Raw genomic sequence first — 288,358 nt, 5'->3', positions numbered from 1 at the left:
TTTGGAAGTAGTAACACAACAGTTTGTGTAACAATAGGCTGGAATTCAGTTTTGGAATTTTTTCTAGGACAATTCAACTCCCATATTACCTATGTGAGAAAATTTTGACATGTGAGTTTCTCTATGATCAAATAGTTAATTTGTCAATAAAATAACCAAAGGCACAGCTATGCCTAGCTATGAGTCACTATAGTTGAGTTTATGCTTCTCTCTTATTTGTGTCTGCAAGTAATTTCATTTCATATACTTCTGTATATCATATAAACCCCATAATACATTATCATTATTACTTTAACCAGCAAAACGACTATTTTAAATTTAAAAATGTCATTGAACACATTTATTTATGGGGCTCTTTATTCTTTTCTGAAGGTCCAAGTTTCCATCTGAAATAATTTCTTTTTATCTTGAAATTTCTTTAGTATTTCTTGTAAGGCAGGTCTGCTGGTGACAAATTGCCTCAGATTTTGTTCATCTGAAGTTCATCTGAAAATGTCTTTAGTTCATTTTCAATTCTGAAGGATGTTTATGCTAAGTATAGAATTTTAGATTGATTTTTCCCCCCATACAACACTTTAAGATATCAATCCATTAGCTTCCAGCTTCTATTATTTTTGATAATTCAGCTTTATTTCTTATTATTGTTTCTCTAAATAAAATGTGAATTTGTGATCTGACTTAAGATTTTTCTATTTACTTTTTGTTTTGGGGAGTGTAGCCAGTATAGGTCTAGATATAGTTTTCATAATATTTATTCATGCTGCTTAGGGTTCCCTGAGCTTCTTAAATCTATCTATCTGTCTTTCATTGATTCTGAGAAAAATCTCAGCCATTATCTCTTCAAATAATTCTTCTGCTGGATTTTCTCTGTTTTTTTTCCATCTGGAATTCCAGTCACAGACATATTAGACCATTCGTTATTGTCCCACATGTCTCTAAAGTTCTTTTTTCAACTCTGTGGTTCAGTTTATATTATTTCTATTGACCTATGAGTTATCTAATTACTTCTTTTACTGAATCTAGGCTACTGTTCAGCCTGTCCAACAAATCCTTAATTCAGATATTGTATTTTTACTTATAGAACTTCCATTTGATTCTTTTTAGAGTCTTCATTTCTCTGCTGAAATTCTCCATCTTTTTCTTTAAATTCTTTAAAATTTTGTGTTTTAATTTAAAGTCCTTGTATGTTAATTTCTACATCTGAGTCATCTGTGGTTTTGCCTCTATCAACTTAAAAAAACTTTTACCTTCTCTAGTTTCTTTGCTTATAATTTTTAATTGTATTGTAGATATTGTGTTTAAAAGACCCATAGAGACTAGAATAAATCTTTTTTTCCCCAGAGAGGGCCTGCTCTTTCCTCTGTCAGATATCTAGAGAAGGAATGATCTCTCTGATCCAGTCAGGAGCTGAGCTAGGTCTGAGATGGTGTTGCACATTTATTAAGTTCAGTTCACCTCTTGTGCCAAATGTCTTGAGGGTAATATCGGTTATGTGTAATACAAGCATCTCTCTCTAGTGAAACTTTGGAATCTGTGCACCACTAGGACTGCAAGAGATCTTCCTTTGCTTTCTAGCCCAGCACAGAGCATCCTGAACCACCATGAACTTGTGGGAGAGAATCAATGGCAGTTGGACGGAACTAGTTCTGCATTTGGGACTGTTCTAGATTCCAGTCCTTCAAGTAGGCTCATGTGACCAGTAAAAGGTTTGCTGATTTCTCCTTCTCTTAGGTACCAACACTCCCCTCCCCATGGCTTATGGCAGGCAAGATACTCTGCTTACCTGTGCGCACACTGGGCAATTACTCCTGTTGATGAAAGTAGTAACTGACCTTAGACAAACCTGGAAGGGCTCACCCTTCTTTGAAATTCAGTTCCTTTAGATTTCTTTGAGTGCATAGCTTTCTGGTGGCTTAAAAAAATATGTCTCTGTTTATATATATATGTATACACATACATACACATTTTATACCATCTATGTCCTTGAGCTCAGTTTCTTCCTGTTCTACCCAGTTAACATGTGTATCTTTCTTACAGCCTTGGTTGTACAGGAGTCCTTCTGCCAGTTTCCAGTTAGTTTTCAGTGAGAACTGTTCTGCATGTAGATTTAAGTTTATGTGTTCATGGAGGGAGGTGAGTTCCATGTCCTTGTACTCCACCATCTTGATCTCTCTCCTGAACTCAGTTTCAATAGAAAAATGATTACTCTAAAACACAAAAAATATTAATGAACTATTTTCTTTTTTTTTTTTTGGCTGTGCCACACAGCTTGTGGGATCTTAGTTCCCTGACCAGGGATTGAACCCAGGCCCTTGGCAGTGAAACCATGGAGTCCTAACCACTGGACTGCCAGGGAATTCCCAATGAACTATTTTCAATCTTTCTCATTTTGGATCCATTTGAATGATTAATGGGAGTGTTCTCATCTCATTTTTATTTTTCTTTGTAGGCTTTGTTTGATTATCTGAATAAAGTGGAAAAGTACTTTTGGCAACATTTTAAAACTAGGGATTTCAAAGCAGATATTTGCTAGAAGTCACTTTCAAGACTTTTTGCTTTAGTTGGTCCAGTCATCTTTTTTAATCATTGCAGTCCCTATGTTACAATTTCAAATCTGTTTTCAGGAAGGAAAATAATTTAAACTGGACTCTAATTTCAAACATAACTAAAATCTATAATATTAGAATTAAAAGGAAACAAATTTAGGGAAGTCATAAAAATATTTGGAATCACTACTAACTTTAGAAGTTTACTTAGAAAATATCTAAGCTTATTTTAAAAGTATCTGCTGATAAGTTTCTGTCTGTGTACAAAACCACTGGGTCCCAAACACATTCCATTTTAATCTAATAAGAGAATACATAAAACCTCACCCTCTTCATGATTTAAACTAATAGACCAAGTCACAGCACTTAGGAGAAGATATATTTATTCCAGTATAGTTAATTTGGAAGATTTGGGGGCTACACCATAGTTTACTTCTCTTAAAATTTTTATGTTCTTTTAGATGAAAATCCCAGTTATAGTTTATAAGTTGTTCACAGCAAGATTATATAATAAACCCATTGAGTAGCAATCTGAATTCTCCGTAGAGCAAGAGACTGAGAAGTAGCAGCACAGCTTGCAAAGTCCACTTTGTTCCTTTTGCATTATTTAATTATCTTCTGGGCTTTAATACTCTGGCCAGCAATTATTGTTCTACCCCATATAAAATTGTCCATGGGCCAACCGGAAAAAGCTTCCCACATTCCTGAATCTTGCCAAATTACAACAAAGCTGTCTCAGAATAAGAACAGCTGAGAAACATATTAATTCTTAGTAGAACAGAGTGCTTGCTCCTACTTCTATTTATCACAGTAGCAACTTTATTTTTTTCATATATTTTCTTGATTCCTATATATACACTTGGTATAAAGATTCCAGTTTGACTCTTTCTTGGGTTTGATGCAGAGGTAACTGGTATAGATAAAAACTTAAATAGAGAGTCTTAGGGAGGTACATATAGGATTTGCCCACGAAGTCCTAGAATGCATTGCCTAAAGGCTGTGGATCACCTGAGCAAGAGAAAAGAATTATTGACTTAAGGGCGGGTGAGCAATTGGGTGAATTAATTTAACCTGAGGAAACGGACATTTTCTGTGCACTACTTTTCCAGCTTGATTTCTATTTGATGATCACACTTGGCAGTATTTTAAATAGATACAGATACTGAGTTATACTCCAAATGGATATTCAATATATTCTGATTTTTATCACATGGCTGCATATCATTATGTTATGCTCTTCTTTATTAGCAAATAGAGAGGATGCCTGGAGGCAAGGAAATGGAGATGTGGTGCTTTTGTATATTGAACAAAAGCTTTATTTCTTACTCACAAATTTCATACACTTATATGTGTATCTAGTTAGGGCCATGTGGACTTAGGCCACTCTTAATAAGTAAACCATGGCTATGGCCCCTGGCTTTGGAGTTCCCATGTACTATTCTGTTTTTTGTTTGTTTTTAAGGCTGCAGATGGCACCCCAGGAAAGAGCTTAAAAAGAGAGCACAAAACTCTTTTTTTTTCCCAGTTGGGGAACTAGAGTAAGCTGTAATTCAGTATTTCATTTTGTCCTAAATAATCTGAACTTGAATAAGTAGTCAGTGTTTCTAATTACTATGAAGTATTTCTGTTAAACTCTATAGTATAACTGTGACATTTTCCAAGTCTAATGTTTCCTAAGAACAAAACTTAAAATGTGTTGCCTGATCAGAGGGGAATAGGAGATTGTGCAATAAAATTAGAAGTGACCTCCTTGTACCTTCTAAATTATATTTGGAACCAAAAGAATTTTTTCTTCATCTTTTCTTTCTCTTCCTTCTTACTTTTAAAGACTTCTCAGCAAAATAAGATGTCCTGAAAATAATAACCTAACTTTGCTGAGTACTTAGGAGTCAAGCACTCAGTTAAGAACCTCATATATATTAATTTATTAAATTTTTATGAAACACCATGAAGAGGAAACTATTATTTTCTCTGTTTTCCAGTTGAGGAAACTGAGGCTGAGATGACCAAGAATTCAAACCTGGCCTAGCAACTAGAATCATGCTTTTGGACATCCATCTAGTTGTTCTTCTTATTGCATATTTTTTGATATCTGGTATAATAAACAAGAAGGCAAGTTTTGGAAATTCCTTCCCCTAAGGCCCTAGAAAGTCAATACAGGGCAGATTTATGAACATAAAGACAACTAATAACTGGGGGGGGGGGGAATCCAGTTACTCACACAGCAAGTAACTGGAGACTTACTAACTAGCTTCACCTTCAGTTTTCCTCTCTGCCAACCACACCCATTTAGTTACAAAAATACCTCATTGGGAGCGGTGGCTCAATAGGCAAATATTTATTCAGAAATTAGATGAATAAATGAAATGTTTTTTAGAATAATAGATCTAATAAGAAATTGAGAACCAGGTCAATTGTAGATAAGGCAGCCAAGCATAGGATTTTGGTTTAAAAATCCTCATTTGAAGGAAGGTTTCAGAAAGTAGCTTTAGATAACCAGACATGCTCTGATGATTGAGATTTGGGGATTCAAAACCTAGCTTCAGAAATCCACTCGGTGTCACCAGGGAAAAGGCATTAAGCTATATTTGTGGGAGGCAGTTTGAGACATATTGGCTTAGTCTTACTTGTCAACTTTGCCACAGGACTCCTGTTTCAGGCATTACAGTCAACTGAGAACCTGCCCCATATGAAAACACTTCATAAACATCTTCTAGGACTGGAGTTGCTCTTAGGATATTTTACACATCCTTAAAAGACTGATAGAGTAGATGATAAATGTGTACCTTGAGAATGTTGCATTTTAATTTTAATTTCACTGAATCAGATTCAATTTAGTAAACAATGTGGGCTGAAAATCATTCCAGTAAAATCCCAGATTTAATGAACAGATAACCCTTCTAGTCAATAAAGCAGGTCTTAACTGTAAATCTTGTGCTTGCAGTAAGAGAACTATAGTAAATTCACAGGGCTCAGTAGCTATGGCAACTGCAGATTTCAGTCAATACACTTTGATCTTCAACATTAGATAGTCATGTCTGATTGCTGCACACAGTTCTTTTCCCCAAAGAGGTCAATATTCTTGCTGAAATACTTCAAAGTATTCTGGTCCTTGGAAATGCCTAAGGGTGTTTATATTAGTTACTCCCATCTTTGATCAATAGTCCTACTTGAAAAGTTATGTGATGCCCACACAAACACACAAACATACACAGCCTACAAAGAAAATATAACTTGTGCATATGTACATGTTCTTTGCTGAGAGGATGACCACTGCTGAGTATTTATACATATGAATCCATATCTAATATATAGAGACATATTTATATTAGATGCCTGTATATATTCAATATGTTTTATATAAATGCAACCACTCCTGAAAATAAAAAGCCAAGGAAAATATTAGTAGTAGGTATTTTTCTAATAATTAAAACACATTTTAAATAATGACCTTAAAATGATTGGAGGCAATTCAAATACTACTGTCATTAATATTAATTTAAGATAATGACACTCTTGTTTGAATAGGTTTAATTAAAACAATGATAATTAAAAACAGGGCAGTTTAAGAATGTGTCTTAATTTTACTTATTACTCATTCCATTTTTACCTAATTATTCAATGAACATCTTATTGAAATCTCATTTTATGTGAGGTACTTCTAAGCACTGCAGGGAATAAAACAGCAAATAAAATATAATGTCAGGAAATACATAATAGCTATTTAGGGGACATGAGTCACGTCAAAAGGTCACATACAAGAACAGACACACTAAGAAGTGCAAATCAATGCTGTGGGTTCCCAGGAAGAAGAGGTACCTTTTTGCAGGAGAGATCAGAGAAAGCTTCTTGGAGGAAGTAGCATCTGATCTGGGTCACAGAGCACAGGGAGACTTTCAGCATTATGGGTGTGGAAGCAGGGATGATCTCAGTGGAGGGGCCAGAGTGCAGAGAGGTATGCAGGTGGGAAGCTCTAGACATCCACTGGGGCAAGGGTGGAACTTCCAGCAATGCAGAGTGGGCATCTGACAAGGGGATCTTAGCCAATCAAATCACCTAAGAACATTTTAGAAAAGAAAAGGCAAATATTAGACTTAGGGAACTGTAATGCCATTGCAAAAAATCAAAAGGTAGAAATCTAACATGCCTTGGTTAATTTTTTTTAATTAGAATTCTAAACAATTCTAAAAGTCTCTTTCTCATCCTGAAATACTAAAACATTCTAATGGGTAATACTGTAGAAAAACAAGAGTTTTACCTATTCTTGGAAATAATTTTTAGTACTAGTCCATTAGAACTCCAGTTCTTTTTTTGAATAAGATGATATTTGAATGCAAACTTGAAGGAGGTGAGGGAGCAGGGTATTTGGGTGTCTGGGGGAAGAACATTCCAGGAGACATTTCTCCTGTTCAAGAACAGAAGGAAGCTGGGTGACTGGAGCAGAGAGAGTCAAGGAAGGGCAGTAAGAGGTGAGGAGAAGGCAGGGTTTGCAGGGCTCGGTAGGCCATAATAAAGACTTCTTGGTTTTTACTCTGAAAGAGATGCCAAGTTGTCAGAGGATATTGGAAAGAGTGCCATGAGCTGGCTTGTGTTTTAACAGGCTCATTTTGGCTGCTGTGTTGACAAGCAGAGACCAGTTAGGATGCTCCTGCACTAAGCCAGGTGAGAGATGGTATGAATCAGGGCAGCACTGGAGGGGGAGGTGAGATGTACTTGTAGAAATTCTGGATATACTTTGAAGGAAGAGCTGCCTAGATTTACTGATGAATTAAACAAGGGATATGTAAAGAGCATCCGAGGATAACACCAAGGTGTTTGGCCTGAGCAACTGGAAGGAGGACATTAACAATAATTGAGAAACTCCAGTGAGGAAGAATATGGGTGGGGCATGTTAGCAGAGGAAATAATAGGGTTTCACTTTTGAGCATGTTAAGTCTGAGATACCTGCTAGTGGGGATGGCCAGAGAGCACCTGAGCATATATATGAGTGTTGCATCTGATCACTAGGTTTAGCAAATGAACGTCACTGGAGACTTTTTTTTTTTTTTTTTTTTTTTTGCGGTACGCGGGCCTCTCACTGTTGTGGCCTCTCCCGTTGCGGAGCACAGGCTCCGGACGCGCAGGCTCAGCGGCCATGGCTCACGGGCCCAGCCGCTCTGCGGCATGTGGGATCTTCCCAGACCGGGGCACGAACCTGTGTCCCCTGCATTGGCAGGTGGACTCTCAACCACTGCGCCACCAGGGAAGCCCTCACTGGTGACTTTGACTAGAATTTGTCAAGTAAAGTGGTGTGGGCTGATTAGAGTGAACTTAACCTTTATAAAGTTTAAAAGTACTAGTTCAGTTTCTGCCTGGTATTGAAAGATGGGCAAAATCCCCAGTCTTAGGAGTTTTTGATAGAAATACGGTACCCAGATTAAGAAAGGGACACCTCCAACTATACCCTATTGAAGTTGGCCTTCAGCTGAAGCACTGCATTTTAAGAGGCACATCAGCCAACTGGAGCAGATCCCAGGGTTGTGGCCAGCCTGAGAAATGATCCACCAGCTGTTTTCTATGAGAAAGGGGAAGGTGTATTCAGGTTGAAAAAGAGTGAGTGGTCTTTGGTAGCTAGGGTCTGAATGGACTTTCACAAGGAGTTAGTCTTCTCCAGAGGGCACAACTTGAATGAAAGGATAGGAGATAATAAGATGCAGAATTTTTTTAAGAAGAAATATAGAAAGGAGGATTGACCTGGCAGAAGCTGGGATTTCTGGTGAATAACCCAAACAACAGTTCTTCTCCTGAGTTTTCAATTATATTCATCGATTGAGAAAGGAGTTTAGGATGCTTTGCCTCCTGGATGAGAGAAAGATCAATACTGTCCAAAACTAAGTTTCAAGCATATTGTAAAATGTATCACTGACAGGAGTGCTTCTGTCAAAGATCGCAAGAGAAGACAAAGGTGACCTTGAGAGAGAAATCATCATAAAAATAGATCAAGCGTAACCCAGGCTCAATAATAGGGTTTGCCTTCTGGAAAGCAATGACAGTTCTAGTCATTTGGTGGTGGCTAATCTTGTTTTTTGTCTTCAGCCAGCCATCCTGGCTGTGTGTTTATGCCCTGAGGAGAAGTGACTGTGTGTGTGAATTGAAAGAGCCACCCCGCCTTAACAATTCTGGGTCCAGGCAGTCTTGCCACAAGCTCTCTGAGAGGCTGCGAATAACACAGAAGGAGCGTCCTCTGTAAGCAGGACACATGTTTCCAGACTGAGATTCCAGTGAAGGCATTCAGTGCCAATGGCGACAGTGATAGGATGGAGTTTGCGGTTGGAATAGAGTCTTGGTAGAAATGCCTGGAGCTGCTATGGAAATATCTCAGGCAAGCTGGCTAGAGTGATGAGCAAGGACCACAGTCCATAAGAAACTCAAGATTCCCAGAAATTTTCTGTGAAAACTGAAAATTCTTACAGTTATGCAGGTGAGAGTTTGGAACAATTGAGATTCAGCTGTCGGTATCAAAGAATTACATTTGCTGTCACTGGCTGGCACGATTTCTATAAGTAGACAGCCTTAAATGTAATGAGACCACACTTATAAATAGTACTTAAGGAGAAGCTGAATGTCTCTGTATGTCATACACCAGAAGGCCTGCATATGTGTATGTTTTGTAAATTGTAAAACATATTCTGCAAAGTAAAGATACTACTATCACTATGTATGTTACATGGGAAATCTCATTGCACAAATGAATGATGACTTTCAAAGTCTCCTTTTCAACTCTGAAGAGTCTGTGACTCCTTCAGAATAAAAAGTAGGAAATTTTAACAAGTAAAAAATTATGTCACGCATGCAGATTCTATGATTGGTCGTAGCTCAAGAATAAGCAGATTTATTCTGTTAAAGCAGAAGGTTTTGTAGACCTGTCATGTCTGAAAGTGGTTAATAAATGATCTTAAGGAATCCATGGCAAATGACTTTTTGATATAATCTTAGACTACAAAGATAAGGAAACTGGGGAAAGATAATTCAGATGAAGGGGAGAAATAAAATAAAGGAGAAATTCATCTACTACCTGCCCATGAGTAGCCACACCATAGTCAAGTCCCTATGCTGCCCCACCTGACATCTTGACCCCAGTTAGTAATGAGGTAAGGATGTTTTGGTAAAATCTGCAACAGACAGATATATGTGACTTCGTATAACTCAATGCACAGGAGCTTATATTTGAGTGTTAATATTCACATTAAGACTTTCAAAGGAAAATACATTAAGTAACTCAAATAGGCCTTAAAAGCTTTATTAATCTGATGTACAACAGGGAAAACCTGATGATGGGTTGACTCTTGTATTGAAGCCGGGTGGGAGTTTTATCAGGTAAGGAAGAGAGGGGAATATGTATCTTTGTGGTTTGGCTCAAGTAGTTTTGTGTCTTTAGTTGCTGCAAAACTTGCAGTTGGAGATTGTTCTGGTTTTCATGTTTCTGGCTTGGGATTGTTGGTGCCATCCTGTCCGATAACTGTCAGAGCAGTACTTTCTAAGAGCTGTTTTTGCAAGCCTTGTGGTTTGTCGGTTAGTCAAGGTTCAGAGGTAGGTGAGGTAGCCAAAAAAAAAAAAAAAAGTGTAGTTGGGAGGGGAGAGAAAAAAGGGGGGAAAGGCCATGGTTGAAGGCAAAGGGGAAATTGAGAATCCTGTACCATGTTTGTTTAAGTCTTTTTACAAGACACACTATGATTTATATTTTCTGTTAATGTCCAGTAAAGAAGCACACATATGCAAGGTTATGTGCAGATTTCTTAGAGATGAAACAAAACTCTACAGTGATCTTAGTAGATGTTTAATTTAGATTTCTTGTTATTCTGAAAATGCTCTTATAGATTAAATGTCTTAAGGCTGGTAAAAGGAGCACCACAGATCAAACAGATTGGTTTTCTTTTTTTCCCACTCACTTTAAATGAAAACAATTTATTCTTTTCATGCTGGATTAAAATTCCTGCTATATGGCCTTCATCTTTTTTAAAAGATTTTAAAATCCAGGTTCATTGATTTCTCAAAAAGCCCCATTTACATGCATTCTCCTGAGTTAAGATATGATTTCGTCAGTGCAAATGCACATATGCCTGAGAAGGGTAACAGAGGAAGTTCTTAGAAGTCATAACACCTTGCTAAAAATGTACTTACCAAATTGGTATCTTTTAAAATAGGAAATGTTTACTATTATTTGGCTGGTGGTTACGTGGATCTGGCTTATTTAGGTGAGGGCAGGGGAATGAGGAGGAAGTTGGCTGTAGCAGAGTAGAGAAAAAGGAGTTCAGTGCTGGAAAAGGATGGTAAAAAAAGGCCCAGAAAGAGGAAGGAGATCATTTGTAAAACTTTCTGCTTATTTTACAGATGGCCAACAATTTGAACTTTGTTACTATGCTGAGAAAAAACCCACAAATGCTTTCTCTAAATCTCTACAACATTAACTACCCTTGTTGGCCACATGTCACTGGAGCTTAAGGAATTGTCCTGCTTTGATAGCTGGGAAACATCACAACTCCATCTCTCAGAGGGACCCTGATTTAGTACCACTTGGTGGTTGAAGCTCCTACCATGGCTGCAATCATAAACCATTTTTGTGTGTGTGTGTGTGTGTTGTTGTTTTATTCCAGACTTGTTCATACTCTTTGAATTTGGCCACCATCCAATTCTACAACAATTTATTAAGCACTTTCTTGTGCTAGGTAGGCATTGTGCCAGGTACTGGAGACACAACGTGAGTGACCTAAACAGTTCCATCACCTTTATGGAGTGATAATCTAGCCAATACAGACAAGTCAAAACACAGCTTCATCAGCAGCAGTGCCATATCTAATTTCAGACTGCTAAAAGATCCTCCCTGCTCTGGGACCTGGGCTTCATTACCATCTCTGTCCCACTGCAGTTGCTGATTGTGGGAGCCTTGGGTGCTCAGATGTTCTTTGTATGACAACCTTCTGATCCAAGCAAGGAGACCAAGGAACATTTTAACTTTCAGAAGGAGACTGACCAGTGGGAACTGATGAGTGGTACCAAGATTCAGTATCTCTCAAAAATTTAAATGCAGAGAATTTTGTCAAATATCCTCTTGAATTCCTCCAGGTGACTGAGTCCCCAAGCCCTCCCCTCTATGAAGATGTTTTAAAACAGTTTGAGTATGCTATCACTATCCTAAAGCTCACATTTTGTTTTATTCTCTGCCTATGTTAGCCAGCCAAGAAGAGGGTTTGCTTTGCATTTCCCTGTTCCTGTATGTTATCAATCGAAGAATGTCAAAAATATGTGGAGGCAGAGACACAAAAGCAGCTGGGGTTTAGCCTTCAGGTACATCCATGGCAGTAAGTCCTTGTTTACATATCTGCTCTCCCTCCCTGGAGATAGCATCCATTTTTTTCTCACAGTTGTTTCACTGCTGTTGTCAACTTGTTGCTGGGGCTTTGAGATACTGTGCTCAAATTAAATTGGATGATAGATGTGTAATAGAAATGTTACTTAAAAACAATTTGTAACCACTTTTGTCCTCTAGGTAGAGAGCTTTGGAATCATTCCTAACAACAGAGAAGTAGATTTATACTGTTTCTTTTCTCTTGAGGTGACTGGTTGGGGGCGGGGGGGGGGAATGTAAAACAGATGTTCCCTGGGGTCACGCTGCTCCTAAGCATCAGGATAAGGTCAGGCCAAACTCTGCCACTATGTTTTATGGCAAGTCCAATGCCCTCAGGATTTCTGCAAATATATTTGTGCTAGCCACTTCTGACTCCAGTTTCCTGCTTTTGTTGAATTCTCATTACTCTGCATCTTGAGGCTGCTTCTTTACCTCTGACCTGGCTTCAAATCAAATATGGGAGCATTTCCTGTTCCTTTATTCCTTTATTCCTTTATCCTCATACTGCTCACAAGAGGCAGCTGTGACTACAAGACATGCACTGAGATTTGGGGTTACCCGGTGAAGGGAAGGGGCATATACAATACAGATAATTCGGAATTGGATACTAGATTTATCTGACCGTATAAAGTTCTTAAGCTATTTTTTTCCAAATCAGGTTCTAGCCTCTGACTTCCCTCCACGTTGCCCTCTCTTTACCTCATTTTCTGTCCCCAAAAGCACAAATTGTCTCACTTTAATATGCAGAACGATACAGCTCTCTGCAACTTCGAATATATTTTCTCTTGGTACATGTTCTGTGTACACTTGAAAAGAATGAATATTCTGCTCATGTTGAGTTGAATGCTTTATAAATGTCAATTAGATCAAGTTTGAGTGTTGTTCAAATCTTCCATGTTCTCACTGTCTTTCTGTCTACTTGTTCTATCAGTTACTGAAAGAGGGATAGTCAAATGTCTGACTGAAATGTTGGATTTTTTTCTTTTTGCAGTTCCATCAGTTTTTGCTTTATGTATTTTGAAACTCTGCTGTTAGATGTATAAATGTGTAAGATTCTTACACCCTGTTGATTAATTGACCCTTTCATGAAGTGCCTTTCTTTAGCCTTGCTAATATTCTTTGCTCTGAAATTCATCTTGCCTAATATCAATGTAGTCACTCCATGTTTCTTTTGATTAATGTTAGCATGGCATTTTAAAAAATATCTGTTCACTTTTAATCTATCTGCATTTTTATATTTAAAAATGATTTATTATAGACAGCATATATTTGGGTCTTGCATTTTTTATCTAATATGACAATTTCTGCCTTTTAATTAAGGTGCTTAGATTAATTATATTTAATGTAAATGCTGATATGTTTGGGTTTAAATCTACCATCTTGCTATTTGTTTTTTATTTATGCCATATGTTCTTTGTTCCCTTTTCTCTCTTTTTCTATCTTCTTCTAGATTAACTGAGGATTTTTAAAAAATGATTTTATTTTAACTTCCTTGTTGGCTCATTAGTGGTAACTCTTTTATTTTAGCTGTTGCTTTTGGGTTTAGAGCATACAGTTTTAATTCATCATAGTCTATTTTCAAATGACATTGTACCATTTCATCATACAATAGTATATTTCTGTTTTTCCCTTCCTGGTGTATGTGCTATTGTTATCATATAATTCATTTCATTAACTATTATACAGTTAACTTATACATATATTATAAGCCCTACACATTGTTATTAATTTTGCTTAAATAATTATCTTTAAAAGATATAAATAATAATTAAAATTATTAAAAATTATTAAAATTATATATGTATATATCATGTACTTATCAATTCCATTGTTCTTTATTCTTCTTTCTAGATCTATATCTCCATTTGGTATTCTTTCCTTCTGCCTTTAGGACTTCCTTTAACATTTCTCATAGTTAGAGTCTGCTGGTGATTAATTCTCTCAGCACCTTCATTAAAAAATTTTTTTTTAAACTGAGTATAGAATTCTTGGTTGACAAGCTTTTCTTTAGTACTTTAAAAAGTTGATTCACTGTTGTCTTGCTTTCATTGTTTCTGATGAGAAATCTGCTTTCATCCTCATTTTCTTCTGTGTATAATGTGTTATTCTCTGGCAGCTCTTAAGACTTGATCAGTGGTTTGGTGACATCATTGATTCTGGTATACCTTGGTGTAATTTTCTCATGTTTCTTGTCCTTGGTGTTTATTGAGCTTCTTGGGTTTATACTTTTCATTAAACTTGAATACATTTTTGCCCTTCAGTGAATTTTCTTTCTAGATTTAGCATCTAGATTTAATACCTCCTTAGGAATTAACTTGATTTTTTTTTGTTTTTTTTGTAATGACATTATGAATTGTGTAAATAGCCAAATGCCCTTTTTTGGTTTAGAAACACATATTTTTCTTCTTTTTTAAGAGGACTTTGCCTAATTTTTCCTCCTTTTTCTACACATGCTTAGGATTTGTCTGAATTATTTTCCTGCTCTGGGGAATTTGGAAATAAGCAGAGATCTCCCTCTTTGATGTCCCTTGCTTTGCCTCTCCAATCAGAATGGATGTTTTCTTGCCATGCTCCCATGGTATCCACTACATGCCTCCCTCATAACATATAAGACCCTATAATGTCATCATTTGATTACTTGTCTGCATTTTATAGTAGCCACTACATTTTTTTAATAGACTATTTTTTTAAGGGTAGTTTTAGGTTCACAGCAAAGTTGAGTGGAAAGTATAAAGAATCCCCATATACTCCCTGCCCCCCACACATGCACAAACTCCTCCACCATCAACACTTCCCCACTAGAGTGGTACCCTTTTCATAATCCGTGAACGACAGTAACACATTATCATCATCCAATGTCCAGAGTTTACATGAGAGTTGTGAACATTAATAAAGGGAGACCTCATTTAAAATGGAATCAGGAAGCCCTGAAGGGGGAGCTCTCATGCACTACCACTTGTTGCCATCTGCAGCCCCCAAACAGGAAGAGATGTACCTTGCATCTCCAACGGGAAGAAGGAGAAAGAAAGATTTACTTTACGACTCCAACAAGAGAAAGGAAGATTTTCTCCTTGCCCAGAAGCAGCCCCAGCCAATGAGAAACTACCACCACTCAGCCAATGAGAAACTGTCACCACCCTGAACTTATGCTTTCCTCCGATCAACTTTTGTTCAAAGCAGCATCTCCCAACTTTCTCCTTTCTATTTTCCCCTATAAAGTGATGTTCCTCTCCTTTGTTTGCTGGACTTGCCTGTGGTTTTCCATAGCTTGCATGTCCTGAATTGCAATTCCTCTGTTATCCCAAGTAAACCTGTTTTGCTGCTAAAATAACTGCCTGCTTTATTTTAATGGTTGGCAGAGTTCACTCTTATTTATTTATTTATTTATTTATTTATTTATTTATTTATTTATGGCTCTGTTGGGTCTTCATTGCTGCACACGGGCTTTCTCTAGTTGTGGTGAGCGGGGGCTACTCTTCGTTGTGGTGCGTGGGCTTCCCATTGCGGTGGCTTATCTTGTTGCACAGCACGGGCTCTAGGCATGGGGGCTTCAGTAGATGTGCTCCACAGCTTCAGTTGCTCCGTGGCATGTGGGATCTTCACGGACCAGGGCTTGGACCCGTGTCCCCTGCATTGGCAGGAGGATTCTTAACCACTTCGCCACCAGGGAAGTCCTGGCAGAGTTCACTCTTGTTGTTTGTACATTTCATGTGTTTTGCCAAGTGTATAATGTCAAATATCCACTATTGCATAGTTGGTGGAGTAGTTTCACTGCCCTAAAAGTCATCTGTGCTCTGCCTATTTGTCCTTCCTTCCTCCAATGCCCCCACGACCACTGATTTTTTACTCTCTCCATAGTTTTGCCTTTTCCAGAATGTCATATTTTAGAATCATATAATATGTATATATTTGAAGTCTTTTTAGTTTGAATATTTTACTTAGTAATATGCATTTCAGGTTTCTCCATGTCTTTTTACTGGTTCATAACTCATTTGTTTCTAGTGTTGAATACTATTCCACTGTCTGGATGTAACACAGTTTATTTATCCATTTGCCTACTGAAGGACATCTCAGTTGCCTTTAAGTTTTGACAATTATGAATAAAGATGCTATAAACCTCTATGTGCAGGCTTTTGTGTGGACCCGAGTTTTCAGTTCATCCATGTAAATACCAAAGAGTGCAGTTGCTGAATCATATGGTAAGAATATGATTAGTTCTGTAAGAAACTGCCTAACAGCCTGAGATACTTTGCATTCCAACCAGCAATGAATGAGAGTTTCTGTTGCTTCACATCTTTGCCAGCATTTGGTGTTGTCAGTGTTTTGGATTTCAGCCATTCTACTTCTTGTGTAGTGATTGTTTATTGTTGTTTTAATTTGCATTTCCCAAATGACATAGTATGTTGAACATTCTTTCATATGCTTATTTTCCATCTGCGTGTCTTCTTTGGTGAGGTATCTGTGCAGGTCTTTTGCTCATTTTTTAATTAGATTGTTTATTTTGTTATTGTTGAGTTTTAAGAATGCTTTGTATGTATTAGATAACAATCTTTTATCACATGTATTTATCTTCTGCAAATATTTTCTCCAAGTCTGTGGCTTGTTTTCTCATTCCCTTGACATCAACTTTTGCAGGGCAGAACCTTTTAATTTTAATGAAGTCCAGCTTATCAACCATTTCTTTCATGGATGACAATACAACTTTTAAGGGAAGAATGTCATATTCTTATAGCTTCTGCTTCTGGCACAGTGACTGGCACATTTTAGGCACTTAGTATTGAATGAATGAGTGAATAGATTAGTCCCTGCCCTGCCTGCTCAAATAATTCTCTATTCAAAACAGCATCACCTACATTGTTATATTAATAAAAGAGCTTAATGGACTTAACAAGAAAAGAGTTTATTAACAAGTGATTGACTATTTGCTTATCAAGCTGACTCAGCTCTCTGACTTTTGCTATCTCTTTCCTCCATGAGTTACACTAGAATGCTTATTATGTTTACCAATTGTCCCTGCTTCAGATATGAAAGAGCTTTCTGTTATACATGGGAAACTTCTAATCATCTTCTGGTGTGATTGAATTCTGAGAATTTGTCTGTTGTTATTCAGAAATTATCTCATTTTCTGTAACCCAGAACCTGCACCTGCGTATCAAACTTACAGTTGTATGGCATTGTCTTATCAACTGAAATCTACTCTCTAACTCTTTATAGTATTTCATTATAGGCATCAAAAAAAAGACAGATGTTTGATAATTAATCAGAAAAATGTTTATTATTTTAATGAAATTAATGATATTCAACTACTGATTTGTTTCTGAATAAATCCTAAAGCATGGTTAAATATACTGTGATTGAACCCTAAACCTGAGCATGAATATTACATAGAGATAATAAAAATATTCTTCAAAACAAATATGTTATAAGATTGGAGTCGTGAACACATTTATATAGATGTCTCTCAAAAGTTTAAAAATTAAATCTTATTTAACAAATTGCCTTGAAAATAAAATATACAATACAGACATAACTCATTTAATTATGCTTTGCTTTATTGTGCTTTGCAGAAATCGTGTTTTTTACAAATTGAAGGTTTTTGGCAATCCTGCCTTGAGTGAATCTATCGGCGTCATTTTTCCAACAGCATTTTCTCACTTCATGTCTCTGTGTCACGTTTTGGTAATTCTCAAAATATTTCTGTGAATTATGGTGATCTGTGACCAGTGATCTTTGTTGCTATTGTAATTTTTTTGTTTGTTTAATATTTTTATAAATTAAAGTATGTACATTGTTTTTTTAGATACAAAGCTATTGAACACTTAAGAGACTACAGAATAGTGTAAACATAGTTTTTACATGCACTGGGAAATAGAAAAAAATTGTGTGACTAGCTTTATTGTGGTAGTACTTTATTGTGGTGGTCTGGAACCAAACCCAAAATATCCCTGAGGGAAGCTTGTAATAAATTAAATGGAAATTTCCTTAGAGTGCCAAAACCTATGGTTTTTGAACATACATAGGGCAAAACTATTTATTTTTGACCCCCCCCCATTAATTAGAAATTTAAAAAGACTTAGTAAAGGAGCATATTACAGTAAAACTTTGTTTTTAAAGTCTTTTCCATGAAATTTAAATTGTAATCTACCTAAAACTGTAAAATTATATGATATATAATTGAATTATAACAAACAATTTCAATCTGTGTGTCCTGGAAATCCACAGCATTAGCTTCTGTCTATTCTGTATTTCCTTAAGGATATTCAATAATTCATACTTTCATTCACCCATTTGAACTGACTTTCCTCCCAGCTAATTTGAATTTTTGAGATTAAATCCTATTTAATTATTTCATTATGTAAATTTACCTTTACAGTGTTATCCAAATGTAGGTTTTGATACTATTAATTATCACTAAAAGTATAAAGGATGTAGATGTGTATATTGTAAGTCATTTTTCTTCACTTACTCAGCACTTCCTACATGTTAGACAGTGCAGAGTGCAACTGGAGGGTACGTGATATGAGGATGAATTCAGGTGTCTGATTTATTTATTTCATTTCCTATTCTTTTTTTTAAATTGAAGTATAGTTGATTTACAATAATGCATTAGTTTCAGGTGTACAGCATAATGATTCACTATTTTTGCGGTTTACACTCCATTATAGATTATTACAAGATAATGGGTATAATTCCTGTGCTATACAGTATATCCTTGTTGCTTATCTATTTTATATATAGTAGTTTTTATCTGTTAATCCCATACTCCTAATTTGTCCTTCCCCTCGTCCCTCCCCCCTTTGGAAACCACAAATTTGCTTTCTGTATCTGTGAGTTTGTTTCTGTTTTACATATACATTCATTTGTATTATTTTCTAGATTCCACATATAAGTGATATCATACATCATTTGTCTTTCTCTGACTTATTTCACTAAGCATAATATTCTCTAGGTCCATCCATATTGCTGCAAATGGCAGTATTTTGTTCTGTTTTATGGCTGAGTAATATTCCATGGTGTGTGTGTGTGTGTGTGTGTATATATATACACACACACACACACACACACCACATCTTCTTAATCCAATCATCTGTTGATAGATACTTGGGTTGCTTCCATATCTTGGCTATTGTAAATCATGCTACTATGAATATTAGGGTGCATGTATCTTTTTGAATTAGAGTTTTCACTTTTTCAGATATGTACCCAGGGGTGGAATTGCTGGATCATATGTAATTCTATTTTTTAGTTTTTTGAGGAATCTCTATACTGTTTTCCATAGTGGCTGCACCAATTTACATTCCCACCAACAGTGCACAAGGTTCCCTTTTCACCACATCTTCTCCAACATTTATTTGTAGACTTTTTATGATAGCCATTCTGACCAGTGTGAGGTGATATCTCATTGTGGTTTTCATTTGCATTTCTCTAAGGATTAGTGAAATTGAGCATCTTTTCGTGTGTCTGTTGGCCATCTGTATGTCTTCTTTGGGTACATGTCTGTTCAGATCTAATCATATTTTTGATGGGGTTGTTTGTTTTTTTAATGTTGAGTTGTATGAGCTATTTGTATATTTTGGATGTTAACCCCTTGTCGGTCACATCATTTGCAAATATTTTCTCCCATTCTGTAGGTAGTCTTTTTGTTTTGTTGATGGTTTCTTTGCTGTGAAAAACTTTTTAGTTTAATTAAGTCTTATTTGTTTATTTTTGCTTTTATTTCTTTTACCTTAGGAGACTGATCCAAGATAATATTGCTATGATTTATGTCAAAGAGTGTTCTGTTTTCTCTTCCAGAAATTTTATGGTTTCAGGTCTTACATTTAGGTCTTTACACCATTTTGAGTTTATTTTTGTATATGGTGTGAGGGAATGTTCTAATCTCATTGTTTTATGTGTAGCTGTCCAATCAAGTGTCTGATATTTAACCTCTATCTTCAAGGAGGTAATAATCTAACAGGGGCAGGAATAGTTCTACACTATGATACTAGGTGAAAATTAAGGAGTTCTAAGTGACACAAAGAGGTAAACTTGCTGTCAGTTAATAAGTAGTTTATATTTGAAGTCATCAATGGTCTTTAAAAAGATTCCTTCTCATGAATGGGTTTTATTTTAAGGCAGAACTTTCATTACTTGAAAATAAACTACTTCACATAAGCAAAACATAAACAATGGAATCATACTGTTAACCAATTTTAGCTCTACTAAAATCTTTTTAAAAATGAACTTCACATAATATTACTATATTTAACCTTTTGGGAACTATCATACTTATTATTCACTGTATAGTGCAACTATCAGAGCCTAATATAATATAGCACATTGCTTACTCTGCACTAAATGGCCATAACTGGTCTACTTGGAGTTCTGATTTCTATTTTCTAAAGCTTCTTTTTAAAAAGAAATTTCTCTTTATCTCTCATCACAGCTTTCTGCCATTAAAGTGCTTGTCTCAAAATGAGAGCCTGTCTACAGATAGCTTATTACTTCTAATTTGCTTTGGGGCAGTAAACAAGTTAACCAAGATAGGAATTTCTAAAATTGGAGTTAATGGAATCTGATTAGAACTTTCCAAGGAGTGAAATGTGTGAGCTTTAATAAATGTGTTTTTGGTAGTTAATATATAATGGATTATTAATCATTTATTTGCATTTTTATTTTTGATTTTGAGTTTAGCTTTATATATGAGACCAAAATTATAGCTTTCCTGCTCAATATTTATAATATGATCCATGGAAATATCTTTCATGAAAACAATGGCCACATTTATGTGTCTGTCACTTGACTTATTAATTTTTTTAAATTTCAGGGCACATGAAAAATAATCTCAAGTCATTATATTGGTTCCAGTCAAAGCTGGTATTAATAATTCCAAGTATGTTACTTAAATGTAACATAGAATATTATACCAGGTGTGGGCAGGCTAAAAATTAGCAGTAATATGGTTGAAAAATTGTCTCATTTCAAGTTTATGAGGCTAAAAATGCCATGTGGAATTCTTCCAATTTTTCCCCTTAGCAACATGATTTTTTTATCTGCCATAATTAGTATAAAGTCTAAAGCAAGAGCCATTTACTGCAGAGTTACTCTAAGTGCAGATGTTATTGTGGGGTTTACTGAATTGTCTGCATGCCTAAATGTGCATTACAGAGTTCTCCTAACTAATAACCAGAGTAGAATGTCTACCAGCTTATAGTCAGCTGCTGTGGACTTCATGTTTTTAAATCATTTGAAAGTTCTTTGACTCTGAATTATAATTTCTAAGTATATGTTTTGAGAGTTGGATTATCACAATAAATTTCTATTTATATTGTGAGATCCTCTGCCCTACCCAACCATAAAATATTGTGTCTCTTAGGGTTTAGACCTCAGCATTTCAATCATATCTTAACTCACTCCTATTAGGTGAGCTTTTTGTTGAAACTTCTTTATATATTATGGATACAAGTGCTTTAGCAGATATTTAGATTTTAAAAAATGTTTTCTGAGTCGATGCATTGTCTTGTCATTCTACTAACCATTTCTCTGGAAGAGCAGAAGTCTCAGTGTTGATGAGATACGTGTGTGTGTATTTTAATGGATTGTGTTTTGGTGTAGTATGTAAGAATACTTTGCCTAACAGAAAGTCACAAAAATTCTCTATGTCTTCCAGAGGTTTATAGTTTTAGGTATTATATTGAAGTCTAGAGTCCACTTTGAGTTGATTTTTATATGTGGTGTGAGGTATGAATCAAGTTCATTTTTTTCTCTTTTCCAGTTTTATTGAAATATAATTGACTTACAGTACTGTGTAAGTTCAAAGTGTACAGCATAATGATTTCACTTACATACATCATGAAATGATGATCACAATAAGTTTAGTGAACATCCATCATCTCATATAGATACGAAATCAAAGAAATAGAAAAAAAATTTTGCTTGTGATGAAAACTTTTAGGATTTACTCTTAACAGCTTTCATATATAACATGCAACAGTGTTAATTATATTTCTCATGATGTGCATTACATGCCTAGTACTTATTTAATCTTATAACTGGAAGTTTGCATCTCTTGGCCACTTTCATCCAGTTCCCGCTCCTCCCACCTGCTGCCTCTAGTAACCACAAATCTGATCTTTTTTCTATGAGTTTTTTTGTTTGTTTGTTTTTGAGGTATAATTGACCTACAACACTGTGTTAGGTCCTGTTACACAACATAGTGATTTGATATTTCTATACTTTTCAAAATGATCACCACTGTAAGTCTATTTATCTGTCGCCATACGGGATATTACATATTTAATGACTGTATTCCCACGTTGTACATTTCATACCCATGATTCATTTATGTTGCAAATGGAAGTTTGTACCTCTTAATCTCCCTCACCTATTTCTCTCCCTCCCCCTGCCCCTCTCCTCTCCTCTCTGGCAACCACCTGGTATCTGTGTCTATGACTCTATTTCTGTTTTTATATTTGTTCATTTGTTTTTTAGATTCCACAAAGAAGTGATATCATACAGTATTTGTCTTTCTCTGACTTATTTCACTTAGCATAATACCCTCTGGGGTCCATCCATATTGTTGCAAATGGCCAGATTTTATTCTTTTTTAATGGCTGAGAAATATTTTGTTGTATATGTATGCCACATCTTTATCCATTCATCTGTGGATGGCATTTAGGTTGTTTCCATATCTTGGCTATTGTAAATAATGCTGCAATGAGCATAAGCGTTCATATATCTTTTTAAATTAGTGTTTTTGTTTTCTTTGGGTAAATACCCAGGAATGGAATTGCTGGATCATGTGGTAGTTCTATTTTTAGTTTTTTGAGGTATCTCTCTGCTGTTTTCCATAGAGTCTGCACCAATTTACATTCCCACCAACAGTGCGCAAGGGTTTCCTTTTCTCCATATCCTTGACAGTACTTGTTTGTTGTTTTTTGGATAATAGCCATTCTGACAGGTGTGAGGTGATATCTCCTTGTGGTTTTGATTTGCATTTCCCTGATTAGTGATAGTGATCATCTTTTCATGTGTCTGTTGGCCATCTGTATGTCTTCTTTGGAAAATGTCTATTTAGATTCTCTGCCCATTTTTTAATTAGGTTGTTTGTTTTTTTGATGTTGAGTTGTGTGAGTTATTTGTATATTGATACAATATACAAATTGATGTGGTCCCACTTAATTAAATTTATTTTTTTATCTGCTTATGAATATATATTTTTTCCAACACCTTTTATTGAAAAGACTATCCTTTCTCTGTTTATCCTTTATCCTTTGGACCTTTGTCAAAAATCGGTTTCTCCAGCATGATTTGTTCTCCACTGAATTTCCTTTGCACCTTTGTTAAAAATCGACTGTCCGTATCTGTAGTTCTACTCCTGAACTCTATTTTGTTCTATCTTTAAGTCAGTACCAAACTGTGTTTGTTACTGTAGCTTTACAAATAAGTCTTGAGGTAAGGTAGTGTAGTTCTACAAATATGTTTATCTTTTAAAAGTTGCTTTGGTTATGCTAAGTTCTTTGCTTTTCATTATGAATTTTTGAAGCAACTTGTCAATTTCCAAAAAAAAGGCACCCTGGGATTTTGATGAAATTGCATTGAATCTGTAGATCAGTTTATCAGAAATTACCATCATAAGAATATTGAGTCTCCTGATCTATGAACACTATTTATCTTAACATTTATTTAGGTGTTTTTAAACATTTATCAACATTGTTTTATAGTTCTCAATGTAACAGTTTTACACATCTTTTATTCTATTTATCCCTAAGTATTTTATATTTTTTATATTTTATAAATAGTATTTTTGAAATTTTTCAATTTGTTTTTTTTTTAGTATGTAGAAATACAATAGTTTTTTAAAAAAATTATCTTGTATCATACAACCCTGCCAAACTCAGTTATTCATTCTAGTAGCTTTTTTGTAGGTCCCATAGGGTTTTATACATAGGTGATCAGGCCATTTTTGAACAAGGACAGTTTTAATTGTTCCTTTCTAATCTGAACACCCTTTTTTGCTGTTACTTACCTTATTGTGGCTACAATCTCCAGGAAAAAGTTGGGTAGAAGTAGGGAGAGCAGACTCTCTTGTTTTGTTTCTGATCTTAATGAGCAAAGTTTTAGCCTTTCATCACTAGTTATGATGTTAGCTGTAGATTTTCACAGATGCCCTTTATCAGATTGAGGAAGTTCTCTTCTACTCCTAGTTCGCTGAGAGTTTATATCAGAAAGGTGTTGGATTTTGTTCATTGATATTGTTGCATCTATTGAGATAATCATACGTTTATACTTTTTGTTTGTTACTGTAGTGAATTATATTGATTGATTTTTGAATATTAAATTAACTTTCACTCAGACATGAGGTGTTATACTTTTTATATACTGTTGCATTCAATTTGCCAATATTTTTGTTAAGATTTTTTATACCTGTGTTCACGAGTGACGTATATTAGTGGGTAGTTTTCTTTCCAAGTAAGGTCTTTATCTAGTTTTGGTATCAGAGTACTACTGGTTTCATAGAATGAGTAGGGAAAAGTTATCTCTTCTTCAGGTGTCTGGTAGAATTTCTGCAGAATTGATATTATTTCTTCCTTCAATGTTTGGTGTATTTGGTAGAATTCCCCAGTGTAGCCATCTGGTCCTGAAGTTTTCTTTGTAGAAAGATATTTACTAATTTAATTTCTTTAATAGATGTGGGGCTTTTCAGGTTATCTATTTCTTCTTGAGTGAGTTTTGATAGTTTGTGTCTTTCAAGATATTTGTCCATTCCAACTATGTTGTTGAATTTATTAGTGTAAAGTTGTTCATAATATTTTGTTATTATCCTAATATCTGTTTTATCTATAGTGATGTCACCCCTGATACTGTTAATTTGTATCTTCTCTCTCTTTTTCTTGACCAGTATGGTTAGAGGCTTATCAATTGTATTGGTCTTCTCAAAGAATTGGTTTTTGAATTGATTGATTTTCTCTAATAGCCTTCTGTTTTTAATTTCTTTCTCCTGCTTCTAGCATTGCTCTTATTTTCTTCCCTAGCTTTATTGAGGTATAATTGTCAAATAAAAATTTGATATTTTTAAGATGTACAACCTAGTGGTGTTTTGATATGTGTATACATTGTGAAATGATCAAGTTATTTAACTGTCCATCACCTCACAGAGTTATCTTTTTTTTCCCTTGTGGTAAGAACATTTAAGATCCACTCTCGGGCTTCCCTCGTGGTGCAGTGGTTGAGAGTCCGCCTGCCGATGCAGGGGACATGGGTTCGTGCCCTGGTCCGGGAGGATCCCACATGCCACGGAGCGGCTGGGCCTGTGAGCCATGGCCGTTGAGCCTGCGTGGCGGAGCCTGTGCTCTGCAATGGGAGAGGCCACAACAGTGAGAGGCCTGTGTACCGCAAAAAAAAAAAAAAAAGAAAGAAAGATCCACTCTCTTAGCAAATTTCAAGATACAATACAATACAATATTACTAACTTTGGTCACCATGCTCTACAGTAGATCTCTAGAGCTTATTCATCCTGGATAACTGAAAATTTGTCTTTGCCTCTATACCCAGTCCCTTGGCAACCACCATTCTGCTCTCTGCTTCTATGCATTCAACTTTTAGATTCCATATATAAGTGAAACCCTACCGTTGCTTTTCTTAATCCTTTGTGATTTATTTTTCCTTCTATGGAAGATGTAAGGATTTTTTTTCAATATCTCTGGCATTTTGAAATTTTACAGTAATTTAACTTGCTGTGGGTCTTTTTCAGCTATTTTTCTGAGCATTCCTATAGTGCTTTCAGTCTAGAAATGCATGTTCTTCAGTTCTGGGATATGTTATTATATCTCTAATTTAAATCCCTCTGTATTCTGTGGTACTCATGTAATTCAAATATAGGATCTACTGGATTTATCCTCTTATTATTTTCTCTTTCCTTTTTTTTCATCTTTTTTGTTTGTGTGTGTGTGTGTGTGTGTGTGTGTGTGTGTGTTCATACTTGGGAGAGTTCTCCAGCTTTACCTTTCAATACTTTTATTCTATTTATTACTCAGATTTTTTCCTTATGTTCTCTTTCTGTTTAATTCCTCTCTTCTTATTTCATGTATGTAATGTCTCTTATCTTCCTGAGGATATAAATTATGAATCCTGTTTTGAAGAATTTTATGCTCTTATGCTTTCTCCATTAATTCTGTTTCCTCTAATTCCTTTCTTTCTCTCTCTCTTTCTTTCCCTTTCTTTCTTTCTTACTTTGTTTCTCTTTTCTTTTTTTTTTTCTTTCTGGTCTCTGCCTTTCTACTTTCTATGTAGGAGGCTTCTTTCATATGTCTGGATGGCTAGTTTTCTTGCCTGTCTATTCATATTTAAGATTCAGGGAATTAAAACCAGATGAAAGAATTGTCATGTGTGTGTTTATACATGTGTGTGTGTGTGTGTGTGTTTGTGTTGGAGACAGATGCTTGTCATTTAGTTGTTTTTTTTTTTATTTTGCAAATTTAATCAGTTATACATATACATATGTTCCCATATCCCCTCCCTTTTGCGTCTCCCTCCCACCCTCCCTATCCCACCCCTGCAGGCGGTCACAAAGAACCAAGCTGATCTCCCTGTGCTATGCGGCTGCTTCCCACTAGCTATCTACCTTACGTTTGGTAGTGTATATATGTCCATGCCACTCTTTCACTTTGTCACAGCTTCCCTTCCCCCTCCCCATATCCTCAAGTCCATGCTCTAGTAGGTCTGTGTCTTTATTCCTGTCTTACCCCTATGTTCTTGATGACATTTTTTTTTCTTAAATTCCATATATATGTGTCAGCATACAGTATTTGTCTTTCTCTTTCTGACTTACTTCACTCTGTATGACAGACTCTAGGTCCATCCACCTCATTACAAATAGCTCAATTTCATTTCTTTTTATGGCTGAGTAATATTCCATTGTATATATGTGCCACATCTTCTTTACCCATTCATCCGATGATGGACACTTAGGTTGTTTCCATCTCCGGGCTATTGTAAATAGGGCTGCTATGAACATTTTGGTACATGTCTCTTTTTGAATTATGGTTTTCTCAGGGTATATGCCCAGTAGTGGGATTGCTGGGTCATATGGTAGTTCTATTTGTAGTTTTTTAAGGAACCTCCATACCGTTCTCCATAGTGGCTGTACCAATTCACATTCCCACCAGCAGTGCAAGAGTGTTCCCTTTTTTCCACACCCTCTCCAGCATTTATTGTTTCTAGATTTTTTGATGATGGCCATTCTGACTGGTGTGAGATGATATCTCATTGTAGTTTTGATTTGCATTTCTCTAATGAGTAAAGATGTTGAGCATCCTTTCATGTATTTGTTGGCTGTCTGTATATCTTCTGTGGAGAAATGTCTATTTAGGTCTTCTGCCCATTTTTGGATTGGGTTGTTTGTTTTTTTGCTATTGAGCTGCATGAGCTGCTTATAAATTTTGGAGATTAATCCTTTGTCAGTTGCTTCATTTGCAACTATTTTCTCCCATTCTGAGGGTTGTCTTTTGGTCTTGTTTATGGTTTCCTTTGCTGTGCAAAAGCTTTGAAGTTTCATTAGGTCCCATGTGTTTATTTTTGTCTTTATTTCCATTTCTCTAGGAGGTGGGTCCAAAAGGATCTTGCTGTGATTTATGTCATAGAGTGTTCTGCCTATGTTTTCCTCTAGGAGTTTGATAGTGTCTGGCCTTACATTTAGGTCTTTAATCCATTTTGAGTTTATTTTTGTGTATGGTGTTAGGGAGTGATCTAATCTCATACTTTTACATGTCCCTGTCCAGTTTTCCCAGCACCAGTTATTGAAGAGACTGTCCTTTCTCCACTGTACATTCCTGCCTCCTTTATCAAAGATAAGGTGACCATATGTCCGTGGGTTTATCTCTGGGCTTTCTATCCTGTTCCATTGATCTATCTTTCTGTTTTTGTGCCAGTACCATACTGTCTTGATTACTGTAGCTTTGTAGTATAGTCTGAAGTCAGGGAGCCTGATTCCTCCAGCTCCATTTTTCGTTCTCAAGATTGCTTTGGCTATTCGGGGTCTTTTGTGTTTCCACACAAATTGTGCAATTTTTTGTTCTAGTTCTGTGAAAAATGCCATTGGTAGTTTGATAGGGATTGCATTGAATCTGTAGATTGCTTTGGGTAGTAGAGTCATTTTCACAATGTTGATTCTTCCAATCCAAGAACATGGTACATCTCTCCATCTATTTGTATCATCTTTAATTTCTTTCATCAGTGTCTTATAATTTTCTGCATACAGGTCTTTTGTCTCCTTAGGTAGGTTTATTCCTAGATATTTTATTCTTTTTGTTGCAATGGTAAATGGGAGTGTTTCCTTGATTTCACTTTCAGATTTTTCATCATTAGTATATAGGAATGCCAGAGATTTCTGTGCATTAATTTTGTATCCTGCAACTTTACCAAATTCATTGATTAGCTCTAGTAGTTTTCTGGTAGCATCTTTAGGATTCTCTATGTATAGTATCATGTCATCTGCAAACAGTGACAGCTTTACTTCTTCTTTTCCCATTTGGATTCCTTTTATTTCCTTTTCTTCTCTGATTGCTGTGGCTAAAACTTCCAAAACTATGTTGAATAAGAGTGGTGAGAGTGGGCAACCTTGTCTTGTTCCTGATCTTAGTGGAAATGGTTTCAGTTTTTCACCATTGAGGACGATGCTGGCTGTGGGTTTGTCATATATGGCCTTTATTATGTTGAGGAAAGTTCCCTCTATGCCTACTTTCTGCAGGGTTTTTATCATAAATGGGTGTTGAATTTTGTCAAAAGCTTTCTCTGCATCTATTGAGATGATCATATGGTTTTTCTCCTTCAGTTTGTAAATATGTTGTATCACGTTGATTGATTTGCATATATTGAAGAATCCTTGCATTCCTGGAATAAACCCCACTTGATCATGGTGTATGATCCTTTTAATGTGCTGTTGGATTCTGTTTGCTAGTATTTTGTTGAGGATTTTTGCATCTATGTTCATCAGTGATATTGGCCTGTAGTTTTCTTTCTTTGTGACATCCTTGTCTGGTTTTGGTATCAAGGTGATGGTGGCCTCGTAGAATGAGTTTGGGAGTGTTCCTCCCTCTGCTATATTTTGGAAGAGTTTCAGAAGGATAGGTGTTAGCTCTTCTCTAAATGCTTGATAGAATTCACCTGTGAAGCCATCTGGTCCTGGGCTTTTGTTTGTCGGAAGATTTTTGATCACAGTTTCAATTTCAGTGCTTGTGATTGGTCTGTTAATATTTTCTATTTCTTCCTGACTCAGTCTTGGCAGGTTGTGCATTTCTAAGAATTTGTCAATTTCTTCCACATTGTCCATTTTATTGGCGTAGAGTTGCTTATAGTAATCTCTCATGATCTTTTGTATTTCTGCAGTGTCAGTTGTTACTTCTCCTTTTTCATTTCTAATTCTATTGATTTGAGTCTTCTCCCTTTTTTTCTTGATGAGTCTGGCTAATGGTTTATCAATTTTGTTTATCTTCTCAAAGAACCAGCTTTTAGTTTTATTGATCTTTGCTATCGTTTCCTTCATTTCTTTTTCATTTATTTCTGATCTGATTTTTATGATTTCTTTCCTTCTGCTAACTTTGGGATGTTTTTGTTCTTCTTTCTCTAATTGCTTTAGGTGCAAGGTTAGGTTGTTTATTCGAGATGTTTCCTGTTTCTTAAGGTGGGATTGTATTGCCATAAACTTCCCTCTTAGAACTGCTTTTGCTGCATCCCATAGGTTTTGGGTCGTCGTGTCTCCATTGTCATTTGTTTCTAGGTATTTTTTAATTTCCTCTTTGATTTCTTCAGCGATCACTTCGTTATTAAGTAGTGTATTGTTTAGCCTCCATGTGTTTGTATGTTTTACAGCTCTTTTCCTGTAATTGATATCTAGTCTCATAGCATTGTGGTCGGAAAAGATACTTGATACAATTTCAATTTTCTTAAATTTACCAAGGCTTGATTTGTGACCCAAGATATGATCTATCCTGGAGAATGTTCCATGAGCACTTGAGAAAAATGTGTATTCTGTTGTTTTTGGATGGAATGTCCTATAAATATCAATTAAGTCCATCTTGTTTAATGTATCATTTAAAGCTTGTGTTTCCTTATTTATTTTCATTTTGGATGACCTGTCCATTGGTGAAAGTGGGGTGTTAAAGTCCCCTACTATGATTGTGTTACTGTCGATTTCTCCTTTTATGGCTGTTAATATTTCCCTTATGTATTGAGGTGCTCCTACGTTTGGTGCATAAATATTTACAATTGTTATATCTTCTTCTTGGATCGATCCCTTGATCATTATGTAGTGTCCTTCTTTGTCTCTTCTAGTAGTCTTTATTTTAAAGTCTATTTTGTCTGATATGAGAATTGCTACTCCAGCTTTCTTTTGGTTTCCATTTGCATGGAATATCTTTTTCCATCCCCTTACTTTCAGTCTGTATGTGTCTCTAGGTCTGAAGTGGGTCTCTTGTAGGCAGCATATATATGGGTCTTGTTTTTGTATCCATTCAGCCACTCTGTGTCTTTTGGTGGGAGCATTTAGTCCATTTACATTTAAGGTAATTATTGATATGTATGTTCCTATTCCCATTTTCTTAATTGTTTTGGGTTCGTTATTGTAGTTCTTCTCCTTCTGTTGTGTTTCTTGCCTAGAGAAGTTCCTTTAGCATTTGTTGTAAAGCTGGTTTGGTGGTGCTGAACTCTCTCAGCTTTTGCTTGTCTGTAAACATTTTAATTTCTCCATCAAATCTGAATGAGATCCTTGCTGGGTAGAGTAATCTTGGTTGCAGGTTTTTCTCCTTCATCACTTTAATTATGTCCTGCCACTCCCTTCTGGCTTGTAGAGTTTCTGCTGAGAGATCAGCTGTTATCCTGATGGGGATTCCCTTGTGTGTTACTTGTTGTTTTTGCCTTGCTGCTTTTAATATGATTTCTTTGTGTTTAATTTTTGACAGTTTGATTAATATGTGTCTTGGTGTATTTCTCCTTGGATTTATTCTGTATGGGACTCTCTGTGCCTCCTGGACTTGATTAACTATTTCCTTTTCCATATTAGGGAAGTTTTCAACTATAATCTCTTCAAATATTTTCTCAGTCCCTTTCTTTTTCTCTTCTTCTTCTGGAACCCCTATAATTCGAATGTTGGTGCGTTTAATGTTGTCCCAGAGGTCTCTGAGACTGTCCTCTGTTCTTTTCATTCTTTTTTCTTTATTTTGCTGTGCAGCAGTTATTTCCACTATTTTATCTTCCACCTCACTTATCCGTTCTTCTGCCTCAGTTATTCTGCTATTGATCCCATCTAGAGTATTTTTTATTTCATGTATTGTGTTTTTAATCGATGCTTGATTCATCTTTAGTTCTTCTAGGTCCTTGTTAACTCTTTCTTGCATTTTGTCTATTCTATTTCCAAGATTTTGGATCATCTTTACCATCATTATTCTGAATTCTTTTTCAGGTAGACTGCCTATTACCTCTTCATTTGTTAGGTCTGGTGGGTTTTTATCTTGCTCCTTCTCCTGCTGTGTGTTTTTCTGTCTTCTCATTTTGCTTATGTTACTGTGTTTGGGGTCTGCTTTTTGCAGGCTGCAGGTTCGTAGTTCCCGTTGTTTTTGGTGTCTGTCCCCAGTGGCTAAGGTTGGTTTAGTGGGTTGTGTAGGCTTCTTGGTGGAGGGGACTACTGCCTGTGTTCTGGTGGATGAGGCTGGATCTTGTCTTTCTGGTGGGCAGGTCCACGTCTGGTGGTGTGTTTTGGGGTGTCTGCAGACTTTTTATGATTTTAGGCCACCTCTCTGCTAATGGGTGGCGTTGTGTTCCTGTCTTGCTAGTTGTTTGGCATAGGGTGTCCAGCACTGTAGCTTGCTGGTCGTTGAGTGAAGCTGGGTGCTGCTGTTGAGATGGAGATCTCTGGAAGATTTTCGCCATTTGATATTGTGTGGAGTTGGGAGGTCTCTTGTGGACCAGTGTCCTGAAGTTGGCTGTCCCACCTCAGAGGCACAGCACTGACTCCTGGCTCCTCAATTTGGGATGATTTGTTGTCTATTCATGTATTCCACAGATGCAGGGTACATCAAGTTGATTGTGGAGCTTTAATCCACTGCTTCTGAGGCTGCTGGGAGGGGTTTCCCTTTCTCTTCTTTGTTCTCACAGCTCCTGGGTCTCAGCTTTGGATTTGGCCCCGCCTCTGCGTGTACGTCGCCGGAGGGCGTCTGTTCTTCGCTCAGACAGGACAGGGTTAAAGGAGCAGCCTCTTCGGGGACTCTGGCTCACTCAGGCCGGGCGGGAGGGAGGGGCACGGAGTGCCGGGCGAGCCTGCAGCGGCAGAGGTCGGCGTGACGTTGCACCAGCCCGAGGCGCGCCGTGCGTTCTCCCAGGGAAGCCGCCCCTGGATCCCGGGACCCCGGCAGTGGCAGGCTGCACAGGCTCCCGGAAGGGCAGTGTGGACTGTGACCTGCGCTCGCACACAGGCTTCTTGGCGGCGGCAGCAGCAGCCCCAGCGTCCCACGCCCGTCTCTGGGCTCCGCGCTTTCAGCCGCGACTCGCGCCCGTCTCTGGAGCTCCTTTACGCGGCGCTCTTAATCCCCTCTCCTCGCGCACCAGGAAACCAAGAGGGAAGAAAAAGTCTCCTGCCTCTTCGGCAGCTCCAGAGTTTTCCCGGACTCCCTCCCGGCTAGCTGTGGCACATTAGCCCCCTTCAGGCTGAGTTCTCGCCGCCAGCCCCAGTCCTCTCCCTGCGCTCTGACCGAAGCCCGAGCCTCAGCTCCAGCGCCGCCCTCCCCGGCGGGGGAGCAGACAAGCCTCTCGGGCTGGTGAGTGCCGCTCGGCACCGCTCCTCTGTGCGGGAATCTCTCCGCTTTGCCCTACCCAGGTATGTGGGGAGTTTCTTGCCTTTGGGGAGGTCTGGGGTCTTCTGCCAGCGTTCAGTAGGTGTTCTGTAGGAGTTGTTCCACGTGTAGCTGTATTTCTGGTGTATCCGTGGGGAGGAAAGTGATCTCCGCGTCTTACTCTTCCGCCATCTTACCCGGAAGCCCATTTAGTTGTTTTTATGGTAGGATGACTAAAGGGAACTTGACCAATCCATTGGAAGATTACAACTGTCAAGGTCTACATTTCTTTTTTCTAGGTTAGTTAATTTTTCTAGAGAGAAGTCTGTTCCCCAGTATTCTGTGACTCAAACAAGAGAATTCTCACCATTCAGGACATAGAATTTCAGTGAATTTTTCGGTTTTCTGAATGGCATCTCACACTCACTCTTTCCTAAATCTTGTGGGGTTGATTTTAGAGCTTCTCCACTTCCATTTCTCCACAGAATAAACATCTGGTCTTCTCTCACGTTGGAAACAGAGTTGCCTAGTTGTGTGAGCTGGTGAGGAGGCCTGGAATCTGATTACTCCTCATGAAAGCTTTCAGCCAATATTATTCTAAGCCACACTGTTCCCTCCCACCATCTCAGACACCTTGAGTCTCTGTTTCTGAGTCTAGTGTTCTCTGTGTGAACCAGTCTGATGCTCATTCACACCCTTGCTGGTAGGCATTTAGATTTCAGTTTGATCTGCACGGCTTAATGACTCTTCCGTTGACTTACTACCATCAAATGTCTGTTTTCTTTCCTTATTCTGTTTCCTGCTTTTTTCTGGTCTTTCGGCTTTATACATTTTTATTACATTATTCTTTTTTGTAAGTTTTAAAGAGAGTCAGTATATACCCATATGTTTGGATCTGTTGTGTTCGAGGGACGATCTCTCTCATAGATCTTTCATACTGCAGACAGAGTAACCTTCTGAATGTGGAACTCTTGACAGAAAGCACATCACTCCACTGCTTAGACATTACCATGGCCTGCCATTGTCTGCAGTCAAATTCCTCCTCATGTCATTCAGGGCCCTTTGTGCTCTGTTCTGTGCTTTCTTCTGTAGCTCTGTGCTTGTGAGCTGCCACACTCAGGCTCTAATTGTACCAAAATGCTTGCAGTTTCACTGACAGTGGCATTGTCAGGCTCTTATTTATTTTTAACATGCCATTCCCTCTGCCTGAGTGCTTCTTACCCTGTGACCCTGACTCAGGGATAGATCATCAAAAAATGAGTTATAAGCATGCTTCTTATGTACTTCCTCTATTTGGTATTGAAAATGTTCAGGTGCTTGTCTTCACTCTGGCTAAACTATAAGCACTTGTGGTAAAAGACTAACTTTTCACTGATTTATTCCCAGTAGCTACTATAGTACCGGCATAGAGTAGCCAAATCTAAAATTAAAGGTTCACTAACAGGTAAATTTATTTTTATTTCTATAATAGAATAAAACTGGTGAATGGATAATGGTGATATTTTAAAAGTGTTCCATCTTAGATGTAAAGCTTAAATAATTCTTAGATGTCCTCAAACTTACTTTCTAAGACTATGTACTGTGTATACTGTTATGATTTCTGGTTTGGCATATCCTAAAACATCTTCAGTTAATTAATAATATTTAAAGATTTTCTATAATATGTTTTTTAAACTAGTGCTTTTTTGTAAAGTTTTCTTTTTCATTTTTTTCCCCTGTCTCCCTCAACGTGTTTTATATATTACTGACAAATTCTGAATTGGATCCCAGATAACCTGTTCTGGTTCAAAGATCAAGCTAATAACTTTTCAGTACATTTTTGATATATAACCTAACCTTTTGAAAAAACAAGACCCTAGGAATGAGCCAAAAATCAGAGAAGGTAACATGTTTGCATGTGAAACTGTTCTTCACAAGGGCTTGAGGGAAAAGAAAGCAATAGCATCAGAAGGCAACATAAGGACTCACCCAGTGAAATAGCTTAATGACTTTTTACTTGTTATTTATTTATGTATTTACCCATTTATTATAAAGAATACAAGTCAGGAACAGCCAAATGGAGAGGTGCACGGACTCCCCTGATGGTCCAGTGCTTAAGACTCCGTGCTTCCAATGCAGAGGAGGCGGGTTCGATCCCTGGTGGGGAACTAAGATCCCACATGTTGTGCGGTGCGGCCAAAAAAAAAAAAAAAGCAAAAAAAGCAAATGGAGAGGTGCAGAGGACGAGGTATGGGGTGGGCGGAGGCATGGAACTTCCATGCCCACTCTGGACTCAACACCCTCCTAGCACGTTAAATGACATATTTACTTTAGAATAAAGCTAACTCTTCTTCTTTTTTTTGCATGCAGTCATTAAAACACAAAACAAGACATTATTTTAAAGTCAATCCTCAAGTGCTCTTTTTTCAATTGTCCAGAATTAGATGCCAAAGCTGTGTTAACATGCATCTATATTAATAAGTTTCAGGATTAGTAGAGAAGATCAGAGAATGTAGGCATTAACGCTTTCATTTGCTAACATAGCATGACTAGAAAGTATGGTTTAGTGTATAAAGAGGAAGAAGAAACACGGGGTGTTTTTGGGGGCATGGGGTGGGGAGAATGTGGAGGAAGGTACATCAAATTTTACTATAATTGTCTTCTTAGCTTTTAGAAGATTTAGGGTAAAATCACAAAAGAGAGTGACAATCTTATAAAAGAGAACAAGAATTTTTAAGAGAAAAAGAGACAAGGAATGAAAGAGAGAGATAGGAAGAAATGGGTGCAGGGAGAAATGCTTCTTTTTTAAAAACATGAACTGTGTGGTCACTGCAGTGGTATGGGAGGTCTCTCCCGGGGCAAATCTATATGGCTCCTTTGACAACTTCAATAAAGTCACAGGTAATTGCTAACAACCATGAAATACCCTTTTCACCTTTTTGTGTGTGGCACTCAGACTGTTCAAAATGTCCAGGTTAATTAGTATGAACTCTGGCTTTTAGGTGGGGAAGGTGGATGGTCCTAATTAGCTTTGCCTGACTGATGAGCAAGTGTGGTCATAGAGGTTGGGAATCTTGCTCAGGGATATTCTGCAGCTCAGCTGCACAATCTGAATTGAACAAGGTCTCTTGACACCCTGTATGTAACCTTTCTTCCTCCTTCCCTCCCTCCCCCTTTCCTCCTATTTCTCTGTCTCTTTTCTCTTTTCTCTCTTTTTCACTTTACTGTATGCAAAACCAAATCCAGAAATACTGGGATAATTTTTACTCTTCAGTTGAGTCATCCATTTTATTTTCAACATTCATTCATCACAAAGACAGTTGAACAGTCTTTTATTCCATTCTCTCCTTTTTACCTGCTAGTTTGACTCAAGATGGACAGTTTCTCTTGAAGCTGTTTAACTGGTCTTTTACATTGGGTGGGGATGGGTGAAATTTTTCTTAAAAACATTTTATGACTCTATTTACTTTTAGCTCTGGGATTAAAAATAATAATAATCTACTTTGGATCAACTTGCCATTGAATCAGGCCCACTAACTGATTATCAGTGGCCAGTTTGTCAGGTTTTGGTCATTGGGTTTGTCCACAATGGCTGTTTGCTCTGACATTTCCACAGGAAGAAAGTTCTGAAGCCATGTAATTCTGAATCATAATTTCTTTCACACACAGAGGGGATATACAGATGGGAATTTCTCCCTCTCTTTGCCTAGATGTTCTCCATTTCTTTAGAGTTATGTTAAGAACTCAACTGGGTAGATTAGTGCCAGCGTTCTTTGGTGAACTATTACATTATAGAGCTGTGTTCTGTGGTTTATAATATGTTCTGGGCCACATCAAAGAGAGAGGAGCCATCTGGAGTGTAACAGCTTAAACGAAAGGCAACAGAGATTGTCAGAAGAAGTTAACCCAAAGGCAACATTGAAAAACAGAGGTCAGTTGAGGGGGCAGGAGGTGGAAGCACAGCTGAAGTAGGCATTGATGGGACAGGCATTGGGTCACAGAGTAATATTCTCTGGAGGAGAAAGATACTCTTAAGTCTTTGGAAAGAAATGCAATAAATATTTCAGAAGCCTGCCAAGAAAAGCAAGAGGTAGAGAAGTTATTTATTATCCATAGACTTCCATACGGTTGCTTTCCTCCAACACCAGGAAAGGCAAAAATCTTTTAGCTTATCTTTATAATATGACCTTTTTTTGTTACAATGAAGTTGGACTGAAATAAGAAGGAACATGGACTGTGAAAAAGCCCTCATAAATAAATAACGGATGCCTATTTCATTACAGCTTCAGCCTTAAGCATTTGTAAAACAGGTAAATAATATAAACATTATCTGGCAGTCAGTAATTCAAAAAATCAGAGGTATTTAACCACAGTCAGGTGAATGAGATTTTCTTTTTTTCCCCGTATGAGACTGTGGTAGCTGTAGACATCAGATTTCTTTCTCACTATTTGCAGTCCCAGGTTGCCTCCCTGGCTCCCTTTTCTTCTTTGCACACAGTGAATCATGCATTTCAAGCCAGAGAAAAGGTATCTAACCATGCCATTGGAACAGCCGTGGGCAGGGGTGGCTGGCATAATGGCAGCCTTCCCGCAGTGACACTTAAGCTGAATCTTAGTAAAAAAGGAGTTGGCAAAGGTAGGTGCCCTAGGCAGAGAACTGCATAGGCAAAGTGCTGAAGTGAGCCAGTGCCTGTTGGATTATGGCCACCCTGTGCTGTGTTATCCATCTATGAAGCTGAGGGTTGACAAAACCTAGCAGACTACAAACATATAGGGTTCAGGATGCTGGGGTTCCAGACATGGCTCTGCTGCTTACTGGCTGCATAACTCTGGACAATTCACTTGGCCTCTCTAACCCTCAGTTTCCTAATCTGTAAAATGAGAACAGTAATAGTATCTCCTCCTGTGGGTACTATAAAATCAGGCATATAAAGTGTTCAGAACAGTACCTGTCATATCAGAAGTAATCAGTGTTCACTTTTATTTGATTGTAATTAATAAGTCGCGATTTTACTATTTGATAGTTCACCTCCATAATTATGCAATCACGTTTTGCTTTAAATGGTGATTATTGCTAAATTACCCTGTTACTGCTGCTTGATGGACTTTCCATTTCTCTTCTATTGGCTCCAGAGATTTCTCTGCCATTCCAATAAGATTGATGTCTGCATTACATTTGTTACTTGTGGACTAATAAAATAATATTATAGACTTCACTTTGAAAGGGATTCACTGGCTGGAAAGTATAAAATAAAAGGCTTATAAGAGGCCTTTGTTAGTGTTTCTGTGATGTGGTCCAATTAATTTAGCCAAAGAAGGGAGTCATATTTTATGATTTGTGGCCCTCACAGATTGAGCTATTATTGAGCTTCCTCAATGGGGTTACACTTTCTCTTGGAGTGTTCAATCCTAATGCAGGGTTGGAATGAGAAAAGTAACTTCCTGGACAGGTCTACACAGCTAGAAGATCAAGAAGCATCACCTTAAAAATACGCCTGCCTCAGTTACAGCAAAAGAGTTAACATCTTTCTAGATGCAAAAAATAGATGTCACATTAAAAGAAGAGTGGAAATGGCTTGTAGCCGGCAATTCTGTCCCTCATGTGGGGCTACTGAAGAAATAGCCATGTGTACTGAGCTGCCAGCGGCTGCTCACACTTTGCAAAGTTTAATAAAACATAAGAATTGTTTCTAGCAGTGGGCAGTATAGGAGAAACTTTCCATAAAATCATACCATCATCAGTTTTAAACAAAGGTTATGATAATAGTCCCTCCACCTCAGGATTTTTGGGAAAATTAGATGATATATTACCTGCAGTGTGCTCTCCATAGTGCCCGGAATAGTGAGAGGGCTTGATAAATGTCACTGGATGCTACCTCTGGTAGTAGGGGTACAAGTGGCATAGTTTGGTGGTTAGAGAAAGTATAGCCTGAGTTTGAAACCCAGCTTATCACTGAGAGCTAAGTACAAATGGGCAATGGCTTGACCCTTCTGTGCTTCTGTTTCTTTACCTGTCAAAGGTAGATAGACATTGTTCTCTACCTCACAGGGGGTTTTGAGAAGTACATGAGTGAATATACACAGAGCACACACAGTAGTGTTGGGCCCACAGTAAGGGCTAAACAAAATATGAACTCTTAGCAGCAGCAGTTGTATTGCAAAACGATTTATGTCTGCCTGAAAAGCATAGGATTAATCATACTTTTTCATTCAATTGACCTTTTTAGATAATAATTTTTTGATAGTTTACAGATTTGTATTGCTGAAATTTGTTGTTGAAACAAATTTCATTTTTATCTGTAGAAGATTCACGGATTCTATATTATTATTCTAATATCAACTAACTGTTCTGCAAACATTACTGAACCACCTTCTGACCTACTTTTTGGACTTCAGAAGTATTATTTGGGATTATAATTTTTCCAAGGAAACAGTTCAGTAACTCTTTATAATTTCCCCCCCTCTGGGGTCTTGGTGGTGTTGTAGAAGGCAATATTTATTATTTACTGTTTTTACATATTATTTCACTTACGGGGAAACAGATGGACTGTTTGCAGGCAACACCAACCTTAGGAGCTAAGAGCACACTTTGGGAGTTTGTTTTCAGCATTAAAACGGTCTAGAAAACTAAGCAGGGCTTTGAGAAAAAAATTCTGAGGCAATTCTGACACCCACTTTCCTCCCTTTATTTAACTCCCCTCAAAAGTAAATAAAAATCCGTAGCTAAACTCTACATTGAATCACCACAGCATATAATTACAGGATGTCAAAAAGTGTTGGAACAATAGTTCTATCTTTCCAGTAAACATAGCATTCTTGATGGGACCTGGGGAGAGTCAGTTTAATCTGTCAACTGCTGGGGAATTTGTAGAGGAAAAAGGCCAGGAGAGATGATTGTGCCAAAGAAAAGCATTCCAGGCAGAGAGGCTCTAGGCTCCAGTAGCAGAGAGAAGGGGGCAGTCTTCCCCACACCAGAACAGGAGTTGGGACACAGATTTCTCACTTTGATGACACTAGGTGAGGCATGGAGCAGCTAGTCAGAGCCTGAGACACTAGCTTTGTAAAAAGCCCTGAACACCCGTCACCACCTGGAAATTGAGTCTCCAATTTGGATTCTCCCAGGCATGCAGAAAGATAGCCAGGGACAAGCCTGTTTCACATAATATAACATAACAACATAAGAAGACTGGCAGTGTGGGCGTCTGACACTGAGTCATAAATAATTTGAATTCCAATCATCCATTCATTTGTGAATATTCACCAAGGGACTGCTATGAGCTGAGCACCATTATTGATGCTAGATATAGAGTGGAGAAGGAAACAAGATTCCTGCCCTCATAGAGCTTACAGTCTAGTGGTATGAAACAGATAATAAGTATGCAAAATTAATGGACCAGGTACTTTCAGAGGGTGATAAGTACCATGAAGGAGTACTTGATATGAGGGAGAGTGGCTGGGGAGTTGAAAGTCCTTCCTGAGGATATTGGGGGAGGCAGTCATCCATCCATACGTAGATCTGGGAGCAGAATATTCTAGACTGAGGGGTCAGCATGTGCAAAGAGCATGAGGCAGAAGTGAGCCAGTGTGGCTGGAAGGAGTGAGAGGGAATGTGATACGAGAGGTAGGCAGGAGCAAACCATTCAGGGATTGGCAGGCCTTGGGGAGAGGTGTAGATTTTTTTCTAACTATGATGAGAAGCCACTAGGGCTTTAAGCAGGAGCATGCCATGGCATGATGCACGTCTTACAAAGTTCCCTCTGGCTGCTGTGGGCAGAGTGGCAAGAATGGAGGCTGCTCTCCCTGTTGGGAGGTGATGCTCATTAAGAGATGATTCCCTGGGCAAGGGTGGTCTCAGTGGAGATAGAGAGAAATAGATGGATTCAGGATCGATTTTGGAGATAAACCCACAGGACTTGATCAGTTAGATGTGGGGAGGAAGAGGGAGAGAAGAGTCAAGGGAGGTTTCTTGGTTTTTGTAGAGTACATGATGATGACATGTGCTGAGGATGGATGACAGAGGAGAGTGGGAACAAAGGGATTTTGGAGGGGAAAAACAGAGTTCCGTATTAGCCACGTCAAATTTGAGGTGCTAATAGACAACCCAGTGTAGATGTCAAATTTGAAGTTGGATATTTGAATTGGAAGCTCAGTGAAGAGGCCAGAAATAGGGATAGCAATTTGGGAGGCATGGGGGTATTGTTGGTATTTAAAGCCAGGACACTGGGTAAAGTCCCCTGAGGACCATCTGCTTTTGAACAGGCAATCTCTAAACCAAAACAAAACAAAACAAAACACCTGAAATATTTCATGTTCATCTCAGTCATTGTATTGCATTCAGAATCTCAAACAAATACAATCCTCTTTTAAAGCTATTGCTATTAAAACATATTTTCTATTGGATATGTTTACATCCCCTGTTACTATCACTGGAACTCCTTCACTTCAAGTCTTGATCGGTTTCTCTATCTCTAGTTTGTGTCTGTATCTTCAGACCCTAGACAAAGGCAGCTGATGACACTCCCCTAGGCCACGAGTGTCTTAATGAGGACCCAGAAGAAGCATCTGAAGAGTTAGACAATAATTTATTTGAGCATGAGCAGGAAGCGCCATATTTAGATAATTCTCTTCCCACAGCATCATTATCTCAGAATGCTTCTGCTGACAGCCTTAGAGATAATAGCATTCAATATGTAAATAATGAAACAATACACATGGTAATGAGGGAGACTCAGAAAATACAGTAGTAATGAAAAAATAACAAGACAGCTATTCTAATATTGTAAATACACAAGTTTGCATTAGTGACACATTATCTCTGTAATGCCAATACACATTCTCTGTAATGAAATAAATTAGAAGCCAATGTAACAACTGCTGAACAACATATAAAGTGTCAATCCAGTGCCAGGTAATACATTTAGAGAATTAGGCATGCTCTGAATAGTTAGGAGTGTACATGAATCTGGAGGGAGCAGGTTGCTGTTAAGTATGGGAGTGATGCAGCTGCACAGCAGTTGACCTAAACAGTGTTTCTAGGCAGAAGCACATAGGAAATCAGAGACAGAAAAATATCTTATCAAAAGCCAATGACTTGGCTACGTATGCAATAAATGTACCAAAAAAAAAATCACTGCAACCACTTCGTTGAATAGGCTGAAATCTGTGTCCTACAAATAGGAAAGGGCTTAATTATTTTCCATCCTTACTCTTCAAACATGCTCCGTTGGATCTCCTTTTCCCTACCCCTTGGTTGCCTCACGGGCAGAATTCATACTCTTCCAATATTGGAACAATCATGTTTTATTAATGAAGACACCTACTGGGTGGTAAAAGTTTTGGTGTTGTCTAAATCAGAATTTCAATCTCACGTTCAGTCCACAGCTTCTCATTTCCTGTTGGCTTAGGCCTAACCTCCCACAGAGGGCAGGGCTTGTTTCCTCTCTTGCTCCCTACTTGTCACTTCAACCCCAGTTATCACACCTGGATCTTCCAGGGCCAGTGGAGGAGAAGGTAGACTAAAGGAAGTCTTGACTTACTTGGAGCTGTTGGAATTCAGTGTTGCTGCCTTGTGGGTTAGAGGTCCAGATGTTGGATCCTTCATGGGACCTGAAGGGATATGAGAGTTCTAGGGGAGTCATTTCTATTTAAAATATGTATATTTCTGCTTAAAATTATTCTACCAGAGTCTCTTCCTTTGTGTCAACAACCTACATATTACTCTTTCAAAATGCAGCAAAGTGAGATTACAGATAACTGGGCAAAAGTCTGTCTTTCCTACCACTGTGTTAACTAAGTTTACTGCAGTGATATTTTTCTAGTGTCCAGCACAGTGCCTGGCCAAAAATGGACACTCAGCACGTTTGTTGAGGAACTTAATAAATTAATGAACCTTTATGTCCATTTGTGTATGAATAAATAACTTATGAGCTCCTCTAATGAGGTATCCTATGTAGCTTGATCTTGAAGGGACTAAGGGGGAAGGCTGAACTAACACGTCCCTATAAAGCTAAAGGGAAACCAAAGTCTCTAGAGTGCTAGAGGTTGGGAACAATATGCAGGAGGGAGGTGTGAGCCTCTGAGGACAGATTGCTAGTTTTGGACTTTTCTACTTGTTTTTACCTCTGGTTGTTATGAATGTGCAAATGTTGATCAACACATTTATTCCACCCTGAGTAGAACAGTAGTGAGAAGGCCTTTGGTAAAATAGAACACTTTAAAAATAGCTGTGTTATTTTTCCCACCAAACAAAAGATTAAATCTGGGCTCAGTCTTGATATGGGGTATTGGCATCTGGCCACCCAGCCATTTGGGAGTCTCTCGGTAGAAACTCTGTGTATCATCATAGATGACGGAAATAGAACTCTTGGCTGAGTGTCCAAATACCACTTAGGATCATTTGGAAGCTTTTGTTTGGTTTAGTGCATGAGGCCCCTTGCTTTATATCAAAAATGAAGCACCATATATATTTTACCCATTTTTTGGGCTTTACCTGTATTCTGTCCTTCCATGTCATCTTCCATCTTACAGTTTTTGACACTGAGGTTCTTTGGATGACTGGAGTAGGCTGAAAATGCAAATTTCTAATAAATTGGGTTATCCAAGGTTATTCTAACCAGTCAATGTGTAGACCAAGTTTTTTAATTAGCATCATAAGAATTAAAGTATAGGAGCCAGGCACAGTTACATAAGATTATTTTACTTTTGAGACATTCTTACTTAACTTAAGCTATGTTTTGAAGATAGTATCTAATTATGTCTAATAGTTAAAGTAAAAAATTTTTTTCACTGATATGTTTAGTTGTACCATGGGGAAGATTTTAATATCTGATTATAGTGATGATTTAGTGATTTAAAAAACTGAGTTAAATATTTTTGTATTAGATAGAAACATAGATTTAATTTCCTATTTCATGTTATGCCTCTTAAAGTTGGTGAATGATATATTGGTATAATTTCATATTTTGCTAGCATAGACCTTAGTCCATGTGTGCATTACCAATTTTAAATTATTTAGATAAAATAAACACGTGCTTAAAGTTGAATGTAATGAAAACTTTCTTTGAAAATGGAAAAGGCCTTTAGTCTTTCTTAGGTGTCAGAATTATCTTGTGAACATCTTTTATATTTGTATTTTCAAAGCACAGATATGTAGGTTAATAGACTCTGCTGGATGCTATTACTATAGTGAATGAAATATTGAACTAGTTGAAATGTATCCAGGAAGTTAACATTGTAATCTGCTAAGTTAAAAAATTTTTTTAACTTGTCAGTTACCCTTGACATGACAGCTACAAGGACTGTTTGAATGAGATATTGTAGCTCTAAGTTACTAGATGTTTTACCATGCTGGCAAAAAGTAAAATATTAAGGGAGTCTTAAATTTGTGCAGCTGTGGGTCAATGAGTGATTCCTAAGTAATAGGTTTTTGTGGAGGGAAGAAAATCAAGGGAAGGAGATGAAAATTTTAAAAAGCTGGGCAGATAGCTTTTTCACCTGTGCTTGCCTCTTATTAGCTATGTGTACCTGGTAATTTATCACTGTCTCATGCCTTAATTTCCACAACTTTAGAAAAGAGAAAACAATTCTTTCATTTGTGAAGACTAAACAAAATAATGTTTATAAAGTAAGTTGCTTACTGCCTTGAACTATACTTTCGGTGCAATAGATGGTAATTCCTTTCCTCCCTCTAAAAAAATTGTTCAAACACAAGACTGTCCAAATGGAATCATAAAATTATGGAATTATAGAGATGTGTGGCTCACTTAGAAATTGCCTAATGTAATTCTTTTTAATTTTGAGATACAAAATAGGATTTGGGGACCAGAAATGCTCTTTAAGAAAGAGAAAACTATTTTGATTTTATAAGTTTACATTAAAAATCACTTTTTTTTTTTTTTTTCTTTTTGCTGTATGCGGGCCTCTCACTGTTGTGGCCTCTCCCGTTGCGGAGCACAGGCTCCGGACGCGCAGGCCCAGCGACCACGGCTCACAGGCCCAGCCGCTCCGCGGCACATGGGACCCTCCCAGACCGGGGCACGAACCCGTATCCCCTGCATCGGCAGGCGGACTCCCAACCACTGCGCCACCAGGGAGGCCCAAAAAATCACTTTTTAATATAATGCTTTAACAGTTCTAGAAAATGGCTGTTTTACAAAGTAAATAATTTTGCTATCCCTGCTGATAACCATAGAATTCTAACACTGAGAGTTGGAAGAGGTCTATAAATTATTCAGCTCTATTCTTGAGGCTCAGAAAGACTGGATGACTTGTCCAAATTCACAGTAGTAACTTTATTTGGGAGACAAAAGCCCAGAGTAGTAAAGGTGGAGAGAGGAGAGGGAAATAACATAAAAGGTAATAAGCAATGAAATGCAATCATTTTAACGTGTCAGTCACAACATCAACAAGTTACCTATCGGGTATATTTGCTTGGCATATGGAAGATTTGCAAAGAAGAACTGCACCTTGGAAGCAATTCAAGGTGAGAGGATGAGGAGAAATTTATCAACCTAGTTCCATTTCATCTCTCAGTTCCCAATGGTGAAATTTACTCCACAGGAGGCTCACACTCTCATATGTCCAGGAAATTTATCTAGCACCTTGGTGTTCATTCAGCAAGCTGGATCCCTAAGGTGTGGCACTTCATCTAGTCATAAAAGGACTATTTGGCATGGACGACATGCTGACCAGCAGAAAGAAAAAAGTAGGGCAGTCAAGGGAATCTTCAAAGAAGAACAAGATTTTTACCTAATACACATGCATTGTCAGGTTGAATCCTTACAACAATCCTAGGAGAGAATATTATTGCTCATTGTCGTATTCCAACAATGGTACCCTGCGGGCAGTCAGTGCATGTTGGTCATCTGAATGACTGAATGATTAAATGAATGGGTAAATGAAACTCTGTTTCCTGTTTCCCAAATCAAGACACTTGCCATTATATTACAGCTTCCGAAATTAGATGAATCCAGCATTTGTATTTTGTCAGACTCTGACATGGCAGCTAAGGAAATGATTCAGAGTCACATTTACACTCCTGGTCCATTTGTCTTAAGGAAACATTTGGTCCCTCAAATAGATCGTCATTTAGAACTCGAGTCTGAAGCTCAAATACCGTCAGGGACCAGTCAGATAATGTAAATGAATAAATCAATATAAAAGCAGTAGGCTGTGGACATTACAAATGCCATCTAATGTCATTCAAATTTAACTTTTAGCCAAATAAAACAGATCTGAGGCCAAAGTAGGCTCTCACCTATCTGCTCTTCACTTTGCATTAATTTTTCCTTTTATGTACTACAGTACATAAAACAGATGCCTATATACAAAACAGAAAGATTTTTGGTTTTTTATAATAATTAATCAAGATCACCTGACCTGATATCAACACTGAATTAGTATATGCAGTCACCAAAAATATCTTTTCTAAAATGTTACAAAGTCTTATTTAAGACATATACTGGCGTTCCTGCCTGGACCTCTTTCCATTCTCACTGGACTCTGTCAGAACAGTCTTGGAGTTTGGGACCTAACATTACCACTAAGAGGTACTGGTATGCATATTAGGAATGTGTAATGAATCTTAATAGCATTACCTTATTATCCCAGAATGCTCATTCATACTAATGCAGGTTTGCACTGGCATACACATGCTCATAATTAAGGAAGGGATATTTCTTTACTCTTGTATCTGGGCTTCTCTGATAAGGTGTTATGCAGCTGGCATTCAATGCAAATTGGAGTTTGCTGGCTTCTGATATGCATACTCGCACTAATCAGCAGATTACTTATGTGGAGGCTGCCCATCTCTAAAGCTATGCTGTCACAGTTAGAATAAATAATAGAGTCTTGCTTTAAACTTATAAAATACTAAATGGCCTAGTTCAGACTCATGAAGTATAGCTTGATGAGTATGGTTTCTACGGAAAAAAAAAAAAAAATGCTGGACCTTGGATACAAAGCCTGGAAAATGAACACTATCATTTCATTATAACAGTGATTATTACTGAACAAAATTTGGCCTAAAGTGCTTACAGGAGCTAAAACACAGAAAAGTTATTAATATAATGCAGTACCTCTGGTCTGGACTAATAAACCCCTACAGAAAATGTAAATATCCCCCATTAACAACTAGGGGATTGAGTTTAAAATACCTTTTCGGACCTACTTTAAGCTACTAAGCCTTCATTATACACAGCATCCTTAACTCAGACTGGTGACTTTCGTAGTACTAATTCCTTGATGATGAGTGAAGAACTATTGACAAAAAAGTAACAGGGTTCTGAATAAATGATAACATTGAGAGCAAAGTTTTAGTAAGTACAATTGAGGAATTTTTTTGGTGAAATTTGGAATGAGCTGAGCGATCAAAACAATTAGATTTCAGAGTAAATATTAATAAAAATATGCACTACAAATTGGGTCAGAACAGTGATAAACTCTAGACTTACTTTGTTGAAATAATCCTCATAATGGTTCTGCAAGGAAATTCTTCTTAGATGAGAAAACTGAGACTCATAGATGCTGTTATTTACTCAACTAATAAATGGTAAATTTATACCTTTAACTGCTGGACTCCTGAGGTTTTCCTTGTCCTTAACCATAATCACTAAACTGTCTTGGCCCCAGGTTTAGTGAGAACAGTGTTAGGTGAACAGAGAAATGTGAAGCAAGGCTCTGAAGAGCACAGTGTTTTTCAGACCACTGTTTACATGCTACAGCTTAACGTTGAAAGAAAACATGCTTTTAAAACTTTTTTTAAAAAAATGACTCTTCATACTCCTGGGTTTTCAATAAGAATCTTCTAAAACAATTTAGCTAAAACCAGAAAGTTGTTCAACACAAGTGAAAGTAGATGTTGAATTTACAATACTGAGACACCTGTGCATAATACATATATACTAGCAGATGTCAACTTTATCCCTAAGAACCAGATTTTTAATCTTTTAGGAAAGAGATTTAGTTTCTGTGAGTGGACTTCTAATAAGTTACCATCATGTAGTAACCATGCTTACTTTTAGTGTCTTCACCTACTAAGGGACAATCCCCACTACTCTGGTTTCAATACCCTTTATTTATTTATTAATTTATTTAAATTAATTAATTAATTTTTGGCTGCACTGGGTCTTTGTCACTGTGCGTGGGCCCCCTCCAACCACGGCGAGCGGGAGCCACTCCCCGCCGTGCGTGCGTGGGCCTCCCATTGCAGTGGCTTCTCCCGTTGCGGAGCACGGGCTCTAGGCACGTGGGCCTCAGTAGTTGTGGCTCGCGGGCTCCAAAGAGCAGGCTCAGTAGCTGTGGCGCACAGGCCCAGCTGCTCTGTGGCATGTGGGATCCTCCCTGACCAGGGCTCGAACCCGTGTCCCCTGCATCGGCAGGCGGACTCTCAACCACTGGGCCACCAGGGAAGCCCTCAATACCCTTTAAAAAGCCAGTGTCACTCTAGATCATTGACACATTTATGCTGCTGATTACAAATTTAAATGTACATGCATCAGAATAAAGAAAAACAGGTAGAGATTTGTGAGAAGGCTTTTTTAGACAACATATGGTCTTAATACTTTTGGGCTCATCCTATTGGGTGAATTTTGAATAGTAAAAGAGAGAAATTAGTATTTTCTGAAATGTGGAATTTTTAGCGCTGCATGTATTCAGATACCAAGGCAGGTAGCCATTACCAGAAACTACCTTTAGCTTTGATAGTAAAACTCATCTTTATATCTTGGTTATATTTATTTTCTATGCTGCATAACAAATTGCCACACACTCAGTGGCTTAAAACAACACCCATTTATTAGCTCAGAGTCTTTTATATCAGAATCTCAGAATAGCAAAGCTGAGAGTCTCACAAGGCCAAAATCAAGATGTTGGCAGAGGGCCTCCCTGGTGGCGCAGTGGTTGAGAGTCCGCCTGCCGATGCAGGGGATACAGGTTCGTGCCCCGGTCTGGGAGGATCCCATATGCCGCGGAGCGGCTGGGCCCGTGAGCCGTGGCCGCTGGGCCTGTACGTCCGGAGCCTGTGCTCCGCAACGGGAGAGGCCACAACAGTGAGAGGCCCGCATACCGCAAAAAAAAAAAAAAAAAAAAAAAAAAAAGATGTTGGCAGAGGTGAGTTCCTGTTCAGAGGCTTGGGGGGAAATATCTGCTTCAAAGTTATCTTGTTGGCAGAATTAAGTTGCCTGTGGCTATTTGAACCAAAATTCTCATTTCCTTGCTAGTTGTCAGCTGATGGCTGTTCTCAGTGTCTAGAAGATGCTCTTGGGTCCTTTGTGTGTGCCCCCCTTCATCTTCAAGCCAGAAACCTGGTTTCAACTCCCCAACACTGAAACCCATCTGACTTCCTCCTCTGCTACTCTCCGCTCTCTAGAGAAAACCCTGCTTTTAAAGGGTTCATGTGATTAGGTTAGGCCCACATAGATAATTTGATTTCTTTTTCTTTTTTTTCTTTTTTTTTTTGCCTCACTACATGGCATGCAAGATCTTAGTTAACAGGGATGGAACCTGTGCCCCCTGCAGTGAAAGTGTGTTGTCTTAACCACTGGACTGCCAGAGAAGTCCCAGTTTGATTTCCTTTTTGATTAACCAAAGTCAACTGATTGATAAACTGAATCAAATCTTCAAAAATCCCTTTGCCATTTTATTAGAGTTCTTCAGAGAAACAGAACCAATAATATATTGAAACCAAACATGGACCAAAGCCACTTGAAACTTTGGGCCACCCTGTTTAGCTCAAATGCTACCAGGAACAAAGTGGTCAGCCCTTAGCAGTGAGTGGTGGTGTAGAAGGGTGCAGAAGGGATTAACCAGAACTGAACTCAATCTAATTAATACTCTGGCTCAGTCCCAGCTCACCTTGATTTTTGAAAAAATACAAAGCATCATCCTTGTGCTCTAATTGCTGAACAGAGAAAAGGGCTTAAATTCTCTAGAATATAAACAAAATAAAACCAAAAAATAATTTTACAAGAGAGAGGAACCAAGATGGTGGAGTAGAAGGACGTGCTGTCACCCCCTCTTGCGAGAACACTAGAATCACAACTAGCTTTTGGACAATCATCGACAAGAAGACACTGGAAATCAACAGAAAAGATACCCCACATGCAAAGGCAAAGGAGAAGCCACAATGAGGCAGTAGGAGGGGCGCAATCACGGTAAAATCAAATCCCATAACTGCTGAGTGGGTGACTCACAGCCTGGAGAACACTTATACCACAGAAGGTTCTGAGCCCCACGTCAGGCTTCCCAACTTGGGGGTCCAGCAATGGGAGGAGGAATTCCTGGAGAATCACATTTTAAAACCTAGTGGGAGTTGATTGCAGGACTTCAACAGGACTGGGAGAAACAGAGACCCCACTCTTGGAGGTCACACACAAAGTAGTGTGCGCATCGGTACCCAGGGGAAGGAGCAGTGACCCCAGGGGAGACTGAACCAGACCTACCTGCTATTGTTGGAGGGTCTCCTGCAGAGGTGGGGGGTGGCTGTGGATCACCATGGGATCAAGGACACTGGCAGCAGAAGTTCTGGGAAGAACTCGTTGGCCTGAGCCCTCCCAGAGTCTGCCATTAGCCCCACCAAAGAGCCCAGGTAGGCTCCAGTGTTGGGTTGCCTCAGGCCAAACAACCAACAGGGAGGGAACCCAGCCCCACCCATCAACAGTCAAGCGAATTAAAGTTTTACTGAGCTCTGCCCACCACAGCAACACCCAGCTCTACCCACCACCAGTCCCTCCCACCAGGAAACTTCCACAAGCCTCTTAGATAGCCTCATCCACCAGAGGGCAGACAGCAGAAGCAAGAAGAACTACAACCCTGCAGCCTGTGGAACAAAAACCACATTCACAGAAAGATAAACAAGATGAAAAGGCAGAGGGCTATCTACCAGATGAAGGAGCAAGATAAAACCCCAGAAAAACAACTAAATGAAGTGGAGATAGGCAACCTTCCAGAAAAAGAATTCAGAATAATGATAGTGAAGATGATCCAGGACCTTGGAAAAAGAATGGAGGCAAAGATTGAGAAGATGCAAGAAATGTTTAACAAAGACTTAGAAGAATTAAAGAACAAACAAACAGAGATGAACAATACAATAACTGAAATGAAAACTACACTAGAAGGAATCAATAGCAGAATAATTGAGGCAGAGGAATGGATAAGTGACCTGGAAGACAGAATGGTGGGATTCACTGCTGTGGAACAGAATAAAGAAAAAAGAATGAAAAGAAATGAAGACAGCCTAAAAGACCTCTGGGACAACATTAATCGCAACAACATTTGAATTATAGGGGTCCCAGAAGGAGAAGAGAGAGAGAAAGGACCAGAGAAAATGTTTGAAGAGATTATAGCTGAAAACTTCCCTAACATGAGAAAAGAAATAGCCACCCAAGTCCAGGAAATGCAGCGAGTCCCATACAGGAGAAACCCAAGGAGAAACACACCGAGACACATAGTAATCAAATTGGCAAAAATTAAAGACAAAGAAAAATTATTGAAAGCAGCAAGGGAAAAATGACAAATGACATAAAAGGGAACTCCCATAAGATTAACAGCTGATTTCTCAGCAGAAACTCTACAAGCCAGAAGGGACTGGCATGATACACTTAAAGTGATGAAAGGGAAGAACTTACAACCAAGATTACTCTACCCGGCAAGGATCTCATTCAGATTCGATGGAGAAATCAAAAGCTTTACAGACAAGCAAAAGCTAAGAGGATTCAGCTCCACCAAACCAGCTCTACAACAAATGCTAAAGGAACTTCTCTAAGTGGGAAACACAAGAGAAGAAAAGGATCTACAAAAACAAGCTCGAAACAATTAAAAAATGGTAACAGGAACATACATATCGATAATTACCTTAAACGTGAATGGATTAAATGCTCCAACTAAAAGACACAGGCTTGCTGACTGGATACAAAAACAAGACCCATATATTTACTGTCTATTTAGCTCTTCTGCCCATTTTTGGATTGGGTTGTTTCTTTCTTTAATATTGAGCTGCATGAGCTGTTTATATATTTTGGAGATTAATCCTTTGTCCGTTGATTCATTCGCAAATATTTTCTCCCATTCTTTTTTTTTATTAGTTTCTGCTTTATAACAAAGTGAATCAGTCATACATATACATCTGTTCCCACATCCCTTCCCTCATGCATCTCCCTCCCTCCCACCCTCCCCATCCCACCCTTCCAGGCGGTCACAAAGCACGGAGCTGATCTCCCTGTGCTATGCGGCTGCTTCCCACTATCTATCTACCTTACGTTTGGTAGTGTATATATGTCCATGCCTCTCTTTCGCTTTGTCACAGCTTACCCTTCCCCCTCCCCATATCCTCAAGTCCATTCTCAAGTAGGTCTGTGTCTTTATTCCCGTTTTACCCCTAGGTCCTTCATGACATGTTTTTAAAATTCCATATATATGTGTTAGCATACGGTATTTGTCTTTCCCTTTCTGACTTACTTCACTCTGTATGACAGACTCTAGGTCTATCCACCTCATTACAAATAGCTCAGTTTCGTTTCCTTTTATGGCTGAGTAATATTCCATTGTATATATGTGCCACATCTTCTTTATCCATTCATCCGGTGATGGACACATAGGTTGTTTCCATCTCCGGGCTATTGTACATAGAGCTGCAATGAACATTTTGGTACATGTCTCTTTTTGAATTATGGTTTTCTCAGGGTATATGCCTAGTAGTGGGATTGCTGGATCATACGGTAGTTCTATTTTTAGTTTTTTAAGGAACCTCCATACTGTTCTCCATAGTGGCTGTACCAATTCACATTCCCACCAGCAGTGCAAGAGTGTTCCCTTTTCTCCACACCCTCTCCAGCATTTATTGTTTCTAGATTTCTTGATGATGGCCATTCTGACCGGTGTGAGATGATATCTCATTGTAGTTTTGATTTGCATTTCTCTGATGATTAATGATGTTGAGCATTCTTTCATGTGTTTGTTGGCAGTCTGTATATCTTCTTTGGAGAAATGCCTATTTAAGTCTTCTGCCCATTTTTGGATTGGGTTGTTTGTTTTTTTGATACTGAGCTGCATGAGCTGCTTATAAATTTTGGAGATTAATCCTTTGTCAGTTGCTTCTTTTGCAAATATTTTCTCCCATTCTGAGGGTTGTCTTTTGGTCTTGTTTATGGTTTCCTTTGCTGTGCAAAAGCTTTGAAGTTTCATTAGGTCCCATTTGTTTATCTTTGTTTTTATTTCCATTTCTCTAGGAGGTGGGTCCAAAAGGATCTTGCTGTGATTTATGTCATAGAGTGTTCTGCCTATGTTTTCCTCTAAGAGTTTGATAGTTTCTGGCCTTACATTTAGGTCTTTAATCCATTTTGAGCTTATTTTTGTGTATGGTGTTAGGGAATGATCTAATCTCATACTTTTACGTGTCCCTGTCCAGTTTTCCCAGCACCACTTATTGAAGAGGCTGTCCTTTCTCCACTGTACATTCCTGCCTTCTTTATCAAAGATAAGTTGACCATATGTGTGTGGGTTTATCTCTGGGCTTTCTATCCTGTTCCATTGATCTATCTTTCTGTTTTTGTGCCAGTACCACACTGTCTTGATTACTGTAGCTTTGTAGTATAGTCTGAAGTCAGGGAGCCTGATTGCTCCAGCTCCATTTTTCGTTCTCAAGATTGCTTTGGCTATTCGGGGTCTTTTGTTTTTCCAAACAAATTTTGAAATTTTTTGTTCTTATTTTCTCCCATTCTGAGGGTTGTCTTTTCATCTTGTTTATGGTCTCCTTTGCTGTGCAAAAGCTTTGAAGTTTCATTAGGTCCCATTTGTTTATTTGTTTATTTTTGTTTTTATTTCCATTATTCTAGGAGGTGGATCAAAAAAGATCTTGCTGTGATTAATGTCAAAGAGTGATCTTCCTATGTTTTTCTCTCAGAGTTTTATAGTGTCCGGTCTTACATTTAGGTCTCGAATCCATTTTGAGTTTATTTTTGTGTATGGTGTTAGGGAGTGTTCTAATTTCATTCTTTTACATGTAGCTGTCCAGTTTTCCCAGCACCACTTACTGAAGAGACTGTCTTTTCTCCATTGTATATCCTTGCCTTGTTTGTCATAGATTAGTTGACCATAGGTGCGTGGGTTTATCTCTGGGCTTTCTATCTTGTTCCATTGATCTGTGTTTCTGTTTTTGTGCCAGTACCATATTGTCTTGATTACTGTAGCTTTGTAGTATAGTCTGAAGTCAGGGAGTCTGATTCCTCCAGCTCCGTTTTCTTCCCTCAAGACAGCTTTGGCTATTCAGGGTCTTTTGTGTCTCCATACAAATTTTAAGGTTAATTGTTCTAGTTCTGTAAAAAATGCCATTGGTAATTTGATAGGGATTGCATTGAATCTGTAGATTGCTTTGGGTAGTAGAGTCATTTTCACAATATTGATTCTTCCCATTCAAGAACATGTTATATCTCTCCATCTGTTGGTATCATCTTTAATTTCTTTCATCGGTGTCTTATAGTTTTCTGCATACAGGTCTTTTGTCTCCCTATGTAGGTTTATTCCTAGGTATTTTGTTGCAATAGTAAATGGGAGTGTTTCCTTAATTTCTCTTTCAGATTTTTCATCTATAGTGTATAGGAATGCAAGAGATTTCTGTGCAGTAATTTTGTATCTGGCAACATTACCAAATTCATTGATTAGCTCTAGTAGTTTTTTGGTGGCATGTTTTGGATTTTGGATTCTCTATGTATAGTATCATGTCATGTGCAAACACTGACAGTTTTACTTCTTCTTTTACAATTTTTATTCCTTTTATTTCTTTTTCTTCTCTGATTGCCAGGGCTAGGACTTCCAAAAGTCTATTGAATAATAGTGGTGAGAGTGAACATCCTTGTCCTGTTCCTGATCTTAGATGAAATGGTTTCAGTTTTTCTGACGTCAGACTTCCCAACCTGGGGGTCCAACAATGGGAGAAGGAATTCCTGGAGAATCATACTTTAAAACCTAGTGGGAGTTGTTTGCAGTTTTTTTTTTTGCTGTCTACAAGAGACCCACTTCAGACCTAGGGACACATACAGACTGAAAGTGAGGGGATGAAAAAGATATTCCATGCAAATGGAAATCAAAAGAAAGCTGGAGTAGCAATACTCATATCAGATAAAATAGACTTTATAATAAAGAATGTTACAAGAAACAAGGAAGGACACTACATAATGAAAAAGGGATCAATCCAAGAAGAAGATGTAACAATTATAAATATATATGCACCCAACATAGGAGCACCTCAATACATAAGACAACTGCTAACAGCTCTAAAAGAGAAAATTGACAGTAACACATTTATAGTGGGGGACTTTAACACCCCACTTACACCAATGGACAGATCATCCAAAATGAAAATGAATAAGGAAACAGGACAGAACACCTACTGTATGCTGGCAGAAGACCTCAGACCTCCCCAAAGGCAAGAAACTCCCCACGTACCTGGGTAGGGCAAAGCGGAGAGATTCCCGCACAGAGGATCAGTGTCGACCGGTACTCACCAGCCCGAGAGGCTTGTCTGCTCGCCCGCTGGGGCGGGCGGCGCTGGGAGCTGAGGCTCGGGCCTCAGTTGGAGCGCAGGGAGAGGACTGGGGTTGGTGGCGTGAACACATCCTGAAGGGGCTAATGCGCCACAGCTAGCCGGGAGGGAGTCCGGGAAAAAGTTTGGACCTGCTGAAGAGGCAAGAGACTTTTTCTTCCCTCTTTCTTTCCTAGTGCGCGAGGAGAGGGAATTAAGAGTGCTGCTTGGAGGAGCTCCAGAGACAGGCGCGAGCCACGGCTGAAAGTGTGGACCCCAGAGACGGGCGTGGGACGCTGGGGCTGCTATCGCCGCCGCGAGGCCTGTGTGCGAGCGCAGGTCACTGTCCACGCCCCCCTTCCAGGGAGCCTGTGCAGCCCACCACTGCCGGGGTCCCGGGATCCAGGGACGGCTTCCCTGGGAGAATGCACGGCACGCCTCGGGCTGTTGCAACTTCATGCCGGCCTCTGCTGCTGCAGGCTCCACCCGCACTCCATGCCCCTCCCTGCCCCAGGCCTGAGTGAGCCAGAGTCCCCGAAGAGGCTGCTCCTTTAACCCTGTCCTGTCTGAGCGAAGAACAGACGCCCTCCGGTGACCTACACGGAGAGGTGGGGCCAAATCCAAAGCTGAGACCCGGGAGCTGTGAGAACAAAGAAGGGAAAGGGAAATCTCTTCCAGCAGCCTCAGAAGCAGCGGATTAAAGCTCCACAATCAACTTGATGTACCCTGCATCTGTGGAATACATGAATAGACAACGAATCTTCCCAAATTGAGGAGCCAGGAGTCAGTGCTGTGCCTCTGAGGTGGGAGAGCCAACTTCAGGACACTGGTCCACAAGAGACCTCCCAGCTCCACATAATATCAAACAGCGAAAATTTTCCAGAGATCCCCATCTCAACACCAGCACCCAGCTTCACTCAACAACCAGAAAGCTACAGTGCTGGACACCCTATGCCAAACAACTAGCAAGACAGGAACACAACGCCACCCATTAGCAGAGAGGTGGCCTAAAATCATAAAAAGTCTGCAGACACCCCAAAATACACCACCAGACGTGGACCTGTCCACCAGAAAGACAAGATCCAGCCTCATCCACCAGAACAGAGGCACTACTCCCCTCCACTAGGAAGCCTACACAACCCACTGAACCAACCTTAGCCACTGGGGACAGACACCAAAAACAACGGGAACTACGAACCTGCAGCCTGCAAAAAGGAGACCCCAAACACAGTAAGATAAGCGAAATGAGAAGTCAGCAAAACACACAGCAGGTGAAGGAGAAAGATAAAAACCTACCAGACCTAACAAATGAAGAGGTAATAGGCAGTCTACCTGAAAAAGAATTCAGAATAATGATAGGAAAGATGATCCAAGATTCTATTTCCAAGATCCAAGATCTTGGAAATATAATAAACAAAATGCAAGAAACAGTTAACAAGGATCTAGAAGGACTAAAGATGAATCAAGCATCGATTAAAAACACAATAAATGGGGCTTCCCTGGTGGCACAGTGGTTGAGAGTCCGCCTGCCGTTGCAGGGGACACGGGGTAGTGCCCCAGTCTGGGAAGATCCCACATGCCGCGAAGCGGCTGGGCCCGTGACCCATGGCCGCTGAGCCTGCGTGTCCGGAGCCTGTGCTCCACAATGGGAGAAGCCACAAGAGTGAGAGGCCCGAGTAGCGAAAAAAAAAAAAAAAAAACAATAAATGAAAAATACTCTAGATGGGATCAATAGCAGAATAACTGAGGCAGAAGAACAGATAAGTGAGGTGGAAGATAAAATAGTGGAAATAACTGATGCAGAGCAAAATAAAGAAAAAAGAATGAAAAGAACAGAGGACAGTCTCAGAGACCTCTGGGACAACATTAAACACACCAACATTTGAATTATAGGGGTTCCAGAAGAAGAAGAGAAAAAGAAAGGGACTGAGAAAATATTTGAAGAGATTATAGTTGTAAACTTCCCTAATATAGGAAAGGAAATAGTTAATCAAGTCCAGTAGGCACACAGAGTCCCATACAGAATAAATCCAAGGAGAAATACGCCAAGACACATATTAATCAAACTGTCAAAACTTAAACACAAAGAAATCATATTAAAAGCAGCAAGGCAAAAACAACAAATAACACACAAGGGAATCCCCATCAGGTTAACAGCTGATCTCTCAGCAGAAACTCTACAAGCCAGAAGGGAGTGGCAGGACATAACTAAAGTGATGAAAGAGAAAAACCTGCAACCAAGACTACTCTACTCAGCAAGGATCTCATTCAGATTTGATGGAGAAATTAAAACCTTTACAGACAAGCAAAAGCTGAGAGAGTTCAGCACCACCAAACCAGCTTTACAACAAATGCTAAAGGAACTTCTCTAGGCAAGAAACACAACAGAAGGAAAAGAACTACAATAACCCAAAACAATTAAGGAAATGGGAATAGGAACATACATATCAATAATTACCTTAAATGTAAATGGACTAAATGCTCCCACCAAAAGACACAGATTGGCTGAATGGATACAAAAACAAGACCCATATATATGCTGTCTACAAGAGACCCACTTCAGACCTAGAGACACATACAGATTGAAAGTAAGGGGATGGAAAAAGATATTCCATGCAAATGGAAATCAGAAGAAAGCTGGAGTAGCAATTCTTATATCAGACAAAATAGACGTTAAAATAAAGACTATTAGAAGAGACAAGGACACTACATAATGATCAAGGGATCGATCCAAGAAGAAGATACAACAATTGTAAATATTTATGCACCCAACATAGGAGCACCTCAATACGTAAGGCAAATACTAACAGCCATAAAAGGGGAAATCGACAGTAACACACTCATAGTAGGGGACTTTAACACCCCACTTTCACCAATGGACAGATCATCCAAAATGAAAATAAATAAGGAAACACAAGCTTTAAATGATACATTAAACAAGATGGACTTAATTGATATTTATAGGACATTCCATCCAAAAACAACAGAATACACATTTTTCTCAAGTGCTCATGGAACATTCTCCAGGATAGATCATATCTTGGGTCACAAATCAAGCCTTGGTAAATTTAAGAAAATTGAAATTGTATCAAGTATCTTTTCCGACCACAATGCTACAGACTAGATATCAATTACAGGAAGAGATCTGTAAAAAATACAAACACATGGAGGCTAAACAATACACTACTCAATAACGAAGTGATCACTGAAGAAATCAAAGAGGAAATAAAAAAATACCTAGAAACAAATGACAGTGGAGACACGACGACCCAAAACCTATGGGATGCAGCAAAAGCAGTTCTAAGGGGGAAGTTTATAGCAATACAATCCCACCTTAAGAAACAGGAAACATCTCGAACAAACAACCTAACCTTGCACCTAAAGCAATTAGAGAAAGAAGAACAAAAACATCCCAAAGTTAGCAGAAGGAAAGAAATCATAAAGATCAGATCAGAAATAAATGAAAAAGAAATGAAGGAAATGATAACAAAGATCAATAAAACTAAAAGCTGGTTCTTTGAGAAGATAAACAAAATTGATAAAGCATTAGCCAGACTCATCAAGAAAAAGAGAGAGAAGACTCAAATCAATAGAATTAGAACTAAAAAAGTAGAAATAACAACTGACACTGCAGAAATACAAAAGATCATGAGAGATTACTACAAGAAACTCTATGCCAATAAAATGGACAACCTGGAAGAAATGGACAAATTCTTAGAAATGCACAACCTGCCAAGACTGAGTCAGGAAGAAATATAAAATATGAATAGACCAATCACAAGCACTGAAATTGAAACTGTGATAAAAAATCTTCCAACAAACAAAAGCCCAGGACCAGAAGGCTTCACAGGCAAATTCTATCAAACATTTAAAGAAGAGCTAAAACCTATCTTTCTCAAACTCTTCCAAAATATAGCAGAGGGAGGAACACTCCCAAACTCATTCTACAAGGCCCCCATCACCTTGATACCAAAACCAGTCAAGTATGTCACAAAGAAAAAAAACTACAGGTCAATATCACTGAAGAACATAGATGCAAAAATCCTCAACAAAATACTAGCAAACAGAATCCAACAGCACCCTAAAAGGATCACACACCATGATCAAGTGGGGTTTATTCCAGGAATGCAAGGATTCTTCAATATACGCAAATCAATCAACGTGATACACCATATTAACAAATTGAAGGAGAAAAACCATATGATCATCTCAATAGATGCAGAGAAACTTTTGACAAAATTCAACATCCATTTATGACAAAAACCCTGAAGTAAGCAGGCATAGAGGGAACTTTCCTCAACATAATAAAGGCCATATATGACAAACCCACAGCCAACATCTTCCTCAATGGTGAAAAACTGAAACCATTTCCACTAAGATCAGGAACAAGACAAGGCTGCCCACTCTTACCACTCTTATTCAACTTAGTTTTGGAAGTTTTAGCCACAGCAATCAGAGAAGAAAAGGAAATAAAAGGAATCCAAATTGGAAAAGAAGAATAAAGCTGTCACTGTTTGCAGATGACATGATACTATACATAGAGAATCCTAAAGATGCTACCAGAAAACTACTAGAGCTAATCAATGAATTTGGTAAAGTAGCAGGGTACAAAATTAATGCACAGAAATCTCTGGCATTCCTGTACACTAATGATGAAAAATCTGAAAGTGAAATCAAGAAAACACTCCCATTTACCATTGCAACAAAAAGAATAAAATATCTAGGAATAAACCTACCTAAGGAGACAAAAGACCTGTATGCAGAAAATTATAAGACACTGATGAAAGAAATTAAAGATGATACAAACAGATGGAGAGATATACCATGCTCCTGGATTGGAAGAATCAATATTGTCAAAACGACTCTACTGCCCAAAGCAATCTACAGATTCAATGCAATCCCTATCAAACTACCAGTGGCATTTTTCAAAGAACTAGAACAAAAAATTTCAAAATTTGTTTGGAAAAACAAAAGACCCTGAATAGCCAAAGCAATCTTGAGAACGAAAAACAGAGCTGGAGGAATCAGACTCCCTGACTTCAGACTCTACTACAAAGCTACAGTAATCAAGACAGTGTGGTACTGGCACAGAAACAGAAAGATAGATCAATGGAACAGGATAGAAAGCCCAGAGATAAACCCACGCACATATGGTCACCTTCTCTTTGATAAAGAAGGCAGGAATGTACAGTGGAGAAAGGACAGCCTCCTCAATAAGTGGTGCTGGGAAAACTGGACAGGGACATGTAAAAGTATGAGATTAGATCATTCCCTAACACCATACACAAAAATAAGCTCAAAATGGATTAAAGACCTAAATGTAAGGCCAGAAACTATCAAACTCTTAGAGGAAAACATAGGCAGAACACTCTATGACATAAATCACAGCAAGATCCTTTTGGACCCACCTCCTAGAGAAATGGAAATAAAAACAAAGATAAACAAATGGGACCTAATGAAACTTCAAAGCTTTTGCACAGCAAAGGAAACCATAAACAAGACCAAAAGACAACCCTCAGAATGGGAGAAAATATTTGCAAAAGAAGCAACTGACAAAGGATTAATCTCCAAAATTTATAAGCAGCTCATGCAGCTCAGTATCAAAAAAACAAACAACCCAATCCAAAAATGGGCAGAAGACTTAAATAGGCATTTCTCCAAAGAAGATATACAGACTGCCAACAAACACATGAAAGAATGCTCAACATCATTAATCATCAGAGAAATGCAAATCAAAACTACAATGAGATATCATCTCACACCGGTCAGAATGGCCATCATCAAGAAATCTAGAAACAATAAATGCTGGAGAGGGTGTGGAGAAAAGGGAACACTCTTGCACTGCTGGTGGGAATGTGAATTGGTACAGCCACTATGGAGAACAGTATGGAGGTTCCTTAAAAAACTAAAAATAGAACTACCATATGACCCAGCAATCCCACTACTAGGCATATACCCTGAGAAAACCATAATTCAAGAAGAGACATGTACCAAAATGTTCATTGCAGCTCTATGTACAATAGCCCGGAGATGGAAACAACCTAAGTGTCCATCATCGGATGAATGGATAAAGAAGATGTGGCACATATATACAATGGAAAATTACTCAGCCATAAAAAGAAATGAAACTGAGCCATTTGTAATGAGGTGGATAGACCTAGAGTCTGTCATACAGAGTGAAGTAAGTCAGAAAGAGAAAAACAAATACCGTATGCTAACACATATATATGGAACTTAAGAAAAAAAAATATCATGAAGAACCTAGGGGTAAAACAGGAATAAAGACACAGACCTACTTGAGAATGGACTTGAGGATATGGGGAGGGGGAAGGGTAAGCTGTGACAAAGTGAAAGAGAGGCATGGACATATATACAGTACCAAACGTAAGGTAGATAAATAGTGGGAAGCAGCCGCATAGCACAGGGAGATCAGCTCGGTACTTTGTGACTGCCTGGAGGGGTGGGATAGGGAGAGTGGGAGGGAGGGAGATGCAAGAGGGAAGGGATGGGGGAACAGATGTATATATATGACTGATTCACTTTGTTATAAAGCAGAAACTAATTAAAAAAATAAGGAAACCGAAGCTTTAAATGACACAATAGGCCAGATAGATTTAATTGATATTTATAGGACATTCCATCCAGAAACAGCAGATTACACTTTCTTCTCCAGTGCGCATGGAACATTTTCCAGGATAGATCACATCTTGGGTCACAAATCAAGCCTCAGTAAATTTAAGAAAATTGAAATCATGTCAAGCATCTTTTCTGACCACAACGCTATGAGATTAGAAATGAATTACAGGGGAAAAACGTAAAAACCACAAACACATGGAGGCTAAACACTATGTTACTAAATAACAGAGAGATCACTGAAGAAATCAAAGAGGAAATCAAAAAATACCTAGAGACAAATGACAATGGAAACACGACGATCCAAAACCTATGGGATGAAGCAGAAGCAGTTCTAAGAGGGAAGTTTATAGCTATACAAGCTGACCTCAAGAAACCAGAAAAATCTCAAATAAATAATCTCACCTTACACCTAAAGGAACTAGAGAAAGAAGAACAAACAAAACCGAAAGTTAGCAGAAGGAAAGAAATCATAAAGATCAGAGCAGAAATAAATGAAATAGAAACAAAGAAAACAAGAGTAAATATCAATAAAACTAAAAGCTGGTTCTTTGAGAAGATAAACAAAATTGATAAACCATTAGCCAGACTCATCAAGAAAAAGAGGGAGAGGATTCAAATCAATAAAATTAGAAATGAAAAAGGAGCAGTTACAAGAGACACAGCAGAAATACAAAGCATCCTAAGAGACTACTACAAGCAACTCTATGCCAATAAAATGGACAACCTGGAAGACATGGACAAATTCTTAGAAAGGTATAACCTTCCAAGACTGAGCCAGGAAGAAATGGAAAATATGAACAGACCAACACAAGTAATGAAATTGAAACTGGGATTAAAAATCTTCCAACAAACAAAAGTCCAGGACCAGATGGCTTCACAGGTGAATTTCATCAAACATTTAGAGAAGAGGTAACACCCATCCTTCTCAAACTCTTCCAAAAAATTGCAGAGGAAGGAACACTCCCAAACTGATTCCATGAGGCCACCATCACCCTGATACCAAAACCAGACAAAGATACTACCAAAAAAGAAAATTACATACCAATATCACTGATGAATATAGATGCAAAAATCCTCAACAAAACACTAGCAAACAGAATCCAACAACACATTAAAAGGATCATACACCATGATCAAGTGGGATTTATCCCAGGGATGCAAGGATTCTTCAATGTATGCAAATCAATCAGTGTGATACACCATATTAACAAATTGAAGAATAAAAACCATATGATCATCTCAATAGATGCAGAAATGCTTTTGACAAAATTCAACACCCATTTATGATAAAAACTCTCCAGAAAGTGGGCATAGAGGGAACCTACCTCAACATAATAAAGGCCATATATGACAAACTCACAGCTAGCATCATTCTCAATGGTGAAAAACTGAAAGCATTTCTGCTAAGATCAGGAACAGGACAAGGATGTCCACTCTCACCACTATTATTCAACATAGTTTTGGAAGTCCTAGCCCCGGCAATCAGAGAAGAAAAAGAAATAAAAGGAATAAAAATTGTAAAAGAAGAAGTAAAACTGTCAGTGTTTGCACATGACATGATACTATACATAGAGAATCCAAAACATGCCACCAGAAAACTACTAGAGCTAATCAATGAATTTGGTAAAGTTGCCGGATACAAAATTACTGCACAGAAATCTCTTGCATTCCTATACACTATAGATGAAAAATCTGAAAGAGAAATTAAGGAAACACTCCCATTTACTATTGCAACAAAATACCTAGGAATAAACCTACATAGGGAGACAAAAGACTTGTATGCAGAAAACTATAAGACACCGATGAAAGAAATTAAAGATGATACCAACAGATGGAGAGATATAACATGTTCTTGAATGGGAAGAATCAATATTGTGAAAATGACTCTACTACCCAAAGCAATCTACAGATTCAATGCAATCCCTATCAAATTACCAATGGCATTTTTTACAGAACTAGAACAATTAATCTTAAAATTTGTATGGAGACACAAAAGACCCTGAATAGCCAAAGCTGTCTTGAGGGAAGAAAACGGAGCTGGAGGAATCAGACTCCCTGACTTCAGACTATACTACAAAGCTACAGTAATCAAGACAATATGGTACTGGCACAAAAACAGAAACACAGATCAATGGAACAAGATAGAAAGCCCAGAGATAAACCCACGCACCTATGGTCAACTAATCTATGACAAACAAGGCAAGGATATACAATGGAGAAAAGACAGTCTCTTCAGTAAGTGGTGCTGGGAAAACTGGACAGCTACATGTAAAAGAATGAAATTAGAACACTCCCTAACACCATACACAAAAATAAACTCAAAATGGATTCGAGACCTAAATGTAAGACCAGACACTATAAAACTCTGAGAGGAAAACATAGGAAGATCACTCTTTGACATTAATCACAGCAAGATCTTTTTTGATCCACCTCCTAGAGTAATGGAAATAAAAACAAAAATAAACAAATAAACAAATGGGACCTAATGTAACTTCAAAGCTTTTGCACAGCAAAGGAGACCATAAACAAGATGAAAAGACAACCCTCAGAATGGGAGAAAATATTTGCGAACGAATCAACGGACAAAGGATTAATCTCCAAAATATATAAACAGCTCATGCAGCTCAATATTAAAGATAGAAACAACCCAATCCAAAAATGGGCTGAAGAGCTAAATAGACATTTCTCCAAAGAAGACATACAGATGGCCAAGAAGTACATGAAAAACTGCTCAACATCACTAATTATTAGAGAAATGCAAATCAAAACTACAATGAGGTATCACCTCACACCAGTTAGAATGGGCATCATCAGAAAATCTACAAACAACAAATGCTGGAGAGGGTGTGGAGAAAAGGGAACCCTCTTGCACTGTTGGTGGGAATGTACATTGATACAGCCACTATGGAGAACGGTATGGAGGCTCCTTAAAAAACTAAAAATAGAATTACCATATGATCCAGCAATCCCACTAGTGGGCATATACGCAGTGAAAACCATAATTCAAAAAGACACATGCACCCCCATGTTCATTGCAGCACTATTTACAATATCCAGGTCATGGAAGCAACGTAAGTGCCCACCGGCAGACAAATGGATAAAGAAGTTGTGGTACATATATACAATAGAATATTACTCAGCCATAAAAAGGAATGAAATTGAGTCATTTGTTGAGACGTGGGCCTATCTAGAGACTGTCATACAGAGTGAAGTGAGAGTGAAAAACAAATATTGTGTATTAACGCATGTATATGGAACCTAGAAAAATTGTACAGATGAACCGGTTTGCAGGGCAGAAGTTGAGACACAGATGTAGAGAACAAACGTATGGACACCAAGGGGGGAGTTCTGCCGGGGGGTGGGGATGGTGGTGTGCTGAATTGTGCTATTGGGATTGACATGTATACACTGATATGTATAAAATTGATGACTAATAAGAACCTGCTGTATAAAAAAGTAAAATGACATTCAAAATTTAAAAAAACACAAAAATAATTTTGCCTTCAGCCTCTATTATTTCTTTTACACAATGCCTGGAACTTAATTATCACATATGCAACATGCAAGGAAACAGAAACAAGTGACCCCAAATCAAAAGAAAATGTAGTCAATAAGAGCAGACCAACAAACATTTGGAGTCCCAGAAGGAACAGGAAGTCGTGTAAAGAACATGTCAATAAATGATGGTCAAAATTTTTTCAAATTTAATAAAAAATATTGACCCACATGTCTTAGAAGGTCATTAAATGCTTCTCATAAGATGAACACCTTACCACACCATACACACAGAGGCACATGCCTGTCAATCTGCTGAAATCCAAAACGAGAAAAATATTGAAAGCAGCAAGAGAATAAGCGCACATTACATATAGGGGAGAAATGATACAAATTTTGCCTGATTTGTCATCAAAAGCAATGGAAGCCAGAAGATAATGGAATGCCATTTCTGAAGCACTTAGTGAAAAAGAACTGGCATGATAATTATGTGCATAGTTGAAGTAATCATTCAAATATGAAGGCATGTTTTCAGATAAGCAGAAGTTGAGAGACTTGTTGGCAATAGACCAACACAGCAGACATGCTAAAGGAAGTTCTTCAGGCTAAAGCATCCTGTAAATCCAGAAATTTGGATTGATCGGAAGGAATAAAGAGTGGTGGAAATAGTAAATATGTGGGTAAATAAAAAAATTAATTAAATTGTTTAACAAACAATTTAAAGCGAAAATAATTATAATTAATTTGGGGTTATATAATTAATGTACAAATACTATATATGACAGAAACAGCACAAAGGACAGGAAAGAGGTAAACTGAAGTGTACTATTACAAGTTTCTCACACTGTATGTGAAGTGGTATAATATTAAGTAGATTATTATGAGTTAAGGAAGCATAGTGTCATCATGAGAGTATCCATTAAAACATTAAGACAATGAGACATAGCTAAGGAACCAATAGAAGTGATAAAACTGATTAATAAAAAGTTGATCTAATGGAAGTAAAAGAAAGGAGGAAAAAGAAACAACAGACAAGAGGTATAGAAAACAAATATAGTGGTAGTCTTAAGCACAACTTAAGATATCATAATTAAGAATCAGTAATTTAAAACAATAATTATGTTCTATGTAGATGGTTTAAAAACTTAAAAGGCCCAGATTATTAGGATTAAAAAAAAAGAAAAACCCAACTATGTGCTGCCTACAAAGGATCACCTTAAATAAGACACAAGTAGTACCCTGTGAAATAAGTAGCATACTGTGAAATATCATGAATCAGGAAATCACAAGTGAAATTAGAAAATATTTTAAACTGCATGTTAATAAAAGCACAAAATATCAAAATATGTGAGATGCATTTACAGCAAAGTTTTGAGGGAAGTTTATACCTCTAAAGGCCTATATTAGAAAAGAAGAAAAGTTCAAGTTACAAAGCTAATAAAAAGAGTAAATTAAACCCAAATAAGTTTTAAAAAAAGGGAAAAACAATAAGTGGGAAATCAAAGACAGAAAAAGACAAAAGAGAAAAATCAGTAAAGCTGAGTTAATTATTTGAATAGAATAATGAAATTGACAAGTCCTTACAAAGGTGATGAGAGAGCAAGAGAGCAAGAGAGAGAGGAAGAGGAGATGAATGAAGAAGGGCGATTAATTAACCATATCAAAAATGAGAAATCTTATTAGAATGTAATGCTTAATAATGAAATATTATGAACAATTTTATGCAATGGTTAAATTCCTTGAAAACTACAACTTACATAACTGACACACAGTAAAATAGAAAATGTTGATAGCCCTATATTTGTTAAAGAAACTGAATTTATAATTAAAATTTTCTCCCCAAAGAGACCTCCAGGCCTAGATGCCTTCACAAGAATTCTATCAAACATTTAAGGAAGAAATAATACAAATCTTACCCAAATTATTTCACAAACTACAGGAGGAGGGAACACTTCTAACTTATTTGTGAAACCAGCACAAACTTGATACCATAATCTTAACGACAAAGACATAACAAGTAAATAAAATTACAGACCGAAATTGATTGTATTTCTAGATTTGAAACATCATCAGTCAAGAAAGCAACTTTTGGACTTCCCTGGTGGTCCAGGTGGTAAGACTCCATGCTCCCAATGCAGGGGACCCAGGTTCAATCCCTGGTCAGGGAACTAGATTCCTGCATGCGTGCTGCAACTAAAAGTTCACATGCCACAACTAAGAGTCTGCATGCCTGCATGTGCAACTAAGGATCCTGCATGCTGCAACTCAGACCCTGCAGAGCCTAAATAAATAAATAAATAAATATTTTTTTAAAAAGCAACTTTTATTCATGGCAAGTAGTGCTTATGTGAAAGTCAGTGTTACTTGTCATTGCAGAAAGCTATGTCATATGGTGGATTCAGCTCAGTGAAATGTCTTCTCTTCTTGGTTAGTGAGTTGTCTCCTCAGGGCTGCTTTTGATGGGAAAATATGGCAAAAATGGAGTAGTCACTGGCAAGTTGAGCTTGTGTGTTTGTGCGTGTGTGTGTGGGTGTGTGTTTGTAGGAGTGTCATGGGTTAGGGTTATGAATATCTTATTTGGAATAAGTTGAATATAAGGTTTGTGGTGAAGGATAAAATCTTTCTCATATAAGAAGGATATTTTTGGACTGGGTTTATGAATTATTGGAATTATATAGTAATTTCTAAAGTCTTTTTATGTGAATGTTTATTCTGTGTTCATTCACTATTACCAAAATACAATAAGTATTACCCAAAATACTTTTGGATTACCCCAAATCCAAAAAGTAAACTCTCTGTGAGGCATGGGAAAATGTCAAGGATTGCAGAAAATTTGAATTAAATGCATTCTGAGCATGTCACTTCAAAAAAATGGAACTTACTTTTTAGAGCAGTTTTTTTTATTGAAGTATAGTTGATTTACAATGTTGTGTTAGTTTCAGGAGTACAGCAAAGTGATTCAGTTATACATACATATATTTTTTTTTCAGATTCTTTTCCCTTATAGGTTATTATAAAATATTGACTGTAGTTCCCTGTGCTATACAGTAGGTCCTTGCTGGTTAGAGCAGTTTTAAATTCATAGCAAAACTGAGCAGAAAGTACAGAGTTCTCATACACACCCTGCCTCCACACATCCGTAGCCTCTCACATTGTCAACATCCCTAACTAGAATGGTACATTTGTTACAATTGTACACTAACCTACGTTGACACATCATTATCACCCGAAGTTCAGAGTTTACATTAGGATCCACTCTTGCTATTGCATATTTTATGGGTTTGGATAAATGTATAATAACAAGTATCCATCATTATAGTATCATACAGAGTATTTTTACTGCCCTAAAAATCCTCTGTTCTCTGCCTGTTACTGTCTAGGAGTTTTATAGTTTTGTGTTTTACATTTAGGGATGCTAATGTGAATGATATTGTGTTTTGAATTTTAAATTCCACTTGTTCATTGCTGGTATTATAGGAAAGCAATTTGCTTTTGTATATTAACTTTGTATCCTGCAACCTTGGTATAATTTCTTATTAGTTCCAGGAGGCTTATTGTTGTTGATTCTTTTGGATTTTCTACTTAGGCAATCATATCATCTGTGAGCAAAGACAGTTTTATTTCTTCCTTCCCAATATGTACACCTTTTTATTTGCTTTTCTTGTTATATTTCAATAGCTAGGAGTTCCAATAAAATGTTAAAAGGGAGTGGTATGAGAAAACATCTTTGCCTTCATCCTGATCTCAGAGGGAGAACTTCTAGATTCTCACTGTTAAATATGATGTTAGCTGTAGGTTTTTTTGTAGAAGTTCTTTATCAAGTTCAGGAAGTTTTCCTCCTAGTATTTTGAGTGTTTTTATCATGACAGGATAAAATCATTTGGATTTTGTCAAATGGTTTTCTGCACCTATTGATGTGGTCATTTCATTTTTCTTCTTTGCCTGTTTATATAAGGAATTACATTAGTTGATTTTCAAACATTTTCAAACATCAAACCAACCTGCATACCTGGATAAATGCCACTTAGTCATGGTGTATAGTTCTTTTTATACACTGTTGGATTCAATTTGCTAATATTTTGTTGAGAATTTTTACATCTATTTTCATGAGAGATATTGGTCTGTAGTTTCTTTTCTTGTAATTTCTTTGTCTGGTTTTGGTATTAAGGTAATTCTGGCCTCATAGAATAAGTTAGGAAGTATCCCCTCTGCTTCTATCAGTTCAAAGAGGTTGTAGAGAGTTGGTATAGTTTTTTCCTTAAATGTTTGGTAGGATTCACCTGTGAACCCATTTTGGAATGGTGCTTTCTATTTTAGAAGGTTATTATTGATTCAGTTTCCTTAATAGATATAGACCTGTTCACACTGTCTGTATCTTCTTGTGTGGGTTTTGGCAGACTGTGTCTTCCAAGGAATTGGCCCGTTTCATGTAGGTTATCACATTTTCTCTTTAGGTAATGGTTATTTGTATGTCTAGTGCACTAACTTATGATTAATTGTTGATAATCTTCAGTAACATCTTTAGGAGATGGGTGTCAATAAACCAAACTTCCTATTCAGAAAAAAATAACTAGGAGGTTTTTCATGGACTGGGACTGCATATTACTCTGAATTTGTGATCTCCACAGATATTTACCTTACCATTAGCTATGCTCATTTATTCATTCATTCGTACATTAAAGAGTCTTAAGTAAGTATCTTGGGAAGGCCAAGCTCTATCTTAAGGTTCAGGGACTCTGGTTAGTTACCACTGAGTTGGCATAATCTATTAAACACAGGTTATTCATTTCAGGAAATTAGTGTTTTTACCTTTTGGCCAAAATATATATCTGTGGCTTTCAAGCAAGGTTGTTGCAGCCTTCCATGGATCAAACTGTTGTATCTCATGTGTAGGCTTCTTTTTAAAAAAAAAATACAGCATCAACAAATGGAAATGTTCTGATTTCAGACTACTGTATAATTGTGTTGTTTGAGCCATAGGTCAAACCCCACACATATATGAGCGGAGGAGTTTTCCTTGAAGGGAATGGTTGTTAGTTTGGGATCAGGGAAAAAAGACCTCCATGTTGGCCTTGCACTGAAGGGGGAAAAATCTTTTATATTCTTTTAGAGGCTTGGAGGCAGATTGGCCCAGATCTGAAGCCCTGAGATGCCTAGAACATTTCTGCTGATGGAGTGTGAGGGTACGGGTGATGGAAGTCATCAGTGGCTCTTTGGCACATGATATCAAGCTGAAAGCAAAGGAAGAACTGGCCAGGAAGAGTCTCTAGAATGGATCTGAGTCCAATAGGAGCTTTAGGCTAATTTATTATCCTTGAATCTTCCATCAGGTCTTGTTGAAAGGTATAGCACAGTCTCTCCTATGCTGAGGGGATTTTAGGAGAGGAATAGTACATATTTGGAGAAATTGATCATTGGATTGCATTGTTTTCTATTCTTTTATCTATTTTCAATATTGCCCACTAGTTATGCCCATCAAGTAGCATGGAGCCCAGCAGAGAGCTCATGAGGGTCACCTGAGGCAAGGAAGTGGCACGTTAAGAAGGCTGGATGGAAAAATCTGATGGACTCCTGAGAGGAGAGGCAGACAGTCCTTTCAAACCTCTAATAAATAGCTGGGAAAAAAATTCAAAGGGAGCTAATTTCAGGCATAAATACAAGAAGACTTGAGGCTTATAATTTGGATTATACTTGCAAATACAAAAACTCAAGGACTACCAAAGTGTACCATTGGCACTCAAAACACTGTCACAGTGGATTCTGCCTTGTGAGTTGTTACTTGGATGGGTTGACTTAGGAGACGGGCCAATCTACATTTAACCCTTCCTGATGTTTCACTTTTGCTGTCATTGTCCTTTTTCTAAAGTATTATAATTTTAAAAAATATGGATGGGCCTCCCTGGTGGCGCAAGTGGTTGAGAGTCGCCTGCCGATGCAGGGGATACGGGTTCGTGCCCCGGTCTGGGAGGATCCCATATGCCGCGGAGCGGCTGGGCCCGTGAGCCATGGCCGCTGAGCCTGCGCGTCCGGAGCCTGTGCTCCGCAACGGGGGAGGCCACAACAGTGAGAGGCCCGCATACCGCAAAAAAAAAAAAAAAAAAAATATGGTTCATTGTTTGCTCTCTGTCCCTATTTATCAAATTAAGGAGTTTTAGAGAGAAAAGAAGCACAAAATAATTTAATTTTTTCTAACCAGTTATTTCCTTTCCCTTCCTTTCTTCCTCCCTTCTTCCTCCCTTCCTTTTATCTCTTGTTCTCTCTCTCTCTCTCTCTTTCTCTTTCTTCCTCAGAAAAAACCTTACATTTATTAAACACCTACCACATGCCTAGCACTGTCACACAATTCAGTAAGTGCTGACAACAGGTTACTATAACATAGCATAGCGCTTAAGGACCTGAACTAAATAGCTTGATTGGGTTGAAATCCAGGCGCCACCCATATTAACCAGTGTTCAGTACGGTACAGACAATACTACATGTAAGTTTCATTTTGGGCAAACAGAAAGACTGCATGACTCCTTACAAGTAGATGGTATCCTGTGAATAATTTTAGCCAATAGAATATTAGCAGGAATTATATGTATCACTTCTCAGTTGGGGTAGTTGTATATCTCATGTGCCTTACCCATGTTCTATACCCCTCAACCATCTCTACCTGCTGGCTGGATGACACTAGTGTGAAATAGAAGGTACAGAAAAGCAGAGCCCCAGTAAGGTGGGAGCCTGGATCCCTGCAAAGCACTTAGGAGAATGCTGCCTGGGAGAGCTGCTTTAACTTTGTATTAAAACTAGGCTTTGTATAAAGCCACTGAAGTTTTGAGATTATTTTTACATCAATTAATGCTGATTACCCTAATACATTACTTCTGGCAAATTCCCTAACATCTAGGCATCAATTTTCTCATCAGTAAAATGGAGATAAAATTAACACCTACTTCACAGAGAGTCATTACAGATATTAAATGGAGTCAAGCAACAATTGTCAGAGTTAAAATAATTTTATAAAACAGTAACTTTTATGTTCAGTTTTACAAATTAGGGCACCAAGGCATAAAAATATTAGGTAGGTTGTGTCGGTCAAAATTCTTATTTAAGCAAAATGCTAATTTAAGCAAACAGAAAATATTTTTATTTTATTGCTAGACATTTCAATGGGTGAATCTGGCTTTCAGGCATACTTAGATTCAGAGACTTAAAAAGTATTATAAGAGCTCTCTATATTTCTCTCAATATACACCCTTAGCTCTCCTTTCTTTTAGGGGCTTAATTCTCATGTGCATTCTGGCTCAATAGCAAAAGATGGCCACCATTGACTTAGCAATTACATCAACCATGAAGAGTCCTTTTCTTGACCTTGCCTGGCTCACATTCCCATCTATGGATCTGTCACTACCTTGCAGAGGATGGCTTACAGGTATTAACTATTCTAGCTTTGAACCCAGTGTCTGGCAGAGAAGATTGGAATATGTATTTTACAGACCCACCAAGCTTGCATGCTATCAGGGTGAGAGGACTTTTCAAAGGAAAATGAAGGCACTGTGACCCAGTAAAAGGTGTAGAGGCAAAAGCAACTGATGCCCACCATAAAAGCTGGCAAAGGTCTATGTATCATAGCAAGTATATCAAGCCAGGCTTATGTGATTTTGAGACCAAGCTGCCACAAATAGAGATTTTGGTTGGTGACAGACTAACTTGTAAATATCCTGAGCTTGTCTCCAATACTCATCGCAAAGTTACATTGAAAGGACAGTTAGTACAAGTTAGAGATTTGATTGGGTTTTAGGTACTCAAACTGATATTCTTCCTGAAAGGATAGCTACTTTGTCCTAACTGTGCTCTAAAACTATAATTATAATTAGTATTGATTTATTCATTGCCTCCTACTGTTTATGAAGTGAGGAATACAGCTTATACATGTTAGTTTCCTAAGATTTAGCCATCCTCTTTAAGTACATAAGATTAGTTTAACACCTTTGGCATGTATTCCAAGTAATAGAATATACTCTAATTAGATCTGTAAAAGCTGTTACCTTGATTACCAGACATACTAGTTAACTTGTCAGTCATTGATCTCATAATTATAAGGGAGGATGCTGTTATTTTCAAATGATCTGGGCTAAATTCTGCCTTTGAGTTCAGGGGCTCTAACTGAGTCCCAGCCCAGTAGATGTTTACGCTATTCTTGTGCACACAGCAATTAGCTGCATTTCTTTATCCTCAAGGCTTTAAAATTAAAATACTTTACAATCATACCAAATAGGCTCAAATCACCTAATCCCACCACCCTAACATAACAGTTTACATTTAAATCCATAAATGGTAAGAAAAAGAATTACATTCCGTCTCTAATTAAATTAGCTTAATTTTAATCAGTAGACATTATTTGTAGATTTTTCTTAATGTGTATCACAATTTGCACAAAGTGTTTTACCTTTTTGCTGGAGAAGATAATCTTTATTTTACCTTATGTGGGATTTCTAAAGAAGTATATTTAACTCTGTTATGTTGTGTATTTGCTTTTAGAACATATCACATATGTAATCCCTTTCTGTAGGAATAGACTAATATTTTACCATATGCATCTTCAGGTTAGCAGTTATATGTTTTTCTCTTTTTAACACTCACGAGCCTTAGGACTTACTTCATGTTATTAGATGCAACACAGGTCTTTATAGAGCAGGAGTGATGACTGGACATTTAGAAGCCAGCAACTGCAATAGCACACTTTTCTTTAAATTCCTCAAACACCTCCCGTGCTCCACTTTCCTGGCCTTTTGGCTTTTACCCGGACTCTAAAAACAAGGAACCCATTTTCAGGAAGGCCTCATTGTTCAAGTAGGTTTTTTTTTTATGTTGAACTAAAAATCTGATTTGCAATAACTTTTACCTGTTGGCCTAATGGACCTAATATGACCCCTTGGAATGACACAATACAAATCTAAATCCTCTTTATGTTACATTGTTGATGAGAAAAAGTCATAAAACTGCTTGTATTAGGTAAAAAAAAATTAATATCATGAACAAGCTTGAAATGCGGGTTCAGTGGATTCAAGCCCTGCCTTTGCCACTTTCCCCCTGAGTGGTTTTTAGCACACCATTTAAGCGTTTTTAGCCTTGGTTTACTTATCTAGAAATTAAAGACAGTAGTAATATTAGCTCTATCTTCTAAAAGTTTATTTTTATCTCAAGTTTATGGTTGTATAATTTTCATACCAAGAATTTCACCCTCCATAAGTATAGTTTATTGAGTTTTGAAAAATATAAAGCCATGTACTTAAGATATATCTCAAAAAGTTCTCTTGTGCTTTGAAATCAGTTCCCTCTACCAACCTGCAGCCCCTGGCAACTACTTGTTTGATCTCTGTCTTTATAATTTTGTCTTCTTCAGATTGTCATATAAATGTCACCATAGAGTATATAGCCTTTTGTATCTGGCTTCTGTCAGCACAGTGCTTTTGAGATTCTTCCTGCTGTTGCATGCACATATACATTATTCCTTTTTATTACCAAGTAGTATTCCATTATATCCATGTACTACAATTTGTTTACTGATTCACCAGCTGATGGACTTTTGGGGTTGTTTACAGTTTTGGGTGATAAACATTTGCATGCGGGTTTTTGTAGCTATATGTTATCATTTCTCTTGGGTAAATATCTAGGAGTGGAACGGCTGGGTTGTATGGCAAGTGTAATAAAGTGTCTAACTTCATTTTTGATTTTTGACCACAGATAACTTTCAAGCCCCATCCTTCTCCCTTTCTATCTTTTCCACATCTGCGCAAGCCATAAAAAAGCCCATGTGCTCCCTCCCTTAGTGCCAATGGAGAAGTTCAAACTATTCTGTAACCCTCACCTTGGTCCTAACCACAAAAAAAAACAAAGTCATCACTCCTTCCTTTGTTCAAGTCATTTTGAACTGGCTTGGGTGCTTCCCTTGCTCTCCCCAGAAAGCCTCATTATGTGAGTAATAAACTTTTTCATATTCTCTTGATGCATATGTGGCATCAATTGTCTTGATATCTGAACCAATTTTGGGAAGGGGGGATTGATCCTGCCTTCAGCAAGACTACCACAAAATAATGAGCATGAGTTTAACTTTATACGAAAATGTCAGCTCTCTTCTAAAATAGCTGTACCATTTTGTATTTCTACCAGCAACATATGAGGGTTCTAGTTGCTGTGCAGCTCTGCATCATCACTAACACTTAGCATTTTTAGCCTTTATCATTTTAATCATTCTAGTAGATATGGGTTTTTAATTTGCATTTTCCTAATAAATAATGATGTTGAATAATTACCCCCACGTACTTATTTGTAATCATTTGCAATTAGTATATCTTCTTTGGTGCAATGTCTATTCAAACCATTTGGCTATTTTCAACTGGGTTGTTTCTTATTATTGAATTTTAAGAGATTTTGCATATATATTCTAAGTCCTTTATAAGATATATTTTGCAAATATTTATTCCTATCTGTGTTTTTTTCCATTATCTTACTGTCTTGCAAAGTACAGAAATTGTTAATTTTGTCAGTTTACCAATATTTTGTTTTATGGTTTGTGCTTTTAGTGTCATATCCAAGAAATATTTACCTAATCCAGGCTTACAAAGATTTCTTCCTTTGATTTTTCACAGAACTTTTAGAATTTTTAGCTACTTTTATATGGTTCAAGATAATGGAATAAAGGTTCAGATTCTGTTTGATATTGTTTCTGTTTTACATATGGATGTCCAATTGTCCAGTATTTGTTGAAAAAAAGTGTCCATTGCTTCTGAATTACCTTGACAACTTTGTTGAAAATCAACTGGGTACAAACGTGTGGGTCTATTTCTGGACTCTCTGTTCTTCTGCATTGATACTATCCTTATGTCAATACTGTACTGTCTTGATATTGCAGTTTTATATAAATCTTGAAATCAGACAGAATGAATTCTCTATATTTAGTTCTTTTTTTAACATCTTTATTGGAGTATAATTGCTTTACAATGTTGTATTAGTTTCTGCTGTATAACAAAGTGAATCGGCTATAGGTGTACATATATCCACATATCCCCTCCCTCTTGCATCTCCCTCCCACCCTTCCTATCTCACCCCTCTAGGTTTTCACGAAGCACAGAGCTGATCTTGTGCTATGCGGCTGCTTCCCACTAGCTATCTGTTTTACATTTGGTAGTGTATATATGTCCATGCCACTCTCTCACTTTGTCCCAGCTTATCCTTCCCACTCCCTGTGTCCTCAAGTCCATTCTCTATGTCTGCATCTTTATTCCTGTCCTGCCCATAGGTTCTTCAGAAGGACTTTTTTTTCTTTTTAGATTCCATATATATGGGTTAGCATACAGGATTTGTTTTTCTCGTTCTGACTTACTTCAGGCTGTATGACAGACTCTAGGTCCATCGACCTCACTACAAATAACTCAGTTTCGCTTCATTTTATGGCTGAGTAATATTCCATTGTATATATGTACCACATCTTTATCCATTCATCTGTCATTGGACACTTAGGTTGCTTCCATGTCCTGACTATTGTAAATAGAGCTGCAATGAACATTGTGGTACATGACTCTCTTTGAATTATGGTTTTTTCAGGGTATATGCCCAGCAGTGGGATTGCTGGGTCACATGGTAGTTCTACTTTTACTTTTATAAGGACCCTCCATACAGTTCTCCATAGCAGCTATATCAATTTACATTCCCACCAACAGTGCAAGAGGGTTCCCTTTTCTCCACACCCTCTCCAGCATTTATCGTTTGTAGATTTTTTGATGATGGCCATTCTGACTGGTGTGAGGTGATACCTCATTGTAGTTTTGATTTGCATTTCTCTAATGATTAGTGATGTTGGGCATCCTTTCATGTGTTTGTTGGTAATCTGTATATCTTCTTTGGAGAAATGTCTTTTTAGGTCTTCTGCCCATTTTTGGATTAGGTTGTTTGTTTTTCTGTTATAGAGTTGCATGAGCTGCTTGTAAATTTTGGAGGTTAATCCTTTGTCCATTGATTCATTTGCAAATATTTTCTCCCATTCTGAGTGTTGTCTTTTCATCTTGTTTATGGCTTCCTTTGTTGTACAAAAGCTTTTAAGTTTCATTAGGTCCCATTTGTTTATTTTTATTTCCATTTCTCTAGGAGGTGGTTCAAAAAGGATCTTCCTGTGATTTATGTCAGAGAGTATTCTGCCTATGTTTTCCTCTAAGAGTTTTATAGTGTCTGGCCTTACATTTAGGTCTTTAATCTATTTTGAGTTTATTTTTGTGTATGGTGTTAGGGAGTGTTCTAATTTCATTCTTTTACATGTATCTGTCCAGTTTTCCCAGCACCACTTATTGAAGAGGCTGTCATTTCTCCATTGTATATGCTTGCCTCCTTTATCAAAGATAAGGTGACCGTATGTACATGGGTTTATCTCTGGGCTTTCTATCCTGTTCCATTGATCTATATTTATGTTTTTGTGCCAGTACCATACTGTCTTGATTACTATATCTTTGTGGTGTAGTCTGAAGTCCGGGAGCCTGATTCCTCCAGCTCCATTTTTCTTTCTCAAGATTGCTTTGGCTATTTGGGGTCTTTTGTGTTTCCATCCAAACTGTGAATTTTTTTGTTCTAGTTCTGTGAAAAATACCATTGGTAGTTTGATAGGGATTGCATTGAGTCTGTAGATTGCTTTGGGTAGTATAGTCATTTTCACAATGTTGATTCTTCCAATCCAAAGACATGGTATATCTCTTCATCTGTTTGTATCATCTTTTATTTCTTGCATCAGTGTCTTATAGTTTTCTGCATATAGGTCTTTTGTCTCCCTAGGTAAGTTTATTCCTAGGTATTTTATTCTTTTTGTTGCAATGGTAAATGGGAGTGTTTCCTTAAAAATATTTCAGATTTTTCATCATTAGTGTATAGGAATGCAAGAGATTTCTGTGCATTAATTTTGTATCCTGCTCTTTTACCAAATTCATTTATTAGCTCTAGTAGTTTTCCGGTAGCACCTTTAGGATTTTCTATGTATAGTATCATGTCATCTGCAAACAGTGACATTTTTCTTCTTTTCCGATTTGGATTTCTTTTATTTCTTTTTCTTCTCTGATTTCTGTGGCTAAAACTTCCAAAACTATGTTGAATAATAGTGGTGAGAGTGAACAACCTTGTCTTGTTCCTGATCTTAGATAAAATGGTTTCAGGTTTTCTCCATTGCGAACGATGTTGGCTGTGGGTTTGTCATATATGGACTTCATTATGTTGAGGTAAGTTCCCTCTGTGCCTACTGTTTGGAGGGTTTTTTATCATAAATGGGTGTTGAATTTTGTCAAAAGCTTTTTCTGCATCTACTGAGATGATCACACGGTTTTTCTCCATTTTGTTAATATGGTTTATCACATTGATTGATTTGCATATACTGAAGAATCTTTGCATTCCTGGGATAAACAAACCCCACTTGATCATGGTATATGATACTTTTAATGTGCTGTTGGATTCAGTGTGGTAGCATTTTGTTGAGGGTTTTTGCATCTATGTTCAACAGTGATATTGGCCTATAGTTTTCTTTCCTTGTGACATCTTTGTCTGGTTTTGGTATCAGGGTGATGGTCACCTTGTAGAATGAGTTTGGAAGTGTTCCTCCCTTTGCTATATTTTGGAAGAGTTTGAGAAGGATAGGTGTTAGCTCTTCTCTAAATGTTTGATAGAATTTGCTTGTGAGGCTACCTGCTACTGGGCTTTTCTTTGGACGATTTTTAATCACAGGCTCAATTTCAGTGCTTGGGATTGGTCTGTTTATATTTTTTATTTCTTCCTGGTTCAGTCTCAGAAGGTTGTGCTTTTCTAAGAATTTGTCCATTTCTCCCAGGTGGTCCATTTTATTGGCATAGAGTTTCTGGTAGTAATCTCTCATGATCCTTTGTATTTCTGTAGTGTCAGTTGTTACTTCTCCTTTTCCATTTCTAATTCCATTGATTTGAGTCTTCTCCCTTTTTTTCTTGATGAGTCTGGCTAATGGTTTATCCATTTTGTTTATCTTCTCAAAGAACCAGCTTTTAGTTTTATTGATCTTTGCTATTGTTTCCTTTATTTCTTTTTCACTTATTTCTGATCTGATCTTTATGATTTCTTTCCTTCTGCTAACTTTGGGGTTTTTTTTTTTTTTGTTCTTCTTTCTCTGATTGTTTTAGGTGTAAGGTTAGGTTGTCTTTTTGAGATGGTTCTTATTTCTTGAGGTAGGATTGTATTGCTATAAACGTAGCTCTCAGAACTGCTTTTGCTGCATCCCATACGTTTTGAGGCAATGTATTTTCATTTTCATTTGTTTCTAGGTATTTTTTGATTTCTTCTTTGATTTCTTCAGTGATCTCTTGGTTCTTTAGTAGTGTATTGATTAGCCTCCATGTGTTTGTATTTTTTACAGATTTTTTTCTGTAATTGATATCTAGTCTCATAGCATTGTGATTGGAAAAGATACTTGATATGATTCCAATTTTCTTAAATTTACCAAGGCTTGATTGTGACCCAAGATATTGTCTATCCTGGAGAATGTTCCATGAGCACTTGAGAGAAAGTGCCTTCTGTTGTTTTTGGATGGAATATCCTATAAATATCAATTAAGTCCATCTTGTTTAATATTTCATTTAAAGCTTGTGTTTCCTTATTTATTTTCATTTTGGATGATCTGTCCATTGGTAAAAGTGGGGTGTTAAATTCCCCTACTATGATTGTGTTACTGTCGATTTCCCCTTTTTTGGCTGTTAGCATTTGCCTTATGTATTGAGGTGCTCCTATGTTGGGTGCATACATATTTACAATTGTTATATCTTCTTTTTGGATCGATCCCTTGATCATTATGTAGTGTCCTTCTTTGTCTCTTCTAATAGTCTTTATTTTAAAGTCTGTTTTTGTCTCATATGAGAATTGCTACTCCAGCTTTCTTTTGATTTCCATTTGCATGGAATATCTTTTTCCATCCCCTCACTTTCAGTCTGTATGTGTCCCTAGGTGTGAAGTGGGTCTCTTGTAGACAGCATATAGGTGGGTCTTGTTTTTGTATCCATTCAGCCAGTCTGTGTCTTTTGGTTGGAGTATTTAGACCATTTACATTTATGGTAGTTATCGATATGTATGTTCCTATTCCCATTTTCTTAATTGTTTTGGATTTGTTATTTTAGGTCTTTTCCTTCTCTTGTGTTTTCTGCCTAGCGAAGTTCCTTTAGCATTTGTGGTAATGCTGGTTTGGTGGTGCTGAATTCTCTTAGCTTTTGCTTGTCTGTAAAGGTTTTACACTCTCCATCGAATCTGAATGAGATCCTTGCTGGGTAGAGTAATCTTGGTTGTAGGTTTTTCCCCTTCATCACTTTAAATATGTCCTGCCACTCTCTTCTGGCTTGCAGAGTTTCTGCTGAAAGATCAGCTGTTAACCTTATGGGGATTCCCTTGTATGTTATTTGTTTCTTTTCCCTTGCTGCTTTTAATATTTTTTCTTTTTTTTAAAATTTTGATAGTTTGATTAATACGTGTCTTGGCCTGTTTCTCCTTGGATTTATCCTGTATGGAGTCTCTGCTCTCTTGGACTTGATTGACTGTTTCTTTTCCCATATTAAGGAAGTTTTCAGCTGTAATCTCTTCAGATATTTTCTCAGTCCCTTTCTTTTTCTCCTCTTCTTCTGGGATGTCTGTAATTTGAATGTTGGTGTGTTTAATGTTGTCCCCGAGGTCTCTGAGACTGTCCTCAATTCTTTTCATTTTTTTTTCTTTATTCTGCTCTGCGGTATTTATTTCCACTATTTTATCTTCCAGGTCACTTATTTGTTCTTCTGCCTCAGTTATTCTGCTATTGATTCCTTCTAGAGAATTTTTAATTTCATTTATTGTGTTGTTCATCATTGTTTGTTTGCTCTTTAATTCTTCTAGTTCCTTGTTAAACATTTCTTGTATTTTCTCCATTCTATTTCCGAGATTCTGGATCATCTTCACTATCATTACTTTGAATTCTTTTTCAGGTAGGTTGCCTATTTCCTCTTCATTTATTTGGTCTTGTAGGTTTTTACCTTGCTCCTTCATCAGTGACATATTTTTTTGTCATCTAATTTTTTTTTTTTGATTGTTGGGATTGTTTTCCTGTTTTACTGGTTGTTTGCCATGAGGCTTCCAGCTCTGGAGTTTGTAGGCTGTTGGATAGAGCTGGGTCTTGGTGCCGAGATGAGGACCTCCAGGAGACCTCACTCCGATGAATTTTCCCTGGGCCCTGAGGTTCTCTGTTTGTCCAGTGGTTCAGACATGGAGATCCCACTGCAGGAGCTCTGGCCCAACCCCCGGCTTGTGAACCAAGATCCTGCAAGCCACGTGGGGCAGCAAGAAAAAAGGAGCTGAACAATAACACAGAGTAAAAAATAAAATTAGATTAGAAAAGTAACAGATATGTTAGAAAGAATTTAAAAAATCAAAACATAGATGAAACAACAACTGGAAGGTAAAACAGAATCACAATAGTAAAATAGAGGAGAACAAGAAAAAAAAAGCCAGAAAAGACCTTGGCTGTGGGAGGTGGGGGTTAGGCAGGGGTGGGGTTTAGGAGGTGGGTGGGGCCTATTCTTAGGACCCACAGTGTGGGAAAAGGTCCTGGGGGTGGTGGCAGGCTGGAGGGGGTGGTCCTTAGGCTCAACGCAGCAGGAGGGGCCCAGGTGTGCCTCTGCTCTTGGAGGTCAGAGGATCAGGTCCAGGACCCCAGCAGACTCACTGGGCCCACGTGGGTGGGGGAAATGCTGTGTGTTCCCCCCTGATCCTCCAATCCCAGAGGGCCCCTCCCCTTTGGCCTCTTCTTCTTCTCTCCCTTCCCTCCCTCTTATGCCCCTAGGACCCCTGCTGCTGGAGGGGGCCTCTGGAGGGCAGAGGACCAGGCCCGGGACCCCAGCAGGCTTCTTGGGGCCGAGTGGGTGGGAGAAATGCCCACCGCACTTCCCCTGATCCTCTGGTCCTGGAGGATTCCCCCCCACCATCTGCCTCTCCTTGTCTTTCCCCCTTCTCCTTCCCTCCCAGCCCCTAAGATCCAGGATGGTGGTAGGGGCCCCAGAGAATGGAGGACCAGACCTGGGAGCCCAGCAGGCTTCCTAGGCCCAACTGGGCAGGGGAGACACTAGGCACACTCCTGCATGATCCCCCGATCCCCCGAGGGTCCCTCCAGGTGTGGGAACCCCTCCCCACTCCCAGCCACCCCTCAGGTGTGCCAGTTGTGTCCAGCCTCCACTTCTCCTCCCACCTTACTCCCTGCCTCGTCCTACCAGTCACTCGGGGATTCCTTCCATCTCCTTGGGCATCGAGGTCCCCCACCAGCATCTGGCAGGCACCCTAGTTGTGGGGAGATGCGAACTCTGCATCCTCCTCCACTGCCATCTTCAATGTTAATTTCCTGGTATTAGTGACTGTATTGTGGTTATGTATGACAACTGTTTTAAGATATGCACACTGAAATATTTAGGCATGAATACAATACCATCTGCACTTTACCCTTAAGCAGTTTTAATATATATATATATATATATATATTAAGAGTTGGAGTGATAAAGAAATATGGTAAAATATTACCATTTAGAAAATCTGGATGAAGGGTACATGGAAATTCTAATTCTAGGAACTATTCTTACAACCTTTCTGTAAGCCTGAATTTATATCAAAAATGAACAAACATAGAAATCTTGTTTTTCTGTCTAAAAGAATCTAGAAAATGCCTCTCTATGTGTGTAAATAGATAACAAAATACTCATGTTTTCTAATGCATACTTATAAAATAAAATTAATATATTGTCAATATCCAATTAATACAAAGTAGCAACTTAAAAAGTAATCTCATTATAAAAGAATATTCATGTTATATCTTTGCCACTTTTAATGGCATCATTAAGGCAGGACTTTATTTATTGCTTAATATATTTTCTGTCCTCTTGACTCAACACATTTATTGTTTCATTTTATTCCACACTTTTCAGTGATAGGTATTGACATTGGATCAAAATCTATGGGTTTTTCTTTGAAAACGCTGGACTGTATTTTGAAAAATATATCAATTTTAGCACCAAGGAGGCAAATGGATTGCTTAGTTGTTAAATAATCTTAATGAGATGTCAACAGCAGAAAAATATTCTCAATCCTCAGCAAGGTCTTCAGGTAATGAAACATTGATTTTTCTTTAAACCTCTAAAGCCATTTTGCTTACTGTACAGGAAATAAATGAAAAATAGTTATTTGTTTCCACGGGCAAAATCCATTTTCAGATAATTTAATAATTAAAATTATTGATAATTTCTCTACCTTCATTAGCTATTTGTTTCATTTACACTGTTGCTTTTTTGAGTAAGCAACCTGAATTCACTTTTGAAACAAGTCTCAGGCCAAAACTGACCTGAATTAAATCATTAGAGTGATTATACTTGTGGGGAAGCATCCATATTTTAGTTATAAAATGCTTTATGAAACCAATAAACATGATGTAAGAATCTACTGTTCTAACTTATTTATTTCTGTTCTTTCATTTATTTAAATATTAGTACAATTGAAATTACTTTGCCATTTGGGTCAAAGGTTTATAGTATTTATGAGAATTATGCAGAATCCAAGTTCTCTGTATATCCAACTTGAATTCTTTAGTTCTAAACATTAAAACAAAACACAAATTTAAAAATCTATTATTTAATAAGTTGGAAAAAGAGTAGTTGTCCATTGACTACAAAATCATGTTAAATAAGAATTAAACACTCTATGCTGGGGAAATAGCAATGTGATTCTAAGTGAGAGGTGCAGATTATCTAAAGTGGGGTATTTTCAGAATGGCAAGGAAGCTCTAGTTTCCAGATACAGAAACATTTCCAGGGCATCCGAACTTTGGAAACTACATCTTCAGAAAAGATGGGGAGCCGTGTTTTTCTCAGCAAACACCACAACTGTGGACCATTTTCATCTATTATGGTTTCCAAATGGAAGCATTTTCCTCTGTGATTGAGGATGATAAGCATGATAACTTAAGACAGAGTGCTTTTTGGCCTTGTTTTGGACTCCAGGAGAAGTCCAAATATGATCTTTTCAGCTAGTTTTGTTCCTGGTTTTGACACTGAAAACCCAATGGATCAGTTAACTATTGAATAAGAAGCTACTTCAAAATTCAGTGGCTTGTAAACAAGAATAATTTATTAGCAAGCCCTTCTCATAGCAATGGAAAAGATACAAAAGAGCAACTGTAATTCTGCATTTCTACTCAGATCATGTTGAGCAATATAAGTCACATGGTCAAGTCCAAGGCCAAGGGACAGAATTGCAAAATCACAAGACTGAAAGTATGAATACTGGGAGGGATGAAGAATGGGGGCCAATAATGCAACCTATACTAACATGCAAAAATATCTGATATATTGTTTTAGAAGCAGCTCCTATTCCACATATTATTTCATGTCAGTGTTTTTGGATGATGAAAATAGTGTAGGCTCACCAAGTTACAAATATATCACCTTAGGAGGAAGACTAGCCTTTATAGAAATTATGAATGTCTTTTTTAGAACAATGGGGCATCAGACTATTAATATTTGATACTAATGGCCAAATTTTAGGAGAGATTCAGTTTTAATACTCTTCAGAAGAAAAAATCTTATAATCCCTTTGGGGCAAAGAATATCTAGAAGTAATGAACTGACAGGAAAACAATCAGTTCTGTATTACAGAAGTGGTAGGAAACATGAGCTTCTAAGGAAGAATTCACACAGCCTGGTTCTGATAAGAATTGTCCTCCCTCTGTTATGGTGAGAGAGAGGAACAGTCACTCCCAAGTAAAACAGAAAGACAATGACAAAGTGACATACTTCAGAGGGCAATAATTCTGATGGTTTGCTGTAAGTGGAGAAATAATAAGATGTGTCTTTCAAGATTTAGAGATGATTTTCAGATTTAAACATATTGCAAAATATTTGTTTAAGAGTTGTGAGCATTCCCTTTTCCGTTTGATAAAATGTTGTAAGTGCCTGAGATGGTTTTGCATTTTTAACAAATACTTCTAAATTATTTTTATTGCAGATAGTTTTATGTTTCAGATGTCTGAATATGAACTGAATGCTTATGAGCTTGTTATAAACACCTGAAGAGAGAGGGTTTACAGTGACAACACATAAAGAATCTTAACAAAGGTGCTAATATAATGCAATGACAAACAGCATCCATTTCCAGCAGTTGTGCCATCGTGATAGTATGAGTTCACAGCACCTGACTTGTAACCGCTAACATGTTATCTGTCAAATCTGAGTCATGGTTACAATTATTCAGAAGACATTGATTTTTCTCATGCTGACAGAAGCATTTATCACTTTTCACTCAGGATAAGTCTGACTTAAGCACATATATTATACTCTGATTGTTCTGGAAATCAAGATCCCCGGAATCTGGAATCTAGTCTTTACTCTTCCAACTTCTACATATGTGACCTGTGGCAAGTAGAGTTTTCAGTTCCTCATCCATTTAAGGAGAGGGTGGGAAAAGATACATTCTTAGATTACTTCCAGCTTGAATATTCACTAACGCTCTGTGCTGGCTCAGTGTTCATGGGATATTCCCTCTGACCGACCCAAGAGGTCTTTCATAGATCCCACTGCTGCCTCAAGTAATAGGTAAACCATGATAAAACTATGATCCATAAATGGGCTATACTGTCATGGAAATCCCATAAAACCAATGCTTCAAATATTTGAAAGGCATGAAATATATTTCTGTTGATGAGAAAAATACAAGGGAATTTTCTTATGATCTTTGAACTAGAGTTTAATAAATATGAAACACCCTCTTCAGTGACTGATCACAAAGGGAAAGGTAGAAGAGTAACTGAATTTGAAGATTAACTGAATCATTTCTCTTTTTATTTTGGTAGATGAGAAAGGTATCAGCTGCATATTAGGACTCTGCCAAGATAGAGAAGAGTATCGTTTGTGTAACTGGTGCTTAGGGCAGGCGCATGTGAGTATGCACGTTGTATGCCAGACAATCCAGAGGATGCAATTCCCTCAGCCCCTGACATGAATGCCCTTACAGAGTTGTGCAGTGCAAAGCCTGTTTAAACTGACTGTGGAGGCCCTGCAGCACAATAGCTTAAAATGGCATTTCTGTGTATATGACCTCATAAGAATCTATTGGGGTAGGACGGAAGCAGAGCTGGCTTCGTGGGCCTGTGAAGTGCAGTTGCAGAGGGTCCCGGGCTTACAAAGGCCCATGTTTGGTTTACTGTTCTGCTATCACCATGTCATTATCTTGAAATTCTTAATAATTTTTAAACAAGAGGCCCCATCTTTTCATTTTTCACTTGGTACTAAAAGTTATGTAGCTGGTCCTGGATGGATGGTCCTGGGAGTGGTTTAAGACTGTAATAGCAGGAATGTAAAGAGGAAGAAATAGTTGCTTGTCAACTTCTGACATCCAAAAGAGAATTTTTACAGCAAGGCAATTGGCTTGAAAGCCAGGATTTGTGAAGACAGTAAACTAATTTTCTACTTTCTTTATTATATCAAAGGATTCAGACTTTACAGTTTTTCCATAAATATAGAGGAAATGATCTTTTCACATATGAGCAAACGTGTATTGTCAACATTTGCAACTATTTTATTTGGCAGTGTAATCAGTAAGTTACCTGGACTAGAGAATACCTTGTGTTTGCCTTTGGCATAAATCTACATAGACTGATGTTCTGCCACCTGGCTTAGTTAAATTAATCCATAGATGTCAAGCCAAGTAGAAAATTTTCCTATATGATTATTCTTCATATTCAAAAAACATGAGTAACTATGTGTGTTTTACATGAGTGTACAAAGAAACTAAAATCCATTTCCATGGTTGGCTTGAACATTTTCCTTGAATATTGTTATTTTTTTGACCTGAAATAACCTAAAAGTGAGGACACTTAAGTTGATCATATTGAGTTGTATATTGTATATTAACATGGCCAGTTCAAAATAGTCATAATCCAAAATGGATTTTAAAGCTGGAATTATTCACTTTACTTACATTAATCATTAAACTCACAAGAATTGTGAATACTAAGAAATTTAAGAAATGACCAGGCTTCCCTGGTGGTACAGTGGTTGAGAGTTCGCCTGCCGATGCAGGGGACACGGGTTCGTGCCCCGGTCCGGGAAGATCCCACATGCCGCGGAGAGGCTGGGCCTGTGAGCCATGGCCGCTGAGCCTGTGCGTCCGGAGCCTGTGCTCCGCAACGGGAGAGGCCACAACAGTGAGAGGCCCACATACCGCAAAAAAAAAGAAAAGAAACAAATGACCAATAGTGTCTTATTTCTAAAAAGGAGTTAGCTGTGATTACAATATTTGAATCTTTCCAGGTGGTAACTGAGTAGTCTGTCTCCCATATTTGGAGCTAGGGAGAGAGCAAAGGAGGAAGGGAGGGAGGGAGGGAAGGAGGGAGAGAGAGAGAGAATGGTGATTAAAAGCTCAAGCAAGTTATTGGCCCTAAACCTGTTGGTGACATGCCAGCCCTTGTGAGCAAGTTGAAGATTTCTCAACCTCTGCAGTATTGACATACTGACATTTGGACTGGATAATTATTTTGGGGGGGGGAGTGTCCTCTGCATTGTAGGATGTTTGGCAACATCCTTGCCTCTACCCACTAGCTGCCAGTGGTGTACATCCTCTTCAGTTGTGATAACCAAAAATGTCTCCAGATATTGCCAAATCACCTTCAGTTAAGAACCACTGGCCTAGATTGGACTAAGGTTATCCTGAGGCGGCCGCTTCTTCTTAACTTACATCCAAAAGCAGGACAAATGGTCCTCTTGGTTCCTTTTTCATAGGCTGATAGCTTGATATTGTACTTGAATGTTGAAGAGATAGCCCAAAGAAAAGTGAATATATTCCAATACAACTTAGAACAGCTAAACTAGACTGCCTGTCCCCGGGCCTTCCCTGAATATGTGTTTGTGTGTGTGTGTGGTTGTTGCGGGGAGGGCGGGCAATAAGAAATTATTCCAAGCTGGAGGTAGCCCCAGTCCACCCATTCCTACCTCACTGACATGGGAAGAACTAATACAGTAAATGACCATGATCTCAGAGAGGACTGGTCCACAGATGCACTGAGTTAACACCACAGTAACATGTTTTCAGCTTCCTTAGTGATTTTAAAAAAGGTCCATCCCCTAGTGTGTTGGTCCTGCCTACATCGCCGTCCTTTCTTTGTAGAAAGCTTGGTTCAGAATGTTTGGAAGGATTTGAGTACTCCCTAGACTTCAGGGTACCTGAGAACTTGAAGACATAGTCCCCCCAAAAGTGATCGTGAACAGCCACGATCAACACTAACTGTGCCTAGTTACCTCGAAATTTTGATTTACTTGCCCCACTTTCATTCATTCCAGGCCTTCAATAATTAGTTTTCCTTTAGATGAGTAGCAGATCATCAAGTTTTAGGGCTTATCATTATTTACTGTTGATTCTATGCTTCTCGGACATTAGGAAAATATACTGACCAGCTCATTTAAAAAAAATCTTTCTGGCCCATAAAGAGAAGAAAGGAGGTGTAGTAGAGATCCTCTGAAGCTTTAGCATAAGGAGTTGTTCCATAAAAATAACATTTTTCTGTGATTTAATCTGTGAGTGGGAAACGGTTGTATACTATTTCTGTTAATGCAGGAAGAGTATGTATCTTAAATTACCTAAGTATTTGCTGTGAAGTATTTGAGTAGCTGCTTCCATCCTACAAAGAAAAATACTTTCAAAATAGATAATGCAGGGGAATACAACACAATTACTCAAATACTCCAGAATCAGACAAAGGCACGCTATGTAATGTGTCTTGTTCCTAAGTTTTTGTTCCTTCTCATTTTACTTATTTTCTTTATAGGATAGATTATATTAAAATAAGGTTTTACTACATATCTAGAGGCTTGGCTAACATTTTTGTTTCAAAACATAGAAGAAGCTTCCTTGTGTGTGAAAAGTACCTCTTTATTTTACATATAAGGAAAATGCAAACAGGGAAGTGGAAAGATTTGCCTAAGTTTGCAGAGTGAGCTTGGGCGTTCTATGGCAAGCTGACTGTGCACATCAATGCCCATTCTCTGTGTTCAGTGTCACCACTTTGGCCCATGCCTTTCTGGGAGCAGCATGAGAGGAGGCTGTGTCACACTTCTATCACTCCCTGATTGATAGTACATTGAGGTATCCCTTACATTTTACACTCTGTATTTGACCACTGCCTTCAGTTAGGGTCACAGAACTGAAATATCAGGAAGCTGAGAGACTAAAAGTAACTAAACTTGATGGAAAGATAACAACATTTTCATTTTGTTAAGAAATGAAAACTATCACCCATAAATGCTTTTACTTAGTATCTTTAGGCTATGTTCAAAAAAAGAAAGAAAGAATCATTGTAAATTAGAAGTCCACAGTTCCTTTCCCTATTCTGGCCATTAGTAACCTATGTGGTCTTAGTAAATCATTTGTCCTGGACTTAATCTCCATTCTGTAGTCTCGTTTCCTCTGGAAAAAATCCTAAAACATCATGATCACCATCAGAATGCCCATGACTAATAATCTGTAGTGCTTGTGAGACTGTGGGAAAAGAGAGATTCTCATTCACTCTTGGTTGGACTATAAACAACCTTCTTAGAAAGTTATCTGGCAGAGCTAATTAAAATGTAAAATATATATGCCTCCCTAAGCAGCAATTCCACTTCCAACTACTCATTTACTAGATATAAAAATATTTAAGTATTTAAAGACATATGCATGAGAAATTTATCACATGATTTTTGGCAACAAAGAACCGGAGACAATCTGAAGAGTCATCAGTAACAGGATAATTGAACAAATTGGGTAATTCATATTCTGATATACTACACACCTTTTAAAAGGTCAGAGATCTATATGAATTGACTTGGAAAGCTATCCATGACACATTTATAAAGTAAAAAAGCAATTTACAAAATGCAATATACTGTTATCCCATTTGATATTAAATCCTTATATTTACATATGTATATTTTATGCTTGTGATAAGCAAAGGAAAATAGGGATGAATACATCCAAATTGGCAGTAGATAAATCAAAGAAAGATAGAGAATTACTACTTTTCTCAAGATGTATCTCTGTCCTGTTTGCATATGTACAAGAAGCATATTACTTTTAGTGAACAATATTTTTCCAACATTTTATTGTGAAAAGTCTCAAACATACAGCAAAGCTGAAGTAATTTTACAGTATGCAGCCATATATATGCCACTTGGATTCTACCCCATTAACATTTTACTTTACTTGCTTTATCATGTATCTATCCATGTATCTCTTTTTCTATCCATTCCTCATTCCACTTTATTTTTTTTGATGCATTTCAAAGTAAATTTCACACCTCAGTCCAGTTTCTCCTAAATACTCCACCTTTAATAATAAATGACATTTTGATTGAAATTTAAATATAATACATTTTAAAGAAAGAGCTCTGGTTGTAGCTTCACTCACTAGGCATCTTGTATTACTTCTCCCTTCCCCCAACATAACAGATCTTCCGAGGTCTATAAAATGTAGGGCCGTTGGGTACTAAGGTTTGAGGGTCGGATCTTAGAAATATTAGTGAAATTAATACTCTTTCCTACACTCTTTGGGGATCCATAGACTGACATATCTTTTAGTAAATGCTTTTTGGAGTTCAATGTAAATTGTGTGTACATTCATGAAAATGTGAGCCAGAGATCTCTAAGGAGATTTCAGGCTTTTGGAGACATAAAAGGTATATTGCTCAGAGCTCAGTTGTCAGGAATAGAATCCACTCTACCTAAGCATGCAGGGAGTTATTACATGGTATTATGTGACTTACAGAATCACTGGGAGGGCTGAAGAAAAACCATGTTGAGATTTCAGGAAACACTTCCAAATCCACACAGTGGAATTGGGCCAGGGGAGGTGCTGCCTCCTCCGTAATCAGAAGCATTATTACAGAATCAGAAATATGTCATCATGGCTGCCTGTTCCAGAATGATACCTCAGCCTTTGCCAAGAATCTGCCAAGGGAGGAAACTACCTGTAGAATCAGGAAGTGACTGCTGTAGTTGTCTATTCCAGAACAGGGTGCCTTTGCCATGATCTACACAAGCAACACAGAAGCTCCTCACTTTGCTTCTCTCCTGAAATGAATCAGTATCCAAACTCTAAGATAATACCTGGAATCTCACCATAAGGGAATCTAGGAAATGTTTCATGAAAAGCACTGTTAGTTGACTGAAGTAATCAGTTTTCTCCTTCTTGAGTACATGGCTACATTCTGTTTTCCAATCTCCCCTAAAGTTATATGTAGTTGTATGTCAAAGTTCTTGCCTAGAAGATGGAAGTAGAAGTAATATATGCCTTAAGACAATAGTCATACCTTATCCACATTTTTTTCTCCTTATTGTTGGCTGGAATCTGACCCAGGATCAACCATGTGGATAACAATAAAGCCAGAGGATGTAAAACTGTATTGCTACCCTGGATTTCGGGATGACTTTGTGGAGCAAAGTCCATTTAACCATTTTGGATGATTCCATGAGTGAGGGGGGAAAAAAGAAACTTGAATCTTCTTTAAGTCACTGGATTATTGCTTGATCTTTTGGTTATAACAGGCTCTCCCTACCCTAAGTAATGCATGTGGATTTTAGCTTTTCAGCCTCTGTACCTAGAAATGTTGTTTGGGTTTAAAAGAGCAAGCCAATCCATAGTGCCCTCCAAAACAGGGGTCCTCTCCTCTCCCTTCAAAACACACTCTTGCTCTCCTTTTCTCTCCCTCATGTCTCTCATCTCACACAACCAAACACACACACACAAACAGAATCTATCTTATTCACTGTTGAATTGTCAGTGCCTAACATAAGACCTAGTGTATCATAGACATTTAACAAATATTTGGTTAATGAATAAATAAATGAAGACATCTTCACATTTGAGGAGTATTATGGGGACAGCTTATAATTTTGTCTTTGACATATTTCTTTGGAAGGTGTGGTTTGAAACCTTGGAAAGGATTTCAACATCTTGTGATGGGGTTAAGGGCATTCTGTTAGCAGAGAAGTATGCTTGAAGTATGGCAGCATAATAGGGGTGAACATAGTGAGCTTACTGTTATGTATGGTGAGAAGGCTGAAGAGAAGGGGTTTGGTTTGATATTGGATTCAGATTGGGCAAATTCTTAAATGCTATACTAGGGCATTAGCAATTCTGTAAGCCAAGAAAACATCAAAGGTTTGTTTTGTTTCTGGTTTTGATTTTTGCTCTCGCATTGTACTGACATGCTTGGATCTGCCTTTTAGAGAATGAAGTGCTGGCAGTGTGGAGGAGAAGACTGGAGGTGAGAGAATCTGGGAGCAGAGAGGTCAGGTAAGGGGCTATTTGAATTGCCCAGGAAGTAACTATGGATATTTAAATTTGGCAGAGATAAGGGATACATTTGAGAGATATTTTGGAGATAAAATTAATAGAACTGGGTGACTTATTGGATGATAAGTAGAGAGAATCTCTAGTTTCTAGATTGAGTTGATAGTGCTATTAACTTAAGACAAGAAGTGCAAACGAGGAAGTAAATTGTGTTTGGGGGGGATGAAGTAATAAAATTTGTTTTTCAGACTATTGCATTACATTTTAGGAAATGGAAATATTAAGTAGCTAGATGGAAATATGGGTCTGGAATTCAAGAAACAGATTAAGACACTGGTGACTTGGAAGTCATGAGCAATCTCTATTAGTATGTCTCAAGAGGTGATCTATGAATATTTGCATCCAAGATACTTGCTTCAAGATGCTTGTAAAAATGAAGATTCTTGGGCCTCATCGCAGATATAGTCAATCAGATTCCCTGGAGGATGTGGCCCAGGAATCTGCTTTTCTAAAAATTTTCTTGGGTTATTTTAATGCATTAAAAATTTTGAGAACAAAGGATAAAGGTGATAACCAAAGCCTAATGGTAGATAAGATTATCTGGGAGAAAGTATCAAGTAAGGAGAGAGTATGGACAAATGCACAAGGATATGGACAAGAATGGTATTGGACTGCAGAAACTGCAGAGTTTAAAAACTGTTTAAAGAGGAGAAAAAAAGAAGAGATTCTTGAGAGTAGAGAAGTAGCAGTAGGAAGAGAAAAGTTTTAGGGAGGCGAGGTGGTGAGGGCTCCAGAGAGAGAAACATCATGTTCTGTAAAGCGATCACCTAGAATGAGACAGAGAAAAGGATACTGGCTTCCTCAGTTTTTTGGCCATCATTGGCCCCTGAGGTAGCAGTTTCAATAAACTGAAGGGAGTGAAATAACATGACGTCACTAAAGCATTAAAGGAACTCAGGATTCAGAGATAGACTATTTTGAGACTATTTTCCTTTTATAAGGGAACAATATATATTTGTTTATACCCCAATGTAATTTCTATTTCAAACTCTCATTCTTCTATGGAAGAGAAAATGTGGTGTTAGTTGGGGACTTTCCCCTGTACCTGTTTCTCGTAGAATATGCAGCTTACCACTTTGTGCTCAGGTGGGTCCAGGCAGATCATTGCTGAGATGTCTCTTGGCCCATCTTCAAGACTCCTTCCGACCTGACAGCTTTCTCTCTCCTCATGAGTCATATTTGATTGGGGGTGCCTGTGGGGCAGGTGTGGCCTGGTGTGTAGAATTTCACCAAGTGGACACTTCGTCTTGGAGTACACCCTCTTTCCAGGGTTTACTGTTGTGCATTACATACCCATCCTGGAGATCTGTTGTGCACCAAGGCTATCGTGTGACCCCTCTCAGACACCAGTCCCAGGGTGGCTGCTGCTTCCCTTGAAACCCTGTTCCTCCTCCCCAGATGCCATTCTTTTTTTTTTTTTTTTTTTTTTTGGCTGCGTTGGGTCTTTGTTACTCACATGGACTTTCTCTAGTTGTGGCGAGCAGGGGCTACTCTTCATTGCGGTGTGCAGGCTTCTCATCACGGTAGCTTCTCTCGTTGCAGAGCAGGGGCTCTAGACTCACGGGCTTCAGTAGTTGTGGTTCGCGGGCTCTAGAGCGCAGGCTCAGTAGTTGTGGCGCATGGGCTTAGTTGCATCGCTGCATGTGGGATCTTCCCGGACCAGGTATTGAACCCGTGTCCCTGCATTGGCAGGCGGATTCTTAACCACTGCGCCACCAGGGAAGCCCCCAGATGCCATTCTAAATGTGTTGCACATACTTATACACACACTGTTCACTTAATCCTCAAAGTAACATCACAAGATCGTTACTATTATTGGTAACTTACCTTTAGCAAGAGTCACAGCTTGAGCCTAACCTCGATTTGAGGATTGTGTGTGTGAGTGCACCTGGAAAATGAGGAGGTAAGAGAGGGCTACGTAGCTGGGGAAGGCCCAGGGTGAGGAGGGAAGCTCTTTCAAAGAGAAGAAAGTCCAAACATGATTTGTGGAGAGTATACAGGAATGATTCCAAGGGTGGCTAGGTGTCTGTCAGATGCTCCTTGGCTTAACTCCCATGCAGTCCTGCCAAGTCCTAGGGTGAGGGGTGTAACAACAGAGCTTATGTAAATTAAAAGAGTCATTTCTCTAAACTCCCCCATGGGACATTGACATGCAAATTGTCAATTACATTGGGAACTGCTGGTGCCTGTAGGAGAAGCAATAGTACGTGGTGGGGGGGGTGGTAGCAGATTGTCTATGGTGATGGCAATGATGTTAAAGACAGAGGCATCTTTTTTGTTAGTATATTCTGTCTCTGGCTTTGATAATCAGCAACCTTGCTACAGATACAGATACTCTTAAGCCTCGGGCAATGGCAACCTTACAGCCTCTGGAAGGCAACAGTGAACAACATTGGCATAGATGCCACTTTCAGCATCCACAGAGGACACGGGTACCCCTCCAGTGGGCAAGAGGAGGAAGGGAGAAACATGGTTGTATGTCATGTGACAGACAGGAGGACTAGGTCTTGGAGCACTGAGCAAATAGAAGGAGGATTTGGGAGGTATTCGATAGGGGATAAATCTCCCACCAAGCAGGTCAGGATGTAGTCATAAGGCTACTACTTGTATCAGTTATTAATTAGTCTTTTTTTTTTTTTTTTTTTACTTATCTGGGGTATAGTGAACAAAATAGGTGAAATTGATGAGAAAACCAAGGTTCAGAGAATTAAGAAAACTTGTGCAAAACTCTATACACAGCTAATGAGTTGTGGGATCATTTGTCCACTCATGCTGCCATCTTCCTATCTGGGGCAAAAGAGAAGATGCCAGAGGAGAAAAAGATGATTATAATTATCTAACAGTAATCGATGGCAGGGTCTTGGATAAATTGGGAGAGGATAAGATTAAGAGGATAGCTGGAGGAATTAATTAAAGACATTTAGAAAATGGAATCTAAGAAACTCAAGCAGAAGTATTTCAGACAAAAGATTATAAACATATAGAATTAGATAAGAAAGCTAGCTGAATTTTTAGCATACAAAGTAATTAAAGAAAGACATCTGGAACAGGAGAGAAATAAGAGAAGTCTAGGAAATAAAAGGTAGGTTTGAGATAAACCAGAGTATGCTGGTAAGGCCAGATGTTTGTTTTTTTTTTTTTCTCCTTTGCTTGACATATATTATGTCTTTCTTAACCACAGTCCCAAATATTGCACATTTCAACGTGTTATATTTGTTTCTGGAAATATCTAGGAACTATATAAATATATCTGTCAAAGCAAATGATTCAAAGATCCACATGATCTGTTTTTCACAGCTGACTTAGCCTGTATCTAGCTTCCCACAAAAGTCTAGAACGTACGTTTGTGATTACATATTTTGGCCACAAAAATAACAACAAAAATGGCTATTTAATATGGTTTTCTATAGCAGTAGGAAGCAATATCCACTAAAGTACCCCTACAAATGTCTTTCATCATGCTCTTCTCCTCGTGTTAAGACATGAAGCAAGGCAATTTTGATGATGAGGGGTAGATGTGCATTATCCTTTTATTTCTGGTTGCACTGGAGGTTAATCACATCTGTGTGAATGACGAGAATATCTCATTATACATGGATTCTTCTCATTTGTGTTTGAAGTGTAACTTCAGCTTATGGAATATCTTTGGTCATTGCCTAAACTATGTGGAGGTGTAGATGGCTGCTGATGTGGTGTGACGGGGGAGCCACTGAAGAAAGGCCTGCTCACCCCCAAATATTTTTTGCTCTGGCTGGCTGGATTTGGGAATCACTGAGTGCTGTCATTTTCCAAAAGGACAAGAGACTCAGTGACTGAATAGACTTTATGATGAAATATATCCGTTTTGCCTTGTTTAAGAATGTATTGTTTACTCGCAGGGAATTGGGGATACCAAATCCTTAGATGGGAACATGGTGCAGCTAAGTTATCTCTGGCACAAAAGAGAGCAATGATGCAGAATCATTCTGGCCAGAGAAATAGCCTCACAACAAAGGGATCTGTGGGGCTGGGCTCTGTCATTTTCAAGGTTTACTGATAAAGTATGTGTGGTACAGCTGGCTATGACTCTGAGCAAGCTGATGTCCTTGGATTGGTTTTTCAGGAAAAAAAGATTTACTCAAAGCATCCTTTAATGTGGAGAGATGCATTGTTTACTCTTTAACCTCTGAAAGATTAGATATCTTGACAGATCTGAGAGGATTTCGCATTCACATTATTATAGTCATTGATTTATTCAATAAGTATTTATTGAGCAATTACTAAGTACCAGACTCTATACTACGTAGTGGAAACATAAGAGAAAATAAGGGAACATTCCAGTCTTTGAACATCTCAGAGTTTAATGAGAAAAGGAGGACAGTGCAAAAACCCCCAAAATATTAAAAGAAAATGAAATAATAAAGTCTTATCAGCAATTGCATAGACTACCTATACAAAGTATTGAGATAAAAGGTAACTTATCATTCCTAGAAGGAATCAGGAAAGATTCAAAGAAATTATATTTGAGTTGAGTGAGTTTAATTTTTCAAAGGAGCAGAGAAGTTAAGAGTATTCTAGGATAGGGAGAAATTGCTCATTAAGATAGTAGTACTGCTATGGACTGAATGTTTGTATCACCCCCAGATTCATATGTTGAAACCTAATCCCCAAGGTGATGGTATTTGAAGGGAAAGTCTTTGGGAGGTAATTAGGCCATCAAGGTGGAGCCTTCATGATGAGATTATTGCCTTTATGAGAAAAGGCGCAAGGGAGCTTTCTCTCTCTCTCTCTTTCTCCCCTCTGCCATGTGAAGACACAACAAGATGACCAACTACAAAGCAGGACGTGCCCTCACCATACACCAGATCCACGAGTACCTTGATCTTAGACTCCCTAGCCTCCAGAGCCATGAGAAATAAATGTCTGTTGTTTAAGCCCCCTAGTCTATGATATCTTATTATAGCAACCCAAGCAGACTAAGTACTCACTAACTCATCAGAATAGATGTTGTAAATCATAGTGGTTAGTTGTCACTAAGCAAAGACTGAGAGATGGTAACACTCAACAGATAAATTTCACTGGGCTGGAACATGAAGAATTTTCTAGGGAGAATGGTCCAGCATTAATGGAAGTCCCAAACATTATGAAAGCACTGGGAAATCTGATGGGTGAGCAGCTGTCATGGAAGAAAGGATGCCAATAGAAAGGCAAAGACCAATAAAAATAAATTTTGCCTACTTAATAATTTTTCTTAGGCTTAGTCCTAATCAATATCATCCCACCAGAGCCCATGTATCCAAATCAAGATGACATTAAAAATATGGAAAAATCAAAATCAATGCCCATGGCTCTAATAAAGAGCTGAACTCAGCATGTACCATAGAGGCGTCAAGATCTAACTCCAAGCCGTTTAAATTCTGTAAAGTGATGAGCTTTGAAAGCATGCTGTGCCTGCTCCAGAATGTCACTTAACTGTTGTGAAGGTCAGAGCATATTCCTGTCACTCCCGGTTGGCAGAGTTTAGGAAACAAAATACATATATATATATTAACATCTTTATTGGAGTATAATTGCTTTACAATGTTGTGTTAGTTTCTGCTGTATAACAAAGTGAATCAGCTATATGTATACATATATCCCCATATCCCCTCCATCTTGCATCTCCCTCCCACCATCCCTATCCCACCCCTCTAGGTGGTCACAAAGCACCGAGCTGATCTCCCTGTGCTATGTGGCTTCTTCCCACTAGCTATCTATTTTACATTTGGTAGTGTATATATGTCAATGCTACTCTCTCACTTCATCTCAGCTTCCCCTTCCCCTTCCCCATGTCCTCAAGTCCATTCTCTACATCTGTGTCTTTATTCCTGTCCTGCCACTAGGTCCATCAGAACCTTTTTTTTTTTTTTAGATTCCATATATATGTGTTAGCATACAGGATTTGTTTTTCTCTTTCTGACTTACTTCACTCTGTATGAAAGACTCTAGGTCCATCCACCTCACTACAAATAACTCAAGTTCGTTTCTTTTTATGGCTGAGTAATATTCCATCATATATATGTGCCACATCTTCTTTATCCATTCATCTGTCGATGGACACTTAGGTTGGTTCCTTGTCCTGGCTATTGTAAATAGAGCTGCAATGAACATTGTGGTACATGACTCTTTTTGAATTATGGTTTTCTTAGGATATATGCCCAGTAGTGGGATTGCTAGGTCATATTATTTTTAGTTTCTTAAGGACCCTCCATACGGTTCTCCATAGCAGCTATATCAGTTTACATTCCCACCAGCAGTGCAAGAGGGTTCCCTTTTCTCCACACCCTCTCCAGCATTTACTGTTTGTAGATTTTTGGATGATGGCCATTCTGACCGGTGTGAGGTGATACCTCATTGTGATTTTGATTTGCATTCCTCTAATGATTAGTGATGTTGAGCGTCCTTTCATGTGTTTGTTGGAAATCTGTATATCTTCTTTGGAGAAATGCCTATTTAGGTCTTCTGCCCATTCTTGGATTGGGTTTTTTGCTTTTTTGTTATTGAGTTGCATGCACTGCTACGATAATTTGGAGATTAATCCTTTGTCAGTTGCTTTGTTTGCAAATATTTTCTCCCATTCTGAGTGTTGTCTTTTCATCTTGTTTATGGTTTCCTTTGTTGTACAAAAGCTTTTAAGTTTCATTAGGTCCCATTTGTTTATTTTTATTTCCATTTCTCTAGGAGGTGGGTCAAAAAGGATCTTCCTGTGATTTATGTCAGAGAGTATTCTGCCTATGTTTTCCTCTAAGAGTTTTATAGTGTCTGGCCATATATTTAGGTCTTTAATCTATTTTGAGTTTATTTTTGTGTATGGTGTTAGGGAGTGTTCTAATTTTATTTGTTTACATGTATCTGTCCAGTTTTCCCAGCACCACTTATTGAAGAGGCTGTCATTTCTCCATTGTATATTCTTGCCTCCTTTATCAAAGATAAGGTGACCATATGTGTGTGGGTTTATCTCTGGGCTTTCTATCCTGTTCCATTGATCCATATTTCTGTTTTTGTGCCAGTACCATACTGTCTTGATTACTGTAGCTTTGTAGTATAGTCTGAAGTCAGGGAGGCTGATTCCTCCAGCTCCATTTTTCTTCCTCAAGATTGCTTTGGCTATTCAGAGTCTTTTGTGTTTCCATACAGATTGTAAAATTTTTTGTTCTAGTTCTGTAAAAAATACCATGGGTAGCTTGATAGGGATTGCATTGAATCTGTAGATTGCTTTCGGTAGTATAATCATTTTCGCAATGTTGATTCTTCCAGTCCAAAAACATGGTATATCTCTCCATCTGTTTATATCATCTTTGATTTCTTTCCTCAGTCTTTTATAGTTTTTTAAGTACAAGTTTTTTGCCAACTTAGGTAAGTTTATTCCTAGGTATTTTATTCTTTTTCTTGCAGTGGTAAATGGGAGTGTTTCCTTAATTTCTCTTTCAGATTTTTTGTTATTAGTGTATAGGCATGCAAGGGATATCTTTGCATTAATTTTGTACCCTGCTTCTTTACCAAATTCATAGATTAGCTCTAGTAGTTTTCTGGTAGCATCTTTAGGATTCTCTATGTATAGTATCATGTCATCTGCAAACAGTGACAAGTTTTACTTCTTTCCAATTTATGTTCCTTTTATTTCTTTTTCTTCTCTGATTGCTGTGGCTAAAACTTCCAAAACTGTCTTGAATAATAGCGGTGAGAGTGAACAACCTTGTCTTATTCCTGATCTTAGAGGAAATGTTTTCAGTTTTTCACCATTGAGAATTATGTTGGCTGTGGGTTTGTCATATATGGCCTTTATTAAATTGAGGTAGGTTCCCTCTATGCCTACTTTCTGGAGAGTTTTTATCATAAATGGGTGTTGAATTTTGTCAAAAGCTTTTTCTGCATCTATTGAGATGATCATGTGGTTTTTTCCTTCAATTTGTTAATATGATGTATCACATTGATTGATTTGCATATATTGAAGAATCCTTGAATTCCTGGGATAAACCCCACTTGATCATGGTGTATGATCCTTTTAATGTGCTGTTGATTCTGTTTGCTAGTATTTTGTTGAGGATTTTTCCATGTATGTTCATCAGTGATATCGGCTGGTAGTTTGGGTTTTTTTTTTTTTCTCTTTTTTTTTGTGGTACACGGGCCTCTCACTGTTGTGGCCTCTCCTGTTGCGGAGCACAGGCTCCGAACGCACAGGCTAAGTGGCCATGGTTCATGGGCCCAGCCGCTCTGCTGCATGTGGGATCTTCCCAGACCAGGGCACAAATCCGAGTCCCCTGCATTGGCAGGTGGACTCTCAACCACTGTGCCACGAGAGAAACCCTAGTTTCCTTTTTTTGTGACTTCTTTGTCTGCTTTTGGTATCAGGGTAATGGTGGCCTCTTAAATTGAGTTTTGGTGTGTTCCTCCCTCTGCTGTATTTTGTAAGAGTTTTGATAGACTTTGCCTGTGAAGTCATCTGGTCCTGGGCTTTTGTTTTTTGGAAGATTTTTAATCACAGTTTCAATTTCAGTGCTTGTGATTAGTCTGTTTATATTTTCTATTTCTTCCTGGATCAGTCTCAGAAGGTTGTGCTTTTCTAAGAATTTGTCCATTTCTTCCAGGTTGTCCATTTTATTGGCATATATTTGCTTGTAGTAATCTATCAAGATTCCTTGTATTTCTGCAGTGTCAGCTGTTATTTCTTCTTTTTCATTTCTAATTCTGTTGATTTAAGTCTTCTCCCTTTTTTTCTTGATGAGTCTGGCTAATGGTTTATCAATTTTGTTTATCTTGTTAAAGAACTAGCTTTTAGTTTTATTGGTCTTTGCAATTGTTTCCTTCATTTCTTTTTCATTTATTTCTGATCTGATCTTTATGATTTCTTTCCTTCTGCTAACTTTGGGGTTTTTTTGTTTTCTTTCTCTAATTGCCTTAGGTGTAAGGTTAGGTTGTGTACTTGAGCTTTTTCTTGTTTCTTGAGGTAGGATTGTATTGTTATAAACTTCCCTCTTAGAACTGCTTTTGCTGCATCCCATAGGTTTTGGGTCATCGTGTTTTTATTGTCATTTGTTTTTAGGTATTTTTTTATTTCTTCTTTGATTTCTACAGTGATCTCTTGGTTATTTAATAGTGTATTGTTTAGCCTCCATGTGTTTGTATATTTTACAAATTTTTTCCTGTAATTGATATCTAGTCTCATAGCGTTGTGGTCAGAAAAGATACTTGATATGATTTCAGTTTTCTTAGATTTACCAAGGCTTGATTTGTTACCCAAGATATGATCTATCCTGGAGAATGTTCCATGAGCACTTGAGAAGAAAGTGTTTTCTGTTGTTTTTGAATGGAATGTCCTATAAATATCAATTAAGTCCACCTTGTTTAATGTGTCATTTAAAGCTTGTGTTTCCTTATTTATTTTCATTTTGGATGATCTGTTCATTGGTGAAAGTGGGGTATTAAAGTTCCCTGCTATTTTTGTGTTACTGTCAATTTCCCCGTTTATGGCTGTTAGCATTTGCCTTATGTATTGAGGTGCTCCTATATTGGGTTCATAAATATTTACAATTGTTATATCTTCTTCTTTGTTTGATCCCTTGATTATTATGTAGTGTCCTTCTTTGTCTCTTGTAATAGTCTTTATTTTAAAGTCTATTTTGTCTGATATGAGAATTGCTACTCCAGCTTACTTTACATTTCCATTTGCACGGAATATCTTTTTCCATCCCCTCATTTTCAGTCTCTGTGTGTCCCTAGGTCTGAAGTGGATTTCTTTAGACAGCATATATACAGGTCTCTTTTTTGTATCCATTCTGCCAGTCTGTGCCTTTTGGTTGGAGCATTTAATCCATTTACATTTAAAGTAGTTATTAATATGTATATTCCTATTACCATTTTCTTAATTGTTATGGGTTTGTTATTGTAGGTCTTTTCCTTCTCTTGTGTTTACTGCCTAGAGAAATTCCTTTAGCATTTGTTGTAAAAGTAGTTTGGTGGTGCCTAATTCTCTTAACTTTTGCTTGTCTGTAAAGGTTTGAATTTCTCCGTCGAATGTGAACGAGATTCTTGCTAGGTAGAGTAATCTTGGTTGTACTTTTTTCCCTTTCTTCACTTTAAATATGTCCTGCCACTCCCTTCTGGCTTGCAGAGTTTCTGCTGAAAGATCAGCTGTTAACCTTGTGGGGATTCCCTTGTATGTTATTTGTTTCTTTTCCCTTGCTTCTTTTAATATTTTTTCTTTGTATTTAATTTTTGATAGTTTGATTAATATGTGTCTTTGCATGTTTCTCTTTGGATTTATCCTACATGGGACTCTCTGTATTTCCTGGACTTGATTGACTCTTTCCTTTCCCATGTTAGGGAAGTTTTCAACTATAATCTCTTCAAATATTTTCTCAGACCCTTTCTTTTTCTCTTCTTCTTCTGGGATGCCTATAATTCGAATGTTGGTGTGTTTAATGTTGTCCCTGAGGTCTCTGAGACTGTCCTCAATTCTTCTCATTCTTTTTCCTTTATTCTGCTCTGTGGTAGTTATTTCCACTATTTATCTCCCAGGTCACTTATCCGTTCTTCTGCCTCAGTTATTCTGCTATTGATTCCTTCTAGAGAATTTTAAATTTCATTTGTTGTGTTCATCATTGTTTGTTTGCTCTTTAGTTCTTGTTAACGTTTCTTGTATTTTCTCCATTCTATTTCCAAGATTTTGGATCATCTTTATTATCATTACTCTGAATTCTTTTTCAGGTAGAGTGCCTGTTTACTCTTCATTTGTTTGGTCTGGTGGGTTTTTACCTTGCTCCTTCATTTGCTGCATATTTCTCTGTCTTTTCATTTTGTTTAACTTACTGTGTTTGGGGTCTCCTTTTCACAGGCTGTAGGTTCGTAGTTCCTATTGTTTTTGGTGTCTGCCCCCAGTGGGCAAGGTTGGTTCAGTGGCTTGTGTAGGCTTCCTGGCTGAGGGGCTTGGTGCCTCTATTCTGGTGAGTGGGTCTGGATCTTGTCTTTTGTTGGGCAGGGCCTCATTCTGTGGTGTGTTTTGGCATGTCTGTGAGCTTAGTATTATTCTAGGCAACCTCTCTGCTAATGGGTGGGGTTTTGTTCCTGTCTTGCTAGTGTTTGGCATGGGTTGTACAGCACTGGAGTTTGCTGGACGTTGGGTGGAGATGGGTTGTAGCATTGAGACAGAGGTCTCTGGGAGAGCTCCTGATGATTGATGTTACATTGGGGCTGGGAGGTCTCTGGTGGTCCAGTGTCCTGAACTCGGCTCTCCCACCTCAGAGACTCAGGCCTGACACCAGGCTGGAGCACCAAGACCCTGTCAGGCACATGACTTCTATGCTGACAGCATCCTCTGGGAGCCTGGCACTGTTCTGGCTGGTGAGACCTGAGTAAACTCAGTAAGGTCGCCACCCACAGCCGTTCTGTGGTAACATTTCCTCTGTCTATATATATTTTTAAATTTTTTGTTTTCTTGTATCTGCCTTCTAGATGTAAAAGGTCCCGATGAGGTCATAGAGGTCTTGTTTTAGAAAAGCAGCCACTGACTATGAACAGGCTCTCAGAGAAAGTCTAAACAATAACGCATTGTTAGGATGTCATGAGGCATCATAAAAATATGCCCCTGAATCTCTACATTTTGAAAGTGATAATTAGATGCCAAAAGCAATATTGCATTTCTCAGAATCAACAGAATTGCTAGGAGCTTCTCTAAGATAATAGATAGGTATAAATATTTTTTAATTAAAAGAATTTTAACGTGAGAATTTGGCCAGGTATATGGAAAGTAAATGAAAGTATAAAACAATTAGTAGTTTCAGTAGCGGTAAAGAGACTCTTCTGGTAGACATCAAGCCTTCTTGTTTGAAGAGAGAGACAGTGAATCTATATCACTGAGTGTCTTGCTTTCTGAACAATAGAATATCTACATACCTTGGTATAAAGGGAACTTTTTACCAAGTTATCATGGAATCAATCTTAGTTTCTGGTAAAGGGATATCTCACTTTATTGAGGACTCTGAGGAGGAGAGGGTTTTCCCTGGGGCCTAGAGGTTATACCATAAAAGCCAGGCCCCATTCTCTAATCCTTGCAACAATTCCATTCTGCAAGAGAGGACACTGAGGTTCTGAGAGCTGGAATAACTTGGTAGAGGTAGATTTGAACCCATCTCTGTCTGCCTCTGATGCTTTGTTTCCTTACCCCATCTTGTGAGTTCCCTGTGATGACTCTCTCTTCTGTTTAGCACCTGATCTTGCCACATGTGTTCCATACAGAGCCCTGATGATCACCCAAGCCTGATTTGGGGAGTTGGGAGGGAGAACTTGAGAAGTGACAACCAAACCTCTCCCATGTGATTGAGGACTGACAGGTTCTTGAGGCTTATGTCAATGTACACTGTGTTTCAAATGCTTTACATATTTTAGCTTGATTAATCTTCACCCAATCCTATGTGGTAGGTGCTATGAGTATCATTCCCATTTTAAAGATTATTTGCCTAAGGTCACACAACTAGTAATTGGTGGAGGTTGCATTTGAAACCAGGTAGCCTGATTCCAAAGCATGTGCTTTTCACTATTATGCAATACATACATACATATAGATAGTTGTTTTTATTTCCTTCTCCTGTAGATGCCTAATCAGTTTTCAATAGTCTAGAGACTGGTTGTCTGTTTTACAGATTGTAGCATCATCTAATTTTTTCTATAGTATTTTTTGTTTATCTCATGAAAATTTCATCAGACCATATATTATTTAGACACATGTTTGGGAAATTTAAGTACATATTTAGTAAATATGTAGTTAATGAGCACCTACTCTGTCCAAAGCATTGTTCCAGAAAATGACCAAAAAAATACAAAGATTTGATATTAGAGTCTCTAACCTTGAGTTGATTATTATCTAAAGGGAAGATTAGATAAGAGGTAGAGCAAGAGAAAGGGCATAAAAATGATATACACAAAGTCTAGGGTGAATCAACTAAGTGATCACAACTTACTGCTGAGTTGAACAGAAGGGCTTCTAGGAGGCTCAGTGTATCAGAAGGATTTGGGCAGCAGGAATGAGTGTATGCTCTGTGCTGTAGTCACACTGCCACACTCTCAGTTTCTCTTTCCTGAACATTTCTGTGAGGTTCCCTTCTTAAATGTTTTGGTAATTCTGGGTGTTCTGAGTGTCTTTTTTTTTTCTTTGCTCTTATCAGAGTTGCAATTTTACATGAATCTGTGGTATTTGATTAATACCTGTCTTCCCACTGGTTTAAAAACTCCATGAGGGCAGGGGCTGTGCTGCTTTTGCTGATGTTTGAATCCCCACTGTCTAGCAAAGTGTCTGGTACACAATAAGTGCTGAATAAACACTGGGTGAGCCAGTGGAGCCAGCAATTTAAATAGGGGGAGAAACCATATGAACAAAAGAAAAGTGGGAATATAATAAGGGGTTCACTAAAGGAAGAGCCAGTTTATAGGGAGCTGCAGCTGGGAAATATATTGAGATCATGCTAAGGAGGGCCTGGAATGCCAGAGTGAAATGGCTATATTAAGTTGGGAAAGGTCTTGGGGAAAGACCACCAGAGTAGCAGTATGAACATAGCTGAAGGCTTATCAGGGGGTGATGTAGAGGACAGATTAACAAGGAAAATCAATAAGGCTCCTAGAGGGGCTCTATCCAAAAGCATGATCCTTCCTCCCACTATATCTGTATTAGACAGGCTTCTCCAGAGAAACAGAACAAGTAAGATGAGTATATACACATACATATATAATATATATATATATATATATATATATATATAAGATATATATTATGTGTATAAAGTATGTTATATAAAAATATAGATAGATTGATAATGTATTATGATGAATTGGCTAACATGTTTATATAGGCTGAGAAGTTCCACAATCTGTGGTCTGGAAGCTGGAGACCCAGGAAAGCTGGTGGTGTAATTCAGTCCAAGTCTAAAGATCTGAGAATTAGGGAAGTCATCAATGGTATAAATCCCAGTTTGAGAGCTGGAGAAGATGAGATGAGACATACAGGAAGCACCTTCCTCCACCTTTTGTTCTATTCAAGCCTGCAATGGATTGGCTGATACCTATCTACACTGGGGAGGGCAGTCTGCTTTACTGAGTCCACTGGATACAAATGCTAAACTCATCCAGAAACACTCTTATAGACATATCCAGAAATAATGTTTAATCTAGGCACTCTGTGGCAGGTCAAGCTGACAAAATTAACCATCACTACATTCTAAGCTGCCAAAGTTCTGAAGGCCAGGTCAGTGCATTCCTCATTTCCTTCCCTCTGGGTCATGTGCATTGATACTTCTTCTGTATAAATTTGCCAAAGACAAAAACTAGTAATCCCAACTACATGTCACTTAATCACGTAGTAATTTACCTTTTGCGACTAAGAGACTTGTTACAACAGAACACGGACTATATCAAGGGGAGATAAGGAGCCAGCTATGTCTTCGGCAGACCATGTAGGTTACTCAGGGCATACTCTCTTTTCTGTCACTGTTGCATTTTCACTGCTGCTCTGACATATGAATTGCAGCCCCAAAAGGGGTGCCACTGGCAGAGGCTTTGCTGGTGAAAACTCAAATCCCAGAGACTCCAACTCATTTCTTTCTTCAGTTCATGGTTCCAGTGTCTTCAGAATTGATGGACTATCACTCAAAATGACCTCTGGTTTCTTATTCATTGGTCAGCTCAAGCCTGGGATAATATGCACTGTTCTATCAGTGTGACTCTGGGCTGGAGAAAGAGTTCTCTCTGTGAGGAGAGTAGAGAGCTTTATTGAAGCCATGGAAGGAGACTGGAAGTGACCTAACAGTTTAATCTAGATCATTTGATCCCACATATTTAAGAGGAATGGACAATTTAAGCAAGAGGACAATAGCCTCAAATTCTGCAGGCAAATAAGGAGATTGGAGGGCTTAGAAAATATTGCTAAATTTGATCACAATAAAAGTGTGGAGCAGAAACCAGACTATAAAGGATTAAGGAGTGAAAGCAAGGCCTGGGAAGCCATAGATGCAGACTAATTTTCAAGAATTTTGACAGTGAAGAAAAGAGAATGCTATGGTAATTGCTTGATGGGTCAACCCTATACAGGGAAAGATTTTAGAACAGAGACGATCTGAACACATTGTAAGTAGAGGAGATGAAAAAACAAGAAAATTCAAAGTATACACTAAGAGAGACAATTATTCATGAAAAATTGCTTTAGAATTGGTATTAAAGCAGTAAGATGAAGACCAATATTCATAATTAGGGTAGAGATGATTCCTCCTCTGAGTCAGAAGACATGAGATGAAATGGATGGAAGATAACAGAAAGTTTCCAGAGGAGAAAAGCAATATGAAAATGTTTCCACTGAACTATCTCAGTCTTATCAGTAATAATACAAACTAAAGCCATTTTTCATAATAAAAAGAAACACATTTAACACTATATAATACCGATGGCTGAATGCTTATATTAACCATGTCTTATTTTCTGTGTTCTGATGCTTTAACATTATGACCCTTGCTGACCCTGGAGGAACTGCTTTTCCCAGGGTTAGCTAATTCTTTGATAAACAACTAGCCAGTGAGTGAGCTTTTCAAATGTAACTCAACCAAATCAGAGCCCACATCCCCAGCCACCTCCTTTACTCTGGGTTCTAATACTCTGGGTCATTATCCACCTGCCCTAATTACCCGAGGGGCAGATACCAAACAACTAGGAACAGCCCCTATGCCCCAGAGCCCATTGAAATTATTCAAACTAGCCAGTCCTAAATCTGCTTACCTGCCTCACCTGTTGCTTACTATGGAAGCCATAGAAAAGGCTCTTGCTCATATTTTGCCCTCTCCCTCTCCCTCCTGACTGACCCTGGTGTTTCCTCATGTGGCCCCTCCATGGTGTTATGTGCCCCCTCCACTTGGGAGCTGTGATCAACAAGCTGTCTTTTCAACAGCGATTGTCTCTTGATCTGTTAGGCTTACCATACCTAAATAACCACAAAACCAGGGAAAACAATACCTTATAATTATAGACCTTACACTAATACTTCACATACTTAATTCATAAAGCAGGTAGGCTTAGAAGGCAGTTTGCAAAAGGATAAGGAATAATTGTTTTCCAAGTTAAGTTTGAGGACTTATTGGGTTGGCCAAAATGTTGTTCAAGTTTTTCCATAAGATTTTATGCACCGAATGAACCTTTTGGCCAACCCAATATATCATTGTGGACATCTATGTTGGAACCATCATAAATGATATCAATTTGTGATGAAATTTAAACATGCATTTTTAAATACAGAAGTCGAGGCATGTGCCAAATTTGAAAATATCTGTGTAATTCATGCATCACAATTCTAAGGTTTGTAGAGAGCGTAGCTGGACTAATAGTAGCAAGGAAGCTGGATGTGACTTTCTACATTAAATAGGACACCATCTCCACCAAATGCCCTGTGTACAGAGTCAACAACTGAGTGAGGAGGCTATCAGTGGGCCTCTCAAATTACAGCTACATCCTTTCTGTCCACTTTCATTTGCTCTTAATTCATGGCACCAATCCTGTTTTGGAAGCAATCCTCTTTTTTTTTTTTTTTGCGGTACGCGGGCCTCTCACTGTTGTGGCCTCTCCCGTTGCGGAGCACAGGCTCCAGACGCGCAGGCCCAGCGGCCACGGCTCACAGGCCCAGCCGCTCCGCGGCACGCGGGATCCTCCCAGACCGGGGCACGAACCCGTGTCCCCTGCATCAGTAGGCGGACTCTCAACCACTGCGCCACCAGGGGAGCCCAGCAATCCTCTTTTTGATGCATTGAAACACAAACTTGTTTTACACTGATTCTGAGTAAGGGTCTAGAGATGTCACTTTTCTGTTGCATCTGATATCATCAACTAGTGCTCTTAAAAAGAAAGACCTGAACCAGCAGTGTACGATGTAAGCACACAGTAAATGATGAGCTTTAGACTGCGCTGAACCATTACTTACTGTTCTGCAAATAATAATAATAGTGATGTGGCCAAACCATTTATACAATCAGCCTGTTATATTCAATTACATGTATTCCCTATCTCCCATGAATAACTTTGTCATAACAAGTGGCGACTTTTATAAATTATATAATTACTGGTAACTTAAATATTGTACCAGTTACAAAAGTTTACCCTCAAAGCTCTAATTGGAAGGTTGATGGTTAATGGGGTGACAGCTTCTAGCAGGATTACAGGTTGAAGCTATATGGGTGAAACACAGTATCTGAACCTGCCACTTTAGCTTTACTGATGATTTTTATAATTCTGATTATTTTGATATTGCTTAATAGATCTGCTATTTCACTTACCTAAATGTTCTAAAGTATGGATGCCATGAAGCAATTAATCTAGAAAACAAGTTCATTGAGAGAAAAATTATCTTTGGCTTTTATTTTTTTAGTATCAACATCATGCTTTGATTTTGATTGTTTATAAAAACAGTTGTCTCATCTACATCAAACCCAATAAATTTGAATAAAAGGGAAGTTTTACAAAGCCAGATGTGAAAGTGTTTAATGCTGTAGTTGTAGTGCTGAATTTTTACCATTTAAAAAATGGAGACATCGGGCCTCCCTGGTGGCGCAGTGGTTGAGAGTCCGCCTGCCGATGCAGGGGATGCGGGTTCGTGCCCCGGTCTGGGAGGATCCCATATGCCGTGGAGCGGCTGGGCCCGTGAGCCATGGCCGCTGGGCCTGCGCGTCCGGAGCCTGTGCTCCGCAACGGGAGAGGCCACAGCAGTGAGAGGCCCGCATACCGCAAAAAAAGAAAAAAAAAAAAAAAAAATGGAGACATCACTTACACATTTCTCTAGTTGAACTTATGTGTGAGTTAATAAGATGTCCTTTGTAACTCATAGAGTAAGTTTTAGTGAAGTGTTTGGTTAGGCTTCTGAAAAGGCTGTCATCTTAAGGGTGTATTATTTCTATGATTTTTGAAATCTCCTTCTTACACTTGTGAACTCTATGAAGACTACACAGTTAAACTATATTTTTTCAAAGTTACGTATCTTCTGTTTTTAAAAATTCTGCAAAAGCTCTCTGTGATGAAATTGTAGCTGACTTACCTGATAAAGCCTTCTGCTCTGCTGAGCATGAAGACCCCGTGGTCCTTGAGAGCTCTGTCATGTTTTTTCATTTAGCATAATGTTTTACTTAATACTCAGAAAGGACCTTAGTCATTCAAGAAAATCTAGATCATGAGCTGAATAATTAAGACAATTTTATTATTACCTGGGGGTTTATCTGAAGAAGATGGTTTTTCCTTTGATTTGTTGATGTATCAGCCTCCAGAAATACAACGGTAAACATGCAAAACAAGAATGGGATGTACTTGGCATTTAAACTCATTCATTATTCAATCATTTGTTTACCAAATTAATTTTACTAAACAGTGACAGTAACACCAGAATAAGAATCTGGGTGCTGTTGTTTGTGCGCAAAAACAAAGAACAAAAACTTTTAACAAGCAAACAGACTAACACACTCATAGATTTCTTTTTCTGGTATAGCACTATATTGGAGAAGACAGAGTAGGGAGTCTAAAAGGGTGGGGGGAGGTCACTGAAAGAGTGACATTCTGACCCTTTGGAAGTACCTTATTTCTCTCAAACTGTGAGAATTAACATAGGAAAATGTACTTTTCCCTTTCAGTAAACAACACCCTAAGTCAGCAGTCCACACTTTTCTGTAGTGGGCCAGATAGCAAATATGTTGTCACTATACAACTCTGCCACTGCAGAGTGAAAGCAACCAGAGACAATACGTAAATGAATAGTGTGACTCTCTTCCAATAAAACTTTATTTTTGAACTCTTAAATTTGAATTTTGTATTATTTTCATGTGCCACAAAGTATAATTCTTCTTTTGATTTTTCTTTCAACCATTTAAAAACATGAAACTATTCTCAGCTCACTGGCTGTACAAAAACAGAGCATCCTGGATTTGACCCTTGGGCAGTAGTTTTTTGACCCCTGCCCTAAATAATAATCTTATAAAAAATCCCATATACACACATATATATATATTTATACATTCTAACATTTTTTGCCGGAAAATCAAACTTAAATTATACTTCTGTTTTCACTAAACACAATGCTTGTAAATATGTCCAACTCACAGCCCAAATAAAGACTATAATCTTTTCACATCTGTGGCAGAACCCCAGACAAAGAGTTCCCCAAGTTCTATCTGAGTTTCTCTGCATTATGCATAAGCTTTCTTTAGTCTCGTTTGCAGTTTTTTAATTCACTGGAGACATGTGGTACATGGCCATAACCTCTTTCCTCCTCCTTTCTTTCTATATCCTCTCTCTTTCCCTACTTACATCAATTTTAGGCTTCACAGGACAAAGGAATTTTAATTTGATACAACACAGCAAGGGAGAAAATGGCAGAGGGACGGGAACTATGGGGCTAGGAAGGTGAGAGATGAAAAGATGAAAAAGAGAAGCACAAAAAGGAGGTGGTTTTTCATTCAAGTCAGAAAAGGATGTGTTCGGAGAAGTAGAATACTGTTTCCTGCACTTTTCATTGCCACTTCTCCCTCTCCTCTCCCCATTTCTCCTGCCTCACCCCCAACTTGCACATTTGCCCTTATCTGCTAGCTCAGCCCTATTTCTCATCTGCACAAAACTTCCTACTTCTCTCTGAACGTCTTACCTGGTTCTCTCTTTCAATCCTATTTCTTCCTTTATTCTTTGCTTCTCAGCACTGACCTTGGGCTCATCATCTTGAATGTGTCACTACAACTTGCCTTTCACCTCTCTCTGCTTCCAAACTCTCCAGATAACTACCCCAAAGGCCGCACACCCAGCCTCTGTGGTCATGACCGGGCCTCTCAGAGCAGCATCAGGTGCTCCTAAGTCCAGGCCTCCTCCTCCATGAAGCATCATGGCGGCAGTATGAATTTTCCCCTATGTGTTTACAGAAACAAATGGTACAACTGAGCTTGTACATTTACACAGCAGATGACTATTCTGGCTCCATTAATTTTCTTTTTAAATACAGAATTTAGCTTTTACCACTCTTTCCCATATATTTGTTGACTTGTCTAAGTATTGGGGAACTTGCATGCACTGGTGATACCACTGTAGCATTCAAACTAATGGGTTCAGTTCCACTATTTTTTTTCTAATAAATGGACTCAATGAAAAGCATTAAAAATTACTTCATTGTAAAAATTTTAGGTGTCAAGTAACACGTTCACTGTTAAGAATTCAGAGTATACATATGAGCAAGCAAAAGTCAGAAATCACCACAAATTCTCTTTCCCATATGTAATCATTGTAAACATTTTGGTATAAAATCTTCCAGAGTTTTATATAAACCTAAATATGGATTGATTTATACATGTTTATTAGTCATAATTTGATCAAAGAAGCAGAACCATTTGGAGATATACATAAAATAAGGGATTTGACCTTTCCCAAATATGGGAGCTGGTTAAATACTCTCTCTATGCTTTTGTTTTTGTGTCTGATGCTGGAGAGTGAAGACCTATCAGGCTAGATACAATCTCTGACCCTCAATTTTCTCATTTGTAAAATGGGAATAGTACTTACTTAATAAAGTTGTTATAAGTATTAATGTCAGTGTTAAATGAAATAATGTAGTAATATGCTTTATCTTAGTTCCTAGTTTGCAGGAAGAGCTCAATATATTTCACCAATAATTATTATTAATAATTATGATTATAACATTTTCTAGCACCAACATTTACTAGCTATGGACAAGTTATATAGCTTTTCTGAGGCTCAGTTTCTTACCTGTAAAACAGAGCTGTTAATACTTATTTCAGAGTGCTGTTATGAGCATTAAATAAGAAAGTAAATCCAAAAACAAAGTCTTGCATAAAAAGAGTACTCAGTGAAAGTCTACAGTTCTCCTAATGCTAAGGTTGCTTTAGCTTCATTAGCAGCCCTGCCGTGTCATTATTTCATATTGAGCTTGTCATCATTTAAATCCTTGGAGTTTCTTTTACCTGATGGTGAAATATCTCTGCCATCCTACACTTGAAAAACTTTGTTTATCCAGCTCAACTCAGGATTTTACATTTGTCTTTGTTCTCTTTCATTGTAGTTAAATTTCTGTCCCATATCTCAGAAGGCCCAGATTTTTTTCAGATGTGATTCTGGGTCCAATATATGATTCTTCCTTAGTTTTTATGTTTCCTAACAATTCATCTAAGATATTAGGCTGAGCCTTGTAAAACTGCTGTTTTTGTAGGTCAAAAATGGTCACACATGGGCAGTAGTGTATGGATCAACCTAATATTTATTACAAGGTTGAATAGAATAGAACCAAGGACATGACTGTGAACTAACTTTTTAATTTAATTTTATTTTTATTTTATTTTTGCGGTACGTGGGCCTCTCACTGTTGTGGCCTCTCCCGCTGCAGAGCACAGGCTCTGGACGCGCAGGCTCAGTGGCCATGGGTCACAGGCCCAGCTGCTCCACGGCACGTGGGATCCTCCCAGACCGGGGCACGAGCCCGTGTCCCCTGCATTGGCAGGTGGACTCTCAACCACTGAGCCACCAGGGAAGCCCGTGAACTTTTTACTAGTAGTCTTGACCTTTTATGGGTCATGAATCTGTTTGAGAATCTGATGGAAGCTATTAAATTTTTTACTGGGAACACACACACACACACACACACACACTTCTTAATATCATCTTTTTATTGCACTGGATATTCATTTCCTTCATGGAGATATAATATAAAACACATTTTAAAAAGGCCTCTCTTATTATCAACTTTAATGTAAAAAATGTTTATTGCTTTAAAAATTATAGTAATATAAATTATGTATAAAACCCAAAATGTAAACCTTAATTGTGTTCAACTTTAAATTTCGATGAGAAAGCAGATATTTTTGGCTTGGATAAGAAGTAAACACAGTGGAGTGAACTTACATGGCTCTGTGAAAATCATCTTTTGACAATCAATTCTGAGTTTTCATTTCTGTCTACAAATGCTGGAACCTTGTAATGACAAATGTCTGTAATAGCAAAAAAAAAAAAAAAAAAAAAAAAAAGGAATCATAACTCCCATTACTGGTTTTGCTAGATGGGAATAGGCTCGTTTCAAGGAGCAATGGAATTTCCGAGGTCTTAAGGTAGAATTTATATCATACCACATCCTTTACTGTCAAGTCAGGGAGGTGAATTTTCATAAGTCCTGCCGATCAGCACAGTAAGCATTATGACTGCACATCTCACTTTCAGGTCATCTGAGGAGAAGTAACCTTCCAAAAACTTCTGTGGCATTTCCAGGTGTTGGTAGATTCTGGTTTTCTTAAAAAATGAGCTTTGGGGCTTCCCTGGTGACACAGTGGTTGAGAATCCACCTGCCAATGCAGGAGACACGGGTTCGAGCCCTGGTCTGGGAGGATCCCACATGCTGCGGAGCAACTAGGCCTGTGCGCCACAACTACTGAGCCTGCGCGTCTGGAGCTTGTGCTCCTCAACAAGAGAGGCCGTGACAGTGAGAGTCCCATGCACCATGATGAAGAGTGGCCCCCACTTGCTGCAACTAGAGAAAGCCCTCGCACAGAAACGAAGACCCAACACAGCCAAAAATAAATAAATAAATAAATTTTTAAAAGCAGATAACATTAAAAAAAAAATGAGCTTTGTTACTTTTGATTTCAGCTTACAGAACCACTTTCTCCAGCAAAGGAGAGTTTTCAGTTTGTCTCTGATCTTTCGTTACAAAATCTCTGTTTGGTTGAAAGGCCTCATATGTTTAAAACAGTATGTATCGGTGCTTTGTGACCACCTAGAGGGGTGGGATAGGGAGAGTGGGAGGGAGGTGCAAGAGGGAGGGGATTTGGGGATATGTGTATACATATAGCTGATTCACTTTGTTATACAGCAGAAACTAACACAACATTGTAAAGCAATTATACTCCAATAAAGATGCTTTAAGAAAAAGAACAGGGCCTCCCTGGTGGCGCAAGTGGTTGAGAGTCCGCCTGCCGATGCAGGGGATACGGGTTTGTGCCCCGGTCTGGGAGGATCCCATATGCCGCGGAGCGGCTGGGCCCGTGAGCCATGGCCGCTGAGCCTGCGTGTCCGGAGCCTGCGCGTCCGGAGCCTGTGCTCCGCAACGGGGGAGGCCACAACAGTGAGAGGCCCGCATACCGCAAAAAAAAAAAAAAAAAAAAAAGAAAAAAAGAAAAAGAACAGGGCAGGAATACTTTGGAGATATTGTGTGTTCAGTTCCCAACCATTGCAATAAAGCAAATATTGCAATAAAGTGCACCTAAAGTGAGTCACACACACACACACAAAACAAACAAAAACAAACAAAACCCAAAAAACGTATCTATAATGCTGACTCTAGGGCTTTAATGGAAAGGTTTATATTATTCCTGTGGCCGAAAATATTTGTCAGGTGAGCCATTTCAGAATGACATCCTCCATAACAAATGGTTCTGTGAGTGAATTTCTTCTGTCAGATAAGAATGGTGATGGGTGGGGATGTCTCTATCCAAAGTTAATCTGTCTTGTATTGAAGACCCTTTCTTCTATATATCAAATGAAAGAACTCCATATTCTGCTCTATCTTGGCAAAACTTTTTGGCAAGATGATTTAGGTCCTCAGTCATGATGAGGATGTCTTTCACAGCAGTAGCCAAATGTTTCAGGCTGTTGATAGTCTCTCACATGAATGCATTCTCATATGCAACACTATGTTCGTAATTATGGGTGGAATTGATCTCATCATTCCCCTTTTTATCAACCCACATGATAAGTGTTGCCTAAAAATCCTTAAGGACAGGTATCCTGCAGAAGTGCCCTTATTTGTTACCTCTTATAGAGAAAGAAGACAAGCATTACTTACCTTCTTAAGCCACAAGAATGACATAATTATTATGTGGTTTATTATAGTTCTTGAAAGATGAACAGTCGTAAGCATGTTACAAATAAAACTCTCTAGTTGATAAGACGTAATCATATTTCATTATTAATAACAAGTTAATCTGCAAATGCTTGCATTAACTGTCTTATCATTATTATAAATCATCATGGTTGTTGATAACTACAGCAACTTTGTTCAAAATTTGTCTTTCAAATCCCCCTTATAAATAAATGGCACTTAGCCGATCCCCCAGTTGGCTAAGCCTTTACCAAGATAGTTCGTCCATTCTACATTCATTTTTATTTATGATCCCAACTTACATTGTGGTTATATGTTTTGTTCCAAATTTTTTCCCATAGGCCAAGCTCATCTTAATATGGTTATTATTTCCATCTTGTTTTTGCCTTTATTGAACATCGTCCATTGTAGAATTTATTCTCTTCCCTGACTTCTTCCTCCTACAGGCTAAAATGTATTGTTACTTCCCTCCCAACAATCCCGAAAAGAGCAGTGGTCAAAGTTTCTACCTGGCCAGCTGTCTATACTACACTTTTTATAAGATGATCTGTATATAGACCTCCATTCTTAAGTTCAGAGATTTTCTTGGGAATAACATTTGATGTATAGCACTATTAATTATTCCCTCATGAGTAGATATGTTTCTGTCTGAAAATGATTCTCTCCCATTCTGCATTTCTACGCATGAATGCCTACTACAAAGTGTCAGTGTTCATAGGTGGCATTTACTTATTAGTATCTAGAATTTAATTTTAACTGTTTAAAACATTTACTCAGTGAGTAGCTTATGAAAATTATAGAAAATGTGTATTTCTTATTTTCTGTTGCTTCAAACCTCCTATACAATCATCTTTATATATTATTCTTATTGCTCATGATAATTCTTCTTTCTCTCTTTCCTGAAAATATTACTTTAAAGCCTTTGTAATCAAGTTAGTGATCTCCTAGAATCACAATTTCCTTAGACTTTTAAAAATGATCTTTGACCCTTTTCAGAGACCCAATTCAATTATTGCAAGAATATAATTTTCAAGAGTTTTAAGCCATGGAATCCTTATTTCCCTTAAAGAAAATCTTGTTCAGAGCCCTTTTATATAACATATATAAAAGTGAAGGTTTTCTAGTTGAAGGGTGTTGCAGGTCGGGGTGCCAGATGGGAAGGCTTTTTCTAAGTGATGCTCCGTGGCTCCAGATCACCTGCAGAGTGCAGCTTGAGAACCAGTTTTGCAAGCCATGCTCAAATTAAGCAAAATCTTTTCTTTTTATGGCAGCTTCTTTCTTTCTCCTCTGAATATTTATTGAACACTCACCATTTACAGAACATTGTGCTATGCACTCCTTATATCCTACTCTCATTTCCAAAGTGGTATCTTTCTATCAAAACAGTAAATGAAAACACAAACATCCTCAAAAATCACTAGGAATCTATTCTGGGCAGCTTCTGGTGGTTACAGTCTTTCCAATATAAATAAGCACACACAAAAACCAGTTTTTCCTTTTTAAAGATTATGTATCTGCACCACTGAGCTGGGGGCTTGGCACATAATGTAGTGAATGTGATTGCCACAGAGGAAAACTCAGATTCTCTAATTGTATTTGCTTCAGTGACCCAGACCCCAAACGAGAGGACTTGGTGTGCCATGCACACACTGCATCTCCCCGCCTCTGCCCCTGTATGCGTGCTGCCCATTCTATCCTCTCTAAATGGGCTGCTGTAACTTCTGTCTTTTAAGTCTTTAAAGCCCAGTCAACCAAAAATAATTGTTTCCTCTTCTGTGCCACAAACTGCACATCTCTTCTAGAACCACACATTAGTCCTTTTATTACAACTATTTTTATATATTTTACACCTGTCTTCCTATAAGATGTAAATGCCCTCAGGACAGAAGGATTTGCAGGAGATTTAAGGTCCCGGTTAGCAGATGGGGACAAGACATGTGGAATTTGTACTACAGTTGTTAATGGAACTTGCCTTATATCCAAAAGCTGCTGAGGTCCAGAGATATTTGGATTACATTTATTTTACAAAGAATGCAAAACTTTTAAACTTATAATTATTAAAAAAAACAGTATTAAATGAAAATATCCATTAAGGCTAGGGTACATATGACTGATGTAATTGAATATGTATGCTGTGTATATATTACATGTGTGTATGTCTGTGTTTCTCCCCTTCTTGAGGAATAAAGAAGAGATTTTGCCAAAAGGGCAAAACTAGCTAACCAAAAATGAAAAAAATCATAGAGAAGAGAAACAGAATAGATTTTCTGGGTACTCTGAAGAAAGCAGATGATTCCCGTTTTCCAGTTTTGACTAAGATTGCCTACCTTGGTGAGATCTATTTCATATTAGCACTTTGCCCAACTCTCCAGAAAGTACAGATTGGCAGGAAGGAAGAAAACATGATTTGGCTGCAAAATTGAAAATAGTTGCTCTGAAACTATGAAAATAGTGATACCATAAGGATGACTATAAGCAGATGTCTCTGAAAAAAGTGTAAAACCCACAAAAATTCTAATTTCCTGCTATCACGAACACCCCCCCTTTGGTTCTTGTAGACTGTTTGCTTTAGATGGCCAGGTGGACTTGGGGAAATGGCTAACATATATAGATTTTCCATTTCTCTAAGTGCAAGTATTTGGAAGCTAGTGAATGTCTGGATCATCTCTAAACCATCTTTCACCCAATAATTTTTTGGATCAAGTTAAGCCAGTGTCTGCAATCCGCTGCCATGTAAGTTATTTCTGGCCCTGAAATTTTATTGAACTATGTGGATCATTTCACATTTCATAATGGAACATCAACTTATTATTGCATTGTTCTTCTCTTTGATTCAATCATTTTAGAAACATTTGGAAGGGACAAACTCAAATCAGTGTTAGTCGTGCTCTTAGGTGACTGGTCTGACAAAATACAATCATAGAAAGATGTCTGAGCCAGTAAAACCATCTGGGCTTTCATGTTTTTAAGACTCAAATGTTTTAGATTTGTGAATCATGCCAGTAAATTTCAAGCCAGTTGGATTGAACCGGGGGAAAAAATGGCCTGTGTCTGGGTCACTTTTTTCTTCTTTTTTAAATACATATTTTAAACTACACATAACTTAGGTTGGAATATTCTTCCCTAAAGTAACTCTTATTTATAGCTACACTGTATTCGATACGTACACAATTAAGGCTGGTGTTATTTAAACCTTGAAGGAATAAATGACAATATAAGTATGCACTAGTAATTTTCAGTAGTATTCTAACAGTCAGCAGCTTTTCTTGGAGTTTATCTTGCCACTTGGGCCCTACAGGATTAAGACAGTGATTCTGATACCCAAGTACTCAGAATGAATTCAAGGTGGTGCTCAGAAGTATAAGTGAGAGGGTATGGCCTTGCATCTTCAAGGAACCAACCCACTTTAGGTACTTAATACTCAGTAATAAGATACTTATAGCAAGTATTATTAGATGCCTTCCAAGCAGCCACCCCTCATTTCTTTCTGATATCATCCCAGTTCTGCTTGTGTTCCACCATTTACTCAGAAAAGGCAAGGAGAGCTGACTTTATTCCCAGCTCTTTGGGCAATATTAAGCCCATCTATGAGGTCATTCCCCTTGACAATGATTGGATCGCCCTGGTATGCAGTCAGCCAATGTTGTGGAACATTAGACCACAAACTAAGAATTTAGAATTAGACCTTATTGTTTATTAAGAATTCATTGTGAGAAGGAGGAAAGGAAGTGTTAAACCAGCCAGTAACTGGATGTCCAAGAAGCCATACTTTAAGATATCAAAATTATAGATTTTCTTTTATACACTGGTATAAGCTAAGACCTCCTCTAAGAATTACCTTGTGGCCAATGTGCAGAAAGGGCTTTGTGGTCCTCAGGAAGGCGAAAGCAGAAATTCATTGCAGGAGAGATGAGGGCAGAACTTGTAGTGATAATTAAGAAAACTTTAAAAATAGTATTTGAATAATGTGATTATAAATGTGAAAGAAGTACAGTTTGGCCAGTAAGATGTTAAGGATCAATTATTTTGTTGAGATTTTAACTTTGTTTCTCCAACTATCAGCTTATAGTAATAGCTGATTATGGGGAGTCTGATTTTTTTTCATAATAGGAGCTTCTAGAAAAAAACTCCACTTTTGAAAAGAAGCCAGGGAAGACTTACTCCTTTTCTCTTTTTTTGCCATATGTTGTCATATCTGCATGGCATCTTGAGGTTAGCTGGGTTTTGACAAAATGGGAATGCTGAAGATGAGAGAACAGAAAGATGGAAAGATTTCAGGTTGTTGATGTCACTGAGCAATGAATTAATCAGCCCTAGAGTCATTCTGCCTCAAGATTTCCTGCTCTACTGGATAGTAAAAATTCCTTAATTGCTTAGGCCACTGTGAATAGAGATTTCTCTTATTTACAGTCAAAAACTCCCCAACCAATACATTGTTTAATCTAACTTTTGTCTCTTTAACGAAAATAACAATACTTAGCATAACTCTTGGTATGTAGAGAATATGGATCAAATAACACTTTATTCACTTTAATTATAACTCTACACTTTAGTTATAACTAAACTTTTCAAGTTGTTAAATTATTTTCTGAAGGAGCAGTAAGGCATGTGGAGTTGTAATAAAGGAACATTTACAGTGAGTTAGTGCTGCCTTTACACCAGAAAAAATGGTTCAAAGAAAGTATGGTTTAGGATGTTAACATGCATATACATTCTAGATTCCAGCGATTCCACTGGTAAATAATGGTTTAAACAAAGTTAAACAAGTTTTTTTGTGGCAGAACTGCTCAGAGTGTAGACTATACTTAAATATCCTTTGAATTTCCAAGAGGAATTGTAATAGGCTGCATTTCCTCCATTTTAAAGTCAGAATATTTCATAAAAGTGCTATTGTAGAAAGAAAAGACTACCAGTTTCCTTTAGTGAGGAGAATAAAAAATATCTAAAGGCATGGCATCTGTACCCATCGAGATTATTGAAATGAATGTTAATAAGAGCACCTTGTTTTTCTGCCCCAATTTCTTCTTTGATGTTATCTATTGGGACAGGAGTCTTCTGGAAAAAGGAGTACAGAGAGATGCCTGTTCATAATGTAGAGAGTGGGAAAAATCATCATGGCTCTTAAGAAACTCCAGTCTCAGGATGAAAAAGAAGAACTAGAAACTAACTGGCTTTGACTTAATCGGAAATAAGACTTGGGAGAATTTTGTACGGTCTGGTTCTGGAATGTAATACTTCCTCATGTTTGTCCTCTTTGTTTTCTTACATTGAAAAGGATTTATTTGCCTGGGTTCAAAGTCAGTGATGATGTTCAGGATGCTGAAACACTGTGCTGGAGTCTGCAACCCGTTTTGAGAAAGGCAGAAATCAAGGGATAGAGAGTGTGGGAGCAGCTTCTAGGAGGGCGGAAGAACAGGAGAAAAGCAGGAAAAAAGACGGGGGTTGCCCAAGGTGCTTCTCAGTAGAACAGCTATGTGGTTCCTAGAAGAAAAGGCGTGATGATATTTCTGGGCATATCCGTTATGATACAAGTGAGGATGCAAAGGAGAAAGCTAGCTGCCCGAGAACACAATAGGGACTTAGAAGCTCTGTGCCCAGAGTGTTCATCAAGAGTTATCACGAAGTGCTGTAGAAGGCTGCGTCAGCAAGCAAAGGGCCACTTAAGCCAGAGTCAGCCAAAACAAGTGGTGTGCCTAGGTGGAGGACATTCTGAGACGTTGGAGTCTCAAAGCAATTATGCTGCTAATAATTGTGTAACTATGTCACGGTAAATCTTTATCCTTCCTTGGTCTTAGATTCCTCCTTTGTGAATGAGAATGTCTCTAAGACCCTTTCCAACACCTAATAGTCTATGATACCCCAACTTGCCTTAAAACAGCAGTTAGCAAGGAGATTATGAGGAGAAAACAAAAACAAAGACAAATGGCTGTGGGAACACAATTATGGAAATTATCCTGGAGACAGAAAGATTTATTTGTTCCTGTTCAGACTAAGATTGCATTTTGATGATGGAAGCAAGAAATAATTTTGAGGTTGCTGTATGCTTGATGAAGCAATTTGGGGCTGCACAAAGACACTTTGCTCTAGGGTAGAATTAGAAGTTTCTACTTAGGGGGGTTTTTAGTGTTTTTTTGTTTGTTTGTTTGGACAAAGCAACCTTGGAATTTTAAGATATCACCTCATTCACCTTCTCCTGGTTCTTATCATAGAGATAAAAAATGGAGATATTGGGCAATGCTGGGGGAAAGGAAGAAAATCAATATAGGTGACTATCTTTGACATACGATACAGCTTTAGATGTTGGTGTGTGACAACCAGGAGTTGAGAGGGTGGATGGAAGAAAGATTACTCCATTTGTCTGAGACAAGAAGGAAATACTGGTGTAGAACAAAGTTCTCTGCTGGTGGCCTTCCCTGGGATCTCCTCTGAAACTCCTCATTGAGGTTTCCATAGAGATTTGTTTTCTCTATTTTTTTTTATAATTGAAGTAAGAACATTTAACATGAAATCTACCCTCTTAACCAATTTTTGAGTGAACAATACAGTATCGTTAACTGTTGACACAGTGTTGTACAGCACGTCCCTAGGACTTATCTTGAGTAACTGGAACTTTACACCCATTGATTAGCAATCCCCAGCCTCCGCCTCCCATTAGCCCCTGGCTACCACCCTTCTTCTTTCTGGTTCTATGTGGGTTTTTTTTTCAGGGGGGTGGAGGGAGGGTATTAAACTTTTAATTTATTCTTTGCTCTAATTCTTTCTTTCATGACATTTTCAGTTATGGGATCCAGTGGACTCATTTGGGGCCAGGTTTAAGGCCACTTGCTTCTAGAAGATTCCTGACTGAGACAGTTCCCTTAAAGCCTCTCCAAGTCCTCTAGGACCACCCGCTCATCAGCAGCTCCTAGAGTCGTTTGTCCAACTTCCCTACCTTGGCCCCTTTCCCACATTATACCCTGGACACCAGGCAGCCCCCTAGGGACCTTTGCAACCAGCTGATTATCATTTCTGTGCCTTTTCTTTCTCCAGGCCAAGAGTGCCTTACCTCTCATCACCACTTTACTTCTTATGCCATCTTCAAGTTCCAGGTGGTGCATTGTGTCACAGGACAAAAGCTGACTGGATGCTGTCCACTGAGCTGTCCACTGAGAATAGATTATGCGAACCTTCACTGACTGTATCCTGTTTATCTGGTGTGCTGTAGTGATCTGGCCTGAAAATGTGTCCCTTGGAGAGCGAGGTCCTGGCCTTTCCCCAGACCCCAGCCCAGGTCCAGATGCTGGGCAGGTGTACAGTAGGGGATGCTCGATTGAAGGCTGAGTGCTGTTTTTTACTGCCTTATCCTTATGCCACTTACCATTCTGGTTCAAACACTGTATCTCACATTTAGCCTGATAACCTTTATCAACGGAGGCCAGGACTCATAGTCTGTAAATGGACAGCACTTGATTCATAACTTTCATAACGGCTAGTTAGCAAATATTAGTTCTCTTTGAAAACCATCCCTCCCACTATTCTTATTTTTTTCAGTTTTATTGAAGTGTAATTGACAAATAAAATTGTTAGATCTAAAGTATAAAATGTGATACATTTATACATATAGATTGTGAAAGGATTTGCCCCCCCATCAAGTTAATTAACATATCCATCACCTCACAAATACACCTTTTTATATTTACCTTTTTTTTTTTTGATGGGAACGTTTAAGTTCTACTCTCTTAGCAAATTTCAGTTATCAAGTATAGTCACCATGTTATACATTAGATCCTCAGTCCTTATTCATATTATAGCTAAAAGTTAATACCCTTTTACCAGCCTCTCCCTATTTCATCTACCCTGCATCCCCTGGCAACCACTTGTCTACTCTGTTTCTATTAGTTCAGTTTTTTTTAAGATTCCACATATAAGTGATACCATGCAGTGTTTGTGTTCCTTGATCTGGCTTATTTCACTAAGCATAATGCCCTTTAGGTTTATCCATGTTGTTGCAAATGGTAGTATTTTCTTCTTTTTTAAGGCTGAACGATAAATATCCCATTGTCTATATATGCCACATTTTCTTTATTCATTTATCCTTCAGTGGACACTTAGGTTGTTTCCATACCTTCACTATTGTGAATAACGCTGCTGTGAACATGGGAGTGCAGGTATCTTTTTGAGATCTTGGTTTGTTTCCTTTGGGTATATACCCAGGAGTGGGATTGCTGGAGCATATGGTAGCTCTGCTTTTAATTGTTTGAAGAACTTCATACTGTTTTCCACAGTGGCTGCTCCAGTTTACATTCCCGCCAAAAGGGCACAAGGGTTTCCATTTATTGTTATCTTCATTGACACTTATTGTTGCTTATCTTTTTTGATAATAGCCATCCCAACAAGTGTGAGTTTTGTCTCATTGTGGTTTTGATTTGTATTTTCCCTGATGATTAATTATATTGAGCACATTTTCATGTACATGTTGGCCATTTCTGTATCTTCTTTGGAAAAATGTCTGTTCAGGTCTTTTGCCCCCCCTTTTTTTTTTGAGTAGCTGAAAGTTTTATTTATTATTATTTTTTAACATCTCTATTGGACTATAATTGCTTTACAATGGTGTGTTAGTTTCTCCTTTATAACAAAGTGAATCAGCTATACATATACATATATCCCCATATCTCCTCCCTCTTGTGTCTCCCTCCCACCCTCCCTATCCCACCCCTCTAGGTGGTCACAAAGCACTGAGCTGATCTCCCTGTGCTATGCGGCTGCTTCCCACTAGCTATTATATTTGGTAGTATATATTAGTCCATGTCGCTCTCTCACTTCATCCTAGCTTACCCTTACCCCTCCCTGTGTCCTCAAGTCCATTCTCTACATCTGCATCATTATTCCTGTCCTGCCCCTAGGTTCTTAATAACCTTTTTTTTTTTTTTAGATTCCATGTATATATGTTAGCATACGGGATTTGTTCTTCTCTTTCTGACTTACTTCACTCTTTATGACAGACTCTAGGTCCATCCACCTCACTACAAATAACTCAATTTCGTTTCTTTTTATGGCTGAGTAATATTCCATTGTATATATGTGCCACATCTTCTTTATCCATTCATCTGTCGATGGACATTTAGGTTGCTTCCATGTCCTGGCTATTGTAAATAGTGCTGCAATGAACATTGTGGTACATGACTCTTTTTGAATTATGGTTTTCTCTGGGTATATGCCCAGTAGTGGGATTGCTGGGTCATATGGTAGTTCTATTTTTAGTTTTTTAAGGAACCTCCATACTGTTCTCCACAGTGGCTGTATCAATTTACATTCCCACCAACAGTGCAAGAGGGCTCCCTTTTCTCCACACCCTCTCCAGCATATATTGTTTGTAGATGGTTTTTGTTTTTGTTTTTGTTTTTTGCGGTACACGGGCCTCTCACTGTCGTGGCCTCTCCCGTTGCGGAGCACAGGCTCCGGACGCGCAGGCTCAGCGGCCATGGCTTACGGGCCCAGCCGCTCCGCGGCATGTGGGATCTTCCCGTACCGGGGTACGAACCTGCGTCCCCTGCATCAGCAGGCAGACTCACAACCACTGCGCCTCCAGGGAAGCCCTGTTTGTAGATGTTTTGATGACGGCCATTCTGACTGGTGTGAGGTGATACCCCCATTGTAGTTTTGATTTGCATTTCTCTAATGATTGGTGATGTTGAGCATTCTTTCATGTGTCTGTTGGCTGTCTGTATATCTTCTTTGGAGAAATGTCTATTTAGGTCTTCTGCCCATTTTTGGATTGGGTTGTTTGTTTTTTTGATATTGAGCTGCATGAGCTGCTTGTGTATTTTGGAGATTGATTCTTTGTCAGTCTCTTCATTTGTAAATATTTTCTCCCATTTGAGTGTTGTCTTTTCGTCTTGTTTATGGTTTCCTTTGCTGTGCAAAAGCTTTTAAGTTTCATTAGGTCCTATTTATTTATTTTTATTTGTATTTCCATTTCTCTAGGAGGTGAGTCAAAAAGGATCTTGCTGTTATTTATGTCATAGGGTGTTCTGCCTATGTTTTCCTCTAAGAGTTTGATAGTGTCTGGCCTTACATTTCGGTCTTTAATCCATTTTGAGTTTATTTTTGTGTATGGTATTAGGGAGTGTTCTAATTTCATTCTTTTACATGTAGCTGTCCAGTTTTCCCAGCACCACTTATTGAAGAGGCTATCTTTTCTCCGTGCATGGTTTTATCTCTGGGCTTTCTATCCTGTTCCATTGATCTATATGTCTGTTTTTGTGCCAGTACCATACTGTCTTGATTACTGTAGCTTTTTTTTATAGTCTGAAGTCATGGAGCCTGATTCCTCCAGCTCTGTTTTTCTTTCTCAAGATTACTTTGGCTATTCGGGGTCTTCTGTGTTTCCATACAAATTTTGAAACTTTTTGTTCTAGTTCTGAGAAAAATGCCATTGGTAGTTTGATAGGGATTGTATTAATTCTGTAGTTTGCATTGGGTAGTATAGTCATTTTCACAATGTTGATTCTTCCAGTCCAAGAACATGGTAAATCTCTCCATCTGTTTGTATCATCTTTAATTTATTTCATCAGTATCTTATAGTTTTCTGCATACAGGTCTTTTGGCTCCTTAGGTAGGTTTATTCCTAGGTATTTTATTCTTTTTGTTGCGGTGGTAAATGGGAGTGTTTCCTTAATTTCTCTTTCCGATTTTTCATCATTAGCCTATAGGAATGCATTAATTTTGTGCATTAATTTTGCATTAATTGTGCATTAATTTTGTACCCTGCTATTTTACCAGATTCATTGATTAGCTCTAACAGTTTTCTGGTAGCATCTTTAGAATTCTCTATGTATAGTATCATGTCATCTGCAAACAGTGACAGCTTTACTTATTCTTTTCCAATTTGGATTCCCCTTATTTCTTTTTCTTCTAAGATTGCTGTTGCTAAAACTTCCAAAACTATGTTGAATAATTGTGGTGAGAGTGGGCAACCTTGTCTTGTTCCTGATCTTAGTGGAACCGTTTTCAGTTTTTCAGCCTTGAAAACGATGTTGGCTGTGGTTTTGTCATATATGGCCTTTATTATGTTGAGGTAGGTTCCCTCTATGCCTACTTTCTGCAGAGTTTATATCATAAATGGGTGTTGAATTTTGTCGAAAGCTTTTTCTGCATCTATTGAGATGATCGTATGATTTTTCTCCTTCATTTTGTTAATATGGTTTATCACATTGATTGCGTATATTGAAGAATCTTTGCAATCCTGGGATAAATCCTGCTTGATCATGGTGTATGAGCCTTTTAATGTGTTGCTGGTTTCTGTGTGTTAGTATTTTGTTGAGGATTTTTTCATCTATGCTCATCAGTGATATTGGCCTGTAGTTTACTTTTTTTGTGACATCTTTGTCTGGTTTGGGTATCAGGGTGATGGTGGCTTCATAGAATGAGTTTGGGAGTATTCCTCCCTCTGCTATATTTTGGAAGAGCTTGAGGATAGGTGTTAGCTCTTCTCTAAATGTTTGGTAGAATTCACCTGTGAAGCCATCTGGTCCTGGGCTTTAATTTGCTGGAAGATTTCTAATCACAGTTTAATTTTCATTGCCTGTGATTGGTCAGTTTATATTTTCTATTTCTTCCTGGTTCAGCCTCAGAAGGCTGTGCTTTTCTAAGAATTTGTCCGTTTCTTCCAGGTTGTCCATTTTATTGGCAAATTGTTGCTTGTAGTAATCTCTCATGATCCTTTGTATTTCTGTGGTGTCAGTTGTTACTTCTTTTTCATTTCTATTTCTATTGATTTGACTCTTCTCCTTTTTTATTCTTCATGAGTCTGGCTAATGCTTTATCAATTTTGTTTATCTTCTCAAAGAACCAGTTTTTAGTTTTATTTATCTTTGCTATCATTTTCTTCATTGCTTTTTCATTTATTTCTGATCTGATATTTATGATTTCTTCCCTTCTCCTATCTTTGGAGTTGTTTTGTTCTTCTTTCTCTAATTGCTTTAGGTGTAAGATTAGGTTGTTTATTGGGGATTTTACTTGTTTTTTGGGGTAGGATTGTATTGCTATAAACTTCCCTCTTAGGGCCTCCCTGGTGGCGCAAGTGGTTGAGAGTCCGCCTGCCGATGCAGGGGATACGGGTTCGTGCCCCGGTCTGGGAGGATCCCATATGCCGCGGAGCGGCTGGGCCCGTGGGCCATGGCCGCTGAGCCTGCGCGTCCGGAGCCTGTGCTCCGCAGCGGGGGAGGCCACAACAGTGAGAGGCCCGCATACCGCAAAGAAAAAAAAAAAAAAAAAACAAAAACTTCCCTCTTAGAACTGCTTTTGCTGCATCCCATAGATTTGGGTTCATTGTGTTTTCATTGTCATTTGTTTCTAGGTATTTTTTTATTTCCTCTTTGATTTCTTCAGTGATGTCTTGTTTATTTAGTAGTGTATTGTTTAGCCTCCATTTGTTTGTATTTTTCACAGTTTTTCTTCCTGTAATTGCTATCTAGTCTCATAGTGTTGCGGTCAGAAAAGGTACTTGATATGATTTCAATTTTCTTAAATTTACCAAGGCTGATTTTTGACCCAAGATATGATCTATCCTGGAGAATGTTCCATGAACACTTGAGAAGAACGTGTATTCTGTTGTTTTTGGATGGAATGTCCTATAAATATCAATTAAGTCCATCTTATTTAATGTATCATTTAAAGCTTGTGTTTTCTTATTTATTTTCATTTTGGATGATCTGTGCATTGGTGAATGTGGGGTGTTAAAGTCCCCTACTATGATTGTGTTACTCTTGATTTCCCCTTTTATGGCTGTTAGCATTTGCCTTATGTATTGAAGTGCTCCTATATTGGGTGCATAAATATTTATAATTGTTATATCTTCTTGGTTTGATCCCTTGAACATTATGTAGTGTTCTTCTTTGTCTCTTATAATAGTCCTTATTTTAAAGTCTATTTTGTCTGATATGAGAATTGCTACTCCAGCTTTCTTTTGATTTCCACTTGCATGGAATATCTTTTTCCATCCCCTCACTTTCAGTCTGTATGTGTTGCTAGGTCTGAAGTGGGTCTCTTGTAGACAACATATATATGGTTCTTGTTTTTGTATCCATTAAGCCAGTCTGTGTCTTTTCTTGGAGCATTTAATCCATTTACATTTAAGGTAATGATTGATATGTATGTTCCTATTACCATTTTCTTACTTGTTTTGGGTTTGTTATTGTAGGTTTTTTCCTTCTCTTGTGTTTCCCGCCTAGAGAAGTTCCTTTAGCATTTGTTGTAAACCTAGTTTGGTGGTGCTTAATTCTCTTAACTTTTGCTTGTCTGTAAAGGTTTTAATTTCTTGTTGAATCTGAATCAGATCCTTGCTGGGTAGAGTAATCTTGGTTGTACTTTTTTCCCTTTCTTCACTTTCAGTGTGTCTTGCCACTCCCTTCTGGCTTGCAGAATTTCTGCTGAAAGATCAGCTGTTAACCTTATGGGGATTCCCTTGTATGTTGTTTGTATTTTTCCCTTGCTGCTTTTAATATTTTTTCTTTGTATTTAATCTTTGATTGTTTGATTAATATGTCTTGGCGTGTTTCTCCTTGGATTTATCCTGTATAGGACTCTCTGCTCTTCCTGGTCTTGATTGACTATTTCTTTTCCCATATTAGGGAAGTTTTCAACTATAATCTCTTCAAATATTTTCTCAGTCCCTTTCTTTTTCTCCTCTTCTTCTGGGACCCCCTATAAATCGAATGTTGGCGTGTTTAGTGTTGTCCCTGAGGTCTCTGAGACTATCCTCAATTGTTTTCATTCTTTTTTCTTTATTCTGCTCTGTGGTAGTTATTTCCACTATTTTATCTTCCAGGTCACTTATCCGTTCTTCTGCCTCAGTTATTCTGCTATTGATTCCTTCTAGAGAATTTTTAATTTCATTTATTGTGTTCTTCATCATTGTTTGTTTGCTCTTTAGTTCTTCTAGGTCCTTGTTAAATATTTCTTGTATTTTCTCCATTCTAATGAGGATTTTGTCTTTCTGGTGGGCAGGACCATGTCCAGTGGTGTGTTTTGTGGTGCCTGTGAACTTATTATGATTTTAGGCAGCCTCTCTGCTAATGGGTGTGGTCGTATTTCTGTTTTGCTTGTTGTTTGGCATGGGGTCTCCAGCACTGGAGCTTGCTGGTCATTGAGTAGAGCTGGGTCTTAGCATTGAGACGGAGATCTCTGGGAGAGCTCTTGCCGATTGATATTATGTGGGGCCAGGTTGTCTCTGGTTGACCAATGTCCTGAACTTAGCTCTCCCACCTCAGAGGCTCAGGCCTGACACCCAGCCATAGCACCAAGACCCTGTCAGCCACACAGGTCAGAAGAAAAGGGAGAAAAAAAAAAAGAAAGAAAGAAAGAAAAAAATTAAAATAATAAATAAAAAATATTAAAATAATAAAATTAAAAAGTAATAAAAAAAGAAAGAAGAGAGCAACCAAACCAATAAACAAATCCAGCAATGATAAGTGCTAAAAGCTATACTAAAAAAAGAAAAAAAGCACAGATGGAACCCTAGGACAAATCGTAAAAGCAAACCTATACAGACAAAATCACACAAAGAAGCATACATATACACACTCACAAAAAGGGAAAAAGGAAAATAATACATAGATATATGTAAAAGGAAAAAAATATATATATATGTAAAAAAGAAGAGAGCAACCAAATCAATGAACAAATCTAATAATGTTAATAAGCTGTAAATACTAAACTAAGATAAACATAAAACCAGAAACAAATTAGATGCAGAAAGCAAACCCTAGTCTACCGTTGCTCCCAAAGTCCACGCCTCAATTTTGCAATGATTCGTTGTCTATTCAGGTATTCCACAGATGCAGGGTACATCAAGTTGATTGTGGAGATTTATTCTGCTGCTCCTGAGGCTGCACAGAGAAATTTCCCTTTCTCTTCTTTGTTCGCACAGCTCCTGGGGTTCAGCTTTGGATTGGCCCTGCCTCTGCTTGTAGGTCGCCTGAGTGCATCTGTTCCCCACTCAGACAGGATGGGGTTAAAGTAGCAGCTGATTAGGGGGCTCTGGCTCACTCAAGCCAGGGGGAGGGAGGGGTACGGAATGTGGTGGCAGAGGCTGGCATGACTGCAGCAGCCTGAGGTGCACCGTGTGTTCTCCCAGGGAAGTTGTCCCTGGATCATGGGACCCTGGCAGTGGCAGGCTGCACAGGCTCCCGAGAGGGGAGGTATGGATAGTGACCTGTGCTTGCACACCGGTTTCTTGGTGGCTGGAGCAGCAGCCTTAGCGATTCATGCCCGTCTCTGGTGTCTGCGCTGATAGCCGCGGCTCGCGCCCGTCTCTGGAGCTAGTTTAGGCAGTGCTCTAAATCCCCTCACACACGTGGAAACAATGGTCTCTTGCCTCTTAAGCAGGTCCAGACTTTTTCCTGGACTCCCTCCTGTGGCACACTAACCCCCTTCAGGCTTTGTTCACGTGGCCAACCCCAGTCGTCTCCCTGGGATCTGACCTTTGAAGCCTGAGCCTCAGCTCCCAGCCCCCACCTGCCCCAGCGGGTGAGCAGACAAGCCTCTCGGGCTGGTGAGTGCTGGTCGGCACCGATCCTCCGTGCGGGAATCTCTCCACTTTGCCCTCCGCACCCCTGTTTCTGTGCTCTCCTCCGTGGCTCCGAAGCTTCCCCCCTGCCCACCCCCCATCTCCACCAGTGAAGGGGCTTCCTAGTGTGTGGAAACCTTTCCTCCTTCATAGCTCCCTCCCAGAGATGCAGGTCCTGTCTCTATTCTTTTGTCTCTGTTCTTTCTTTTGCCCTACCCAGGTACGTGGGGAGTTTCTTGCCTTTTGGGAAATCTGAGGTCTGCCAGCGTTCAGTAGGCATTCTGTAGGAGTTGTTCCACATGTAGATGTATTTTTGATGTATTTGTGGGGAGGAAGGTGATCTCCACGTCTTATTCCTCCTCCGTCTTGAAGGTCCCCCTTTTGCCATTTCTAAATCCCATTACTTGGGGTTTTTGCTATTGAGTTCTTTGAGTTCCTTGTATATTTTGGATATTAACCTTATCAGATATGTGGTTTGCAAATATCTTCTTCCATTTCATAGGCTGCCTTTTCATATTATTGATGTTTTCCTTTGCTGTGCAGAAGCTTTTTAGTTTGATATAATTCTACTTATTATTATTTTTTTTTGCTTTTGTTGCCTTTGTCTGCTTCTATGTGTTTGTTTATTTTAGATACCTCATATCAGTGGAATCAATGTTGTTGCATACTGCAGGATTTCCTTCTTTTTTAAGGCTGAATAAATACATTATATATATGTAACACATTTTCTTTATCCATTTTTCTCTTGATGGACACTAGCTTTTTTCCACATATTGATTATTATGAATAATGCTGCATTGAGCATGAGTCTTCTCGATGACAGGGATGAACCAGAGAGCATACCTTCACTCTCCCTTTCTGTCACACCATTGCTCAAAGCCATTAACACACAGGCCATCTTCTTTTCATAGAGCTGCCAGTACAATTCAAATAGAGACCCTGAGTTTGCTCCCTGTGTAATGTTTTGTTTTAAGCCCTTAATGCAATTTAGAGTAAAAAAAAAACATGACTTACTTCATGCTTCATACTCTAAGCAACAACCTTCCTCACAAGTTAAACAATTTTTTTAAAAGAGCTATGTGATTGTCCGACCCCAACCTCAAGTCAATCCAGTTAATGAAATCCAGACTCTGTTTTGAACACCAACAAATGAGGTCTGGGATCAACCAGCCAGTAGCTATAGAGCAGACCCAAGAGACTGGTTTTGAAGGGAACATAACAGTTTGGACTTCTCTCTGAATACTTTGGCTTCCTTTGCCTCGAAGCCTTGCTACAGTCAAGGCACAGGAAATATTCCACCTAATGTGTTGCTGAACCCATGAGCATTTAGTGTCTGGTAGTATATGGCTTTAATTTAAGGGAAAGTTTTTAGTTCTGTTGGCCAACTGAATTAACCGAAGTACAGTTCAAGTTCATATTGCTCCAGGAGCAAGGAGGGTTGAAATTAGATGAGTGGAAATTTCAATTTAATTTAAGGGAGTACATTTTAACACTAGAAATTTGTAGAGATGGAATGGTCTTTGCTGTCATCTTCTCAAAGTCATAAGATTAACCTAGGCTTCCATTTGTACTTATTCAAAAGAGATTGAATGAAAGGGTGAGTCTGAAAGCATTCATGCTGAGGTTGTACAACCACTTCTCCTTCATGTATGGAGAGTATTTGTGTATCTAATGAAAGGACAGGGAAATGACAGCTATTATGCACTTCTGGTTTGCCAGGTATTTCATATACTATTGCATTTAATCCCCACAGAAATTCAGTCATCCTACTATTATCTGCAATTTAATGAGAAGAACTCACCTGCCCAAGGACAAAGAGAATTAGACAGAGGTCTTTCCAACTCCTGAAACCATGTTCTTAATAAAAATGAACATTTATGGAGCACCTACTCTATGCTATCACCGAGTCTAAGCACTCTACACATATGATCTCCTTTAATTTCCAACAGCCTGATAAAGCAAGTTCGAATCTTATTCCTCTTTAATTCTTTAATTCCTACTCCTGAGGGTATTTAGGTGTAAAAAATAAATCAAGGGCTTCCCTGGTGGTGCAGTGGTTGAGATTCCACCTGCCGATGCAGGGGACACGGGTTCATGCCCTGGTCCGGGAAGATCCCACACGCCGCAGAGCAGCTGGGCCCGTGAGCCATGGCTGCTGAGCCTGCGCGTCCGGAGCCTGTGCTCTGCAATGGGAGAGGCCACAACAGTGAGAGGCCCGCATACAGCAAAAAAAAAAAAAAAAAAAAAATTAATCAGGTTATCCAATGAAAAATGATTTGTTGCTAACAAAACTAGGATTTGACCCTAGACAAATTAACTGCACATGTCTAATCATTAGTGTACACTGCCTTACATCTATACCAGGCTGTTTGCTGGATTCTTCCATAATACTGATTTTGGCGTATTTTTTTAGCAAGAAGTACACCTTCCTATATGCCTTAGAAATAAACTGAAATTTGTTCACAGATAATTTTTTTTAAATCCAAAATAATTATAAAACCACAACACATAAGCTCTAAATCATTTCTAATTGTCACAACTATCATCAGAACCATAGTAGTTGTATCTTAGGGTGAATTGCAGCAGAAATAAGGTATTCCTGAGGTACTTGCCATCCTGAGTCCCGGTGATACCTCCAATTCTTTCTCTCCCAATAAAGGAAGAATAACATGGGATTGCTAGTAAGAGTGACATTATTATGGGGATAACATTGCATTCTAAACAAATTATTTGGAAAAAATCAATAAATTGTTGTACATCATTACTGATAACATCGTGTGTGCGCATGTGTGCGTGCATGTGTGGCATAACTTACAACCAATCAAGGTGTGCCCTGGTCTTGCATCCTCCAAGAATCAAGTTGTGCCCTGGTCTTGCATCCTCCAAGAACAATTGTACTCTAACATTCTGTGAATGTTGTAGCAGATAATGCTGATTCTCTGTCCAGATCTTCTTGGAACTCATTTTCACAATTTCCTTTTCCCCACTGTAGGACTTCCCATGGGCTCTTGGACGACTGAGAGCCAGAAGTTCTGGTTATTTATATTCCCTAAGGGTGGACTTAACCAGTGACTCCCAGATGTGGGAGTATGACAGCCCCTTTGATTTGGGTGAAGACTATTAGAGGCAGAATTCACAGTCCGTAGTTTTCTGCAGGATCAGGATGAAGGTAGCCTCTGGGAGACTTTGCCTGAGATCACTTCCTTGCTTGGCTTCCTCCTCTTTCCTATCCTGCTTTCCCCACTCCTTTTCCTGCTCCCAGACTGGCTTCCCCTGAAAGCACTTTGTTAATAAATCACTTAAACTGGAATCATACTCTCAGGTTTGCTTCTGGGGAGCCAATGTGAGACAATCTATATCTCCTGGTTCCTCTAACAGACCTCAGGTCCTAGCAGGGACAAATAAATTTCATGAAAAAACTTGAAGCTGAATGTTTATGGACACATCTATCAGAAAATAAGAAGAAGAAAAAAAAAGGAAGGAAGGAAAGAAAGAAGGAAGGAAGAAAAAGAAAGAAAATGTGTATGGTTCTACTCAGTGGGGTACAGACAAGAAACATTTTTTTCCCAATCGCTGCTTTCAACTGTGCTCTGTCAAATCCCTTTTCTTTTCCCTTAATAACATCTTGGACAGTTATCAATGCTCAGTCTAGTTGAAAAATGAATCTCAAGCTTGATTTAAAATGCATCTCTTCCCCTAACTCTAGGACAGGCATTCAGCTGGGCTAGTTACTGCTTAGGGAGTATGCGTGCCAGTGGATGCTTCTCAAATACATCTTCCACACTTTTCTACAAAATGTAGATCTTTCTCTGTGTTGATGCTATTGGGGAGGAGAGTGAGAGAAAATAGCATTTCCAGACTTACCCAACTCCTGTTGTGGTCCTCATTCTACTGGTAGCCACCTCTTCTCCAACTAGCCCTGACCAGGGTTAGGGCTGTGGCACCAGCCGGGTCATGCTGGCTCTCGTGGGCACAAGGGTGTGTCCCTTGGAGGTCATTGCAAGGCTTCCAACTGCATAGCTCTCCATGGGAAAGCTGGCTTTAATGCTGTCTGTTTTTCTACTTCATTTCCTGCCCCCAGAAGTATACTCTACAAATTCCTATTCCTACATCCCAGGTGGAGTGTCAACATGCTGGCTCAAACCCTACCCATGATAATTTTATCCTTTTTTTCCCCCTTAATTCTCCTCTCCTGTTCATATAGGCTCAGGGTAGATCAGCAAGTTCACATAAGAAGACACCTAAATGTAAAATAAGATTCAGCATCCCTTTTTGAAGGCATCTTACAGTCTCTATGAGAGATTCTCTTGGAGTCTCCATGCCCAGGCACCTCTCATGCTTTAGAGAAAGTGTAAAATAATATCTGAAGGCTAATACAGCATTCCCCTTGAGGCCAAGGCCAAAGATGCTGAGGACTCCCCCTCTACTCTCCATGCCTGAGTCTTTAGATAGATAGATGATAGATAAATAAATGATAAATGATAGATAACTTGAGTTTTGCTCTATTATAGATGATTAATGATAGATAACTACTATATAGATAGGTGGTTGGTTTATAGACAGTAGATAAATAGATGGACAGATGATTGATAGATGATAGATAGATAAATAGATAGATAGATAGACAGAAAATAACTAGTGAGTTAGATAAGTAATTGTGTAGATTTTGTTCCCTTTAGTTGAGCCCTGAAGAAATTAGTCTGGCCTTTATTGTTGGTGGCTTTTTTGACTGAGGGTACTGAACACATGTCGTTTTTTGTCTGTGTGCTGTAGAGCACAATGGACGATCTATGGCCCATGATACAAATATGGTTTGTGGCCTGTTTTTGTATGGCTTGTGAGTTATGAACAATTTTTAAAGGGTTGTAAAAAAATAAAATATAAATGATAAAGCCTAAAATAATAACTAGCTGGCCATTTATAGAAAAAATGTATTAATCCCTACTCTAGAGGTAATTTCAAGGCAATCGGAAAGGTTCCTCTCAACATCCCACTACACATTGTTTCTGTTATTCCAAGTGAAGAGAAGAGAAGTGAGGATTTAGCATTTGCTTTTTTGCCCATCCCAAAAGATTAATTTTAATAGCTATTTACTAAGCACATATTGTGCAATTAGGATTGTGTTTGGTGACAAACTGATACAAAAAAAATATGTCATAGGAGCTGACCTCAACTCAGGAATTTGAAATCTCAGGATAACTTAAATCACACATGTAAAGTGTTAATAGAAAGCAGCCCATGATTAAGTTATATAAATAAATGGCACTAATAGTAATTGCTGTGGGATTAGGATGATTACAAAGTCCATGCAGGTTGAAATAACCAGTAAAGAATAAGCCTTTATGTAGACTTTAAGGCATGCTTAGAGAGCTACAAATCCCAAAAAACTGGATTCAGTTGGAGCCAAGATTCAAATGCTTGTGATTTCCTGGCTCTTGGGAATATCAGATATCCAATGACTTTTCAAATAGGATATCATTTATTTAGGAGTCTCAACTCCAGAACAACTAAACAGTGAAAATTATTCATATAGAATTTTGTAAATGGTTACCAGAAATATTGCTTGAACCATGATTTGCTATGGTTCATGGTGTGATACTCTGAACTGTACGTACCTCTTGGTGATCTCTCAGGAGCCCAATCCCAAGGCTACAGACAGGATTCTGAAAACCATAAAGGATGATCACAGACCTCTCAAGTCTTCATATAATTTGGAAAATAACAGCTTCTTAAAATGTTTAACACTGGCAATCTGTTAATCTACATGATGAGAAAATTTGACAATGATACAATGCATCTACAAGATGCTAGGGCTGGGTGAAGTCTGTTTTCATCCTATGCTGGATGAAGTCATATGGTCAACAAATCATCTTTAGTTCTTCTTAACTGGTGACCAGCTTCCATAGCTATTTATATAAATTTTTTTCAGAGTTAAATGCCTACTATTATATGTTTATCTAGCAAGGTGCTGGGAATGACCAGCATTTGCAGTCTGCCAATTGTGGGAACATGAAGATTGATTTCTTTTTTTTTTTAATAAATAAATTTATTTATTTAATTAATTTATTTTATTTTTGGCTGTGTTAGATCTTTGTTGCTGCACAGCGCCTTTCTCTAGTTGCGGCGAGCAGGGGCTACTCTTCGTTGCAGTGCGTGGGCTTCTCATTGTGGTGGCTTCTCTTGTTGCGGAGCACAGGCTCTAGGCACGCGGGCTTCAGTGGTTGTGGCATGTGGGCTCAGTAGTTGTGGCTCACGGGCTCTAGAGTGCAGGCTCAGTAGTTGTGGCACACGGGCTTAGTTGCTCTGCGGCATGTGGGATCTTCCTGGACCAGGGCTCAAACCCATGTCCCCTGCATTGCACCACCAGGAAATCCAAAAGATTGATTTCTGAAGGGTTGGATGGAAAAATAATGGTTAAATACTTCCCTGTACCCTTTTATCACTGTATTTGTCAACAAAGCTATTGGCATATGTGTAACATTTGATGAACTCATTATCTCACTGAGGTTCTAGGATCCTTATGCTAGGATTATTTCATTCCATACATGATCCAGAGGTCATTTTTATAGACCCTTATAGAATCATCCTTTATCATCTTAAAGCAGGTGCATGACTTGACTAGTTTAGACATGCCAGTACTGTTGTCTTTGAAAGCAGCAGATGAGTTCCAGATTGTTGGACCCATTCGTGTGTGTGATTGTGTGTGTGTGTATGTGTGGATGAGTGTGATATCTGTATCTCTCACTCTACATCTGCATCAGTATCTTTATCTCTACCTCTATCTGCATTATACCTATAACTATATAGATATCATTTCAATACTGATCCAGCAGTTTTTTAGATTTTTAAAAAGCTGCTGTAATGTATAACCACTTAAGATAACTTGAGGGCATTTTTTGTTTGACCAAATATGCATGTTCCTGCAACCTCTCTGGAGGGGAGTAGAGCATTTCGACCAGAATCAGGCTTTGGGAAACATGACCGCATCTGTATTCCGTAAGGATTGTGAGCCTAGATTCCAGCTGTCGGGATTTTGTATATTCTGCCAGGGGTATAACCATATTAACTTGTAAAAAAACAAAAACTAAGAAAAAGGAAAAGAAAAACACCAGGCAAAGCTAAGAGATTAGCTTCCTTTATTTGCATGACTTTTAAAATACTCTTCTGAAACCCTGAATTGAACATCGTCTTACTTGGTTTGAAATCAAACACAAATGGTTGAACCATCATGTCCTGCTGGCACAACTTCAAAAACAAAAAAGCCAGTGGAGTGGATCAGGGTGTGCCACCCCAAAATATGCCACTTTAACATATTGATTACTTTGAGCTGAACACACTTAAGAAACAATAGATGCAGGAAGGGCTCTCTGACTTCCCCCTTTTTACCTAAAAGCAGGTTGGTTATAAAATTTCTGACCTCCACCTTTCTACCTAAAAGCACATTGGTCGTAAAATTTTCCGTGAGAAAAATGTCCTCCCTGTACCAGAAAGAAAGAACATTTTTATTACCAAAGACTGGGAGTTGACACTGAAATGGACCTGTACAGACAAACCTACTAAAATAATCCTTATCTTCTATTAGTGCCTTCATACATTTCCTAGTCACTGTCCCACAGTTTGCTGCTCCTAGTCCAAGTCCCTTTGTCTTGTCACATCTCCACAGTTTATCATCACTTGTGTAAAAAGGTATATAAGCTTTTGGGCATAATGATTTCTTCAGTTTTTCATTTTCCTTCTGAGTTCTCTTGTATACATATAAATATATTAAATAAACGGGTATGCCTCTTTTCTGTTTATCTGTTTTATGTCACTTTAATTCTTAGGCCCAGGCACATAACCTACAAGGATAGAAGGAAGTTTTTCCTCCCCTACAGCAAGAGCACTTTGAGAATATTCATTTGCTTAAAGCAGTGGATGAGGTAGGCATCCAATTTTTATTGGCTATTCACCAGATCATAGCACTTAAGGAAAAACAGCTCAGCATGTTATACTTTCCAAAATATTGACATGATACATGTAGCTCTGAACAAAGGACTTACTTTCTTAATTTAGAACAGGTTTTCAATAGATTGTAGTCAAGAAAGCCTAAGAGAATGAAACATGTATGGGTTTTTAAATCAGATACACCTGGGATTAAATCCTGTTTATACCGTATATTTGCTGTTTGTCTTGGGTAAGTTATTTGACTTCCCTGATCTTATTTCTCCTTTGCAAAATTAAGGTAATGATCCTACCAAGTTGGACTGTTCTACATATTAAAGGAAATAATATATGTAAAGATCTTAGGACACAGCAGATACTCAATAAGAATTGAGTATCTCCACCCCATCCCCAATTATTTGCCATGAATTGTAACTTAATCTGGAAACAGTACTCAGAATACATCCTAGATTTTATCCAGTTAATTCAAATACCACGTGCAAAAACATATATTTCAAAACAATTTATGCATCTAACCTTGCCATCCCTATACAAATGAATTTTTCTTCAAACTAATGTTGTGAATAACAGAAGATTGGCATGTCATTTGGCATTTGTTTTAGAGAATCCTTCCTTTGTTGATAAAAAGGGTGAATTTTAATGTTTGAAGCAAGTGAAGCAAAGAGTTAGGAGCTTACTTTTTTGAGCTTCCTTTGACTGTTATGTCTGTTGGACCACCAACTTTGCTTGTTTCACTTAGAAACAGTAAGCAAGGAAACTCACAAAAATATTAAAGCAAGCCAGTTTCCCCTCCCCCACCACATGAACCATGTGGTATTTGATGCAAATGTGGATTATAAGACTCCAGAGAAGGTTTGTGGAAAAACAGAGATCTGAAACCATAGCATTATGGAATATCGTCTAGGGAACTTTTCAATCATGAAGGCTTCCTTGATAAATTTCTGGTGAATCCTGATGGGAGAATACAGAAAACAGATAATTGGAGGCTCTTCTATCTTCTACCTGGAGAGAGATTTACTGTAACACCCCTAGGTTTCTGGGGTGGGGGGAGGGTGATAATCCTTTTGTTTACATAATTCTGAAAAGGGGGTTTAATTTTAAACATTGGTTTGAAAATAATTTTAATTATGTAAATAATATAACTAATGGAAAATTTAGAAGGGAAAAAAAGTGACCATTAATCCCAGTACCTTAAAACAATTATGATAACAATGAGCTGATGTTTTATACAGTTTACATAGTTGTAATCATAATACAAATAATCTACTTCTTTTAACACTCTTCATACTTTCTACCTTGAATATAGATTTTATAATGATTGATTTAACACTAGCCTCATATTTCACTTGATGTTTGTAACAATTTACTTAACTACTTTCCTACTTTTAGACATTTAAATTGTTTCCAAAGGAGTTGTTTTAAGCATTGTGACAAATATTTCTAAATGCCTGAGTATTTAAAACAAAAAATGAAAACAATAATGAAAAAACAGACACTCATTTAATGACAAAGGTGGAAGGGCAGCCACTTACCTAGAACCACCTCTATGGCCCTCTGGTCTAGGGGTCATCCCACCTCTGATTAAACACTTCTGTTACCACACTTGGGTTTGGCTGTTCGCTGCTCAAAAGCCAATACTCAAGAGGCAAGTGTTGGTAGAAAGAAAAGTTGCTTTAATCAGAAAAGCTGGCAGTCTGGGAGAAGGCAGACCTGTGTCCCGAAAACCAACTCTGAAGATGCTGCTCAGCCACGAAAGTTTATAAAGGGAAAAGGAGAAGTAATCTCAGTTAATCATTGAGATAGGGGATCAGACTCATCACCATCTCCCACTGCATGCAGGCTTGTCAACTCCTCATGATCTTTCTTCAGATGCTATCTTGATCCATAGTTTGTTTGTGAGATTACTGAAGGGGAAGCTAGGGAAGAGATCTGGTCATCTGTTAATTACTTATTCTTCATTTCTACTTCTTTGATCTGTCAACTACAAATTGGCACTTGCCATTGGCACTTTGCATCTACTTCTACAAGGATTAAATCATGTGCTGCTGCAACTGCTGACTTTCAACACCCTCTGAAAGGAATACAGGGTGGAGAGTAGAAATGAGGCACTTTGTGCTCTGGGAAAAACTGGCAGAACAGGTCTTCAGACAGATATTTTCAGGAGCCAATTTTATGAGCCCAATTTTTGTATCTCCTCATATCTAGAAAAGCGGGAAAATCCTTCATGGTGATGTCTGCTCCTCGTGACTAGCAGTAACCTTCATGAGACTAGCAGAAACCTTCTGCAAAAAACATGTGCTTGATTGCATGTACATCAAAATCACATATATACTGACCTTTCCCCTTAGCTCTTTGGAGCAGTTTCTCAGAGCTCTCTGCTGCTGTCTCCCAGGCTATAGTCCTCATTTTGCCCCAAATAAAACTTAACTCTCAACTTTCACATTGTGCACTTTTTAAAATTGACAATCTATGGAAAGAACCAACAGATTACGCAAGGTATTGTGTGATCAAAAGATTTGAAAGGTGTGCTTTGGGCTGGAGATGAGTAGAGCATGGGGGTGCCTGGTTTAAGGTTAGTTACAATATAGCTTTGCTCAAGTGACCAGACGAAAAGGACCTCCTTCAGAGAGCTCGTTCCTGCAAAGAGCTCTTTCTTGCCAAAAGTTGCTTACACTTCCAGAGGGTGACAAGGATCAAGCCCAAGACACGGTTCTGAAGCAGAGGATCTGGTGGCTTCCTGGAGCTATCTTCCAAATGGTGTCTGTAAATACATGTGTACTTCTAAGGAACTGTTGAGTTCTCCCTCCTGTTTTAGGAAAACAAACTATTTTGGTTGTTGAAGGGTTTCTTTTTTTTTTTTTTTTTTGCTGTTGTTTTACATCCCAAGGATAAGTTGCTTTCTCTTCATCAGCAGTTTCCATAGTGTATAGAGCAGAAGTCTCCAACTGGCAGCCCAGGGGCTAATCATGGCTGCAGATCTGTTTGGTTTAGCCCAAATGGGGTTAAAATTATATGTTAAATTAGTTGCCAACTTTTAAAATTCAAGAGATTTAACATACAGACCTAGATTTTTTGTATCTTTTGAACAATTGGAGGATCTGGTAATAAAGAACCTGTATTTTTACTTCCCCAAAACAGCCTGGACCTGACTAGTATCAGTGCCTAAAAGAAGGGATATTTTTTTCCTTTAGCTCTGGCCAGCATCATTTATTTAAATTATTTTCCTAGTCTCTGTGACATCTGAATTTGCAACTCTCATGTGCTGGATAACTTTTGTCTTTGGGCCTTTGTATCTGCACAAAGATACAAATACAAGTGAGGAACAAGCAATAGGGGCACAGATTGACTTTTATTTAGGATAGAAAGCTATTAAACAATCATAACAAGACTTAGTAAAGGCAATAGTTGTGTATGATCTTTATAAGCACAGAGCATAAAAGAAATATGCTGAAGGGGAAAGAAGATGATATGGAGCCACTACTAAAACACTGACTCAGCCCTGAACCAGAGAAGGTTTCTCATTCTACAGAGAAACAAGTAAACACATACCCATGGTCGAGATGGGTATGTGTTTATTTGTTTGCATGTCTAAATTAGCATAGGGAGATTTGCCAAAGGATGCTCATCCTACAAAGAACGTAGTTTTTCTCAATTATTCCTTTTATTTTATTTCATTTTTTTTTTATTTTTGACATTTGGATTAATCTCTGCTCAGGCATTCATCTATAGGAAAAGAAAAAGCAAAACATTAACTGGTATCAAGTCACATACGGTGACAGAATTGTCATCTTAATGGAAATATGGAAACTGATGTGACATTTTTACTTGGCTTTATTAAACTACTTTGAACACAAGTGTAATCAAACACTGGATTTAACAGATTTTTATGATTCATTTTATATTATGTACACAAAAAAATTACTGACAATAATCTGATGAACTCAAATATACCCAACCCTCTGCTTAAGAAATAATCAATTTAAAGAAAAGTTAATTCCCTCTGCACCCTTGCTCTATCACATGTTCTTCCCTACCCCCAACCCTAAGGTAATCGTTATTCTATATTTAATGCTTATTACTTTTAAGGATGACTTTTTTATTAGAGAGATTCACTGATCAATTATATTTCTTCTTATACTTCAAATTTATATAAATGGCATTATACTTACACATTGTTTTATACCTTGCTTTCCTTTGTTCAACTTTTGAGATTCAACCATGTTAATATTCAGAGTTCTAGCTCATTTATTTTGGCTGCTGTGTGGCATTTTTTATAAATATACATCTGAAGAATATATATAATATTTTCCAATTTTTTACTAGTAAAAATATTTCTGCATTGTATTTTGACCTTATTTTTAATGCATCCCTTAAATTTATGAGGGCAATTGCAGCTGGCTCATAGGATTTATATCTTTTCCACATCACTAGATTTTGCCAAATTCTTTCCAATGAGTTATACCTATTAACACTCATACTAGCATTGTACGAGAGTTGTTTTGCTATAACATTGTCAATAATTTTAAAACAAATTACTTAACAAAACCAAGAGGTATAAAGTGGTATTTCGAAGAACTACAATCCTGCAGCCTGTGGAATAAAAAACACATTCACACAAAGATACACAAGATGAAAAGACAAAGGGATATGTACCAGATGAAGGAACAAGATAAACCGCCAGAAAAACAACTAAATGAAATGGAGATAGGAAACCGTCCAGAAAAATAATTCAGAATAATGACAGTGAAGATGATGCAGGACCTTGGAAAAAGAATGGAGGCAAGGATCAAGAAGATGTAAGAAATGTATAACAAAGACCTAGAAGAATTAAAGAACAAACACCTCGAAGAATTAAAGGACAAAAAAACACAGATGAACAATACAATAACTGAAATAAAAAATACATTAGAAGGAATCAATAGCAGAATAACTGAGGCAGAAGAATGGATAAGTGACCTGGAAGACAGAATGGTGGAATTCTCTGCCACAGAACAGAATAAAGAAAAAAGAATGAAAAGAAATGAAGACAGCCTAAGAGACCTCTGGGACAACATTAAACGCAACAACATTCGCATTATAGGGGTCCCAGAAGGAGAAGAGAGAGAGAAAGGACACAGTGAAATATTTGAAGAGATTATAGTTGAAAACTTCCTAACATGGGAAAGGAAATAGCCACCCAAGTCCAGGAAGCAAAGAGAGTCCCAGGCAGGATAAACCCAAAGAGAAACATGCTGAGACACATAGTAATCAAACTGACAAAAATTAAAGACAAAGAAAAATTATTGAAAACAACAAAGAAAAAAATGACAAATAATATACAAGGGAACTCCCATAAGGTTAACAGCTGATTTCTCAGCAGAAACTCTACAAGCCAGAAGGGAGTGCCATGATATATTTAAAGTGATGAAAGGGAAGAAACTACAACCAAGATTACTCTACCCAGCAAGGATCTCATTCAGATTTGACAGAGAAATCAAAAGCTTTACAGACAAGCAAAAGCTAAGAGAATTCAGCACCACCAAAGCAGCTCTATGACAAATGCTAAAGGAACTTCTGTAAGTGGGAAACACAAGAGAAGAGAAGGACCTACAAAAACAAACCCATAACAATTAAGAAAATGGTAATAGGAACACACATATCGATAACTGCCTTGAATGTGAATGGGTTAAATGCTCCAACCAAAAGACTCAGGCTTGCTCAATGGATACAAAAACAAGACCCATATATATGCTGTCTACAAGAGACCCACTTCAGGCCTAGGGACACATACAGACTGAAAGTGAGGGGATGGGAAAAGATATTCCATGCAAATGGAAATCAAAAGAAAGCTGGAGTAGCAATACTCATATCAGATAAAATAGACTTTAAAGAATGTTACAAGAGACAAGGAAGGACACTACATAATGATCAAGGAATCAATCCAAGAAGAATATATAACAATTATATATGCACCCAACATAGGAGCACCTCAATACATAAGGCAACTGCTAATAGCTATAAAAGAGGAAATCAACAGTAACACAATAATAGTGGGGGACTTTAACACCTCACTTACACCAATGGACAGATTATCCAAAATGAAAATAAATAAGGAAACACAAGCTGTAAACGACACAATAGACCGGATAGATTTAATTGATATTTATAGGACATTCCATCCAAAAACAGCAGATTATACTTTCTTCTCAAGTGCACATGGAACATTCTCCAGGGTTGATCATGTCTTGTGTCACAAATCAAGCCTCAGTAAATTTAAGAAAATTGAAATCATAGCAAGCGTCTTTTCTGACCACAATGCTATGAGATTAGAAATCAATTACAGGGAAAAAAACAAACAAAAAACAAAGACACATGGAGGCTAAACAATATGTTACTAAATAACCAAGAGATCACTGAAAAAATCAAAGAGGAAATCAAAAATACCTAGAGACAAATGACAACGAAAACATGACAATCCAAAGCCTATGGGATGCAGCAAAAGCAGTTCTAAGAGGGAAGCCTTAGAGCAATACAAGCCTACCTCAAGAAACAAGAAAAATCTCAAATCAACAATCTAACGTTACACCTAGAGGAATTAGAGAAAGAAGAACAAACAAAACCCAAAGTTAGTAGAAGGAAAGAAACCATAGAGATCAGAGCAGAAATAAATGAAATAGAAACAAAGAGAACAATGGCAAAAATCAATAAAACTAAAAGCTGGTTCTTTGAGAAGATAAACAAAACTGATAAACCATTAGCCAGAGTCATCAAGAAAAAGAGGGAGAGGACTCAAATCAGTAAAAGTAGAAATGAAAAAGGAGAAGTTACAGCAGACACCTCAGAAATACAAAGCATCGTAAGACACTGCTACAAGCAACCCTATGCCAATAAAATGCACAAGCTGGAAGAAATGGACAAATTCTTAGAAAGGTATAACCTTCCAAGACTGAACCAGGAAGAAATAGAAAATATGAACAGACCAATGACAAGTACTGAAATTAAAACTGTGATTAAAAATCTTCCAACAGGGCTTCCCTGGTGGCGCAGTGGTTGAGAGTCCACCTGCCGATGCAGGGGACACGGGTTCGTTCCCCGGTCCGGGAAGATCCCACATGCCGCAGAGCGGCTAGGCCCGTTTGCCATGGCCGCTGAGCCTGCGCGTCCGGAGCCTGTGCTCCGCAACGGGAGAGGCCACAACAGTGAGAGGCCCGCATACCGCAAAAAAAAAAAAAAAAAAAAATCTTCCAACAAACAAAAGTCCAGGAGCAGATGGCTTCACAGGTGAATTCTATCAAACATTTAGAGAGGAGCTAACACCCATCCTTCTCAAACTCTTCCAAAAAATTGTAGAGGAAGGAACACTCCCAAACTCATTCTATGAGGCCACCATCACCCTGATACCAAAACCAGACAAAGATACTACAAAAAAATGAAAATTACAGACCAATATCACTGACAAATATAGATGCAATAATCCTCAACAAAATACTAGCAAACAGAATCCAACAACACATTAAAAGGATCATACACCATGATCAAGTGGGATTTATCCCGCAGATGCAAGGATTATCAATATATGCAAATCAATCAATGAGATACACTATATTAAGAAATTGAAGAAGAAAAACCATATGATCATCTCAATAGATGCAGAAAAAGCTTTTGAAAAAATTCAACACCATTTATGATAAACGGTCTCCAGAAAGTAGGCATAGAGGGAACCTACCTCAACATAATAAAGGCCATATACGACAAAACCACAGCCAACATCATTCTCAGTGGTGAAAAACTGAAAGCATTTCCTCTAAGATCAGGAACAAGACAAGGATGTCCACTCTCACCACTATTATTCAACATAGTTTTAGAAGTCCTAGCCATGGCAATCAGAGAAGAAAAAGAAATAAAAGGAATACAAATTGTAAAAGAAGAAGTAAAACTGTCACTGTTTTCAGATGACATGATACTATACATAGGGAATCCTAAAGACGCCACCAGAAAATTACTAGAGCTAATCAATGAATTTGCTAAAGTTGCAGGCTACTAAATTAATGTACAGAAATATCTTGCATTCCTATACACTAATGATGAAAAATCTGAAAGAGAATATAAGGAAACACTCCCATTTACCATTGCAACAAAAAGAATAAAATACCTAGGAATAAACCCACCTAGGGAGGCAAAAGACCTGTATGCGGAAAGCTATTAGACACTGATGAAATAAATTAAAGATGATACAAACAGATGGAGAGGTGTACCATGTTCTTGGAAGAATCAACATTGTGGAAATGACTATACTACCTACAGCAATCTACAGATGCAATGCAATCCCTATCAAATTACCAATGGCATTTTTTACAGAACTAGAACCAAAAATTTTACAATTTGTATGGAAACACAAAAGACCCCAAATAGCCAAAGCAGTTTTGAAGGAAAGAAAAGGAGCTGGAAGAAGCTGGCTCCCTGATTTCAGACTATACTACAAAGCTACAGTAATCAAAACAATATGGTACTGGCACAAAACCAGAAATATACATAAATGGAACAGGGTAGAAAGCCCAGAGATAAACCCACACACCTATGGTCAACTAATCTATGACAATGGAGGCAAGGATATACAATAGAGAAAAGACAGTCTCTTCAATAAGTAGCACTGGGAAAACTGGACAGCTACGTGTAAAAGAATAAAATTAGAACTCTCCCTAACACCATACACAAAAATAAACTCAAAATGGATTAGAGACCTAAAATGTAAGACTGGACACTATAAAACTCTTAGAGGAAAACATAGGAAGAACACTATGTAGTGTTCTACATAGTGTTCTTCCTATGTAGAGAACAAACGTATGGACAGCAAGGCAGGAAAGTGGTGGGGGTGGTGGGGGTGTGATGAATTGGGAGATTGGGATTGACATGTATATACTAATATGTATAAAATTGATAAATATTAAGAACCTGCTGTATAAAAAACAAATAAAATAAATTCAAAAAAATAAAGTGGTATTTAAGTGTTGATTTAATTTTCATTATTTGTGAAGTTTAGCATCTTTTTGTATGCTTTGTGTTTTCTCCTTGTTTTTTGTTTTGTTTAACGTCATTTTATTTATTTATTTTTTTGGCCATGTTGCACGTCCTGTGGACTCTTAGTTCCCCAACCAGGAATCGAACCTGTGCCCACAGCAGTAGAGCTGTGGAGCCCTAACCACTGGACCTCCACGGAATTCCCTGGGTTTTCTTTTTAGATTGTTGTTTCAAACCCTTTGTCCAGTTTTTTTTCTCTTGGATTGTTAATTTGAGTTTTAAAAGTCATAATGATAATATATTTTATGACAATAAACTGGCTATGTGCACTGACATAGTCTCCATTTCCTTTGTCACACCTTTTGAGAATGATGTTAAAAAACCCCAAATTTAGAAATACATCTTTGATGCCGTGAACACATACTAATGTTAACAGGTCTGGCTGCCAATTATGTTTTCTTAGAATTATTACTGAGTTCGCTTCGTATATGCTGATACAACCCTGATTGATTAAACTGGTCTAGGGCCATTAAAAGATCTTTTACCCAGTTTGCTAGTGGAAATTTCAGAAGGAAAATTGCAGTCTAGACTGATTCATGTAGCTATGTTAAATGCATCAAAAAGTCACTTGGATTTATTGCTGGTGGATTAGAAAATTTTCCCACATTATGCTTATGTAAATTAATACCTCACTGGATTATAAATGGAGACAGATCTCTTTAAGTATTGGACATTTTCTTTCAATGTCAACCATTATTTCTAAAGAGTATTCCTTGTATTGTAAATCTGTTTTTATCAGAGGAAAATTTCTTTCTTGTTTTTCTTTTTTTTTCACTTGTGTAAGATAGTGCTTGTCATGACTGATAAACTCATGTTTCTCAATATATTCTGCATTTCAGCAAAGCCACTCTGTTTCAAGAAGTAACAGATCACCTCAGCTTATTTCACTGATATAAATTTGAATGGCACAGGCATAGTTCTCACTCAACCTGTGTATGTAGAGAGATAGCAAAGAGGTAGTTTGGATAAGTACACAAGTACAAGAGTAAGCTATTTTATTTCTTTATAGATAAATTTTGAGACAGAGTAGATCTATGAAGATCTTCTTGATAGTAGGAATTCAGTAAACATCAAGTGCTAACATTTCCTTGATTTTTATGAGTAACAGGGGCAACTGGAAGTCAAATTCAAAGTAAACATGAATAAACACAGAGGACAAACTGAAAAGATTTTGAACCAGATGTGAAGCTGTGAGTCTATTTTGGAGACAGATCTAAAATTTTAAATGCACAGAAATCAAGAATAGTTAGAAAAAAAGGTAGCTGCCTAAAGTCACTTTCTGGAATAGTGAGACTCCAGAAGACAGGAGACAAATGAACACAACTAACACAACAAAGCATACCCTCAAGACACATGAGGGATAATGATTGAGTCATAATCATATTGATGCCACAAACACAGATAAGTTTCTTCTGATCTCGTAGAAACTGGTATAAAATCACTGTGGTAAATGATGTAGGTGAAGTATGAATGACAGAGATCCATAAATCACAGTTGATCTGAGTGCTTTGGAAAACAAAGAATTTTAAAAAAATCTTTATTGGAGTATAATTGCTTTACAATGGTGTGTTAGTTACTGCTGTATAACAAAGTGAATCAGCTATACATATACATATATCCCCACATCCCCTCCCTCTTGCTTCTCCCTCCCACCCTCCCTATCCCAGCCCTCTAGGTGGTCACAAAGCACCCAGCTGATTTCCCTGTGCTATGCGGCTGCTTCCCACTAGCTATCTGTTTTACATTTGGTAGTATATATGTCCATGCCACTCTCTAACATCGTCCCAGCTTGCCCTTCCCCCTCCCCGTGTCCTCAAGTCCATTCTCTATGTCTGCGTCTTTATTCCTATCCTGCCCCTAGGTTCTTCATAACCACTTTTTTGTTTGTTTGTTTTTTAGATTCCATATATACGTGTTAGCATACAGTATTTGTTTTTCTCTTTCTGACTTACTTCACTCTGTATGACAGACTCTAGGTCCATCCACCTCACTACAAATAACTCAATTTCATTTCTTTTTATGGCTGAGTAATACTCCATTGTATATATGTGCCACATCTTCTTTATCCATTCATCCGATGATGGACACTTAGGTTGCTTCCATGTCCTGGCTATTGTGAATAGTGCTGCAATGAACATTGTGGTACATGACTCTTTTTGAATTATGGTTTTCTCAGGGTATATGCCCAGTAGTGGGATTGATGGGTCATATGGTAGTTCTATTTTTACTTTTTTAAGGGACCTCCATACTGTTTGCCATAGTGGCTGTATCAATGTACATTCCCACCAACAGTGCAAGAGGGTTCTCTTTTCTCCACACCCTCTCCAGCATTTATTGTTGGTAGACTTTTTGATGATGGCCATTCTGACTGGTGTGAAGTGATGCCTCATTGTAGTTTTGAGTTGCATTTCTCTAATAATTAGTGATGTTGAGCATCCTTTCATGTGTTTGCTGGCAATCTGTATATCTTCTTTGGAGAAATGTCTTTTTAGCTCTTCTGCCCATTTTTGGATTTGGTTGTTTGGTTTTTTTGATGTTGAGCTGCGTGAACTGCTTGTATATTTTGAAGATTAATCCTTTGTCAGTTGCTTCATTTGCAAATATTTTCTCCCATTCTGAGGGTTACCTTTTCATCTTGTTTATGATTTCCTTTGTTGTGCAAAAGCTTTTAACTTTCATTAGGTCCCATTTATTTATTTTTGTTTTTATTTCCTTTTCTCTAAGAGGTGGGTCAAAAAGGATCTTGCTATTATTTATGTCATACGGTGTTCTGCCTATGTTTTCCTCTAAGAGTTTTATAGTGTCCTGTCTTACATTTAGGTCTTTAATCCATTTTGAGTTTATTTTTGTGTATGGTGTTAGGGAGTGTTCTAATTTCATTCATTTACATGTAGCTGTCTAGTTTTCCCAGCACCACTTATGGAAGAGGCTGTCATTTCTCCGTTGTATATTCTTGCCTCCTTTATCAAAGATAACATGACCATATGTGTGTGGGTTTATCTCTGGGCTTTCTATCCTGTTTCATCTATCTATATTTCTGTTTTTGTGCCAGTATGATACTGTCTTGATGACTGTAGCTTTGTAGTATAGTCTGAAGTCAGGGAGCCTGATTCCTCCAACTCCTTTTTTCTTTCTCAAGATTGCCTTGGCTATTCAGGATCTTTTGTGTATCCATACAAATTGTGAAATTTTTTGTTCTAGTTCTGTGAAATATGCCATTGGTAGTTTGATAGGGATTGCATTGAATCTGTAGATTGTTTTGCGTAGTATAGTCATTTTCACAATGTTGATTCTTCCAACCAAGAACATGGTATATCTCTCCATCTGTTTGTATCATTTTTAATTTCTTTTATCAGTGTCTTATAGGTTTCTGTATACAGGTCTTTTGTCTCCTTGGGTAGGTTTATTCCTAGGCATTTTATTGTTTATTGCAGTGGTAAATGGGAGTGTTTCCTTAATTTCTGTTTCAGATTTTTCATCATTGGCATATTGGAATGCAAGAGATTTCTGTGTATTAGTTTTGTATCCTGCTACTATACCAAATTCATTGATTAGCTCTAACAGTTTTTTGGTAGCATCCTTAGGATTCTCTATGTATAGTATCATGTCATCGCAAACAGTGACAGCTTTACTTCTTCTTTTCTGATTTGGATTCCTTTATTTCTTTTTCTTCTCTGATTGCTGTGGGTAAAACTTCCAAAACAATGTTGAATAATAGTGGTGAGAGTGGGCAACCTTGTCTTGTTCCTGATCTTAGTGAAAACAGTTTCAGTTTTTCACCATTGAGAATGATGTTGGCTGTGGGTTTGTCATATATAGCCTTTATTATGTTGAAGTAAGTTCCCTCTATGCCTACTTGCTGGAGGGTTTTTATCATAAATATGTGTTGAATTTTGTTGAAAACGTTTTCTGTATCTAAGGAGATTATCATATGGTTTTTCTCCCTCAATTTGTTAATATGGTGTATCACATTAATTGATTTTGTGTATATTGAAGAATCCTTGCATTTCTGGGATAAACCCCACTTGATCATGGTGTATGATCCTTTTAATATGCTATTGGATTCTGTTTGCTACTATTTTGTTGAGGATTTTTGAATCTAGGTTCATCAGTGTTTTTGGCCTATAGTTTACTTTTTTTGTGACATCTTTGTCTGGTTTTGGTATCAGGGTGATGGTGGCCTCATAGAATGACTTTGGGTGTGTTCCTCCCTCTGCTATATTTTGGATGAGTTTGAGAAGGATAGGTGTTCACTCTTCTCTAAATGTTTGATAGAATTTGCCTGTGAAGCCATCTGGTCCTGAGCTTTTCTTTGTTGGAAGATTTTTTTTTTTTTTTTTTTTTTTTTTTTTTTTTTTGTGGTACGCGGGCCTCTCAGTGTTGTGGCCTCTCCCATTGCAGAGCACAGGCCCCGGATGCGCAGGCTCAGAGGCCATGGCTCACGGGCCCAGCTGCTCCATGGCATGTGGGATCTTCCCGTACCGGGGCACGAACCCGTGTCCCCTGCATCGGTAGGCGGACTCTCAACCCCTGTGCCACCAGGGAAGCTCCTGGAAGATTTTGAATCACAGTTTCAATTTCAGTGCTTGTGATGGTCTGTTTATATTTCCTCTTTCTTCCTGGTTCAGTCTCAGAAGGTTGTGCTTTTCTAAGAATTTGTCCATTTCTTCCAGGTTGTCCATTTTACTGGCATATAGTTGATTGTAGTAATCTCTCATGATTCTTTGTATTTCTTTTTTTTTTTTTTTTTTCCTTTTTTTTGCGTTATGTGGGCCTCTCACTGTTGTGGCCTCTCCCGTTGCGGAGCACAGGCTCCGGATGCGCAGGCCCAGCGGCCATGGCTCACGGGCCCAGCCGCTCCGCGGCATATGGGATCCTCCCAGACCGGGGCACGAACCCGTATCCCCTGCATCGGCAGGCGGACTCTCAACCACTGCGCCACCGGGGAGGCCCGATTCTTTGTATTTCTGAAGTATCAGTTGTTACTTCTCCTTTTTCATTTCTAATTCAATTGATTTGAGTCTTTTCCCTTTTTTTTGATAAGTCTGGCTAACGGTTTATCAATTTTGGTTATCTTCTCAAAGAACCAGTTTTTAGTTTTATTGTTGTTTGCTATCATTTACTTCATGTCTTTTTCATTTATTTCTGATCTGATCTTTATGATTTCTTTCCTTCTGCTAACTTTGGGGTTTTTTTGTTCTTCTTTCTCTAATGCTTTAGGTAAAAAGTTAGGGAGTTTATTTGAGATTTTTCTTATCCCTAGAGGTAGGATATTGTATTGCTATAAACTTCCCTTTTAGAACTGTTTTGCTGCATCCCATAGGTTTTGGGTCATCGTGTTTTTATTGTCATTTGTTTCTAGGTATTTTTTGATTTCCTCTTTGATTTCTACAGTGATACCTTGGTTATTTAGTAGTGTATTGTTTAGCCTCAACGTGTTTGTATTTTTTTCCTATAATTGATATCTAGTCTTATAGCATTGTGGTCAGAAAAGATCCTAGATATGATTTCAATTTTCTTAAATTTATCAAGGCTTGATTTGTGACCCAAGATATGATCTATCCTGGAGAATGTTCCATGAACACTTGAGAAGAACGTGTATTCTGTTGTTTTTGGATGGAATGTCCTATAAATATCAATTAAGTCCATCTTGTTTAATGTATCATTTAAAGCTTGTGTTTCCTTATTTATTTTCATTTAGGATGATCTGTCCATTGGTGAAAGTGGGGTGTTAAAGTCCCCTACGATTATTGTGTTACTGTCTATTTCCCCTTTTATGGCTGTTAACATTTGCCTTATGTATTGAGGTGCTCCGTTTTGGGGTGTATAAATGTTTAAAATTGTTATATCTTCTTCTTGGTTTGATCCCTTCATCATTACATAGTGTCCTTCTTTGTCTCTTGTAATAGTCTTTATTTTAAAGTCATTTTGTTTGATATAAGAATTGCTACTCCAGCTTTCTTTTGATTTCCATTTGCATGGAATATCTTTTTCCATGCCCTCACTTTTAGTCTGAATGTGTCCCTAGGTCTGAAGCAGGTCTCTTGTAGACAGCATATATACGGGTCTTGTTTTTGTATCCATTCTGCCAGTCTGTGCCTTTTGGTTGGAGCATTTAATCCATTTACATTTAAGGTAGTTATCAATATGTATTCCTGTTACCATTTTCTTAATTGTTTTGGTATTGTTATTGTAGGTTTTTTCCTTCTCTTGTGTTTCCTGCCTAGAGAAGTTCCTTTAGCATTTGTTGTAAACCTAGTTTGGTGGTGCTTAATTCTCTTAACTTTTGCTTGTCTGTAAAGTTTTGAATTTCTCCATCAAATCTCAGTGAGATCCTTGCTGGGTAGAGTAATCTTAGTTGTTGGTTTTTCCCTTTCATCACTTTAAATATGTTCTGCCAGTCCCTTCTGGCTTGCAGAGTTTCTGCTTAAAGATCAGCTGTAACCTTATGGGGATTCCCTTGTGTGTTATTTCTTGTTTTTCCCTTGCTGCTTTTAATTTTTTGCTTTGTATTTAATTTTTGATAGTTTGATTAATATGAGTCTTGGCATGTTTCTCCTTGGATTTATCCTGTATGGGACTCTGCTCTTCCAGGACTTGATTGACTATATCTTTTCCCATATTAGGGAAGTTTTCAACTATGGTCTCTTCAAATATTTTCTCAGTCCCTTTCTTTTTCTCTTCTTCTTCTGAGACCCCTATAATTCGAATGTTGGTACGTTTAATGTTGTCCCCGAGGTCTCTGAGACTGTCCTCAATTCTTTTCATTCTTTTTTCTTTATTCCGCTCTGTGGTATTTTTTTCCACTATTTTATCTTCCAGATCACTTATTTGTTCTTTTGCTACAGTTATTCTGCTATTGATTCCTTCTAGAGAATTTTAAGTTTCATTTGTTGTTTTGTTCATCATTGTTTGTTTGCTTTTTACTTCTTCTAGGTCCTTGTTAAACATTTCTTATATTTTCTCCATTCTATTTCCAAGATTTTGGATCATCTTTACTATCATTACCCTGAATTCTTTTTCAAGTAGACTGCCTATTTCCTCTTCACTTGTTTGGTTTGTTGGGTTTTTACCTTGCTTCTTCATCTGCTGTGTATTTCTCTGTCTTCCCATTTTGCTTAACTTACTGTGTTTGGGGTCTCCTTTTCACAGGCTTTAGGTTCGTACTTCCCGTTGTTTTTGGTGTCTGCCCCCAGTGGGTGAGGTTGGTTTAGTGGGGTTGTAGGCTTCCTTGTGGAAGGGACCGGTGCCTGTGTTCTGGTGGATGAAGCTGGATGTTGTCTTTCTGGTGCGCAGGACTGTGTCCAGTTTGTGTTTTGGGGTGTCTGTGACCCTATTATGATTTTAGGCAGCCTCTCTGCTAGTGGGTGGGGTTGTGTTCCTGTCTTTCTAGTTTTTTGACATGGGGTGTCCAGCACAGGAGCTTGCTGGTCGTTGAGTGGAGCTGGGTCTTAGTGTTGAGATGGAGCTCTCTCAGAGAATTCTCACTGATTGATATTACAAGGGGCCGGGAGGTATCTGGTGGACCAATGTCTGGAGCTTGGTTCTCCCACCTTAGAATCTCAGGCCTGACACCCGGTTGGAGCACCAAGACCCTGTCAGCCACACTGCTCTCTTGGCCCTGGTTCATGTGCTTCCCATCACTCCACCAGCTCCTGCCTCCACACCTCCCTCTGTTTTGGTTTGATCTTTACTTCCCATGATGGGTGGGGCATGTACGGCAGTGCAGAGGATGCCAGTGGGCAGCTGCCCCTCTGCATCAACAAAGAAAGTATTTCACAATGAATTTCTAAAATGAGTCAAACTATCTGGTCCAAGAAAGAGAGACAACTAGGATGTCACTGTGCTTTACATAGGCTATGACAGAGGAATAGTTTTCATTTAGGAATTTGCCATAGTACAGTGAGGTGGCATAACAAAAGAGAAATGTTCAGGAGTACCAGAGGATCAATGTGAGAATATATCTGTTATCATTAGCAGGAATACTTAACCATTGGAACAAAGTTTATAGCAAGTAATTGAGATATTATTCCTGAATCTACCCAGAAATATATATTTTTAAAGTATCAGTACAGGGTCAGGAGAGCTGATCCATGAGATCTTAGGAGGTCCTACCATCTGCAACAAAGTTTATGAAACCTAAAGCAGGTCTTCACCTGATTTCCTCTTACAAATTAAAAGTCTTTGCATTTTGCACTTTATTGTCTCTTTAAGGCTGCATTTGTATGGTTCCTGTATATGGTCTAATTCTCTTTGTTGTGCTTTTAAGAGAAAGCAATGGAAACAATCTCCATATGAGTTCATAATAGTCATCCTTGAACTTGGACTTACATTTCTCTGTATGAATCTGTGAATAGGTTTAAGTGTCTTCTGCATTTTCTATCTGGTAACTGGTAGCACATAGTATTTAGTGGGGAAACCCAGAGTTAAATAGATCCTTGGGGAAGGTGAGAGAGTGGTGCCTGAGGAAACCATCTTAGCCTCAACATTTATGTGAACTTTGCTTTCTTTTTCTGCAATAGACCAAAGTTGGCTTTAACATTATGACATGTTTTTTTTTAAATTTTACTGGAGTATGGTTGATTTACAATGTTGTGTTAGTTTCAGGTGTACAGCAAAGTGATTCAGTTATACATATATTCATTCTTTTCTATATTCTTTCCTCATATAGGTTATCCCAGAATAATGAGTAGAGTTCCCTATGCTATACAGTAGGTCCTTGTTGGTTATCCATCTTATATATAGTAAAGTGTGTGTGTTCATCCTAAGCTCCTGATTTATCCCTCCTCCCATGACATGTTTTAAATGACTTATAATCAAGTCAAATTTGTGCTTTAAAGAGGTACAAATGCTTATCCCATGTCTTCTTGCAAGCACAAGTACATAGGGCAAACACCAGTGTGCTGCCTGCCCCAAGTTGAGAAGCACAAGAGTGAAGGACCTGGTTCTGCTCTACAAGATCATTAACTTCATAAATCCTTAATGAGGACTGACTGCATGCCTGCCACTGGGTGAGGTTGGGAATACAGCAGTGAACAACACTTAAGACTTAGAGTTTAGTACTAATCAGTTTATACCTATAGATATTTCTTCCCTGTGTATAGACAACACTAATGCAAACAAGCCAGTGAAAGTACTGAGTACTGGAAGGGATGAAGGATGAAGGTTGGTCCAGGTGGTGGAGGAGATCTGCGAATAGGAATAGAAACTTGGTGGCATATTAACTGAGAAGCTGCATATGGGTGTCAGTTATTAACAGGGTTGACACTGCAAGGCACCTCCTTTTAGAATTTAAAGTTTCTCCAAGCACTAGCTTCTCCTCTTGGACAGTGCTAGGGATTAAATTGGGTGCCCTTCAAATTCATGCTGCAATCCTTTAGGGAAGTAATTAAGTTTAAATGAAGTCATAAAGATGGGGCCCTAATCTGATAGGATTGATATCCTTATCAGAAGAGGAAGAGACACCAGAGATCTCTCCCTTTCCATGTAATCACAGAGGAAAAGCCATGTAAGAACACAGTGAGAAGGCAGTTGTCTACAAGCCAGGAAGAAAGGCCTCATCAGAAACCAACCCTGGCACCTTAATCTTGGACTTCCAGTCTCCAGAACTGTGAGAAAATAAAATTCTGTTGTTTAAGTAACCCATTCTGTGATATTTTGTTATGGCAATTTGAGCTAACTAATATAGACAGCCATCATGATATGATTCATTCTTTCAAAAGAGATTGACTGAGCATCATTTACTATGTGTCTAGTACTGTGACCAAAACAGACAAAATCTCTGCATTTGTGGAGCTTACACTCTACTGGAGAGAGACAGACAGTATACAGAATGCATAAGTAAAATATGTAATATGTATAGTGAATGGTGATAAATGATATGAAGAAAAATAAAGCAGAGAAAGAGGGATAAGGAGTACCAAGGGGCAGGAAGAAGATACAAGAGGGGTTTGAGAATATAATGAATAAACATAATTTCTATTTAAAAAATATATTTTCTTTCCTTACGTTGAGAATAGAGTAAAGAGGGAGAGCAGTGGGAGTTCCCTGGTGGCCTAATGGTTAGGATTTGGTGCTTTCACTGCAGAGGCCAGGGTTCGATCCCTGGTCGGGGAAGCATCCCACATGTCACTAGGTGTGGCCAAAATACACACACACACACACACACACACAAAAGAGGGAGAGCAGTTAGGGGTCAATTGTAATCATCAAAACAAAATATGATCACCTTGAACCAGGATGATAGTGCTGGGAATGATAAGAAAATGTCAGATTTTGGATTTTGAAGGCAGAGCCATCCAGATTAAATTTAGATAGAAAAAGAAAAGAGTGAAGGATGACTTCAAGGTTATTGGCCTAAGTAACTGGAAGGATAAGAGTTGTCATTAATTGAGATGGGGAAGACAATGGAAAGGAGACGGTACATGAAGATCAAGAGTTTAGTTGTGGGCATGAGTTCCACAAGACTGTCATCCAAGTGGAGATGCTAAGTAGACATTAGATACATGAGTCTGGGGTTCAGAGGAGCTGCCTGGATTGTACTGTACATGGTAGGTAAAAATTTGGGAGAGGCTTCAATGCATATATGGTATTAAAGGCACTAAAGTCTGGAGAAAATTAAGGATACAAGATTGAGTTCTAAGATTCCAATAATAAGAGATTGGGGAAATGAAGAATGAACAAAGAAGGCAGAGAAGCAATTCAAGTCAGAACATGCAGTCTTGAAGCCAAAAGGAGATACGTATCAAGCAGAAGTGGTGAGGTCCTATGAAAAGGAGTTAGAATCAGTGGACTGGAGGTTCTAGCAGGGCTGAAGAATTACTGGAGTCAGGGCATTATACCAAGGTAGAAGGAATTTAGGTAGATGCAGTAAGAATTTGGGGAGCTTGAAACTGAGTTAATGGAGGGTTGTAGTTAGTTCTTGATTATGACAAAGTGTAGGTATGAGCATGGGAATGAGTGGCTGAAGTGTGGAGGACAAGGTATAACTTCCCGGACATTACAGATGAGGGGTAAATGATCTGAGAGTCCAGAGTATTGGAATGTGAGTATTCAAAGCACCAAAATGTGGGTAGTATTTGAAGAGTGTGATAGCAATCCAGTAGTTAAAGTCATCCAGAATGAGCGGTATAAACTGTGAGGTGGTGGGTGGTATAGTTTGATGACACTACATAAAAAGCTGGGGTTTTAAAGAAAGATTGGAAAGAGAGTGGTCTGGAAGCAGCATGAGGAGCAAAGATGACTCAGCCCATTTCCAGGGCCCATGGTAGAAGGGGGTGGGAGAGGAAACAGCTGTCACTTTAGAGGGACCAAAGAGAGAGTCTTCAATGGGTGTCAGATTTCCATTAGAGCAAAAAGGTAAACCTTCTGAAGAAAATCTTCAGAAGAATTTGAGAATATGAGTGTTTTATTGATGACTGATACTAAAGTTCCAGAAGGCACTGGAAGGGTGTCAAGGGTTAGAAAATTAGGGAGTGTACAGAGCCATATGTGCATTTGATTCTAGGGGTTGAAGCGTGACTTGGGAATCCTAGATATTCTCAAGGGTCTAACATTACAGGAATGGAGGGCATAAAAAGAATTATCCAGATGGTGGGAGTCTGGGAAGGACAAGTGGTTGGGAGGAGGCATCGTCTTTATAGAAGCCTGTGGAAGAATTCTTTGTTCCTCCCTGTCACTCCTCCCAGGGGAGGCCTGGAGGCTGGGGAGGGTTAGTCTTATGTGGAATGTGTGCAATGGAAATATATCATGTAATTTTGGAGATTTTAAAATATTGAAGTATAGTTGATTTACAATGTTGTGTTAGTTTCTGGTGTACAGCAAAATGATTCAGTTTATATATATTCTTTTTCATATTCTTTTCCATTGGGGTTTATTATAGGATATTGAATCTAGTTCCCTGTGCTATACAGTAGGACTTTGTTGTTTATGTGTTTTATATATAGTAACTTGTATCTGCTAAACCCAAACTCCTAAATTTATCCCTCCCCCACCCCTATCCCCTTTGGTAATCATAAATTTGTTTTCTATGTCTGTGAGTCTGTTTCTTTTTTGTGAATAGGTTCATTTTGTGCCATATTTGAGATTCCACATATAAGTAATATCATATGCTATTCGTCCTTCTCTTTCTGACTTATTTCACTTCATATGATAATGTCTAGGTCCATCCATGTTGCTGCAAATGGCATTATTTCATTCTTTTTAATGGCTGAGTAATATTCCATTGTGAATACATACCATACCTTCTTTATCCATTCATCTGTCAATGGACACTTAGGTTGCTTCCACATCTTGGCTATTGTAAATAGTGCTGCTATGAACATTGGGGTGCATGTATCTTTTTGAATTATAGTTTTGTCTGGATATATGCCCAGGAGTGGGATTGCTGGATCACATAGCAACTCTATTCTTAGTTTTTTAAGGAACCTCCATACTGTTTTCCATAGTGGCTGCATCAATTTACATTCCCACCAATAGTGTTAGGAGGGTTCCCTTTTGTCCACACCCTCTCCAGCATTTGTTATTTGTAGACTTTCTAATGATGACCATTCTGACCTGTGTGAGGTGGTACCTCATTGTAGTTTTGATTTGCATTTCTCTAATAATGTTATGTTGAACATCTTTTCATGTGCCTGTTGGCCATCTGTATGCCTTCTTTGGAGAAATGTCTATTTAGGTCTTCTGCTCATTTTTTGATTGGCTTGTTTGCTTTTTTTTTTTGCGGTACACGGGACTCTCACTGTTGTGGCCTCTCCCATTGCGGAGCACAGGCTCCGGACACGCAGGCCCAGCGGCCATGGCTCACGGGCCCAGCTGCTCCACGACATGTGGGATCCTCCTGGACCAGGGCACGAACCCGCGTCCCCTGCATCGGCAGGCGGACTCTCAACCACTCTGCCACCAGGGAAGCCCCTTGTTTGCTTTTTTGTCATTGAGTTATATGAGCTGTTTGCATATTTTGGAAATTAATTTTTGAGATTTAAATGTCAAATTTTACTCAGCTTACTGATATTTAGAATACAAACTTTATTTCTCTCTCACACACATTTCTGATACTTATTCTAAGCATTACATGCCCACAAGCAGCTCTTTAGCATTTCCTGGCAAAGGTTTTTCTTCCATGCATAGAGAGTGGCCATGGCCTTGCTACATTTCTAAACATGTTCATACTAAAGGAAGATGTCCTTTCCCAAGGTGGGAGTAATTCCCCTGGATAATTGTTTGAAAAGAGCAAACATTTCTCTCTGCTAAATCCTCTGAGTCCCCCACTTCACCACCAAAGCAAATAAGCACATGTTAGGAAATAGAAACAGGCATCTTTACAGACATTATGAACAGATCATAATTTATCATTTATTAATTATAGCTATCTAGTCTGTTTCCAGATAGCAGCTTATGATAATAAAATATACAATAAAGTTGTTAAAATTAACAGAAAATTAAAAATATTAATAGAAAAATAAACCACCATATACTAATCATTCAGGTTAATGAGTTACTATAACAAACATTAAATTTTTTTCGGAGCCTCCTAGAGGTCAAAGCAAAAAGGGATGAATTATAAGGTTCTTATCCACTTTATGATAGGACTAATGATATTTTTGAGTGCCTGTTATGTGTCACTTTTGTTATAATATAAACCTTACAACCACCCCATGAGATTAATTCACCATCCCCATTTTAATATGAGGAAATGGAGATTCATAAAAGGAAAATGCCTTTGCCAAGATCAAATGACTGGAAATCATAAAAGTATTTTGTCTACAGCTGAACCCTGTCTTTGTTCTTTCTAAAATCCAGGAACATGGTAATAAATTTTAACTTAGTAAAGGTGTTTCTGCAAATCTTCCTTTGATATCATTGCCCGGGAGCAAAAGGAAAGGAAAAATTTGATATTCAATCATTGTAGTCTGTAGGCAATTATTTTCCTTGCCATGACCAGCAACAGGTTGTAAACTTTTTATCAGTTTCTACTTGCCAGAATATCAGGAAGGATAATTTTTTAGAGTGAAGAACAGTGTTTTAAATGTGGTTTCTTCTTAACTGCTTTCTACATTCTAATAATAAAATTAATTAAATCCACACTCTTTGTTATTTACTCTATGTTAGTTCCCTGGGGCTGCTGTAAGAAATTTCTACAAACTGGGTGGCTTAAAACAATGAGAATTTATTTCTCTCATAGTTCTGGAGGCCAGAAGTCCAAAAATTAAGATATCAGCGGGAGCACATTTCCTACTGAGGCTCAAGGTGAGAATCCCTTATTTGTCTCTTCCAGATTCTGGTGATTGTTGTCATTCTTTTACTTGTAGCTACATCACTCCAATCTCTGCCTCTGTGATCATATTGCCTCCTCTCCTGTGTGTCTGTGACTGATATCTCTCCAACTCTCTCTTATAAGGACACCACTTGTAATTAGGGCACACCTGGATAATCCAAGATAATCTCCGTCTCTAAAGACCCTTAACTTCATCATATTTTTGCCATAAAATATAATATTCACTTTTTTGCCATATAAAGTAATATTCATATATTCAAGGATCAGAAAGTGAATGTATCTTTGGGGTGTCATTTTTTCAGTTTGCCACAATTTTCTTTCTGGCTGCCAAAGTTTCACCTCTGTCCCACATGCAAAATACAGCCAGCCCATTCCAACATCTTCAAAAGTCTTAACTCATTTTAGTATCCACTCAAGTCCAAAATTTCATCTAAAGAACATTAGCTCAAAAGCCCCAGATCTCATCCTGTAAATAATCTAAATGAAGTATAGGTGACAGTCGGGCATGATTCCTCCTGGGGCAAAATTTATCTCCATCTATCTATGTGTGAGACCAGGAAACAAGCTATCTACTTCCAAAATTCAATTTGAGGACAGATATACTATAACAGTTATAGATATGCTCATTCCAAAGAATGAAAGTGGAAGGAATAAAGGGGTTAACAGTTCTATGCAAGTTCCAAATCCTGCAAGACAAATATCAGGTTTCTAGGCCTAAGAATAATCCTCTGTCACTCAGCTCTGTACCCCTTTGCACCCATGTCTCCACCCTTCAAAGTCATTCTTCCTTTTTCTTGAAGGTTAGCACATTTTTGTAGCTGAGTAGATTTATAAACATGTTTCCTGTTTGTAGAATTTAGGGAGTCCAACAGACTTTTTTCATGTTGTTTTATCTCTCTTTCTGTCCAAACTGATAGTGTTTCTCCTGAGATAACATTCTTAAAAACTTTGTGGGTCTCCTGTGTGTCATAGGTATTCACATCATTAAACAAGAGGACCCTCCACAGATCTTTCCTGGATAATCCCATCTTAATTCCTGGCTTCCTTGAGATGATTGAGTAGATCCATGAGTCACACACCTAATCTCTTTAGCTAGAGGCTGTCCAACTGTATCTTTAGACTTCTCTCCAGGGCATGCTTTCCTAACAGTGAATCTCCTAATTTTGGCATCATTTGCAATTTGGATAGGCTGAGAATTTCTCAAATCATCAAGTTCTGGTTTCTTTTTGTTTAACAGTTCTTTCTTTATCTCTTTCCTCTCTCATTTTATCATGAGCAGCAAGAAGAAACTAGGCCACACCTTCAACATTTTGTTTAGATGTCCAAGTTTTTTGTTTACAAATTCTGCTTTCTATACAACTGTAGGATGCTATTCTCCCTTATAAGGACATTGTGATGGTATTTAGGGCCCACCTGGCTATAATCCAGGATAAGGTTCACCTTTCAATATCCTTAACTTAATCATATCTTTTGCCTTTTTTTTAATATAAAGTAATATTCACAGGTTAGGGATTAGGAAGTGGATATATCTTGAGGGAGGAGGGCATATTTTCAGCCTACCACAACCTGCAAAATCATTACCCTTCAGGGGAAAAGCGTTTTTTGTAAGATTGTGCCACTAGAGGTAGGTTCAATCCACCTGATCAGTTAGCTCTTGTTTAGAGGAGAGGTTATGATTTTAAATCTGAAAGATACTCTACACATATATCAGTAGAATAGGAGAGAAAGTAAAGCATGGTTCTTATTTCATGATGAGGTTCATGCCTGTTTATACCAGGGACATGTGAAGATTTGAAAGTTGAGGGCTAGTGTAAGAAAGTGAAGAGGCAGAGGCAGAATTAGGCAGACTGTTGCCATGGTGATACAATTAGTATCACACACACACACACACCAAAAAAATACAAATCAGAGCATGTATTTTCAGTGCTTTGAATTTTGCTTTTTAAATTAAAAACATACCTTAGGGATCTCCCCAAATCAGCAGCTATAGAGCGATTCTTCATTATTCTAATGGCTGCCTCTTATACTATTCTGTGTATGTACCAAGGGTAATGTAATTCCTTACTGGATGGCATTTTTCCTCCAGTTTTCTGGTTATTCTATGAACACCCTTGCATATATGTCTTTGCACACATGTGTGAGAAGCTATCCAAGTCAGGGCCCACTTATTTACCCAACACCTTTGGGGGCGTCATTCACACCATAGTCTATGGGAATGGAACCGCCTGAAGTTGGGCCGTGTGTTAGCCTGCAAGGCTGTTCTCAGTGGCTATGAGTAAAATACTTTCCCGGAGATGAAATGCTGGTTCTAAAGTTAGAGTATGTAAAACATGAATCTATATTCATTTACAGTGTCATTAACAGTGAGTGCTTGTGATGACCTGTTTTCTGCATGGCTTCTAAAATGTGCAACACACAATCCTACAAAAACAGTTGCTCCTGGAGTTGTGCAACACGTGAAATATGGTGGCCCTGATTTCTCAAAACTCTATAATCAGACTGATTTAAGTAGACTATTAAGTAAAAAATAGTATCCTCTTAAAATTTGCACTTATGTAATTACAAAGGTGTTTGAGCATGTTTTATATATTTATAATCTATTTATAGGTATGTGTGTGTCTGTGTGTAACCTCTTTGTTCATACTATTTGCCTATTTCTTTTCTTGAGGGATTATAGGTCAAGACTTTTATTAAAGACTTAAAGATGAAAAATAATTTATTTCAAATGTGCTGGATATAATTTTTCAGTGTTATCCTATTGACCACTAAAAATTTAATACAGTTTGAGTTGCATGTCTTTTGTATAAATACCATTTCCATTATATGCTAATAGAAATATCCCATGTTTCCTTTTTAATCCTTTTTAGCCTTCAGTAATTTAAGGAGTGGGGTCAATATTGATATCCAATTTTGTTTTCTTTTTTCTCCAAATGGTTTATTATTTTCTGACTCCATTCATTTAATAACACACATTTTCTTACTGACTGGAAGTGTACATTTATTATATGCTGAATTCCCACATATATTTTAGTTGGTAACACATTTATAACCGAGCCAAAAGAAGAGCAGAGTTATACAAAATATGATGGAGGAAAAATAATGGATTCCATTTGGGATATGTTCACATGAGTTATATTTAGGACAAACAGGTGAAGAGGTCCATTCAGTACTCAGGATTTCTGTGTTTAGCCTCATTTTAAATCAGGCCCTCATAGATATTTAGTTGCCATTACATAATCTTGGCCAAGCCAGATTTCCCCAAATATTTTGTCTTCAGTTTCATCATGGTTTATCTCTTATGGCAGGGGCTTTAAGTCTTGGCACTATCACAATTAAAAAAACTAAAATGGTTCTAATTCCAACTGAGGTGACAGGTAATTCATCCCTAACTTTTTGTACTTTGATTTTATGTAAAGAAAAGGTGTAAAGGAATGTGCCTTTTATGAATGGACAGTTCTGGTACCTTGGTTATTAATAATATAGCTTTATTTAACGGTAAAATAGTTTCATTATATGTGAAGTCTTAACTTGTTCCATGTAAACAACAATTCTAGGATGAAGCTCTCTGTGGAGAATCTATGTAAGCAGTCATCTTTTTTATAAAACCATATTAATTTTCAGAATTCAAAGACTTGGTTTTAACAAATGTGTTTTTATAAAGTTAGTAATGAGAGTGACCTTAGGAAAAAACATTAGAAATGTCACTTCAGCCAAGAATCCTATTGGAGAAAATATTCCCTGAAGAAACCAAAACAGTTATTAACTATCTACTTCTAATTTAACCTTGGACTGAGTGAGAACATTGGATGATTGCCATCCTCTGAAGCCTTATCATTTTTAGTTAATGTTTAGCTAAATCTTTCTTTTGTATTTCCCTTATCCATTATAAAGTAAAATCTAATATCCAGCCAGTTCATTTCTAAATTCTAATTAGGTTACCACCTGTCCTTATCACATTTACATGAGTCACTTTGGAATGGGTGTTACATATTGGGCCAACTTGTGTTAGGTATGATAGTATGCAACAATCAAGATGTATAGTGTTGCTAGGTTATAATTCTTACTTCTACTCAATTTTTCTAGGCATCTAGATTTTATGAGTAAATTTTAGATTCAGCCAGGAGGGATCCTAATGCTTAAAAATTATTTGGACCTAAGTATAATAGAATGGTATGGTATGAATTACAGACAAAACTCTCATTCAATGTCCAAAAGGCTGGTCCCTTGGCAAAATATTAGAAAGTTAAGAATAAACTCAGAATGAAACATGCTTAGGCCATTTTTTCAAGGCATTGACAAAAGAAAATATTTTAAGCAGGAAAATGGTTTTAGAGACTCAGACACAAAATTCTAAAGTTAAGTGTAAAGTATTAATTGTGAAATTGTCATACACAGCCTTGGTCATAATTGGACTTATAGATTTGTAACTTACACTGGGTCTTCCTTCTTGGATATATTTTATACAGCCCCACACAATGCTAACTGAACACCTACCCATTGACACATCAGGCCAGGGAGAGCCTCTGTTAAAATCTTTAAGAATAGTGTTAAATAATGCGGCCTTGACTTCTAATGCTAGAATTTAGCAGCTGCTGCCAACAGAGTGAATGGACCTGCATCCCGTAGTGTACCTTTAGGTAGTTTCCAATCATGAGGTTTTATCATCTCAGGAAATGAGATGGCTCCCTGAGCAAACTGTCCATGGACCAAATGGATGAAACTCCAAACTTTCGAACAATAGCAATGTCTGAAAATTGTGTTAGCTGAGATTCAAAACCCTCAAATTCTTCATGAGACCTACCACTGCTGCAGGTTCATGAGGAAGGTTCTCAGAGAGGACATTGATCAATGCAATGTACACTCTCATTATTGAGCTTTGACCCTTGGTGAGCTAGACTAAGATATGGGAACTCCTTTTGATCCTCTGGCTGTAGGCCTTGGCTACAGCAGTGTTGGTATCACCTTAGAGCTTTTTGCCATCTTGGAACTTTCTCCTAAGCCCATGTGGTCAAGCTTTTTACCACTCTCATAGTGAGGAAAATCCTAGAAAATCTAACCCAGGGGTTGTAACCCAAGGAAACAAGCCATTTTTTATCTAATTGTGTATCCACTGTTTAAAAACACCAGTCCATCCCTAGGGCTTCTTGGAAGGTTTTTATATTTTGTTTTGATTTTTTCTGCCAAGTAAATGTCAACTCTAAGGTTGGTTGTGATTACAGTTAGACTAGGGAATCTGCAGGAGGCTCTGCAAGCCATTCTTCACCGTTCTTTGTGAGTCATTTGCTAGCTGCATGGTCAGAATTCTCCCCTTTCCCTTAACTCCTTCCCACTTTTGGTGGACTGGGAGGGGCGACGGGGGGCGGAGGGTGTGGGAGTGGGTTGTTGGTAATGGTAGACTGTCCTGGCTGAGTTCTGAGGAACCACTGATAAGAATTCTACTTGAGGTAACACAGGCCTGGAGAGCCAGAGGGCAAGCCACAGCAGAGTCTGTGAGCAATTTTTAGTTAGATTTCTAAGAAGACACAGTACAAACACAATCCCAAGGGCCAGTGACTAGATCCAGCTCTGGTTGAAGAACCACAAGTTTGAGGCCAGACAGAGCTCAGCTCAGAGGAGCAGCTTCTTGAGAACAAGACACAGGATTCTGAGCAATTGTTGCATGTGACTTTGTGCATCTCTGGCTGATCTTTGTTACTTTCAGTGTGAGGGGAGGTTGGACTTGTTTCAGGGCTCCATTACAATACAGAGCAGGGCTGCTATTGTCCAATTTGTATGAAGGTCAGGAGGAATAGGGTAGGTTTTTTAAAAAAGATAATAATAGTAACTACACTTATTTAGAGCTTTTTATGTGACAAATATTCTAAGCAATTATTACATGTACACAATTGCTTTAATCTTCACAACACCCCTTTGAGGCTGGTACTATCAGTGTTCCTAATTTACAGATTCATCCAGAGGCATAAAGAGAATGTGACAGAGTCAGGATTCAGTCTAAGGCCCCTGAGTGTGTACCCTTAACCACTGTGCTATGCTGCTTCTGATCACACAGAGAATGCGTATTTATGAGTTGATTTTGTGGTCAGCTGCAGGTGACTATCAGATGACTCTGGACAGACTGAGTGGATAATATCCCTCAAAACCTTCGCTGCAAAGATATGACTGCTAAGAAGTTAAAATGGGTTTGCCAGCCATTTGTAAAATGCTCTTTCAAGGTTAGTTAGGTTGCTGAGCAAAACACAAGAGTACTGGCCCAACTAGACCACTGGTAACATTGCCTTTTGTACCCAGATCAAGTCCTTAGAGTCTGAACAGTTTCTACTTGCTGAACTGTTCACTTGAGGAGAACATCTGTGTCTCATTCATTCATTCCTTCATTCGACAACATGCATTGAGCTTCACTTTATGCCAGGCTCTCTCCAGGTTGCTGGGGATGAAAAATGGAAAGATGTGGTCCCTGCCCTCATGTAATTTAAATACAGGCAAGAGATGTGCCATCAAACAATAGGATGACTCCTTTAAAGATATGTGCACAAACCTGAATGAGATCACCAGAGAAATGGCACAGCCAGCTTCTTGGGGAGTCAAGGAAGCCTTCTCAGAAGAGGTAGCATTTGAACTGAGGCTTGAAGAATGAATGAATTTTTCAGGCACACAAGCAGGGAGGACTCTTCCAGGGAGAGCATGTGTAAAGGCAGGGCACCAGACCAGAGCCTGGTCCACAAGAGAACTATAAGCAGTTCAATATTTCTGGCTTGCAGAGAGCAAGGCCGGAAATGACAGATGAGACTTGACATTTTGGCAGTGGCCAGATCTTGAAGTTCTTTGTATGCTAAGCAAAGGAGTTTACAGTTTACTCTGTAGACACCAGGGAAGCATTTTAAGGACTTTAAGCCAAGGTTTCACAGTTAGATCTTTAATATTGGAACTATCAGTTTGGCAGCAAGCATAGAAGATGGATTGGAGGAAGCTGATAGTAGAGGCCGGGGGCTGGTAGGAGTATGAGGCTGCCCTCCTTTGGGGAGATTCTTGGCATTGGAAATAGTAATAGTCTTGAGCTTTCCCAAAGGGTCTGGGTAAGACCTCATGGAATTGCAGAGTTCAGTGTTGGGTGAGATCAGCAAGGAGATACAAGGAAAGAATGGTGACTCAGTCTGAAGGGTGTACAGTTTAATAGGTATAGTTTGGAATTTGAGCCAAATGTGTTTGTAGTGTGGAAAGTCTTCTCAGATGTCCGCAGACATTCAGATAACAGCCATGTCATCCTCAAATGCAAAATTTCACTTTAGTAGCACTGCCATTTTCATCACGATGCCATAGACTCTACTTAGAGGCCAAACCAATTCATAGTTTAGTTATTTTTTTAACTTCAACAAGTTGCCTTTGGATTGTGTGCAAGTGAAATTTATAAATACAATCTACATTGCAGTGTTTGTGTGTGTATATTAGTGTGAAATGTATTCTCACTTATTTCAGAGAATTATTGATTAGATTACCTATAGTTTTGTAACATTTCTGCCATAGCTTCCCTGAGTTGGTCTACAGGAGGTTTATTCCTCTCCTCTCATAGAGCATTTTTCATACACAACCATGCACAATATACCCACACACATCCCAAAAGTACATTCGTACATATAAAAGATGAAATGTTGTCTATGCATTTTTCTACATTCTCTGAAAGGCAAAAACTTGACTTGCTGAACTTCAGTCATAACTTAAAGTTCATCTTCTTCAATAAATTTTCCAAAATATTTAAAACATAAGGCTTATTTTCATGCTGATTCCATTCCACTTGCATTTGTGTTGTATTTTTTACTTGTCATCTTAAAGCAGTACTTCTACCAGAAGAGTCAGAATTAAAATAAGCACTATTAATAAATGCACTTGAAAGGTATTGGACCCTGGCTGATTTTTTTTTACATGAGTCATTCCATCAGCATTCTAACCTGATGCAACTAAATTTAAATTGGCCCCCAACTCACAGGCATTTTAGAGGTGATACTATTAATTGGCAGATTTCTTCTAAGCAGTATGCACTGTCTTGACGTTTTTGCCATTGGGTTCTGTGGGCACATGCATGGGCCACATAAGAACTTCTGTAATCTAGACAGCTGCCAGGCTCTATTTTCATGTTATTGATTACACACTCAGGCATCTCCCTTAATAAAACAAGCCCATCTGCAACAAGGTGAGAAAAATGGAAAACATATAAGATGGCTGGGTGCCAGGAAGCTGATATGTACATTCCAGTAAGCTAATGCCTCATATATGGTATTGTGTTGACTGTCATGACTCAAGAACCTCAGTTAATATCACCTGGTACTGGGTTTTCCAGAATGTTCTACATCATTCATTGTCTTCAAAGCTAATTTGAACTTGTGGTAATTTTGCAATGTTATTATTCCAGAACACTGAGACATGCACATACACCAATATAGGATGGGAATAATTATCCCTTTATTATGTATTGGAAATAAAGTTATTCTGATGTATAGTGACCATTAGAGAATTGTAAGTAGAGATTTTGGAGTTTGACTGCCTGGATGGTTCAGATTCCAACTTGATCTTGCGCTATGTGACCTTGAGTAAGTTGTTTAAGTTTTCTGTCCCTCAGTTGGCTCATCCATTAAAAAAAGAAGTAGAATAAATCCTTTCTAGTAGGTTACTATGAGGGCCAAGTAAGAAAATACATATAAAGTGTTTAGCACATTGTTTAAGTATTTAATAGATATTTCCTCTCATTACTCAACTGTTGACGTTTTGATTATCCTTTGCACCCCCAGTGAACACTGATGCTATTTAGTTCATACAGGCTAATTAATTGTCTAGGTTATCATAGATAATGAAGGTGAAAAAGCTCTCTTCCAAAGAGGGTTATTTGAACTCTGACTGAGAGAACATCTTCCCCACCCAAACAAGCCCCCAAACCCTACTCAAAGCAAATTTACTCATTTGTGCTTGTAACAGCCAGCAGATGCTAATGGAAAACATGTAAAATATAAGGACTATACAAAAAACAGCTATTCTTACAGCTACTAGAAGTCTAGGGTGATTGTGATGGAGAAGGGTAGAGCAGGGAAGGGAATTCAGGTCCTCTCTTGAAGCACCTTGTAAATATGCAATTAACTGTTTTTTATCTTATAAAGTCATCGTAGAGTACATTTTTAAAATGTGACAAAAAGAATATATAAACACTAAATAATTATTCCCAGGACAGAGATATTTTTTTTTCAGAGCTGCAGGCAGATCTTGAGGAATTTATCTATTCACTAAAGAATGCTTTTACGTATGAACTAATTTTAGACAGACATAACTCAATTCAGATGACTGAAACAAAGTAAAAGTTTTCCTGGGACATATAAGTAAAGAGGATTTAATTTTGTTTTCAGATGTTGTGAACTGTGTTGCAATTATTTTTCTATTCCTCACTTCATTTATGGTGTTTTTCAGAGTTTGAATAGCTGTCCTAGAAGAAGGTTAAAACTCAAATTTTACATGACAGTGCTGCACAAACTCTTTATATATGTTTTAAAAATTAAAACTGGTGTCTGAATATGTGTCCCCAGTTAGAAGACTTATACAAGAGTAAAGTAGTGCTAATGATTACACAGCAAAATGTGCTAGATCTCCTTGGACCCCCGCAGTCACTCCTACTCCCCTGGCCAGAGGTAACAACTGTTAGCAATGGGGCCTATTCCATCTTGTATTTCTTTTCTACTTTCTCTGCTACTTGAATTTGGTAATTTGTATCTAGCTGTAATGTGTTCAGGTTTATTTTCTTTAATGGAGTATGTACGAGTGAACAACAATCAGTTCAACTTTCTTATTATCTCTGCCGTCCTGTGATTTTACCATCTTTTCACTCCTAATGTTTTTGTGTTTTCTCTGTTTTGTTTTGTGTTTCTCCTTGGTCAAACATGTTAGAAATGTGTTTACTTTAGTGTCCTTTTCAAAGAACATAATCTAGTTATGATCAATCTACTTTTGGAGATATTTTCTGTTAGTAATGATAATAACAATGGTGTTATGGGCACATCTGAAGACTAAATTGTACTAATTATATTATACTGTGTATAATGACTTGCATGAAGTGAGCACTTCATGAAGGTTAGCTCCTTTTATTATTAGTATTATATGTCTGACTTTATTCATTCCTTATGATTTCAGCACTTTCAGTTAATATAGTACTTTAGAGTTTATAAAGCCCATTCACATATTTATTACACAGTAGCCTTCCACTGTGAGCTGAATGTTTGTGTCCCCTACCCCCAGATTCGTGTGTTGAAACTCTAATCCCCACTGTGCCAATGCTATGGTATTTGGAGATGGAGCCTTTGGGTAGTAATTGAGTCATGAGGGTGGAGCCCTCATGATGGGATTAGTGCCCTTATTAGAAGAGATACCAGAGAGCTTGCTTCCTCTCTCTCTTTCTCTCCTACGTGAGGATATGAGAAAGTACAATATTCCTATAAAACGTCATTCTTTGCATTTGACATTTTCTAGGTAATCCTCAGGAAGACATAGCACAGAGAATGCCTGAGGTAGTAAAACCAGGTTCCATCAGAACCTCAGGTGAAAGAAGCGATGAGACTCATCATGGGGTTAGGCTGGGTTAGGTGTCAAGGATCTGGGGACATAGCAGCAAATGATTTCCTTAGGAACAACTCCTTCTGTGTTTGTTCTCCTATTCTGCCTACCCACACACACTCACTGGAACTCCCCTTTCCTGAGCCAGGAGGTAGTGACTGTTTCCCATAATGAACCCCTTGCTGCCCTCAGAGATATTGGTCTCGAGGTGAATGAAGGAGCAAGTGAGAAATCAAGCAAGGAGAAGGAGGAAGAAGAAGAGGAGGAAAGTGAATAAAGCAAGGAGGGTCTCTCAGAAAGAATCTCACAGCCTATGAGAAAGGGATTATGATTCCCATTTTATAGTTGGAGAAACTGAAGAGGGCAGGAAATGGATCATCCACTCAGATCCACTAACCAAAATTTCTTGCCCATTGTACTAAGTCCTGCTTTTCTCCCCACAAAATACAGGAGTATCTAAAATGCCAGATGGATCAGAGATCTCTTTCAACTACCAGCTATTACTATTGCACAAAGAGAAAAAGGCTGTGTGGTTGATCCATGGTGGTTGTTTACATAACTAAAGGCTTTACTTGGAAAAAAAATATATTTTCATGTATTATCATCTTACAAGTAAAACTAGTCTATTGAACAACAAAACTGTGTAGCTAAATATGTTTGAGAGATTATCTACAAAATGAAAAGATGAGCTTCATGGCTTATCTATTTCCCTTTGCATATATGTGAATATAATTTTTCCACATTTAAGCTATAGTATTGTTCTTAGCTGTGAATCGGGGAAATTGCAAACTCTGATATTTCATCCTGTGTGTAATTGAGATCAGCCTCTGCAGAAAACTGGGACATCTTCAGTTATATAATCCCAGTTCAGTCCACACCAGCCTTATTATTTACAGCTTCAATCTTATTTTATATCACCCATTTCTAAAATAACAAATATCATATATACTTATCTTACATGAACTTTGATGATTTGTTATTTTAATTAAAATAATTGTAAAGTGTTGATACAAGATAACACTGATGATTTCAAATAAAATGTAATTCCTAAATAAAACAAGCCATAAATCTTACATGAGACTATCTTTAGAAAACAACTATTTTGATCATATATCCTCTAGTAAGATGTTCACTTTTAATTCAAATGGTCGAGAAGTCTATCTTTTATTTCCTGGAGGGATGTATACATTTGAAATCTGGCACAGCCCACTGAATGTCAGTGCATTAGATATAGGGAGAAGAACAATGAAGAAAAAGAAAATACATGAAAGTAGACAGATGAATTTGGGAAGCTTACTTGCCTTAGGGGGAAAGAGCCATGAAATAGCTGCTAGCACCCTTGAAACTACTGTGTATGCGCCTCATTATACCACCTAGATTTCCAACCTGTCACATTCAATGAGGTCTTTGCAAGCAATGACTCTAGGGCTGTCAGCATGATATTCTATAATTTGGGATGGCTCCCAGCCCCACCATTTTGTAACACTTCCTGGAAAGCAGTGGAGGGAGACTTGCCAGATATCCTTTCTAACTCCATTTAATAAGAGTATTTTCAGATTTCAGTAAGAACAGCTCTATGCTATTGATGTACTGGGGCATCAGTCGTTCCCAGCACCATTTTTTAAAAATAACTGAGGCCTCAGCAGGAAAATTGCATTTGATTCAACTCAGAGAAACTAGTGTTATATATAGTGCCTTCAAGTTCACCGCCCTAGTTGCACCTTCTGCATTCAGCCTGATCCATTTTCCCAGTTCTGTCTCTCTGGTGAGATTCTGATTTCCCATGCTGTGCCAGTTTTTGCGAGCTGGGAGAGCCTTGTTAGAGAAAGTGTGCATTGTCTAGAAGTGGGGCAGCAGCTGCCTTGGAACATCTTGTAGTTCTTCATGAAATGCTGGGAATTCTCTGTGGTCCCAGAGGGAACAGTGAGCTCCTCTTTCTTCTCAGCGAGTGCTCAACAATGCAGGAGTGCATGGAGCTGGTTTTCCTTGAGCCCCTCAGAGATTCTGTCCCAGCCTTGGCTTGACTGTAAAATCACTGACAAGGAGAGCCAGACTATTCAGTAACATGTCCACTGAAGCCTCCAGAAGCCTGATGGGAAAATGAGATCATTAGGGGAATAAAGTGCTGTAATTCAGCTCCTAAAAGGCATTACTAGGTGACATTGATGGAACCCTAAACTGTGGCAATCAGGGAGACAAATATAATATATAGAGCTACTCTCCTAAAGAGAAAGAGGGTGAATCACCTTCCTTCCTTCTTCTAACATCCTCCCCTAACTTCTCACATCCTTGGGGGGACAGCCACCTGCCACCTACGACCCACTTCCCTTCAAGGACCCTAGAATTGGATTGTCTATTTTTAACAGAGTTAGAGGAACTATTTTGAACATAGAGCTCATTTTCTCACCTCTTATTTTGGCAGGGGTGATATATGTTTAGCATAGGGATAAATTGAGATTTGCATCTTTGAAGTGATGCTGATGGGATCACAGAAAAATGACAACAGAGGAACGAGAGGGAAGACAAGAGAACCTCAATACAGCACTCAAGTCATGGCACTAAATATTCCAGGAACAATATCTTCCTCTGCCTGCCTGTTCTCTCACTCAATGTGTGTCCTTGTTTTCTTGCATCACACAAACATTCAGATGCTGTCAGTGCCCTCGGCTCATGTATTTTCCTAGCAATCCAAGAATAATTATTTCTGTTTACCTGTTCCTCTCACCATTTCTTCTCTCACATCATTAGGTTGTATTATTACATTCTGAGGGCTGTGCACTCGGTGTAGGATATTTTCTGGGAGTGTTGTTCTCCCTGCTTGATCTCAGAGAAGTCTCTCATTTGCTCTCCTACTCTCTCTCTCTCCCTCTCTCCTTCCAGTTTTGTACAAAGACTCTGCAATCGGCTCTCAGTCCTCACTGTTGACACATCAAAGAAATATGACTTCAATTTTTCAAAGAAAATATGAGTCATGTAGTGTTCCCCACACGGACAGTACCCTCCTCTGTTAGCTAGATGGTACACAATCTAAAATTCTGAGCTTCATTTTATACACAAGCAATGGTCAGATTTTGGGGCCTGTGCAGGGCAGAGCACCACGCCACCAGGATATGAGCTCATCTTCCCTGAGAAACTAAGTGGGGTTGAGCTGGGTCAGTGTTTGGAGGAACACATTTCCGATGAAAACCGAGAGAATCCCAGGAAGGAACAATTGCTCATTCTGAACAAGGGCCTCCTGTGATGAGAACACTTAAGTTGAAAATTAAAGAGCAACGATAGGCTTATTATCATCATATAAAAACCACTTAATTGAAAATAAATTCCCATTTTACATGATGATCAAACAAAAGAAACATCAACTAAGTTGCATAGAAAGAAGGTTCATTCATAGTTCACTTTGGTGTGAGTGACACAGACAAAGTAAACAAATGGAAATAAGATTTTTTTTCCAAATTAACAATTTCTCTGGTATGCGGTATGGTCAGAACAGTTTCAGCTTGTTTTCTGTATGTATAATACTTTGAATGGGGAGTTGTTTTTCCTAATGATGCTCCTGTCATTGCAAGACCTTGAATATCTTTGTGATTCACCCAGGTACCTACTTCCAAATACCTATGTACCTATTTACAGTAGAATTCAGAATACTTGTGAATCAAAATGAACTATTCAGGGGACTTCTGTGGCAGTCCAGTGGTTAAGATTCTGCCCTTCCAATGCAGGGAGCGCAGGTTCCATCCCTGGTCAGGGAACTAAGATCCCACATGCCGTGTGGCATGGCCAAAAAATAAATAAAAGAAAGAAAGAAAACAGAAATAAAAGATCATATTGATTGTTTGATTGAAAAAAAAAAAGAACTATTCAACTATGGTGGCAGGACCCAGGAATCAGAATATTTGATGAACCAAAGCATCCCATTATGTAGTTACTCAAATAAAAGGGAATTTCTTGTCTGGTGATGATGAGGCAAAGGAGGGAGATAGATAGGAAGTGGCGAAAAATGAATAATCAAGAGCAACACATGAGCCTGAACCCTGTAATTACACGCTGCCCACTAAAGGCTCCTGTAAATATCATTTGGATTTGGTTCTCTCAGTCTCTCATTACTTATCACTGTGTCCCTTTAAGGCTTGTTATCTGACCCACTGTGAGAGGGATGTATTCCAAAGCTGAGGGAATTATTTCCCTTGAGCTGTGCAGGTGGGTGGGTGAATTTACAGTTGCAGCATCCAAGAATGTATCTGTGACAGCAAGATTCCTACAGGTTCATTTCAGCTGCCAAAGAAATGACTCTGCTGAACATTGATTCTGTTCTGCTTTAGGTGCTGCCCTTGAAGGCAGTCATCATCAACAGACACATGCAGACTCATCCTCACACATCCCCTACAGCAACTGCATGTCATCGCTCTCAAATAAGGGCAGGCAGCTACATTTTCTAGAATCAACTCTGGGCAGAGAACTATTCTAGACTGTGTGTGTGTCCCAGTGCTGGAGGATGGTGAATGATTACACCAAAAAGGGAGAACGTGTTTTATTAACCTAGAGATATTAATGGTTTAGTAAGAAACAAAATAAAAACCACTAGTAAATACAATAAAATGGGCAACAAAATATGTGCATACACAACTGGGCTGGTACAGTGAAGGCATAAATCCTAGTATTTTCATATAAAGAGAAGGATAAAGGAGGAGAAATTAAAGGGTGACATGGAGCAGACAGTAGGTAGCGTGGCAGACCTGGGAAGAATCTCAAAAGAGATGATGGAAAAGCTAATTTTTTCGTAGTCTTACAGGAGAGATATGAAATCAGTGTATTTAAGGCAAACAGATGCCCTAGGTCAGCATGTCCAATTGTTCATAAAATCCATGCAATGTTTGAAGGTATTTCTTGTATCCTCTGAAAAATGAGTTCTGTTTTCACAAAGCAAAAAACAATATCCCTGCTTAGAGTCTTAGAAATTAACAAAGGGCATCAGCATCTTAAGGGTCCTGAAAATTGTTTTGCTAATATGTCTCTCTGTTTTTAGTTTTATTCCTGTATTTTTCAAACTTATTTCACTAGGAGGCTGTGTGTGTGTGTGTGTGTGTGTGTGTGTGTGTGTGTGTGTCCTAGGAATATTGCTCTAGGAATTTTCTGTGACACACAGTTGGGGAAGCAAACAGAATAGAATCATCAAAGAGGAAGAGGTCAGCACTTTATCTTGCTTGCTTGCTTGCTAGTAGAATCATAGAAATGCTTTTTCCTATGGCCTCAAGAGAGTTTGCAAGTTTCTACCTAATCACACTATCTTAAAAAATACATATATATGTATATATATATAAATATATATATGTATATATCCTTTAATGGGTCAAGTGGATAGCATTGTTTGCTTTCAAAAATACTTCGGACCTGATTACATTTATCAAATAGGCTCCTATAATCTTTTAAATATGTTTGCCACTCTTTGCACTGAATCATCACAGGGAAGGCAGTGGTAAAAGATACAGTATGTTGCCTAGAAGCACTTTGCATTGAGAAGCATGAAATCCGGAACAAGGGGGACCATGTTTTGAAGAACTCTTACAATGCAATTATAGCAAAAGGCCTGATACTTTTAGTGCATTCACTTTGGCACATCAAGAGAACAGTAGTGGAAATTATTTATGCTTATTTTGGATTAACATCAAATTAAGTTACTTCCTTGTTTGTCACAGATTTAATAGTATGTGTTCAGTTGTCTCTAGTCTAAATATATGGAGGGAGATCCTGATATGAGCTAGTTTAGAAATTGGAGACTGGAGACAAAAGTCACAAGTGACATTTATCACTAGATTGTGTGAGGGACTTTAGTCTGTGTCATCAGGCATTTCTACAGTCCAAAATACATAACATACCATCTAAGCAGAAGCAATTTTTCTCATGAATCAAGAGTAGGTTCTCTTAAGACTTTCAAGTAACAATAACTTGAACTTTGTGGTTAGGTCTTTGATAGAATTCAGTGAAAAGGTGTCTATAAATAGAAAATTATATCAGTGAGAGAGAACTAGTTCCATGTTCATGATAATTAAGAATTATGGAGAACTGGAGTGACCAGACTCAGTGTTCTCATGCTTGAAATTCTTTTTCAGAAGTACTAAGCCAACTGCTTTTAGGACAATCAACACACTATGCATGTTTCTCCTTGTTTTGAAGTATTTAATAAGTGTTAGGTAGGGGAGATTTTGTCATGAAATCTCAAAGTCAAAAGATGTACAAAGGGAACAAAATTTGACTCCCTAAATATGAAATGGAAACTTCTGTACTACAAAAATAGCCCATAAGAGACAAAAGCCCATGAAAAGACAAAAGAGCATCAAAAAATATGTGCATTGAATGTCATAGTCAAAGGGCTAATACCCTAAATATATGAATAGCTACCCCCAAATAATAAAAAAGACAAAAAATACAATTAGAAAGGGGGACTAGGATATAATAGAAAGTTCAGACAAAGAAACGGAAGTAGTTTATCAACATATAGAAAAATGTTCCACCATTCTATGGTCAGAGAAATGTAAACTAAATTGACAATGAGTTATCATTTTTACTTTATGAGGTAAAAGTCCATAGTGTTTTTGAAGGTATAGTAAAATCAACAGGAATATAAATCAAAACAAACAGTTTGGAGGGCACTAGTAGTTATAAATTTATATAATGTATAAATCCTTTGACTTAGCAATTCTGTTCCTAGTAGTGAATTTTATAGAAACTTTCCTAAAAGTTTGTTTAAATGTATGCAGAAATGCATAAAGAGGTTCCCTGCAGCACTATTTGTAATAATGAAAATACAGCACTATTTGTAATAATGAAAAATTGGAAACAATCTAAATGCTTATCAATTAAAAATGAATTGTGGTTCATTCATACAGTAAGAAAGCCAATAAGCCATTAGAAGAATGAAGATCTGCAGATTTTGACAAGGGAACATGTTTATGACATGTTGCTAAATGTAAAACACAAGTGACGAAACAGTCCATAAAATGTGATTTCACATTTTAGATAAATACCTGTGTATGTGTGGGTATACATCTAAATGATGTAGTTTTTTTTCCTTTTTCTATGCACATTTGTATTTTTAAACTTTTTATAGAAAACTTTTTAAAAATTAAAACAAAATAAAATATTTAAACAAAACCACCTCAGATGAAATATTGACTGAAGGAATGCCATATAACTATCCTATGCCTTTTTTAAGTATGTAGTTTCTCAAGTCAAGAAGTAGGTGACTCCAGCAGATCTAAAGTAGATTAACCCCAAAACTCAGGTATCATTTTGCAATCACTGTGTTCCATTGGTAGTTCTCAACTTTCCCCTGGATTTACTGCCTTGACCTTCAACCTGGCCTCCCTGCTTCTACTGGTGACCCGCTGAACCACCCATTCTCAACACAGTAGTCTGAGTAGTCTTTACAACATTTAAATGATAGTCATATCACCACCACCCCCTTCAGTGGCTTCCTGTTGCATTTAGGATGAAACCCCAAATCCCTAGCCTAGCCTATAAGGACCTATGTTGTCCTGTCCTCCTCAATTTTTCCAGCCCCTTCTAATGGCATGCCATCCCTGCCTCACTATGGGCCAGCTACCCTGAACTCTTTCATTTGTTCAAAGGCACTAAGTGCTTTCCTTTCATGAGACCTTTGCACATGCTTTCCACTTTCTCTGGAATACCCTTTCTCTGCCTCCCAACCCACCACACTCCTCCCCTTTTCTTGGCTTAAGGCACCATCAGTCTTCCAGATTCAAATAAGTCTTCCTCAGAGAGGATTTCCCTAATCATCTTTACTAATTAAATTAAATGTCTATCAGTATCTCATATCATAAAAAGCCCATACCATGTGCTTTTCCTTCAGTTTACTTGTCACAATTTATAATCATATTTTATATGGTTCTTTGTTTACTGTTTACCTCTCCAAGATTCATGCAAGCAGGAACTGCATCCTTAAAACAATCAAACAACCTGTAAAAGCCCTTTCTAGCACGATACCTGGCAGCATAATAAATATTTTTGAATACATGAACAAATGAATGAATACTCCTAGCCCCCCTCTTGTTGATTCTTGTTTTTTTAAAAGCTTCTTTTGCCTCCTTCTATGAGCATATCAAAATATTCTGAAGTAAAGTAGAACACAAAACCAATCAACCACAACACAAATGTATTTTAGTTAATGAACTGAAATACTCTTCTGGGTGTGTAGAAACCTTCTCGGATGCCACTTTCAAAAATAGACTGTGCTCTTTTCATATGCTTTCAACCTGTAGGAGAGTGGGTGTTGTAACCTTGCAAAGCATTTGTGTTCCCAATTACCAGGGGAACCCAGCAGTACCCTTGGTTAAACTGTTCTGTTCTCAACTCACATATTATTTCTGGTAATCTAACCTCGCCTGTAAGGCCCTATGCCATCTTGTTCTCCCCAGTTTCTCAGCTTCCTTTAATGGCTTGCCACCCTTCCACATTTTTAAACAGGACCACTGCTGATCTGTTCTACACTCTCCAAGTTTATAAGTTTCCCTTTGAGGAAGGAGATGATAAGATGGAGAAATGTTAAAAAAAATATCTCCTACCAAAAATATCACTCATCTGGGAGGAGAAAGACTAACAGAAATCTAATTCTGTGTTCATGAGTCAAGTGTTTCTTGTTTCTCTTAGATGAATTTTGTGAAGGGTCTTATTAGGGTGCAAGCTTTCTTTCCAAACTCCCAAGTTACATTTGTCTTGCTCTCATTTACCGTTTCCACTAGAAACATCTGCATCTACACTTGATACCAGTTCTGAAAGTATTTTACTCTAAATATTGATTAAGTTTCTCTGAGTTGTATACAATAAAAAACCAGAAGATGATTTTTTAAAAAGGTAAGAAAATGCAAAAGAAATATGCTGGAGAGATTCTAAGACATCAGAGAAAATTTGAACAATGAAGCATTAGAAAAGATGGAGACAAAGCTATTCCAAATTCACAGGTTTTTTCTCTAGAGTTCCAGAATGGACATGTGTCAGTTCCTTTCTCCTTATTGTCTGTTGGTTAGAAGTCTCAAGGCACAATTCTGATTGCACCAGTTTGAGTTATATGTCCACTTCAGTGTCCAATCAGGTATTACCAGCCAGTTCCTCTTCTGTGAATGGAGCAGGCAGAAGAGAGGTACTTGGAAGATACCTTAATAGATGCTCATCACACACAGCCTATGATTCCTGCCAAAACACTTTACATGTTGATTGATAATAAGAAAATCTATAAATATAGATGGATAACTCACTGAAAGACTTTGAAAGAGCCATATTCTAATAACAGGGTTCTAGAGAGACATACTTTAACTTTGTCCAAATACAGAGAAGGATGTAGGAAACCAAGTCACACGGGAAGCCCTTATGTTTGGGGATAGAATGGTGACCGGCCATTAAGCAATATGGCTTCGCATTTCTCCAGTTTCCTGTGGATAGAAGAAAAGACATTTTCTAGTTCCCATGGTGTCTTCTTAGCTTTGACTGCCTTTCTCCCTTCTCACTCACACAAATGCTCACCATCAGTTCTTTTTTTCCTTGTTGGTTTGTCTTTTTCTCCCCCATTATCTAATATGGTCCTTACTTTATCACCTTACTCCCAAATTGGCCACCAGGTCTTCTTACCTAGAGTTATTTACCTCCTTTACTTCACCGTTCATGTGCTACAAGAGGGATCTTCCTAAAATACCCCTTTTGTCATGATGGCTATCTCCTCAAAAACATTTAATCCCCCCTTTTTTCCTCCTTCATCAGTTCTAATCTTCTCTGCTAATCTGTTCAGGTCCTTTGATTGGCCGTTCTTAACCACAATTTGGTCTCTACTCTTCCTTAGCCTGAATGCCTGGGACTATCACTTTGGCCCCCTTATTGTCCTTCTTCAGCCCTATCCACCACTTGCTCACACTCCTGGCTCACTCTTGATCTTTTACTGACCAAGAATGCTATACTTTATCCATCATGTTCACCTATTGAAATTCAAATTATTATTCTAAGCCCATCTCTAGTCTTAACTTTCTATGAGGTCTACCTCATGCCTACTCTCCACCTCATTTTTAAAAATTATTTTCTTTTTGAATTTGTTATGCATATAGCCTTATCCTGTTCTTCATTGCCTGCACATAGTTGGCAAAAGACTATCCTGTTCTTCATTGCCTGCACACAGTTTGAAAATGTAACATATCACAACATAGAAAGGATATAATACTCTTCTACTCATTCATTATTGTCCACAAATATTTATTACATACCTCCTACATGCTTTACATTATTACGGACAACACAGGTACAAAGAGCAAGACAAGTGAGGACACATACTCTTATGGGGCTTAATTCTTAGTCTGTACCCTGGACAAGGTAAGAAGTGATAGGAGTTGAGGTAAGAGAAATAGGCAGGGAAAGACTGGGTAGAAATTTGAAAACAATGAAGCTAGGAAAAATAGCATGATGATTTCTCTTCCTTCTCCTCGTCGTCCTCCTCCTCCTCTCCTCTCTCTCTCCTTCACTAAGCTAAAGAGTGTAGATTTTATCTTAAGTGCAATGGATGATTACTGACTTCTGTGTGGAACAAGGATTGTAGGAGGGCAAAAGGAGGAGCAAAAGGACATCTAGAAATCTAGGTATGAGATGATGGTGTCTTGGGCTCAAGTGATAGTAATGAAGTTGTAGGGATTGTTTCATGTGTTAATGCATGACCTCTCCTACCATATTAAAAACAAATCACCACAGACAGATGCCATATCTTAATCCAGGAGGTACTGCATAGGTAACGAATGTAACAGATGTTCCATATACATCTGCTGGCAAAGTGGTTGGATTTAATTTTATCTCTGCTTATTTGAAAAAGAACAGTTTGTGAGGTAAAAGACTGCATTGACCATGATTTTTGTTAAATATGTCCCTTCATTATTGTGATGGATACCTGACAATTTACTTGTTAGATTTTGCAGGCACAATGATATTCAGTCAAGACAAACCCAAGCTACTAAATTGAAACTCCCCTAAGTTTTTCAAATTTTAGATGTGTCCTAAATGTGTCACAATAATTTAAGGATTTTTCATAAGAAAATCTCAAGACAGTGTAGGATAGCTGAACATTTTTGTCTTCCCACAGTATATTTCTTTTTAGCCCAATCTGTTTGCTTATATACATCTAAATACCGTGGTAATATTTCAAATAATTATATAGTCCCCAATGTATAGTTTTTGAGTAGGATGTGCCAGTGATTAAAAATCTATGTATGGAGGGCCTCCCTGGTGGCGCAGTGGTTGAGAGTCCGCCTGCCGATGCAGGGGATATGGGTTCGTGCCCTGGTCCGGGAGGATCCCATGTGCCGCGGAGCGGCTGGGCCCGTGAGCCGTGGCTGCTGAGCCTGCGTGTCCGGAGCCTGTGCTCCGCAACGGGAGAGGCCACAGCAGTGAGAGGCCCGCATACCGCAAAAAAAAAAAAAAAAAAAAAAAAAAAAAATCTATGTATGGAAATAAAACTGCTGCTTATGAAGGCTGCTAAGTCTCAAGACTGTGCTTGGGTGTGTAATTCATATTTCCTTTTATAACTGCAACTTGACTATTTGAAAACTAACTTTTCCCAAGTAATTTGAAAGAAAATTAATGCCCATAAGAGAAAGGCATTCACATAAGTAAGTTGATCCAAAGACCTAAGTGATCTGCTGCTCAGGGATCAATGATATAATTGATGAAAAACCTGAGATATCAGGTTTCCTGTGCAGAATTTTTCTGAAAAAGTTATAGTCAAGGTAGAGAAAATGAAATAATAGATACAAAAGCACTTTGAAGAATTCAATGAAGGGGTACACATTTGGCACACTTTATCAAAATAGCTTCTCAGTTCTTCATTCGGAACAGTTCTAAGCCCCTGGATTCTAAAGAAGAAGTTTATTTGGAATAATCAATTACATGTCAAAATTCATTTCATCAGCCTGAATCTTCTACTACCTTGTTTTAATTTATAGAAGAAATTCTCAATGAGAGGGGCAACAATGTCTACAACAATGTCCTTCAACAATGTCTACAAATACCACTTGAAAAGAAATACATTTCTAACCAAATGGTTCATTAACAAAATATTTCCCATGCCTGAATTGTGGTTCCATTGGAATCACAATTTCACAGAATTTTAGAGGTGGACAGGGTGCTAGAGAATATGTAGTCCAATTCCCTCATTTGTCACATGAATAGTGGAAAGCAGGCTGAGTTCTTGTGACAAGAATGGATGATTGAAAGGGGATCCAGGTACTACATTTTCCCAATTCAAGTAAGTACTGTTTATTGACTGAACCCTTCTGCAGTAGTGCTAAGATTCAATCTCTCTTCTCCTGAAGCTGAGGCCAGTACTCCTCACCCACAACCTGCTTGTTTGCTCACCCTTGTATTAGTATAGTGAGTCCCCTACATATGAACCTTCAAGTTGGGAACTTTCAAAGAGGCGAACGTGGGTGAGGTTATGGCCGTCACCATGAGTGGGGTTTGGAAGAACCTTTGCCCGCAGTTTGTTTACAATTTTCATGGATTTGAGAAGGTGGATGAGGAGTCCAAAGAGGTCTTCAGCAACTTAGTGACTCTCAGCGAGAAGCTGGAGCTAGATCTGCAAGAAGACGACTTCATTGAACTCCTTGCTGTGCAACACGAGGAACTGACTAATGAAGACCTGATGGAATTGGAGGCACAGAGAAAGGATAAAGTGAGACAAGAGGAAGAAGAGGTAACTGGAGAACCGAAGAGATTCACAATGCAGGAAATGGCAAGGGGATTTTATTTATTTGAGGAGGCACTGTAAGTTTTGAGACACAGAACCTGAACATAGAATGAGACACGAAGGTTGCAGCAGCCGTTCAGAATGCAATCCAGTGCTATTGTGTCATCTATGACGAGAAAAAAAAGAGCCTCTACCCAGACATCACTGGATCATTTTTTCAAGAGAGTAGATAGAACTGAATCCAGCAAAGAACCAGAACCCGTGCCATCAGCGTCAGGCGTGAGTGAAATTGCAGCTTGCCCTCCATCTCCTGTCACTGACGATACTTCAGCTCTACCATCTCCCACCTCCTCTCTCTCCTCCAGTCAGTAACTCTTCTTGCCTGTTCACTCTATGCCAGACCCTGGATGCCAGCTGTTGTACTGTACTACTGTACTTTGCAAGGTACTGTACTGTAAGATTAAAAATGTTTTCTTTATTTTTTGTGTTTGTTTTCTATGTATTATTTGTGTGAAAAGTATTATAAACCTGTTACAGTACAGTACTATATAGCCCATTGTGTTAGTTGGGTACCTAGGCTAACTTGGTTGGACTTATGAACAAATTGGACTTATGAACGTGCTCTCAGAACAGAACTTGTTCGTATGTAGGGGACTTACTGTATTATTGAATCCATGTCATAAACTCAGCTGTGGAGAATCAAATACACATGTTTCTTTGAATTTACCATGTTCCGGGAACTATTCCAAGCACTCTATGTCTATTAAATTGTTTAATCATTACCAGAACCCTCTGAGGTACAGACCATTATCATTTCCATTTTACAGATGAGAATACTGAGGTACAGGGCTGTTTAGTTATTCATCAAAAGCTACTGAGTGATAGAGTATAGATATGAGTCCACACAATAGGGAGACTACATACTTGCTCATTACTTTGTGGTTATCCAAAGTAGTTAACCAAAAGTTATAATAACACAAGAAATCAAACAAATTATGTTCTTTAAACTGTATATAAAATTCTAATGACTGGTTCTTGATTTAGGATAATAATAATTTATCTTTCAGCATTAGGAGTTCAAATATATCATCAAAGGGGAAGTCTGAGAGATGCTTTGCTAATGTGAGGAACATATTTCTTAATTCAGATATTCATGTGAATGACTGCATCTGTTCCAGTCTTGTCTCTATCCCTAGTTATCAACACAGTACCTGGAACATCATAGGAGATGAACAGTGTCTGTTGAATGAATGAAGGATTGTAATGTGGGATGAACTATTGAATTATAAATGAGTTTTATGCCTAAAAAAATACTAAAGATTGTTTTATTAAGCAAATCTGGTGACCTGGAATGATTCATGTAGTTTCTCAAATATTGCCTAATTCCTGAAATATACTTTACATAACAAGCTTAAGCATTATAGATGTTGTTAGATAAGTTAATAACTAATTTTATTGTCTTTCTATAATTATTACATGAGTTGAACTGAACTATTTAATTTGAAACACCAGAAACACTACAAGGAAACGGAATTTTAAAAATCAAATTTGCACTATCAATGTATTCTTTTCTTAATAGAACAGTTTCCTACTTTTGAAAAGCAAGCCAACTTAATAATGGCAGATCAAGGTAATCCACCGATTGAGTCACTTTTGCCAAGGAAAATATTAACAAGATAATACTTTTTTGTAGTGTTATTGAAATCCACAGTGGTAACATAGTGTTCAAATAAATATTTGCAATTTCAGTGTTTGTTCTCTGTTCTTTCCAGAATATTTAAAATTTAGTTACTGACTAAAATTGATTCACCAGGAATCAATTCAGAACCCTTGCAAATGCTCTGGACTAAAGGTGCTGTTAACCCTCCCTTGCTCCTTTGGGTCAGAATTTCCTTCTCCTGTTTTTAGAAGATGCTTTTCTAGTTTCAAAGAAGCACATGGTGTGGAACTTTTTAAAAAAATGAATTTCATAACCATTTCTCTCCTTCCTCCACCATGCAGGAAAGGCTTCCCATTTTTCAGGGAGGAGTCTGCCAGACAATGGCATAAATGTCAACCTAATCTGTCTGGTGGCCCTTCTTAGGGGACCTTGGTGCTGTTGGCAAGTACATGCTTCACAGACAACACCATTTTACCCAGAAACTCCTGACCTGAGTATCACTGAGTTGTAACCTTACAGAAATAGAAAAAGTGTGAACATCCTTCCTCTGATCAGCAACAGGGCACTTTGCACAGAACTTCAGAGCTGGTAAAAGATGTCCGCTGGTCAGTTCATCACAGTGTCTGTGTGCACTCCATTAGCTATGCTGTAAGGAATGCCGCTTGCTCTTTGTGTTCTGTGAAGTAGAACAATAGGTCACTCTCCTCCGGAATAGCTGCTGATTCCTTCAAAGTTCAGTCAAAGCCCACATTTTCCCCCTCTGAATAATGTATGAGCTTGGTTCACCCATGTGCTGCTAATCTAGTATGGAGGGAACTTTCAGCCTTCTTGTCTGATGTCCCTGGGAAAACCCACTGGTTCAAACAGGAAGACCTTGTCATCCAGTTTTGTTTGGCAGAGGGTTGTGATGAAAAGGTAGGAGTGAGAGAGCTCCAGAGGCCTATGCATAGGCGTGCAACAGCCAGGAATACTGACCTTTGAGACATCCAGTTTAATACCGCTCATCTCATGGGCACATTCTAGATGGAAAGGTAAGCCCTGCCCCCATGCACAGTGGTGACCAGACATTCTGTTGAGGGAGTATCTCCTCCATTTCCTCTTCTGAAATTGACAGCCCAATCAGTGGTCAGCTCTCAAGCCTTATCATTCCATACAGTCGGTGGCCCCCATGAGGGGGCCTGGGTATTGGTTTCCTAGGGCTGCCATAATAAATTTCCACAAACCAGGTGGGTCAACACAATAGAAATGTATTCTCTTGTGGTTCTGGAGGCTAGAAGTCCAAAATCAAGGTGTTGGCAAGGCCATACGCCCTCTGAATCCTCTAGGGAAGACTCCTTCCTTGCCTCTTCCAGGTTCTGGTGGGTCCTGGAGCTCCTTGGTTTGGGCAGCCTCACTCCAATCTCCGCCTCTGTCTTCACACTGCCATCTTCCCTGTGTGTCTTCATAGACCTTCTCGTAAGGACATCAGTTACTGGATTTAGGGCCTACCTGAATCCAGAATGACCTCATCTTAACTTCTTATACTTAGTTCTAAATAAGGCCACATTCTGAGTTCTAGGAAGACATATATTTGGGGGCGAATGCTGTTCCACCCAGTATAACCTGTAAGAGTAGAAAAGTGATACAGAATTTATAGACCCCTGCTACTGTCTCCAGAAATGTCTGAGAAGCATGGTTAGTACCTAACCACTCCTGAGGATGAGGGTGAGAAGCTTCTAAGTGTTATATCCTACTTTCTGAGGCAGAGGGAAACATCTGCATGCCAGCTGGTCTCCTAGGTGGAATGGCTTTCCCTCCAGATAAGTTATAAAACCTACATCCTTCAAGGCCCTCCTCTCATACTACCTTTTCCTTGAAGCTATTTTTCCCAGAGGATGTTATTTATTCTTCTTTTAACCCCATAATTCGAGGAAGAGTTTTATGGATTTGGAACTTCTCCAAGGTTTCCAAAGGTCTACTGTCCCAGGATCTCTATGTGGGAGGGACACAGAACAGTTGGTGAAGAATCATAAAATCTCAAAGTTTCTAGGAACTTTAAGGGCTAGACAATCAAACCTTTATGCAAAATTGTACCTTAAATTTATTAGTTAGCACCTTAAGCGGGAATGACCTAGAACCCAAGATATTTACCTAAGGGGCGGACTCTGAAGGATGGGAAAGTCTATTACAAGTAGATGAGCCCCATGCAAACTTCATTTGTTTTTTAATTTTGCCTCAGACTATCCCTGCAGCTCACAGTGACCTCGTTCCATCATCTCAATTCTCGTGTACCTAAAAATCAACGGGGGTGTTATATTTATTCGCTGTGTCATAGTTTGCCAATATCTGCCCTACTTGAACTTGTTAAGCCTTCTAAAAGTGGAGAAATGTGAGGGGGTGGAGTGTAGGTGAGGTCATCATTGTCTGTGCTCAGGTTCCAAAGAACACACCAGCTCTCTCATACCCTGCGGAGTGGTTGGGGAAAAGCAGGAACAGCGTTCTCTAGGGGAGTGGCTCTAGATTTGAATGTCAGAACAAAACTCCTCTAGCCTAACCTCCTCTTTCTAGTCCCTTTGTAGACTTTTTCATCAACATGTGATCTTTCCTATCAGATAGAATACTGTCAACTGTGACTAGTGAAAGGCCCAAGTAAAAGTGGCCTATAAAACTAGGGGTTTATTATCTCCTATAACAAGAATTATTGAGTATAACCAACTTGGTTTTTGACTATAACCAACCTTGTAGTCTCCAAGGTTGGTTAATTTAGAAGCTTAATAATGTCAAGGACCCAGGTGCTTTTGTCTTTCTTCTCTAACTTGGCCATGTTTCCCTGTGGTCTCAAGATGGCTGAGGCAGATTCAGGTGGTACATGCAGACATGAAGACCAGCTTCATGCACATGCAGTCAATACACTTGCATGGGGCGTCAGGTTCAGAAGAATCCCATGCGAGGGGGCTAATGCTCTGTCATCTCCATCTTGAAATTCTTCATGATTTTACTTCGAATTTGCATTTTGTACGTGAAGTTCAGTAGGACAAAGGGTATGCACCAAGGGCTTGGAGCCTTAACTCATGCATGGTCCTACCTCACCACCTGGGCTGGATGGGTTCTAGACCACCTGCTCCCTGACCTCTACCCAGCAACTACTGCCACCCTTTGCCTCCAGCAGGGGCCTAGAGGTAGGAGTGGGGAGGGTCGGGGTAATGTATGCTCTGCATGCTGAGTTGCAGGGCGAGTCACCAGGTGCCTGTGAGGGTCCCCAAGCCTAAATAGCAAATAAAACCCACCATGACAGGTGGAGAGAGAGACAGTTGAAGAAAGGAACAAGGATCTTCACATTTTAAGTTTTCAGTGGGCCCCACAAATTATATAGCTGTTCCTAATGCAGAGTTCTAGCATAGGAAACAAACTTTTCTGTGCATCTCTTTTCTCTAGCAAGGAGTCTTTTGCAGACACTCCCAACAGATGCTAGTTCTACATAGCCCAAATTTAGAGCACATGTCCATGCTTAAGGCAATGACCGGCCAGAGATTGAGACTACCCTGATTAGTATAGACCAATAGAGATTCACCTTTGGGCTAGAGATGTTTTCTATCCCTGAACCCATGGCTGCTCCAGATAGCAGAACAAAGTCAGAGATCTGCCAGCATGGAAAGATGAGAGTGAGGTGAAGAGGGGAGTAGGATCTAGGTAAAAAACCAATAGTGTCTGTCACACTAGTCTCTCCCTGATTCGTTTCCTTTTTCATTCCATCATATCAGCTAGAGAGGCCATAGGGTCCTCAGAAATAAATGAGTCCAGTGCTTTTCTAGTTCTTTTAGCAGTGGGAACTTTTCTTCAAATGGAATCACAATATCAGAGGGCAAGAAGAATAAAAGGAAGCTTCTTTGGTTGAAACAGATGAATGTTGCTTGGGTCCCAACCAATTAGGAAACCTAATTATCCCTAATGAAAGTCTATCAAACCAATCCAAGGGTGTCTGCTTAAGTGTTGTGGTCTGAAAAATCTTTCTGTGCTACTTAAGTTCATTTTTTTAAAGATCTCAAAAATATCCTCAAAGTTGATGGTTGGTAAGACACATGTGCACTGTAGCTCACTTTGTTTTCTAATTGAAGTGCAACATTTTTCTCTTTCAAGGCATATAAAACAAATTAACCCATCAAGAAGTGATATGACAGTTAATGTTTTTCCAATTTAATTCTTATTTTTATCTAGGACTTAGCATCTTACAACGCCTTCTGATGTTTGACTCTTATACTTAATTTCTAAAACATCAGAATCACATTAAAGTCCCTAAGTGTTTGGGATTAGATGACTGATTGACTAGCAGAATGTTACTGGGCAAGAAACCTAGTAAGAAATTAATTTGTTTTCTTTCCACATCAAACTCTCAGCTGCTGGGCAGGGAGATCTTATGTCTTCCTTTAATCACTGTCCCAGAGGATTTTAGGCCAACCCTTCAGTACCAACTGCTCAGGTACACTCCCACAGAGATACAAATACAGCTAGCTGAGAATATGGGGACAGGAGATCCAAGTCTGGCTGTACACTTGGGCTTTAGAGGAAACATTTGGCAACTTGGAAGGGCCTCAGCGGAGTCTGTCCTAACCCCTCCACATTCCATCCACCACTCCAACATGGAACAAATTCATACACCACAAGCCTCGCCCCAAAAATACACACTGGAATCCATAAGCCGCATTCCTGTGTCCATACAGTTAGAGACTCAGTAGATTTCTTCCTCACAGGAATCCTGAAAACAAAGACCAGAGTCTGAGGTTTTCACCACAACGTCTCCACCAGGATTAACACAGCTGCCTGGGAAAGAGAGGAGCTCAGGAGGGTCAAATGCTTCCCACACGTTTGACTGAGTGGAGGGGAGGAAAGCACCTACAACTCGTGCATGCTGCAGCGTCTTCCTGGCCATTTTTTTTTTTTTTTTTTTTTTTTTTGCGGTATGCGGGCCTCTCACTGTTGTGGCCTCCCCCATCGCGGAGCACAGGCTCCGGACGCGCAGGCTCCGGACGCGCAGGCTCAGCGGCCATGGCTCACGGGCCCAGCCGCTCCGCGGCATATGGGATCCTCCCAGACCGGGGCACGAACCCGCATCCCCTGCATCGGCAGGCGGACTCTCAACCACTTGCGCCACCAGGGAGGCCCTTCCTGGCCATTTTGTGATTCTCAGAATCAAGCTTTAGTTCAGCTAGGCCTGGGACACTGAGTCTGCAGATAGTTTTACAATGTCTGCCAGGATTTCTTAGCTTTGCTCTAATCTTAGGCCAACGGCAGCAACTAACCGAGGCCAGTTACCTAGAAGGAGTGTACCAAGAGGACAAGGCAAGCAGTGGGCATAACTTAGTAATAAAAAAAAAAAAAAAAGAAAATACACACCCTTAAAATACTCTAATGCTTGAGCAATACCTTTGTTATAAGAACAAGATGGAAGACAAGAATTGCACTTCGACCTGCAATATTTCTACACTATTGCAGGGCTGCCAACTTGGTTCCATCATTTTGAATGGCATTTAAGGATGGCAGAGATACACGACTTGTCTAAAATCATAAAACAACAACACAGGAGAACATTTGTTAAAGTGCTTAGCAGACTAGGAAGAAGATTTTTTTGTTATTCCGTCCAAATTCCTCATTTCCAGAGTCAAACTGAAACTCAAAGAGGTTGAGTGACTTGACCTGAGTCACGTGACTTCAGTCTCCTGCTCTCAGTCCATTCATCACGAAGCAGATGACCCAGAGCAGATTCTTCTTGGGTTAGTAACTTTGCCAAATACATTATTATGCATTTAATATCGGTAGTTGCAATCTGTCTGTAAACCAACATCATTAACTACAGTAAGTCATGGATGGGAGTTGTTTGAAATAGTCATTTTCCTGTAGCTTGGATCATTCAGGTAGTTTTGGAACTCATAGACTTGCATAAACACACAAAACGTGTATTATTTGCCTTCTGTGTCCAGTCAGTATCAGCCTGCGTTTTCTTCTAAGACAAAAGGGACAGTAGTAATCACAAACTGGTGACGAATAGATGACCCAGAGCTTGGGGAAGCTTGTTCATGTTGCCCATGAAAGGGCATTTAACTAGCCGTGTGTCCTCAGCCTGCCCAGGCACTCTGGGCCATGCCAGTGTCATGGTCATCTTGGCCCCCAGCCATCAGGTGTGGTGTGACAAGTCTGGGAAGCAACCACAGCTTGAGCAAAGAGAATGAGTCACAGAGAAGCTCAAGTCCGGTGCTACTTCATTGTTAATGTTGAGGAAAATAATAATAGGGCAGCAGAGAACAATTTCTAGTCAAGGAAGGGACTATGCAAAGGAGGAGTACTTCTTTGATTTTTTGTAATATTTAAAAAATAAATAAATGAGGTGCCTATTTGGCCCCTGGTTTTACTGCTCACCTGGTAGAAATTGAATATAAGCATCTTTTTGACCTGCTATTTCTTGGCCGCGACATGCAGTCTAGTCAGTCCTCCTAACCACGGGATTTTACTACCAAGGGGTCAGCACACTTTTCAATGAAGGACCAGATAATGACTGTTTTAGGCTTTGCAGCCGCATGGCTTCCACACTGCTAAACCTTGCCATTGTAGTAGGAAAACAGTGATGGTTAATCTGTAAAGAAATGGATGTTGCTGTGTTCTTTGGGGCCATAGTTTATCAGTCTCTGCTCTGATAGTTCTGAAATTTCTGGGGTTACTACAGAGAGTGAGAGGGCAGATCTTAAAGGGTTCTGGGAAGTTTTTAACCTGAAGAGAGCCACATAAGGGTGGAAGAAGAGGGCTGAGTTTTAGGCTCATCCTAGCCATCTTTAGGTGTCTGGGGCAGGGGAGATTTAGAAAGTTCTGGTCGCATTAATGGTCCAGTGAGGGTCCGGTAGAAAGGTTCCAAATCCTCTGTGTGTGAGAGAATTGGTTGAATGGATCCTCTCACCATAATTTGCAAGTTCTTTTCACTAAAGATAGTAGACATCATTTGAAGGGAGTTTCATCTACTATCTCCATCCTACTGCCATCTTGAAAAACACTGAACCTCATTTGACATGGTTTTATAGATGCCAATGAACATATATTTTGAGCATATACCTCAGAGTGTGGTTAAATATAATTTTGGCCAGTGCAATGTAACTTGCAGGCGTAGAGACATATGGCTTGAATGACTTGAGCTCATGCTGTGTGTGTGTGTGTGTGTGTGTGTGTGTGTGTGTAAAACAGAAAACAATACCATCTGACTAAATGGTAGGCTTGGTGCCAGATGCCAGTCTGGCTGAGACAGGCACACAAACGAACAAGCTAACCTCAGCCTTCACTTCCTCCTCCCCCAAGAATCTATTAAAAGACAGAAAGGGCTGTTTAGCATCAGAGAGTGGGACATGATGCTGAAGTGCACACATTCCCCAGTGTCAGGATCACAGCAGCTGCAGCCCAGTTTCAGTGACAACCCCTGCTACCGCCATGCCCTGGTGAATCCCAGAAGTCAGAGGAGGAAACTCTGTGGAACTTCCAGAATGTGGAGACTGGGCCAGGAAGTGGAACAAAGCATGCATTACAGAGCCCTATAAGACGTCTTCAGGAGGCAGAAACTTTCTGAGCCGCTCCAGTGGCAGAAGGAGAGCCCACGTCCATCGGCGGTAAACTTCTCCAGTTGGCCTCTTAACTAAGTCTTAGGAAAAATAAATGGGGTGATGGAGAAGAAGACTGATCCATGCTGCAGAAGAATCAAAAATCCCAGGGACTCCAGTTTGCTACTTCTTCCAAATGTTTGCCTATACAGCACAAAGTGAATTGTTTATCAAGTGATAGTATTTTTTTGTGTGTGTGTGGTATGCAGGCCTCTCACTGTTGTGGCCTCTCCCGTTGTGGAGCACAGGCTCCAGATGTGCAGGCTCAGCGGCCATGGCTCACGGGCCTAGCTGCTCCGCGGCATGTGGGATCTTCCTGGACTGGGGCACGAACCCGTGTCTCCTGCATCGGCAGGTGGACTCCCAACCACTGCGCCACCAGGGAAGCCCCAAGTGATAGTATTTTTTTTTATTTTTATTTTTTTTGCTGTACGCGGGCCTCTCACTGCTGTGGCCTCTCCCATTGCGGAGCACAGGCTCCGGACACACAGGCTCCGCGGCCATGGCTCGCGGGCCCAGCCGCTCCGCGGCATGTGGGATCTTCCGGGATCGGGGCACGAACCCGTGTCCCCTGCATCGGCAGGCGGACTCTCAACCACTGCGCCACCACGGAAGCCCAGATAGTATTTTTACATTAAGTATACATTATAGGATTTTTCAAACATACAAGAATACACTGATATGTAAAAAAAAAAAAACAAAAAAACCCTGTATATCCACTATGTAAATATATTGAGTACTGACACATCTGCCATACTTGTGTCATTTTTTAAAAGAAATAAAATATTACAGACACAGTTGAAGCCCCGTGTATCACTTTCTTGTCTCTTTTCCCCTGCTGTGTTCCCAGTGGTAACTCCAGTAATCCCTGAACTTGGTGTGTATCCTTTTATACTATTATACATACATAGTATACGTTAGTAATCCATAGGCATATTTGGCATGTTTTCACTTTTTATAAAAATTGTATCATTATATGTATTTTCAACCTGCTTTTTTACACAACATTATGTTTTTAAGAAAATTTCTATGTTGGTACATAGAACCCTAATTCATACATTTTAATTGTTGTACATTATTCTGTTTTATAAATATACACAATTAAACTGGAAAATGGACATTCATTCAGTATTGAAAAAAACTGAGAGTCTCCTGTCCTTCACATTATTTTATGTTCTATGGATATAGAAGTCAATAAAATAGACACAGTTTCCTACCCTTGTGAAATTGACATATAGTGGTGGAGATAAACAAGAAACAAATAAATATATAATAGAATGCCACTTTTAAAGATATCTATGAAGTGAATAAAAGGGAAAGTAAAGGGATAGAGGGTAATAGGAGAGGAGATGCAACTTTAGAAAGTTTCTTGAAGGAAGGCTTTTCTGGTTAGAAAGTTTTGAATGGGACATTTGTGTGGTTTCCAGGTCTTTGTTATTATCTATAATGCTGTAGTCATGTTTTTTGATACAGCGTAAACGATGCTGTAGTCATGTATATATGACCCCTATGAATGAATATCTCCTTGTGAAAGTGAAGCCACATATTTCAGAACAGTGTTGCTTCATTTTTTTCCTTGCATAGAAAATGAAAATATGTGTTTGGCATACTTAAGAAGCAGAGGAAGCACCTCATAGAGTGTCCAGAGGAATCCAACCCGGGGCTTCAGGCCACTGCAGGCCCTTCCCTCCCCACCTGTCCGCAAGCCTCCAGGATCAATATCTCAGCACCCATGTGACCCATGCCGAGCACACTGGGTGCCATCTGCAGGAAGCTATTCATTGATTGAATTTATTTTTTAAAGCTGAATAATGTATATATTTTTATTTTATATTGGAGTATAGTTGATTAACAATGTTAGTTCTATCTGTAGGAAACCCTTTTCTTGAATAGAATTGCTGTGTGAAGGAGGAGGCATATCTTCAACCTTAGGAGATAATGCCAAATATTTCTTCCCCAAAGTGCTTCTACCAACTGGCACTTCCCTTCAGTAGCATATGAAACTTTCCATTTCACCAGATCCATCCCTGCATTTGTTGAACTTTTAAAATTTCACCAAATCTGTTTACATTTGCATTTCCCTAGTTATTGGTCACATTGAACGTCTTTTCATATATTTATTGGCCAGTAAGTTTTCCTCTTCTGTGATTCATATCCTTTCCTCATTTTTCTACTAGGCTATTCATTTTTCTTATTTATGTATAGAACTACTTTATTTAATCTAGGTACTGATCTTTTGGCAGTTGTATGCAGATATCATATCCCAGTCTGTGGCTTGTCTTCTAACTTTATTGGCACTTTTTGTTCTACAGACATTTTAAACTTTAATGTCGTAAAATTTGACAATATCTTCCTTTATGGTTTGTGCATTTTTGTGTCAAGACTCCTTGCCTATCCTGAGGTCATATAGTAGTTTCCCACATCTTTTAATAAAAATTTTCCTGTTCACATGGCAGTCTTAACTTTGCCTGACACTGAGTTTCTTGGCATCACATTAGTGAGATTTATTTTATTTTATCCTTATTTAAATTTTATTATGACTATCTGTCCATTTATTGAATTATCCTTCAGGCCACTGACCTACAGGCACCTTGATAAACACACGAGCCTTCCTTTTGCAACTCATGCTCATGTACTTGAGAAGAGGGGGCTGAGAGCGACATTCACACGTCCCTGTGAGGTTCCCTGATGGCCTGTGGGTGGGCTCTAGAGCTGCCCAGCACAGCATAGTGGGAGATTCGAGCACCAGGAGGAATCTCTCCTCATGTGTTTTATGACTTGTGGTATTTAAACTTCAGAGAGAAATTTTTGAGTCAAGACCTATATAAAATTATAAGTGAATTAGTCATGCCAAAGCTCATGTGCTATTATCATGAGCTCCAGCCTTCAGAACTTCAGAATAAATCACAGCCAAGGTACAGGCGAGAGCCAACCATCAAATTTCAAATATTCCAGGATTGAGAAATGTAATTAGTTGACCTATAATAAACACGCTTTATCACTTAGGGGTGTTTTGCTCTGTTTCCTGCAAACTGTGAGACACGTGCATTATAAACCTCATACATTATTAAAACAGTTTGTTTTCTAAAAAAAAAATAACTTGGCAGAATAATATTGGAATTAAACCAAAAATTCAACTTTCTGGACTTCAGAATGGCATAGATCCAGACCAATATTCAAGAAAAAAAATAACCTTCAGCTATTTTAATTAACGACCACAACAAAAACAATCAGCAATTTGAAGAAAAACTGCACAAATAGCCTTATGGTAGAGATTTCTGTTAATGGAAATACCATGGAAATGCTAACAAAGGAAAAGAGAATGAAATCTACCCTTTACTGGACACTTAGTATCAATTAGTCACCACATAAAGCATTTCTACATATGCTGTGCCATTTAAAACTTACCGCGGCCCTCAAAAACATTAACATTCCCATTTTAAGGGTGAGAAGCTGAGATTTAAAAATCTTAATAAACTTGTCAAAGATGCAGAGCTGGTGAATAGTAGGTCAAGTATTCTGACTCAGATCTATGTTGACCAATGTCTTTGCTCATCCATTTTCCACCATGGCTTCTGGTTCTAGCACTTGGATGTGTTGCTATAAGAATCATTCAAAAAGCCATATTAATTTCAGGACCAGGAATCAAGGTGTAGCTTGGGACTGAATGAGTGTGACACCGCCAAGATTGTCCTAAGTCTGTTCTGGAGGAGACCCAACCCGTGTTGACCCCAGCACCACCCAGCCTCTGACATCCACACGATCATTACCCCGAATTGCAGCATCCTGTTATTGGGTGGTCTCCTGAGTCAGTAGGATTCTACTCCATACTACAAACCCCATGATTCCTCCAAAATCTCAATGGGATGTAGGATGTATGGATTTTAGAGAGATAATACACTATGTTAGCAATCATTGCAGAACACCTAGGGGTATGAGGCAGCAACTCATAACCTTGTATTGATAATTATATTGATATTTCTTCTGTGAAATAATGGATATTCACACTAAATAAGGGAAAACAAGGTAATAAGTGGACCTGTCAGTTCAGGCAAGACTTCACTGCTAAATGAGTTAGAAATACTTTTGGGTTTAGAGCTTTGGGGATTTTGTAATTGCAGATAATATTTTGTGTACCCGTTTTTTAAAAACTGAATGCTTCTGGAAATCTGTAGTTACTATTTGCAGGGGAGTAAAAGAGTAAGTATGACTTGAACTTTGAATAGTACTTTGCTGCTGACAGAACTGTTTTCACACATTATTTTACACTCAGAGCAACAATGTGAGAGATTTTTATTCTATTTTATTGACAAGGCTGCTCAAGCTTAGAGAGCTTGAGAAACTTGCAGAAGGTCACTTAGCCAGGAAAGAGTAAGACTGGAAACACATATTCTCGGACCTCTACAGGAGATTTGATAGAATCTACAGGTTCTATTTCCAATTTACCCTTTTCTACTATGGGACCTTGCAAGCCACTTGAGTAGGGAAAACTCAGTCCTCTTCCTGTGTTTCTCTTTTACACTGACACACCTACCGTGCTCACAACACCTTTGATACCAGATGTGTGTGGGCTTTTTCCCACACCAAGCAATCCTGTGACACCAGCTGGGTGTCCCACAATTTAACTCAATTTGGACACTGTCTACCTGAAGATAGCATCAGATCCCACATGTTAAATGCTCAGTCCCATAAGACTACACCCCACCCTCCCACTTCAGATGCCAGTCCCAAGTCCAGGTTTTTACCTGTGCTTCTGACCAGTCGGCTGTAAATCTGAGGTTCCCACAATCCCCTCCATGGGTTCATTTAAATTGCTAAAGCAGCTCATAGAACTCAGGAAAAGAGTTTACTTACTATTTACCAGTTTATTATAAAAGGATATAGTAAAGGATACAGCTGAACATCCAGATGGAAGAGATGCATAAGGCAAAGTATATGGGAAGGATCACGGAACTTCCGTGCCCTCTCTGGATGTATCACTCTCCCACACCTCCGCTTGTTCACCAACCCCAAAACTCTCCAAGCCCCAGGCTTTAGGGATTTTTAAGGAGGCTCATCACGTAGGCATGATCAATCATTAACTCCATTTCCAGTCCCTCTCCCATAGAGGCTGGGAGATGGGACTGAAAATCCCAAGCTTCTAATCACGGCTTTGTGATGAGCCCCCATCCAGAAGCCATCCAGGAGCCTACCCAGAGTTATCTCGTTACAACAAAAGACACTTCTATCACCCCGGAAATTCCAAGGGATTTAGGAGCTCGGAGTCAGGAACCAGGACAGAGACCAAATATTAGAACAAAAGATGCTTCATGTGCTCTTATCACTTTGGAAATTACAAGGGTTTTAGGAGCTCTGTGCCAGGAATGGGGGCAGAGACAAATATAAATATATTTTTTCTGTCATCTCATACTCCTAAACCTTGCCAAATTTTGGTTTCCTTGTCTATAACCTGGGGACAATTATCTTTTCTGCCTAATTCAAAAGACTGTAGTGAGAAGGAGATTATAGTGTGCTATGCAAATGTAAGACCTTATTACTGTACACCTGCATCCGTTTGGCTCAAAGCCTACGTGGGGCTTTGTCAGGATGGGTAGTATTGTCTGCGACTCCCCGGGGGGCTCATTGGAACTTGCAGATGGCCAGAAGGGGACCTGTCCTCTCCTGCTGAGCCTAAGCCTATAGGTACAGCTGCAAAGCTTTCATTTTTTAAACTTTCAGCTGATTTTCGAGCACATTCCATTCTCATGATGTGCAAATTTTAAAGGACATTTGCCTTCAAGCATGCTGGAAAAAATAAATTGGAACCTCTTTTTCAGTCTTTGGACCTCACAACATATAATTCAGGTAATAAGAAAAAAATATAGTACATGTTTTACTGTACATTTCTGTGTAAAACAGAGATACATATATGGATGGAAATTACCTTTCTTTTCATTACAGTTTTTTCAGGACCTCACTAAAAAATCAGCAATGCCACAATCTGCCTCATGGATAAAATCTTTAAAAGTGTGTCCAGAGAGCTTCCCTGGTGGCGCAGTGGTTGAGAGTACGCCTGCCGATGCAGGGGACACGGGTTCATGCCCCGGTCCGGGAAGATCCCACATGCCGCGGAACGGCTGGGCCCGTGAGCCATGGCCGCTGAGCCTGCGCGTCCGGAACCTGTGCTCCGCAATGGGAGAGGCCACAAGAGTGAGAGGCCCGCATACCACACACACACACACACACACACACAAAAGTGTGTCCAGAAAAATGTAATAAAGAACATTATTATGCCAGGGATTCAGTTGAAATGTAGACCAAACCAATTCCCTCTTAACATATTTTGTAGTTTATGACTTGCACTGTAACATCACAGGATAAACTGGGTAAGACCCTGTTTTCTCAGTATTGGCAAGATGGAAATGTTATACCACATTTGTCATTTACTTCTAATTTTACACACATACCAAATTCTACATAAATAAATAAATATCAATCAATTGAATAATGTATCTTAATGTATCTGTTGCACATATACATGTATGTATACATATATGTATGTTGTGTATGACATATGCACATATTCTATGAATGGATTCAATAAAAATATATTACCTCATGTGAATTAGCTACTTATATGAGGCACTGGGTATAGGAAAAAAAAATAACCTAGTCCCTAACCTCTAGCAGATGGACATTCATGGAAATGAATAATTTGATTAGTGTAGTATAAGAACATTATATTTTATTTTGCAGTTTTATTGAGGGTCCATTGAAATTGCATAGGAGAGTAAATCTATCTCCTCAATTAGATGTAAATCTCCTAGAATCTAGCACTATAGAGATATATACACTTTATATATTTGAACACAGAATATTGCTTTGTACAAAATATATGCTTAATTTATATTTTATTGATCAATATTGTTTGATTTTAAAAATCTGAAAGGCATTATTTGGGAGAAGTAACCAAACTTTGTATTTGAAGGTAATGCTTGCTACAATGATTTCTGTACAGGACCAATCCAAGTTAATGCTTTTAAAATCCAGATTGTGCAGACATTGTATTGTCTTTTCTTTTTTTTTTTTTTTTGCGGTATGCAGGCCTCTCACTGTTGTGGCCTCTCCTGTTGCGGAGCACAGGCTCTGGACGCGCAGGCTCAGCCATGGCTCACGGGCCCAGCCGCTCCGCGGCATGTGGGATCTTCCCAGACCGGGGCACAAACCCGTGTCCCCTGCATCGGCAGGCGGACTCTCAACCACTGCGCCACCAGGGAAGCCCCTGTCTTTTCATTTGTTAATAACTTCTTAAATTCCAAAAAATAACAATTAGCATTGGATCACTTATATAAAAGTTTAAATAAAAAGAAAGAAATGAATTAAAAATACATTTGTGGTTTCAAAATGATTTGGTCATTTCTTTGCTAGCACTGTCACATTTCAAGCCATCTTTTTGTCTTTAGGGCTGGGTATAATGAGTCATATTTCTTATGCTTCTTGGAAATTCTGATAGGAGATAAGATGGGAGCAGAGTTTGAAATTCTTTTAAAAATGTGAATGAAGAATTACCTGTGGATTTTAGCAAACCTTGGGTAACTGAAGTTGGCTGTGATGGCTGAGACAAAAGAGTCAAGAAATGTATCCTGGATGGGATAATAGGAAGACAAATTCTTCTCGAAAGTACTCAGTTATTGGCCTTGGCTTTTCTTAGCATCGTGTATTGGTAGGGTTGTGTTTAAGTACAGAGACAGTGTTGTCACTATTAATTTCTGTTTATGAGGCATTCTGAAGATATTGTAGTATAAAAATAATAAACCAACATTGTTATTTTCAGGTATGTGAGCTGTAAAGCTGACACTTTAGCCCTCTGGCCATTTTTCAAGACATTACCTAATACATTACTTCATAATGATGACTAGAGGGAAACATTTTCAAAAGCGCAGTCATAAAGTGCTTCGATAAAGCCCGCTCTTTGGTCTTGTAGCAAAACCTAGACATGAATCCCTCCTTAAAGAAGTCAGGAGGCACCAAATGTCTCTGCCCATGCATAGCAGCATCATTCATGTCCTTCAAGACTCTCGAGTTCATTTGGGGACAGAAATTCTAGCAGGTAGACTATGTGACCAAATTCTGCCCTGGGAAGGAAAGAGCCTACTGAGAAGCTGTGGTAGATAAAACACTGTCACCCTCATTATCTTTATGCAGTGGGGAAAATGATCAGCTAGTAAAGCCTGGCTCTTGCAATCATGTCTCTGAGGGGTTGAGTCCCCTAGGAAGAGGCAGGTTTGGCACAGAATGGAAACAGTGGCCTTCGAAGACGCACTGGGAACCCACAATAAGGCTGCATTGCTGACCCCTCTGCCAGAAACAGATATAAAAGACTGTAACTGCCAAGGGCTGGTTGTGGGTCTCATTTTCTATGTGTTGTCAGAGAGGAAAGACTCTATCTTCCTCATACCAGGGCATCTGTGAGCAGCATCACAATTGGCTCAGTTGTCTCCTTTGGTTGTACAATATCTTCTCTTACTTTCTTGTTCATTTCTCATCATATATTCCACATCTCTGCCCCTGCCATTTTTCTATACAGAGTTTATGAAAGGTCATCCAAGATGGGGGTTCTCGAAGCTGGTTGTACATTAGAATCACCTGAGGAGCCTTAAAAGAATACCTCTACCTGGGCCTGACTGCCTAGCACTTCTAATGCAGACGATCCAGGCATCAGCACATTTAAAAAATTTACCAGGTGATTCTAATGTGCAGCTGAGGTTAACAACCATTGACCTAAGGAGTTAGGGCTTTTGCTGGTAAGTAATGAGTAGCTAGTAATGTTTCTGGATAGGGGAGTGTGTGAGAAAGATAAATCTGGTGACATTATGCAGAGTATATTAGAGAAGGGAGAAACTAGAGGTGGAAATCATGGGTTTATCAATTCTATCAACATTTGAAGGAGGATCATTCATGGTGGCTGGAATGTCATTGTAGGTGAAATGATGCCACTCAAAATCTTTGTTCAAACCACATTAAATATTCTGTTTAAGTATCATTTTAAAATGTCATCTTCTGTGGTAAAAGGTAACATACTCTCAGAATGCATGTCTATCGAGGAGGATTTGTAATTGATAGTAATTTGCACTGGTAGGTAAGAAAAATACCTGGTCTATGAATTCTTGGATTAACTTTCTTTCAAACTAAGGAGAAATGCAGATACCTTCAAACCTATTCTCCTGTTTTTATGTTAGATGGTGAAATTCTCGCTCAGATAGTCTGACTGGAGGCCAGGGAGTCTTGATTCAATCAGTGTGGAGATGTGGGATGTAGAGAATAATGCCATCCATTCACTGTGCTCGTCAAAACCACCATTCTGCAAAGATAATCTGACTAGAAGAGAGAGAAATTAAGGGAAGTTGGTCTTAGAGCACGTTCATGCTGCTGATATGGAAATACAATTACATGTTCACGTTACTCTCTTCTGCAAAACGGAAGAAGTCAAAGATAACTGATGCCAGTCTGGCAGCTAAATGCTAAAAAGGTATAATAATTTGTTCAGTCATTAATACATTCTTTAAAAAATTTTTTTAAATTAATTAATTTATTTATTTTTGGCTGTGTTGGGTCTTCGTTTCTGTGCGAGGGCTTTCTCCAGTTGTGGAGAGCGGGGGCCACTCTTCATCGCAGTGCGCGGGCCTCTCACTGTCGTGGCCTCTCCTGTTGTGGAGCACAGGCTCCAGACGCGCAGGCTCAGTGGCCATGGCTCACGGGCCCAGCCGCTCTGCGGCATGTGGGATCTTCCCAGACCAGGGCTCGAACCCGTGTCCCCTGCATTGGCAGGCAGATTCTCAACCACTGCGCCACCAGGGAAGCCCTAAAAAAAATTTATTGAGGTGAAATTCAAGTAGCGTAAAACTAAACACTTAAAAGGAAACAAATGTCATTTAGTGCATTCACAATATTGTGCAATGACTACCTCTATCTAATTCTAAAAACTCTTTATCACCTTAAACATTAATACATTCTTAAATTATTTATTCATTGCTCTATATACAAATGCTGTTGTATCAAGTACAATAAACTGTATAAAGAAAAATAAAACATGGTTTATGCCCCTAAGAAGCAAATGTTTAGTAGGGATTTTGGCCATTTTCCTCTTAAAATACAAGAAAATATATAATAAGTTCTATAAAAAAACATGACACCAACCAAGGAAGAGCTAACTTCTGACTTGTGGATGCCGGTGGGTTGGGTATGAAAAGCTTCACCACGGAGGTGGTACTTGAGACAGGCTTCAAATGATGGGCAGAAAAACAGGCAGAAGGAGGCAGCATCCTGCCGGTAGCAGCAATATCATGAGCCAAGGGAAGAAAGAAGCGGCATAAGAAACACTCAGGGAGGGTGGTGTGACTTACCTGGGCAGGACCCGTGGAGTAGAAGTTCAGACTGGAAAAGTAGGTTGAGCCAAAGTTGTGTGTAGAGATCTCTTAATAACTGACTGAGGAATTTGGATTCTATTTGCTAAGCAATGAACAGCTACTGTATTTTTTAAGCAGGAAGAAATGCAGACAATGAAAATTTTAGGAAGATAAATTGGATGACTGGGTACAGGATAGATTTGAGAGAGGGAAATTGTCCCTTTAGGTACTTTTAGTGATGCAAGGGATCTGGTCTGTCAGTGTGTAAGTTCGAGAAAAGTCTTGAGAGACGTTTTCCAAGCCCCCAAAAGCAAGCTGGTGGGGGCCATAAAGGAGGAAGACTTAGGGTACCTCAACCACCCCCTCTGCTTCTGGTGTAAGAACCTACCTTGATTGCTTTGTCTTAGAGACCCTGTCGAAATACCAGGCCAGTCTCATTGGTAAATCACAGGGCCAGCCTTATAGGTAAATCATAGCTGGGGAGTTAATAGTCATTCTTCGATGATAACCCCTCTGGAGAGTCTGGTCCAGGGGAACATGGGTTCCACTGACCAGGGCCTGCTTCATCTTTAGGCATTTCATACTATTGGTAGTGATGATTATTCTTATATCCAAGTGATACTGAAGGCAGTTTCCCTCTTTAGCAGAAGCTTGTAGTCAGATGTGCAAAGAATCCTTTAGAACATGAAAGATGTAGATTCGCTCCCCTGCTCACATTATTCACATTTAACAAGAATTTACTGAGTGCCTACTGTGTGTTAGGTCCTATTTCAGACTCCCTCAAAGGACTCTCATGATTTTGAGAGAGAATATCAAGTCCCTAACCTACTGCGCCATTTTCCTAACCTACAGATGACAGGTACATGGCATGTTTACCTCTACACCCTGCTCCCGTCCCGAGTCCGAGTCCACGTGGTCATGGCACATCCATCTTCCCACTCAGCCTGGTCACAGCTCAGTCCTCAGCCCAGAGCTGTAAGCAGCCTCCAAAAACACTGCCTAGGCAGGACCTATAGGATGTTGCTTATTGTCACTTATTCATGTGCCTGCCTTGAAACAAGTAGTCTCTTCTTACTTCCAGTGTTAAAATGCCTAATTCGGAGCGATATCATTTTATACCCTCATTCAATTTTAAATTTCTCCCTTGTTTGGGACTCCTTTAAGCTAGGAAACTTGTGGTACAAAAGAAAGATGTATTCAGTCTTCTCTTTTGATAACCCTACTACATACTGAATGTTTATCTCCTATTTTGTAGGGTCACTTAAAATGTGTAAGATCAGTCTTATGTGACTAGAAAATTTCACTGGAGACGTCTGGATGAAATGATATCCGAAGATACCCCCAAAAATACCTGGGTATTTTTATGACTCTTCCTCCCATCTGCTGGTAGCCCTCAAGCTTCGAGTAGTCTGTCTGTTTCCTTAGTAGGTCTCCTCACCCCTCCCTGCAGAGTGCCTCTCAAGGACACCCTTCCAAAGGGTGGCATTTGGACCACAAGCACAATTTTTTTGGCCCTTCAAAATTGTGGAAGTATATAGGCTTGTCTCAACTCAAATCTGACCCTTCCCTCTGCCACCAAACAGGACAAACTCCACATACAGTCTTGTGTATTGACACTTTCTGAGGATGAGTCAGACTTCAGTCCTCACACCTTCTATGTCAGGTTCTCTCAGGGTTCCTCCTGAAGCCACCTTCACTTGGATTGAGGTGAGGGGGAGGTGCTCCTCATGTCCTCCATGAGTGGGGAAGGAAGGATGTCCAGCACACAAACAACTCTCCCTCTAAAGAAACCTTATTGTCAATGTATTTAGCCCCCAAATGAAAACTTCGTCTTATTTTTTTTTAAGATTTAGTTTTATTTATTTTTGGCTGTGTTGGGTTTTCGTTGCTGCACGCGGGCTGTCTCTAGTTGCAACAGGTGGCGGCTACTCTTTGTTGCGGTGCGTGGGTTTCTCCTTGCAGTGGCTTCTCTTGTTGCAGAGCATGGGCCCTAGGCACGCGGGCTTCAGTAGTTGTGGCACGTGTGCTCAGTAGTTGTGGCTTGCGGGCTCTAGAGCGCAGGCTCAGTAGTTGCGGCACGTGGGCTTAGTTCCTCCGCAGCATGTGGGATCTTCCCGGACCAGGGATCGAACCCGTGTCCCCTGCATTGCCAGGTGAAATCTTATCCACCGCGCCACCGGGGAAGTCCCAAACTTTGTCTTATCTTCTGTAGAAGTGGATGATGGGCTAATCTTGGCAGAATAAGTATCATAACCTCCAAGTGTGTCCTACATAGGTGGTCTAGCATCTGCTTTAGGCTACTACATTTTTCTCTCTGAAAAGCCAAGACAATAGGAAAAGTCAAATGTAATGTCCAAGTACATGTCTAATTTTTTTGTGAGTGAAAGATCACTCAAAGTTTGCAAACTACATGTCTACACTCCCTTCTCTGAAACTCCTTGGGACACATAAATTTCAGAATTCACAATTTTTCAGATTTTAGAAAAGCAATATGATACACATATCATCGATTATGTCACAACCCCAGTAGGATCAGGGGCAGCATTCCATAATCAAATTCAACAAAATGTGCACATATTCACCCAAAGTTGGGTAAGTAAAGATAATAAGTGGCCTCTTGTTAGTTCTGGCCAAATTTGGCCACCAAATGACTTGTTGCCTGAATGAAATCAGTGGTAGTAGGAGACATATTCTGGTTCTCTCTTCCTTCTATCCTCCACCCTTCCACCAATGACTTCCATTGGCCATTAACCAGCAGGCAAGGGAACCCTATGGAGTGAGCCTTCCTATGCACAGAGCAGATGAGAGAAGGGCCAGAAAAGGAGGTGAGGCAAGCAAGTCTGGGAAGGCACACTTACCTTTCCCACTCAGACCTCCCCTTTCAGGAGTCCTTGATTTTATTATCCATCCCTTTACACATTATGTCACTAGCACCTCTTCTCAGCTAACTCTACATGAAACGCATTGAATTGAAAACCAGATAACCTGGACTCTGATTAAGGGTCTGCCATTATCTTTTACTATATCTAAAGTTCCCACACTGAGATAGCACTTTTGGAAAGTGCATAAAATTTTACATCTTGAGAAAAGCCAGAGAGTTGAATCTATGGGGATCAAGTATATCTGTTTTCTAAGGGTTTGACTCAAAGATTCAGGGTAAATAATGAAGGCTAATTAAATTGGTAATTTAAAGTGTATTGAAAAAAAGTATAAAGACCTCTCTAAACATTTGGTTCTCTTAAGTCTTGTTTATACGACAGAGACAAAAAAAATCACTAATAAATGAATATTCATAACGTCCTTCCCCCAGAGGAAGAGGTCATGTTGGTTCTTGGCTTTCTGCTGTTCTAATCGGGTATGAAGGACAGATGTACAACTGACATAGCTGAAAGGGCTATAGACTAATTTCCATTAGAAGGCACATATCGTTTCATTACAAAGAGTAATTGCCCGTCTTTCCTGGATGTAAATGTGTGAGAGACGGTACAGTGGAGGGGAGAGAGAGGGAGAATGGAGAGAGAAGAGCCACCGTTGGCTCAATTCAGGGACAGAAGATTTGAACGTGTGTGGAGAAAACTACTTAGGGCATCAATTCTGCCATGTGAACTCCTGGGAAAGAGAATTTTTAGGGATTTTTTTTATGTCTTGTGAATGGCAGACCTCTTTGCTGCCTCTTCACGAGACTTCATTTTAAATTGCTTTTCAATACCTTTCTGGATGTTTCTTTTGTGTATGACACATGCTGAGATAGGTCACAGAGAGGCCCAGTTTTATTAGAGTTATATTTTTATAACATTTTTTAAAGTGTTCTCTAATGCTGCCATTTAACTTTATTAAAGAATTCTTCTGAGTTTTAAATGATGAGTACAAAACCTTGTTAATATTTTTCTCAGTTAACCAGGGCTCTGTAGGAATCCTGGCAATTCCCACAGATTCCAATTCTATCTATGTAGATAGAACCAAAGCAAAATACCTTAGCAGAAAAAAAAGACGCTTTTTGAGCAGTGAACTTGGAAATGGAAACCTACAATGTTACAACATGAAATCTCCCAACAAAAATGTGTTTTGTTTTTTAGTTTGTGAACATTCTGCATTCTTACCCCAGAAACAGACACACTGAAGTTTTATAAGCCATTCCCAGGGATGCATTTCTGTAAAATTTCCTCATTGTTTGTGACGAAGTGTGTGAACGATTCTGGCATCCATGCCCATTCATTTCACATGCCATCCCCTCAGGTCTGTTTGGTCCCAGCCTCAAATACCTCAGAGAGGGGGGGGGCCCCCTCTGCAACACTCACCATACTGCATCTTTGACATGTGTGTCTTTGGTCTGCGTGAATGTGTAGCACATCCTCTCCTTTTTCAGCAATTTCAAAATGTGTCTGTTAGTGTCCCATCTCTTTCCCATTTCTCTTTGTTTATAGGAAAGCATTTCTGGTTATTTTCTTGACTTCGACTGCTGGCTGATGGGCTGATAGGTTCTGCTGGCAAACTTGAACAGTTTTCTGTGTTTACATCTGTTCCTTCTCTGGAACCAGAGACAACAACCAGTTGTTGGCACGCTGCAGACTTCCTTCTCTTTGGCCATTTTTTAAAACAATACAACCTCCACCATTTGCCCTGAAGTAATGATCAACCCTTTTCCCAGATGCAGAAGTGTGGTAGGGGTTTCTTCCTGCTGGAGTTTTATCTTTCCAATATAAGGCTTTTTCCTTTCTCTAAAATGGTTTAAAGTATCTCTATTGTTGCTTTCATTATCTTGAATCAATTCTTTGTCTTGAATTGATTTATCTTGGACCAGTTCTTTGCCTTGGATTGATTTGTCTTGAACCAGTTCTTTGTTTTGGATTATTTATCAGTCTCTGCTTTGTTCTTTCCACTGTCTCTGCATGAGACCCTGTCAGTTTAGCGGTGCTTGTGATTCTCTTTTTGTCATTGTACTTTTTACAAAATTAGTTCTAAATGGACTCCTAAGGATATGATGGGCTATATCTTGGTGTGTGTTGGCACTTACGGTTTTTCAGCTAAAAAAAAAAAATCTGACGTGGTTGACGAATAGTACTGATTAAAAGGTATTTGCCATCTACCAATGGGCATATTATTTAAAGATAAAATACTGTCCATAGGTGAACTAGGTAGAATTTTAATAATTCTTCACTTAGCAGTTACCAGTTGTAGAGAACCCATGCAATTTAGGAAGCCAGCAAGATTGTCAGGTTGGAACTCTTAACTTCAAGAGGCAGTGTTGCAGAAAGGAAAGTATGTGAACTTGAGACCAGACAGACCTGTATTCAGATTCTACCACTTCATAGCTCTCAGGATTTCATCTCTCCATGAGATGAATTTATAAAAAGGGAATAATAATATTTACTGGGCAAGATAATAGTTAAGATACATTCATACATCAGAAATGCTTGGAATATAGTAAGTACCCTCTAAAGGGTAGCCACTTCTACTTTTATTATTGATTTTTCTGAAAATGCCCACAGTCTGCCTCACTCAAGCGCTCTCACTGACATGATTAATTATTATTCTCAAATTTCATAAACCCCATTTGGCTTTAATGAAATGATGCATATGTCCATCTGGAAAGTAAGTTAAAAAAATAAATATAATTCTATGGAATGACTAATAGCCCCTTGGGAGAAGCAAAGCACAGGGCAGGCTGAGAAATTTTAGGTACAGGATGTAGAAATTTTGTCTGGAGGTAAACAGCCAATGCCTACTTTTTCATTAAAAGTGCCAGGAGAAATATAATAATGTGTTCAGAGCCTATATTTCCAAGGGTCCATTTCTGCAACTCCTCCACAGTAAACTTTATTGTACTCAATTTATCTCCCTGGAAAACCAACCCAGCTCTGGGATATGATCAGCCTAAAGGAATATTCCACTAGCTGACTCAACTCTCAAAGATGCATCACAAATGGGTTTTAAAGAATTTGCTTTTTTTGTGAAGAAAAGAGTCATTTCTCAGGAAACATAATCATTCTTGCTTCTCTAGATTAAAAACAGAAAAAGATTTCAATAGGATAGAGGGTCTTTCAATTTAGCAGTGGAGCAAACCTTTTAGAACGCCTTTAGGAATTCCTATAGAGCAAATGATTTCATCAGAATTGGTCTGTCCCCAGTGGACCAGAGAAAAAGGTTGGAGACCAAAAGGGGTTCTATGAAAATCACGACAAAAAATTAAGTTTTATGAATTATAATGATGATATTAATGAATAGTTCAATTTTGAGGAAAGTCTATTATTTAAAAATTTTGCATTTTACAATGAAATTCAGAGCATGTATAAAAAGTTACCATGCTCATGAAAAAGCAGGTTTAACTATTTACCAAAAAATATATTTTGCAGATTTAAAATAAATCTTTTAAACCAAATAATCTTTTGATGCTTCATTTTGCATGGAGCTAGAGTGGAGCATTATTTTAATTAATTCATCATTCAAGAGCATGTGTTCTTTTCTTAATACTTTCCCCATTCACTCTGGGTAAGTACTTTAAAGTACTTCACCAACATTTTAATGACAAGTCATATTTTAGTCACATGACAAAAAGCTTCTAATATACACTACAGCCCAGTGTCTTAAAATGATCTGAATTTTGTTACTGTGAGATTTCTTATGAAAAGTAGAGCTCTTCCACTTAACAGAATTAATTTTCAGACTTAAACCATTTTCAAGGCTCCTAGAAGCCAAAGATAGATTCACCCTTGGTTAGAATAAGGGGAAATGAGATTGCTCAAGAAATGTGGGGTAAGACTGAGGTTGAAGGCAGGGAGAGATTTGGCCCTGGGTACCCAGGAACAGCACTGCTGGATCAGGGGTCATCCACTTTGATATCTACTACATGTTTCCTCCAGAAGGTGGCGCTTGTCAGTCACTCCTGGATGGTTGTGAGAAAGGACTAAAATATATCCTGACTCTTAAGAGTTCCCCTCGCTAAAAGGAGCCAATGAACACAAAAGCATTGCTAGTTTGGCAACAGACATCATGTTTTAGCATATCCACAACTCCCACGTAAGAGGCACTGAGGGAGCTTGTGCTGGAGGAATGATTGGGGATATACGAGTCCCTCAGCATTAAGAAAGAGAAAGTTTATGATATCATAAAATTCTAAGCTGAACAAGTCTAACTTGTTAGACCAGCTCCTAAGACCAGCTGTCCTAAGAGTTCTTAAGAAAATCTTATTTTGAGTTTGAAGTTATTATATTATTGAAGTTGTTTGTAAATTTCATATGTGTATTTATCAAGGGGGGGTTGATCGATTTCATTATATTTTCAAAGGTGTCCAAAAAGAAATTAGATTAAGAAACACTTATTTTAGGAAGGAGGAAGCTGAATCACAGCATGGTTAAGTGATCTGATCGTGTTCCAGAATCTTAGTGGCAGAGGCATAGAACCCTGTTTTCCTGACGGATGTTGCAACTACACAAAATTCTAAAACATTTCTTCACTTTGAAGAAAAGAAATATTTAACAATGTATTCTGCTATTCTATGTCACATCAAAATAACTGTAAGGTTGGTTAAATATTCAAAACTATTAGCCTTATGCTAATCATTTTTTAAATGTTTATTTGACCAAATGTTTCCGTTTTGACTGATTATGTTGGCATTATCCGGACATAGCCCAAATAACAGCACACTCCCATGACCATGATCCTGTAAATATTCTGGCATCTCCCCCATTACCAATAAAACTATTCAGCACAAGTATGCAGCATAAAAGGGAGAAAAATGGGAAACATATGTTTGAGTACTGCATGTAAAATCTATAGCCATTAAGGGAATGATTTGCATTACGTGGCCTGATCGTGTAGCTAGCAACCCCGGAACGCAGCAAAGTGAAGAGAAGGAGCAAGGTTAGAAGAGATATTTCCAAAGAAGACAGAATTACAATTCTTCTTTCTAAACCAAAACAACCCAGGAGCAAAATGAGTGAGAAAACATTTATATAGAACAAAATCTTGTACTCCTGTTGTATGATGTGGTTTAGGGTAGACTGATAAAAAGGCAGATATTCTGAGAAAACCTACAAACTAATAATTGTTACTAAGTAACTTTAATAACATGGCCCAAACCCGGATGAACAAGACAAAACAATATCAACCACAAAGTAACACCCACGATCCCGGACGAGTATCGTAGGATAATAATTATTAACTTGAATGGGGTTCACTGCCTTCTCCCACCTCTGTCTGAGTACTTCACTTCTCCTATCAGGGAGAAAGGTTAGAAGACAATTTTTCATGAGGAAATAGAGTGAAAAGAAGTTCCCCATGGTGGCTGCAGGGAGCAGAAGGCTGGGGGGTGACTTCCATGACAGTCCAGACTTCATGCTGTGACAGGGCAAGGAGGCTCAAGATGGCAGGGGTAGACGGCAGGGAAAGGAGAATGCTGTGGGGCAGAAGGAGAGACTCTGGGAGGTGTAGTAGAAAATGGGAGAAGATGAGAAGGTTTCATAGGGTTGCCCTAAGCCAAGGGTTGGAAGCCCTGACAGTCTTGAGAGAAACAGAGTAGTGCTCAATAATTCCAATTTGGGGATGTTTCCCTACATGTGACACTGTTGAGGGGAAGGCAGGAGCAGAAAGCAATCAAGGCTTTATGAAAGCCTTACACAAGCAAAATAGAGGATAAACAGTATTGTCTACAAACAATGTCCAGGTAGCATTTTTGTTTATGACACAGGTACACCGTGTGTGACCTAATTTTCACAATGGATCACTTCGTATTCAATGTAATGGGTGTATTTGTCATTGCACTTACCACAAAAGGAGATGTTCAGCACACAGTGGAATCACATCATGTTGTTGGTAACAAGGACTGGGGCTAGAAGAAAGTGAAGGGTGGAAGACAAAGACTAAACTTACCACTGCTTAGGGCTTCCCTGGTGGCACAGTGGTTGAGAGTCCGCCTGCCGCGGGTTCGTGCCCCGGTCCGGAAAGATCCCACATGCCGCGGAAATGCTGGGCCCGTGAGCCATGGCCGCTGAGCCTGCACGTCCAGAGCCTGTGCTCCGCAATGGGAGAGGCCACAACAGTGAGAGGCCCGCGTACCGCAAAAAAACAAACAAACAAAAAACAATTTACCACTGCTTAAAACTTGCAGCAAGGTCAATTGTAAGTTTCAGTGCCTGGTTATACCAGGAAGTGAGTTGAGTGAGTAAATCCCTTCCAAATTTGGGATGGCTGCTATCTATATTAGTCAACTCGGAAAACACACTGGCCTTACTCTTCATGCTTGTGAAGGTGTGGAGCACAGCAGGTTATGGTGAGTGTCTGCCACCGTGGGCAACAGGCTCAATCCTGCCATAAATAGGCAGAGTCTTCAGAAGCTCTTTTTCCTTCCTTCTCCCAGGTCCCACAAGTCTTTGTTTTAGTGACTTGCTTGTGAGGGAAGGCTATAAATCAGGGATCTCTACATAAAACCTTCAGATTGGGGTTCAGTGGAAATGGCTGAGAAGGAAGAACTTTATTGGAGAATAAGTATATCAGCTTGTTGTTTAGTGAAAGAGGTCTCTAAGCTTGTGTGGCCAGCTGTCCATAAAATATCCTTCCCATGGGGCATCTCATGCTTAATTGTTAGAAATGGGTTTTAATTACTTCCCACTTTGCCATAATGCCATTAAGCCATGTTGTATGCTGGGCAGTGGCTATCATTTACCTGCTGCTCACAAGCCAATATCTCCACAACTCAGGTTAAATTCCACCTAGGTTTGCTTATGTGTGATGTCTTGATTGTGATCAATATTCTGAAATTCGCGCCAAATCAGAAAGCCATTTTACTGCTTGGGGATTAAGTTGATGGTCACTCTTCCTGGCCATCAGATAAGCGTTTTCCTCCTCAAAATTTATGATAGGGGGATCCCAATGTAGGGCAGTTTTGTGCCTTCATAAATCCCACCATGAGGAATGTATCCGGGGTATGATATTTCACAAAGTGGTTTGTGAATAATTTGCCGTGGAGTACGTCACTCAGTTTCCTCCAGTTTAGATGAGCAGAAATCCCAGTCTCCCTCGTCTATGGATATTCCCTTTTCAATATTCCAAGAATTCCCCTAGGATGCTTACATGCATGCAAAGGGATGGTCTTGTGTGCTCCCAACTGCCCCTGAAATGTGACTCCCCCATACCTTCTTGAGGTTGGAGAACATGGTAGCCAACTCTATAGTCGAACTGCAACAGTGTGAATCCCACCCACCTCATCTTGACTATTGTCAGCAAGCCAGAGACCTGCTAAGCATCAAAGGACCCGGACAAAAGAGACCCAATGCTGTGGCTCAAGCAGCATATCAATGGGTGTCATTCATATCTGAAGAAGGCCTGCTTAGGTCTGAAACCCATAATTCAGTCACTTACATTCAGGCAAGTCTTTACGCAGCAGCCCAGAGATTTCAAGACTTGAAATTTCATCCAAGGGCATCCCATTCCAAGATAGGCTTTGCTCTCCTCTGTAGTTAAAGAAGCACTTTCCAACTAACAGGAATAAGGCTAGAGCAGGTCCTGGTGTTCAGGTACTTAGCATATGAGTTAGACCACTGAGCCCCTTTTTTGCTTAGCATCAAAAAAAGTTTATCTTTGGCTCTTTTGTTGCCCTTTCCAGCCATTGGGCATTGGTAAGGACCACCCTGACAGGCCACAATAGCTTTGAAAATTGAGCAGAAATTTAAGAAGCTTTGTACAAATTCACGAGTGTTCTCTCTAGCCATCATAAAAGTTCATATATCAATAGTTGTTTTCTTATCTCCCCCCCCAACCAAAAAAAATTCCCTTTCACTAGATACTCCACTACCCGAAGTAGAGCATAGATGCAAAGTATGAACGTTAGAATTAGGAAGTCCTGGATTAGAATATGAACTCCATTCTAGACACGTGTCCTTGAGGGAGTTACTGAGCCTCTTTAACTTGTTTTCTTATCTGTGCACTGAAAAGAATAAAGAGCATAATAATCTTATGCGGTGGTTAATGTGATTCAGCTTAGTGATATAAAGAGCCAGGAGCAGTATTTGACACAGTAAGTACACAACAAAGGGTAGCTCTTACGAGTATCAGTTGTAGCCTCTAAAAAATATCTGCTTGAGTTGAAGGTGTGGTGCACCCAGTGGCAGATGAGGCTTATGAAAGTATCCTGCTGCAGGGGAGATGCCTCTGTCCTGCCCCTCTTGAGCAACAGAGTCTCAGCCACAACTGGCAGGTGGAGTCCTCTTATTCCAGATACCTATCCATAATAATGCCTGACATGCGCCTTAAATGAGGACTTTATGAAGATAAAAAAATTATTAGCTGAAAATGACTGGGCCTACCCAAAAGAATGAAAATTATATACAGGTCACTACACAGTTAACTCAAACACATTAAGACACCATAAACGTGGGCCTAGGATATTAATGTCTAGTTTCTCCTCACTAAAGAAGCTGTAGAATTGATTCTTTTTTCCAGTTATTATTTTATTTTTCCTTTTTTCTTGAAATGTTTCAGAATGTTAAAAAACTTTCATTAATATTTAATGCTAAATATTCTTGTATTATAAAACAAATGCTTATTGTTAAAAAAACTCATGAATATATAATTATCTCAAAATAATAAAAAGCTAACTATACTAAATTCAAAAGGGTGAAATTTTATCAAGGGAAAATCATAAGTCCCTATGAACCTTTTTCTCTACTCTTTATCATATCACTCCAGAGAAGCAGACTCTCTAAACAGTTTGGTGTATGCACTGCTACACATTTTCTGTCTGTATACAAACATGCATAGGTGTGGATCTATGCACTTTTTTTCTTGGCAAAAACAATCCCACATTACACATGCTGTTCTATGACTTGCTTTTTCCCTTAGCAATTGTATTTGGGTCAGCTTTCCAAATCAGTACATTTAAATTTTTTTTGATATTTTAACTATTGTACAATTTAGATTGAACTTACTTGCTTAAAAGACTTGAGATGTATCGTATTATGTTTATTTATGAGCAAGGCTGTGCAATTTTAATAACCTTTCTGGTGACTTGTACTTCTTTCCATGGGGACTGTATTCTTATATCCTTTCTTCAACTTCCTAGTGTGGTTTGTCTTCCTGTTATTGATTTATTAGAAGTTTTCACTTATTAAATTAACCCTTTAAGAGTCATATTGTGGCAACTGTATTTCTCCAGGCTGTTACATTATTGTTTTACTTTGTTTATAATGTTTTGTGTTAAACATAAATGTTTGAAAATTTTAGTAGTCAAGCTTATCTAGGTTTTAGCTTATTTCTTACCATTTATTTCTTATTTCTTAGCTATTTCTTGCTATGCTAACAAATGTCTTTCATAGTTCTAGTTTACCAAAAAAGATTTCATTTTTATCTCACGTATTTTACACTTTTAAAATATGTTCAAACTTTTAATGTGTTTGGAATTTGTTATGAAGTAAAGAGTAAATATTGTATTTTGTTCAAATGCCTACACATTTGAACCAACATTTACTAAACAGGAATCTCTTCCCAACATTTGAAAATCCATTTTAACATATATGAAAATTTCCATTTTTCCATGAATGTATTTCTGAATGTTCCATTCTCTTTCATTGATCTCCCTGTCTATTTTTGTGCTATTACTTAAACATTATTCCTTTTTGAAACATTTTAACATTTTGTGTATTCTTCTTCCCCTTGTTATTTTTCACATTTTCCCTCACTTTTCATGAATTTATTCTTTCTAATAAATTTAAAAATAATTTTTGTAAAAATAATTCTTTTTTTTTACTGAGATCGCAAATAATTTCAACAGTATTTTGGGATGAATTTGCATCTCTATAATGTTGAGTGATTTTTTTTCCAAGAACAAGTGTATGCTTTTCTCTTTGCTCAAGTCGTATTATGTGAGTCAGTAAAATATAAGTATTTCCCTTCATATATATCCTGTGCATTTCTTGTTGATTTCTTGACATTTTACTAATATTTTAAATGGCATCTTTTGTTTAATTTCATTTCTTATATTTTATAAAGGGCACTTAGTTATTGTGTTAATTTTTTTAACTGCCACCTTGAGTGGTTTCTCATCTTTTCTCTAATGTTTTTTCATGCTTCTTCAGGTATCAAATCATCTTATTTGATAAATCTAGGTGGTAGGTATGTAGGTATTTGCTGTACACGTCTTTCAGATTTTCTGTATATTTGAATACTTTCTGTATATTTGAAGTTTTTCATGGTGGAATGTAGGGGTAAAATAATTTTGTCTCACTGCACTATCCCCAAGCTTTGAATATTTCCCTACAACCCACCCTCAGTTATAGAGCTACAGGAGGTATTATGCATCTCAGATCTTATTTGGCAAAGTACTTATTAGCTTGCTCATTATTTTTTCTATTGAATACATTTTCTTATTCCTTATATCTCTAATTCCTCACCATTTTTAATCAGAGTGGTGGCTAATTAACCCAATGATTAGGGCTTATTTTATTATTCCTATGTTGAGTAATTTTTTAAAAAAACAGTCATTGTGGTTTTAAATGATTTTAACATAATTCATTACTTGTACTGTTAATTGTTATTATCATTTGTAAGCACACCCTGCACAAGCTTCCTGCCCTGGGGAGTATAACAAAGCTCACATTTAATTAGTGTCTTGAATTTTCATGGCATTCCAGGTAAAGACAAAAGCTATGAGAGCCTAGAAATAATTAAAGTATATAATTAATATTATCAGTTTAATGTTACCATACACAGTCTCCAATCAGCCAAATAAATAATTACCAAAATCTTCAACACTATTAAAACTAACTAACATCTGTTGGGACAATTTGACAATAACCTCAAATCATGAAGCCTTATCATTCACATGCCATTAATTTTATTGCTTTTATGTTTCAATGTTCAAATATAATAAAACAGTCGACTTTGGTTGAGGTTTTATATGAGAATAAGTGCACAAATGCCTAGTTTATAAACCAGTTCATTTATTCTACTACACATTTTCCTGAGAGGTTTACAAAGCAGGTACTTTGCTCTAGGTTATATTTTAGGTAAGCTCAAGCACATGGACTTACATGATGAACTTCTTAAGAAATCAAATGATCATGTACATATGCTGTCTATCACTACTGATCATTTTAATAAAATGAGATATATGAGTTCCTTGATATGCTTCTAAGCCTTCTAATTGCATGATGAACTTGCACTTCCCATTAGACAGTAAGTGTCTACAGGACAAAAACATGTTCTTCCTTTTTCATTTGTACCTACACAAACCAAGCAGAGTTTGCTTTGTTCATAGAAAATTCTCAATAAATTACTGTCTGAATAACAGAGCTTCTAGGAAGAGTAGACTGTCTTATTATAAACATTTAATGCCTTTTTAACTCTGGTCATGAAGAGGCTAGGGCAGAATTCTAATAAGACCCTATTTATTTTTTGGATGTTTGCCACATGCAAACTTAAGGACAGAGGAAATGCCACATTGGGCCCAATTGGGTCCATCCATCCCTGATTCTGCCCATGAGTAGGAACTTTGATTTATCATTGCACTAGCCTCACAATATAGCATAGGTTCTGAAACAGTATATAGATATTCAGTCATTACTTGTTAAGTGAACAAATTATAGAGACCCCAAGAAAGGTTGTTTTTAAATTACAGTAACCAAAATGAAGAATATGATTCAAACCACCCCCAGTGGTGCATCACCCATTCATAAAATTATCTGAAACTTGAATCCTCCCTCCTCTGGTACACATACTGCTGGGAAGTGCCTTTGGTGCTCTAGAGTGCAGGAGGAAAGCCAGGAACCTGCGCCTTAATAAACGCTACAAACTAGAAAAGTAATGATGTCAAATTTTCATACAGTCCTGTGGTTTCTTCCCACTACGTAATTGGCCTTTTCCCATTTTTATTTACAGTCTCATTCTATTTTGGAATTCTCCCCTCCTGACAAGATCTGCCTTATTTGCTTTTTCATCATTGAATGTGGTTTCTCCTCTGACTTCTACCTTTGCTTTGCAGAGTCATCTGACAGTTTTAGCAGCATCTCTGGGGCTGGCTCCTTCTCTGGTCATGGTGGCCATCATGAAAGCCAACCTCTCAGCTGGTACTTAAAAGTTATGAGTCACAGCCAATTCAAGGCTGCCTGTTGTTCTATAGTACTGGAATTTGGTCTAGGCATCCTTCTGGTCCAGAATTTTGATAGAAATAGATTTCTAAACTATTTTCACAACCTATTAATTATCCCAACATTTCTTTGTCAATTACCTCTAAATCCAGTACATATTTCTAAACTCCATGCACTATTCTATTCCAAGACACTAAGTCATTTTACAGGAAATCTACAATGTTTTCTGATGATACCAAACATTTTGCTAATCTTTTTGGCTTCATCAGCCCAGTGAGCTGATATTTTAAAGAGTCTATTATGCCTGATTTTTTCCTGGCATGTTAGTATTTGGAAAACAACCCTTTTCCTCCAGAATTTTTGTGAGCATTTCTTGGTTTTGGACCAGCTTTTGTCAACTCATGAGATGTTCAAGCTGTTGCAGTTATTTATAAGAAGGAATTTGATCATAGATGTTAGGTAAGTGCCCCACATACAATGGCAGAATTTTCCACATCTAGTCTGCCAGATGTGACTGTAGAAGAATGAAAATATTCACATTTTCCTATTTCCTATTTCTCTTATCCTATGATGAGTCATTTTAGAAGTGAGATTGATATTTCTTGCCTTTCTGTTTATTTTATAATATTTAAATTCTGATTTTGGATAAATCACCATAGGTTATTTGGGAAATATATTAAAAGATGTAGGGTCTATAGTTAATTGCCTATCCTACAGCAGTTCTCATCATCCTCCTTGACAACATAACCCTGACTTTTTCCCAGTGGCTACATGCCTAGCTCCCAGGGATGAATCATAATTGCTTTATGACACATGTGGTAGGCTTATGTCCACAGAAGGACATGTGACCCAGTTTGGGCCAATGTGATATAATGGTGGAGAGGCTTTGGGGAAATATTTTCTTCCCTAATGAAAAGAAAGGGCTGCATAAGAGGGGCTGCCTGTCCACTTCATTCCTGCTTTGAGCATTGTCATCTGAGAATATGACACTAAAGCTGCTGCAGCCACCTTGCTCTGTGAGGGCCAAGAGAATCCAGAAACATTGACCTGAGCACTTACGTTACTGAGCTACTCAACCAACCACTTGAATCACACATCTCCAGACACCTGTGATGATGAAATATTATTATTTAAGCCATATTGGTTGTAGATTTTGTTTCCTTCAGTCGAACTAATTATATCCAAACCAAAATGTAAGAAAAAATGTTCTTGAATATCCATAACCATATATTATTAAAAATATGTACTGCATTTCCTTTTACTTTCCTATACATATACAAATATATTTAATTTCTACTTTTATAAAACTAGGCTCATACTGATATGCAATTTTGTATTCTGCTTTTTACTTGTCATTATATTATGTTTTAGAGTGCCGTGGAATAACCTCTAAAACTGTGATTTATAAGATGAATTGCCATAATTAATTTACATAGTCCTGGATGAATACATCCTTTCTTATTTTGTGTAACATTTACAGAAATGTTGTTTCCTAGAAGTCATTATGTCACTTTCAGTGGAAAGAGTGGATACACAGTAATTGCTAGAAAAAAACTTTTTAAGGGAAATTAAAATATACCCCTTTTTCAGAAACTAATAATTACATGGGGAAATCAGATAAAACACAACCTAAGAGATGTGACATTTCCAAAGTATAGCTGTGAATAGCTTTACAGATTGAAACAGAAGAAAGCTAGAGTTAACTTTTGAGTGTGGGAATAAAAGTTCATTTCCTCCTAGGAATAGTCAGTACAGACACTCTGCCATTCTAGCTACAGGGTCTAAAGTTATTCCAGCTCTGTTTATGAAGAAAAGGGGGCACATAAAGAGCTCCTGAGAGTTCATGTGGGACATTAAGTTCCTTACCTTTTCTGGAATTGTGACCAAGAGAACACTCAACACTAGCTGAAATTTCTCCAAAAATTTCCGGCAGGTTTCCTCTCATGTAAAGTGGGGGCGGGGGGGGCGGGGTGAGTAATGGGGGGGGTGAGTAATAGGGGAGGAAGGTTCTCTAGCTCATGCACCTCACCCACACAGGTCCCCAAGCTCGTGTCATCTGCATTTAAGGACTGCAGCAGCAGGTAGACGCTGCAACCAGACTGCTTTTGGTTAAGGCTTAGCATCTTATAAGCAGAATGGCTGATACTTAGAGAGAGAAAGCATTTGTTCTGTGCCTGGTTCACTTCTCCTTGGTTTGCATATACTGACTTAATACACAAGATTACTCTACTAGGGCACGTCACTTTTTTTTTTAATGTTTATTTATTTATTTCTTACTAGTCATCCATTTTATACACATCAGTGTATACATGTCAATCCCAATCTCCCAATTCATCACCCACACACCCACACCCCTCCCGCTTTTCCTGCTTGGTGTCCATATGTTTGTTCTCTACATCTGTGTCTCAATTTCTGCTCTGCAAACCGGTTCATCTGTACCATTTTCTAGGTTCCACATATATGCATTAATATACGATATTTGTTTTTCTCTTTCTGACTTACTTCACTCTGTATGACCATCTCTAGATGCATCCATGTCTCTACAACTGACCCAATTTCATTCCTTTTTATGGCTGAATAATATTCCATTGTATATATGTACCGCATCTTCTTTTTTCATCATTAGTGTATAGGAATGCAAGAGATTTCTGTGCATTAATTTTGTATCCTGCAACTTTACCAAATTCATTGATTAGCTCTAGTAGTTTTCTGGTGGCATCTTTAGGATTCTCTATGTATAGTATCATGTCATCTGCAAACAGTGACAGTTTTACTTCTTCTTTTCCAATTTGGATTCCTTTTATTTCTTTTTCTTCTCTGACTGCTGTGGCTAGGACTTCCAAATCTATGTTGAATAAGAGTGGTGAGAGTGGACATCCTTGTCTTGTTCCTGATCTTAGAGGAAATGCTTTCAGTTTTTCACCATTGAGAATGATGTTGGCTGTGGGTTTGTCGTATATGGCCATTATGTTGAATTAGGTTCCCTCTGTGCCCACTTTCTGGAGAGTATTTATCATAAATGGGTGTTGAATTTTGTCGAAAGCTTTTTCTGCATCTATTGAGATGATCATATGGTTTTTATTTTCAGTTTGTTAATACAGTGTATCACATTGATTGATTTGCATATATTGAAGAATCCTTGCATCTCTGGGATAAATCCCACTTGATCATGGTATATGATCCTTTTAATGTGTTGTTGGATTCTGTTTGCTAGTATTTTGCTGAGGATTTTTGCATCTATATTCATCAGTGATATTGGTCTGTAATTTTCTTTTTTGGTAGTAGCTTTGTCTGGTTTTGGTGTCAGGGTGATGGTGGCCTAATAGAATGAGTTTGGGAGTGTTCTTTCCTCCACAATTTTTGGAAGAGTTTGAGAAGGATGGGTGTTAGCTCTTCTCTAAATGTTCGATAGAATTCACCTGTGAAGCCATCTGGTCCTGGACTTTTGTTTGTTGGAAGATTTTACATCACAGTTTCAATTTAATTACTTGTTATTGGTCTGTTCATATTTTCTATTTCTTCCTGGTTCAGTCTTGGAAGCTTATACCTTTCTAAGAATTTGCCCATTTCTTCCAGGTTGTCCATTTTATTGGCATAGAGTTGCTTGTAGTAGTTTCTTAGGCTACTTTGTATTTCTGCGGTGTCTGTTGTAACTTCTCCTTTTTCATTTCTAATTTTATTGATTTGAATCCTCTCCCTCTTTTTCTTAAATTTTTTTGTTTTTGTTTTTTTGTTTTTTGCGGTATGCTGGCCTCTCACTGTTGTGGCCTCTCCCGTGGCAGAGCACAGGCTCCGGACGCACAGGCTCAGCGGCCATGGCTCACGGGCCCAGCCGCTCCGTGGCATGTGGGATCTTCCCAGACCGGGGCACGAACCCACGTCCCCTGCATCAGCAGGCAGACTCCCAACCACTGTGCCACCAGGGAAGCCCCTCCCTCTTTTTCTTGATGAGTCTGGCTGATGGTTTGTCAATTTTTTAATCTTCTCAAAAGAACCGGCTTTTACTTTTATTGATCTTTGCTATTGTTTACTTTGTTTCTATTTCATTTATTTCTTCTCTGATCTTTATGATTTCTTTCCTCCTGCTAACTTTGGGTTTTGTTTGTTCTTCTTTCTCTAGTTCCTTTAGGTGTAACGTTAGATTGTTTATTTGAGATGTTTCTTGAGGTAGGCTTGAATCGCCATAAACTTCCCTCTTAAAACTGCTTTTGCTGCATCCCATAGGTTTTGGATTGTCGTGTTTTCATTGTCATTTGTCTCTAGGTAGTTTTTGATTTCCTCTTTGATTTCTTTAGTGATCTCTAGGTTATATAGTAACGTATTGTTTAGCCTCCATGTGTTTGTGTTTTTTACGTTTTTTTCCCCTGTAATTGATTTCTAATCTCATAGTGTTGTAGTCAGAAAAGATGCGATGCTTGATATGATTTCAATTTTCTTTAATTTACTGAGGCTTGATTTCTGACCCAAGATGTGATCTATCCTGGAGAATGTTCCATGCGCACTGGAGAAGAAAGTGTAATCTGCTGTTTTTGGATGGAATGTCCTATAAATATCAATTAAATCTACCTGGTCTATTGTGTCATTTAAAGCTTTTGTTTCCTTATCAATTTTCTGTCTGGATGACCTGTCCATTGGTGTATGTGAGGTGTTAAAGTCCACCACTATTATTGTGTTACTGTCGATTTCATCTTTTAGAGCTGTTGGCAGTTGCCTTATGTATTGAGGTGCTCCTATATTGGGTGCCTATATATTTATAATTGTTATATCTTCTTCTTGGATTGATCCCTTTTTCATTATGTAGTGTCCTTCCTTTTCTCTTGTAACATTCTTTATTTTAAAGTCTATTTTATCTGATATGAGTATTGCTACTCCGGCTTTCTTTTGATTTCCATTTGCATGGAATATCTTTTCCCATCCCCTCACTTTCAGTCTGTATGTGTCCCTAGGTCTGAAGTGGGTCTCTTGTAGACAGCATATATATGGGTCTTGTTTTTGTATCCATTCAGCAAGCCTGTGTCTTTTGATTGGAGCATTTAACCCATTCACGTTTAAGGTAATTATCGATATGTATGTTCCTCTTCCCATTTTTTAAAATTGTTTTGGGCTTGTTTTTGTAGGTCCTTTTCTTCTCTTGTGTTTCCCACTTAGAGAAGTTCCTTTAGCATTTGTTGTAGAGCTGCTTTGGTGGTGCTGAATTCTCTTAGCTTTTGCTTGTCTGTAAAGCTTTTGATTTCTCCATCGAATCTGAATGAGATCCTTGCCGGGTAGAGTAATCTTGGTTGTAGGTTCTTCCCTTTCATCACTTTAAGTATATCATGCCACTCCCTTCTGGCTTATAGAGTTTCTGCAGAAATCAGCTGTTAACCTTATGGGAGTTCCCTTGTATGTTATTTGTCATTTTTCCCTTGCTGCTTTCAATAATTTTTCTTTGTCTTTAAGTTTTGCCAATTTGATTACTGTGTGTCTCGGCATGTTTCTCCTTGGGTTTATCCTGTTTGGGACTCTCTGCACTTCCTGGACTTGGGTGGCTATTTCCTATCCCATGTTAGGGAAGTTTTTGACTATAATCTCTTCAAATATTTTCTCAGGTCTTTTCTCTCTCTCTTCTCCTTCTGGGACCCCTATAATGCAAATGTTGTTGCATTTAATATTGTCCCAGAGGTCTCTTAGGCTGTCTTCATTTCTTTTCATTCTCTTTTCTTTATTCTGTTCCACAGCAGTGAATTCCACCATTCTGTCTTCCAGGTCACTTATCCATTTTTCTGCCTCAGTTATTCTGCTATTGATTCCTTCTAGTGTAGTTTTCATTTCACTTATTGTTCATCTCTGTTTGCTTTTTCTTTAATTCTTCTAGATCTTTGTTAAACATTTCTTGCATCTCGATCTTTGCCTCCATTCTTTTTCCAAGGTCCTGGATCATCTTCACTATCATTATTCTGAATTCTTTTTCTGGAAGATTGCCTATCTCCATTTCATTTAGTTGTTTTTCTGGGGTTTTATCTTGTTCCTTCATCTGGTACATAGCCCTCTGCCTTTTCTTCTTGTCTATCTTTCTGTGAATGTGGTTTTTGTTCCACAGGCTGCAGGATTATAGTTCTTCTCACTTCTGCTCGGTCATGTCCCATTATAATCTCCATTTTATAGATGAAGAAATGGAGGCACAGACAGGTTAAGTTCAAAGTGGCACACCTGGTAAGGATTGAAGCTGGGATATAGATTCTCAAATTTTTTTTTTTCTTTTTTTTGTGGTATGCGGGCCCCTCAGTGTTGTGGCCTCTCCTGTTGCAGAGCACAGGCTCCGGATGCACAGGCTCAGTGGCCATGGCTCACGGGCCCAGCTGCTCCGCGGCATGTGGGATCTTCCTGGACCGGGGCACGAACCTGTGTCCCCTGCATCGGCAGGCGGACTCTCAACCACTGCGCCACCAGGGAAGCCCAAGATTCCCAAGTATTTTGGTTCATGGCACCCTTAGTATCTCAGAATTTTTTTTTTAACATTGCCCCAATGCCACCAGAAACATCAGTTTCCTTTATTAAGTAGTTGTCAAAACAACTTGATTTTATGTCCTAACAACCTACTAGCCATTTTTAAAAGAATGCAAATATGGTGAAAGAAAAGCTATTTTATTTCATTCTTACACAGACACAATTACTTGCGAATGTGATGTGTGCACCTGTTGGACACTGCACAGCATCTCAAATCTTGGAATCAGATTAGACATCACTACCCTCATTTCTGATTCACATTGATTATGGCACCACATTTCCTTTTTATTATAGCAACTGCCAAAAACTCAGCTTTATAATAATAAGCTATCATTGAAAGCAATGTAGCATGATCTAACGTTTAAACTATGAACTACCTTGATCTAGAGGTTCTAATGGTGTCAACAGATGTCAATTATTACCATGTTTCCCTCTGAGGTTTAAAATACCTGGTGTAGCCCCTGTGAGTTTCCTCTGGGACCCTGGGACATCTCAGTGAAGTTTGGGATCTGTAGTTTGAGGCAATGTTGCCACTTGCGCTTAAAATCCAGTAGAGGAATAACATGTGATTGCTTTTAATTCAAAAAACACCTACTGAAAAATTGCATTAAAGCTGCTAGCTTGATTATTCAAAGTTTTATATATATTTGAGAGATTCTTTCACTTGGCTTAGTACTCCTTTGAGACAAGTGTTACAAATGAATGGAAGGGAACGAAGATGAAGCTATTTTGAGTCTCAGCCATTTTGGGTTTCTTCAGTAGAAAAATGTGGGGCTAGACTAAAAGTTTTCTAAAATTCTTTCTCAACTTTGATCTCTGGAATTTATACACTCAGATCTTTTCTTTCAACATGTGAGTGTAGCATTGTTTTTTCACATACAGATTCCCCCCCCCCACTGTTGCCTTAAGACCATGAGTTAGTAAACAGACTCTAGATCAAAGTTGACAGACCTCCTGGATTCTACTCTGAGCTCTTCCATATACTGTCTCCAAAACTTTGGGCACCTTTCTGCACCTCATTCTTTTAATCTATAAAATAAGGACAACAGTTTCTATCTTATTAAATTATGGTAGGATTAAAACAGTGTGTGTCATAGTACTCTTAACATTGTAAACCACCATATGGATCTATTATTATGATGTTGAATATGAGTTTGTATTCTAGGAGTTTTAGGGTCTGTCTAGATTAGTGCCACCAGTGGGATGTTGTAATAATTGCAAGGTTTTTTTTAAAGGGAAAATGATTTTTAGATTTCTTAATTTATAATCTACATGCCAATCCCACATCAGAATTCTGCCCATCTGTGATCATTTCAATGCTGGGTTAATTAAATATTTTTAATGCAATATATCGTCAACTTAGCTTTGTTCATCTTGGTGCCTGATCATTTTGATGGTGGCCAACAAATTTTTGAATCTTTTAAACAAAAAATAGGCATATATCATATTACTCCAAACACTCATCATTATAGCTCATTAAAAGTTGTCTCTGGGCTTCCCTGGTGGCGCAGTGGTTGAGAGTCCGCCTGCCGATGCAGGGGATGCGGGTTCGTGCCCTGGTCCGGGAAGATCCCATGTGCCGCGGAGCGGCTAGGCCCATGAGCCATGGCTGCTGAGCCTGCGCGTCCGGAGCATGTGCTTCGCAACGGGAGAGGCCACAACAGTGAGGAGCCCATGTACTTCAAAAAAAAAAAAAAAAGTTGTCTCATTAAAAGTTAGCTTCCCTAACCGTCTACTTCTGCCTCCCTCACCCACCACCCCACAAAACTGAACACATGACTTTGTTAGTAAACTATGTACAGATTCTCCTTAGCAAAAATCATAGAGGTCAGACAGTACCATTTTGATGTTTTGAGGAATAAAGCATCATTGGAAAATATTCTTTTGTGATTCAATGGGTCATTCAGAATGTGGTTAAAGATGTCATTTACTGCATTACAGTTTCCTCTTTATCTTAATGGAAATATCTCTGTTCTTGGTATGAGAATATTGTACTTCTGTAAAGTTTTTTTTTTTTTAACACTTTTCTCTTTTTCTTTGTCTGCTAGTAAGCTCAAAGATGAGTTTAGCCAATGGAAAGGGTTTCTTGGGTTTTGTTTTACATGCTAACATAGGTACTGATTTCAGTTAACTCCTTGCCCCTTATTTTCCCTTTGCCTCATTTTTTTCTTACCAATATTCATTTATTTAACCTTGTATAGTTGATGCATTATTTTTAAATATACCAAATCCTTCACAGAACACAGCATGGAATAAACGTTATTTATCACATATTTTAAAAAAATATTCATACAAATGAAAATACATCCTCCCTGATTATCAGTCTGGGTCCTGACAAAAATGAATAGCACATCCAAGGGGGAATAAATACCTCAACTTTGCTTTTTCCTTGCCTTCTGATCTCCTGCCAGCAGTCAAACCCCACAGGAAGACGGAGGGCAATGGAGCTCATTGATGCAGTCCATATGGACCAGTCTCTGTCAGGGGCAGAGAACAGAGTGGAAAAGGGTGGTGAGTGGCTCTGTAGGTGACAATGGAAGTTCTCCAGCAGATCTAGCAATGGTTAGTAATGGAGACAAATGGTACAAAAATAGAAGACTCTGTACACTGGAAGAAATAATGTGGCACCAACTGTTCTATAGGTCAGCGTTTCAAAAAGCAATATTCAAGAAATCCATGATCATCTAATAATATAGAATCTAATGCTACAAAAAACACTGAATATACATAATTTCACCATACCAAATACAATTTAAAACTACAGCATATTCTCAAGACCAAAAGTTTTAAAAATAGGAATTGTGTACATGTTTTGCCCATCCCTAACTGTGCACAAGCTAAATAGAAAATTTGGTGTTGAAATTCAGAAATTTTATGTATTCTTTGTTATCCTGTCATGGCCAATACTCAAAGTAATAATTTCAGAAATAACAAGACAAAGACAAAATACATTTGGAATAGTAAAACCTAGCAGGTAAAACATTAGGAGACTAATTTCAGAAATCTAGTTGTGGATATTTGGAAAGAGTCTTGAAGACAGATACTTTTGTCAGCCAGCATGTTATGTGAAAATAAGAGTCTAATAAGAAGGATGAAAACATATGGAATAATATTTTTAAATGTTTTCTATCCCCTATTCAACAACACTCCCTGCCGTCAAGCCTGAATAAGTCGTTATAATTATTTTTCTCAGTCTGGTTTCTTAGCTTTAGCTTAGAGATGAAACAAATCCATTTTTTCCCTCAAGGCAAAGAGAAAGAAAATAAATAAATGAAAAGAAAAAAAAAAAGACACAGGATACTTTGAGAAGACAGAATGAATTTAAGTGATTGGACAGCTTGAACTGAATGTACTCAGCAAAATAACCCCTTGCTGTTATGTCACTGAAATATTTACCATTGTCAGTTGCTTTAATAATTACTGTGCATGTTTGTAGATTTTAAATTGGTTTTGCCACTTGTGCCTGTTTGTGTTCTCTGGCTCATTTAGATCTAAACGTTTATCAGTGAGTTTAATAATAAATCTTGTTTCATTTGAAAAATTAGAATGTTGTTCTTTCCATCAGCCACTTTGTGAATTAAATCAGATTTCAAATGCTACTTAAGAGCAACTGTGTCTCCTGAGTATTGACTTTAATAAATTTTCTGTCTCTGAAAAGCAATCAACAGTTAAACCAAATTTAACCTCTTTTGGGGTGTTGGCTGCTTGAAATGCGATCTTCTTCTGGGTATATATTCAAATCTCTGTTAATATAATAGCTTAAACCCATTCCTTGTTCTTACAGTTAAAAAGCTGTGAGGGTGGCAGTTTTTTTTTTAATTGGGTTCTCCATCTTGAGTGCATCAAGTTGCTGAAATTCTTGATCTAATACTCAGGCATTTTAGAAACATCAGTTAATTCCTATCTCCTAACAAAACAATACTCATAGTTTTCTGATAGGCTTCAAGCCATGTCTACCAAACCATTTACTTCATTCCTAAGAAGCTTCAGTTTCTGAAATGATCTTTCACTTCTTCCTGATAAAATAACAGCTTTGTTGGACATGTCACCGGATACTTATACGTTAGCCTTCAACCGGATTTTCTTACATCCCAGAAGAAGTGTGTATGGGAACAAAAAAATGGAGGTGATTCCAAGGGTCATGGGAAATTTCCCTGACATACAGAGCAATGTGAGATATGTCTAAGAAAAATATTTAGTTTCATAATTTGGGAATAAGATTTCATTTAGCACTTTGGGAACATGTGTTTAAATCAGTAGGCAGTAAGCTCAGGAAAATAGTACTGAAGGGCTTGAGCCTTCTGTCATTTCATTGTGAGCTCAGATGGCTGCTAGGCTCACAAGCAGTGACAGAGTAACTGAAGCAACGTGGACCACAGAAACATGCCCTCTCCGTTTCCTAGGTGTTGCATATAAAAGTGTCTTGGGGTTATTTTGTTGTTTTTGCTGTGTTTTACCCAGAATTCGTAGCATTATTACCTTAATTGCCCATTTTGTTTAGGCTTACAGGACTCTGGGCTGAAAGGGAGTTTCAAGACTATGTTGTCCAATCCACTGTCTGGTGCTAAGTCTGTGCACCCCTCCGCCCCTTGCATTTCCCAGTCCTCCCAGCACATAACCGGTGTTGAGGGAAAAACACATTAAATGAGCTATAAATTTCTCTGTTATTTGCTTACCTTGGACTTGTCAGTTACCAATAGGTCCGAGTTCTTTATAAGCCAGGAAAATGGGGATCTAGACCGCCGGCTACCTAGAAATAATATTCAAGGGACACTTTTCCCAATCTCTTTAGGCTTTGTTCTCCTCCAGTTCTTGCCCCTCCTAGAGGCTAACTTCTGGTGTTCCCACCAAGTCAATTGCTAAAACAAAACAAAACAAGGTTCAAACCCTGCAGGATCATCCTCCCCCAGGTGCTGGTCATCTCATGGGCAAGGGCAGACTCTACTACCCAAGCCCGAGCATGATAGTATAATACAAACCCTGGCCACCACTGTCTATTTCACTTTTGACAGGGTATTTCTAAAAAGTGATTAACTGTGATTTTGGAAATGATGTGATGCTTTGGTTATCTTGGTAAAACTTAAAATATAGCCTTTGGGCCATATGTATTTTTTTAGAACCACATTAATACTATTAAATACTATCATTGTATTTATGACACAGTTCACAATAGGAGGCAGAACTGCAGAACAGTTTAAAGTCAGAACTGTAGACACTGATACATGAGTTTGAATCCTGCTTCTACTACTTGCTGGCTGCATTGCATGACCTTAGGCAAGTTACTTAAACCTCTTTATTTATAAAATGAGAATAATAAAAGGAACATGTAAAGTGCCATGGACAGTGCTAGCCCATAGTAAGTGTGAAATTAATATTAGTTATTATTGTTACTGGTTTGGGATAAATGATGAGGAGGAGGCCACCCTTGACCAGTGCCAGGCATGTGGTAGTAAGTAGAGCCCAGGCAGAACTCTTGACATTTTCTGTACGCGTTATAGGTGCTGCAGCCATTTCAAGGAATTGTCACACTAGACCACCCACTCTACCTTTAGGCAAGTCTGCTGTTCTTTACTCTCATAAGTGGATGACAATGAATTATATCTTAAAAGAGATCTAGGAAAGGATATTCCACAACTTCTTCTTATGACAAGCAGATTCTGGCACCAGGAAATATATCTCGCACCTCATGTAAATCCTTTGTGTTACAGTTAGGACCAATTTCCTTAATCTGTTCTTGGTGAAGAGGAAAAGCCCCTGCTCACTAGATTCTGTAAATAATGAGTGAGTGAGGATGGGTGTAGCTCACTGGGGAGAGAGAGGCAGGAAATGAGAACTCCCAACTTGAGGTAGGAAGTCATTATTCTGGATCCAGGTTTGTCCCAACCAGCAGAGTGAGCCTGGAGAAATCATCAGTTTTCTCACCTATAGATGATCTCTCAGGTTTGTTTCATCTCCATCTTCATCTTGCTGTGACTCTCATAAGCATCTTGATATATGAATATTGCTTTGAAATTGCTTTTTAAAGATAACACAAGTAAATTGTTTACTACAATGCCTGACATTTAGTAGGGATGCAATGTGTTTTTCTTCCCTTTTCTTCCTTCTTCCCCCTTTTCGCCTCCCTTAGCATTAAGAGAAACTCCATTATTGGAGAATAGTTTCTGTGATAACAGTCTATTGTAATTCGTCTTAGATCACTCACATATTGTGACTAAATTAAGAACAGTTTAACAATTAACACTGAAAAGAAATAGGGCTAATTCATCAAATATAGTGGACAAACAGGAAATAATGGTGGCAGTTGTCCTTTGCCCTGCTGATTGGTGTGGTCCTCATTGAGATACACAGGATTATTGATGGTGTTCAAGACTCTTCTTATTCCAGGACTGCACCATGGCTGATGCTGGACTCCCACTTTGAGTTGTTTGCTTATTCTTCTGAGAGAAATTAAGAAGAATCTAGTTTGGTTTCAAAAATATATCTAGACCCAATAGCAGCCCCACACTCACCTATGGAGGACTTCAGTCTATTTTCATACTCCCTGTATTCAATTTTTAATTGTCAGACTAAAACTAGCTTCTCCTAAGTCATCTGGCTTACTGATTAAGTGTGTGTGTGCGTGTGTGTGTGTGTGTGTGTGTGTGTGTGTTGAGAACAGTGAGAGCACAGGCTTACCTTGAATGAGTTCAATTATTTTCAATAGCATGAAATATCAAAATATTCCTCCAGCCAGATTTTGCTGACTGGTACAAAACTGTATCTGACTCACTCTCACCATTTGCACCCCAAATGTGAGAATATCCAGAAGTGGAAACATAATACTTTGCAAAAGAATGTCTCCAGTGCAGAGCGTAACACATGCCTTACCTTTCCAAAGCAAATAAGAGCAACCAAGGTTAATTAATTACAATCAGAACTTGAAGGAAAATGCTCAATATGAATGGTTCTCAAACTTGGCTGCACATTGGAATTACCTGAAGAGCTTTACAAAATACTGATGTGTGGGTCCTGCTCCCTAAAGTTCTCATGGAGGTTGCCTGGGGTGCAGCCTGGGCTTTAAGATTTTTCAAAGCTCTCCAGATGATTCTAATGTGTAGCCAAGTTTGAGAACCACTGATCTACATCTGTGCACCTCAAAGTTAGCTTATCAAAAACCTTCTGTATAGATATGTCAACTAATATGTATAAAATGGATAACTAATAAGGACCTGCTGTATAAAAAAATAAATAAAGTTAAAAAGAAAAAGAAAAAGAAAAACCTTCTGTGAGGAAGGAGGTAGCTTTAAAGGTGGATTCCTTAATGACAAGTCAGTTGCTTCTGAGTTGTGAACATAAACATTTCCCCCTTGAGATTACTGTGTTATGGAAAATGATTGAAGATGTGGTAAGGAAATCATGTGTCAGTTAAAGAACCCAGCAGAGCAAAGAAGTAAAGGAGATAGAAGTTTATGTTGCTCTTATGTAAACTGTCCAGAGATGGGCAGACACATGGCTGTATGATGGCTCCACAGATCATAGGAACCCTCTCCCCTCCCATCTTGTTGCCCTTCTGTCTTTAATAATGTTATTTCTCATGTTTGTCCAAAATAGCGGCTCATGCTCCAGCCATCACAGCAGGAAAGGGGAAGGAGAAACGAATGAACCACTTAATGGCACTTCCTAGAAGTAGAACAGATGCTTCCACTTACATCCCTTTAATTCAATGGTTTTCAACTGGGGGCAGTGTTGCCCTTCAGGCGATATTTGACAAAGTCTCAAGGCACTTTTTGGTTGTCACAACTGGGATAGGGAGGAGGTAGAGGACTACTGGTATCTGGTGGGTAGAGGTCGAGGATGCTGTAAACTTTGCACAATGCCCAAGACAGCCCCCACAGCAAAGAATTATCTGGCCCAAATTGTCAATAGCGTTGATACTGAGAAACACTACATAGTTTAGCTGTAAGTTGATCGTATGGCTGTACCTAGCTGCAAGGAAGATAGGAATCTGTAACCTACATTCTGAGAGGCTGTACATCTATTAACAAATCAGGGATTCTGTTACTTAAAAGGGTAGAATGTACATGGTCGGGGCAACTATTTCTCTGCGTTATATTGTCCTGTAACTTCCAACTCTGTCCAACGAGGTTTGAGAGCTGAAGTCTTTTCCCTCATCCATGATCCATTACACAGCCATGATGCAAACTCATGCCCACCACTAACTGGTCAATTTTTGAAGCAAAACCAGCCATTTGCATAAACACAAATGCAATATTAATGAGGGCTTTTCTGGTTACTGTTCCTGGGAAGCAGGGGTTATATTTTAATGACTTAATCTCTCATGAGTATGCAAGAAGAGCCTCCTGGGCATTGACTGCATCAATGGTGGGTTACAAAGGGAGTTTCCAGGATATAATGTGCACTTCGCATTTTCTCTTTCCTCCTCCCTCTCCTTGGATAGAGATATCTCTTGAGGTAGAGCAGGGTTACCATAGATATCTACCTCCTCTGGTCTCTTCCAGGGCTTAGTGCATACAGAGATCATATAACACAATAAAGCTAGACCTTCAAGTATATCCAGTCCACCTCTGTATTTTATGGATGAGGAAAGTAGGCCCTGGAGACTGAGCTTCTGCTCCTAGCACTTCTTCCAAGTAAACATGGGATCTTAGGCGAGTTTCTTACCATCTCTCAGCTCAATTTGTCCATCTCTAAAGTGAAAGAATTGGAATAGATGATGTCTTAGATCCCTCCTAACATTTTTTAAAAATTGAAGTATAGTTGATTTACAATATTGTGTTAGTTTCAGGTGTAGAGCAAAGCGATTCGGTTATACATATATATGTATATTTTTTTTTCTGAAAAAGAATATATATATTCTTTTATAGATTCTTTTCATTACAGATTATTACAAGATATTGAATATAGTTCCCTGTGTATACCATAGTTTATCTATTTTATATATGATAGTGTGTGTCTGTTAATCCCATACTCCTAATTATTCCTCCCCCACTTCTCCTTTGGTAACCACAGTTTGTTTTCTGTTTGTGAGTCTGTTTCTGTTTTGTAATTAAGTTCATTTGTATTATTTTTTAGATTCCACATATAAGTGATATCACATAATATTTGTCTTTCTCTGTCTGACTTACTTCACTTAGTACGATAATCTCTAGATTCATCTATGTTGCTGCAAATGGCAATATTTCATTCTTTTTTATGGCTGAGTAATATTCCATTGTATATATGTACCACATCTTCTTTATCCATTCATCTGTTGATGGACACTTAGGTTGCTTCCATGTCTTGACTATTGTAAATAGTGCTGCTATGAATATTGGGGTACTTTTCAAATTAGAGTTTTCATATTTTCCAGATATATGCCTAGGAATGACACTGCTGGATCATATGGTAACTCTATTTTTAGTTTTTTAAGAAACCTCCATACTGTTCTCCATAGTGACTGCACCAATTTGCGTTCCCACCAATGGTGTAGGAGGGTTCCCTTTTCTCCACACCCTCTCTAGCATTTATTATTTGTAGACTTTTTGATGATGGCCATGCTGACCAGTGTGAGGTGATACCTCATTGTAGTTTTGACTTGCATTTCTCTAATAATTAGTGATGTTGAGTGTCTTTTCAGCCTCCCAACATTTAAATTATTTGGTACCATGAAGCTCTGATCTGGGAGTTTCACTGAGGCTTATAAATGAGGAGTGAAAGAGCTGAGGCTGGAACCTTCTTTCTGAAGTTGGGCCCCCTTGTGGATTTTGCACTTTTGCTCTTGTTCTCAGGTTTATACTGGCTGTCAATTAGCATGATGGAAATATAAACATCCTGAGGGGCTAGGCTTTCCAGGGAGACAAACTTTTGTTAACCAATGTTAAAACTGGAACTTTCCAAAGACTTTTTTCAGTTTGTTTCAATTCAATTCAATTTAATTCTAGGACAGTAACAATTCATAGATAATGAATGAAGTCTGAACTTTGGAAGAAAAATCAATGAAATTCTGTCTATGAAGCAATTCTTCCTAAAGTCCATGTCTTTTTATAACGACTTTATACATAAGTCAAATAAACTCTTTCCCCTTTTTTTAATATCAAGGCAAAGTATACTATCTGATTTGGGTTTATTATCAGGTTTAGAAAAATTAAAAGAAAGAACATCAAGATAGCATTCAGAAGATTACCATTAAGTTTTCCTCAGGTGGGGAAAGTTTCCACATGGTTAACTTCTTTCATCTGATTAACACACTTCTGTACAGCAAACTTCAGCTCCTAGGCAGAATGGCCTCACAAAAATGCTCCTCTTTAGAAAGTTACAGAGAAGACTTAGTTTTCTGGAATATTTTTTCCTGGACTTGATATCTTGTGGATGTTGGCTGCAAACACAGCCATGTTGGGGGCAATGACAACATTGTACAGACTGCCTTCTCTCCTCAACTACACAGCTTCCTTCAAAGAGATGAGGGAGAGGACTCCCACTGCAGAGAAAATGGACTGTTCCAGCAACTGATGCTGCCATTCAAATGTGACAGCATGGCAGGTGTGGAGAAAGTTTCCTTGCAATTTCTATAACCTGTTGTTACTTCCCAAAATTGCTCTGTTTTCTGAGGACAAGCCATGGGTCATGGCTTAATCTCCTTTGTAGATAAAGCTGCCTAAAATAACTTAATATGAATCCTACTATTTTACACATATTGGGCTTGTTTTACAATACAGAATCCAGAATAATTCTGGCCTTAATTGCAGCACAATCTCAATGTTCATGGAATGTTTTCAAACATTTCATGTTTTACTTCTCAAAATACTGCTATATTTGTTTGTTTGTTTTATCCCCTAGACTTTAACCTCTAAAACATGCTGACAAAAATTACAATGAATAGGAATATTTTTTAACAGGCAGATAAAAATAGGCCCTAATTCATACCAGAGAGTTTTGGTAAAGTTAGTAAATTTTTAAAGAGCTCTCAGTATATCCAAATATTTTGAAAAGTGAGTTCTTTGGAAGTTGCCATAGCAGCAGGTATTTGAGGCTAGAAATATCTTTGAGATTATATGTTATGTCGGTGTTGAAATTGTCTTATTATAGAAAATACCACAGATTTTCCATTCAACATTAGTTGGTAACAGTCACGGCAGGTAAGAAAAATCTAAGGCAAGTTGTAGGGAAGGGATTTATTCCCAATTCCTTGTTTAACTTAGCTTTCCTAGGCAATTTTAAAAGAATGAAATATGTTACCTCATGCACATTTCTTTCACTCAGAATAACTTCATTTCTTCGGTAATGATATTCAACACATATCAATAACCAGGTGTAGATACCTGCCAAAGATGCAGATTGTGTCTTACATAACATGTCCAATTTTGCTAGGCTAGTTTTGTAAACAGAAGATGATTACCTATTCAACAGAGATCAGACAAAGTAAAACAGCAGAAATGTTAGCTGTTACTTCTGTGGTGACATCCAGGGAGTCTCCTTCAGGGTTGATTAACTTTACATAGGAATCTAAAACAATTCTGACTACACATGCTGAAGAATGAAATGTTCCCATCAGGCAATGATTACAACCAGCATGGAGAAAAATTTCAGCCAGGCAATCAGAAATCACCAATTATGCAGAGTATCTGCAAGAGATGATGTTAGCTCATAAAAGTGCTGAAATGAATAACTGAATACGATTTTTAAAGGAAGCACATGGGCCCATTTTGGCTCCTGACAGTTGACTTGTACAAACTATATGCACAGGTTCAAACAGATTATGACCGGTGGTAACAGCCAACTTATAATGTCACATTCATTGCTATCTACATTCATTTGCAAAATGCTCTTCAGCCACAATGATGGAAAACAAAGGAGAGCAATGATTGTACAAACTGATTCTATTTCTCTTATACTTTGGCTGCCTAAACCCCTTAGTTTTTCCAAAAGCATGAGTTTCTAATTTACATATCAATGAACCACGTGACAACTATTTGTTTGCCTGCATGCTTTAGAGATGCATGTTGTTCTACCCCATTGGTACCCATTTTGGTTATCCATCTTTAAGATTTATTCTGCTGATCCTTCTTACTGAAAAAACTCAATGGCTTTCTGTCAGCTCAGGGATTCAAGTTAGCAGATTTGGGGGAAGTTCCCATAACACTGGAGGAAGAAGGGACTTCAGCTTTACATAGTTCACATTTCCATGTTTAAGATGTGAGATAGCAAGAGTACATAGAATGAAATACCTTCTCCACATAAAACAACTAATTAGTGGCAAGGCCAAAACCAGATGCCGGTGTTTCCATTATCTATTGCTGATTAACAAAGCACTACAAAATTTAGGGGCATAAAACCACAATGATATATTTCTTATGATTTTGTCAGTTTTCTCCTGGTTTCACTTGAGCTTATATGCATGGTTGCATTTAGCTGGAAGGTCATGTGGATGGAAAGGAACAAGATCTTTCCTCACTTGTCTAACAGTTGATGCTGCTGTATCAGCTGGGGCACTTGGGCTCTCTTCTATGTGGCCTCATGTCCTCAAGGGATCTGGACCAGATTCCTTACATGGCAGTCTCAGTCTTCCAACAAAGCAGAAGAAAAGCTGCAAGCTCTCTTAAGATCTAGGCCCAGAAATGGCAGTGTCACTCTTGTCCTATTCTATTGCTCAAAACTAGTCACACAATGAGACCAAGTAAAAGGAAAAATGTATTTACTCCTCAGTGGGAGGCGTGACGAAGTCACATTGCGAAGGACCATAGAAGCGATTGCCAGAGCCATATTTTTTTTTAACATCTTTATTGGAGTATAATTGCTTTACAATGTTGTGTTAGTTTCTGCTGTATAACAAAGTGAATCAGCTATATGTATACATATATCCCCATATCCCCTCCCTCTTAAGCCTCCCTCCCACCCTCCCTATCCCAGCCCTCTAGGTGGTCACAAAACACTGAGCTGATCTCCCTGTGCTATGCGCTGCTTTCCACTAGCTATCTATTTTACGTTTGGTAGTGTATATATGTCCATGCCACTCTCTCACTGCGTCCCAGCTTACCCTTCCCCCTCCCCAGAGAGCCATCTTTGAAAATGCTCTTCCAAATCAGTTTATCAATTTCAATAGGTAAGGGCATTTCTGTCAGCTTATTTCCTTTGCTGTTTGCATCACTGCTGCTTTCATGGTGAATGGGTACATTCTAGTCTGTCTGTAAACAGCTGGCCAATATTCAACCTGTAGAGAAAACTTCCTCATCATGAATATTTGGCTTTAAAGTGAAAACTTTAAAACCATCTAGTAAAAACAACTAGCTGGGCTTCCCTGGTGGCGCAGTGGTTGAGAGGCCACCTGTCGGTGCAGGGGACACGGGTTCGTGCCCCGGTCCGCGAAGATCCCACACACCATGGAGCGGCTGGGCCCGTGAGCCATGGCCGCTGGGCCTGCGCGTCCGGAGCCTGTGCTCCGCAACGGGAGAGGCCACAATAGTGAGAGGCCCGCGTTCCGCAAAAAACAACTAGCTTCTCGTTTAAAATTAACATGATTTGAAACCTAATACATTTTACAGAGTAATAAAACCTTGAGAAAGCCTTTTTCTGCTCTGAAGCAGAATCCTTAAAGCTTGATTAGTTTCCAAAATGAAAGCTGTTGGGTTGAGCAAAAAGACTGTGTTCACGGTTTATGTGGGATGCCATTTGGTAACCTGAAGGTGGCAGATGTGAAGGCCAACAGTGAGGATGGTGGTGAGGCTGGGGGCCGGGGGCCTCCAGCTGCTTTCTTGATGGGCTCTTTGTCAAAGTCTGTCTTCTAAGAAACGTGACTCCATGCAAGTGGCTGTAGGTCTTAGAGTAAATATTTCATTAGTCATGATGGTTTTGAAAACTTAAAGCTGTGAAGGACACATTGGAATCTCTGTGATTTATGATAAAGCTGAAGGAAACTTGATCATTCCAGTCCTGCCATATGTAGCTGTGTGGAATGTGCAAATGAATTGAACTAGCAAACCCCACAGATTTTGTTTCTTGATTAAAAAAAAAAAAGCCTTAAGTCAGATCAGCTAACAGGCAATTTGAAACAGGGACTTAGCAAGGCAGCTGTTTTAGATGAAATTCCTTCCAAATGCTTCTCTCTCCCTTCCCCCTTCCATATATACATTTTTTGCAAGGACTCAGAGAAGTTTCTCTTGCAAATTTTCTTGGTTCTGCATATCAGTGATTAAAAAAGGAAAACCTAGAATAGTTCTGACGCTTCACATGTTACACCTCTATCAGTTTGCTCTTGGAGGACAGGTAATGTGTCTTGGCCATCCTAGCACGCCCACCGAATCTTATGCCCTATGCATATTAATTCTTTGTATGACACATATAAAGCATTTAGCACAAAACTTCAATAAAATGAACAAATGTGCTTTTTAGTATATATATATCATTAGATTTAATTATTACACTTATCTAGAAAGTCAAAGGAAATAGATTTTTTCTTCTGTAAAATGGACATTAAATGACTCAAAGAAATTAAGTGACTTGCCAAACTTTATACTGCAGTTAAATGGCTGAACCAGTTAAAACCCAGTCTCCTGACTTGTAGCTCTATTATTTTTTATTATACCATTTGATATTCCATAACAGGTATTTAATAAATATTCACTGGATGAATGAACAAATGAACAAATGAACGAAACTTCTTGTTAATTATCTTTGTTACTGAACAGTACAGTTTAGTGAACAGAGCATATTTTAGAATCTAGAATTTATATTGGCACCCTTGTTCTGGAACACAGTGATTCTTTAATTCTGATCCTTAGTGACCCATGAACAGATCAGACTGGCCAAAGAGGAACGAAGTGATTCACAGGCAATAATCAAGTCATTTGAAAAAGGACTAGTCCACATTGATAGATGCTGAGAGGTGGTCAGACTCAGTGAGCTGAATTTTCTGCTGTCTGTAGCATAGATCCATATTTCCTTACCCCAAATTCTTGGGCAAAAGTTTAAAATATTTAAGATTTTAAAAAGAAAATGCAATGCATATTTTGAAATGTCTATATGTAAATATATAGAGACATGAAGTAGCACCACATAACAGATATGCTGATATTTCTGCTGTGAAATGAATATTCTTTCTTAGTAGAATGAAGTCTATTAATAGGCTCACATCAGATTTTGCCACCCAATGAGCTTTGGAGTCAAACTTACCAAAATATATACAGTTTCTGGGATTTCAATTTTGGAACTCTGCATAAGAGATTGTGGACTTGAATTTTAGTGATAAGGCTGGTCGTATATAATTAGACTTTCTTTTGAGAAAAGGAAGAACTTTGAGTGACAACTATTTGTAAAACAAACAAACACACATCACTCTTCTCTGTCTGAGTTAACAGGAAAAAAAAGGCAAGATTTCTTTTCTAGATGGAAGAGGTACCCGTATGGTATTTATTCATTTCTCCACTAAGTCCCTATCAAAAAATCCTGTACAGTATTTGGGGAAGGAGAACACCCATGTTAAAGCCTTTTAATGCCCATTTGAGTGAGCTCTGTAAGTAACAGGTATTTCCAGAGAAATCTACATTTTATTTTTATTGCATGTCAGCCAAATGTTTTATGTGGCACGTCTCAAGTGAATAAACACAATCTTGAACTAAGTTTGTCTCCATCCTTGAGCTCACTAATCGAAGGCCATATTAATAACTACTGCTTTCTTGACCCAAAGCTGACATATTCCCTCAAGAGAGACCCAATGCCAAAAAGGATCAATGTAGAAGCAGTACAAATGCTGTACATCCTACAGCATCCATCAATTCAACCCTGAAGATGGGAGTGGGAACAAGAGGCTTTAAAATAACTACTCTTCACAAAGCCTACCTCTTGAAATCAGAACCCAAATTTCCTCCATGTCATTTTCGAGGTTGAAAGAGAGTTATTTTCTTAAATTGCATTTCATTTTTCCGGGAACACCTGCCCTGCTGGTTTCATCTTTTGTGTAAATGAGCTATAATAGCAACAATTTCTGTCATCCTTTTCACTGATCTGGAATCAAAGTTACCAGAGAGCCTCTTAAGAAAATATGTGGTAGAAAGAACTAAGGATCCTGCAAAATTGTGAGTCCTGCATTGCTGTAGGTCAGCCCAAGATCCTGGTAAATGATATTATCTCCAACAACCAAAATGTCTCTGCATAAATTGCATATATAAGAATGTCCCCATGAAATGTGCAGCTTCAGATAAAAGTGAGCATTAGAAAAATCACTGTTTTCTAAAGAATTGAGCCTGAAGTGGCTATGAAAGCAAATTGGATGGAGTAATGACATTAATAAGAAATCAGCTGCAGATAAAGAACAAAATGGCTATTTATGTTTCTAGTTGTCTGAGATCTCAGATTATGGGAGTTAGCAAAATGAGATTGTCATGTGGGAAGGGAAGAAGAAACCTACCAGTTATCTATTGCATCCCGAGCTTGAGCCAGGTACTAAATTTGTGTGTGTGTGTGTGTGTGTGTGTGTGTGTGTGTATGCCTCGTCCCCTTTTTATCATTACAATAATTCTACTGTAATAGCCTCCTTACTTCCATCCTTCTCTATACCTAGCAGCTACAGTGATTGGTTTACAAATGAATATCAGATCATGTTGCTTGCCTATTTGAAACTCTTCAGTGGCTTTCCGTCTCACTTTGGAAATACATGAAATTCTCAACATACATACAAGGCTCCATATGAACTGGCTTGGGTCTACCTCTGAAGCATAATCAGGTGCCACCTACTCCCCTGTTCACCCTCCTCTCAATATACTGGCCCTTCTTCCAGTTCTTTGAACATCTTCCTTCTTTCTTGCTGCCCGGCCTCTGCACACGCTGTCTAAAATGCCCTTATTCCAACTTGCTGGCCTTCAGGTTTCAACTTAAATGTCAGACCTTCAAGGAAATTTCCCCTGGCTTCATAGACTTGATTTCTCCTACTTTCTCATAAAACCTGTATTTTTCTTTGGCATAATTCCCTTCTATTTTTAGTTATATGATTATTGGTGTGATTTTGAATTCATTGTTTCCCCACAAACGTCTAAGGTCTTATAGACCTGGAATTATGTCTACTTATTCCTTACTGTATTCCCACTGACTGGCAAATCTTCTGGAACATATAAACAATTCAATAAATACCTAAATAAAAGAGGTAGATGTCACTGTTATCATATGCATCTTCTCTCATTGAAGATTTGCTCACTTGTTAAGTGAGTCACTCACCCTGTGCTACCTGAGCAGGTTCTCCGAGAGGTAGAATGAGCACAAGCACATATCTCTAATCAGTTGAGGTGAGAGCTGCAGGCAGAGTATCATCAAAAAAAGAAAAAAAAAATGGAGAAAGGCCTAGGTGAAGAGGGAGGGTGTCCAGTTCTCTTCCAGGCTCTCTCCTTAACCTGGTCAGTGATTTCTTACAAGTTAATTTATTTCAATGTTTATCACACTTATCATTTGTAAAATGTGATAATTATATCTCTGCCACCTCTTCATAAAATCGTATCAGAAGTAAGGCGATGAAGGTTGCCTGAAACGTGCTATATAATTTAACTGTGTAGTACATTTATTTAATGTCATGTTCCCATATCTGCTTCTAATCTAAATCAAGCTGTACTGAAGGGAAAAGGATCTAGTTTTCCAAGTATACCTCCAAAACTATAAGAGAATTGTAATAAATAAATAACAGAAATCCTTGAATTATATTTTAGCTTTCTAAAACACAGAAGATAACATCGATCTGAAACTCCTGGATCTGAAAAGCAGTTCTTATTAGAAAAAAAATAGCTGTACCTGAGTAATGATGTAGAAGTAGGCCGTACCGAATAAATTACCATATGCCTCAGTAAATAACTGCTTAGAACAAGACAGTGCTAACTGATGAAAGCAGGTGTAGACAATCAAAAATGATACTGGCTAGTTCATTTGGAAGAAGGCTTGATGCCCTTCCAGATTCAACAACAATCTTAGACCAAAATAAGGGTATCCAGCATTTTAAGGGGATAGGAAGGAAGGAAGAATATGGAAACAATTATTAATTCTTTGCTCTTTAAAGACTTGATGTATTTATTTTGGAGTCAGAGGGAGATTGGGATGCAGATCATTTCTGATTGGACATTTTTCTTCACTGCCTACTCAACCATGGTTCAGTGCTAATTCATGAGAGAGAGAGAGAGAGTGTGTGTGTGTGTGTGTGTGCATGAGTGTGTTTTAAGAGCAGTAGTATGGTACTTCAAACAAATAATCTTACAGCCGCCAGCAGCTGTTCCTGATTTCTTATAATCCATGACAAAAATATTGAGTGTATCATAATGCAAACAGCCAAACAATGAAATGAAAACAGGCAGAAGAAATCATTAGCTCTAACTCCTTCCATTTTATTTGAATACACTGAGCGGGTTGAGATGTTGAAATAACTGTTATTCTTTATGAGACTGTCAGCACAGTGATGGCACCAATCGTGTGTGTGTGTGTGTGTGTGTGTGTGTGAAATCCATTTTTGTGTTGAAGAATGAGAAGTCAGTATGGTTACTTTTGTTCCTAGGAGATCTTTCTGCCTTGCTAATGTGTCCTTTTTTCCTTTTCCTTTGTGTGATCCTCTGATTCTTCCATTATCCAGCTCAGCCAGACCTGGAACCACTTCAGATGAAAAGTGTGTAGATGAGTTAAAATACATATTATCTTAATAGCTAGTACCAAAATTCCCCTTAGATTCCTTTTGTCAGGAAAAGCACTCATTGGTGCCACCTGCTTCCTTTTACACCACGCTGTGGACAGACTGGCCTTCCTCCGCTTCCTTGCACAGGCTACTTTCTCTCTTGCCTGAAGACCTTTGCATGTGCTGTTTGTTGGAACTAGAAGGCCAGGCTATGAGGGCAGGAGGTAGCATGAAGAAAGGAAGTGCAAGAGGCAGATACAACACTTTACGTTAACAATGATTGGAGAATCGTGCACTTAAGGTTCACATATTTCATTCTCTGTGCATTAATTTCCAGGGGGGGTTGTAACAAATTACCACAAACTGGGAAGCTTAAAACAACATAAATTAATTCTTTCACAGTTCTGGAGGCCAGAGGTCTGAAATCCTGGTGTCAGCAGGGCTACTCTCCCTCTGAAGACTCTAGGGGAGGAGGCTTGCCTCGCCTCTTCCCGCTTCTGTTGGCTCCAGGCGTTCTTTAGCTCGTGGACACATCACTCCAGTCTCACTGCCTCCTTCTCCTCTTTGTGTCTCCTTCTCTTGTCTCTCTTTTATAAGGACACTTGTCATTGGATTTAGAGCCTATCTGAATAATCCAGGGTAACCTCCTCAACTCAAAATCTTTAACTTAATCACATCTGCAGAGACCTTTGTCCCAAATAAAGTAATACTTACAAATTCCAGGGATTAGGACTTTATAACTTTAGGTTGTCATTATTCCATTAACCTCTTCAAACATACTTGCAGAGTGTAGAACTGAGTAGTATCTAAACTCTTTGGTTATTCCCACACTGCAATTTTTTGTTTATGTAGTTTTACATTCTTCATTTTTTCATAATTAGGTTAGCTAATATATTGAAACTTTATAGACTTTTCAAAGAAACAACTCATGGATTTGGTTATTAATTTTATAATGGTTATCTAATTTTTTTTTTTTTTTGCGTTATGTGGGCCTCTCACTGCTGTGGCCTCTCCCATTTCGGAGCACAGGGTCCGGATGCGCAGGCTCAACGGCCATGGCTCATGGGCCTAGCCGCTCCGCGGCATGTGGGATTTTCCCGGACCGGGGCACGAACCCATGTCCCCTGCATCGGCAGGCAGACTCTCAACCACTGCGCCACCAGGGAAGCCCTATCTAATTATTTTTAATATAAAATTTTGCATTTGTCTTATTAGTTAATTATTTCTACTTTCATTTGGCTTGTTTTGGGTTTTTTTCTAACTTTTTTATTTGGGTGTTTGATTCATTTATTTATATTCTTTCTTGGTGGTTGACCTAAGATTTTAGTGCTAGGTATTTTCTTCCAAGAACCACTTTAACTAAGTCCATAGTTCTAATATATGCTTGAATCTTTGACCCAAGAATTTTTTTAGAGGAGATATTTTGACTTAGAGGTGGCATGCTATTTTTATTTGTTTCTTAATTTCTGCATTAATTTTAGTACGATTACATAGTTATCAGAGAATGTTGCCTCTGTTATTATCCACTTTTATGAATTGATCAGATTTTCTTTGTGGCCAAATTTTTGACTGTTCCACGAGTACCCCAAAAATACGTTCTGTGTTCAGTGTTGAAAATCGAGTTATCTTATTAATTATGTTATTCAGGTCTCTGATATCCTTAATTGTTTTTTAAACTTGATCAAGCTCAGAATGATAGTAAATCAGAGTCTGTTTATCCTAATGTGATTCTCCTTATTTTTCTTTGGAGTTCCTGTACTATTTGCTTTATGATTATTAATGCTAGATTATTTGGTACATGGATATCCATAACTGCTAAATATCACACATTTCATCCTTTATCTAAGTTGCCTATAATTCTATTACTAGTGCATTTTCCCTAAGTTCATTCTTTCTAGTACTAAGATTGTAACCCCTGCTTTTCTACCTGTCTGCATTTTCCCCATATGCATTTCCCCCTATTTTAATTTTCAACCTTTCTGAGTCATTTGAAGTATCTATTATATAAAACATATAATTGAGTTTAGCTTTGTAACTCTAATAAAACATGTTTGCTTAATAGGCAAATCTATCCACTAATATATTTATTAATATGAAAATAATGTTTGATCTTAGGTATGTGTAATATTTGATGTCATCATCTCTGTTTTTATTCTTACTTTGTATGGTTTTCTATAAGGTTTGAACTTCCATTGTTGTGTGTGTATCTTTATTCTTGAAATTTGAAAGGTTTTCATGTTTGTTCTGTATGATTGCCACTATATAGCTTTATACAGTGTCCTTAATCCTCCATTCCTTTTGGAAGTCTCTGTTAATTCCCTCCTATGAACAATGACAGAATAGGTATTCTTCTGTTTCCTAGCCCCTTCTCCTGACACCATCCAATTTTTGGATGACTATATGTCTTTAAGTATTCTTCATCCTTCGTAACTTAACTGTGAAGACAAATAATTTTGCTCAGCCACACTGCATGTGTTGAAGGTTGTCCCTGGAGCTTTTCCAGCCCCCTACTTCATTTTAGGCTGAGTAGACTTTGATGGAGGCCCTGAGGCAGAAGATCAAGAGCCTGCACCAAACTCTCCACACAACTGCACTGGAGTCTGAGGTGAATCCACGGATATGACTTGAGCACCAAAAGCACCTGTTCCAGCATCTCCAGAAGGGTGGGTGTTAATTCCCGCAGCATCAGTTGGGCATTGATATCACGCTTGAGCCTCAGGTTGCATCACCTTGTGGCATCAGTAAGTGTGGGAAAGGCTTCGACAAAGGCTGATAGGTTCACACAGTCTAGCTTTCAGGCTTATCTTCTCTTTTGTGTTCTGAGCAACAGCTACTGTTGTTGCTGTTCTTGTTCCCATGAGAACAAACACAGGCCATGTGACTTGAAAAGGAGCACCCTAGTGCCTGATGAGCAGGCTGCCTTTGGAGACAGACACTAAAACTAAATCCAATCTAAGAAACACAGGTCAAAAAATATTATATTTGTGGTGATCAAAGGAGTTGGTCAATTATGGCCTCACAAATCAGGCTTTTAAAAAGTCATTTAAAAGTAGATTTCTCTGTGCTTTTTCCTGGCCTGAAATACATGAGATGAAATATCAATTTCTTAGATTGCTTAGATATATCTGTTTTTCTAATTTGCAGTTATTAAGCTCATAGGCCCTCAGACATCACATCCTGGATTAAAATTCTGCCTTCACCACATACTGCCCATGTGACCTTGGGAAATTACTGACTGTTTCTGTGACTCAGTTTCTTCCTCTGTTTAATAGGGGCAATATGAAGTAGGTACCTACTTCATAGGGTTGATGAGTAGATTAAATAAAATGATAGATGTAAAATATTTGAGAACAATGTCTGTTCCACAGTAAACACTGTACAAGTATTATCTCATCATTATTATTGCTATTATACCCCCCCCAGGTTGAGAGCCCCTTTGTGTGCCTTTCTAAAACTTCTTACTTACAATTACTTGTACAATGCCTGTCTTACCTACTAGACTGCATACTCCATGAAAACAAGGACCTTATCCCAGCTTCTGGTAGACAGAGTAGAACATAGTATGGCTCAATAAATACTTTGTTGCATAAATGGATGAATAAACCAATGAATCATCCAATCAGTACTGCTCATTTAGGACACTTTACATGCCAATTTTCTGAAGTAAAGCATATATTTTGAACTCGCTCACTCATTACAGAGAAGCACTAATTTCTGGTAGAAGCTTTGAACATATCTTTTAAAACTATACTTATAGTTTTAGTGGAGAGATATGAATCAGACTGATAGATCAATGCAACCCATAACTCTCCTCTTTTCCCTAACCACCAAATATGCATTGACTTAAATCACCCAGTTACGCCTTATTTTTTCTCACTGAATTATCCATGTTATTACCATTCAGGGAAAATTTTGAGGAGTTTTAGTTCTGTTCCCCCACCCCGCAACCTCCTCCTGTCCTTCTGGAAATTAGTCACCAATAACTTGGCTGCTATATGGATATATAGTTGGGTTAATTTCAAACTTCTCTGGTATGTATAATTACTTATTTTAGGTATCTCCCACTCTTTTTAAAATTTTGTGTTCTAAAAGCCACAATTGGTAAGCTTCAAAATGAATGCAGAGACATTGACCCAAAGAGTTTTGATTTCCAGGGAATTGAGATGATTTAAGAGTGCAAGCACTCTGATGAAATTGTCCTTTTCTAGAGTCTTGGGATCTGTTCAAAGGACACTGAAACACTCCGCATTCAACTGACACATTACAGTTAATAGTCACGGGGCACCTGCCTGATACCAAACTGTGAAGAGGGGCAAGAGTGGAAGGATACTAACATTTGTCAAACCCCTGTCATGCCAAGTGCAACCTCTCACTTAATCCTCACAACTATCCTATGAATCCTATAATTATACCTCATTTAGAGGGGAGGAGACAGATTCAGAGAATCGAAGATACCTGTTCAGAATCTAGAGAGAAAGAAACAGCCAATCTTGGCCCATTCCTCCCACTGTCATTGGCCCCTCCCAAGCCTCTGTTAACGTGATTTTGGCCGCACTCATTCTTCCCCTTATGTGCAGTAATACACACCATACGGTGTACTCCTTTCTTGTATCCATGGCCCCTCCAACCTGACCCACCCCCAGACATTGGTCTTTCTGTCTTTGTCCTACCCTGGGGCCTACTGAGGTGGAAGGTAGTCTACAGAAAGTAATTAATGGCTTGTTTTGGTGTTTGCATCTTATTGAGTTCATAGACTCCAGGATACGATATTTATTCTTTCTTAATTTGGTCATTTTCTCCTGAGTTCCTCTCCAAATTCTCTGTCTTTACTTCTCTGTCTCCCTTACTGACTCATACAAGTATGAGTCCTTATGCTTCCTTATTCTGTCCTTATCCTCCTTAGTAAGCTATACAATGTTCTTGTCTTAATCAAGCTCACATTTTTATGACTTCCATTACCATTTCTAGTCAGAAGAATCATGTCTCTATTTCTGACCTCTCTGTTGAGCTCAAGATTTGCATTCCCATCCCCCAATTGGACATCCAGTAATTGCATGCTCAGGTTTGGGCATGTTGGTTTTGAGATCCTGGCCTAAGACCCATTTGAAGACTTTTAATTCATTTCTGTATTTGTTTGTTCATCTTTAAGTGGATGACAAGCTAATACCTCTAAGTCAATAAGCCCAGTCTTGTCTTTTTACCCTAGCCTGATGCATATTATCACTTATGCACCCAATCTTAAGGCCTCAGAGTTACCTTTGTCTCTTGTTTTCCCTAAATACCCACATGTATTAGGTCACCAAATTTTGTGCATTCTGTTCAACCATATTCAGTCCCTGTTTTCTTGGCCCTTTGTTTGGATCCTAGTTAACCTTCACCTTTTGCTTGACCCTTTCTTATATCCTTCTAACTAGTCTTCATCCCTCCACGTCCTTCTGCAAGTTCATAACACTGACACCAGAGTTATTTTTCTAAATCACAGATCTGATCTTTTTCTCATTTACCCCCAAAACCTCTAGTTTCACTCCATTGCCTGCAGAATAACAATACAAATCCTGAGTAGGCATGTTAGGCCCTTCAGGGAAATAACTCAGCCTACCTTTCTCACCAGTCCTAACCTCAATACACTACATTAGAGCCATGCCAGCCTAAGCCAGCAGCCCTGATTCCCTGCTCTGTGCCTTTGCCAATGATGTGCTCCTGTGCTTGGGATGGCCTTCCTTCCTCGCTCCATCACACTCATCCCAAATCTATAATACCCCAACCCTCTACCAGTCAGAAGCCACTAGCCAAATATAACTATTTAAATTTAAGTTGACAAAAAATAAAGAAAAAGTAAAAATTTCGTTCTTCAGTCGTACTAGAAACATTTCAAGTGCTCAACAGCCCTGTGTGGCTTGTGGTTACTGTAATAGGTAGAACACTCCATCATCACAGAAAGTTCTTTTCAACAGTACTGTTCTAGTCCCCTCCTTCCCCCTTTGTGGGATATACTTGATAACACATTCTCCCTTAAGGGAATCTATTTCTCTTTTGGTGTTTTTGGTCTTTATTTATTTTCACTTGCTTCTGCAAATGTCAGTTCTGGTGCTTGGGCTATGTCAGAATGAATAAGTAGCAAACGGTTTTTCTAATACCTTTTATAAACTGGCTTGATTTCTTCCATGTCCTCAGAATTTCTTTCAATCCAATTTCTTCTCAGCTGAGGTCATGAAAAAATGACTCCCTTGCATATGATATTTTCCTTAAGTGCAAACCCATTACACATCTTAGTTATGAATCTATATGGCTCCCACTTCACTTATTCTGGCTTAGTTATCAGCATAAGCCTGTAAAAGTCAAATTTTGGCTGCAAGTAGAAGTAACAGCAAAGAGACTTAAGGACAATTTGGTCCACTTAGGAAGGATGGAAAGGAGAGGAAGAAAAACTTTTGCTTCATCACCCTTTTCACTTAACACACACACACACACAGCACACCAACACTATGTCTTATTTCTTGAAAGTGAGGATATTAGAGTACAGATAAAAGCTCAGATTTTAGTGTTAAAATCTCTTGTCAGTTGTACGTTCTGGATAAACGTTCTCTCTTAATTAACTTAATGTATAGAAAACCTGAACTTGTTTTCAGAACAATGAAGTGATCACTTATCTCTGTACCACTTCTATGTTCTGTACATAGTTCAAATATTAATGCACATATTGTATTTGTTTTCAAAGTCATCTTTGCATACAAATCTCCCTGAGCATACTATGATTATTTATGGCAGGAGAGCCCACTCACCTTTTTGTCTCCAGCATATGGTACAATTCTTGGCAAATATTAGACGGGTTGGTATGTCTGATCCATTCCTCTAGTCTTGAGTAGTCCTACCTTCGTATCCCCAGCAGCATTCCTTATCCACCATCACCAGCTCTCCCTCAGAGCAAAGTTTCAGGATAAGAAGATTCCTAGGAGCAATATTAACCATCTCTCCTTCCAGTGGTGGGCAACTCTCTCATGTGCCAAATCTACTCACGTTTACCACCCATTCCCAACTTCACACCTCCTTGTTCAAGAAACCAGTAAAGGGCAGTGAAGAAATCTAGAATCCTGAGGGGCTCCATGGGCATCTTCTTGCTGGGCATCGGCTGGAATAAAATTGAATTAGGCTCTCAAATTGCTTGTATGCAAGATAAAAACACAGCACTTTCCTAAACTCCAAGAGGATAACTCAACAGGTTAGTGCTCCAAATCTAGCCCAAGGCAAAATTAAGATTTTCCCAAAAGATTTTCTCTTTTTAGCACTGTTTTCCTAATACACAAGGCTTTGATCAAACTGCAGTTTTTAACTGATTACAGCTTTTGAAAACTCAAAATCTTTAAAGACCCACTACATTGTTAATAAAGATGTGTTAGGCCATGAAGTATTAATCAGAGGAGTGGGGTAAGCTCAGGTCCTGTTTGCAGCAGCTCATCCCACCAGTGATCAGTCTACCCTAACATGGCTGGTCTCAAATTGAGAAAAATCCCGAGGACAAAAATAATTCATTTAGGTTTGAGATCGGAGTACAAAAGCTATGGAAAGAATTTCACGTTTTCCTCCAGAAAGGAAAGAATTATATTCTGCTCAGTCTCCAATCAAGCTTTTTATGACATGTGGAACGACTAAGCTCTTTTTTTCCACAGAGGCCAGCTTTCATTAATCAAGTTTCTCAACTCCTATAGAAGAAAGCCTGACAATAACTTAAACAAGTGGTTTAACCAAAAATATGATGTGGTTTTTATTTAATCAATGATTTAATGGCATAAGCTGGATTTTTAGGACCATATTTATTTTCAGTCTTCTTTATGAATAGAATTAGATCTATTAGATCTGTTGACGAAACTGACCACACAAAATTGCTTATTAAAAAGATACCCCAAAAAGAAAAAAAAGAATTGGGGAAATCAATTAAAATGCCAACCAGAAGACAGCTGTTGATGTTAGGAAGCTCCAGGAAGTTTGTATACCGTATGGAGATTTTTCTCAAAAGCTTCCTTTTAAAAAGAGGGTATTGGGGCCTCCCTGGTGGCGCAAGTGGTTGAGAGTCCGCCTGCCGATGCAGGGGATACGGGTTCGTGCCCCGGTCTGGGAGGATCCCATATGCCGCGGAGCGGCTGGGCCCGTGAGCCATGGCCGCTGAGCCTGCGCGTCCGGAGCCTGTGCTCCGCAACGGGGGAGGCCACAACAGTGAGAGGCCCGCATACCGCAAAAAAAAAAAAAAAAAAAAGAGGGTATTGATCTTTTTCTGGACAAAAGCAAATATATTTTCCCCAGGCCTATGCTATGTATTCTAAAGTTATCTGATTTATTATTTTTTTAACATTCTTTCCTTGGTCTATTAACATAGCCTATCTCCATAACTCATAAATAATACACAGAACTGCGTTGCAAATGTCTACTGAGACCAAGCCAATGCTTCCCTGTATTAGCTTTGTTCTCTTTGTTCTTATTTGTTTGTGACTGCCCTTCCTCCTTTCATGTTTACAGCATCATATAAAAAAGCAAAAAAATAATAGAACTATAGCAGAGGATTGAGGATAGGGAAGGAGATCTAAATCTCAGCAAAAAGTATGTGGGCCATGCATTTTTATTATGCCCAGGTCTAGTCTTCATTGCATGGTCGGTTTAGGGTGTGATTTTATCACACATAACTTTATCAAGCAAGACACTGTGTCTCTGCAGTTTAGACACAGGGAAGGTGGTCACACTATGGTGCCGAGGAAAAGTAGCATCATGTGGCTTTGATGCTGATTCATATATTTAACATCTAAATTGGCATCCTTAAAGCTCTGGCTATATTGTGTACAGAACATGCTGGAAGCTAAATGCCTAATGGGAAGTGCCTTGACAGGCATTTAAAGAATTGACATTGGGAGCACACACTTTGAAACATTAAACAATTGTGAACAGCAGATAAGCATTCAGACTTAAGAGTCCATTTTCTTTTTAAACAGCATCAGGGCTGATAGCGATCGATCAAGGTTATGTTTTTACACGTTTGGCGTCTGTCTTAAACTACAGCATATAAATGCTCTAGACAATGCATGCCTAAAATTGACAGTTACACAGAATTTGGAGAGGGAAAGTAGTGATTGTGCAACTAGATTACAGAGGCCAGCCACATTCCAAAGAATTCACATTTGCTCAGCATCTGGGATAGTTTAAAGCTTATAGAAAATGGGAATGGATGTTGACAAAGGTAGAATAATATACATCAAGTTCAAAGATAACACAAACAAACTGATATAACCAGTGACATTTTATATGAAGAGAGGACTTTAACCAGAATAGTGAGAGGCAAGTCTGCACACCCCTTTGGGAGTCTAGACATTTGGGAGGAAGGAAACTAACCAAATGTTCTGAACCCCTCTTTCTCGCACTGACTGAATCTGGCTGCAGTGGCTCAGCCTCTGTCTTAAATAGAACAACTCACATTTTCTCCTCTTCTTCCTCCACTGCTATAATATATAAGTTTCAGAGTTCATAGTTTGGGTCAGGGGAGTTATGGACAACATTTGAGCCACATACAAAAACCAGAAATTGTCCATTGATCTCCAACCTTAGCTAAGTGTTTCCTTCGTTTAGAGGCACCCTCTTTTTCCCAGGCTATCAGCCTTCAGGTGCTTGAACCAGACATCTGTAGGGGAGATGGTTGACCTCCACCAGTGAAGCCTCTTGGCCTTAATACTGAGTACGTTTGAAGGTAGGGGCTTCTCTTGAGTTTCAAAAACCTTTGTTGACTTTCCCATAGGAATCTAAAACTAACTTCTAGTGAAAAGAAGATGCAGGACATCTTTGGCTTTTTCTCTCCTTACCAGATATTTGGATAGTTGGTGATAGTTGATAGTTTGATGATGTCTATTCTTGGGCCAGTCCAAAACTACGTCTCTAGGGTCACCTTTATATAAGGGTCAAGAATTGAATTTGGGTCTTGAGAAAGAAAGCGATCATATGCACACATTACAAAGGAAGCATAAGAACCTACTGTTGCTTGATTATTTAATTACATTGAAATAAAACAGGATAACATTTTAAAGTGAGAGTTTTAAATCCACCTATACCACCAAGTATTCCAAGAATCTTCCAGGATAGTGTCTACTGAGCAGATAGCAAGATAAACAAATAAGAAAAAGACTGCCACAGTGAGTCAGACACTCAGAATTTGGGGTTGGGGTGGGGGGAGGAGGTCTCTGTCAATAAGGAACTTTTTGTAAGATGGCAGTTACTCCCTAAACTCAATTCTGAAAGATTGAGTATGTATCCCAAACACATGGCTTCCTGTAATCAAACATGCATTGTGTTAGTTTCTTCAGTATCACAGTTGGAGTTTCATGTTTCATGAGTTTATTATGCCCAGTTGAACAATATCATCAGTATAGACATACAGAGAAAAACAAGAGCAAATTCTATTTACAAGTCTACATTCACTGATGACTCTGGATTCTTAGAGGGGATGCTTGGCCGACATCTGGTATCATAGAATCCTTCTTACCCTCCACCTGGGGAGCTAGGCTGTCTGGGGCCAAAGCCTGGCTCTACCACTACTAGTACCAGTAGTCTAGTTTGTGATTGTATTTGTCAAGGTTCTCCAGAGAAACAGAGCCAATAAGATGTGTATACATATATATATAGAGAGATTTATTTTAAAGTATTAGCTCACAAGATCACAAGATTTTAGAGGCTTGGTGAGTCCAAAATCTGATAAGGGAGGCTGGCAAGCTGGAGACTCAGGGAAGAGTTACAGTTCAAGTCCAAAGGCAGTCTGCTGGTGAGCCAGGAAAATCCTATGTTATAGATGAAGTCTGAAGGTGGTCTGCTGGCAGCCTGGGACTTCTGGGAGGTCAGCTTTTGTTCCAGTCAGAACTTCAACTGATTGTATGATGCCCACACACATTATGGAGGGTAATCTGCTTTACTCAAAGTCCACCATGAATCTCATCCAAAAACACCCTCACAGAAACATCCAGAATAGTGTTGGACCACAGTAGTGGCCCAGCCAAGTTGACACAAAATAAACCAGCACAGTGACCTTGGGCAAGTTACTTAACTTCTTTGTGCCTCAGTATGCTTGTCTATAAAATGGGATTAAAGTATGGGTACATATTTCATGGATGATTGTGAGGATTAAATGGGTTCACTTTTAACTGAAGTGCTTAGAACAGTTTCTGGCACATAGTAAACACTTTATTACAGACCACTGGAATAGAAAAGAATTTTCGAGATATCAAGTCCAGTCTGAGATCCAGAGAAGTATAATGGCTTGCCCAAAATTGCAGAGTGAGTTGACATCAGAGGTGAGATTAGAATTCTAATGTCCTAAATACCAGTTTGGTGACTGTTGAAAGGTTTGCTGCTGCTTCCCTTGACTGGGTAAGTACAACAGTATTTCAGGTGAAGTGTATTATTACTAAAATTTTAAATCCCTTAGTCTTTGAGATTTTTTTAAAAATAAATACTTGGCAATCACTATTGCAGAAATGTATGTTTGGTTATTTATATCTACAGATTATTAAGGGAAAAAAGACCTCTTTTGTGCACTGAATCATTCATTAAACCTGAGATTCCTTTATGCTTCTGCAGTTTCATAGTAGTCATTCAATTCCCTTGAGACAAACTGAGCTATTACTAACACCTGGTATTTCGACAGAACCCACCGTTTAAGGTTCAGTGAGAGTCAAGGTACAGCTAATTGAAAAGACTGGCATACTGTGAGTTGTTTTTTCTTTCTTTTTTTTTTTTTTTTTTTTTGCTGTACGCGGGCCTCTCACTGTTGTGGCCTCTCCCGTTGCGGAGCACAGGCTCCGGACGCACAGGCTCAGCGGCCATGGCTCATGGGCCCAGCCGCTCCGCTGCATGTGGGATCTTCCCAGACCGGGGCATGAACCCATGTCCCTTCATCGGCAGGCGGACTCTCAACCACTGTGCCACCAGGGACGCCCTGTTTTTTCTTTTTTGAAGAATTAGATCTGCCTCCATTCCGAGCCTGTGAAGAAGAGCTGTCTCTGCAGAACATTGTCTTCCATCTCATCCAAAAAGTTACTTTATCTGAGATTCTAGATCAGTGTTTCTCAGAGTGAGTCCTCCCAAGATCACCTGGGTTATAATTACCCAGAGAGCTTGATTTAAAAATATAGATAACCGGGTAGCGCTACTGAATCACTGAATTTGAATGGCTAGGGGTGGGATCCAGGAAAATGCACTTTTTACAAGTTCCTTAGGTGGATTCTTATGTCACAGAAGCTTGAGAACTGTTGCTCTAGATTATCATGATCTTGCTAGTAAACACTGCATCATGGAATTTTAGAGCTGTAGTGATGTCCTTTAAAGTTTCCAGGTTGATCCATCGCCACTTGTTTTAATTATGTTGCATTACACATTCCTTTTAGCTGAAAACAGTTTGGTTCTTCTGCATTAATGAAGTGTAGCTGTGCTTGCACAGTATTTCCTGATTTGAGCTGCTGAGTTAGTCATTATTATAGCTCTGCCTCATAGAAGCCCCGGGAAAGGTATTGCTTGTTTTTAATGCTAACTATTAACATTCACGGTTTATTACATTTACTGCCGCATTTTAAATCACCCAGTAAAAAAGTTTCCATTTTCAAAGGACGTTAAATCTCAACTGTATTCTGGATTGAAGTCAGTCACATTTTTTAAAAAAATATTTATTTATTTATTTGGCTGCATCGGGTCTTAGTTGTGGCATGTGGGAACTTCCTTGCGGTGCGCAGGCTCTTCCTTGTGGAGTGCTGGCTTCTCTCTAGTTGTGGCGTGTGGGCTCCAGAGCACATGGGCGTGTGGGATCTTAATTCCCTGACCAGGGATTGAACCCACCCGCGTCCCCTGCATTGGAAGGCAGATTCTTAACCACTGGACCACCAGGGAAGTCCCAGTCACATTTTTAAGAAAAGAGTTAATAAATATCTATTTTTGAAAGAATGACTTGTATCATGTAGAAATACACATGTATGGGTGTTGCTACTGATTATATCAACTTACATCATTATGCCAAGGAAAAAAATCATTGCATCCTAAGGTGAAAATACACAGAACCTACTGGACTTAGTTCCTGACTCCTACCTGACCAGTTATCATTGACAATACTAAGATCAAGAACAATTTTAACATTCGGTGAATGTTTATTACATGGCAGGGGCATATGCTAAATATATTTATGCATTATTTAATCTTCCAACAACTCTGTAAATTAGATAATTTTATTTATCTCCATTTTAGAGGAGAAACTGAAACTTAGAGAGGTCATGCCTCTTTCCCATAACCACATAGACTGTCAGAGCAAGAGTAAACATTTAAACACGGGTCAGTTGAATTGCAAAGTCCATGCTTTAACCTTGCCTCTCGGTAGACCAACTTCCTGCTTTGGCTCTGTTCTGCCTGATATTATTCATAAAAGAGATATCAGACAAAGAGTTATTGAGATGTGACGGTTGAGAACAGTATCACTCTCAGGGACTCTTTAACACACCACCGCTCGAAATTGGAAGCTCACCATTATGGTTGTACTGCGGGGAGTATCGCGGCACTGCCTAGGACCCAGCTGAAGTGAGCTTTAGAATAAACTCTATTACTCGCTAAATAAGTGACTTGATGCACGTCTTTTAATTTCTTTGGATTCCGTTGAGTCCATTGGTCATACCTCAATCAAGGGGGCTGGAATCTCACCACTTAAAGCTGTAAAGTACTGTGATTTTGTGTATTTTCATAGAACTTTAAAACTGGCAGAGATTATCTGGTCAGGAATCATTTGGTTGTAGGGAACAAATATCCAACTCCAGCTTGTTTAGGTTAAGGACATTTATTATAAAGAAAATAGTTCATCTCATAGAAACAAAGTTGAAGGAATATAACCAGACTTTTTAAGAACTGAAAAGTCATCACTTGTCTCCTGTCTCCTTTTTTCTGCGTGGGGCCAGGCCGTCTCCATTTCTACGTGTTGCTATGTCGCTTTTCTCCACCTCTGCTGATCGACTTCCCTTCCTTGTTTTCTCGTGGCCAATCAGAGTTTGGCAGTATGGCAGCACTCAACACCGACTCACTCCAGTCTCTGGGTGTAAATTTCAAATTTCAGGATGACAGCATCTAACTTTCTGAGCGCGGGTGACATGTCCACTATTGATTGAATTATCTGGGCCAAAGGAATAGGATGGGATTATTTGATACTTGATGTTGTCCATTCAAGGAAATTATTTCAATAATTTATGGAGAGAATATACAGCCTTTGTGAGAAACTGAGACTGAATCCCTAATGGATAGCATAGATATGGCTTGATGTAGGATTTTCAACTGCATTTTTTTTTTTTTTTCTTTTTGCGGTATGTGGGCCTCTCACTGCTGTGGCCTCTCCCGTTGCGGAGCACAGGCTCCGGACGCGCAGGCCCAGCGGCCATGGCTCACGGGCCCAGCCGCTCCGTGGCATATGGGATCCTCCCAGACCGGGGCACGAACCCGTATCCCCTGCATCGGCAGGCGGACTCTCAACCACTTGCGCCACCAGGGAGGCCCTCAACTGCATTTTTGAGTTACTTTCCCTCATCCTAATTCTGTATCATTTGATCCTATTTTGTTCTCTTTCTTTCTTGGGAACCTCATGCTGCCCTCCGTCCCAGTCTTTTCAGGCCTCCTTGACTTCTTTCCTTCCTCTGTTCATAAAATTTCTTATTTCTTCGAGGTGCTGCAGGCAGGTTTTCAAGGTAGCAGCAAAACAAATCTAATCAAGTAATTCCTACCTAGAGTTAAAATAAACACACAGTCATTATTTACTGAGTGATTATTATGTGCCAAATACAGTGCTAAGACCTTCACATGTTAGTTTATTTATTCCTCACTATTGACTAACAAAATAAACATTATTAACTTAGTTTCTGATCTGAGAAAATCGAGGTTCTCGGAAGTTAAGTAGTGTGTGTGAGCTCACACCACAGTAAGTATAAGAGCTGGGATCCAATTCAGCTTCCAGAGCCTGAACAGTGATGACCATGGCTGCTGTGGTCACAATAAGGTATTCAGGGGTGTGCTGTGGCTGGCTCATGTTGACTCACAAAAGCCAAGTGTTAAATTTTCAAGAATTTTGAGAGCTGGTTATGAAAATTTAAATTATAAAAACTTACAATTAAATAAGTTAAATTAAACAATGGTGATAAATAATCAAAACTCATCATTTTCTGATTGTTTTACTAGGTTTTTTTTTTTTTTTTTTTGCGGTATGCGGGCCTCTCACTGCTGTGGCCTCCCCCGTTGCGGAGCACAGGCTCCAGACGCGCAGGCTCCGGACGCGCAGGCTCAGCGGCCATGGCTCACGGGCCCAGCCGCTCCGCGGCATATGGGATCCTCCCAGACCGGGGCACGAACCCGTATCCCCTGCATCGGCAGGCGGACTCTCAACCACTTGCGCCACCAGGGAGGCCCTACTAGGTTTTTTTAATTATATAAGCACATTAGTTTATTTACTCCTATTGTATGTGTATGATGGAAATGCTATATAATCGCTGTGCACATCCCTTCTGAACTCTGGGCCTGTAATCAGACATTGTAAGAGTATTTACATCACAGAAACTGGCAAAAACCCCATCTAAATGCATTCACGTTAAAAAAGAAAATGAAATAGCAGACAGCTGTTTTGCCTACACAAAATCCATCTGAAGGCTGAATTTGGCCTGTGGGCTCCTGGTTTTTGACCTCTGCTTTAAAGATATGCATCTTTTAGCACAGGGAGGTCAGCTCAGTGCTTTGTGACCACCTAGAGGGGTGGGATAGGGAGGGTGGGAGAGAGGCTCAAGAGGGAGGGGACACGGGGATATATGTATACATATAGCTGATTCACTTTGTTGTACAGTAGAGACTAACACAATATTGTAAAGCATTTATACTCCAATAAAGATGTGAAAAAAAATTTTTTTAATAAAGAGATGAATCTCTAATGGATGAATCTTAAGCTGTCCCTCCAGAGCACTCTCTTGAGAGTGGGCACCTGACACAGCCACACGTGGTCAATCACGATTGCCTTTGGGAACCACCAATAGCTTGTTGTCCAGACAAAAAAGAAGATTGCCTGTTGCCTAAGCTGAGGACTTTTCAACGCCTGGCTGAGGTTTCCTATTCTGCACAGTGGGTATTTTTATTGGCAGATATAGAGCCACCACAGTCTCTGCAAAGGTCTGGCTTGGATCCTTGACTGCACCAGTGAGCAGGAAATAGCTGACCCAGAGATTAAATTAAGCACAGTGGCACTTCTTACACATACGGCCTTTGCATCTGTTTCAAACTTTGTGTATTCATTAGTTCTTCTTTCTAGGTTGGTGGGAAGCCAAAGAGAAGAGGGTCTTGCAGCTGGAGAAGATAAATCTGTGATGGGGTATGTGGGTGGTCATTTAATGTTGTTTTCTGGGCTGGAACGATGCTGGTTTCTTAAGTTGTCTATGGAAGTAGCAATTATCCTTCTCTCTTTGACTGAAGTAGTTATTTTTGGTAAAAAGCTATTAAGTCTTTTGACTAAGAACTAAGAACATTTTGGGTACCCTGTGGTTGGTTAGCGATGTTTAGATCACTAGGACAAATCTCTCAGCCTTTCCATTTCTCTTTCGTTAAACTGAGAATGATAGAGTGACAATATCTAAAATAATGGAAACAAAAATGCTTTAAAATTTTTTTGAAATTCTAAAATGCCATTTTAATTATTCAATGTAAGTTTATTTCAACAATTACCCCAATTACCACTAATTTATTTTGTGCTTTGGACACTACTTCATATCCATAAATGTATCCAAAATTTTAGTGCAGGAACCATACTCTTAGTTTCCAAAATGTTCTTATGTTCTGATTATCTCTCCCAGTCCAATTACAATATATTGTTTGAGGTTGTGAATCTTTGGAGTGTTTCCCTTCTGTGGATTTCTAAAAAGTCTCTTCCCTTCTTCACCTTGCCATACGAGTTTAATCAGCAAATAGAATGTATTGAATACTTTATATATTCTCATTATAAAGTCAGTATGATTTGCTGTGAGGAAGACTCCGAAGAAATCTTGAAGTTCCAGCTCTGTAGAGTCAACTACAGCAGTTTACATTAAAAGATAATTATGTCCCTCCCCCCAAAAACCGTGTATAATCAGAGCCAAGTAACGAGATAGACTATGCATATAAATGAGAAGAATTTCTCTTCACCATTCACTTAACCAACTCTCTCAAATAACTTCAGCTCTCCATTCACTCAAGTACATTGTCACAGCATGCTGCCTGCCCACAGCTCTCAAGACCCCTCAAGAACAGCGGCAGGTTGAGTGCTATGCTGCCCAAACATGTTTGTTCCAAATATATCAGTGGTACTTGTTATTAAAATCACATAATTAAATCAGTGGAATATAGGGCATAAAGAGAGTTGTGGGGATTTTTTGTATGAAAACTAAATTGATTGCTTTATAAAGACTTAAATGTGAGTGGCTAGAAACAATCACTAACAGATTAAGTATTGCAAGAAAACTTAAAATATTAGGGGAAAAAATCACAAAAATTTAGGTAGATTTTGCACTCGTGATACTTGGAAGGTTCTTGCTCCACTTTTTTAAAAAAAACACAATTGGGAATCATGAAGGAAGCATTATGAATGTGTTTTATGCAAGAAAGATGCTGTAAAATTCCTATTAGTAGACTTTTAAAATTGATGTATAGTTGATTTACAATGCTGTATTAATTTTAGGTGTACAGCAGGGTGATTCAGTTATACATGTATATAATTTTTCAGATTATTTTCCATTATAGGTTATTACAAGATATTAAATATAGTTCCCTGTTCTATACAGTATGTCCTTGTTGTTTATTTTATATATAGTAGTGTCTATATGTTAATCCCAAACTCGTAATTTATCCCTGCCCCACCTTTCCCCTTTGGTAACCATCAATTTATTTTGTATGTCTGTGAGTCTGTTTCTGTTTTGTAAATAAGTTCATTTGTACCATTTTTTTTTAGATTCCACATGTAACTGATATCATGTGATATTTTTCTTTCTGTCTGATTTGCTTCACTTAGTATGATAATATCTAGGTCCATCCATGCTGCTGCAAATGGCATTATTTCACTCTTTTTTATGGCTGAGAAATATTCCATTGTATGTATATATACCACATCTTCTTTATCCATTTATCTGTTGATGGACGTTTAGACTGCTTCCATGTCTTGTGCTGCTATGACCATTGGGGTACATGTATCTTTTTGAATTAAAGTTTTCATCTTTTCCAGGTATATGCCCAGGAGTGGGATTGCAGGATCATATGGTAACTCTATTCTTAGTTTTTTAAGGAACCTCCATACTATTCTCCATAGTGGCTGCACCAATTTACATTCTCATCAAACAGTGTAGGAGGGTTCCCTTTTCTCCACACCCTCTCCAGCCTTTATTATTTGTAGACTTTTTGATGATGGCCATTCTGACTGGTGTCAGGTGATACCTCATTGTAGTTTTGATTTGCATTTCTGTAATAATTAGTGATGTTGAGCATCTTGTCATGTGCTTTTTGGCCATCTGTATGTTTTCTCTGGAGAAATGATTATTTAGGTTTTCTGCACACTTTTTGATTGGGTTGTTTGTTTCCTTGCTATTGAGCTGTATGACCTGTTTAACAGACTCTTAATCAAAGAAGAAAAATGGTCCTGTATCAGAAGCTTGATGAATTAATGTACAGTTTTTAAAGTTTTATATTAGAATATTTACTAAATGTATGATTCTTTCCTTTAGCGTTCGTTGTTGTTGTTGATTTGACTAGTCAACCACTGGTCTTGATCTCATTAAATTAGAGAACTTCTACTATATTGAAAATCTGGAAATTTGGAAAAAGAAGAAATCTGTTGGTTTTGAAATAGTTGGGAGATTGACCTAAAATGACTGGCACAATTATATCACTCTAAAGCAGCAGTCTCCAGCCTTTTTGTTGGCACCAGGTACTGGTTTCATGGAAGACAATTTTTCCACTGACCCGGGGGCTGGGGGATGGTTCAGGTGGTAATGCGAGTGATGAGAAGCGATGGGGAGCAGCAGATGAAGCTTCATTTGCCCACCGCTCACCTCCTGCTGTGCGGCCTGGTTCCTAACAGGCTGTGGACTGGTAATGGTCTGCAGCCTGGTGGTTGGGGACCCCTGCTCGAAAGGAACAAAGCAACATTCTTAGATCAAGAGCAAACACACAAATGATAGGAGAATGCAAAATTCAGGACATGAAAGGTGAAATCTATGGAGAAGAGTAAAGAGAGGGGAAGAAAAGGCTGAGAAGAAGCTTTTGGAAAGCTCTCAGAGGAGCTACAGAATCTGATTTTAAGTAGTAGGCCATATTGAGCCTCTGACTAACTTTGTTCAGAACAGTGAAATTATAAGAGAAATATATTAAGGGGATTTTTCTGGTAACAGTGCACAGGATGAAATGAATCTCTAATGGCAAATATAGTTTTTTTTTGCGGGGGCAGTACAAGTTCAGATGACTGGTATTGTTTGTCTGGAGCATTGTGATGAAGAACACAAGGCTGAGGCTGGCCTCAGTGAGAAGACATGGTTTTCTATTAGTGATGTCTGACAGGGGCGAGGGAAAGGAGGGTGCAGCAGTTGTGCTGTACATTTGTTGGCCCCAGGTCAGATTAAGGGTAAAGATAGTGGAAGTAGTTATGCCACTTCAATAACGTGAGAAATAATAAAGGAAGTTATGAGAGATATTTTGAAAATAAATACTAATTTAGTTCTGTGGATTAAATTATAAGTGGAATTTTTAATTTCCTTTTTGGAGTCAAGTGAGATGCTTTGCCTTATTATTGATATAAGGAAATCATTAGAATATAGTCATAAAGAGCAGAGGGCTTATGGACTTCCCTGGTGGCGCAGTGGTTAAGAATCCGCCTGCCAATGCAGGGGACATGGGTTTGATCCCTGGTCCGGGAAGAGCTCACATGCCATGGAGCAACTAAGCCCGTGTGCCACAACCACTGAGCCTGCGCACTAGAGCCCTTGAGCCACAACTACTGAGCCCGTGAGCCACAACTACTGAAGCCCGTGCGCCTAGAGCCTGTGCTTGGCAACAAGAGAAGCCACCACAATGAGAAGCCTGCGCACCGTAACGAAGAGTAGCCCCCACTCACCACAACTAGAGAAAGCCCGCGCACAGCAACGAAGACCCAACACAGCCAAAAATAAATAAATAAATAACTTTATAAAAAAGAAAGAGCAGAGGTTTAGAGTAAGACAAAATTTTGTTAAAAATCTAGACCTGCCATTTGCTAGCTAAATAATTTGAGATAAATTTCCTGAACTCTTTGAAAATGTATGAACTTGCTCACAGGGATCCAAACTATTAAAATTATTGCATATATTTAAAGGAGTAACATACTGCCTATCACAAAGTGGTAGGAAATGATATTCATTATGTTTAAAGCTTGACCAAAAATCTGACTTCAAAAATATTTTACTATTTACTGCCTCATTAAGTACTGCCTTAAAAATAAAAATCCATAAAATTATTGCTCTACTAGTTGAGATTTTTCTGGCCTCTTAGCACCAAAATAAAACTGAACTAACTCTAGATTTAAAAAAAAATTAGAATCCATATTTCCAGGTATTTGGAAAAGAGACACCAATATTTGTTTTTCTACAAGAAACTAGAACTGTCTGGACCACTGTTTGCTCACCATTTATGGAAATAATCAAAGGCTTCGTAAATGAGGGATTATCATAGCTATGAAGCTATGGTCTGAACCGCAGGATATTAGTACACCCATATATAGACATTGCAATATATTTCTCCTTCTATCTCTGTCCAGTGGGCAGTGATTTCTTGGCAATGCACATGAAAACACTGGGCATCCATTCACAGGATTTCCTGATTTGTTTGTGAGAAGTTTTGATGCTCATTTGCAATTAGGTTTTGGCAAACTCTTGGCAGAGAATGTCTTTATTAAAAGGACAGAGCTCTTCATTTGGCAGAACTCTTTAATGTGTAGGTTTGTATTTCCTATCTTTTGGTTTCCTTTAAAAAAATGTAGAAACACACACATACCCATTCATTAAGCACTTTGAAGCAGCAGTCTGTGATATTTCCAAACAAAACATTGTTTTACCAACATGGCTGATTGTCTCAAAGTCTCCTTTCTATGGAATTCTACCAACTGACATTTGAGACTAAAAAGCCAAAAAAGCAGATTTTGGCCAGCTATATAATTTGTTACTAGTGGCAGAGAAAGACTTGAACCAATTTTAATCCAAGAGAAATATCATAATCATCATCTTATTATATCCAGATCTCTATACACTGCATGGAGAGACACATTCAGAGGCTGAATATCCTAGAACTGATTTCTTTTCAAAGCCTATCCCTTCCCTACAAACTTTTCCTCTGAATCCACTCAAAAATGGTAAACTTTTGTTTGCAATTTAAAAATAATGAAGCTGTGATATATTAAACATATATTATTTACAACAATGACTTGAATCATTGTGATCACTATCTATATTACTGTTAATTATTCAAACACAGCTAATTCTAAGTCTGCATGTGTTTAAAAAAATGGTAAAAAATCTGACATCTGAAATGCTGTTGCATGGAATTAAACATCAGTTAACTGGAGTAAAAAAGGTGTCCATTCACAGCGTGAAAATTTGAGAACTTTCTTCTTTTACAATGTGAGCTGAAGGAAACTCCAAGAGTGAATATTACATCCTAAATCCTATGCCCCCAGCTTTTCAAAGGGCACAAAAATTGAACCCAGCAAAGATGCCCTGTCAAAATGATTTAAAAGGAGGAAAGAAAGTTGCTAGAAGGCTAGAGGGGAATTCATACTCCAGATCAAAAAAACAATTTTAAGTGGTCTTCTCTGGTGGCCTATGTTGAGACATATAACAGCTCAGACTGCTGTTTTTCTAAGAGGTTAAATTTCAAAAAGAGGAAACAACAGCAAACAGGCTGCCAATTTACTCAACAATGTCAAAACTGGCAGGAGATCTGTTCAAAGTAAAACTGCTGATTTACAAATTCCTGGATCTAATGTACTCTTAAATATTAACACTTCTTAGAAAATTTAGAGCTTGCATGTCACATTTATGACTCCTGGGTTGACACAGCCATGTGCAAACACACTGGTCCTCATGACAACTCTTTGCCCTGTAATTCAGCCCCACTGTGGGAAGCCACTATCAACTCAGCCTTCAATGCCTGAGCAGTCACTGGTGCCAAAAGATGCAGACTGGAGTTAATAGTCCATGTTTTTTGTCAGGTGTAGGTTGGAGGGGAATGTTTACACCACAATTCCAAAATAATAATTGTAGCAGATAGAATCTTACTCTTTTCCCCCTTTCCTGACTTGGGAAGGCGAGCTGACTAGATCATCGTTCAATTTCCCCCAGATCCTTTCTACAAATGGAAAACTGATATCTGTCAGTGGAAACAACAGAGAAACTACCTTAGCATGTTGAACAAAAGGGTGGGGAAGAAGTCACCGAACAGGCCTCCTCAAAAGAAAGAAGATATGTTTTAGAGAAGAAGGAGGAACATAGAAATAGAAGTAAGTGTCAAACAGCTAGTAATTCTAAAAATTTAGAGAAGTGTAACCGGCTTTAAATATCCCAAGTATCCCAGCAGTGCTTCTTTCCAGGAAGTAGATATTTCTCCAACTTATTTAACTGTAGGCAGGGTTCAAGGATCCAGTCACAAAATAAGTTTAAAGTAGGTCTGATGAAGGTTTCAGCACTGGATATATGGAAACATTAAATGTATTTTTTAAAAGGAAAAACAATAATACTGAAATGTATACTCATTTAACTGGAAAAATACTTAAGTTCTTATATAAAAAATTTTTTTACATACATATGTACACAAACACCTAGATAAGCATAAGCCATAGCACTAAAAGCTGTATGACTATTAATTATACTGAATATATTCATTTTATATATTTATGTGTTAATTCACCTGTCTATCTGTCTGTCTATCTACCTGTTTACCTAGTTATCCTTGGAAAAGGAAAAGCTATAAGAACAATATATTAGGGGGAATGATAGTATTAATTGTAGTTATAGTCTGAAGTTTCTATGACATCAATCCATAGATTTCCTAATAAATCTCTGTTATTCATCTACAAGTAAACACATATATGGTGAAAGAGCACAGGTCAACACCTTATTACTGACTATGTTATATCCAACTTCTGTAAGTAATAAAGTAAAAACTAAGATTTATTGAGTGTTTCTCACCTACCAGTATCTAAGCTAAGCACCTTACATATATAAACACATTGATAGCATGGAATATGATCCCCAGCATGTCCCAAGCCTCTGGCTCAGAGCAGCTCCAGCTGTCCCCCCAAGGCAGCCCCAGTGGGGCACCCCAGGCCCCCCTGCTTATACTCATCCCAGCTCAAGCTGTCCTGCCAAGGTGGCCACAGTGCTGTATGCTCCAGGATGCTCTGGCCTGTGTCTGCTCTAGCCACCCTGCCAAGGCCCACTCCAGTTCTAGACATCCCACCAAGTGGCCCTGGCACAATGTGCCCCAGGAACCCCTGGCAATGTCAACTCCAGTGCCAGTCATCCCATCAAGTGACCTCAAACACTGCACCCTGAGAATCCCCTGGCCCATGCCTGCTCTAATTCCAGCTGGCCTACCAGAGGTGCCCAAAACATGCAGTCTACACAGGGGATGTTCCTACAGAAGGTCATGCCTTCAAGGCTGGGAGAGGTAGCTGTTTCACTTAATTCAAGGAAACAAACACAGAAGGTCAAATAAAATGAAAGGCAGAAGAGTATGTCCCAAATGAAAGGACAAGATAAAATCCCAGAAAAAAAAAAAAAAACCTAATGGAACAGAGATAAGTAATTTAACTGAAAAAGAGTTCAAAGTCATGGTCGTAAAGATGCTCATGGAACTTGGAAGAGGAATGGAGAACACAGTGGGAACTTCAACAAAGAGTCATAAAATATAAAGAACCAATCAGAGCTGAAAAATAAAATAACTGAAATGAAAAATACACTAGAGAAAATCAACAACAGATTAGATGATGCAGAAGAATGGGTCAGTGATCTGGAGGACAGAATTCTTTTTGGACATGTCTCCTCAGGCAAGGGAAACAAAAGCAGAAATAAATAAACAGGACTACATCAAACTAAAAAGCTTTTGCATATCCAAGGAAACTATCGACAAAGCAAAAAGGCCACCTACTGAATGAGAGAACATATTTGCAAATGATATATCTGATAAAGGGTTAATTTCCAATATGTACAAAGACCTTATACAACTCAACATCAAAAACAACAACAACAACAACCAAACAACTCATTAAAAAAAAATGGACAAAGGATCTGAATGGATATTTTTCCAAAGAAGACATACTGATGGCCAACTGGCACATGAAAAAGAGGCTCAATATCACTAATCACCAGGGAAATACAAATGAAAACCACAATGAGGTGTCACCTCACACCTGTCAGAATGGCTACTATCAAAAAGACAAGAAATAACGTGTTGCTAAGGGTGTGGATAAAAGGGAACCCTCATGCATTGCTTTGGGAATGTAAGTTAGTACAGCCACTCTGGAGAACAGTATAGAGGTTCCTCAAAAAATTAAAAATTGGACTACCATATGATCTAGGAACTCCACTCCTGGGCATTTATTTAAAGGAACTCCACTCCTGGGCATTTATTTAAAGAAAAGGAACTCCACTCCTGGGCATTTAAATTGAAAAGATTTATGCATGCCAATGTTCATTGCAGTATTGCTTACAATAGCCAAATATGGAAGCAACCTAAAAATCCATTGATAGATAAATCAAGATGTGATATATATATATATATATATATATATATATATATATATATATATATTACTCAGCTGTAAAAAAAGAATGAACTCTTGCCAATTGTGACAACATGGATGGACCTAGGAGTTATTATGCTACATGAGATAAGTCAGACAGAGAAAGACAAGTACCATAGGATTTCACTTATTTGTGGAATCTAAAGACAAACAAACAAACATAACAAAACAAAGACAGACTCGGAGAACACACGTATGGTTGCCAAACGGGAGGGTTGCAAAGGGTGAAATAGGTGAAAGGGATTAAGAGGTACAAACTTCCAGTTATACAATAAATAAGTCTCAGGGATGTAATGTACAGCATGGGGAATATAGTCAATAATATTGTAATAACTTTGTATGGTGACAGATGATTACTAGACATCATGGGGATCATTTCTAACATATAAAAATATCAAATCACTATGTTGTACACATGAAACTAATAAAATATAATAAGTCATTTATACTTCAATATTTAAAAAAAGAAAATGCTTCATGAAAGATGGTTTAAATTTTAAACAATTATATTCAACAACAATAATCAAATCACAGTGGTCCTGAAATTAAGCTTTGGGTTACTTCTCATATATTGTTTATTCAATTTAATCAAATATCGCCTCATGTATCATTTTTTTATTTAAAGAATTTTCACTCCCATTTTGTTGGTTGCATTAAGAACTCAGAAAATGTTATTTAGAAAAGCCAGTTTATGCTGAAAAGATAAATATGATACATTTTGTTCTTACCACAGCTTAGTAATGTGGAATTTACCAACAAGTAACAATGTGTCGTGTTAGTTATTTCAACATAAACAGTCATGTTCAAAAGATGGAGCATGAGAATTTGCATTTTTTAAACAAATGTCCCTGGTAATTCTCATGAATACCAAAAATAGAAACCTGCTGGCCTAGGTGGTGGGATTTCTGTAGTTTGCAGGGTACTCCTGTAAGTTTCTTTTCCAATCTTCCCTCCCCCTCTCTCACTCTTTTCTTGAAGAACCTGCCTTCACTCTGCACCTAAAGGGTCTGAGTCCCATGGTCCCTGCTATTGTCCATAGTTAAGTAGAACAAAGATGGAGCCCTGAACCAAAATGGACCCATGAGCCACTCTCTCTAGTTAACTGTCATTCAGACTCAAAGACTGGTCAACCTCTGTTGGGAACTGAGAAGCAATACAAAGCAGGTGCATTCACTTAATTAAAGACTAATTTTCTAGCCCCAAAGATAGAATTAAAATATGTATATAGATAGATGATAGATAGATAGAGAGATAGGTAGATAGATAGAAACAAATAGAGATAGAGATAATTTTATAGAAACAAACTCACATTGTATGAATAAAACAAAAGGAAATTTAATGCCACTTCCCATGCCCCCAAAACAAAGTGTGGGAAAAAAGGGGAGAATTCCCATCTAAATAGGAATAAAGACTCTAGCATAGCAGTCCCCGACCTTTTTGGCACCAGGGGCCGGTTTCGTGGAAGACAGTTTTTCCACGGACCGGGGTGGAGAGCGGGCAGATGGTTTGGGGATGATTCAAGCGCATTACATTTATTGTGCCCTTTATTTCTATTATTATTACATTGTAATATAGAATGAAATAATTATACAACTCACCATAATGCAGAATCAGTGGGAGCCCTGAGCTTGTTTTCCTGCAACTTGGAAAGTCCTATCTTGGGGGGATGGGAGGCAGTGACACCCGAAGTGTGTTGCTTATGTCCAGTCTACTCTGTAATCTCGTTTACGGTTGCTGTCACTGCAGAAAACCCTGCTTCACAAAGATAGGATGTTAGAAATGGAAGCAGGCTTTTCAGTGTTTTTGTAGCGATCTCAGGATATTCCACCTTGACTTTAATCCAGAATGTATGGAGATTTGACGTTGTCTCAAACATACTTTTAAGGCCACCGTCATTTGTGATCTCAAGCAGTTGATCCTCTTCTAGCACGAACAGAGTCGATTCACCTGGCTTAAATTGGGTCGTGGATCCATTCCTTCCCAGTTAGGGGGTCTTTTGTGGTTGGGAAGTAATGCTCAAACTCTTTTGAAAGCTGAGATAGGTGATCCTGCACCAGCTGGGAGAAAGAAGGCCCCGGCTCAGTCTCTTTGAAAATCTCTGCTAATGTTTGAAACATGTCAAGAATCCCAATGTTGGGGCTTCCCTGGTGGTGCAGTGGTTGAGAGTCCGCCTGCCGATGCAGGGGACGCGGGTTCGTGCCCCGGTCCGGGAAGATCCCACATGCCGCGGAGCGGCTGGGCCTGTGAGCCGTGGCTGCTGAGCCTGCGTGTCCGGAGCCTGTGCTCCGCAACGGGAGAGGCCACAGCAGTGAGAGGCCCGCGCACTGCAAAAAAAAAAAATCCTAATGTTCACTCACCACCCCCATAATTCCAGTTTGCTTTGAATGCAGCCACTTTATCTGCCGACGTGAACACAGTTGTCATTCTGCCCTGAAGTGATAGATAGAGTTCATTGAGCAGGTTGAATACGTCACACAAGGAAGCAAGTTTTGTGACCCATTCTGTGTCACTGAAATGTGATGCCAGTAGTTGACTGTTTTTCTAAAAGAAATCTCTGGAGAGGCTCTAGTAACTCAAAAACTCTGGCCAGTGATCTATCTCTAGAAAGCCATGTCACTCTGTGTATAAGAGAAGACTTGTGTGCTCTGCATCCATCTCCTACAGAGCTGCGCGAACAGACGTGAGTTAAGGGCATGTACTTTAATGTGGTTGATAATTCTAATCACATCCTGAAAAGCGTTGTTAAGTTCAGGTGACATTTTTAGGCTAACCAGCATTTCTCTGTGGATGACACAGTGTATAGACTCACATTCAGAAGCGACCTCTTTGACCCGAGTAGTGAAACCAGAAAGCCATCCAGTCGTGGCAGCCACTCCCTCCGTGCATATACCGACATAAAATGACCAATTCAGTTTTCCTGATATGTAGTCATTCAAAGACTTGAATAGTTCTGCAGCTACAGTGTTGGTTGGCAACAAAAGTGCACATAACATATCCTCATGCACATCCTCCTGAAAAATATATCACACAAAAGCAAGCATTGTCGCCTTGTTGTCAACATCAGTAGACTGGTCAACCACGGTGACTCATTAATCCCCTGTAACAGTTGTGCCTCAGTATCTTCTGCTGTTTCATTCATTCATCTAGTTATGGTGCTAGCCGAAAGAGGAACACGTACCACCTTTTGAACAGCAGCCTCTCCTAAAAGTTCACAACAAATGTCCTTAGCAGCAGCAGGATCAACTCTGCCTCAACAGTAAAGGGCTTCTTAGCTTTAGCAAGGTGGTTAGCCACTAAGAATGATGCTCTCGGTGCAGACACGTTGGATGAAGTGGTGGCCTTCAATAATTGCTTCTGTTTTTCACGTTCACATTTTTTTTTTCTTTTGAAAAACTCCACAGCCTTGTCTTTTCATGCAGGGTGCTTGGTCTCCACGTGGTGAAGCAGTTTTGAAGGTTTCATGGCTTCTTTGGATAGCCGGTTGCCACATATTATACAAAGCGGGCTTGGAGAATGTGAATCATCTATTGCAATGAACCTGTAATTTAAGTAGGACTCTTGGTATGTTCTTTTAAATGCAGCTTTCGTTTTGTTGGCAGTTGTAGAGTCTTCTGCTGTCTCATCATTGGGTCTTTCCCCCTTTTCAAAGAAGCCCTCCTTTGACATTTGGTTTTTACTCGTTTGGGTTAGGGTTAGCTTGTGGGCTTCCCAAAACTGTGACTGAGACAAGTGTGCAGTGTGGGAAAGAGGCGCCGACAGCAGTGTTAAATAAAGCAATGGGCGGGCCATGCAAGGACTAAAACAAGTGTGGGATTCTGACTTAAAGCCTGCCACCAGATGCAGCTTAATTGCCACTTGCCACTCACTGATAGGGTTTTGGTATGAGTGTGTAAGCAATTCATTTATTATGGTCTCTGTGCAGTGAAACCTCTCTGCTAATGATAATCTGTATTTTCAGCCACTCCCCAGTGCTAGCATCAGCACCCCAGCTCCACCTCAGACCATCAGGCATTATGATGAATCTAATCATCATCATTAGATTCTCATAAGGAGCGTGCAACCTAGATCTCTCGCATGTGCAGTTCACAGTAGCGTTCATGCTTCTATGAGAATCTAATGCTGCCACTGATCTGACGGGAGGTGGAGCTCAGGTGGTAATGCGAGCGATGGGGAGAGGCTGTAAATACAGATGAAGCTTCGCCCGCTCACCTGTCGCTCACTGCCTGCTGTGCCGCCCGGTTCCTAACCGACCACGGACCGGTACCGGTCCATGGCCTGGGGGTTGGGGACCCCTGCTCTAGCATATTACCTTGCCAGGCAGAGCATAGTATATGTTAAAATGGGTATAATATTTAGGCTCAATTTAGCTCATCTTGTTTACATTTAAGGCTGACAGCTTCAACTACTTTAGGGGGTAGTTGGTGATCCAAAGCAGAAAGCTTATTACAAGGTAGCAAGTGAAACAGGAGAAGTACAAGCTCCCCAAAACAACTTTCATAGAGTTCCTTATAATACCAGGACAGTGATGGTCATGTTTGGCACATGAGCCAAGAAAAACTGAGAACAACAGTCTGAATAAAGAAAGAATTAAGCCCACGTGAAGGAAGAAATGCATCCTGTCCTTGGGTTATGAGATAGCATTGATTCCTCATAATAAATCCCTTCCCTTGAATTTCTTTTTTTTTCTTATTATAATATTTGTAGTTTTCTGTTCTTTGCAGTGAAATAATTCCTGACCAAGATAACACCAGTATGTAAAAAATTAGGACTATTGGAACATGAATATATGTGTTCTACCTGGCAGAGACTGGTGTCGGCATTTCATATACATCAAGGCAGGAATTTCTCACAATAAGCCTATGATGTTGGCATTGTTGTCAGCATTCTACAGATGAAGACTTGGAGGATCAGAGAAGTAAAGAAAGCAGCTCAAAAAGTGCTAAAATTAGAACTAGTTCTGTCTGACTCAAAGTCTGTGTTTTTAACCATGGGTATGACAAAAGAGGAGCGGTGGCTAGAGTAGGGGATATGGCTAAAAAAATAAGTTGTGAATGCATATGACAACATTTATACAATTAAACTTTGCCTAGGGCTCTCTTTGATAGGAGATTAATTACTTTTCAACATTTATAACCTATAACAATATGGATTACATAAACTGTGAGAAATCCATCTTAATATTATATATAGATATAGGCAACATCACATTTACCTAAATCCATATTTTCTGATTCAGGTTTCCAATAACTCCCTGTAAATAGTCATAAGAAGATGAGGTTTTTTTTAACTTGTTATTTTTTATTGGAGTATAGCTGATTAACAATGTTGTGATAGTTTCAGGTGCACAGCAAAGGGACTCAGCCATACATAAACATGTATCCATTCTTCCCCAAACTCCCTTCCCATCCAGGCTGCCACATAACATTGAGCAGAGTTCCCTGTGCTATACACTAGGTCCTTGTTGGTTATCCATTTTGAGCATAGCAGTGTGTACATGTCAATCCCAAACTCCCTGACTATCCCTTCCCCCACCCTTCCCCCGCTGGTAACCCTAAGTTCATTCTCTAAGTCTGTGAGTCTGTTTTTGTTTTGTAAATAGGTTCATTTGTATCATTCCTTTTTAGATTCTGTGTGTAAGGGATATCATGCAATAGTTCTCTTTCTCTGTCTGACTTCACTCAGTATGGCAATCTCTAGGTCCATCCATGTTGCTGCAAATGGCATTATTTCATTCTTTTTAATGGCTGAGTAATATTCCATTGAGAAGATGCAGTTTTAAAGAGTTTTTGCTCTCAAGAATGTCCATGCTAGTAGTGTGTAGATTAGTACTAAAATGAATAAGAGGAATTTAATCAAAAAGTGCTTAGGAAGGATAACATTTGTTTAAAATGTTAGGTGTATGTGATTTGTGATATTCTTAAGAAAATCAACATAAACTGCTAGTATCATAACTTTAACAGAGAGATGCTATCTCTCTAACCAAGTTGCATAGAAGTACCCATCAAGGACTTCCCTGGTGGTGCAGTGGTTAGGAATCCGCCTGCCAATGCAGGGGACACGGGTTCAAGCCCTGGTCCGGGAAGATCCCACATGCCGTGGAACAACTAAGCCTGTGTGCCACAATTACTGAGCCTGTGCTCTAGAGCCCATGAGCCACAATTACTGAGCCCGCATGCCACAACTACTGAAGCCCACGTGCCTAGAGCCTGTGCTCCTCAACAAGAGAAGCCACCGCAATGAGAAGCCCACAGGCTGCAACAAAGAGTAGCCCCCACTCGCCGCCACTAGAGAAAGCCATGCACAGCAACGAAGACCCAACACAGCCGAAAATAAGTAAATAAATAAATTTATTAAAAAAAAAAAAAAGAAGTACCCATCAACAGTGAAAACTCCAGTTGAAGATGCTTAGCTCTACAGAGTGGGACATTTCTCTAATGTAACAATTTGAAAATTCATCCTGCCTCCTATGTGTAGGATGATATGCCCTTTTAACTTACCTCTCCTAACACATTGATTAAAAATAAGCTGGTCCATGTTTGACAAATACACTGTGAAGTGGCAAGCTCATGCATGAAGTCCTTCTAAGAATGAAAATAAAATGGCTTTTCTCACAAAAATGCCTAGTAGAAAGAAAATCGTTATGAAGCCAAGTTCTGTATTTTTAAAAAGTGTGATTGTTAACTTAGAGTTGATTAGCACAGCCAAATCTGCTATATTATAAAATATGAGAATTTCAAGAAGTTTTTACCAAACTCTAATTAGGAAATGAACGAATGAATAAATTAACATTTTGTAATTCTTTTAAGAGTTCAACACCTATGCACATTATTGCATGACCCATTTGGTCAGAAAATAGTCTGTATTGCATTGAGGTATAGTTAATTTACAATGTTGTATTAGTTTCAAGTGTACAGCAAAGTTATACATAAAGTTATACAAACTTTGTATACAAAGTTATACATATATTCTTTTTCAGATTCTTTTCCATTATAGCTTATTATAAGATATTGAGTATTAAATTCAGTATATATCATTGCTATACATTTATTTCTTCCTCATTCAGCCTTTTACACTGGCTAAAAGTTCTTTTAACATATTTACCTTAGTATGATTAATATATTTCATAATAAATAAAAGGAGTGAATTTTGGTTAAACATGAAAAAGATTAAAAGATTCTTCTATAGAGAATAATATACTATGGTAGCTTTGCTAATGGTGTTAAAAAATTGAAAATAGTTTTATTTTGGAGACGTTTTCCTATGCTAAAGATGCTTCCCCTCATATCATACCACTTAGTTATTCTGTTGACCAAATTCACAATTTTAGCACCTATTGAATGCTGAAAAATCACACAAAGATTTTAAAGAAGGAAAATGGCAAAATATTTCTTATTTCTGAAATGAGCTGACCAATATAAAAGAGAAAAATTGTATTATCTAGAACTAGAGGAACTGAAAACATACTCAGAAAAAATTTTTTAATTAAAAAAAACTGTAAAGTTATTAAGTGAAAGATAGGAATAGAGAGCAAGAAATCAGTACTAAAATCTAATTGGTTTAAGGGACAATTATGGTGACTATTAACATATTTAACTGTAACATAGATTATTAGAACTCTTCAGTTTGTTTTAGCAGTACTCTTCCAGAAGGTTTTATAAAAATTGGAAATTAAAGAAAAGAAGATTCAAAATAAGTGTTTGGCAATACTCTTTGGAACTTATAAGGTGAATTTCTTTCCAAACTTCATTTACTTTTCTCATGAAACATTCGAAGAACAGACTAAGAATTATTGAAATCATTTATCATTTTTTTCCCCTTTGGAAAAGTGATGCCAGAAGTGTGGTGAGTTTCCACTCATTAGAGCTGGAAAATCATAATTTCCAAGCTGGGTTCTCCCTTTTAATAAAACATTCCATACATAGTTAAAGCATTTATATGAATACACCCCATTTTAAATATTTCATCTTACAAAATTTCAAAACAAATAAGACAAAAAGCAAGTATTTGCATTCCAAAAATAATTCACTTGATCTAAAAGAGTAAAAATAAGTATGTGTCTTGATTTCAATTTGATAAAAAGATTGTTCATATGTTCCTAAAACTGAATTTCAGGAACAATCTCTTTTCTCTTTTTTTTTTTGAAAAGGCACACATTCTTTGTTTTCTAGGCAGATCATTTAAAAGGTAAAGAAAAGCCTTTCATAATGTCTTATCAAGAGCAGAGCAATAGTCCAAGAAAACTTCATCCTCTTAGCAGATGAAAGAAAATTAATTTCCAGTTTTATATGAGTACACTATTGATCTTAAAGTTTATATTTAAAACAATTATAATAAATTCATTTCATCTTATCCAGCTTGATCACACATAAAATTCCTTTCCTAAGATTCATCTTTTACAAACCTTCTATAACTTTGGGGTTTTTAAAATTTTTTTAATTTAATTTAATTCATTTTTTTATACAGCAGGTCCTTATTAGTCATCAATTTTATACATATCAGTGTATGCATGTCAATCCCAATTGCCCAATTCATCATCTTTTCTTTTTTTTAATAAATAGTTTGTATATATTCTAAAATGCCTGCTGGATTCAAGGTACTTTCCAAGGCTTGTAAACCCTTCAGAGTTCTACTGTTGTATTTGTAACTACTATCTTTCCAGGCACATTTATAAAAGGATCACAATCCTCCAAGATTTTTGCTCTAAAAGTCTAAGAAAATTGACTTTTTAATGTTCCAGTTAGAAGTAATACTGGTAAATACTGTGCCTCCAGAGAGGGGAAACATAAGGACTTCTGATATTAGGATAAAAACAATAGATTTCAACAATGATGCAGGTCTTGTCAGCCATTGCTGATTACAAAAACAAATTATTTCTATTTAATTCAAATGAACTACTTGCCCTTATAGAAATGGAAAGGTCACCAGAATGCAAGCTTTAGTCACAATGTTCTCTTTTGAAAAACTTGTTCAGGTAAAATCTAGGCATGAATTCCTTGCCTTTTCAGGAACAGCTGTTTTATTGGGGAGGAGGGTGGAATCCATATATAATAATATTTAAGAAAGAATTAAACTCTATTTAGCAGATCTTGGAAAAACTAACCTAAGCAGTTGACCTGGAGAATTTGAATTCCCATAATTTTTCTCTCTAAATTTCAGTTTGTAACAAATATTTGGAATATATATTCAAATAGAGAATAAGGGTATCATTAGATTATATGAAACAGAGAAAAACTGAGTGCATATAAAAGGAAAGTGATCATCCTAGAATATTTTCCTAGGGGTTGCAAAGTTTTAAAGTTGACTTTGAGCAAATACAGCTGTAGATGAGAGCCTCAAACCAGATGGGGTGGGCAAAAGTCTAAGATGGCCCTCAAGATCCCCTTACCCTAGTCTATATGTCCTGCAGTCCTGTTATCTCCCCCTGCTGAATGTGGGGAGGACCTGTAAACATGAGGGACTGTTGCTTCTATGATTCAGTTACTTTATTTGGGAAGGTAAAGGGATTATGCCATGTAATTAAGGCCCCAAATTAGTTAATTTTGATTTAAACTAAAGGGAGATTATCTTGAGTGTGTTTGACTTAATCATGAATCTGCTCAAAGAAAGTCTGGAGGTCAGAAATGTTCTCTTCTGCTGGCCTTGAAAAAGCAGGCTGCCCTGAGTTCTACAGCTGTGAGAAAGTGGATTCTGAAAACAACCACGTGAGCTTGAAAGAAGACCTTAGCTTCAGATGAAATTGCAGCCCTGGCAACACCATGATTATAGCCTTGGGAGACCCTGAGGTCATTGAAAATTGAAGTCATGATTTTCAGTTTTTAGGTATGTCTAAACTGTTCAAATAATGGTGTCAAAATGTTGGAAAAGTGATGGAGTTTGGCTTAAGTTTTCCACCTTAGTTGCTTTTCTTTTTTGTTGTTTGCTTTATATACATTTAATTTTTTATCAAAATAATACATGTATATGATTTAAGAAGGCAGCCAGTTGTAGATGTTATCTGTTGACTTGCTACTGTGAAATTTAAAAATTTAGCTTTTTCAATCTATTCTATTCCTAACCCCAACAGAAAAGCAGGTGCACTTACCTTTTACCCTCACTACTCTTTTTGGTTAAAGCAAAATTGTTATTACAGTGGAAATATTAGCCATTAATGAACAATGTTCTTAATTATGATTACATTTCTTTTTGTATAACATGCTTTCCCTGTACTTAAGCATTACTCCAGTTTTTTCCTTTATTTACTTTTTTACCTATCAATGGCTAATTCATCCCCAAACTCTCTTCCAAATGTGTACTAGGCATTCCGACATATCTGTTATTCCATCTGGAGCCCTCCAATCTCTTTCTCTCAACTAGTTTCTCTACCAGCCTGCAGGGCAATTGTTGTCCTGGGACTTCTCTTCATCAATGTCCTGGGAATTTCTGTCTCTTTTCTGTTTCTGAAACTCTGTTTCCTGAAGCCTCTAGCTTCCTCTTTCTTGTGTTATTCCCTCATGTTGCTGAAACACACCCTCCAATAGTTCTGAAGACATGGTATGTGGGAGGTATCATTTTGAGGCCTTGCAATTAAAAATATTTATTTTCTACCTGCAACTAACAATATATTTTTTCTACCCTCATACTCGTTTGTTAATATTGCTTAAAATAGAATTATAGTCTGAAAATAATTTTCCTGAAGCTTTTCCAAGGAATTGGTCTATTATTTATATTTTCTAATATTTCTTTTTGATTCTCAAAGTGACTTTTTTATTCCTTATTTGCCAGTTGCTTTTAGAATCTTCCATTTCTAGCATGCTGAACTTTTGCATCCATGTACCTTTATTTGAGTATTTTAAAATTTATTTTTCTGTGATTCTGTGACCGTATCAATCTGAAAATCCATTCATTTTCATCCTAGGAAATATTCCATTATTATTTATTTGACAATTTTCCCATTCTATTTTGTTCCATTTTCCCTTTTTAGAATTTAACATTATTCAGAAGTTAGACTTTCTCCTATATCTTTTTTAACTTTTCTAATTTTCCTACTTTTATGTTGTCCTGCTTCCTGAGATTTGTCCTTATTTTTATCTTTCAAGTTTCCTGGTAAGTTTTTAAGTTATGTTAACATATTTTTAATTACAAAGATTTTGTCCTTTTTCTCTGTATGGTCCTCTTCATAGCCTGCTGCTCTTGTTTCATGGATGTAATATCTTCTTCTATAGCTCTGAAAATGTTAATTAATTTTAAAATATTTTCCTACTCTCTACATTGTCTCTATTTCCTTCAGATTCTTTTTTTTTTTTTTAATCTAGTTGTTTTGGTCATTTCCTTTACTTAAGTCTTTCCTGTAATATCTGTTGACTCTTGGTTGTCCTTTGACATTGTAAGAGTAAAGTTTTTAAGAGTAAGATTTTGACTAGAAACTCTGGTTTTCACAAAGGTGAAGGCAGCTGTGGGCTTTACCACAGGCTAACCTGGCAGGGAACAGGCCATTATTGGGAGATCCCCAACTCTGAGCATCACTAACTACCCACCATCCCTAAGGGTAGTTTCCTTAGATTTTAGTCCTCCAATCTCATACTTGGTTCTCAGCATCCTAGAAGCTGAGCAGGAGAAGAGAGGTTGGGTATCTCCATTCAGTACATTACTTCTCAGTTAATTCCCCTGGTTTCAGCTCATCGGACTCACTCTCAGCACCACTGTTGCACCAGAGTTTATATCTGTCTTGTTTAACCTCTCCCATCTTCTTCAGGTTATGGGAGTAGTTATTACCTGGCTGGGTGTAGTGCTGGATCTAAGGATCCAATTTCTCTTTTAATAAACTTTCTTCCTATTTTCAGCCCCACTTTGCCCTTCTGCTTTCACAGGCAACTGAGGTCTCAGATTCATAAGTCTTTCCAGGAGTTTCTGCATTGAATAACTTTTGGGGTTGGGGTGAGAGGGTAGACTTTCCCTCACTGAAGGCTTTGTTTGTTTTTTTTTTTCAGTCAACTAAGTCATTTACCAGTTAAACATCAGCTTTCTAGCTTCTGATTCATACTGATAACTCCCATCTCCTGTCTTTCGCTCTCTGAAGGTTTCTTTCCTGATGGGTTTGTTCAGTGATGTGCTGGTAAATGGCTCTCTGAGAAACGAAGGAGAAAGAGGAGAAAGAAAAGGCCCTACTTTGTAGCATTCGCTCATTTTAGTGGTGTGTACTCACACTATGACTGTTTTCAAGCTACCAATAATTTAACAATGGCTTGTAAGAGTCCTGAATATTTAACAATTGTGTCTTGACACCAGGTAAGAGCTGGCTCCAGCCCAGCACTGTTTATGCCTTTTTAAAAATTTTATTATCTTTTTAGTAGGGCTTTGGGAGAGAGTTTAGATAAAGTTAGAAATTCACCCCACCATATTTAATAGGAAGTCTTAATTTCTTACTTAGCTAGTTTGTATAGACATAAACAGAGTGACTAGAAAACAATATTCACATGAGTGGAATAAATATAAGAAATTAAAATTATCTGAAATATATGTGTAAGGCTGTGCTGCAAACAATGATGAATTTGTTTTTTCCTCATTCAACTTCCCTGCCCTAACCTTCCTTTAAGTTAACAAGGTTTCTTCCCTCTCACTCTTTCTCTCCCTTACATATGTGTAAACACATCTATTAAAATAACTACAAGATTTAAAACAAACAAAACGAAGTTCTCTTCCTTTGAACATAAGCTTAAACTAAAAAAGATATACTTAGGAGGATGTGTTTTTAAATGTTGAGATGATATTTAAGGCTATAATGTCCTAACACCAACTCATAAGGTGTTATCATTAATCTGCATCTTGGAAGTGTGGTACAAATAAACTTATGTATTGAAATAATATTTGCTTTCACATTAGTCACTCCTCAGTTACTCGGAGATGTAAATTAGAGAGGATATCTAACTTGTAAAAATTATCTTACCTTTTCTAATTAGACTGTGAAATATTTATCACCAGCTCCTTTTCTAAGAAATCTTAAGGCAAAACCTGAAGGCCACAGGAAACTGTGGCTGCTAGTCAATGACGCTGCCTCATGCAGAAACAAGGATTTTCCCCGGATGGCATCACTGAACTAATATCTGCAACATGCAATACGCAATGTGAAAATGTTAAGAATCATGGCACAAAGATTAATACATTTAGGCAAACAACTTAGTGAGTGAATTAAACTCGTACTTCTTTTAGTGAATTAAAGTTTCTCAAACACTCACAGAATTCACAACCAAGTTCTGAAAGAATCATACACTACCAAAATGTAGAATGAAAGCAGTCTTAGATACTGTCTTTTTCACAGCATTCAATTATAGATAAAGAAATCAAGGGCTAAAGTGGTGAAGCCAGTGGTTAAATGGGAAATCAGAAAGACTCAGTATTTCTAACTCACATCTGGAAATCTTATGACTAAAGATTCCTGTCACCTCAAACATCTGCCCCAAGATCAGGAGAAAATGAAACTAGGAAATGCACATTTCACACGTCTTATCTGGAAAGAATACTTTTAGTTCTGAATGCTGTTGTCGCACTAAGATACCAGCATACCTTTTTGCAATGTTCTACTTGTGTGAAATAATTAGAAGTCGTGGTTTTGAGGATCATGAACTTGTTTTTGTTTTGACCATGAGTTCGGTTATTGCACATCACAAGACCTCGCGTGAGTAATGTCAGTGAGGGATGTTGCCTTTAGCTATCTGATGTCCTGTGTCTAAAATGCAGACAGTGTGACCAAAAAAAAAAAAAGTACTGAAAACCCAGCAATGCTGAAAGCAAAACAAAAAAAGTTATGATTTTGGTAACTGCTGTCTGTTTCGTGTAAAAATATTCCCAGCTTTTTAAAAAATTTGTAATTTCTTTTCTCCTTCAGCCAAATGTTTGAAGTAGAACCCATTGTTGAACATGAGCCATGTCTTGGCTTTTGTTGTCATATGTAGTATTTCAGAAAATATGCTTTGGTTTATTTGCATGATGTCATATTACATGAAACAGTCATGTAGCTATTCATGAGTGATTTCGTGAGAGAAGTGACAAAATGTACACATGGCTAGAGTTAACTTTTGAAACTTAAAAAAATCATTTAGGTAATAAAGACCAAAAAATTCCATTAAGTTAAAAAATATCCCTGAGGTGTGTAACGTCTAGGTGAGCTTTGATAGATAATTACCCAGTTCTCTGCTCTTTCACGGGGGTCCTAGCCATTCCAGCATCACTGGCAAGAAAAGATCCAAATTTTACTTTCATTGAATGGTCTTTTGAGTGAATGAATGTAGGTAGGGCTCTACAATCAAAACTGGAGTCTATCCTGTATGAGCTTCAACAGTCATTGTCTACATGCCTTGGGTAGTATTTCTAAGCTTCTTTAGATAGCTTCTGTCCCAGGAAGTTGAGGGCCACTATTCATCTCATTTCATCACAAGTTGCCAATGGATGGCCTTATGGTTGTTTAATATCCTCTTAAAATTTGTCAGATTCCCTTCCAGCAACTGTGTACTTGATGACTTATGATTTTCTTGGGGTCTTATGATTGTCACTGAATAAGTAAGAGAAGTTTTGTCCTTATAAGTCCCTGATGAAGGAGAAAGAGATTCCCATAGGCCAAGGAAAAGAGGACAATGTGATTGACACCAGGCAAGAAGATTAAAAATATTTCTTTGTGATCTAAGGAAGCCTGTGTAATAAACAAATGAAAAAATATTTTAGGATTCCTCTCCTGTTAAAAAAAAAAAAAAGTACAAGGGAACTCCAAGAATGTAAAATTAAAGGTATGTCCAGGATCCTTTAACTTTTTGACTGTCGCCATTCTAAGTAGTTCTTTAGGGACAACTGTAAAAGTCAAAAGTCAAGAGGTGAATAAGCACATGTGGGCTCCTACACATCATCAAACTATCACTACTACAGGAATTCTAGATAAATAACAATTAGGCTTTTAGAAAAATATTGCTGATGATGTGCTGATGATGACACTATCTATTTACTCCCTGTAATTGTTTTTAGGTGAACTCCTTATAAATTCTTACAGATGTTTTAATTAAGATCATTATACCCAAGAATTTACTTGCATCCATGCTGGCCTTATTTTTCTAAGTAGCATTTTTACCACTCTCTTCTGAGGAGTGTTTTATTTCACTAAGGCAGGACCTACTTCTTTTCTGTTGCTCTTCTGTCATATTTGATCCTTTGTTGGATCCTAGCCCACAGATGTTTAGATCTGAATTGGCCTTTATGGTTTCCTGTTCCTGAAAAGTAACATGGAGTGTTGAAAGTTCCCTAAAAAGCTAGTATGTGTAACTTCTTTCTCATTTAATCGTGATTGGTTTCTTTATATTTCCCACCTCCACAAAAAAAGGCAGAGGAAAACGATCAAAAAATTCCTGCAGCTTCCATATTGTGGTTTTTGGTTCTGCAGATTGTGTTCAGGTGGGACAACTGCTGGTTTTGATTGTCAGTGAGAATGTAGAGTTCAGCTGTCATTGAAAAGCTCTGAACTGAGAGGAGAGGGATAAGGTAATTAATTAGTATTTGGCTGGAGATTCAGAGCTGATTGTGCTCTGCTGGCTATTGGTCAAGAAGGCTTGTTCTAGGGCATAAAGAACAATCCAGACAGATTGCTTGTTTCTTTTTTGTGTCAACTACAAACTATAATAATCCCACAGTATAAATAGATGGTAAGTATTAAGGCTGTGGAAAAGCAATGCATTTGATAACATCCAACCTAACATAGATATACAAGTGCCAGGAGCCAGTGACACAGTGAGGAACATCCACGAAGGGCGTGCCTTTCCTCTGTCATCCCACAGCCTGACTCTTGAGCCTGGGAGTGTTGTACTGTCCAGAGAGATAAACTATCTTTAAACATCACTGTGATTCACTCTTCAGAACCAATGGTATTAAGTAGATTAAAAAACAAAACAGGAGCTTCCCTGGTAGCGCAGTGGTTGAGAGTCCGCCTGCCGATGCAGGGGATGCGGGTTCGTGCCCCGGTCCAGGAAGATCCCACATGCCGCGGAGCGGCTGGGCCCGTGAGCCATGGCCGCTGAGCCTGCGCGTCCGGAGCCTGTGCTCCGCAACGGAAGAGGCCACAACAGTGAGAGGCCCGCGTACCGCAAAAAAACCAAACAAACAATAAAAAACAAAACCAAAAAACGGAACAAAAACAGCAGCAGTGAATATCGCTGTCTTTGAATCATTTCCTGTTGAGAATGATCAGCCTAACCAAGTGTTTAGAGACCGGTTGATCGAATAACATCGACTCTCTGGTGCATTTCTCCATTGTATTGATAATTATCAATAGTTTGCTGGCAATATGTTGAGACAAGTTTGGGTAGCACACTCACTTCTATATATAAGCTATAAGAAAAAATTTATAACATTTTAAGGGAGACAAAAACAAATATGTTAAATTTTTCTCTCCAGAAAGAGAAAAATTTTAGCCTACAAAAATTTTACAAGATGGCACAGGACAAGCTTTTCTTTTATAGCTGCACTAGCCCAAGCCTAAAAATCATTTCATGAATTATTACACAAAGCTCATTGGATTATTTTTCTCAGAGGGCCTCTCCTGCACATGTAATCTACCTCCTTCTGAGCTCATTCACTATTTTATAGGGTATATGTGTTCATGTATATATTCAATATATCTATACACACACACATATATATTGTCATTTTGAATAAAAATATTTCAAAAAGCCGAACTGCATTATAAAATTAAATATTTGAAGTAAAATATTTTAAGCTATTTAAACTTGAATATCTCTTCTGTAATCTATGCATAACATCTACCTTGCAAAGGTATTGTAGGATTAGAGGTAATGTGTGTAAACCACCCAGCCCAGTACCTGACATGTGGTAGATGCTAAATAAATCACAGCTATCATTACT

Source organism: Mesoplodon densirostris, chromosome 8 (genome assembly GCF_025265405.1).
Source record: "Mesoplodon densirostris isolate mMesDen1 chromosome 8, mMesDen1 primary haplotype, whole genome shotgun sequence".
Lineage (NCBI taxonomy): Eukaryota > Metazoa > Chordata > Mammalia > Artiodactyla > Ziphiidae > Mesoplodon > Mesoplodon densirostris.
This window is presented reverse-complemented; position numbering follows the sequence as displayed.